Here is a 232,554-nt window from a genome sequence, read left to right on the forward strand (position 1 = left end):
TGTAATTAATGGCAGTGGACAGAACAGGGACACGTGTGGCCCAAAGGGAAGGGTCCCCAGGACTAGGCAGCAGGCAGCCCCACTGGGAGAGGATGACTGCTGCTGAGGCAGTAGTTAAGCGCAGGGGCACCTCAAAACGGAGGTCCTCTTAAAAAGGCTGAAAAAGTTTCCAGAGAAAAGAAGGCCCAGAGCTGTTAGGGCAATCAAGTGTGGAGGGGGAAAGAATGATTTTGGCCATGGCTGTGGTGTTTTCAGCCACTCAGCTCTGTCTCAGGGACATGGTGGAGAGCCTAGACTCCAATGGCCTTCTGACCACCCCCGCCCTGGGAGACCACCTCCGCGCCATTACCAGGCTCCAGGCTCAGCAGGGGGAGGGGAAAGGGGGTATCTGATGCCTGGAAAGGTCTATTGATCTGGGAAAATTGCCCTTAAGTGGGGCCTTAATTGTCTTGATTGGCAACCTGCCCCGGAAAACTCTCCCAGAAGTGAGATAGCACCGGGAGCCACCCAGACAGGATTTTAGCCGCCCTGAGAGGATTTTACACTAATTTCTCCCCCCCCACCACCCTCCGCACTGCAAAGCCAAGAGGCGAGAAGATTTGGGCCGGTATGTCTGACAGTGCGATGCTCCTTTACTGAAGTATGGGTTCAGATTATGTTCTCAGGTCTTTGGAGAGGGGGCTTAAATACATGCTATTCTAACTTAGAGTAATTACATGAGAGAAGCCCCCAATAAGTTAGATTCATAACAAAATGGAATCATATTAGCAAGATAACTAAACTACCTTTTTTAGCAAGCTGATCCCTTTTTTGTCTTCCAGCCATGGGAATGATCTTTTTATTGCATTGTTTAAGTGTGTAAATTTTTGAATAACATTCATTGTTATATCAGTTGAGTGCATGTCCGTAGATGTTGTGCTAAAATTGTACCATGCTCTGGACAGGCTATACCTTGATCACCATGTTCAGTTTTGAACACCAAAATATAAGAGAAATATTCATACCATGGGTGTAGTGTAGGTAAAGTCTGATTCTTGTCAAAGGGTTGAATTAATGAAAAACTGAGGCACGTTCTTTAGTCTTGAAAGGAATGGAAATTTTGGAATGGAGGTATTCGAGGCAGTATAGATCAGAGTGCTGCTTAAAAGAGCGATAGGAATATATGGATATTAGATGAAGTGGGATTAGGTTGTAAATTCTAAAAGCACAATTTCAGAAATCTGTCAGGAAGAAGTGCAATATGGCAGAACATTTTTGTCTCCAATGTATGGGATTGAACTAATGTTGCGAACTGCCCACCAAGGGCATCTAATCATTGGCATGTGGTGCTCAAGACTCTTTTCTGTAGATTTAACAATTGTAGATCACCATCCAGAAACATTCACTCCCTCCACCACTGACGTACAGTAGCAACAGTGTGTACCATCTACAAGGTGCACTGCAGGAACTGACGAAGGCTCCTTGGACAGCACCTTCCAAATCCACGACTGCTACCATCTAGAAGGACAAGGGCAGCAGATGCATGGGAACACCACCACTTGGAAGTTCCCCTCCAAACCACACACCATATTGACTTGGAAATATATCGCCACTCCCTCACTGTTGCTGGGTCAAAATCCTGGAACTCCCTCCCTAACAGCACGGTGGGTGTACCTACACACCACATGGACTGCAGCAGTTCAAGAAGGCAGCTCACCGCCACCTCCTCAAGGGCCATTAGGGATAGGCAATAAATGCTGGCCTAGCCAGCAATACCCACATCCCAAGAATGAATTTTAAAAATACATCAAAGAGATGATGAGACAATGTTGTACATGTTGAATGGTTTGTCCCTGTAAACCCCATGCAAAAAGTAATCAATACCTGGAATGGTCTTCTGGGGAATTTGTTAGAGGTGAAAATCTTTGTCTCTACACCTCTTCTCTCTACCTCGCTTTCCTCCTTTAAAGTACTTTTTAAAACCTACCTTGTTGATCAAACTTTTTGGTTATCAGACCTGATATCTCCTTATATGGCTCGATGTCATATTTGTCTTGCAATGTGCCTGTGAAGCATCTTGGGTCAGTTAAAAGGACTATATGAATGCAAATTAATTGTTGGAATCATTCAGACTACAGTCAGGTGATGTGATGAGGGAATTGTAAATGTCTTTTTGATGGCTAAATCGAGAAACGCTGAACAGCCTCTCATCAGTATCCATTCTGTGTCCTATCACTATAAAAAATTCAATTTTGAACTTGTAAGAACTTTTGGAGACTGGCCAAAATTTAAATATCAACTTTTACCATATGCTTAGGATATGAAACTGAAGAGTATTGCTTCATGATTAATCACTAAACCCCATGTGAGCAGTAAAAAAGACAATGCGAACACAGTCACTTCTGTATTTTTGTCAACCTGCGGCGGGATTTTCCATATCCACCCACCACTGCAATCTTCCAGTCCCGGCGCAAGTCAGTGGACTCCTGGCTGAGACACCACCTCACCCACAGCCCTGTGATAGGGCCGGAAAATCCCAGCCCTGATTAGAACATACCAAAACAAAAGAAAAATTCTGTCATTAGTACCTGAATCATATTTATGCTGTACACAGCTGGCTAAGAGATTAAAAATAGCTCCTGTAGCAGGTTGCAGTAATATAAATGACAAATATCGGCTTGATACTTGTTTGGGAATTTTGCTCCAGAAGAGAGCCCAGCTTTCAGCCTGTTACCTCTGCTGAAAACTTTCTTACAATCTCTTTGTAGCGGCTGCAGCCTGGCCTTGAAATAATCCACCCATTGGCTGGGATTTTCCGGCCCTATCGAGGGTGGGACCCAGCCAGAGGTCCATTGACTTGTGGAGGGACCGGAAGATCACGGTGGTGGACGGATGCGGAAAATCCCGCCCATTGTGCATTTCCAAGAGGGTTTGGGTGGGTCTGTTTGTTGCAGCCATTGTTTCAATATCTTTGCATTTTAACATCTCTCCCTTAGACAGGGATGAGTTTCGATGGGTGTCTGGATTATAGGAAATGTCTCTCTCCCCGCACTCCCCTGAGGGTGATTTGTTTGTTTTTCACCTTTACCTTGGAAGGTGGCCTTGCATTTTTAAGTAGTTGGTTCTGTCTCATTTCAATTTCCAAGTTGAAAAGTCATATTTTCAAAATTAAAGGGACATAGCCTCATGCCAAGTTCCATTACTTGCTTTATTGTAATCTCTTCTGTTGTGTAATGTGCATTGCAATTGTATGTAGAAATTTGTTCCAAGCTTTTTAAATAGTTTTGATCTAAACTTTCTTTTTGCTTAAATTTCCATTCAGTATGTTTTCTTATGTTAATTCTTGTCAAGTCGTGACATAGTCTTCCATTGATCATTGTACCTCTGCAGGTAATTCTACTGGTGTCAGCTGTGGCTCAGTTCATAGCACCCTCGCCTTTGAATCAGAGGGTTGTGGGTTCATGTCCCACTCCCGGAAACCAAGAACTGTGATTGTACTCGAAAGAGTTGCAATCTGTGACTGTTGATAACTCGAAAGAGTTTCCATCTCTTTGTGGTCAGAGCAGCAAGGAAGATGTATTAGCAGAGCATTTAACCTGCTATAAACTCAGGAAAGTTTAAGTACTAAGAGGCATCTCAAAGCCTTGATGGGGAATAAACATTCTAAAAATGTACTCTCAAAGCAGTGAGAAAGAATTTCTCATATGAAGGTATCCTGCATGGGGTTTAGAAGGGTAAATCAGTCAATGTGTACAATGTTGTCTCATCATTTCATTGATTACAATTGTTAAGTCTATAGAGAATTGAGCACCATATGTCAATGATTAGGTGACCTTGGTTCAATTACATACATGGGAGGTAAAAGTGTTCTACCATATTATGGTGTTTATTCATTTCAGAATGTGCATACAACAGTGGGGCTTCATCTGTCTCCCTCCTTACCCTGTCAGATTGGCCCTATTCAAACCTCAAGCTGAGCGATACCTTGAAGGAATTTTGGAGTCTCATTTATTAACACTGCATTTGATGGGCCAATTGATCACGAGAGTAAGCCTGCAGATGATTGATTGTTCCCAAAGCTCCTCAAAAGCTGATGTGTGAGCTGTGTAAGTGAATGACACATGTGTGAAGTGTTCTTGCAATTTGCCTCAGGTTCTTATTGAGTTTCCTGTTGTACAGTTATATTTTAATGGCTTATTTTAAAGTTTATTGCCCCAATTTGTGTTAGATTATTTAAATGATCTTGTTACATTCAAGTGTTTCTTTTGAATATCAAACCGAATTGAAGCTGCTAGTTAGGTAGTGAAAGCAATTTAATATAGTGTATCACCATGTTGCCTGGAATACATTTTATCATGCAAATGTTCATTTCTTCCCCCGAGTCACCTCTTTTTGGATCATGAGATGTTCTTTCACATTTAATATGTATTTATAATGTTAGCTGAGCAAGATCAGATACAGGCCTTGAGGAGCTCTGTGGCCCATTTAATCCTTCAATATTAGATTATTTATCAATAAAATAAGAGATGTGCATTGCACCGTTACATTGCAAAAGGTGGTCATTAATATCTATGGTTATGACAATGATAACCTGGCAGTAAATGACTGAAGGCTTGAATCTTCCAGATTTTAATAAAACTTCCCCTCTACTATTATACCTTAATGCATTTCAAAACTTAGAATCTTTCAAATCTATTTATTTTAAGTGACCTTCATTAGGTGGAAACTGAATTCACTGATTCATTTTTTTGGCAGCATTTTAACAAAAGCACAATGAAAAGAATGAATGGAGTGTTTTAATATTAAATGTCATATAATGCTAGAGAAGTACATGCATCCCATGATGGAAGTTCTGGTGCTTTGCCCCATTGAGTAAAGTGTCTTTGTGGCAGAATGGTTATGAACTCAGAGGTAGAAAAGTGAGATTCCCTGCCATTTGAATGCTAACAGAAGAAGATTACCATACACATCAGTGTTAAAGAATATAAGTGAGAAACAGTGCCTTGACTTAACTTTGCTTCCTGCACTGTTTTGCTGTTCCCAAGGCGTTGCAGGTCGCACCGACAACTTCTGCAAATTCCCTCCAGCCTGAGCTACCCTCTTTGGGACTTCCTGCCCTTAATGCCCAGCAGTTGATCTCTCTTGCCCTGATTTCATCTAACAATGCCTCCATGGATGCATCGGTGAATTTGGACATTGTTCCTGCTGCTGCAGCTCCTTCCTCGTTCATCCTCCCAACCCAACCTCCCCCCCAACCCACTACCACCACCAACCCCCTCCCCTCCCCCAACTCCTGGAGGGGCACGTGGTTCCTGGTCCTTCACACATCCAGAACACTCTGCTGAAAGATTTATGCCTCCATTTAATTGACTGTAGCTTTTTAAAGGCTATGCCAATACCGAATTCCCATGCCACCTATCTGGAGCAATATTGCTGCTGCTGCTTACTCATACTGGTTGGCAAATGAGGGCTGTGGAGGAAAGCACCAAGTTAGTGATGGTGTACTATGCCTTTCTCCACAGTTTCTTGCCAATGTGAGTCAAATCCTTCATATCTTTACATCAATTTAGGCAATGGCCTGAGGACATAATTCCAAGACTGTGCAGTAGTCAGCCAGTCACACTTGCATTAATTGGAATTTCACACCTTTTTTGGAGAGTAAACAGCATTTGAGATGTGCCACTCCTTAAATTAGAAAATTGTGGAAGATTTTAAACAGCAGCTTTATGGACGGCTCCAGATTTTCTTACCCCATGAGGCAGAGAAAACATCCCATTCAACTTCTAAAATCTCACTAGAAAATTTGTAAGATCCAGTTTAATAATGTAACTAATCACATTCCTGAACAATAACATCATCTTCCGTAGTAGTTTGCTCAACATTTATATTGGAACTTCATAGAATGAAAATGGTCCCATAATGAGGCAAGAAAAGCATTAAAATGCCAGAACATTGTATTGACTTTTTTTTGCGAAACCATATATGAATAATGCAGGTCTGACAGCATCTGCGGAGAGGGACACAGTTAACGTTTCGAGTCCATATGACTCTTCAACAGAACTAAGGGAAAATAGAAAAGAGGTAAAATATAAGCTGGTTTAAGAGAGGGGGGGGTTGGGTGGGTGGGGGGGGGGGGGGGGGGGGGGCGTGGGGGGGTGGGACAGGTCAGCAATGTCAGACCTGCTGAGTTTTTCCAAGTTTTTCCAGGTATTTTTATTTTTGTTTTTGTTTTGGATTTCCAGCATCCGCAGTTTTTTGTTTTTATCTGATATGAATAATGCAGAATTTCTTTACAGTGGCTCACCCAGAGCCTATAATTAATTATTGATTTTACAACTAAAACCTCATTACATTCAGGAGACTGAATTTAAAAAGTAACCTGGTTCTTATACATTTCAGCTGGAATGTAACTTGGTGCTGCATTTGGCAGATTGCATGTAAAATTATAGAATTTAAGGTCATTGGGCAGAATCGTCCGGTCCCGTCATGAAACCAGTTTGCAACCGTCCGCTCCACTTGTTCAGTGGCGAGCCACATTTCCCGCCACCACACATTTGGAATCTAATCTTTAGCATCACATTATAAGCCCTGCTCACTGGAATCATCCCCCATGTCAAATTTATCGGCCACGTCGGCATGACTTCAGAGCAGCTTCGCGACTGCCTTTAGAAGGCGTGCACCTGGCAAACTGAGTGCACACAACCTTGCGCAGCACTTGCGAGCATCGCCCATTGGATATCAAGGAAGAGGTGTCTAACATTCACGGGGGCACAGACAAGTTGTTTTATCCTGGTTGGCTTTCAGTGCGGTGCCAGGGCAAGGGCTCCAGTACAGATGAGGCCTGGAGCAGTGGCAAGGCAGCACAGACTGAAGGAAGTACACAAGCACATGCTGGGGGGTTGGGGGGTAAGAGGGTGAGGGAAGCAGCCACACACTTGGTAAAGCTTGTCAAAAGTGAGCATTCTTCTGCAGCTGAGACTGTTCAGCAGCAGCTCCATTGACATGCTTGGAGTCAGGCCTCTGAAGCTTTTCTGCCCATTCAAGCAACGTAAAAGCATGAAAGTGTCACCAAATGCTCCAGACCATTTCACCCCTTGGGCACAGTCTGCAAATTAATGTGCATTTTAGAGGACAGCAGAGCAATTGACAGACTGGGCAAGTTGTAGAATCCCCTTGCGAGAACTGGCCATGGCGTAGTCACTGCTGGAGGTGCTTACAGCCCCTTGCAATGTCATCATCCTGGTTTGGACCAGTCTCCCCCCATGGTTGAAGCTAACAGTGCAGCCTTGCAGTGCGGGTTAGGAGAATGCCTGTGCCTGAGCTGAGAGCACAGCCTGCAGTCCAGTGGCCGAAGCTGCTGCCGATTGGTCAAGCAGAGTGGGGCGGAGGTGGGTGGGATTTCGGGATGCCATGAAGCACACTACACACTGGCCATCCAAGTGGTGGCCAGCACTCTCCGACATGTGTGTAGGGGCCTTCAGACTTAACCAAGAGAGGTTCTTAGGACACATGCTAACCCACGTGTCTCTCTCTTTGATCCTGCAGGAGGAGAACATAGGATCACGGAGCCTAGTGCTTTAGTGGTATGCCTCAATGCTTATAGGGAGCAGAGAAGAAGTAGAAGAGTGCGGCAGAGGTGCCTGGCTTGGCAAAGGGAGGAGCACCTCCCTCAGGATGATGGGGCAGCAGGGCTTGCTGCGCACGCAACTGAAGATCCACAGTGAGCAATCGCTCGTAGGTGCCTCGCTAGACCCCTGAGGTTCCAGTGCTTTAACAGGTCCGGTGGAGCACTGCATTACAGTCCACTGAGGGTGGTGCTCACCATCGTGGCTTACTGTGCATTACACAACCTCGCGTTGCAACGGGGGGAGGACCTGGCTGAGGAGGAGTTGGAAGAGCTGCATGTCTACTCCGATGAGGACATCGAAGGGGGTGAGGGTGATGAGGTCCTCAAAGGCGAGGATGCCCGTGATGTGGCCATCGCACCAGCCAGATGAGGCAGGCGCTCTTGGGAGGCCATCATAGCCGCAAGATTCATGGAGGATGATGACAAAATGCAGTGAGGACAGTCCTGACATCCTCACCTTGCATCTTTGAACGTTTGACTCCTGTGTGGCTGATGGCAGCGCACATACCCTCAGTGCTCAGGATCATGTAATGGATATGCTGTGGAGGCCCTAATCATTGCTAGATTCCAGAAGGATGTTAATGACATGCAGTGAGGGCACCACATAGATATTCACATTGCCTCTGTGAATGTCTGACTCCTGTCTGACTGAGGCCAGTTCACTTGGGCTTTGTGATCAGGGTCATATCATGGATCGTAGCCGTGAAACTTTAAATGCACCTGATCCTTTGTCAACCTTCATCACCTGACCCCTTCAGGAGCACAGCGTCATCAGTCACAGATGCTGAAGAGATGCCCCACCTCAATGGTGCTAAGAGCACACAGAGAGAATGATGGAACTCTATGACGCCTGCCCACAACATTCTGGCAGCAATGACAAGCACCATCAAGGTGCAGGCATCACTAATGTGTCCAGTGGGTGTGAAGCCAGACCATCACTTTGGTCTGAAGGTTACACACTGCACAGGGAAGAGGCCCTGCACTGAGACACCTGCCTTTATCTTGTGCAGGAACCAAGGTTTCACATTTGAGCGACACGAACACTGCTCAGCAGAACAAGGAGCCATAGGCAGGGAGACATTCTTGGGAGTTTATTTACAATAGTGAACATTATGTGCAAATGATTAACACCCATACCCAGGCTGTGCAACTATATCTTCTTAACCTTCCTCACCCTGCCGCTGTGTCTTGGTGCTCCCCGACATCCACAGCAGAGGTGGAGGCAGCCTCCTGACTGCTACCTTGTGATGACCTTGATGGGTGTCCACTGGAGGGGGAGGCCTGGAGGGCCCCAGCCTGCTTTGGGTGTCCTGCTGTGGGCCAATTTCACTCCCCTCGGCCTGTGGAGCTGGAGCTGCGGAACGTAAAGGAACAGGGCATTTGGATCGGCCAGACATTTCCGGAGTCATCTCGGCGGATGGCCCCAGGGTGTTGACCTGCTGATCTTCCTCCCTCTGGGTGCCTGAGGGCCCCAGCTGACTCCTTGAGGAGAAGGGGAAGCTGGAATGAGATTGAGCTGACCCGCACCCCTCTCATGTTGACACTGTTAGAGGCCAACTATGGTGTCAGCAATGGAGTTGAGCCCATGCAGCAATGCAGGACCAGTGTTCTGGACCAAAGTCTCCATGGCAGCCACCATCCTGGCAGTGTTGGCCTCAGTGCATTGGCATGACAGTGCTATCACCTTGGACTGAAGGCTGATAGACTCCTCCATCGTCCCTTGCAATCTGTGGAGAGCAGCAGACATCCCTTCCTGATGTCCCTGTGAATGTCTTTTCAGCTCCATCAACTGATTGAGGACCGAGTCCAGAGGCTCATCATCTGACTCGGACTCAGTAGATTCCTTGCCTCCAGCAATTCTCCGAGTGCCGGCGACCAGGGATGTCCCTGTCTCTCCTTGCTGTGGAACAAATCCTCCAAGGTAATAGGTAATAATCCCGGGATTACTACCTGAGCCATTGGAAAACTGGCATAGGGTAAATAAAGTCAAGGAGTTAAATGTGTGGCTCAAAGATTGGTGTGGGAGGAATGGGTTTCAGTTCATGGGGTAACGGCACCAGCACTGGGGTATAAAGGAAGCTGTTCTGGTGGGACGGGCTTCACTTGAACCATGCTGGGACCAGTGTCCTGGTGAATCAAATAACTAGGGCTGTAGAAAGGGCTTTAAACTAAATAGAAGGGGGGAGGATTCTGGAGAGAGGATTTGTAGGCTTACAAAGCAAAAGGATATGGCAGACTTGCAGGGCAACTATTTAGGTAATGACACCCAGAGTGTGACAGGAAGGGACAGAATGTACAAACAAAAAAAGAGCAGCAAATAGGGTTAAAGGGGGAAAAAATGGTAAAAGGTAAAATTAATGGCTCTTTAGTTAAAGACACATAGCACTCAGAACAAAAGAAATGAATTAGTGGCACAAATAGAGGTTAATGGGTATGATCTCCTAGCCATTACGGAGACATGATTACAAGGAGATCAAAGCTGGGAATGAAATATTCAGAGGTATGTGACTTTTTGAAAGGACAGGCAGGAAGGAAAGGGTGGTGGGGTAGTTTTGTTAGTATGAGATGGAATTAGTACGATAGCAAGAAATGATCTTGAATTGGAAGATGTAGAATCCATAAGGTTGGAGGTAAGAAATAACAAGGGGAAGGAGACACTGGTGGGAGTAGTCTATAGGCCCTCTAATGGTAGCTATACTGTAGGACAGAGAATAAATCAGGAGGTAATGAGGGCATGTAAAAAAAGACAGCACATTAATCATGGGTGACTTTAATCTTCATGTAGATTAGGAAAATCAAATTGTCAGAGATAGCCACAAGTACGAGTTCATAGAGTGTATACGGGACACTTTCTGAGAACTATGTTGTGGATACAACCAGGGATCAGACTATTTTGGATCTGGTAATGTGTTAAGAGGCAGGTTTAATAAATGATCTCAAAGTAAAAGATTCCCTAGGAAACAGTGACCATAACATGGTAGAATTTAGCATTCAGTTTTGAGTGTGAGAAGTTTGGGTTGGAAACAACTGTGCTAAACTTAAATAAGGGTAATTATAAAGGAATGAGGGCAGAGTTGGCTGGAGTGGACTGGGAAAGGAGTTTAGCAGAAAAGACGGTTGATGAGCAATTGCAGATGTTTAAGAAAATAGCTCATGACTCACAACAAAGATATTTCCCAGTAAGGAAGAAGGATTCTAAGAAGAGGATAAACCTACCATGGTTAACCAAAGAAGTTAAGGACAATATCAAATTGAAAGAAAAACCATACGATGTGGCAAAGATTAGTGGTAAGCCAAAGGATTGGGAAAGTTTTAAAAAGCAAGAAAGATGACCAAAAAAATAATAAAGAGGGAGGAAATAAACTTTGAGGGTAAACTAGCAAGTAATATAAAAACGGACAGTAAGAGCTTCTTTAAATATATCATAAGGAAGAGAGAGGCCAAAGTGAACATAAGCCCTTTAGAGAAAGAGGCTGGGGAAATAATAATGAGAAACCAGGAAATGGCAGAGGAGTTGAATAAATGCTTTGCTTCAGTCTTCATGGTAGAAGACACTAATAGCATTCCAAAAATACTAAGTAAGGGGCAAAAGCTGGGAAGGAAATAAATACAATAAATATCACTAGAGAAAAGCTACTAGGAAACTAATGGGGCTAAAGGCTGATAAGACCTCTGGACCTGATGAGTTGCATCCTAGGATGTTTAAGGAAGTAGCTACAGAGATAGTGGATGCACTGATAGTAATCTTCCAAGAATCCTTGGGGAGAATTTTCTCCCCGTCAGGGGGGCTGCACGGGCGCAGTAGCCGATTGCCGCCCACGATCGGCTGTGTGCTGCCATTTTACGTGGGCGAGCCAATTAAGGCCTGCTGAGCGCTCCCTGTGCAGGCGTGGGGAGTAGGCTGAGTCAGCACATGTGCGAAAGAGCGCAGAAATCTCCCTGAGGTACAGAGCTGCCTCAGGGAGATTAGTTTAAGTTTCAAAAATTTTCATAATGAAAAAAAAATTTAAGACATGTCCCCTCATGTCACAGTGTCACATAAGCAGGGACATACTAATGAACTTTAATAAAAAATTTTATTCAATTTATAAACACTTCATGAAACCTCATCCCGCCCGTGGATGAGGTTTCATGATAAATGCAAAGGCCACCTGGGCTCTTCGCCTGCCTGCCAACCTTAAGGTTGGATGGGCAACTCTGTTAAGTATTTTAATTAGTTTTTAAATGGCCTTCATAGGCCTTTGACAGTTCGGTGGGTGTGTAGTCGACTCCGGTGCGCACCTGCCAAACTGAAAATCGGAATGATGCACGGTGACATCAGGATACACGCCCGACGTCACCACGCGTCATTTTATGCAACTACGGGGTGTGGGCCCACCCCCACACACCGACCCGAAGATTCTGGCCTTAGATTCTGGAACACTGCCAATGTAACACCCTTATTCAAAAAGGGAGGGAGGCAAAAAACAGGTAATGAGAGGCCAGACATCTGTCATTGGGAAAAGGTTAGAGTCTAATATAAAGGATATAATAGCAGAGCATTTATAAATGCATAATCAAGCAGAGTTAGCATGGCTTCATGAAGGGGAAATCATGCATGACAAATTTTTTAGAATTCTCTGAGGAGGTAACAAAGGGGAACCAGTAAGTGTAATATATCTGGATTTCCAAAAGGCGTTCAATAAGGTACCACACATAAGGCTACTTAATAAGATAAGAGCCCATGGTGTTGGGAGTAGTACATTAGCATGGATAGAGATTTGGCTAACTAATAGAAGACAGAGAGTTGGGATGAGGGGTGCATTTTCAGGATGGCAACCTGTGGAGTGCCACAGGGATCAGTGCCAAAGGGATCAGGCTGCACCACAATTATTTACAATACATATTAATGACTTGGATGAGGGAAATGAATGCACTATCTCCAGGTTTGCGAATGATACAAAAATAGGTGGGAAGCCTGCACCCGCTGAGCTCCCCCCACCCGATGGGGAGAAAATTCTCCCCTAAGGATTCTTGGAAGATTACAGGATGACACAGAGTCTGCAGACGTATATAGACAGGTTAAGTGAGTGGGCAAAACCTTAGCAGATGGAACATAATGTGGGAAAATGTGAGGTTATGCACTTTGGCAGGAAGAATAGAGGAGCTGAATATTATTTAAATAAAGAAAGACTGCAGAAAGCTGCAGCACAGAGGGATTTGGGGGTCCTCGTGCATGAATCACAAAAAGCTAGCATACAAGTTCAGCAGGTAATAGGGAAGGCAAATGGAATGTTGGCCTTTATTTCAAAGGGAATGGTGTATAAAAATAGGGAAGTCTTGCTAAAACTATACAAGGCAGTAGTTAGACCACACCTAGAATACTGTGAACAGTTTTGGTCCCCTTATCTAAGGAACGATATAGTGGCATTGGAGGCAGTCCAGAAAAGGTTCACTAGATTGATCCCAGGTATGGAGGCATTTTCTTATGACGGGAGGTTGAGTAGGTTGGGCCTCTACTCACTGGAGTTTAGAAGGATGAGAGGTGACCTTATTGAAACATATACGATTCTTATGGGGCTTGACATGGTAGATGCTGAGAGGTTGTTTCCCCTTGTGGGAGAGTCTAGGACCAGAGGGCATAATCTCAGAGTAAGGGGTCATCCATTTAAGACAGAAATGAGGAGGAATTTCTTCTCTCAGAGGGTAGTGATTCTGTGGAATTCTTTACCGCAGAGGGCTGTAGAGGCAGGGACGTTAAGTATATTCAAGGCCGAGACACAGATAGAGTTTTAATCAATAAGGGAATCAAGGGTTATGGTGAAAAAGCAGGAAAGTTGAGTTGAGGATTATCAGATCAGCCATGATCTCATTGAATGGCGGAGCAGACTCGATGGGCCGACTGGCCTACTTCTGCTCCTACATCTTATGATCTTATGGTCTTATGTGTGGTTTGCTCACCAGATTGTGATCCTGAGGCTACATTACATCCGGGTCCCACTTAGGGTGTGTCGCTGTGCTGGTGGAGGGCGTGGGTGAGCACTGTGGTGGGTCTTCAACAGTGCTGCCCTAGGGTCTTCATCCAAGGTGCTCTCGGTACTGGGGTTGGGCTGAAGGTTGCTTGAGGGCGACGTGTCAGAGAGAAAGAGGTGATTATTGGTGCTTGGCAGCCACGTTGAACACAGAACACTGGACTCCGAATAGTGTTGAGAGAGGGATGATGTGGTTCAGGATCCTCACGTAGGTGTTTGCTGCTGACGTCCCCGTCGCCGCAGGAATGGTCAGCATCCTCTCTGGCCAGCTCCAATGCACAACTCTTGAATTGGCTGAGGTCATTGATGTCCGGCACTCCACCCCTGGCATGGGACCTCACCCAGTGATTGTGCATGATCTTGTCCTGCATAAAGACAGATGGAGAAGGTGTGAGCAAGGCACATGCCAGGCCAAATGAGAAGGATGCCAGGCATGCGAGTGAGCTGATTGGAGCCATGGACAGGATGCAGAGGCAGTCTCCAGAGGAGATGAGGCCAGATATAGATGTGAGGGTGTGCGTTAAAGAGTGAGTGCTGATGTCCCTTGAGCTGGCAGTGAGTGAGATGCCAGTGAATGTGTGATGATTTCTGATTTCACTTTGATCCCTTTGCACCTGATCAGTCTCCAATTTAGTTTGCACGTACACTCTTTCCTCACCACCCCCACCCCCAAGGCCTGGTCTTGATGTCATTAGCAAATTTTGTCTCATTCCAACTTGCTTTGATTTTCAAAGGCAAAATACTGCAGGTGCTGGCAATACTCAGCAGGTCTGGCAGCATCAATGGAGAGAGAAATAGAGTTAACATTTCAGGTTGATGGCATTTCATTACAGCTGTAACATCTTCCAGTTTTAAATGAGTTTTAAGCAAGCTCAGAGCGAGGGAAATGGGGTTAGGGTAGGGAACATTATGGAATGTCTCTGATAGGGTGGAAGGCGGGAGGTTACATGACAAAAGGGAGGAATGTGAAAGGCAAAAGGAGATGGTAATGAGACAAGTAAAGAAACAAAACATGTATCAGTGTAAGAGACTGGGGCCAGAGTGAGTCAGGGGCCTGAATTTTTCCCATGTTGGGTGGGCCCGGCGAATGTGGGCGGGGGCGGCTGGGGAGCTGACCACTGCCCACGATCGACTCCACACTGCGATTTCATGCAGGCGGGCCAATTAAAGCCTGCCCTGCGTGGATCGCGAGCGGTAGCACTGAGCACAACCTGTGCGGGTGGGGGGAGGAGGGAGCTGCCGCAGGGAGATTGAAGTGCTTTTTACGAAAATAAATAAAGAAATTTAATGAAACATCTCCCCTCATGTGACTGTGTCACTTGAGATGGGACATGTTTTTATTTTCAAAATAAAGTTTTTATTTAACGTGTATTAGCTTTAGGAAACCTCATCCCGCTCATGGATGAAGTTTCCTAAAAAATGTAAAGACTGCATGGCATTTTCGCTTGCCCGCCAACCGTTAGGTTGGACGGGCAGCATAAATTTCAAATTAACTAGGTCCTTAATGGCCTTAACAGGCCTTTCAATTATCAGTGGATGTGCAGCCGACTCCGGCGCGTGCCCACTGAACAAAATATTGTGTGAGTGCGTGATGACTTCGGGATGCACGCCCGACATCATCGTGCGTCATACTATGTTCCGGTGTGTCGGGCGTGCACGCCGAAGGTAAAATTCAGGCCAGGAAAGGAGAACTATAGGCCCAGATTGTGCAGTTGCACTGACAGCAAAAGTGTCCGCATTTGTCATCATTACTCCTCCAAAACCGGCAGCAGCTTCTGAAGTTCTCACATGCGCAATTAAGTAGAGAAATCCAGAAGCTGCTGTCAGTGATTCTATATTTCTCCCCAGGATGCATTGCTGAAGTCCTAATGAACTGCAATCAATTGAAAATCACTGAACTGACGAGAACATCACATTTTACGTCATAATGGCACTATAAAAAAAGCCTTAAAAAGTTACTCCTTGGACAACATTTTCCCCCCGTTGGGGAGGGGGAAGTGCAGGGGCAGGCGCAAGTGGGTGGGCTTCCGATCAACGCCACCAGTCAGAGGGCGCACAGCCATTTTACGTGGGTGGGCCAATTAAGGCCCGCCCAACATGATGTGCGCCAGGTAGCGCTATGCGCTCCCTGTGCAGGCGAAGGGTTGGGGGGGGGGGGGGGGGGGTCCCTCAGCCGGGAGTGCGCTCTTTCGTGCATGTGCATGAAAGAGCGCACAGATCTCCCTGAGGCTAAGTGCTGCCTCAGGGAGATCGGCTTCTATTTAAAACTTTGAATAAAGATTAGAAAAAAATTTCCCTGTCATGTCCCCTCATGTGACACTGAGTTGGGACATGTCCATAACTTTTATTGTAAAATATTCTGCATTTTTTAAATCACTCATGAAACCTCATCTCGCCCGAGGATGAGGTTTCTTTTTCATAAGCCTGCCTGGGCTCCTGGCCTGCCTGCCAACTTTAAGGTTGGACGGGCAGGTCCATTAATGAGTTCAATTGATTTTTTAACTGCCTTAATAAGCTGTTGAGAGGTTGGCGGGCGCGCATCCGACTCAGATGCGTGCCCTCCAAACTGACAATCTAAATTGCGCGGGGTGACGTTGAGATACAGGCCCGATGTCACCCTGTGCCATTTTACGCGTTGGCGAGTGGGCCTCCCCTGCTCGCCAACCGGAAGATGCTGGCCCTTGTTAATGAAGTGTACCTGGATTTTTAACAGAGTACTATATCAAAACTACTACTGAAGAACCTCTCTGGCCCTGGAAATTATTTTTTATATTTGTGTACTGTTAAATACTTCCATTCTGAATATTCCAAGAGTTTTTTTAAAGTTTATCATATTTCAGTGCAAGTCTCAATCATTTATTTCAGTCTCTGTAAATTTTATAAAAAGTGGAATGTTAATTGGTGCATTTGATTTTCTGGTTTGCTGTGTGTGAGAATTCTTCAATCTGATTAGCCACTTATCCTGTTTCATTGCATCAAGTTGCTGGATGTATGGAGACCCCATGAACTTGGTGTCGGATCCAAACTATTGGAAAAGGTGATCTTTGTGGGCAACTTTCTTTGCAGTCAGCGGCAAGTGCCGTCGCTTCATCACTGACCACAAAGTCATGACCTAACTAGCCTCAATACCTCTCAATACTCACTCCCTTTCCTATGGTACCTTACTGTGCAAGTGAAGGAGATGCTATATCTTCCCTTTCACCTCCTCCCTTCCCACCATTAATGATCCCAAACACTCCTTGGTGAAACCGCGATTTACTTATTTCTTTCAATTTAGCATACCATATTCACTGCTTACGATGCTCTCTCCTCCACAATGTGAGATCAAATGCAGACCAGGTGATCACTTCCGTTCAGTATACAAGTGTGACCATGAGTTTCAGGTCACTTGCCATTTTAATAACCTTCCAGACTCAACATTACATTACAGCTCGCTTAGGTTTCTCATCTTGTTTCTTTACTTGTCCCACCAACCGCTAACTCCAGGCCACTGCTATTCACCGAATCTTGAACGCATATATGAATAATGTATATATAGTTTCATTAGAAATACCAAATAATGGAAATTCTCCCTCAGCAGGAGACACCAAATGTCACTGGCAAGAAGGTTGCTGCTGAGCTGGGGGAGGGGGTGGGGGTGGTTTCTGGCGGGTCTCAAGGGACAGAAAGTGGGGGGGAGCATGGAGCAGGGAAGGTCTAAACCTTCCTTGTATGGGCCTGAAGCAGCACTTCTGTTCCACCAGCCCCCTGAGGAAAAATCCTAACTTCTTTGTGCTTCTTCCAGCCTTGTATCCTTTTTCCACACACTCCCCCTTACCGGGAAAGGTTTCACTGCTCCAGTCATAGTTAAAATTGCAGCTGGGGACCAGTGACGTTATTGGATCCTGATCTGCATAATTAAGGGTTGGGTTAAAATTGCTCTTTATATTTCCAAGCCAAGAGCTGCCCAGCACTTTACAATGTAATGCAGTCCTGAACTCATTCTATAATAGACATCAAGCTGCAATGGAAATGGGATACAAGACGTGGACAATAGGGACAGAAGGTTTGAGATAGAGGTAGGAAGCCAGGCAAGCTGGTACAAACTGGGAAAGGCATTGAAAGTAGCTATTGCAGTTTCACGTTTTTAATCTTAAAAAAAAACCTATTACTGGTGCAAATCATGCAGACCGACACTGCACAGAAGAACAGCAGTGCTGATGAGATTGTATCTAGTGTCTCAGTGCTTTCTTAACTTGTTATCACCATTCGGATGTTAATCTGTATTTTGCCTACATGCCTGTGGCCAGTATCACAGAGCTTGATCAATCACATTGATCAAATTGGTAAGTTTCTAGTTTCTATAATGGTGTCCAATTTGTCCAAGTTTAGGTTTTGGTGTGTAGTCTCTTAATAGCAGCTTACATTCATATAGTGCCTTTCACATAAAGAAATGTCACTTTATGAGAGAGGGACATTGGTGACCACAGACTTCAGGCAGGAAGTGGGAGGGGTGACCCGAGGAATTGGCTAAGAGGTAACTTTTGAACAACCTTTGAAGGTGAGTTAAGGTAGAGTGAAACAAAAGTTCAAGTAGAGAATTCCAAAGTGGAGGAGCAGGGTGGCTTAAAGCTGCACCATCAAATGTTAAGGGGAGAGGAATGCACAGCAAACCAGAGTTGAAAGAGTGAAGAGTGTGGGTTGCAAAAATAGTAGGAGATCTTACCATTTTTCTGCTCCGTCTCAAGTATGATTAACACACAGTGGAACTTGCTCCAGAAATGACTGAAACTATCCAGATTGATGCTGAAGAATTTTCTCATTTCTCATTTTAACAAAATGACTGCTGGGGCCTTCTCCATAAAGCTAAAACAACAGCACTCTCATGGTTAGACTGCATTGTGTTTCCCTCCACGCCTGCTGTCCAGGGAGAATGATGTGAAATGCTGGAGGTAGTATATGTTACACCTATTTTCATCATTTTAACACTGGACATTGGAAATGAGTTCTATTTAAATGATATGTTTTAAATTGAAGTGGTTTTCAGACAGGTTTAAGATTCTTTTTATAGCTACAAGTTGCAGCTACTGAAACACCATGAAGTTTTATGTTAATGAGCCTGGCATTTCAGTTGTGTTCCACAACAAATGGGGAACATTAGCTAATTAAGTCACCTCCGGCTTTCTATAAACATCCACACCTGCTACTGTTGGGATCACCTATTCACTTGTGCGACATCAGATGAAAATCCATTCTCCTGGAAGGGGGAAGAATTCAGTTTTATTAACAGGTCTACTGGCGAATTACTGAATGGGCAAGAGGTAAAAGGAATGGACAACCTACTTCTGGCTGTCAGAAGTAAAAATAGAGGAGAAAAAGCCATCTACAAGATCAGTTGGTCAGTCAGTCAGGATGGTCTGAGAGAAAGGCCTAAGCAATATGTTAAAACTAGTGCTGAATAAACCTGAGTAAGTGAGCTTGGGTCTGTTTCAGTGCTAAACTGATAAAAGCAAGCTTTAGTCAGCCAGTTAAATCAAGGCAAGGTGGAATAGATACTTTATTTTTCTTATTCATGAAGAGTGGTTTCAGTTACATAGCTTTTGCAACACAGAAACGGGCCAAGCTGCCTAACAGGCTGTGCGAGTGTTTTTATGCTCCATGCAAGCATTGAAGAAGTTGAGAGGGTGGGTGGGAGAATTTATTTCCTCCCCTCAGGAAGTCCAAAACAAAGGGGTATGACCTTTAAATTAGAGCTACTCTAAATCAGGGTACTGTCAGGAAGCACTTCTTTGTGCAAAGGGTTGTGGAAATCTGGAGCACTCTCCTCCAAAAAGCTATTGAAATGAGGTCAATTAGTCTGAGTTTTTGTTAGGTGAGAGTATTAAGGGATATGGATCCAAAGCAGGTAATTGGATTTGAGATGCAGACTACACATGATTTAAATGAATAGTGGAACAGGCTTGAGGGGCTGAATGACCTACTCTTGTTCCTATGAACATCCTCCCACCATTCTTATCTCAGCCAATCATCCCATGTGTGTATTTATTTCTCCTTCATGTACTTAACAAGTTTCCTCTCAAGTGCGTGAAAATAAGTGAAGCCAGTTTTGATTATGGTTGTTACTTTGCACTTTTACTTTCTAAAAATCAAGTAAAGTAGTTTAACAGTTTGTGTCAAGCATCTTCATACTAGAGTGTTCTTTGTCTACCTACTAGAAGATTAAATAAGTGGACCCTGACAGCATATGGAAAACAAAATAAGCATGAAATTCAGTTCGGAGCACAACATGGTCCTTAAATTATGCTATCGTATGATTTGATATTGGGCAGTAACGTCAGAGTCCTGAACCTAAAATGTAGGGGCCAGTTATAGAACTGGCCAGCAGTGCTGCGCCCAAGAGAATATCTAAGGCAGACCCAAAATTTGTAACAGTACTTAATAATTTCCTGTCATTTTCTGATCGATATTCCCATTTTTGCCATGGCAACAGTCTGGATTGCTGACTGTACTATTGTAACAAATGCTGCCTTCACTGTTTTGAGAAATATTATAAATGGACAAAATGCCACATGGGGAAGTAGATAAAAAAATCTAAATCAGTACAAGTATTTTTATAATCAGAAACTGATGACTGGGGGAGAGGGAACAATGTGATTCCTATCAGACGATAGTCTGGATATTGATTAATGGTGACAAAACTGTTAACGTTCACTGTCATTATTCCTCTGAAGGCAACAGCAACTTCTGGAGTCTGCACATGCACAGAATAATGCAAAAATCCAGAAGTTGCTATCAATGATTCAAGGCAGCTCCACAGGGTGCACTGTTAAGCACCTCCCCACCATCCCCTAACAATACTGCAATCAATGGAACTCAGTTGAATTAATAACAACTTCTAATAAGAACTTCCATTGCTACGCTGTTAGAAATCCCTTGAAAAAATTACACCTTGTTGAATGAGATGTAACTGGGATTGTTAACAGCATGCTAACCTCATAATTACTGCTGAACACCCCCACTAGCCTGAGAAGCTAATTACGTATTTGTGGAATGCCAAATTTCTCCATAATGTTAAAAATTCTTCCACATTTTTAAAAATAATGTTTTTATAAGTTTGTTGATCCTTATTTTAACTTCTAAGGAAATCCAATCAAAATAATTTTTCACGATTTGAAAATATAATTAAAAGTAAAGGATAAAGTGCTTTTAACCGCCTGGTTTGCTGACTGAAAACAGGTCAATGTGATTGGCTGGTTATGTACTTGCTAACATCATTGCTGCAGCACGTCAAGACATCCCCTTGACGAGGCGTCAGATTTTTAAAATTCTTTTCACAGGATGCTAGGCCAGCATTTATTGCCCATCCCAAATTGGTCTTGAGAAGTTTAAAACATGAGAAGTTTAAAATGTCATCAAGAAAGGGAAAACCATTTCAGGGGAATTGCGGGCAGCTTTATTCAAGGTCAGTAGTAAGCATCTCTACTTCGCAGCTGATCATAAAATCTATAGATCTAACCTGCGATAGCCAAGTGGCACAAAGCAGGTCATGTGGAGTGTTAATTTGATTTCTGGTAGTACAGTGATGAGGATGATCAGTATTGCAAGCAATAATAAAGTGATTCCCCAGGTTGATGGTCTTGTCCATTCACTGAAACATTGAGGATGAATCATTTCATGACCAACTCCAATAAAATTAATTGGTCCCTCTTTTTAGGTTTGGTAACGATCGTCCCATTGATAACTAAACTATCGATATGCACTATCTGTGCTCACACATAAAGAATAGGCCCTTGGGTGACATTTCAATGCAGACACTACTTGTGGAACTGTAGGAGCGGGTGACAAAATAAGCCTGGAGTTCAGAATGAAGCAGTTGTGGATTATGGGACTAGGCAGCAGGTTTGGCAGACAGGAAGTGGGAGAGGCTTCAGTTAGCAATGAAAATGAATTTTGTTACCTCCATGCACAATCCTTTACATTCTTGTGTCAACTCTTCTCCCCGCCCCCCCCGTCTATGATTTGCTGACTTTTGTTTGTTGAGTTTGTTGAGTCCTTTCTTAATTCAGAAAATCCCCCTGAAGAGCTCAGGCCTTCAATGAGATTGGAAACCAAAATGATTTAAAAGCTCATCTGCAAACAAAGGTTATGCCTGATAATTATCAGTAGAACACTGTGTACACACGGAGACTTAACACTGTGAAATACACTGGCTGCTGTGTCCTCAGCAACAGCCGATTAATTATACAGAAAATGAATACACAGTGAAGGAGAATGGGGATTCTATCATACGTCCCTGTTGTTGTATATTTTACATAAAAGCCTATTTAAAACAAAAAGAACTGAACCATTGAACCTCTTCCAAATTTCTGTAAGGAAAATAAATGCTTGCTGCTGTAGCACTCGGATTTTGAATTGCATTCAATGCTTATGAAGTCACAAACACTTGTTTTGCATTGTGGTATAACTATTCCGACTGTGTGGCATGGACACAAGTAGGTTAAATATCCATAAGGTGGCAGGTGGGAAGCCAGTGAAAAATAAATCACACAACAGTGGGGATCTGCTGACACTGTGATTTCTAGGAAGTATTAACTGAACCAAAGGTAGTTGAGCTTGGTGTAATAAATCTGCTGTTTTTTTAAGAAAAAGGTCACCTCCATGTCTTTACTGTGATTTGAACACCTGGCTGTATCACCATTGTAAAGCTTACAGGTAAATCATATTTAAGTCATTTTTTAACAGAAATTTGAAAGAGGTTCAATGGTTCAGTTGTTTTTGTTTTAAATAGGCTTTTATGTAAAATATACAACAAGGACGTACGATAGAATCCCCATTCTCTTTCACTGTGTATTCACATTCTGTGTAATTAATTGGCTGTTGCTGAGGTCACAGCAGCCAGTGTGTTTCACAGTGTTAAGTCTCCGTGTGTACACAGTGTTCTACTGATAATTATCAGGCATAACCTTTGTTTGGAGATGGGCTTTTAAATCATTTCGGTTTCCAGTCTCATTGAAGGCCTGAGCTCTTCAGGGGGATTTTCTGAATTAAGAAAGGACTCAACAAACACATGTCAGCAAATTATATTGGGGGGGGTGGGGATGGGGGGGAGTTGACACAAGAATGTAAAGGATTGTGCAAAGAGGTAGAAAAATTCATTTTCATTGCTAACTAACACCTCTTCCTCTTCCTGTCCTCCAAACCCGTTGTCCAGTCCCATAATCCATAACTGCTTCATTCTGAACTCCAGGCTTCTTTTGTCACCCGCTCCTACAGTTACACAAGTAGTGTCTGCAGTGAAATGTCACCCAAGGGCCTTAATTTTATGTGTGAGCACAGATGGTGCATATTGATAGTTTAGTTATCAATGGGAAGATCGCTGCCAAACCTACTTCCTGACCAGATATTTACACATATGCTTTATTCAGCAGGTGATGAGTGTAGCAATCTGTGACAGGAATCAAAATTGACTAAAATTCCAGACTGGTGATTAAACTTGGGATCTTTCTGGTCTGGATAGTTTAGTACCTCATGAGCTAGTGCATTTACCAAATGACCCGTTGTGGCTGTGTCATACAAATTGTCCTTCTAGTATAAAGTGTTGTAAACTGCCAAGCTGTGGTTCATTTGATAGTGTTGTCACCTCTGAGTCATTGGGTTGTGGGTTGATGTCCCATTTTAGCATATAACCTAGGTTGATGCAACTTTCAAGTGTCCCGCCTGTCTCTTCAGGTTCCACAGCATTATTTCACAGTATTGGTCAAAGAGAGGGCAGTTCACCGTAATCTTGGCAAACATCCTCTACCATCACCACAAAATTAACAATTCATCCCGTTGCTGTCTCTGGGAGTTTGCTGTACAACAGTAGCTGTGTTTGGAAACATTTGGAATAGAATTTGGCTAGATCAAATTGAGTCACTCTTTAGCATTGGAAGACATTTTTGAGATATATAATACAGAATTTGTGTAAATGCAATTCTACTTGAACCTATGAAAAGAGATGGTGAACAAGTAGCTCCTAGTTATAATTTTGTTGACAGGACATTTGATTAATTTCTTCTATACGTCCTTGGTTGTTGTCCTTTGATAGCTTCACCAAGCACTAGCCTCACGTTTGATTTGTATGCTCCCTACCTCTTCAGTTGCTTTCTGTTTAATACATATAAAACTTGAGGCAATGTCTAGCAAATCGCTCTGGCCCTGATAATTCCTCATAGTATGAGGTGATCTTCACCTCCTGAAGAAACAGCTCTTGCTTGAAGGAATTCAGCAAATTGGTGTTCGCTACACAAGCGTGTTCCAGTGTCCACTAGTATCTGGGTAAAAAAATAAGCTCCTGACATCTTACCTAGTTCTGCCCTTCCATAATTTGATTGTGACCTCTGGTTCTTCCTAATCTCTTAAATTAAATCAAACTTTCTACACAAACACTAATCTATTCACTTCATCATCTTGGGGGTCTACTCTTCCCTAGGCTGTAGCTTAAGATTGAAAACAAATCCAGCTTTTGGCTACAATATCCTTCTGCAAAGACTGAATCATCTGCATATAATACCAATATTGTTCATGGATGGATACATGCAAACTGGTGGGAAACGGGGAATAACAAACACTTGTTAATAAAAGCAAAATGCTAGAAAAACTCTGCAGGTCTGGCAGAGCCTGTGGAGACAGAAACAGAGTTAGTGGCCGTGATTTTCCATGTCCACTGACGCGGGCGTGTTCGATGGCGTGAGCGGACAATATGGTGAGAAGGCCAAAAATCAGTTTCACGATGTCACGAAAATAGTTTGCAATCGTCTGCTCAGCCTGTCGATGGCGGGCCATCTTACCCGCCATCGGACGTCAGGAACCTCATTGTAATACATCAGCTATCATTATAAGGCCAGCCCTCAGGACTCGCTGCACCACCCCACTGGATCATCCGCCCACACGTCTGACGTGTGTCACAACAGCATATATAACGCATGCACTTTGCTGGCTGCACTTTGCTTGGGACTTCGAGGTTTGTTTGCCTACCTTGCTTCAGGCAGCACTCGCAGTCATCAGCACCAGGCTTCACAGGCAACACCACATCATTTTTAGAGGGGCTCACGGGCAGGTCTCTACCTACCAGATCAGCCAGATGTGGGTGGTTTTCAAATGGCTGCAGGGCTAGGGCATGCTTGGGGAAGGGGGAGAAGTGGCCTCAGGCAAGGGAAGAGGCCACAGGACGACGGCTGTACTGGGGAAGAGGGGTATCCCAGGGTTTTGGGGCACAAGTTGATCTGTGCAAGTGGACTCAAGAAGGTGAGGGCTGAGGAGGCAGTCTCCATAGGAAATGAGGCCAGATGGAGATGTGAGGGTATGTGTGTGAGAATGGGTGGTGATATCCCTTGAGTTGGCAGTGAGTGAGATGCCAGTGAATGTGTGATGGGCTTGAGTGTGTGAGCTTAGAGTAATGAGATGGTTGCCTTACCCTGGTGGCATGGATGAGATCATTCATCTGTTTTCTGCACTGGATGGCCAACCTCTTCTGTGCAGCATTGGCAATGGTCACCACTGCCATCGCCCACCAAGCTGGAGTGGTAATGTTGCTGCCCCTCCTGCGGCCAGAGGGGGGGTTAGAGGACATAACAGCGAGCCTCCAGGGTGTCCAAAAGGTGCTCAAGAGCTGCAGTCCTGGACTGGCAGCACTGAGCGTGGCTGCACTTTAAACATGGTGCCTGGAGTGATGACATGGTGAGGTGATGGCGTGGCAGGTGAATCGGAGCCCATTTGCCATGGAAACAGTGTGTATCCTGGGAATGCGTAATTAATGCGGTGGGTTTGGGATGATATGGCGTGAGAAGCCGCCATTGTGGCCGGTGGGTAAAGTATTGTTTTTCCCAGCCGCTACCACACTCAATGCAAATCTGGGACAATTCCGCCTAACGTTTTGAGTACAATACGACTCTTCTAAAGGGTTCCAAAGAAGACTCATATTGGAGTCAAACTGTTAACCCTGCTTCTGTTTCCACAGATGCTGCCAGACTTGCTGAGTTTTTCCAGAACTTTCTATTTTTATTTCAGATCTGGAACATCCACTGGATAATCAAACTGTTTGCCCATGTTATTCATGGTCATCAAGTAATTTGCTCTTTTCATAAGGATTGTTCCTACACAACCCTTCCATGCTGTTGAACTTTCTCCATCCCTAACAGCATTGTGGGTGTATCTACACCACAGGGACTGCAGCAGTTCAAGAAGGCAGCTCACCGCCACCTTCTCAAGGGCAATTAGGGATGGGCAGTAAATGCTGGCCCAGCCAGCGACACCCACGTCTCGTAAATGAGTAAGAAAAAGAACTTCAGCTGGAATGAAGTGCTGAACAGTTAATAGAGCTATTTTATTTCTTTGTTTCCTGTGAGAATTGTTAATTGCAGATCTCACATTCTTTTATATTGATCTCTATATTATGGATGCTGGATGATGCACTGAGCTGTTGACAGCTTAATGGCAGTTGCAGTAGGAGTACTGAATGGTGCTAATGTAGGAAGTACTGACAGCTATACTTAAAGTTCAACAAAAGCAAGACAAAAATTGGCAGACATTAATTCACTAGGAAAGTGCAACATGAAGTTCACATGCACTTCGTCAACATTAAGAGAAGCTAGAAACCTTTGCTGTTCTACCCTACTTGAACACTTATTTCAAAATGAGGCATCCCTACCCCCTCGAAGGTCTGCCCCCCCGTGGGTGCTCCTGTCCGGCAACCCCTTCCCCCCACCTCCGTGCTTTCCATCAATATCCCCACCTCCCTCGGGCCTTACCTCCTCTCCCCACAGTGAGACCCGCTCTCCACTTACCTGTTCTTGGACTCTGGGGCTAAGATCTGGGGACTGCTTGTAGTCCCAGTCCTGGCCATTGGCACTGCTGGGACTACAGGGCTGCTGGCCATTCAGATTGGTTGGCAGCTCTCTGAGGCAGTACTTGTGCCCAAATGAGGGGCTGAAGTCCCATCTCCAGCGACTTCCAACTTGGTTGCAGTACATTTGTGCATTTTACAACTGACAAAAATACTGCTACAAGGTACGAAGTAATCCTGAGGTGTACATTTGCAGCTGTGTCTTTTATAGCAATTCTTTCTCCTCCTCAAGGTATCATACTTTAAGAGGGTGTTGGTACCCATGGACTTCCATTGGATTGGTTTGCTGTTGCCTTCTGTAGTAAGGTTGACCCACTCTTTACCGCCTGCCATCAGACATGTTGGAAGGATTTACAGGTTGACAATCAACATGTTTGCCCATGTTATGCATAGCCATAAAGTCCTGGGACAGGATCTTCCCCCCTTTGGCGCGTGGTTGGGGGTGGGGGGGGGGGGGGGGGGGGTCGGGTGTGCGGTTGTGCAGGAGCAGGCGGTTTGCGCTGCCATTTTATGTGGATGTTTGCAAACAAACAAAAGATTTGACATTCTAATGGATGAAGGGGCTTAAAGGGTTAAATGATGAGGACAGGTTGCATAAGCATTGCTTGGATTCCCTTGAGTATAGAAATTGAAGGTGAGCTACTTCAGGTGTTTAAAAATGACAATATGATTCAACAGCTTAAATATGGAGAAACTATTTTCTCTGATGGGGAATAAATGGAACAACCTTAAAATTAGAGCTGGACCATTTAGAGTGATATCAGGAAGCATCTTTTGTTACAATCTTCATAGAGACTGCTAACCTTTAAAAAGAGATATAAATTTCCTAGTCACCAACAGAGAGAGCCACAGGACAAGATTTCATATTTTAAGCCTTTTACTGTACAAACAAGCTAAAATCAACCCAGACTAAACATTACTTAACAAATAACTAATACACCAAACTAAAGAAAAAGTTCTTCTCCATTAACTAATTGAACGAAATAACTTTATGACCCATTTGAACATTACACCATACTCCCAGCAGATATGTAGTCTTGAAGATTCCCTTCTCCCTGCCACACGTGAACCTTCCAATGTCCTTTGAAAATCACTTCCCTCAGTCTTCTGAGTATGTCAAACTGACTTCCAGCAGCAAGGCCCACTATGGCAACTCCTTGGTCCTTAAATCTCCACAAGTCCTGTGCCATCGAATAAAGAACCAATTGTCATCAGCACCCTTCTTGGTGGCTAACACAAAACAGTCTTTTCCTCTGTTTTCACAGCACCAACTATTTCTGTTATCCTCTCTGTGTCTGTGTATCTCTGTGTCCAGAAAAAACAGCTGCCTCTCTTTTGTGTCAAGATGTAAAATCTATCACTTGATTTCCAATAGTTTCGACCTGCTCCTCTTTCCTCATGACAACCGAATCACATGGGCCTGTCTCTTGCAGAGTTTAGTATGATCTCACCATTCATGTATTCAGGATATTCTAACTCATTTTACGTTAAAGGAAACATTTTAAAACATAACGCAGTCTTGCATTTGTAACACTTTTCACACAAAGCGTAGTGAAAATCTGGAACTTTCTTCCCCATCAGAAGGCTGGATTCTGGGATACACTAAGTCTTCACTTAAAGTTGTGGTTGCCTTACTGAAAAATGTGATTTTAAGTGAAACAACTTTAAGTGAATCATGGATTCTCATTGGAATCAATGTGAAAGCTGGAGTTAGGTCCCTTCAGACATTTCTTGCCCGGAAAGGCCAATGTGCAAGTTGAAATACTGTACCATACGTGGGCAGCACTGTGCATTTGTAGCTAGAATAATTTGCAAAATAAAATAAATCACTTATGTTACAGAAATACTGTATAAATTCAAATTAAAATAAGGCTAGATCACCAAACAAGTCCTGAATAGCACAACTTCTGTGTCTCACCCACATGACCCCTGAAGCTCAGCTCGACTTTTTGCTTGCTTTCTTTTCCACCTTGTCTCTCTTTCTGTATCTCTTTTCCACCCTGTCTCTCTCTCTCTCTCTCTGTATCTCCTTTCCCAGCCTGTCTCTCTCCTTTCCTATCCCGTCTCTCTCCTTTCCACTCTGTCTCTCTCCTTTCCTATCCCGTCTCTCTCCCTTCCCACTCTGTCTCTTTCCTTTCCCACTGTATCTGTCTCTCTCTCTCTTTCCTTTCCACTTTCTGGCAAACTCCCAGTACAAAGCTCCACCTGGGCCTGGAGCCTGGACCCATTCCTGACAGTCTTCAGGGAGCCAAGCCTCTCTCCTGGGCTGCTGATTGAGCTGAGAGGGTTTTGAGCTAGGGAGGCTATGAATTGAGCTGGGGGCTGTGGATTGAGCTGAGGGGTGGGTGTGGATTGAGCCAGGGTGGGGGAACGAGGATTGAACTTGAGGCAGGGAGCCACAGATTGAGCTGGGAACCCGCTCCCTCCCCGAGGCGCCCCCCCCCCTCCACCCCACCCAAATACTCACACTTCACCACCCAATCAGCGGTTTCACATCCTGAGCCATCATGGCATCGCTCCAAATGGTAGTGACTGTCCCGTCCAAGCCTCTGGGTCAGGCTTTCTGCCCTGCGCTCCTGCTCCTGGTTCTCAGGCCTCACTCTCTCCCCACAGCCTCAGCCTCTGGTGACAACAGGGGCACCTCTGACAACAGAACATGGCAGTGGCTGGCCCAGAATGCAGTGCGTAGTGCAGTGGAGCCAGGGTGCAAACAACATGAAAGCGAAAATGGCGACACAAATCAGAAAAACAGTCCCTAAAGAAGAGGCGACTTAAAGTGAGGACTTATTGTAACTGAAATTTTCAAGACTGAGATGAATAGATTTTTATTTGACAAGGGAATCAAAGAAAATGGAGGGCAAATTGAGCTTGAGGACCAGATCAGCCATGATCTGATTGAAAGATGGAAAATGCTCGAAGGGTTCAATAGCCTACTCCTGTTCCTATGGGTGGGATTGTCCCAGAATTGCGTTAGGGCCTGAAAAAAGACATTTTACTTGCCAGCTGCAATGGCGGGTTTTCGTGCTGTATCATTTGCTTCCCACTTCGCTAATTATACAGCCACAGGAAACACACCGTCTTGCTGGCAGACGGCCTCTGAATTGCCCACCACACCATTACCTCACCGTTTCCTCGCTCCGGGTGCCATATCTAAACTGCAGCCACGCACACAGTTCTCAATGCTTGCAGCCCAGGACTGCTTCAGTGAAGACATGACCCTGAAAGCCAAGAAGAGTTCAGTGACACACCACTGGAATGCCTTTTGGAGGTCCACCATGATGTCCTCCACCCCTGTTCTGGCTGCAGGAGGTCCAGCAATCTCTCCACTGCAGTCTGGGAGGCTGTGGCAGAGGTGGTCAGTGCCAATGTTGCACAGAAGAGGTTGGCCATCCAGTGCAGAAAGAGGATGAATGATCATCTCCGTGCTACCATGGTAAGGCAAACATCTCATCACTCTAAACTCACACACTCACAAGGCCATCACACATTCACTGGCATCTCACTCACTGCCAGCTCAAGGGACATCATCACTCACTCTCACACAAACCTTCATATTTCCAACAGGCCTCATCTCCTCTGTAGACAGCCTCCTCAGCCCTCGCCATCTTGAGGTCACTTGCACAAATCAACATGTGCCCCCCCACACATCCTGGGACACTCCTCTTCCCCAGTACAGCCCTCACCCTGCAGCCTCTTCCCTTGCCCGAGTACACTTCTACCCTTTCCCTAGATAAGCCGTAACCCTGCAGCCGTTGACGGCATAAAACCAATTTTTGGCCTTTTCGCCATATTGTCCGTTCAGACCCACCATGACGCCCACCGCCAATGGGAGTGGAAAATTCCAACTGATGTTCCAAAGATGGTTTTTTTGACTTCTAGTGGCTGGAATTTTCAATTCCAAATGGGATTCCATCAGTGCTGAGACTTCTGGGTCCTGAACGTGCTTCAGCAACAAAGCACGAACCCGGCACAATCTTTAAAAGTAAATGCACAAATTGGTTAAAACGTGAGTTCGCCACCAAATTAGCAGGAAGCAGGACAAGTACAGTCATGGGCCAATTTAAAAGGCAAGTGGCAGCCATCACCGAGACTGCCCTTTGTGGATATAATGGAGGGTGAGGCAGAGCAGAGGGCAGCGCGGAGAGGGCCCCTGTGCCAAGGCATCCCCCTGGTTTTGTGATGATGCTGGTGGCCAGCACATTCCACAGGAGCATTCTGTTTCCTGCCAGCGATCACAGGAGCCCACTCCCTCCAGCAGAGCGAGAGGGCATGGATGAGGTTGCCAGTGAGTTCAGTGGCAGAGGTGTGGTGTGGAGGACATGGTTTCAGCATCAAAAGCGATTCACAACCTCATTAGGTATAGCAGGTGAGTGATGAGAGAGACACTCACCAGAGTGTGAAAGGGGAATCATTTGGGCAATGAGAGGACAAATCACCATGGGAACAGGGTGTGCTGTGGACCCTCTCTGACTCACTGGCACAGGTTAGAACTCAAGTGCTGTTGGTCAGGAGGCTGGAGTGCAGTCCGTGATGTTGTCAGCAAGTGAAAGGCTACAAGTGGAGAGGTAGGCCTTGCGCTAATGGCCTTGCAGTTGAAACAGGAGATGAACACTGCCAAGATGGAGAGGACATGCCCAGAAGAAGGACAGGCACAGCTGGCAGTCCTCACTCGCTTCGAGGAGCAGGCGTTGCATGTGGCCAGAGTGTCCACCTGCAGAGACACAGGGGATGGAATGGTGGGGGTCCACAGCAGACAGAGTAATGACATCTCAACATTTCCAGGTTCAGGGGTTGCATGCAGAAAATCACCAGACGCAACCAGCTGTCATTTCAGAAGCTGACCTGCCCTCAATGTAAACTGCCTTAGCATCTGCTGTGTGCACTGATCTTTTCTCTCTTACGTCTCCCACAGGGTCACCTGTGGAGGGACAGCAGTTGCCGTATGGTCATCAAGTCCCTAAGGATTCCGAGGAGGATGACACCTCTGAGACTGCACCTTCACATCTTACCAGCACATCCTTCACCAGCACAGATACTCACACCTTGCGTCATTAGAGATGCTGGCACAGGGTGAGGCACACATCACCTCAGAGGAAGATTCAGGGCTGGCAAATTTGGCCGTGGCCAGTGCCCCTCGGCGGATGGAGGATGGAGGACAGGTGCAGCCCTGCTCAGGGGGGTGGAGATGCTAAACCTCGTATGGCACAAGCTAGACGGTTCTTCATTGAGAACTAGCTTGATGTGTGAGCCTACATACCGGAGTTACCTGAAGCACTGTAGAGTTATGGGATGGGAATGGAGTCCATTCATCATATGCTCCGCAATGACTCAGTGCTTTGAGTGCATGAAGTCATCCAGTGACAGATTGTCGGACCTCATGGAGAGCCATGTGCAGCATTACTCAAAATTGGACGTGAGAACAGCATGCTGACATGCAGAGGGTTCATGGCACACTCAACTGCATAGACCAGCCAGTGGCACACAGAGGCATGGAGTGAATGCCAACTGCGCCCCAGCTGGTGGACCCTTCCTGTGATCAACAGCACTAGGAAAGGGCTGAGGTGGCAATAAATGGTGCTGAGGGAGCCACTCCTCAGGTGGCTTAGTCATCATCATCTGCCTCCATGGCCCCTCTGATGGGTAAGGAATCTGAAGAGTGAAGCCCTGTGATAAAGACTGCCCCAGCGATGTCACATTTGTAGCAGCCTTTAGAGGTGCTGCCCCTAGTAACGCTGCAGCAAGGTTAGCTTCCAGGGCATCTCAGGCCCAGACAGACATGAGCAAGCAGCCTGCCTCTACCTCATCTTCTGCTGCAGGGGGAGCACTTCGTCTATGAAGGCCACCACATCGGTCAGATCATTTTGTGGGTCACCTGGGTGTATAGAATGTGAGACAGTATGTGATAGTGGACGAATAAAAGGCTTGTACATGCTTTGCATAAGGATTGACTTGTGTGCCTTCATTTGGTGCTGGAAATTCTCCAGAGAATGGCAAGCGAGGGCTGAGCAACTGAGTGGTCACGAGATATCTAAAGCATCAGTCTCGCTGGCAGAAGGCTATACATTCACAAACTTGAGTACAAAATAACTGATGCTCCAGTGGAATAGTAAGGGAGTGCTGCGCTGTCAGAGGTGCTGAATCATTTTGCAATGGAATGTTAAGCCAAAGCCCCATCTGTTAGTTCAGGTGGATGTTAAAGATCACATGGTTTTGCTGGAAAAATAATAAAGTCCTGCCCAACATTTCTCCCTCAACCAGCATCACCAAGAAAAGCAGACTATCTAGTCACACATCTCAATACATGTTATTTCACAGCTCAGGCAGTAGGCCATTCAGCCCACCAGGTCAACGTAAACCTTCTCTCAAGAGTGCTTCTCCTCACGTGTGCACTTTGCCTCAACAAAGCCTAACTCCTACCGCTCACTGACTACACACTCTGGGATTTGTGTAACTTTGTTGGTGCTGGAAAGCTTTGGCAATAGGAGACAGGGTTCTATGTAGTACTGTTTATCTCTTACACTGGATGTTCTTCCAGACCTAAAAAGACCGCCTGTCTCGCACTTCAGCCTTTTTCCTTCTCTGTTTTACTCTTTACCCTTTTATCTTTTCCTTTTATCTCTCTTTTTCTTCTTTTATTTCCTTTCAAACAGGTTTTTTTCTTTTCAATCTTCTTCCTGCAGCCTTGAAGCTGCTATGTGGGTAAGACCACAGGGGATATAAGGGAGCCTGAAGACTCTCACTCACTCAAGGAAACGGGAAATGGGAAGCAAGATATTGGAATTGGTTTGTTTGAAAGAGCAAAATACTGGCGATTGGATTTGGGATGGAGGAAGGGAAAAGGCACGGGGCAATTTTAATTCAGATTTCCTCTCCATCCTGGGCAGGAAACCAAAGGCATTGGATCACCCATTTTATTCCCTGCTCAATTTTAAATTCTACTGGAATTTCTACTGGCTTCAATGGGAAGTAAAATTGGACAGGTTGGGAAATGGGTGGCTGATCGGATGCTATCAGTTTCAGCTTGAAGTATGTTGCCACAGTGGGTAATACATTCAAGCAAAAATAAGTGTAATATAGTTAAACATTTTTCATTAGTTTAGAATTGCAATTTTTAAAAATTATTTTGTCTTTTCTACTGCTATTACATATTTGTATTATATTACTTGCAGATTATTCATGTGTTCATCGTTTTATAAATGTGGTTAATATTGTTCATTTTAAACAAAGTTAGATATAATGTTTTCTTGTTCTTGAAGACTGGGGGGGAGATATTGTGGAAGTACAGAATAAATTCCAGTAACTTAAAAAATAACCAGAAAGGATTTGTGTTATTCCAGGCACACTACAAGCTGGTTATTTATATCTTAAGAACAGATTGTCTCAAAGGTATAGGAAACTTGAATTAATCCATGAAACCAATCTAAAGTACAATAGTCTGAAAATTTTCCCTATCCCCCAGAGTTTCTAATCTCCACCAAATCACTGGAGGCACAGTAAGCAATGCCTCACATGAGGGTCAATTACCTGAAAATGCCCTCATACACCATCTAAATACATCCATGATGGGATGGGATACAAAGTTGTGTCTTTAATGTCCATTCATAGATATACCTTTTCTTTTTATCACATAGAGATGCTGGAGAAGGTGCAAAAAAGATTTACAAAAACTATACCAGAACTGAGAACTTCAGTAATGACTGAATGGGTTGGAGCCCTTTTCTCTTGAAAAGTGAAGGCTGAGGGCTGACACAATAGAAGCCTTTCAAATTATGAAGGTGTATGATAAGATATATGTAGAGAAGATATTTTCACAACTGCAGATGCCCAAAACTAGGGGTCATAAATATAAGATAATTGCTGATAAGTAATTCAGGGGAAATGTCTTTACCCAGAGAGTGGTTAAAATGTGGAGCTCACTACCACATGACAAACAGCACAGACGTATTTAAGGGATGCTGTATAAGCACATGAGACAGAAAAGAATAGGTCATGCTGATGCGGTTAGTTAGAGGAAGTAGGATGGGAGGACATGGCAACCTTATCTTTCAGCCGTGCCACTTCTGTGTAAACAGCATTATTCAAAGTAGACATCAAAAAGAAACATTGGTTCAGTGAAGAGAACAATAACTTAAAAGCTTCATTTAACATGGGCATGCAAAATAAGCGTGTTCAACTTAAAATATGTATATTCTGAACAGCCTCCGGCCATGTTTGAATATATTAGATGATACGTCAGTGCCTTCCAGGCAACCAAAACAATATATAAAATTACAAACTGAAAAGATGTGGCACTCTTTCTTCGTCCTTGGATGAACAGCCACAGTGAAATTCCCCTCTGGAATAGCTGCCCAACCAAGGAGAACGTGGAAGATATGAACACTGGCTTTATTCTTAACAGCTGCCTGACTCCCCATTTAACATGACAGAACATTCAACTATCACTGTCCAATTAACATACCAGGTAAATAACAACAAAAGTAGGTATAAATATTATATATCTTAAAACATACATTAAATACTTTGGAAGAAGGTTCTTCACAGAGCAAACTTGTGTTGGGTCTTTCAAAATACATTTTGGAGTCTGCTGAATAGGTCCCTCTGTGTAGATAATGGAAAAATAAGCTACTGACAGAGCAAATGCATCCTAAAATTTAGAGTTAAAGAAATAAAGCATTTGCTGTCTCTTGCTAACAATGTTCTTATATTCTGGATGTTTTATTTTGAGGTAGCTGAGTCTAGAAAAGTAATGAATCTTGAAGGATTAGATTTTTCAATAATGTGTGGAGAGGCCTGAATTGATAATTGCCAGGTGGCTAAGATGTCACACACTCTATTGTCGGAATCATCCCAGATTTGCACTAAGTGCGGTAGCAGGCAGGTAAAACGACATTTTACCCACCGGCCACAATGGTGGCTTTTCACGCTGTATCGTCCCAAACCTGCCACGTTAATTATGCATTCCCGGCGGGTTCTCATTCACCTGCCACACCATCATTTCGCCGCTTCATCACGCCAGGCGCCGTATTTAAAGTCCAGCCGTGCGCACACCTCTCAGTGCTTCCAGCCAATGACTGCTGCAAAGAAGACATGGCCCTGAAAGGCAAAAAGACTGCAGCCCCCAGGTTCAATGATGTGTCCCTCGAGGGCCTTTTGGACACAGTGGAGGCTTGCCATGATGTCCTCTACCCCTGCTCTGGCTGCAGGAAAAGCAGCAACCTCACTAATCTGGCTTGGGAAACGGTGGCAGAGGTGGTCAGCGCCAATGCCTGGCAAAAGAGGACAGCTGCCCACTGCTGCTACAGGGTGAATGGCCTCATCCATTATGCCAGGGTAAGTCACTCTTCTCATCACTCTCAAGTCATACATCCACAAACCCATCACACATCCATCGGGATCTCACTTCAAGGGACAACACCACTAATTCTCACACGCGCCCTCACATTTCCATCAGGCTCATATCCTCTCAAGCTCACATCTTTATCCTGTCCATGGCTCCAGTCACCACGCAAACATGCCATGCGAGTATGGAGGTCTCCATGGGGAGGATGACAGATGTCATGGAGACCCTGGTCCAGCAGAACGGGGAGATGCGCGCAGACTTGCACTCTATCTCCGTAGCCATGGGTGAGTTCCTGCAGTGGCAATGTGAGAGGGAAATGGGGCACCTCGACGTCTCTCTAGGTGCTCCTTCCCCTCAAGGAGGCAGGCCAGGGCCCCCCAGCACCTGAAAGGAGGAGAAGCAGCTGGATACCCTTGGGTCATCCACTCGGTACTCTCAGAGTCTGTCCTCACTCTCCGAGTTCCCCTTTGCCAGTGACCCCCTCAACCTCATCCCCTGTCACCACAGAGGGAGAAGCTGGCACATGAGCGATTCTGGAGGGAGAGTTGTGTGTGTGGCAGGGCCTTTCGGAGCCTTATGCAAGCACTCTCCCACGCACGCAGATCCTTCATGTATCATGCTCACCTCTATGTCCTGAGCATTTTGAATGCTGCCTGCTGGGGTTCACTTTCAGTTGTCCATGTGAGCTGACCTGCATCTCCACCCACCCACTGATCACACTCCCATGCTGCACCTGATCTCACCCACCATGACTGTCATGTCACTTTCGATTTGGACAGCATGGTCTGGATTTGGTTTTTAGTGCGCTCCCCTGTCTTTTCCCCTTCCCCAGTCACCCATTTCCTTTCCCACATCACAGTTGACACCCCTGGCATCACCTCCCCGCCCCCGTGACCTACCAGCCACAACCCTTTTCCTTCGAGGATGTCCAGGTGAACGTGCACGTTCCCTTCCTTCCCGAAAATCCCACCCCCATCCACATTAACCTCCCTGGCCGCCTCCTTCCCTGCCACAGGATCCTTGTCTGCCTCCAAGCCCCCACCAACCACCCTCCACGTCCCTTCTACTGCTACTGTCGAACTGTCACCCTCCCACCCTACCGCCTCACTCTGCCCTGTCATTCTCACCATTCCCTCAAACCACACCCAGACTCAGTCGTTCCTCAGGAAGCAGTCATGGACCCATCAGACCCCTCCTGTGCACATCCCCCCTCCTTGGCGGACCCCTTCCTCCCCAGAATACCTTCCACCCTCTGGACTCCTTCCCCCCCAGGAACCCCTTGCCCTCAGGAAGCCCTTCCCCTCCCTTTAGTCTCCTTAGTCTCTCCCCTTCCTGACTCCCTCAGACACCCTCAATTCTTCCTCCAGCTTCACTTCTTCCCCCTTCCTGACTACTTCCTCCAACCTTACTCCCTCCCCTCTCTGCACTCCTTCCTCCCCCCAGACTCCCTCTCCTCTCCACACTCCTTCTTCCCCCTGCACTCCTTCCCCTCTCTGCACTCCTTCCCTCCGAACTCTTTCCCTTACGTCTTCCACCCCTCTTACACCTACCTCCCCAGTTGCCATCTTCTCCCCCGTTACCTCCTCCTCCCCCATGCTCCCTCCCCTGCTCCCAACCTCACCCCCCAACAACTTCATTCCCCCCCTCCCAACCTCACCCCCCCGATACCTTCATCCCCCTGCCCCAACCCCACTGCCTGACACCTTCATTCCCTCCCTCCAAATCTCACTGCCCAACACCTTCATCCCTCCCCCCCCGCCACCCCCCCTGCCCCACCCCGGCACCTCCTCCTCTCCCAGCCGATCCTAGACCTTCCTCTCCCACCCCCTTGACCATCATCTGTTTGCATCAACGGTGACTTTCCAACTTCTGTGAGCTGCTTCACAGTGGCACCATGCCCATGAGAATCCACTCAGCATGCCATGGATGTCCCTCCAGGCTCCCGTTGGTGTCGGGCTCCAGCACCTTCTGCTCCTTGGCTGTCTGCAATGTGAGCAAGGCCCAGGCGGTAAGTCCTGACTTCTGCACGTCACAGTTGTCAAGACGTGTTCTGCACCAGCGTGTTTTCCCACCGATGTGGGCAGACGATCCAGCAGTGGGGGAATGAGTGCGGTGGGCTGGCCATATAATGATACGCTGATGTATTACAATGAGGTTCCTGATGTCCAATGGTGGGGAACACGGCCTGCCATCGACAGGCTGAGCGGACAATCACAAACTGGTTTCATGACGTCGTGAAACTGATTTTTGGCCTTCTCGCCATTGTTATAGCACAGTGGATGGCAAATGTAAGCTGCTCAAATCCCAGAGGGAAACTTGAAACACCTGGCACAACTGTTTGTAATTTGTACTTTATTTCGAGATGTGTGCCTTGAATTTAGTAGTAATGAGCCCAGCAAGACTTAGAGGTTTTTACAAAACTAAATTAAACATTTATTAATAAGAGAAATGACTTTAAGCACATACATAGGTCTACAAATTACTACTATGATAACTCCTAGCTCCCCTAATTAATTTGACTCCCAGTTATACCTCCGTTAAGGCAACAGTAAAACAACATAGATTTCAATAGACCCAGGCAAAGAACACAATACCCTGGACAGTGATATTCAAAGTGAATTCTCTTAGCTTCAGTTCCTGTAGACAGCAGCTTGGTGCATAGAAGCTGGAGGCTTTTCACACTTGTTAGATCTTAGAATTCCTTCTCCTTACACATAACCTCATCTCCTTTATACATGTTTCACCCTTTTTAATGTAAATTCAATTGTTCCAATATGTCCTTGCAACTTTACTTTTTCCATAATAAAAATTTTCCATGGTACTCATATTATCAGTAACCTTTGGGAAAAATAAACACACTGTTTGGCTTAGCTTCCTATGGCTAGGTGTAACATCTTACCATCTCTTTGAGATTCACGACTCTGGTTTATCTAAAAATGCAAATGTTCCTCACACCTCACATCCTTAAACTTCAGCCATGTTTATGTATTTAGCATTTCAAACCTAGCTTCTCTTTTGATAACTCAAAAGCTCCAGACTAGCTGTCTGCAATTCAATTAGAATCCCCACATACATCATCACACAGTGAAACTAATCCAAACCCTACTGTTAACCTACCTTTACAATAAAGCACAATAATATTATGAAAATTATTATATTTTCATGATACCATATTGTCCACTCATGCCACTGAACATGCCTGACGCCAGTGGGTACAGGAAATCTCAGCCTATCTTTTTATAAAATATATATATATGGTGTTGGGTGCTAAGACCTCATTCTATATTTTATACATGGATATGACTCAAAAGGAATTTCTGGCCTTCAGAACAGCAGCAACCCCATTATCTCAAAAGAGGTGCTAATGCCCCTGTGACTGCAGAGATCAAATCCCAAGGAATTGTACAAAGGCCCTTTACATTTCTAAGGCCAGGCCCTGGCCAATGGAGATCATCAGCCTGCAAGGACAAAAGGACCCTGAAACCTCTGTGGAACTTAATAATGGTTGAAATATTAATCATCTCAAGAATCCAGATAAGGAATATACATCCTTTGTCCAAGCCAAGGTGGAGCAGCGGGTGTCATGTGACATGACAGCCACCATGCACTCCCTCCCCCCCCTCCCCCGCCCCAACAAAGCAGCTAGAACCAGTTATCCTGCCTTCTGGAGTTGCGAGAGGCAGACTGCCATTTTACCACCCAGCAGAACAGAACTAGAGCTCAGTTCCAGGTTTGAATGCCTGGCCCCATCCCCCTGCTTTTACTGGAACTTTTGAATTTCTGTACCAACACCTACGAGACTAAATCATCCTTCTGGCCAGAATCTTCTGTTCGGCATGCAAGGGCAGGCCCAGCACACTGACGCGTAAAATGACGTGCGGTGACGTCGGGCGTGCATCTGTCTTTATCCTGCCGACACTGTGAAAGAATACACCATTGGATTTTGATTCTGGATTCTGGACTCTGGACTTACATGAAACAATAATTATTATTCTTTCTGTGATCTTTGCCCTATACCTCTTTCTGGACTCTATCCCATCTTTATAGTATGAGTGAAAAGGAAGCCACGTTGTGACTCTCCTCTCGTGTTTGAGTGTGCGCAAATAAATGAACCCTTTTAGTTCATCCTACCTTGAGTTTGCTGTGGAGTTATTAATAGAGAATTGGATCACACCAAAACTGAGGTGTGGAAAATAAGCCACCGCATATAAGGAGGAAAATCAAAAATCAGAACATCTTTCTGTTTTAAGGATGGGTGGCGAGGGAGAAATCAGGGCTGTTTAAATTAAACCCCCTCCTGTCCGTACCAATATCCTCATTCCTAATTTCTAAAATTTTAAAAAGTGGACAAAGACCCTTTTAAAAATGGCTGAAGCTATGTCTGTCTGTGACCCTCGTACAACAGGAGTTAATGTGGCAGTTTTTCAGAAACTGACACCTCATTATCTCAGAAGAGGCCGGGTGGTGTCCTCAGCCCAACCATCTTCAGCTGCTTCATCAATGACCTTCCTTCCATCATAAGGTCAGAAGTGGGGATGTTTGCTGATGTTCGCACAATGTTCAGCACAATTCTCGACTCCTCAGATACTGATGCAGTCCATGTCCAAATGCAGCAAGACCAGGACAATATCCAGGCTTGGGCTGACATGTGGCAAGTAACATTCACACCACACAAGTTTAGGCAATGACCATCTCCAACAAGAGAGAATCCAACCATTGCCCCTTGATGTTCAATGGCATTACCATCACTGAATCTCCCACTATCAACATTCTGGGGATTACCATTGACCAGAAACTGAACTGGACAAGCCATATAAATACTGTGGCTACAAGAGCAGGTCAGAGCCTAGGAATCGTGCGACGAGTAACCCACCTCCTGACTCCCCAAAGCCTGTCCGCCATCTACAAGGCACAAGACAGGAGTGTGATGGAATACTCCCCACTTGCCTGGATGAGTGCAGCTCCCACAACATTCAAGAAGCTTGACACCATCCAGGACAAAACAGCCCGCTTGATTGGCACCACATCCACAAACATTCACTCCCTCCACCACCGACGCACAGTGGCAGCAGTGTGTACCATCTGCAAGATGTACTGCAGGAATTCACCAAGGCTGCTTCGACAGCACCTTCCAAACCCTCAACCACTGCCACCTAGAAGGATGAGGGCAGCAGATAGATGGGAACACCACCACCTGGAAGTTCCCCTCCAAGTCACTATCCATCCTGACTTGGAAATATATCGCCATTCCTTCACTGTCGCTGGGTCAAAATCCTGGAACTCCCTCCTTAACAGCAATGTGGGTGTACCTACACCACATGGACTGCAGTGATTCAAGAAGACAGCTCACCACCACCTTCCCAAGGGCAACTAGGGTTGGGCAATAAATGCTGGCCCAGCCAGCGAAGCCCACATCCCATGAATGAATTTTTTAAAAGCCCCCTGTGAGCTGCAGACATCAAATTTAAAGGGAACTATACAAAGTCCATTCATAAGCCAGGCTTGGCCAACCAGAGCTGATTTGTCTACTAGGACAAAGGACCCCACAACCTCCCTTTCAAAACTTAATGGTTGGAACATTAACAATCTTAGACAAAGACACCCTTTGTCAAAGCCAGTGTTCAGAAATGGAAATCATGTGACATGAACCCTTAGCTGGTGGAACTAGTACTCTTGCCTCGTGGTACTAAGGAACCTCAGACTGCCATTTTGCCATTTCCAAGCAGCAGCACAGCAAAGGGACTCTATCCAGGCTGAATACCTGGCCCCATCTGCACTATTTTGACTGGAAGTCCTGTGCCATCGCCTACAAGACTGATTCATCCCTGTAGGCTTATCTCACCACAGAAATCAACTCTACCGGAAAAGTGAATTATCCAGCATCAGTTCAGCTTGCCGACCTCTCAGAAAGAATACACCATTGGACTCTAGACTCATGTGAATCGATAATTCTCTTCTCTGTGGTCTTTGCCCTGTAAATTTTGCCTTTCTCTTTCCCTCTTTTATTGTATGAGTGTACAGGGAGCCATGTGGCGACCCGCCTCCCGCATTTTGAGTGTGTGCAAATAAACTAACGCTTTGAGTTCATCCTATTGAGTTTGCTGTGGGGGTATTAGGAGAAATTGGATCACACCAAAACTGAGGGGTTGGAAAATACGCCACCGCTTATAAAGGGGGAAATCAAAATCAAAACACACTTTCTATTTATGGATGGGTGGTGAGAGGAGAAATCAGAGCTTTTAAATTTATTTTTTTTATTCATTCACGGGATGGGCCAGCATTTATTGCCCATCTCTAGTTGCCCTTGAGAGGGTGTTTGTGAGCTGCCTTCTTGAACTACTGCAGTCCATGTGGTGTAGGTACACCCACAGTGCTGTCAGGAAGGGAATTCCAGGATTTTAACCCAGCGACAGTGAAGGAACGGCAATATATTGCCAAGTCAGTATGGTGAGTGACTTGGAGGGGAACTCCCAGGTGGTGGTGTTCCCATATATCTGTTGCACGTCCTTCTAGATGGTAGTGGTTTTGGGTTTGGAAGGTGCTGTCGAAGGAGCTTTGGTGAATTCCTGCAGTGCATCTTGTAGATGGTACACACTGCTGCTACTGTGCATCGGTGATGGAGGGAGTGAATGTTTGTGGATGTGGTGCCAATCAAGTGGGCTGTTGTCTTGGATGTTATCTAACTTCTTGACTGTTATGGGAGCTGCACTCATCCAGGTAAGTGGAAAGCATTCCATCACACTCCTGACTTGTGCCTTGTAGATGATGGACAGGTTATGGGGAGTCAGAAGGTGAGTTCCGCGTCGCCAGCTTCCTAGCCTCTGACCTGCATTTGTAGCTATAGTATTTATATGGCTAGCCCAGTTCAGTTTCTGGTCAATGGTAACCCCCAGAATGTTGATAGTGGGAGATTCAGTGATGGTAATGCCATTGAACATCAAGGGGTGATGGTTAGAACCTCTCTTGTTGGAGATGGCCATTGCCTGGCACTTGTGTGACGTCAATGTTACTTGCCACTTGTCAACCCAGGCTTGGATATTGCCCAGGTCTTGCTGCATTTGGACATGGGCTGCTTCAATATCTGAGGAGTCACGAATTGTGCTGAACATCGTGCAATCATCAGTAAACATCCCCACTTCTGACCTTATGATGGAAGGCAGGTCATTGATGAAACAGCTGAAGATGGTTGGGCCGAGGACACTATCATGAGGAACTCCTGCAGTGATGTCCTGGAGCTGAGATGACTTGACCACAATCATCTCCCTTTGTGCTAGGTATGATTCCAACCAGTGGAGAGTTTTCCCCCTGATTTCCGTTGACTTCAGTTTTACTAGGGCTCCTTGATGCCACACTCGGTCAAATGCAGCCATGATGTCAAGGGCAGTCACTCTCACCTCAGCTCAGGAATTCAACTCTTTTGCCCATGTTTGAACCAAGGCTGTAATGAGGTCAGGAGCTGAGTGGCCCTGGCAGAACCCTGGCAAGTATTGCTTGATATCACTATTGATGACCCCTTCCATTTCTGATAATTGAGAGTAGACTGATGGGGTGGTAACTGGCTGGGTTGGATATGTCCTTTTTGTCCTGCTACCTGGGCAATTTTCCACATAGCCGGGTAGATGCCAGTGTTGTAGCTGTACTGGAACAGCTTGGCTAGGGGTACGGCAAGTTCTGGAGCACAAGTTTTCAGTATTATTGCTGGAATATTGTCAGGGCCCATAGCCTTTGCAGTATCCAGTGCCTTCAGTCGTTTCTTGATATCACGTGGAGTGAATTGAATCGGCTGAAGGCTGGCATCTGTGATGCTGGGGACCTCCAGAGGAGGCCGAGATGGATCATCCACTCGGCACTTCTGGCTGAAGATTGTAGCAAATGCTCCAGCCTTACCTTTTGCACTTATGTGCTGGGCTCCCTCAACACTGAAGATTGGGATATTCGTGGAGCCTCCTCCTCCAGTGAGTCGTTTAGTAGTCCACCACCATTCATGACTGAATGTGGCAGAGCTTAGATCTGATCTGTTGGTTGTGGGGTCGCTTAGTTCTGTCAATCACTTGCTGCTTGTACCGTTTGGAACACAAGTAGTCCAGTGTTATAGCTTCACCAGGTTGACACCTCATTTTTAGGTATGCCTGATGCTGCTTCTGGCATGCCCTCCCACACTCTTCATTGAACCAGGGTTGACCACCTGGCTTGATGGTAATGGTAGAGTGGGGGACATTCTGGGCCATGAGGTTACAGATTGTGTTCGAGTACAATTCTGCTACTGCTGATGGCCCACAGCGCCTCATGGATGCCCAGTCTTGAGTTGCTAGATCTGTTCAAAATCTATCCCATTTATTTAAATTAACCCCTCCTGTCTGTAACAATGATATTCATCAATTAATTCAGCAGTTTCCATTTACTAACTGAAATGCAGAGCACATTGGTAAGCATGAAACATTAAAAATGGTCTCAGAGCAACCGCATCTAGTATTTCTTTAAAATTTGCATTTGACACATCTTTCTGATGAAAATGTGCCATTGTAAGAGGAAAGAACTGCAATCCCTTTAATTATCTGTTAGCTAGTTAGAAACCTGTCCTTCATATTTCTAGTAGAGATAGCACCTCGCCTGGCCTTTCAACATAATGACCATCTAGCCTGTAATTCCAGAGGTTTTCTTTATTTGATCCATGAGGTTAAGCTTTAAACTGAAATCATAAGGGGTTTGTTGCTTTCTTGGTTTCCAACATTCATTTTCTGGTAACTGCATGAAAGAAGCCTTCAGTTTTCTATCATTTTGCAGAGAATTGACTGAGCCACATTCCTCCTTCGTTGCAGAAGATGGTCTTTAACTTGAAGGCTGCCATCAGCACGCTCACTGATCTGATTTTTTTTGCTCTGTACTAATTGGCCCAACACAGTATGTCAGTGTTTTCTCACCCAGACTAGTGATTTAAGTAGATTTAAAAAATAATTGCTTTCAAATTGTGTTAATAGAATCATGGTTTACAGGTATCTTCACCACTTGTTTGTCTCAGCACAGATTATCAAACAAGTAAAACCTAAGGAAACTGGTACTTTGATGAAGGGAGGTGGATAGATGACATCTCTTTTCACGTTTCTGACTGGGTTAAGAACATAAGAACAGGAGTCGGCCATTTAGTCCCCTGAGCATATTCTGCAATTCCGTTAGACTACGGCTGATTTATGCCTCAGTTTTATTTACCTCCCTTTGCTCCATATTCCTGGATATCCTTATCTAATAAAAAGCTATCGATTTCAGTCTTGAAAAGTCCAATTATCCGCTGCAATTGACGAAGTTCATTGATTCTTTGACAAAGATAATTTCAGATTTCTACTGAGTGAAGAATTGTTTCCTGATTTCATGCCTGAATGCTCTGACTCTAATTTTAAGATTATTTAATATTCAGGTTACTTAATTTCCCAACACAAGGTGTAATGACCATTAGTCTGTCCGCCATCGAATATCTGCCTGCTTTGTTGCATTCTTTCAGAAGGCTGGCTCAGAGGAGGAGCAGTTTTAACTGCCCAGCAGATAGTAGTATATCAAAAGATTTTGATGATGAGATTAAAACGTATATCAAGCATGATACAGATAAGAACAAGCAATAAGATATTCAATCCCATTTGCAATGTTGATGTCAAAATGAGATAAACCATTCACAAATAGTACTTTTGTGCTTGTGTGTGCACATTTATGCTTTGGAGGACTATCTTCAGTACTTCAGCTGGGTGCTTGATTCACATTAGCCCAAAGGAGCTAGGATTCAAATTTCAAAACCTTTTAGCTTATTTTGAGATGTGATGCTGAAAAAATATTGGGCAAGCTGAACGATGAAATTGTAACCCATCTATTCGGAAGAGGTTTCTCTTTCAGTAAATATAACTCATAAAATAAATTTTGCCTCTTGAGTAGCATGTTAATAAAGGCATTTAAATATCAGAAGTAATTTTACTACTGTAATAACCTGAAACAATTAAACATTAAGCTTTTATACATATTATCCATTTTCCCTCCTTTTCTTTTATCCACTCTTTAATTTTACACTGATTTTTTAATTAAATTTGCCCCATTCCACTAATTTTAACCTTGTTTTTTTTTAGTTTGGACTCCTCATCTTTTATTCTTCCTCTCTCTGCTCTTATTTTGGTTATATTTTTACTGAGGGGTTTTCATTGGTTAAAAGCTATTTTAATCTGTTTGTTTCTCTCAGAGGAAATCAAAAGCCAGGTTCAGAAGTCTTGCATGATCAGATCTGTGACCCAGAAAACATGTCCAAACCTGCTAGATCCCACAGTCCGATAGCATCCAGATGAGCAAACATGTCCTCGGGTGCTCAGAGGGTTAATACTGCATAGAAAGGTCTTTATCTTGAAATAATTGAGTGGTATTTATAATCCTTAATTATGATTTCCACATTTATATGCTGACTCTTGACATTAAAAGGATTTTTCTGTGGGGAGCTGAGGCTCAATATATTCCATGCTGATGTGTGGCTGATAAATCCACTTCACGCAAATTCGTTTCCATGGTAAAGAATTGTGTCTAATTTTATTGCTGTACACTGCTCATTAATCTCCTCAATGATGCTGTTTATCCAACTCCAATTTTGGTTGCCATCTCTTTCCCTTTTCTTAAAATGACAACTTGGACCCACATAAAGAAAGGCAAGAGCCCTTTTTATATATCAGACATAACTGGTCTGGAATATTTGACTACAATTCTTAAATAAGATAAATGCGCAGAAATAAACTATTCTATAAAATAAAAGGTGAATGCATAATTTTTGTACAGAAAATTTGTTTTGAGTTCGTACATACAAACTTGAAATGTTAACTCTGTTTCTCTCCACAGGTGCTGTTAGACCTGCTGAGTTTATCTAGCATTTTCTGTTTTTGTTTCAGATTCCCAGCATCCGCAGTATTTTGCTTTTAACATAATTTTTGTATTTCGCTATATCGTGGAGGATAACAGTGCTTTAGAACGGAACATTAGCAAAGTGATTTTAGGTCATCTTTGGTACAGGCCATTGCAGCAGTCCAACAGCACCATACTATAATAGATAATTAAACCCTGATAGTGAGGAAAAGATGCTTCATTTCCTGTCTTAGATTTTAAGTAACATTCCCAAAGGTTGAAGACAGAATTGGATCCTAAGTCTGGACAATTCTATATGCGTGTCTTTCAAGAGCCAAACAAGATTTGTTGCTTTTAACTGGAACAGGGGCCTTGTTCACTGTTACAGTATCTCTTCACTTCATGGGACAATACAAAATGTGACTGAGTGTGTGGTAGGTTATCTCGAGAGCAAACACGCCTGCAATTCTCACTCTCACAGCTTTTCTTAATGCACAAACAGCCTTAGAAAAATTAAGTTGCTTTATTTTTGAAAACATTACATATTATATAGCCCAGTACATGTTGCCATTCATTGTAAAGGCTGAGGAGATTGAACAAATTAATTCTGCAAAGTGGCAGAAAAGTGAATAACCCCTTTAGTCACAGGTACTAATTCAGCATGTGTTGTCATTCTTCAAACGTAAATAAGCTGTTCTTTTTTTAAATGCAAAAGTACTTTTAAGTACGAGTCCAGTTGTTGTAGAGAGAGGTAGCTACAATTGGTAACTCAATATTTTCCATTTTGTTTCTATTCTGTATTCCACTTGATGCTACAGTCATAAAACGTCATAATACACCCAGCACAGTGGGTAGAATGTACTTCAGCCCCAACTGCTAAAGAATACTGCCCCCTGTGTGCAGTGATGGTGCATTCCTCACATTTTAGATCTTCATATCGAAAGGTCATTGGAGGCAACTTTAACCTAACCTGCCCACCAAGAAACAATTGGAATTGGGTGCAGCTCTTAAGGTCAAAACAGACTTCATGGTGCTAATTGACGAGGAACATAAAGTTTTCCTGAGGTCCTGACCAATATTCCTCCTTCAACCAACACTATCAGACATATATTTTCTGTTTGAGATTTAAAATTCTTATCCTTGTTTTCAAATCTCCCCATGGCCTCACTCTTTCCTATCTCTTCTCCAGCCTTACAGCCTTGTGGGATATCTAAGCTCTGCCAATTCTGGCCTCTTGAACATCCCTGATTTTAATCGTTCTCCAGTGGTTGCTATGCCTTCAGTTGCCAATACCCAACTCTGGAATTGGCAGATTTCCTCCTCCTTTAAGATGCTCTTTAAGACCTACCTCTTTGACTAAGCTTTTGGTCACCTGCCCTAATATTTCCAAAAAGCATTATGGATAGTAATAGTTTGAATGATTTAGTTTCTTCGTTTGATTTCTCAGTTTCTGACACAGAGTACTTCGCTGCCCTGCTTCTCCTTGAAGGATGAAGTGGGATTACGGTATTCTACTATTTACTGTTGCCTTTGTGAAGCATTTCAAGTAGGAAGAACAAAAGGAATAGAGCCTGTAAAGAGAAAGCGTCACTCAATCTGTAACCCCAATCGAACTACATGACTATTCAAATAAGAAAACGATAAATTGTTACAAAGCAAACATGTCTCAGAATTGTGTAATGTGGAAAATCCCACAAAGCTGCAGGTTTGTCACTTTTACTTTCTTATGTATGAAAATAAAACACCTGCTGTCCAGTGGGACATTAAGCTTGCAATATATGGAAGGACGTCACCACTGTTGGGTGCACTCTTGCTCGAAGAACTTGCAGGTAAAAATAAATCTGCTTCAGAGTCACCTTTGGTCACTTGGAAATGTGCTATAGTTGGCTCCCTCCTCAACATTCTTCTGACCTGAAGGTGCAATAGTTTGGGTTAGGCAGTGCTGACTGCCTTATGGTACCTTACCAAAGTGACTGGCTGTTCCTAATATAGGAACTGCACTCTTAATACATGTGTTGAGACAATGTTGTCAAGCAATTTGACTTTGGGGTAAGTGATGTATCATGGCTAAACCTGCGTCTCCCCTCACCTGTCATTTCATCTCTAAAAGGAGTCACTCCATAGCAATCAGTAGCAGGAGCTCTGGCTGTGTCTTTTAGTGGTTTTAGCCAAGTATATAAATTGTAGTGACAGACATGGCCAGTGATACAACAATATTGTCAGATTGACAATTAACATTGTCAGACTGTCAAAGTGACATGCAAGTTTAACATTAAAATTCTGTTACCAAGACAACAATGTTCCTTTAAATTAATAAAAGGACTATAGGCCATATTGAAATGTCTCTTCAAACATGGTTTGAGAGTGGAGCTTTCAGAATAGAGGGTGATGTGTATTAAATGAATCATCTGATATAAAGTGGGTGTTGTTACTCAAATGTCAGAAGTAGTTTAATTATTGTGATATTATTCCTATATGAGTAAACTAAAGTTAAATAGAAAAAAATGTCTTTCCTGCTCACCTTCCATTCTCCTTTTCTTCTCCATCTGTTTTCCATTTTAGTTAATGTTACTTTTTTCCCTTTGTATTTAAATGCTGGGTTGAGCCTGTCTAAACTGCTTACGCATCAGACCCATAAAACTGAAAAGAAAGGAGGAAATGTTTCGTTCCTTCAGCCTGAGCTGTATTCGAAGGCAGAGCGTGTGATGAAAAGCCTGTATGTTAACAGTAATGCCCAGTGCCCAGCAACATGTTTCACACAAGTCTTATCTTGATACACAAACCAGACCTTGACAACTACATTGTGTGAGTCTGCAAGTGAGGCTAACTTGTTAGCTATCAAGTGTCAAAGTTATGAGTTATCATTTCCCTTGTGAATGGAGATCTTTATCATATCTGCCTACCACTATGACCTTATCTGTACAGTTGAAAGTTTTGCATATAGAATGTTCTGCACCTTAACTGTACCCATAATACAGGAATATTCTACACCGTCAGGGTCGAAAGCCATGTGATTCACTTACTGATAGAAAAGGAATTTGCATTGATATAGTACCTTTCATAGAGTCATGAATCATAGATTCATAGATCATTGATTCATGAGTCAGAGAGTCATTGTGGTACAAAAGGAGGCCATTCAGCCCATCAAGCCCAAGCTAGCTGACTGCAAAGCAATCCAATCAGTCCCATTCCTCTGCTCCATCCTCATATCCCTGCAAGTATTTCCCTAAAGAGCCCACCTAGTTTCCTTTCAAAATCATTAATCATATCTCTGCTACCTTCATAGGTAGTAAGTCATTACCACTTCCTGCACAAAAAAAGTTCTTCCTCTCATCCCCTCTCTAACTCTTGCCCAAAACCTTAAATCTATGTCCTCTAGTCCTTCAGCTAATGGCAACTGCTTTTCTTTTTCTACCTATCTAAATCTGTCATAATCTTGTACACCTCTATCAAATCTCCCCTCAATTTCCTTAGCTCTAAGGAGGACAATCCCAGTTTCTCCAACCTAGCCTTGTAGCTAAAATCCTTAATCCCTGAAACCATTCTGGCACATCTCCTCTGCACATTCTCAAGGACCCTCACGTCCCAAAGAACTTTTCAGCCAATGAAGTACTCTTTCAAAATGTAGTCACTGTTGTAAAGTAGGGAAATGTGATGACAGCCACTTGGCACACAGCAAGCTCCCACAAACTGCAATGAGATCCATGATCACTGAATCTGTCTTAGTGATGTTGATCCAAGGATAAATATTGGCCACAACACCAGGAGAACCCCCTATTCCTCTTCAACTAATGCTATGAGAACTTTTACTGAACCTGAGAGGACATGTCAATTTTACATCTCCTCCAAAAAATAGCACCTACAACAGTCCAGCATTCCCTCAGTTCTGCACTGAAGTACTAGCTTAGATTATGTGCTCAAGTCTCTGGAGTTGGGTTTGAACCCACAGCCTTTTAGACTCATAGGCAAGAGGCACCAAACAAGGTAGTCACTGGCTACCATTGAGCCAAAGCTGAAACCAAAAGGCATACTGCTTTCTCATCCACCCTCTATAAATGCCCATAGGAAAAATAGATAGGATTAACACCCAAAATGTTAACGAGTTCTAAAACATAAATATAAAATTTACCAACCTTCACTGTCATAGACCTTCCTTTTCTTGCAAGCTTTGGCCTCACCTGCTTTATTTCTTGTTCCTCTCCACTGCATTAACTTTTGTCCCCTTAGTGTAGCTCTTCTGGTCTCCCTGCAAGTATGACTTTTCTCCCTCTTCCTTTTTGGCTTATTTGTCCTGTGCCACCAATGCCCATATCCCACTGCCTCCACTCTCTGTGGACAGCACCAAAGGGATCAGATAGTTATACTTTTGATACTTGTTAAAATTGTTACTTTTAAATTGAAGTTTTCACAACATCACAAGTAAAATGATTTAGAATACATCTCCTACCTTCTCAGATTATATGGCTGTAATGACTACAACTCGCATTTATAAATGGCTATGTTTATAATCGACAAAGATTGCCTACTGATCATTCCTTGTGTGTTCATTTTCAGTGTTCCATCTCTCAAGCAAAGTGACGACTGTGGTGCCAGAAAGCTGTCTGCTGATCTTTCTGGGTTTGGGCCTTGGGGGTATTGTCCTTGCAGCTGCCAAGAAACCAGAGTACCAGCTGGACCCAGATACCTTCTTTCTCTTTCTTCTCCCACCCATTGTGCTAGACTCGGGGTACTTCATGCCCAGCAGGCTCTTCTTTGACAACTTTGGTGCAATTCTGATGTATGCAGTAATCGGCACCCTCTGGAATTCATTTACAACTGGAACAGCACTTTGGGGCATCAAGCTAGCTGGCCTCATGGGTAAGTTGCACTTCAGCATGACCTTTGCTATATTTACCATTATGGATCAACTTATGCTTTGGTAGAGATCTGCACTGCTCACAAAGGGCAATGTTAGAGTCTTAAACAGTAGCTGGGCTAATAGTTCCAACAGCTTGAGTCTTTCCAGACCAATCTGTTGGGATCTTTTCTTTCACCTGCTTTATGAGGTTGACTCCATCATTTTGCCTGTTTATAATCAGAGTTGTGCAACTACAGTATATAAAATGAGTTTATACATGTTCCTTTACTACAGTGTCAGTGTTTCTTATCAATTTGAGCTTGCAATTCAGGTCCATTCATAACATTTGTATTTAATAATGTAGCGGCCAGCTGGGTTTGAACCAGAGCACTGAAGAAGGAGCTCTATTAGCAGATGCTGAACTGTACTGCAGTTAATACTACTTCATTTAGCTTTTGATAATAAAGAGCCCTGAAAAAGGTAGAATGAGAATTTTGGAAGTTGTATTTTGGCAATCCTTTGCCTGATTTTGATACATAAAAGATTTGAAGCTTGATTGCACACTCCTACTCTCTTTGGGGTTAGTTTTAACTCTTGGCAATCATGTGAAACAGGTGATATCGCCCATTTTTCATCTTGCCCCGTTTTCCTTTTCATTTACTTCAACGTTTTACACCATCATCGAAGGTGAAAATGACCTCAGCAGGGAAGCTGCACACACAATGGCATGGGACGGATATAGAGCTGTAGTCTTGTGGCCCTGCTTCTCCCACTGTATAAGGTCACGACAAACCTTTATAAAACAATGGTTCAGCCTCAACTGGAGTATTGTGTCCAATTCTGGGCACCATGCTTTAGGGGGATGTGCAGGCTTTAGAGTGGGTGCAGAAAAGATTTATGATAATAGTTCTAGGGATGAGAACTTCAATTATATGGATAGATTATAGAAGCTGTGGTTGTTCTCCTTAGAGAAGAGAAGTTTGAGAAGAGATTTGACAGAGGTATTCAAAATCACGAGAAGTCTAGACAGAATAGCTAGAAACAGTTTCTATTGGTGGAAGGATGGAGAACCAGAGGACACAGATTTAAGATGACTGGCTAAAGAACCAAATGCACATGAGGAGAAACCTTTATACACAGTGAGTGGTTAGGATGCACTACCTGAAATAGTGGAGGTAGATTCAACCATGGCTTTAAAAAGGGGGTTGGATACACACCTGAAGGGGAAAAAAACTTTGCAGAGCTCAGGGGAAAGGATAGGGGAGTGGGACTAGCTACATTGCTCTAGTAGAGAGCTGGCACCTGCTCAGTGGTCTGAATAGAGCCCTTTTGTGCTGTAACCATTCTATGATTCTATGAACATAGCCCACCGACTGTGAGTGCAGGGTTGCAAAATCACCCTTTAAATTGCAGACTCATTCCACTTCTTTAACTTCCTCCTGTAATCCTGTCACCAGTTTCAGTATGAAATCACCAACTGGGCTTAAAATATAGGAGTCGGGAGAGAAAAAAAATATTTCTAAGCAGTCATAAAATGAAACCAGGCAACCTTCTATGTGAATCACATACATTAATTTATGTGTCTACAGGTGGGGGGCACTCATTGCACACTTGACACTGGTGGTGGCTTGGAGAGTTAGGAGCCAACCATTTGTAATGTGTCACTTTGTGAATAAATCTAAAACTGAATAAAGATTGACTTCTAGTCCCCTCGTTCACCAACATGCTATAAGAAGTTTAACATTTTAGAATGTTGTTTATTGACATAACTGCTAGCTGATTTAATTAAGTTCAATCTAGACAGCACGTTTGTTGGTTGCAAACATTGAACTGCTTTCCTACATCAGCGGGTGCAGGGATTGAATTATGCTTAACGGAGAGATGACTTTGATGTAATATGTGTAGATAATAACATGACTCAATCATGAATCATTCAGGATAAACACTTTTTATATGATCCATTTTGTCAAAAGAATATTTTGCCCTTGTAAAATAATTAAAACTATTCCTTAAGGATTTTTTAAAAACCCTTTCTATTTCTAATGCACAGTTTAAATTATTGCCTCCTCATGTGCATTTCTCCCACTGATATTGGTGCTTCAACCAGAGTCAGGTGTTATGACTAGCACAGAATCATGTTTGGTACAATGCACTGGCATCGGAGCTGGACCACACTGCTGAGGCAAGGGAACAGACAGATGCAGCACTCCACCCCTACTTTGAATTATAGCCAAGCCAAAATTGTAGATGTGGCTAAGATTGAAGAACAGCTATATGAAGCTTGTTCTTAGGTGGGATATTTTTGTTGGATTTCAATGTAACACTAAACAATGCTTGAGGGGAGATGGTGGCATAGTGGTATTGTCACTGGGCTAGCATTCCAGAGGGATAATGATCTGGAGACCTGGGTTTGAATCCCACCATGGCAGATGGTGAAATTTGAATTCAATAAAAATCTGATGATGCCCATGAAACCATCGGTAAAAACCCATCTGGTTCATTAATGAATATGGTCTGGCCTACATGTGCCTCCAGATTCACAACAATGTGGTTGACTCTTAAATGCCCTTCTGAGCAAGGGCAATGAGGGATGGGCATTAAAGGCTGGCGTAGCCAGTGATGCCCACATCCCATGAATTAAAAAAAAGTCAAACAGCCCTAGCTCTTTCCCAGGTTTCTTGTAGCAGGGTCTGGGACAAACTGGGAGGTTTTGCAACCCTACTTGTATTCACTCAGGATTCCTGAACTATTTGAATGATGAGATATTGTAGAATACCTTGTGAAGTGCCATCACTTATTGTATAATTAACTTTCTCTAATAATATCTTGCTCATTTTCTTCAGATCCTAAAGTGGAAGCAGGTTTGCTTGATTTCCTGCTTTTTGGGAGTCTGATATCTGCTGTGGACCCAGTGGCAGTAATAGCTGTGTTTGAGGAAGTCCATGTTAATGAAACTCTGTTCATCATTGTGTTTGGAGAGTCGCTTCTTAATGATGCCGTAACTGTTGTAAGTAAACACTTATTTTATATTTACATATTGCACTTTGCAATCTACAGAAACTCACTAGTGTTACTCTGCCTTTGAAATAACCTCTGGACTCACACAACTTCCACACCAGTCTTCAAACCTAGGCATCAGTTTGTCGATGTTCCAAGCTGACTCCACCCTAGTTGAGTGAGTTTTAACCTACCTCAGGACCTCTGACTTTAACTCTGGATTCCCTCTTACTGACTCCTCTATGTTCTTTGTTTACTACCAGGACATATCTATCCTAACCATTGTTATGATCCCAGTTATGTGAATACTGGCCAAGGTGGATGCTTGTTAGGATCTGGCTTGATAGACCATAATAACATAACGAATACAATGCATGGAAGAACCCAGGGTAAGGAAATAAGTGGCAGGACTCCAAGGTTCAATTGAAATACCAAAAGAATTTTTGCCTTACAAACTTGAACAAAACAAACACGAACAACAATGACTAGGTACACTGAGCAAATAAGATAATGGGAGGAGTTTTCTGAGCCCGCTGATGACGGGCGTGATAGGTGGTGTGCGCAGAAAATATGGCGGGACCCACTTCACGACGGCGTGAAGGCAGGTTGCGATCTTCCACTCAGCCCGCCGATGATGGGCCGCGTTTCCCGCCATCGGTCGGCAGGAGCTAATTGTAATATATTAGCATATAACTAAAAGGCCATCCCGCCAGGCTCTTGGGACCCCGCCCCATCCGTCCACGTCGGCGGGAAAGCACGCTGACGTTTTTCACAACAGCATGTAGGCGACGTGCCTTTTGGTGGCCTTCACTTTGGGGGAACTGATGCCTGGTCCCACAGGCGACTGCTGAGGTGGGGGGTGTCTGGGGGCAAGTGCTGGCCAGCCCCAGAGGAGACTGCTGGGGGCGGGGAGGGTCAAGTGCTGCCCTGGCTTTGCATCCCGTGCACAGGCAATCGAGGTGGCGGGGGGGCAGGGTAAGTGAGGGAAATGGTCCCGCATTAGGGACACCTGTATAAACTGAGCATGCCTCAGCAACTGAGACAGATCAGGCGCAGCCACAGTGATATGATTGGGGTCGGGCTCCTAGCCTGCCCACCCATGCAAGCACTCCATACCTTACCCCACCGCACCACCACCCCCCACCTCCCCGGCCCCCCACATCCCCGGCACAAAATAGACACTACCTACCATTCCTACAGATCACTGAGAACCAGTGTTGCTGACGACTGTGCATGTCTAGGGACCTGGTGGCTCACATCTTCCACTTAATGCAGGAGTTGGGGCCAAGGGGACATGCAGGACATCCACTGCCAGTGGCTGTGAAAGTTAATGCGGCGCTCAATTTCTATGCCAGTGGCTCCTTTCAGGGCTCCACAGGTGACCTCTGTGGGATTTCACAATCCGCCACCCACAAATGTATCCATGAGGTCACGGATGCCATCTTCTCCATGGCACACAACTTTGTGCATTTCGCCCGGGACCGGGACAGCCAGGATACAAGGGCCATTGGATTTGCCCTGATCTCGGGATTCCCACAGGTGCAGGGTGCGATTGACTGCACTCATGTGGCGCTCAGGTCTCCATCGCTACACTCAGTGGACTTCATCAACCGCAAGGGCTTCCACTCACTGAACGTGCAGCTGGTATGCGACCACCAGAAACGCATCCTGCAGGTATGTGCATGGTTTCCAGGGAGTGTGCACGGCGCCTACATCCTGAGTTGCTTGCAGATCCCTGCAGTCTTCCAGGGTCCACAGAGGCTGCAGCGTTGGCTCCTTGGGGACGATGGCTACCCACAGAGGCCGTGGCTGATGGCACCCATATGGCGACCTCAGACTGCAGCAGAGCGACGTTATAATGAGGCTCATGCAGCAGCTCACAACTTGGTGGAACAGACCATCGGGATGCTGAAGATGAGGTTCTGGTGCCTGGACCAGTCTGGTGGAGCCCTGCAATACAGACGGCAGAGGGTGTCACACATCGTCGTCATCTGCTGTGCCCTTTACAACCTGGCGCTGCAACGGGGAGAGGAGCTGACTGAGGAGGAGATGGAGGAGCTGGAGGTCTCCTCCAATGAGGAGGACGCCAACGGGGACGAGGGTGAGGTGGTCCTCGGTGGTGACGTCAACGGGGATGAGGCTCTTGCACTGGCTAGACGAGGCAGGCATACTCGGGGGGCCCTCATAGTTGTCAGATTTGTGGAGGATGATGACGACATGCAGTGAGGTGTCCCCGTAGATCCTCACATCACAGTTGTGAACATTTGACTCCAGTCTGGCTCATCTCAGCGCCAATACCCTCTGTGAGAATGCTCCTGTCATGGAGATGCAGTGGAGGTTCTAATAGTCGCTCGATCGCAAGAGGATGATGACAACATGCAGTGAGGACACTCCATAGACCTTCACATAGCCTCTGAGAATGTCTGACTCCTGTCTGGATGAGGGCAGCTCGCTTGCGCTCCATGATCAGGGCCATCTCAGAGACACAACCATGAAATTTTAGACACATCTGATGTGTCCGCCTTCAGCACCTCTGCCTTTCAGGAGCTGGTGCACAGCATCACTGGTCGCAGATGCTGGTGTGATGGGGGCCAGCCCCACCTTAAAGGTGCTGAGAGCACACAGAGAGTATGAGAGAACTCTGTGGCACCTGCCCACTACATTCTGGCAGCAATGACCAGTACTGCCGAGGTGCAGACATCAGTAATGTTTCCAGGGAGTGTGAGGCCAGACCATCACTGTGGTCTGAAGGCTGCACAGAGCACAGGGAAGAGACCCTGGACTGAGACACCTGCCTTAATCTTGTGCAGAAAGGTTTCACATCTGAGTGACAAGAACACTGCTCATCAGAACAAGGAGCCACAGGCAGGGAGACATTCTTGGGAATTTATTGACAATAGTGAACATTATGTACACCCGTACCCAGGCTGTGCAACTAATTCTCCTTAACTTTCCTAACCCTGCCGCTATGTCTTGGTGCTTCCTGGACCTCCACAGCGGAGGTGGAGGCAGCCTGCTGGTTGTGACACCCTGTCTGTGATGAGATTGGCGGGCAACCTCTGGAGGGCCAAGACTTGGAGGGCCCCGGCCTACTTTCGGTGTCCTGCTGTGTGGCTGTGGCACCTTTCTCGTCCTGTGAAGCTGGGTCTGCGGAGGTCACAGGAAGAGGGGAGTCAGATGGGCCGGTTACTCCCAGAGTCACCTGGGTGGATGGCCCCGGAGCGTGCACCTGCTGATCCTCCTCCCTATGGGTGCCCAAGGGCCCCTGGCTGACTCCGTAAGCGGAAGGGGTAGCTGGAGTGAGATCAAGCTGCCAAGCACCCATCTTGCGTACACACTGTTGGAGGCAAACTACAGCATCAGTGATGGAGTTAAGCCCGCAGAGTGATGTCTTGGACCAAGGTCTCCATGGCGGCCACCATCCTGCCAATGTTGACCTCGGTGCATTGCAATGCCGGCGCTATCACCTCAGCCTGAAGATGATGAACTCTTCCATTGTGCCTTGCAATCTGAGGAGTGCAGCGGACATCCCTTCCTGTTGTTCCCTAGTTTGCCTTTGCAGCACCAGCAACTGTGACGTGACCGAGTCCAGAGGCTCGTCATCTGACTCGGACTCAGCAATGTTCTGGCCTCCAGCAGTCCTCCGAGCGCCAGGGACACGGGAAGTCCCTGTCTCCACCTACTGTGGATCACAAAGTGCGATGTACTCACCAGATTATGATCCCGAGGCTACTCTAAAGCTAGGTCCCACTGAGGTGTGTGTCTCTGCGCTGGTGGAGGGTGTGGGTGAGCGCTGTGATGGGACTTCAGGGAGGGTACCTTCAGATACCTCTTCTTCGGAGCTTGATTGGAGGCCCTGGGTCATGGACTCTGTCAGCTGTTTGGCAGATGTGTCTGCGAAAGCAAGGAGAGATAATTAGTGCATGGCAGTGGCCTGTGAAAGAGGACACATCACTCACAGCATGGTTATCTGATGGACGTTGCACTTCTGCATCCTCACTTGGTAGAGCAGCACCAACCTCACCGTCAGCACAGCACCGGTCCCAGTCATTGCCGGCCAGCTGCATGGCTCTGTTTTCGAATTCTGTCAGATCTTTGATCTCCGGCATCCCTCCACCTGTCTGCGACCTTTCCCTCCTGTTGTTTGCCAGTTTGTCCTGCATGGATAGAGATGGGAAGAGTGCATCTGCATGCCTGCCAGGCCAGATGATAAGTATGTCTGGCCTGTGTGGGTGGTGAGTGGTCCCATGGATGGGATGAGGACAATGAAGGTGTGTGTGAGAGAGTGAATGGTGATGCCCCTTGCACTGGCAGTGAGTGAGGGCCCTGTGGATGTGTGATGGGTTTGTGAGTGTGAGAGTTGGGAGTGATGAAAAGAGTGACTTACCCTGGCGGAACGGAGGAGATCATTCATCCTCTTGCGGCACTGGGTGGCTGTCCACCGCTGCAGGGTGTTCACGTTGAATACCGCTGCCACCACCTCCCAAGCTGGGTTGGTGACATTTCCACCCATCCTGCGGCCTGCGCGGGAGTAGAGCACATCCTGTCGGGCCTCCACAGCATCCAACAGTCACTCGAGGGAGCCGTTGTTGAAGCGGGGGGGTGGGGGGAGGGGGCTGCAGTCTTTTTCCCTTTGCTGGCCGTGTCTCCCAGACAGCGGTGGTGAGCTGGCGGCAATGAGCACTTTGCTGGCGGTTGCCTTTTAAAGATGGCGGCCGGCGCGATGCAACAGCGGGGTGATGGTGAGCGGGTGAATGAGAGCCCGCCCGCCATGGAAACAGTGTGTTTCGTGAGAGTGAATAAATAATGAGGTGGATTCGGGAAGATACGGCGTCAAAACCCTCCATTTTCATTGGCGGGTAGGACTCCATTTTACCCACCCACTACCGCACTTAGTGCAATTCTGGAAAAATTCAGCCCAATGGCTGGGATTTTCCAATTCCATCATGGCAGGGTCCACCGCAGGAGATCCAGCGGCCCAACCAAATGGCCATCGACTTTCAGTGGGACTGGTCAATCCCGGCGGCAGGCGGGGCTAGAAATTCCCACTCAGTGATTCTAAACAATATGAGCTCCCATCTTAAACTCAATCCAACAAATTTAGTCCAGCTCAATCTTTTTATGTGGCCTTCACTCAGATAGGTTTTTAAACATGCTCATACTCTGAAAGGCAGTTCCTTTTTCCCGTTGGGCCAGGTTGCACAGGTCACAGCTCAGATCTATGGTTTATCCCTACCAGTGCAAGTCCAAGTATAGGCATCGCTGATGGTCACACGCCACGACACACATGGACACTCCCTTGGTATCTGTTCCATGGCTGAACTTCTCCTCCATTTACAGAGCTACTTGTTCCTGCCCAATTCTCTAGAACTCCCTCTTTTCCTCTCTAAACATATAGAACTGAGTTCTCTGGTTAAACATAACAGACAGGATGTCTGCAGCCTCCAGGTCAGCTTCTCTTACACTTACTTATTTTCTAAAAAAAAAACCAAAATCCACCAGTTTTCCTTTTAGAGCGTAGCTCCGCCCTCAGAAATTATCTCCATAGCAACCTCAGGGCTTTCTTGCTTCGAGAAACCTCTCAGCTGGGTCAAAAATTCAAGCATTGTTTGTAAACACATGCAGGCGTGCTAAACCAAAACTAAAGTAAACAACCCCAATTCACCTAAAACTGAAACTAAGGGCTAGATTTTACAGTCACACACCAACAGCGGGTTCCGTACCCAGAGGTCAGCGGCGTTCCAACTTCTGGGTTCGCCGTGTGAGCGCATGCTATAATGCACTAATTGCCGCCAGTCAGCAGCAAGGTTGAGTGACAAACAGTCATCCTGCCCAATGCAGTCCAGATGATGGGAGTTAGGCCATGAAACTCTCTGCCATGACTCGGAACCAAGTCAGGTCAGACCTTTGAAGGGACCCTGGTCAGCAGGCAGTGTCAGGTGAGCCCTAAAGGAATCCTGAAGGGAAAGGAAGTGTGGACCAGAGAACATCATAATCCTTTGCACTGTATGAAGGTAAGTTCATGTTAATGACTGCTACTGTCCGCTTGCAGCCTGACAATGAGCTATAATTGAATATTTCAGCAAGTCTACCAGCTGCAGACATTAAGGATTTGTACATTTATGTTATCTTTCCATCCGTAGGTGTCTGCCCCATCGGAGCAAAGAGAGAGCAGCTCCAGAAGGAGCAAAGCTGCCCCCAGGTTCACAGAGGCGGCGCTCGGTGCACTCCTCCTTGCAGCCGAGGCTCGAGCTGATTACCTCATCCTGAGAGGGGGCAAGAGGAGGAATCACAGGCAGGCACGAGCTGTGTGAGAGGGGGTGGCCGAGCAAGTCCCGAGTGTGGACGTGGCCAGGCGGAGCTGGAGTCAATGCCAGAAGAGATTGAATGACCTCATGAGGTCGGCAAGGGTGAGCATGACATCAGTATGGACAAGACCTTTCCAGCGTGGGGCAGGCGTTAAAAGCAAATCCAGCGGGTGTACGAGGTACTCAGCTCATTTACAGTTGCACGTTTGCACAGGCGCACAGCTCTCTTCAATCACACCATGGATCATTCCAACCAGTTATGAATCAGGTGGCCCGAAAACTGTGCAAGTACAAAGCCGGAACAAAAAGCAGACAATGCTGGTAGAAGTCAATGAGTCTGTCATCATGCGTGACTAGGGAAACATAGGGAGCCGTTTGCGTTAAGATCAATTCCTCCAAGCTCTGAAGAGGGGTCCTGCTTACTGGAAAGTTTCACTCAGCCTCTCTCTCTCTCCACAGTTGATGCCAGACCTGATGACATCTACCAGCATTCCATGTGTGTAAAACCTTTCTTCTATTTTGGACGGTGACTGGTTGGCACGATGACATTCACCCAACTGAGAAGCCTTCAGTCGGCCAAGCACTTATCTGATAATGTTGCTGAGACATTTGAGCACTTGAGAGTGTTAACACCAACTCTACGTCTAATGTTTTCAGGAGAAGCGAGTTAAGAACACCAACAAGTGCTCCCACACTGGTGGCGGAGTCACGAGGCTGAGATCCTCAGCGCATTTGAGGAACAAGTGCTGTCCCTCTTAGACACGCAGGGGTCAAGACTTATGGGCATTGGTGAGATTGGAGTGCAGCCTGGTTCTGGTGAGATGCCTGAGACATCATACTGGATGATAGGATGAAATGATCCCTGTGATTTGAAGGTGTATTGGTGAAATGCACGGTGTTTGGTGCTGGGGTTGCACACCCATGACCATTGGCACGCATCATCAGAGGGTACAGGTCTTCATTCATGGGATCATGGTTTCCGTGGAGTTAATTAATACATGTTTGGCTGGGTGAAAGTGTATCTGAGTCAAGATTTAGATGGGACGCTTTTAGCAATGTGATACCGATGACCCCTGAATTAATTCTGTTCCTTACAGGAGAAGCCTCTTCAGCGCTGCCTCCATCGGAGAATATTGAAGAACCTCCACCCTCCTCTGAGAAGCAACCCTTGGACTATGCACTGTCACATCCTCTCTCTCGGCATCCAGCGCCATAGCAGATACTGGCACTTCAGCAGGGACAAGTGTGTCAGGCAGGGCTAATATTTGCACTGGTGAGGGCACTTCACAGTCACAAATGCAGCTCCTGGAGAGTGTGGAGGAACAGTCCTCGGGCAGTCGGAAGAGTGTCTGGGGCGAGCTAGAGTCTGAATCTGTATCGGATGATGAGCCTCCGGAATCATCCGTAAGGCAGCAGATGTTGGATGTTCAGCGCGAGGTCCATGAAGATATGGCTATATGGTATACCAGAGAGGTTGTGTGCTCTGGCCCAGACTGTGGAGGTGTACATCCAGGCCATGTGCACTGTGATCACTCACTCTTCAGAGTGCCAAGCCTCCACCATGGATAGACTGGCGACTGTCCTGGAGAGGCAAACCGAGCACACTCTGGATGCGATTGTCGTGATGTGTTCTGACCTGCACACCACTGCCCTGGTTCTGAGCTCAGGGGCTCAGGCCCAGGGCGACGGGGAACTGGGAGCTTGGTAACCGAACACCTGGAACCTCACCGGCTGGCAGGGAGGACCAACCGGCCCTAGTGGCAGGGGATGAGCAGCTGCGACCTCCATCAGCGAGTTCCTCCCGTGGCACCTTTTTGAGGGCAGCATCTCCTCTGTCCAGCAGCCATTGACACAGACCTCGACCAGTGCCATGGCGACTAAAGACTCACATGCATCTGTGCAAGAGCCTCCTGAAGTGGCTGGCACCTTGAGGCCTAAGCCACGCAGAGGACGCCCGCCAAAGTCATCCAGGACAAGGGAGGTGGTAGATCAGATGCCTCTCTCCAGTGCAGCCTAAAGTGAGGGGGAGTACTGCGCCGGAGAACTTGTAAACGTTTCTGTCATTATTCACATTACTCACAATGAGGGGCACAGGGGTGAGATCTTTCATTGTCAATGTTTTTTGTTTGTTAATCTTTCACATTAAACTGTAAAGTCATATTTCCTCATCTGTGTTCTTTTTCATAGCTTTTAGATATGTGACTCATTTCTGTGGGTGAAGGTAGGATTTACAAATTTGAGGGAGGGCTGAAGAAAATGTATATTCCTGTGGGTTATTGGAGAAGTGTGGCTTGTGAGGGCATTAGGAGTTTCTCATTGTAATCGTGAGATGAGGGGGATCTTTCTTCTCACTTGTGTTACGTTGGTGTTCTGCAGGGCTCTACACAAACCGTTGCTGTATTAAGGCTTCCCTAGCCTAGAGGCCACCTGCCTGCTCATGGCCCGGCACATACACCATGGCATTGCTGTGGTCCCCTGCCTCAACTTCACCTTCGTCCTCAGATGACTACTACCGTTCTGGCCTCTCATCATCCTCCAAAGTGTCTCCTCTTTGAATAGCTATGTTGTGGAGGACACAGCAAACTACAACCATCAGGGAGACCCATGAGGGGGAGTAGAGCAAAGCACCTCCTGACTTGTCATGGCATCTGAAACACATTTTCAGAAGGCCAGTGATCTGCTCCACAATAGCCCTGGTGCTGGGGTGACTGTCATTAAGCCATCCCCCTCCCTCAGTTCTTGGGACCCTCACAGGTGTCATGAGCCATCTCTTCAAAGGATAACCCTTATCTCCCAGAAGCCAACCCTCCAATGAAGGGTCCGGTGAAAAGAGCCGGTATTTGCAAAGTCCTAAGGATGTATGCATCATGGCTGGTACCTGGAAATCTGGTGCACGCCTGCATTACACGTTGTTTGTGGTCGCACACAAGCTGAACATTGATTGAGTGGAAGTACTCAGTGGAAGCACTGATGAATGAACAGGGTTATCCCACAGGAGCCTTGATGGCTACATGGGTGCAATCGAAGGCTCCCTGCACCCTGGGGAAACCAGCAATTGCTGCAAAGCCTTGGGCCCTCTCCATCTGGCTTTGGGCATCAATAGTGACAGCAATGTAATTTCCTGCCCTCCAGAACATTGCATCAGTGAAGACCTTGATGCAGTGGTGTGCAGTTGGCTGGGTTATCCCTGCCAGGTCCCCGGATACTGCTTGAAAGGACCCAGTAGCAAAAAAGTTGAGCATCCGTGTCACCTTCAGGGCAACAGACTTCGGGTAGTCCCCAAGGCAGTTTGACACAATCTCTCCAGAAAGCAGCTCCCAAAGGGACGTGACAGTTGCCCGAGAGAGCTTCAGCTTTCTTCGCTACTGGGTTTCTGTCATCTCGAGGTAACTGAAACACTGCCTGTACACCCTTGGTGCTGCGTAATGTCTTTGTTGCCTGCGAGGAGCCTCTCCAGGCTCTGCTTGATCGTCGGGACCTTTTGCCAGTCTGTCCCCATCCAGAGGAGCCACTGCCTCCAGAGCCTCCCTTTGATCCCTAACTCCTTTCACCCTTCACCTCCTTCTATTGCTCCTAAACCTCCACTCCTCCTCACTGGAGCATGTGCGTCCTTTTGACACCACAATCCCCATCCGTGGAGGAGAGATTACAACTGAAGGAGAGAATGGAGGTTTCTGGAGACCCCTCTCAATGAGAAATGTCATCTTAAATTCTGCAAGGCCCAGTTAAATGGGCACTCCCTGCAACCAGAGCTTTCGGCAAGGCTGAGACTCTGCTGCAGTTTGAAAACCCACCCTAACAAGCCTGCCCTTAAAAAAACCAGCTTCACACCTGACGTGATTCAGACCATGAAGGTGTTTATTGCCTTTAGCCTGTGTTATGGCGCTCTGTGCGTTTATTAATTGCCTCAATAGGCATTTAAATGGACATTTAAATAATGTGGGCAGGTTCCCGAACTTTTGACCTGCCCGTGCATGGTATTATCTAAAACAAGCGTGATAATGTTGGGAACGCCGCTTGACGTCATCACTCCTGATATTACGCTCCTTGAAACGGGAAATGCTCCATTCATGGAGTGTAAAATTCCAACCCAAGACTCTACATTCTTAACCCTTAATATAACCCGCAATAGAAACAGTTATAACACCTTGCTATGTAACCAACCTAAGCAACTCATTTCCCTGTTTCTATTCATGTGTGTGTTTTGGCTGCTGCACCAGACCTGAGCCCATCACTTCTATTTATTTTTTTTCTCTTTACTCCTCAAAGACTTCTCTCTCCTGTCGCCATCCCACCTTTCATTTCTCCACTCTCAGGTGCTCTGCCATTCCAAATCTCTGGCCCAACCCTTCAGTACTCCTAGACTTTCCTACTTCTCTACCACCATCGCAGTCTTGATTCCCTCTTAGATAAGGCTACAGCTTCCCTCCATGCATCTCTTGGCATCCTCCCATTGAGGCACTTACCACTGCCTCCTTACGATATCAGCAATCGCAACTGCCCAATCCTGCGTTCACAATGACTTTCGCTCCAGCACACTCCCTGGAGGCTAGTCTTTACCAATCTTCTCCCCTTCCTATTCACCCGTCCCAGTGCTGACCGTGTGAACTCTGCCAGTGGATCAGCACTCACCACCCCTCTATGTATCTCCCTCCAGAACGTCTGTTAACTTGTGAACAAGGCCCTTGCCATCCATACGCTCACTGTGGATGATTGTATTGACATTATGACCTTAAAAGAAACCTGAGTGACCTTCCCCTAAATTAAACCTGGGTTATTCCTTCCACCACTTGTCACACCTAATCTACCACTGTAGCGATGTAGCTCTCATCACCAAATCCCACCTTAGTCTGTCCCTCTACTCCTCTGGCATCTTCTCCTTTGAGCATCTCACCTTGTTCCACTCCTCTTTCCTCCCATTTAAAACCTTCATTCTCTACTGCCCAGCAATGAACCACACCAGGTTTCTCACCGAGAAATCTTCAACTGCTTTCCTCCCTCAGCCCTTCCACTGAGCGACTTCTTACCCTTGGTGATTTCAGCCTCCATCATAACTCATCATAATGTCTCTCCTTTGCATCCACTGCCCTCCTATCCTCCCTTAAACTCTCCCTCCATATAAACTCCGCAACCCATTTTCATGGCTATCACCATGAACTTGCTATCTCAGGTGGCCTCTCTACCCCCTTAGTGACAATATAGATCAGTCCACCTCTGATCACTTCCTTGTATTGCCCTCCACCCACACCACATTCTCCCTTTTCCTCACTTCCTCCTGTATCCTCCGCTGTAAAAGAAACTCTCCCCAATTCATTAATAAACACATTTTAAAATTCCCAACCGCCTAGCCTTTCAGCCTCCATTCAGCATGACATTTCCACAGCTATGGATCTGCTCAATCACATCCGCTTCTCATGCCCTTTTCCCCATTAAATCCATTACTCTGGGCTGAATTTTATCAGGCCTGGAACAGAAGGAAAGGAGGTAGAGGGTGGACTGGAAAATGGCGACGGAGGGTGGGGTCAGAGTGCCCGTTGTCTTCCACTGCCATGGCATTCTGCCAGTGGCGGGGAAGATGGAGGATGGCCCACCTGCCCAGTGGCTAATTGTGCTACTTAAGTGGCCAATTAAGGGCCCCTTTCTGCCACCATTGGCATTTTACCAGCAGCAGTGAGCCCTCCCCCGTGTGGGGAGACCTCCTGATGAACCCTGATGACCTCTGTGCAGGCTCAGGGTGGGGGTGGCCCTCCTAATTGGGTAGCCTATGGCCCATGAAGGGGCCTCTGATAGCAATGGCAGCAATGCACCCCTGCCCTCATGGGCCAACCCCATCCCCCTCGCTGGGGCCTTCCTAACCGGCCCAGCAAACTCCAATCCCTCTTACCTTGTTGTGAGGGTGGAGTCCATTGCTGTGTCTCTTGACAGGGTGCTGTCCCAGCAGTGGCCACTGCTCCCAGAGGTGCTGCTGGGACTGAAGAGCTGTTAGTCTTCCAATTAGCCTGCAGCTCTTGGAGGTGGGACTTCTAAAGGGAAGGAGCCCTGATGGTAACTCATTCTCTGCAAAATGGACCTGAAATCTGGCCGGGCTCCCTCACATGCCTGAAGCAGGTTTTCTCTTGGCTTTCCAGCCCATTGTCGGAGCACCCTTTGCTTTGACATACTTCAACTCCCTCTCTCATGCTGGTAACTGCCCCTGGAATGACTCTGATCCAAGGGATGTTGAATGTTCATGGTGAACTACCAACTTAGCCATTCACTGCCGGATCTGGCTGAACCACATTAAGCACCATTTGGTCTTGCGGTCTCCTGCTAAAATTGCTCACCATTCCGGGATCATTCTGAAATGCAAAGATAACCTCCAGCTTCTCTTTGCTATAAACCATTTTGTTAAAATCCTCTCCCCTGTCTCCTCCACTCTCATTTCCTACTAGAAGTGCAAAGAATTCAAGGTCTTGTCACTAAGATTGAGACCATCCAATCAGCTTCATTGCCGCTTCTGTCCCTTCCCCAGTTCATCAGATCTAACTTCCCTGCAATACTCCCCCCATATCTTAGCCCTGAACTCAAGTCTTGCACTAGTTCTTGCCTCTCCTCATGCCCTCTCTGAGCTCATCTTATCCATGAGATCTATCTCTTGCTCCCTTGACCCTGTACCCATCAAACCACTGACCAGCAAACATCCCTTCCTGGCCCCCGTGTTACCTGATATTATTGATGCTTCTCTCTCCTCGGGTACTGTCCCGTCCACTTCAAATCTGCCATCAACACCCCACTCCTCAAAAAGCACACCCTTGAACACTCTGCCCTTGCAAACTACAGCCCCATCGCCAATCTTCCTTTCCTCTCCAAAGTCCTTTAACGTGTTGTCATCTCCCAAGTCCATGTCCTCCTTCCCTGGAACTCCATGTTTTGATCCTTTCAATAAGGTTTCTGATGCAGTCCAGTACAGGATCAACAGGAAGTTTCTCCAACTGAAATATTGGGAAAACAGAAACCATTGTCTTCAGTTGCCAGCGCAAACTTCAGTAGTTTAGCTGCCAACTTCATCCCTCTCCCTGGCAACTTTCAGAAGCTGAATCACACCTACTGAATTTGCAACCTTGGTGTTGTTTTTGATCCTAAAGTGAGCTTCTGACCACATAACTAGTCCATCACCAAAACCACATAGTCCCACCCCCATTATATCATTGTACTTCACCCCTACCTCTTTTCATTTTCCATTGAAGCCTTCAACCATGCCTTTGTCACCTTTGACTTGACAATTCCAATTTCAAGTCTCTCCAAGTTCTCACCCCTCTCTATCTCTGTTACCTCCAAGAACCCGCTGAGATCCCTAAGCCCCTCCAATTCTGGCTTCTTGGTATCCCTGATTTTAATCATTTCACTATTGGTTGCTGTGGTAGCTGCCTAGGCCCTAAGCTCTGGAATTCCCATCCTAAACCTCTCTGCCTCTCTTTTTTCATTCAAGATGCCCCTTAAAATCTACCTCTGATTTGTCTTAGTACCCTCTTACATGGTTCAGTGTCAAATTTTGATGACAATGTTCCTGTGAAGCACTTTGGGGCATTTGACTATGCTAATAGCACTATATCAATGCAAATTATTGTTGTTACCGCTTTAAAGTGAACCCAAAGCAACTAGTTTGTAGCACTCTTAACTCTGAATCAGAAGGTTCAGGTTCAAACCTCTTGATGGACTTGAGATCGCAATTTGGGCTGATACTCCAGTGCACTACTGAAGGAGTTGGGGGCTCTGCCTTTCAATGAGATGTTAAATTGAGACCTCATCTATCGTTGGGTGTATAAGCTCCCGTGGCTCCATTCAGAGAAGAGCAGTAAGTTATTCCAGTGTCCTGGTCAAGAGTCTGCCTTCAATAAATGACACACCACCAACATGGATTATCCAATCATTTATTCATTTGCTGGTTGTTGGACCTTGCTGTGTGCAAGTTGGCTGCAAGGTTAACCAACACAACATCAATGACTACATTTCAAAGGTAATTTATTGCCAAGTAGTTTAGGACTCTCTATAGATGTAATATGTCTTATAAATGCAAGTTTGTTCTTTTATAATGAGCTGGAGAAATTTTATGTACTTTTTTCAATATAATACAGAAGTAGAAGGAACAGTCCAGAAATCTGGACCTTCACAAACAGCAAATGCAGCTTTGTATTAACAATAAACCCACTTGTATCCTATTCAATCAAGAACCCCAGATTATTGGTACCAAGGCTGATAACAGTGAAAGAGAAGATGAGGTGAGTCTGGAACTCCTGGTCAGATGTTAAAGAATTGAATATTTTCATGGCTCCATTGAAAGTCATGGAAGAGAGCAAGATACTAACAGCAAAAAGCAAATCACTTCAGATGCTGAAAATCAGAATTAGAACAGAAAATGCTGGAAACACTCAAATGTCAGGCAGTATCTGTGAACAAGAGAACATAAGATATCATTTAATGCCTGACCCTTTGTTATCTTCTAACCAGCTTCCGGTCTATTGCCATCCCCCTCACCCCAAAGGTGAGATCAGTGTCCCCTCAACAGGCCCTACCAGCTGGCTAGCTGTGTATGGTAGCTGACAGATTATCTGCTGTACCAAGCTGCACTCACTGCAGTGAATGCTGACTGATCGTGTGTAAAATTTAAATAAAGCCCAAAGCAAAAGATAGATCAAGCCTCCTCGACCATTGCCTTGGGCCAGTGCCATGGCCAGACCATCGATGCCACGCCCATATTTGGCTCGACTTGAAAATATTCCCGCACTTTCTAATAAATCATCCCATTGTTCCAGTTGAGATGTCTACTAATAACTCCGTTGAAATTGTGCTGATGAGCTTTACACATCAAATGTTGCATTCTACCACAGCTCACCATTTTAACATGGTGGACAATTGGTCACAACTGATTTCCATGAAAAACAGTGCCACTCACAGCAAATGTAAATGACTGTCTCCAGCGCCACTTGCTGATTGGGCACCATTTTTGGCCATGGTTCGCTGACCTATCAGAAGCTTGTTAGCATACAGTCTACCAGAATTAGACCTTGAACTGTGAAAGATAGCTGCTTCCTCTAAACGAGAAGGAAATATAGAGGTAAAATTTGTTCCAAGTATTGCCAATCAGTCTGCCCTAATCACAATAGTAACGTAGGCACTATCTATTCAGAAATGTAATTTTCTTGCCAGACGTAGACCAGCCATTTTAAATTTCTGCCTCCCTCTTTGCTGCCTCACTGATGCCAGTTAGAGGGAGAGTGGCAGTTTTCATTTCAACAAAGATGGGTCACTGAAGACTGCACCTGAGCCTCCCAAACTAAAGGTAAAATGCTGCAGGTGCTGGAAACCTTAAATATAAACAGAAAATGTTGGAAATACTCCTCTGTGGAGAGACAAACAGAGTTAATGGCCCGGATCTTCCGAGCAGCAGCAATGACCGTTCGGATTGCCGCTGCGCTAGTAAATTCCCCCGTCCCAGTGCTGCTCCGCATTTATTCTGAGACCTTCCAAGCCTGGCTTTCACAGAAATGTGCAGCACATTGTCCCTCAAGGAACTCCATCAGAGCAGAGTAGAGTTGGGGAAAGACAGGACATTCCCCTTTTTTTAATGGCACTAGCTGCCATATGGTAAGTTTAAATGTCCAGTCTTTCAATATTATTGAATGGATGTTAGTGAATGGGTGAGAGGGTGAATGAATAATTGAGTAGGGTGGTAGGGTGGGTGAATAGCTAAGTGGGTAGGGTGGGTAAGTGCATTGTGGGTAGGTGGGTGAGAGTGTAGGTGGGGTAGGCAGGTTGGGGCAGGAGGGATAGTTAGGTTGGGGGGTTAGAGAGATCTGATCGGGGACTAGTCGGGTGGTCAGGGGGTCATAGCCAGAACTGCTAGGGGATGGGGGGCAGTCGGGAGGTCAGAGGGAGGAAGTCAGGTAGTTAGTGGGGTTGCTGGTCTGGTTGGGGGGATACTTGAGTTGGCGGGGGAGTAGGTGATTGTTGGGGTAGCTGTGTGATCGGGGAGGGTAGCCGGGTCTGGTCAGGGGATAATCGGGTCGGCGGGCTAGTCGGGTGCGGGAGGTAGTCCTGTTGGATCGGGGGGTAGTCGGGTAGTCAGGTCAGGTCATTGGAGAGTCAGTTCTGGAGTTAGACTAGGTTTTAATCTCTAACGATTCCTGAGTAACTATACAGTAAGTTCTGCAGAAGTGTCCGAAGTTTCTGACTCTAGCTCAGAGTCGGAGACATTCACGGAGGATGCCGGGGAGCAGGTAATTACCCATCAGAAGTTTAAATTTCCCGGCAATTCCCATGTGGGCCAGCGCAACAGGACTTCAGCAGGGACCAACATGCATCTTTGATCGTACGTCTGGTTTCTCACAACCCAGAGACCGGAAGATTTGGCCTGTTGATTTAGAACCGTGATCTTTTGTCAGAACTGGAAACCGTAACAAATGTAATAGGTTTTCAGCATGTTCAGAGGCAGGGAAAGGTGCTGGGACGAATGGGGGGGAACAATAAAAGGAAAGATCTGTGATCAGGTGCACGGCAGGAGTGATTGAATTACAAAAAGAGACACCCAACCTTGGGAAGCTGTCCATGGGCAGAATGAGCAGCTGTATAATGTGAGGTGCCTGCCTAGGGCTGCCTGACATACAATCACTAACCAGGCCAGGCTGCACTGAAATAACAGCAACTATTCACACTCCATCCTGTGACTGAAAGTAGAAGGAAGATTGAGTTAAGGAGGAGGAAACCTAAAATCTCTAAGACAAACAAATGAGATATATATTTCTGGGTTGGTAATAGTCATGGCAGAGTGGGAGAATTTTGAATAAGCTTTCCTTGCCCTTTAAATTACTCCAGTGCAGGAGGTTTTGAGATACTGTATAACTAATACCTGTAATTAATATCACACCATGGGACTTTTAAAACATTGAGCTGATCGAAGGTTTTTGTTGCACCCTGAATAATGTAGAACACATGTTGAATAGATTGTTGAGACTTTTTTCAGGGAAAGTTCTTTGAGACACACAGATAAAATAGTAAACTCGCTTAACTTTACAATTGCTGATACTTTTCAGTTTAATCTGAACCTCTTTGAAGTTTGTTTGCCACAATAGGATTTCACTAGATGTTGGCCTGGCCGCTGAATGCAACAGAATATCCATTTCATGAACCTAAGAAAGCAGAAAATTTATGTTTAATTACTGACACTGAGTCTGACTTAAAACTTGAGGCAAACTGTATCCTACTTCTCAGCTGGAATTTGCACTTCTAACTTTTCAGTGCCACTGATGGGTTCACTAAGAAGGTCTTGTGGCACAGTGGGCAGCCCCCCTACCTCTGAGCCAGGGTTTGAGTCCCACTCCAGGATTTGATGGCCATGGAAGTTGCATTCATAACACAGCCAATCAGGTTTGTTGTCAACCTGTAAATCTTTCTGATACACCTATGGCAGGCAGTAAGAGTGGGAGAGTCTCCTGGTCAGCCATGCTTGATGTAAAGTGGGACCCTTCAAGCTATGACCTTTGGTGACCGGTTCCAGGGAAAAACTAGCTATGAAACAGACGTAAGTGCATGCTTTGTCTGCCTCACGTGCCACTAGGTGTGATAAGAGAAAAGAAGAAGAATGGGTTCACTGAGTCTTTCCTGGCCAGCATCCAACTTTGTACTTTCCATAAATTTATTCGGTTCACTGCTGCTCATAGCTTAACTCGCAACAAGTACCATTCACCCATCACCCCATTGCTCACTGATGCACATTGGCTCTAGGTACAGCAATGCCTCAATTTAAAAATTGTCATCCTTATTTTCGAATTTCTCCTTGGCCTCGCCCTTCCCAATCTTCTAACCTTCTCCACCCAATAAAACTCAGAGATCTCTGGGCTCCTTCAATTCAGGCCTGCTCCACATCTCTGATTTTTGTCACTCCACCATTGTCAGCTGTGCTAAGCTCTGGAAGTCCTTCCATTAACCTCTCAGCCTCTTTTTCTTCTTTTAGGATGTTCCTTAAAACCTCCCTAATCTAACCCACAGTCTTCTAATCCAGAGGCACCAGTGCTAACCAGTTTGCCAAGCCATGGCTGACAGAGTTATTCTTTCAGCCTGCCTGTATCAAATTAACCTTGTAACAAACATGGAGGAAGATCTTGAAACAGATACATCCTGATTAGGGATGCATATAAACATTTAATTACACATTTTAGATTAAATGCTTTCTTTAAGCTTTTACATTACAGCCTGTATCTTATGCCTAGCTCCTTCACCAATCCCCTACAGATAACCGGGCATGACCACCAGTGGCAAACGAATTTAATTTATAATTTATATATGTATTTTGTTCTGAGATCCATAGCCTCTCACTTGCCATGATATTATAAAATTAATTTACATTAAATAGTACAGTATTACAAAATATTTACAGTGCAGAAACAGGTCAAGCTCCACAGGCCGATGTTGCTTTTTTATGCTCCACATAAGTTTCCTCTCAGCTTACTTCATCTCACCCTGTCAACACATCAAAGCGTTGATGTCAAGTAGACAAAGCAAAATATTTTTATGTGCGGGGAAACATTTGACCTCAGCCCCTGTGCATTTTTGGACTGAATTCTGGTCACTAGTTCTGAATTTTGTCCAGCCCTATGCCTAGCGCACTTTAAGTTTAATAATGACCGGCATTGTTCATTTCTGTTTCCGTTTGACTGTACAGTGGTGTAAGGATCTGATTACAATCTGCCTGGTGGTCGAAAATGGTGCTGTCATGCTGTCAGAAGTTGTAAGGACATTGAAACTTGTTAAGGTGGGCTTGCGAAAGGAAGATCTTGCTTATTATGGATAATAATGAGGATGTAGAGAAGGTAAAGGTAAAACAGAGAAGTAGCAACCATGATTAAATTGAGTTATTTTCATTCATCTACCACTGGATGTCCTTCTACAAAGACCAATCAGCTCTGGTACTTATATGTTCATTGTTTACTTTGCTTTTGTCAACAATGTGGTCAAAGCTTACAATTTTATTAATTATTTATTGATTTTTGCACAATCAGCACTATTCATATCAATAGAAAGGGAGCAAGAGAAATTGTAGTGTATTTTCTTACCTCCTGACCTGCCCAGCACAAGTTCGTCTGTGTGATTTTTGCATGTGCTGAATTTGACTTGTGTTGAACCCGGTTAGGCTTCCAGGTTCAGCTCATGACTGCTTTTTAGCTGAAGGTCTGAGAATTATGTGGGGCATATGATGTCAACCATTTCATATTAATACTGCCATGCAGGACACAAAAGTAACTGGGGCTATCATCAAACAGCAATATTTCAATCTGGCATGCTAAGGTATTATTTAAATGGTATCAGTTGTCACACAGCTGCTGGTCTTCCTTGCTCTGGGCTTGTTGACTGCATAGATTCAGGATTATGAGGGGAAAGACGCATTCGTCATGTATAGTATATCAGAAGCTGACACTTCCTCGTTGACAAATAATCCCTTTATTCCACATTATTTCAAACCAGGATGAAATCTGCTTTGCAATGTGCTTCCATTGAATGATGAATTGGGTCATTTGTGTGCTGACTGAGATCCCCAAAGGATTGAGATGTTAAATTACGCCTACACTAGGTTGAAACAGTAAATTGAAGGATTGTACTGGGTTCTGAGTACTGGTGCTGAGGAATGTGGTTAATTCTCATGTGTGATGTACATCGGTCGGGCAGTGGGGGGTGGGTGGGAAACATGGCCTCCACTCCCCCCTTCTGATTTTGTAGGCAGGAGACCGAATCCATTTTCATGACTGGGCCTCATTTATGTTTGAGTGGCAACCTGCCAGCACTACTAATCACACTGCTTATAGGCAGCTCGCTGTTTGAGAGGATGGGAAATTTGACGAGCCTACTGCTTCTTAAAGGGAAGACCGAGTTTTTATTGATGGTGCATGGAAAGCATGTTTCTGGACATTGGCATTTTATGCACAGCAAGGACCTTAAGTCTTGTTTCTTTGCCTCTTTCCAGGCATGCTGCAATGTTGACCTATGGAAATGGTACCCTGAATGCTAAGGAGGTCTACCCCTCCTTGCTACATCTCATTCTGCTCCACCTTCACTTCATCAACCACCAAATAAGGGGTTGAGATGTTGCACACTTCCATTGGCTGTAGACTCAATCACCTGTCTTCATTTTGTATTACACCTGTTGCTGGGGTTTTGCCAGGCATCCTCATTCACCCATTCAAATGCTAAAATGTGCATTAAAAAACTGCCATTTCATCATTCCTTGTCAGCAACCCTTTACTGGCTGCTTGTACATGATTCCCTGCTCCCTCTAGCAAGCTCCAACATCAAGTCTAACTTAGATGGAAGCTCACCCGCTCTGTGTAAATGAACCCTGACTCCACCAGATCAGGCAGGATCAGCAAACTAAGGATTGGGTGGGCCTCCATAACGCACTACCTGACTAACACTTGTACCTATTTGGAGTTTGTAGTGCCATTTGCAAATGGGATTGTTCTGCAGGCATAGTTTGTAGATGTTTTACATAAACAAATTTTCTACGATAGGTCATTTCCTTCAGGTCAGCTGTTTATGTGCTTTTCTGAGACCGTGTGACATGTGTTACTCTCAAGTGTAATTTTATATTTATGAAATATAAACTACAGTTAGCTGAGATTTAAAAGGCAATAGAGGGTGTACATAACCTAAACTGTAAGACTGAGGGCAAAATTTTCCTAGAATGGCACTAAGTGCAGTAACGGGTGGGTAAAATGGAGTCCGACCCACCAATGAAAATGGCGGGTTTTCACGCCATATCTTCCCGAGCCTGCCTCATTACTTATTCACTCTCGCGAAACACGCTGTTTCCACGGCGGGTGGGCTCTCATTTGCTTGCTCGCCATCACCCGGCTGTTGCATCACGCTGGCTGCCATGTTTAAAAGGCAGCTGCCAGCGAGTGCTCATCGCCACCAGCTCACCACCGCTGCCTGGGAGTCATGGCCAGCAAAGGCAAAAAGACTGCAGCCCCCCGCTTCAACAACGGGTCCCTCAAGCGGCCCGGTCACTTTCACAGCCACTGGCTGTGACTCCATGTCCCCTTGGCGCCAAGTCTTGCAGTAAGTGGCAGATGTGAGCCACCAGGTCCCTAGACATGCACAGTCGTCGGCAACACTGGTTCTCAGTCATCTGCAGGGATGGTAGGCAGTGTCTATAGACCCTGGGTGTCCTTGGGCGCCAACCAGCCATGGCTCGCTATCGCTCCTGGGCAGCGTGTGTGGGAGCCCCTCTATCCCCTTCTTCATGAAGTTGCTGCTCCTGCCTTTGCGCAGTCAGGAGCCTCAGTCACTCTCACCTCCGTCTTCTATGGTCTCTGTCGGCCATCAGGCATACAGCTAGGTCACCAGGATCCATGATCCTGACGTGGTCCTCCTGCAGCATGAAAGAGAGAGACTCGTGGTTATCGTGGCTGTACTTAGCACCTTTCCTGGCCCTGTGTGACCGCCCCTTAATGCTTCCCGGAGAGTGCTGGTCACCCCTTGGAAGGTCAGAGATGAATGCGCTGCATGCCTGCCCTGTCAACCTGTGACATGGGGGACACTGGTCCAAACCAGGATGCTGAGATTACAAGGGGCTGTGAGCATCTCCAGTAGTGACTGCTACATGGCCAGTGTTGACGAGGAGATTGTACAGCGTGTGCAGTCTAATTGCTGCGCGGTCCAATAAAGTGGTGGCGGACTCGAAGTCTGTGCTGGGGGGTAGGGGTGGGCGGGGGTGAGGTATGGAACGCTTGGTGACCCTTTGGTGCCTCCGCGTTGCTTGCATTGGGCGGGCAGTCTAGGAGCCCGACCCCAATCATATCACTGTGGCTGCGCCTGATCTGTCTCAGTTGCAGAGGCATGGTCAGTTTATACAGGTGTCCCTAATGCGGGACCATTTCCCTCACTTACCGTGCCCGCCCCCCCCACCTCGATTGCCTGTGCGCGGGATGCAGAGCCAGGGCAGCACTTGACTCTCTCCCCCCCCCAGCAGTCTCCTCTGGGGCTGGGCCAGCACTTGCCCCCAGACACCTCCCATCCCTCAGCAGTCTGTAAACAATGGGCGAGCTGTGACGAACGCTGCTGCTCACTTACGTCAATTCCCCCAAAGTGAAGGCCGCCAAGTTCAATTCGCCTATGTGCTGTTGTGAAACACGTCAGCATGCTTTCCCGCCCACATGGACGGACGATATGCCGGGGTTCCAAGAGCCTGGCGGGATCGTCTTTTAATTATATGCTAATATATTACAATTAGCTCCCCGCCGACCGATGGCAGGAAATGCAGCCTGCCGTCGGTGGGCTGAGCAGAAGATCGTGACCTGCCTTCACGTCATCATGAAGTGGGTCCGACCATATTTTCCACGCACACCGCCTATCACACCCACCACCAGTGGGCTCAGAAAATTCCGCCCTGAATGTTTCACAGAATTCCTGGATTGATGAAAACTAGCTTTTGCCTTCCTCTGCAGTAACTGTTATCTTGTATAATCTATAGTCTAATCATTCTTTATTTGCTGTTGTGACAAAAACAGAAAATGAGCTATTTTGATGTGATGTTATCACAATTTCCACTTTTATATCACCCTCTAGTTTTAGGAATTTTTCAAGCACTTCTACCTGAACTTGCACCATATCTATATGGGGGGCGGAGGGGGGTGCAAAATCTTCAGCAATGCTGCTGTAAGTTGAGTCAATTATTGTCACGATAGGTTATTAGCACACTGTGGTTATCTAAACTTGTCTCTGTACAATTCTAAACTGAATGCTGTGACAGTAATTTTTCATGGGATGAGTGGAGAGCTGCCAATGGTTTCCATGGTATTGCTTCAAGCATCTCTCTCAGTAAATTTACTTAGTATGAGCATCATAGCCTTGTTATCAAGACATAGTTCAAAGGAGAGAATCTATACATTTTCTGTTAATTGGTGGTTATACTGAAATGAATATCTACCTTAAGGAAACATAATCTCATTTAATTGTTGAAACACTCATCAGGTCGGTCAGCATGTGTGGACGAAGCAGACAAGCTATCAGTTCCGGTGCAAAGCCTTTTGTCAGAATTAGTACTTTCAGCATTTCAGTCCACATTTTTGTGAAGATGGAAGGGTCTCTGGCCTAACCAAAACAGAGACCCAATTCTAGAAATTCCACCCCTGAATCTGGCACCCACCATTTTCACTTGGTGCGGGGGAAGTGGGTGGTGGAGAACAGGTGCAGGTTGTAGTTTGCACATGCCTGGTTCATGGAGGCAGCCGCACATGTAAAAGCACAGCTGCCTTCAAACACATTTCATTTTCTCTAGTGGGATGTTCAAAACATGACTTACGGGCTTCACACTTTTCAGGAGAAGGTCTAAAGCTGCTAGGTTAGTTGGAGAGCAAGGGTATCCTTTTGAATAGGTCCAGGGACACCTTTGGGAGAGATCAGGTGCCGTTTGGGAGAGGTTAAGTGCTCTTTCGAATGGTTAAAGTTAAACATGAATGTGCATAAAAAGTAGATAAAATCAATGGAACTGTCAAGCTATTAAGGCATTTAAATCCCCTGGCCTTTAAACATTTAAGAAAAACATTCTGAAAGTTAAAAAAAATCAGTGTTTGCAATTTCAGTCTGCCTGTTGACATAAACCTACGGGTCATCATTATAGGATTTGTGCTATATGACTGACTTCACAGCCTATCATTATCGCAGTGGGGTGCTTTCAGTTCACAGTTTGTTCACAGCTCCAAGTAGTTAAGAAGTCTTTGATGTGAGGCTGTGAGTACAAATGCTTGTTTTATAAGAGATTAAGCATGTGAATGAAATGTTTGTTTTTATAAAGGATAATATAGCTGAAGGAATGTAAATGTAGTGAATGGGTTTTAATGAACGCAAGTGTTTTTTTTTAAATAAAGTCTGCAATAGACATTGAGAACTTTATTTTATGTCAGTATGGGTCCCATGGTGGATACTGGGTGAGTTGGAATGGAGGGTGTAAGGGCAAAGGGTTAGCATGAATTGGCAACAAGTTGATCTAGGGACTATAAAAGGACTGGGGGTGAGTAGAGAGGCATAGGTTGGCATGGAGGGTATGAGGGGCCATGGGGGGTCATGAGGTAACATGAGTGGAGGATAGGGATTGTGTAGTGGGGGGTGAAGGGGTGAAGGGCAGGGATGGAGGGTTGTTTTGCCTTTTACTGTTTTCTTTACAGCTGGGACAATGTCCCGGATTATCGAGGCAGGCCTTTCACGCAGCTTGCCTCCACACTTGGCAACCCCTGTTGCTGCCCCAAACTGTTTCCTGGGCAGCGGGCCTGACTTCTGTTAATATCCACCCCCTGCCCCATCCCCACCTCCAGAATGAAAATTCGATCACCTGGGGCATTTTCTCCTGAGTCCGGTTTGCAGAGTTGGGATCTTTTCTGACTCTGTGCCCCTGACTTGGGAGTGAAAATTCAGACCTTCCTGTTTGTGTTTCAGAATTTAAGTGTCTGTAACTTTTTTTTTTAACTCTTTCAGACTTTTGTTTTCTAGTGTTATGAAGGGATTCATTTACCTTCCACAGACTTGAGCACTTAATTGAGGCTTATGTCTCAGTGTTGTACAGAGAGAGTGCTGCACTGTCAGAAGTGCCATTTTTTGAATGAGGTATGAAGCCTGCCCTCTCAGGTAGACATGAAAGATCCCATGGTACTATTTTGAAGAAGAATGGAAGAGTGTCCTGGCCAATATTTATCCCTCAGTCAATGCCAGAAGAACAGTTTATTTGATTATTGCTATTTGTGAGTCTTCGATGTGTAAAAATGACTGTCATATTTGCCTACAAAAACAACAGAACCCACACTGGCATTAGCTTTGAAGAACTTTGAGACACTCTAAGGATGTATAAAACGTTATATAAGTTTGCAGGTTTCCTTGTTATGGGCTGATTGGGCAAATGTCTTTAGCAGGTGTCCTCGTCTGCTTCCCTGTGCAGTTATGATAGATGATCTCGACAGGAGCACTCTGAAAAATGGAACACAATCCTGAATTGTTTTCTGTCTCTGCCCAACTCAGGTCTGTAGTAGAACCAGCAGAGGGAGCTGGAAAGCTGAGCACCTCATATTTTTCCCTGTGTGATCGATCGACTGTGGTAAAGGATTCAGGCGTCATGGGCCCAAAAAAATTTTTAGGAGGTTAGATGTAAGGGGAGTGTTAGTTTGTTCACCCAAAAAAGGCCAATAAAGTGGGCAGCGTTAATGCTGGAGAGAGATGGCTTTGCATAACATGATGAGTGGGTTGCTGGGTTGATATAATTTGTTGCCTTTATCTTGCACTGAGCCTTGGTAATAAACGGTTAAATAGATTTTTTTTGTGTAACAAGCCACTGTTACCATGGCAATGAGATTCTTGGGAAAACAAGGCCATTTACATTTCATTTTTAATGATGTTAGGCACCATTTTAATTTTGTGTTAGCCTTGGAGGGTGGGTGCCAGATGTAAAACAGAATGAGCCCAATTTAAAAGAAAAGGTACCTTTTGTTGGCAGCCTCTCCTTAGTCTGTAATATCCACTGAACAATCTGAGCAAGGCAGACCTGACAGCGGCCCCACTCATTACACACCAGTTTCATTCACGGGATCTAATATAAGCGTTAGGCCTCCCATTAATAAAGGCAATTACTGATTGCCTGTTTAAAGTTGCTGCCAGGAACAAATGAAAAACGGTCAAAGCAATTCAGGATTGTGTTTTTTTAGGCATCCTGAAGGCAGCAGAATGTAGAGCAGGCATGATGGAGGCACTGAGACACCTTATCTATTACTCAGTGAAACTAATGGATTTGTGTTCATTGTTCTGCCATGAAACCTTGTTTGAAAGTTGGAACTACACGGACATCTTTCTAATCTGAGGAAACAAGCCCCGACTCTGGCAAAAGTTTAAAGATACAGACAAAGTGCTCACAAAGCACCTGTCCCATCTCTTTAAAGACCCTCAGGTAGACGTCATCTATTCTTCATGACCGTAGACTGATGTAAAGTAATCTGCCCAACACTGGGAGTTCACATGTGTTGCCCAGATCGTGATTATCCTCTTTAGTGAAATACTTTTGCCGAAAAATATATAAGGGAAAAAAAATTCAGGTTGTTTTATAACCTTGAAGAAAATGGCTGTCAACAATAATGATCATCTTTTTAGATCTATGGATTTTACTTATACTGTGCTGCAAAGATGGCAAATATTAACTGTTTTCATTCAATGGCTGCGTGACTTGCGGCAGAATCACCCCAGAATTGCACTAAGTGCGGTAGTGGGCGTGAAAAAAGACATTTTTCCCACCAGCCGCAATGGCGGTTTTTTGCGCTCTATCATCCGCTTCCCGCCTCATTAATTATGCAGCCACAGGAAACACGCCGTCTCACTGATGGGCCGTCTCACTGATGGGCAGCCTCACTGTTTGCTCACTCCAGGTGCCATATCTAAACTGCAGCCGCACACAATGCTTGCAGCCCAGGACTGCTCCAGTGAAGAGATGGCCCTGAAAGCCAAGAAGAGTTCAGTGACTCGTCACTGGAATGCCTTTTGGAGGCCTGCCATGATATCCTCCACCCATTTTCTGGCCACAGGAGGTCCAGCAATCTCACCACTTCAGGCTTGGGATGCGGTGGCAGAAGTGGTCAGTGCCAACGATGCACAGAAGAGGTTGGCCATCTATTGCAGAAAGAGGATGAATGATCTTATCTGTACTACCAGGATAAGGCAACCATCTCATCACTCTAAACTCACACAGTCACAAGCCCATCACACATTCACTGGCATCTCACTAACTGCCAGCTCAAGGGACATCACCACTCTCTCTCATATACACCCTCATGTCACCATCTGGCCTCATCTCCTCTGAAGACTGCCTCCTCAGCCCTCACCATTTTGAAGCCACTGGCACAGGTCAACATGTGCCCCCACACACACCCTGGGATACCCCCCTTCCCCAGTACAGCCTTCGCCCTGCAGCCTCTTCCCTTGCCTGAAGCCACTTCTTCCCCTTCCCCAAGCAAGCCCTAGCCTTGCAGCTGTTGAAAAGCCACCCCCACCTTATGGTTGGTCTGGTAGATAGAGACCTGCCCTTGAACCCCCCTAAAAGTGGTGTGGTGCTGCCTGTGAAGCCTGGTGCTGATGACTGTGAGGGTTGCCTGAAGCAAGGTAGGTAAAGAAACCTCGAAGTCCCGAGCGAAGTGCAGCCCGCAAGGTGTATGTCATTATGCACAGTTGTGAAGACGTGTCCAGATGATCCAGCGTGGGGGGATGATTCCGGTGAGCGTGGCTTATAATGAGATGCTAAAGCATTGAAATTAAGTTCCCAGCTTGTGGCAGCGGGAAACGCGGCCTGCTATTGACAGGTGGAGCGGATGATCGCTAACTGGTTTCATGACAACGTGAGACCGATTTTTGGCCTTCTCATCATATTGTCCGCTCATGCCACCAAACACGCCCACTGCCAATGGGAGCAGAAAATTCTTGCCTTGGTCTCAAATCTTCCCTGATAATGCTCCTCTGAAATACTGTGGGACAGTTTACTATGTTAAAGGCGCTATATCAGTACAACTTGTTGTGTTTTATATTAGTCTGTTGGTCAGTTATTGGGAAATTTGAGCTGATAATTTTATTTTTAAGATGAGGATATCAACTAAACTTATTTATTCCTTGTCTATGACTACCTTTCTATGGCCATATTCCAATACATGAACAGGCAGTGATTTTAAATCTGAAGCCAGAGTTCAAATTGTCTCCCAAATAATCCGGAGCCATATTGATCATACCACATGCTCAGTGACGAACATAATGAAGATAAAATGTGGAACTTTTTAACCCTAGTTCCTGTAGAATTTTATTACTGATATTGTTGATCACTGACATTCAGAAACCCAGTGCTTATAGGTATGCAGATTTTGATATCATTGGCCAGAGAGAAACACTATTCCAAACCACATAACAAGACCCTGAATTTTCTCCTTAACCTTATCAATCCTGATTTTGCAAGGCTCAGCTGATGGGTGACGAATATGATTTTCAGAAGGTCATTTTGGGAGCAAATAACCAGGCTGCATGACTGACAGGAGCAGCCTCAGTTTAAAGGACCCAACACTGAATTTCATGTCTTTGGGCTTTGCTCTGTCCGCCCAGGTGACCAAGTCATACAAAATAAAATAAGGGACACATGGTATCCTGAAGGGATTGGGGGTCGTGAGGTAGTGATGGCTACCAATTGAGCAGGAACCATAAGAGTGGGGTGGGGGAGGGGTGACCAGAAGGGTGGGGGAGTCACAACATTGTCATCCGTCCTGCTGGCTGCCTCACAGACTTGCATCCCTGCCAAAATCGCTCCACTAGGACTCTCAGGCTCAATCTCAGGATACCCTAGAAATAAGGGGCAAAAGGTGTTCCACAGTTTAAAATACAGGACAGTTGGTCAGCTTGTTGTCCATACAACAAGCTGAAGATTGAGATCGAAGTTGTGAGACCTTTTCGAGGTCACTTAAGAGGATTCTGTTCCAGGTAAAGTATTAGTTTGTCATATTTTTACCTTGTTTTGCTGTATGCATTGATCAGTCTTGTTGGCTGGCTCTCCATTTTTATTTCCCCTGCCAATACAGTATAGGAAATTCCTTTTGGAATTCTGTTTGCGAAATTGGTATGAGGAAGGGCAGTCCAGGACTGGCAAGATGTGGGGCAATGACCCCTGAGGCATCTTGGCCATGCCCAAGATGATTTTGGGCCCTGGGTTAACAGTCCCCCCCTCCACACTGAACCTGAACAGGTCAGGGAGAATATGTCGGAGGAGCTTTCACCTCTTGAGAAAGACTACCACAAAGTTGTGCCATCTGCTACAGAGCGGCCTGCAGGCAATGTCTGAACCAGCAGCAGACCCGTCTGTCCAAGTAAAAGGAATGACAGATTGAAGCTGTTGTGCTATCAAATCTTTCCAAGCCATCCCAAAAGCTACCTGCCACATTAGACAGTCTGCGCCACAAGCACGTATCAGCAAATAGTAGTAAATGCTTTGTCTGCAATGGGGAGCACTTTCATTGTTTTCCCTATGAAAGCAGGCATTAGCTGGAGAGAGCTTTAACTGGGTGTCTCCCCTACACACAAGGCTCCCTCATTTCAACCCCATTGTCTTCTTGAACAGAAAGAGTTTGCACTTCCCAGAATGAAAACAACAGGAAAAACTGGGTCCAAACTGGTCTGGTATACCTTAAAACGGAGCACCAGTAAAAACTGGGAAATAAGAGTACTGGTCTGAACTGTTTTTTTCCTTCTGAGTTAATTATGGTTCAGGTAGTTTCTGACCGCAGAAGCATCATTCTGCAGAGCTGTGGGTATTACTCATGAAGCCATGGTGCCTCCAATCCACAGTTCCCCATTATTTACAGGGAAGGAGACATTGGATGATGGCTCTTGCAAGTGCAGGTCTCTCCTCTGCATCCATAGCCTTTGACCCCCATCGAGTGACCCCAATCCCTCATGTATTGCAGCATCTTGACTAATGATTCTTGTTTAATGATTCTCTGCTGCCAATTCCAGTGTCAAGAAAATGGTGTCCTGAGTCTCAGGCACACTGAAAAACTGCCCCAAAGGCAGTGGCCATGCAGAGTGTTTAATCTGCACCTGCTGGCAGTTCCCAACTTAGATTTGTGCCACAGTTGTTGGGTCCCACCAGGAATGTGTGAAAAGTGAGGAGTGGACACATCTTTACCTTGCTTCTGATGTCTCATTCTTCATTTGCAGTCAAAGGCACAGGACTTGTGCAACTGCAGTGGCTCAGGCAGCAATTCTATACAGTTGGTTACAATACTTTTACTGTTGGGTGGGACTTAACCTCATTTTGGTGGAGCTTGTGCAGTAGAGCATCCTGGTCTATAGCATTAACGGGAACCTCTGTTTTCTACATACCCTTACTGTTCCACTGTGAAGGGTAAGCCCATTTTCCTGCATCGCCACAGTTGCTTCTTTATGAGCTGTTGCCTTGCTGAATTTTGTGCTCCCCAAACAAGTTGCTCCATGTCAAGCTTTTGCTGTGTTACAGCCCATTTAAATTAGTGGGAGATGGTGGGGGCAGAACTCACATTGCAAAAATTCAGGATACCCCAGTCCCCCTCACCCACCCTCCGGAATGCCAGCACAGGTGCCATAAGCCAACACAATGCCTTATCTGCCTGTCTTACTAGATTGGGGCTATTGTCTTAATATGTTTAAAAGGAAGATGGAGCAACTGTCACTGTAGAGCTGTTAGGGAAAAGGGAATTGTCTCAGACAGGAGTACATATCTTACATTGTAAAGCAGAATTGGAGTTGTCCAATATCCACTTATGCACTGTTTTAGTATGGTGGGCAATGAGTATGTAAAAGATTAGAAAATCAGCAATATTGGAGAATTGAACCGGAAAAATCTATGAAACATAATTAATCAATATTTGTTTTGAAATGGAAAAGTAAAGAACGTTAGTCATACTTCTGAGCCTATTTACATGAAAACAGTGAAACAATATGCATATTTTTCCAAATGATAGATTGTGTTTAATTAGATCTTTCCACCGAATGCTGTTGATAGTAGTGTAGAAGGATCCTCAGCAACAAGTGCAGTGTGAGTAGGAAGCAGATTTTAACATGCTTTCAAGGGTGTTTTTTGATTGTAAGATCTTACTCACATATTTAGAATCTGTAAATGTTAACACAGGCAGTTTGAGAGAATGTTCTGGAAAAAAACTCAGGAATATTTTTTACAGGCAGCTCTCCTTTAATAAAAGCAGAAAATGCTGGAAACACACAACATTAGCATCTGAGAAGAGAAAAGAATGTGAGCCTTTTATAGGGTTGGAATACTAGATAATAAATAAGACCTTTTATAGGACAGAACAAAATGAAAAGAGCAGTTAAACATAAAGTATGAATAAAGATGCCAATCATCAGTTTTTTAAGCCAGAATTCAGAATTTCAGCTAATTGTTTGAAGCAGTCTTTTACCACTGATGGCTTGTACACAAAACTTCTAAGACGAGCTGATGGGCAGGACTTTCCCCCCGTCGGTGGGGGGGAAGTTGAAGTGCGGGCGTGCAGAGACGCACCTCCGATCGGCGCCCCCAATCAGGGGTGCGCCGCCATTTTATGTGGGCGGGCCAATTTAGGCCCGCCCAGCGTGACATCCGCACGGAAGCGCTATGTGCTCCTTATGCAGACGGGGGTGGAAATCCCTAAACCTGAGAGTGCGTTCTGTCGCACATGTGCACAAAAGAACGCACTCATCTCCCTGAGGCTAAGTGCTGCCTCAGGGAGATCAGCTCTACGATAAAAAATATTAAAAATAGAAAAACAAAAAATCCCTGACATGTCCTCTCATGTGACACTGTCGCATGAGTTGGGACATGTCCATAACTTTTTTAAAAACTTTAATTAAATTTTTAAAAACCTACATGAAGCCTCATACCGCCCGTGGATGAGGTTTCATACTTTTTCTGAAGCCCGCCAGGGCTCCCGGCCTGACCGCCAACCTTAAGGTTGGACGGGCAGGTCCATTAATTACTTCAATGGCCTCAATTGGCCATTGACAGATCGGCGGGCGCACAGCTGATTTTGCTGCGGCCCCGCTGACCTGAAAATTTAAATGGGGCAAGGTGACGTCGGGCGTTCCGCCCAACGTCACCGCGCGTCATTTTATGTGTTGGCGAGTAGGTCCCGCCCCCTCCACTTGCTGACGGTGAAATCCTACCCGATGGTTTCTTCGAGTCAAAATGGCAAATGTATTTACTTAGTGTTTGGTCCCAAAGAAGTCAAATAAGCTACTAACATACAGTTTTTAAAGACATTTAGCATTCCTTAAAGATATTTTCTGAGACAGTTGCCTTATGTGATTGTGTAGTAATTATAGTTTTGAGAAACGTAGGACTGTAGCTTTAAGAATAATCCTGTGTTGTAAGATCACATGATCTGTGTAAACCAATGAGTTAGCAGAATGGGGAACCTCTAGAGGGGAGAGTTCTTCTTAGTTGTGGAGTTTGATGCACATGTGTAGTTGCTGCTGCTGTCTTGTAAATAAAGTTAAATGTTTCCACTAAGAAAAGTTGTCTGAAGATCAACTCTATAACAAACTGGTGCCAAGGATAAATCAGATCCATTGCTGTACCTCGCCCAGCGATTGTGAGTGTCTAAGTTCATTAAAAATAAAAGATATACTCATTCAAAATGCCACAATTTGGCAGAATTGATTCCTTAAAGCCAGCCACAGACGATTGGTCTCAATATATAGAGCATCTCACATTCTACTTCCAAGCCAACAAAATCACAGGGGAGGAAAACAGAAGAATGATCCTCCTGAGTTTTTGTGGGAGCAAAATCTACAGTTAGATCCGAAGCTTGATGGCCCCCAGTGCCCCAGATTCGAAGACTTTCAGTGAATTATTAGACTTTGTTAAGGGACATTTTCAACCCAAGCCCTCAGTCACAATGCAGAAGTCCTGATTCAATTCATAGAATAGAGCCCCGGGGGAGATCATTGCTACCTACGTGGTGAAATTAAAACAACTAACGGAATATTGTGATTTCAGTGAAACCCTGAATGACATGCTCAGAGATCGTTTAGTATGTGGTGTGCAGGAAGACACTATTCAGCGAAGATTGCTGGCTGAAGTGAATCTTGATTTTAAGAAAACATTAGAAATAGTGCTGGCGATGGAAAGCACTGTAAAGGATTCGCAAGCAATTGAAGGGGTGCAAAATAGCGCCGTTTTCCTAGTCGGGCAGGAACAGTCAGCCGAAAGTAGCGTGAAAAGCCGGGACTCTGCTGCAAAACAGGAAACACCCCTGCTAACCAAAAATTGAGAGGAAACGGCTTAGAAACTAAATCTAAAACTAATTTTCATCGACATGGAAACAATCCATCTTCTAGAAATTGGCAATTTAGAAAAGTAGAATGTTATTTTTGTCACAGAAGTGGACACATAATGAGACGATGCAAAGCAAGATTTAAACAGGCTTCCAAGCAACAAACAAAGTCCAATGAAGCCTATAGTGTAGAAGAGCCAGAAACAACCAATTCTGACATTTATTCATTCTTCAACAAGAAAGCTGGGACAAGAGAGCCAATTAATGTCACAGTTCAAGTGAATGGTAAAACATGAGGTAGACATGGGTGCTTCTACCATTGTAATAGGAAAATACACTTTCAGATATTTAAATAAAGGTGATCAACAATTAAATTTGGAACAAACATTTGCCAAGTTGAAAACGTACACAGGTGAAAAAATCCAGATATAAGTTATCACCAGAGCAACTGTTCATCATAAGCACCAATCGGCACAGCTACCAGTGATGGTTTTAGAAGGTAGAGGACCAAGCCTTCTAGGTTGAAATTGGTTGAGGGAAATTAACCTTGATTGGCCAGTGAGATTGCAAAAGGAAGCTGGAAGAGTTCCTGAGTTGGAAGTGGAACACAACAAGGTACTTCAGAAAGAGCCTGGAGAGTCCAAGGACCGCAACAGGATGAAAAAGAGTCTGTAAGGATTCAGCAACCTGAAGAAATGAAGACTGTCTTAAACAATGACATGGAAGAACAGCAGAAGAAACAAAAGGAAACTCTGCTGAATTACAGAATTCAAGATGAAGCAAGTGAGCTTCGCAAAGAAAAGGAAAATCTGTTGAAAGACCTTCACACACCACAAGGATCCCTCAGGTCAAAGTTTGTGCCTCTGGAAAAGCACGAAGGGAAACGGGAAGAATTTAACACCTCTCTGAACAAACTGAAGAACCAGTTGGCAGAGAAGATACAGCAATATTCAAGTTTCCAGGAGGAAGCCAACTGATACAAGAAGGAGACAAAAGAGCTGAAGAATCAGCTGAATGAAGCAAAAGAGGCTTTAAAAGCAAAAGTCGTAGAACTTGTCAAGATGCGAGTAGATAATGAAGTCATGGGTAGCTCAACTACTGGACTAAGACAAGTTGAAATTGCATCTGAGAGAAGTCTAGCTGACAGTGAAGTCAAAAAGAAGGCCAAGACTAAACCCTGTGGTGGAAAGAAGACACGTAGAAAGAGGATGCAGAATTACTGATGAGGCACCGTCTTCAGACAAGACTAAGCCTAATACTTCCCATTTGGAGGGGAAGGTGGAGAAAAATCAAGGGAACCAAAAGGCGACTCATGATTTGCATAGTCGTGAGCGACAATTTACTGTTGGAGAAGCAGTATATGTAAGGAATTTCAATGCAGGACCGAAGTGGTTAACTTGTAAAGTAAGTTCTGTGACCGGATTGTACCACGTGAAAGTGGAGGGCTGGATCATCCGTAAGCATGTGGATCATTTAAGAAAAAGGGAGGTACCCCAACAAAATGATGTTCCATCTGTAACCATTTCTGAACCAGTGGTTCCTGTTAAAGTTGCTGAACCAAGGACAGACATGCCCGATGTCTCTGTCGGAGTAGAAGACACTGAACTGCCTTTTGAGGTACCTGATGTTAATATGGTTCCAGAGAATGTGGTTCCTGCAAAAGAATTTGAAGTCGTGGAGCTATGACATTCCACACGGATCAGAAAACCGCCTGAAAGACTGAACTTGTAATTTCATGACCTGTGTAAATATTGTAGTGTCACTGGATAAATATCCTTGCAAATACAAAATGTACAGAAAATTTAAAGGGGGAGGAATGTAATAATTCTAGCTTTGAGAAACATAGCAGTGTAGCTTTAAGAATAACCCTGTGTTGTAAGATCACATGATCTGTGTAAACCAATGAGTTAGCAGCACGGGGAACCTCTAGAGGGGAGAATTCTTCCTTAGTTATGGAGTTTGATGCGCGCGTGTAGTTGCTGCTGCTCTCTTGTAAATAAAGTTAAAGTTTCCACTAAGAAAAATTGCCTGAAGGTCAACTCTACAACAGATGGCTTTTTTTCCCCAAGTCAACTTGCAACTTTTTTTTTGAGTTAAGGAGGATGCCTAGTGTAATTATTCCAACTGGCTTTAATTGAACATTCTTGTTACTAAACTTGTGGAATTGCCAGGGGTTTGGAAATAAATTGGCGACTGGGCTTGGAGAGCTGTTGAGCTATGCTTAATTTTTAAAAACAGATGCGCTAAGGTTTTACTGCACTATGCTGGGGCAGTGTGCGTGTGGCATGGATCACTAGTTTGTTTGTATGAGTTGCAATGTCTGGTTCTATTCTTTAACTTAGAAAGCTTCTTTTAGTTTGTTTTCATACATAGACCTAGATGTTCACCAAGTCGGTATGACACGGGAGTCCCTTTAAAAGTGCTGCCTGGGACCCAATTTCGGGATTCCCGGCCCCGTTCCTGGGGTTTTCGATTTTCAACAGGGTTTTTAAAGGGTGCGGGCTGGTTCGGATCAAAAGCCTGCACCCTGCACTCCCAACCTGACCGGCTCCAGTATGGGGATGGGCTCTCCTAGTCCTTTGCAATTTTCAGGGAGTGGGGCCAGGTTTTTAATGCGTTCAGAGGTGTCACGAACCATAGTCTACATGAGGGAACCTTTTGAACAGTAAGTTTAAAAGCTCCTCCTCATGCCAAGATATTCCACCGACCCATCCCCTTTTGCTCCTCATGCCCCCATGCCAAGATAAGGCCCCGCAAACAACCCCTATGGCCTCTCATGTCACCAATGCCAAGGTAAGGCCTCCCAAATAACCCCTATGGCTCTTAATGCCCTCCATGCCAAGCTATGGCACTTCCATGCCCTTTCAGTCACTATGCACTATATAGAAGCAATGAACCCTATCGCGACAGTAGAATGCATAAAAAATGTTTTTAAAAAAGTAATCTGTTGATTATTTTCCACTTCTATAAAAACAAACTCCTTTTCACTACAAAGCAATAAAAGTGCCAATAATCCAGACCCTTTAAAGTTTCAATTGATGAAACTGCAGGCATTTGAAACTCATAATCTTGTGTAAATAAACATTATGAAAATTGGCAGCCAGTTCAGAGAGCCAGAGCTGTCAATCAAGCATTGTTTCTCTAGGGTTCATGTGCTTTAGTACTTCACTGGATGTCTGAGCCTTCAGCCAAGAATACATAATGAGGCTTGGCTGAGAGCCCAGAAATCCATCAGCCTTTTGAAACACCTCCGCCCCAGAGAAAGCATTGCTTGATTGACAACTCTGGCTCACTGATTTCTGCTGTCAATTTCACAGACTTCTCATGAAAAAAGGGATGGTTTTGTCGAAGCTTTTTGTCTCACACTCATCAGTACAATTCGCAAGAAAATGCCAATGTCAGGGAAACAACAAATTTATACTGTATGAGAAGAGAGTGCTGATTTGTTGGCAAGTGGACTTTGAGTGGTAGAGGCATTGCCATGGTGACTGACATTTAACTGCCAAGCATTGTTTGAAATTTAAACCAGGCAGCTTGACTCTGGTCAAGACATTGCCCTGGGGAATGAGCCAGCGAATGGCTGTCGCTCATTTTGTTTAGCTGAAACAGGCACAATATGTGTACATGTTCTTTCTGTCTCCAAAGAACAGGGCCATGTGTATTAATATATGTAGCTTCCAGTGAATGCAAATGCACTGTGAAGAAGATATAATAATGTTTATAATGTTATTGGAAATTATTTTAAAATAGAGTTTAGTGGTGTCTGTGCCCGTGTGTGTGTGTATGTGTTTGTGTCTTAATTGGATTAAAGCCAGCTGCTCTAGAGGCTTTGATGTATTCAAGAGAAGTAGGTTTGAAATGGTAATTAGATAAACATAGGGAAATAGAAGGTGAGGTGTAAAGGGGGAATTTGCATTTTTAAATAGACCATTCAAAAGAGTGTGTGAAATATTACACCTAACCAGGTGAAGCTCAGAAACAATGCATTTATTTTTTTAAGCTTACTAGTAAAGTGGGTATTGTGAAAGGGTTTTATTGTTAGAAGATTTAAAGTTAAAAAAAAACCTAGTGGCAACAAGAATTTGCATTCAAATTGGAAAAAATGTATAAAGGAAGAGAAAACTATTGGTAAAGGAAGGAGGGATTCTAAGATCTAAATCCTCCAGCCTGTAAGCCTCAAGTCTGTCAGCAAGGACCCAGAGCTGAAAGAAACTCATTTTGATTGCAGCTGACCAGGGTGTGCTTGCCAGGTGTCTGTTTAAATCTATGTGTTTTACAGTTGCCTTACTGAGAGCCAGATTAATTAGGGGATTTTTGTAGTTATTGTAGTAGTAATTTTGTAGACATATGGATGTGCTTACAATCTTTCTTGTATTAAGAACTGTTTAATTTAGCTTTTTTAAAAAACCTCTTGAGACTCGGTGGTTTTATTACTACTGAATTCAAAGCCTGCATCTTGAAACATACAAATTGCAAAAATGGGTTATGTCAGTTGTTTCAATTTACCCTCTGGGATTTGAACAACTCAGCCTTTACCATCAGCTGTGTCATAATATGCGCCATACTGCAAGCCCAACTGACAACCTTAAATTGGTTATCAGCATAATTCTTAGCACACTGAAGATTATTTAGTAAATGTCCAATCGTGAAATCACTTCTAATGTTGGACACTGTGTTTTGAGTTTTGCAAGCAGGAGCTGGTTGGGTACGGCCTGTACCTTGCCCATTGCGAACAGTGGCTGGGACATGCTGTTTGAGGTGATCTGCCAGTCTTTGGGACATACGGCCTACATACCTAGCATGACACTGGCACTAAAATTCAAATGCCACATTTCTCATTTGTGTGATAGGCAGAACATCTTATTGGCTTGACGGCAGCATCTGGTTAGTGACGAATACCATTCATGTTGCTACTGCATAGTAACAGTGTGAAACAGCTAGCTTCACCTGTTGCTCAAATTTTTGAGATACCTTGCCCTTCCAGGGTAACCTGAGGTAGACTGGGTACTTTTCAAAGCCGAAAGTGACAGCCTTGGGCCCTTTCATGAGTTTGTGCTATACACAGTGTGAAATGACCTGATCAGGGTAACCATTATCCCACAGGCTGCCTTTGATGCACCCTACTTCAACATCAACCTTGCATGGTGAGCACGGAGCTGGGGCGATAATAGGAAGTTTGGTGAAGATACTCCAATGCAAGTTGATCCATTCAGGGCAGCAAAAACTGGCTGATTGTAGAGAGCAGAGTCAGATCTTGCGTGTCTTTAAATGGTGGCAGAATACATAAATTTCACCGCATGAGCCTGAGTTTTCACCCAGTGAGCTTTCAGCACCAGATATTTCATCACCAAGAAAAAGGAAGAAGACGACTGCTGCGGGAAAAAGAAACATTTACTGTGTTGCAGCAGAAGTTGATATTCTGATGGGGAGTGGGTGGGTATCAAAATGTATGTCAAGTAAACAGGAGCTAAACTCTGCCATGTGGGCTGGCAGTGGATGATGCTATGACTGGCTACAAGAAGCAGGGAAGTTCTGTTCTCCAGCAGAAATGTGCTGACAATATAAAAAATTATCTTTTGATCTGCTAGAGATATATGAAGCTTCCACTCGAACAGTTGGAGTTTATGTGGAGGAACAAAGAAATTTGGAATTCTAGGTACACAGATCATCAAAAGCTGGTGGACAGGTACAAAAATCGAAAAGACTAATGGTAATGTTTGCTTTTATCGCAAAGGGGATGGAATTCAAAAGTCAAGAACGAATGCTTCAGTTGTACTGAGTATTGATCACATTTATCTGATCCTTGGAGCTGTTGCCAGTGCCAGTCTTGGTTTTAGCGCAGCAGGGTTATTTTAAATAAAATGCTGCTTTTGAGGCAGATATAAAATCCCTGATTCTTGTCACCGAGACATCAGGGATTCTTTAAAGTAAGTGGATGATGGGGATACTTCAAAGCCCTGCTAAACTCAACTGGTGGCCGCATGTGGCCTATGTTTACTGCAGGCCATACTGACAAGTCATGTCGAGGAAATGGGTTTGGAGGACAGAGTGGGATATAACAAAATAAACACGAGCTGAGCAGACAAATGTTGCAGAGGATTGGGGAGCAGTACAAAATGTTTTTTTTTAAATGTCTTCTATTCACAGTTCTGCTATTTTCCTGTGTGCCAGGCATTGCCTGAGCATGACTTGTACTAATTTCCATACATTCAGTCATGTCTTATAAAAAATCTCACTTCCAAACTAGTGGAGAAAAAAATGGATCAAATAAAGTTTAAAACCTTGTATAGATCTCCTTTTGAGGGGATTTTACTTTGATTCTCCATTGATGTAAATAGTATCTCAGCTCAGTAGTGTAGATGATGCTGGCATGGCTGAATTTATTGTCCATCCCTAGTGCCTCTGAGCAGGTGGTAATGGGCCTTCCCCTTGTGGGACCTACCTGGGCAATTTTCCACATTGGGCAGGTTGATGCCAGCTTTAAAGCTGTAATAGAATAACTTGGCTAAGGAAAGCACTGTGCACACCCACCTCCACCACCCATCCCCTTTTCCATTTGCTATTTTCCAATGTTCCAGGCTACTTCCTGCCATCTCTTGGACCCAGGCTTCATTGTCGTTTCCTGGCCATCAAGTGTGCATGGGTTAGTTTTATGAACACGTCTATGGTGCCTTTAATCAAGATGAACAGAAAAGGGAGTAAAAGGCATTTCATTCTGATCCTCATCAGAACTGAACCTGATGAAAACTCTACATATTATGGTCATTTCCTGCTTCCAGACCTTCTGTACTAAGATCCTGGAGATTACAAGAAGTGTAAGGGGCCTTACCTTCTCTGCAGATTCCATCCCATGCCTACATGATCTACATCCAAGAGGAGTAGTTTCAAGAGTCGTCAGCGGACTTTCTTTTTTCTCACTTTTACTGGTGTGAAGATGCTTCCTGGAAATGTGATACAAGCCAACACCTGCCTCAGGTGGCCTAGACAACTGTGGGGCATTTGCCAGTCTGAGCATTTGATACCCACGTTGCACATAGAACTGGTGAATCACCATGCAATCCCCTTTCTGTAGATAACCCAAGCTCTTGACTTCCACACAGCCTTCCTTGCTCCCTGGAGCTCAAAAGACCTTCAGAGATTCTGGATCATGGAAGCCTCAGCTACCCACCACCTGCACTTCAGCCTAAGAGTCTACATCTTACCCTTTTCCAAGTCTAACCTAGTGCCTGATGAGCCCCTCTCTATTAGACTTTCTGTTAACTCTTTTTATTCAGCAAGACTCTCACTATGTACATCTGCTGTAGCAATACCTGTAACTTACTGTTGCCGAACAAATTGTGTGAATTTTGCTGATCTCAATACATACCTGAGCAAAAATTATAAAGGGCTAGATTTATCACTAATGCTCAATCTGCACTCTAGCTTGATTCAGGTGACACTTTTCACACAGCCTGTTTTTTGAGCTTCTTAAAGGGATGCTTAAGGATAGGCTCTTATAAGACCTTATTATTAATTTTCTTTATTAATTGATGATGAGAACAAAAACAGTAAACAGGATTACTTCTAGAAATATTAATGTGCTTTGCTGTGACAGGTTTCCTGTTCAGAGATGATCAAAGAGTCACCTAGAGCTGGTAGGTGTATCCAGTCCAAACCTCAGTATTTTGCATGGGGCTTCTATACACTTTTGCAAGACACTCGACGGGACTGTTTTCATAATTGCCTCTATAGCTGTAAAATTCAGTATACAAATTAACCTTGAAAAATTCCCAAGAGGGATTTGTGTTATTAAATAATTACTGAGTGACTTTTCCAATTTCTCTTTAAGCAAGACTTTAATTTTAAAAAGCAAACTTCTGGTCATTATTTTGTTTTATTCTGGAGCACTCCGTCACTCTAGAATCCCACATTAGCTCTGCTGCTCTGACACGAGTCTTGTGTAGTTGGCTACAATCTGAAGGCTTCATTAAGCTGGTTGTTGCTAAAACCCATGTTTTATTTTGAGGCTGTCTAAGACCCACAGATCAGGAACTGGTTGTGCTAACACAGGTGCCGGTTGTTATAGGAGTGAATTTTGACAGATGCAAAAAACAACCTATGGGTGACCTGAGAGTTTGAGTGTTATAGAATGTCAAAAGGGTAATATCCTGCAAGGTTGATGCAGATAAAGTCAGGGTAATCTCTGAATTATCTGGTACTTCAGGGGGTGAATTTTCCTATGGCGAGCGAGCTGTTCGGGAGCAGTTGCGGGCAGGCACGGGGCCGATCGGCTGCGCGCCGCCATTTTATGCAGGCGGGCCAATTAAGGCCCGCCCAACATAACATGCAGCCGGTAGCACTCAGTGCAACCTGTGCAGGTGGTGGGAGGAGAGAGAGTCAGGGCCTGTGCTCTTTCGCACATGTGCGTGAAAGAGCGCAGCAATCTCCCTGAGGCATAGAGCTGCCTCAGGGAGATTAAGTTGATAATAAAACTTTTTAATGAATGAAGTAAAAAGTAAAGTAAAAAATTATTTAAACATGACCCCTCATTTGACAGTGTCACATGAGCTGGGGCACGTTTGTAAATTTTGAAAAAAATAATTAATTATTTTATAAAACCTTCAGGAAACCTCATCCCACCTGTGGATGAGATTGCCTGAAAAACGTGAAGGCTGCTTGGGCTCTTCGCCTGCCCACCAATTTAAGGTTGGACAGGCAGTGTTGTTAACGACTTTAATTACTTGTTTAATGGCCTCAATAGACCGTTGACAGTTGGGTGGGCGGTGCCCGCCGAACAAAATATCGAACTGATGCGCGACGACATCAGGACACACTCCCGACATCAGCATGCATCATTTTACGCGTCAGCATGTCGGGCCCGCCCCCACACGCCGACGGCAATATTCTGCCCCAGGTTCCTAATTCAGAGCACACTGCCCATAACTCAGCACTGAATTGGTAGTCTCACTATCAAATAGTCCTGTGGGAATTGTAAATATCATACTGCTGCAGAATGGGGTGCTTTTCTGAATTTGGGGCTAAGCAATGTTTTGGGATCAGAGTAACGGAAGCTTGATGCAATATCCATTTTATTCACAACCTGGGAGTGTTTGATGTTGACTCTGAGCGAATAAGAACATATTTTCCAGCATTGATTTTCCTTTCTGAATGGGCAAATTTTTTTAAATTTTGAGAATAGTCTGACATCAGGTGTGCAGAAATCAAGAGAAAATATGTTTCTTTAATTTGTTGGGGTGAAGTGGGGTTAATGAATATTAACATTAAGGGAGATATTTTCCAATTTTCCACGTTTGGTCAGGAGCCTCACATAGGGGGAATGCGTAGCAAAAAAATTTGTCGCACACAGCACTTAATTTTTTCAAATTCACTGCAAATATAGTAGAAGAATCTGATCTCTCATCAATCTTTTTTTTAACCCTTTTTTCACAGGTGCTTTATAAAGTGTTTAATTCTTTTGTGGAAATTGGCTCAGCAAATATACGAGCTTTGGATTATGTCAAGGGTGTAGGTAAGAAAGTTCATTTAATCTTATACACTTTATGAATGAAACAGTCATCTAATACTCATGTTAGAGATGTTGGTTCACTCCAACAATCACTCACCCTGCCAAAGTTCAATTTTGTCTGTGGGAAGGCACAGAGCAGAAGGCAAGTATCTCCCTATTAGAGAGGGACGGGTGGCAGGAGGTCAAAGGGAAAATCATTATTGGACCATTCTTGTATACTTCAAAACAACCAGTTCACAGACCTGGGGGCAGATTGGCTGACCGCCACATAAGGCATCTGATCTGGGAATGAGATCTGTGACGGAATCAATGACTGAACAAAGGGGCATGCCCTCTGGAAAAAGGGAACATTAGAGGAAAGCAATTCATACCACTTGATGAGTATTAGAGTGGAATTTAGATGTAATGATCATTATATGTATTGGCCAGTCACTTCTAACATTCAAAACCTGATGACCAAAACCAAAACCCATCTATTACGATAATCAAGACTGTTTATAATGGTGAGTGCTGTCTGCTTCTAATGACCACTTTCCCAACTGATGAAAGACAATTGCCTGAATGTTACACATTGCTGATGCACCTGTGAATGAATCCAGAGGGCAACACCATGACCTGAGCATCAAAATAAAACCCCTTTGTGCACGTCGGCATGGAGATTCGGAATATAACCCTGAAAAAGAGACAACCATTGTAGTAGTGTTTATCATTAATCATGTTATACCTGGAAAAAATGTGTTGCCACGTAGGCATGAAATTAATTATTACTCAAAAAATACTTAGCTCAGGAGAGAAGCGATTTTCAATTGAATGCACAAACTAGAAAACTAATAAGACAACATAAGTCGCTAAGTTTCTGTTTGTTTTTGTAGGTTCAATCTTTGTGGTGAGTTTGGGTGGAACTGCTGTAGGAATTGTGTTTGCCTTTGTGCTGGCCCTCATCAGCCGCTTCACCAAGCGGGTTCGCATCATTGAGCCACTCTTCATCTTCCTGATTGTTTACCTAGCCCATCTCACAGCTGAAATGGTCTCTCTCTCCTCCATCTTGGCGTAAGTGGATTTTGCCTCCATTTATTCACATTTAATCATGTCAGGATCATGTTGTCCAACACTGACCCCTGCCAGTGTTTGCAGAGTCAGTGAAAGGACACCTTATTAACCTTAAGGACAGGAGGTTGGGAACTCCTCTTTGACACGAGTTGGGGGCGAGGGAAGAGAAAAACAGATGAACTGCCCATGGCTCTGCCATAGAAATAGGCTGGAGCTAAAAGACTGGGTGGAATTCAGGAACAATCTGGTGCTGTCACATTTTCCAGTCCTTTAATTGGAGATCTGTCCCAGTTGCACTTTGACCTGGACTGCAGGAATGAAATTTTGACCTTTATCTCAAGGGCTTGGAAATAAAGATGAGAAAGTTATGTTTCAGTTGTTTAGAACCTTAGTCCTGATCTGGAATACCGTGTTCGGTTTTGGGCACTGTGCCTCAGAAAGGATATTGACCTTGGAGGAGGGAGAGCACTGATTCAGCAGAGTGAAAATGGGGTTAAGAGGTTAAATGATGAGGAAAGGTTAGATGAATTTGGCTTGTATTCCGTGGATGATGGAATATTGAAGGATGGTCAGATCAAGATGTTAAAATCTGTTCAGTAGGGTAAATAGGGAGAAACTATTTCCTCTGGTGGGGGAATCAAATGGGTTCAAATCTGACCATGGCAGCTGGTAGAATTTGAATTCAGATAATAAATCTGGAATATAAAACTAGTCTCAGTATGGTGGCCATGAAACCATGGTTGATTATTGTAAAAATGCACCTGGTTCACCAATGTCCTTCCATTAGGAAAGGAAATCTGCCATCCTTACCTGGCCTGGCCTACATGCCTACATGTGACCACAGCAATGTGGGTGACTCTTAGCTGCTCTCTATTTCAAGGGCAATTAGGGATGGGCAAAAAATGTCTAGTGACACCCATATCCCATGAAAGAATAAAAAAACAACTTGCAGACAGATGAATATCCTACTGCTGTTCCTATATTCCTATGTAATAGGATAATTAAGCTGACCGATATGCACTGGGAAAATAACTGTTCAGCTAGCTTGGGAGGAGGCTGAAAATGATCTGGAAGTTAGTTTAAAAAAACTTCTTGCTTGGACCTGAATTGATCTATTTGGAAATGAATTGAATTTCAAACAAATGAGACCCAAAACTCCTCCAGAGAAAAAAACACAGCAGATTAAAATACAAATAGTTGTTTGATAATACAGAACTTGAGTATTGTTGAAAAAAGAGACATGCTGTCGAAGCTTTTCGCCTTGCACTCATCAGGACAGATGCAAGAATGCCAAATTTCAAAGGGAGCAACAATTTATTCTGCATGAGAAAAGGGTGCTGATTGGTTGGCAAGTCAACTATGATTAGTCGAGGAGTTGCCATGGAGGATGCACCAGGGAATTGTTGTCCCCTTAAATATAAATTTAATACTTAAATATAACTTCAGAGTGTCTAAGGACTATGTCTAAGTAAAATTTTGTCTTCACACCTAGCGTCACCTTCTGTGGTCTGTGTTGCAAAAAGTACGTGGAAGCTAACATTTCACAGAAATCCCGCACAACTGTCAAGTATACAATGAAGACTTTAGCCAGCAGTTCAGAAACAATCATCTTCATGCTGTTGGGAATCTCAGCTGTTGACACCTCAAAGTGGACCTGGGACACAGGTTTAGTGCTCTTCACACTTCTCTTCACATTTGTCTTCAGGGCAATAGGTAAGTACTCTTGTCTCCTCTCTTTCCTCCACCCCTGTTCCATCAAGTCTGTCAGATAGCCACTGCAAACCAGCAGTGAGCAGATGTGTGAGAACGCAGTAAATTAGTTAACAACATACTGCGCGGTAGGCTGTCAATATCAGCCAGGCAAAGGAACTTAACAAAAGCTCAGGAAAATCAGAAATTTTTCCACATGTGACCATTTATTTATGATGAAGTAAAGAAAGAAAATCTTTTATTTATTTCATGTCTTATCACTCCTTGGGCTATCCCAAAGTGCTTTACAACCAATGGATTATCATTGAAGTACAGTCCCTAATCCTATGTATGTAAATACAGCAGTCGGTCTTCACACAACAAGCTTTCACGAACCATAATTGAATGAATGGCCAGCTCATTTGTTTTTGGTGCTGCTACTGAAGAGAGAGCAGCAGGCCAGGACACAGGGAGAACTCTGCTTCAAATAGTGCCATCCATCAAACACGCACCAAGTGCCTTTGTTTGACATCGCATCAAAAGAAATGCCTTACATTGGAATTCCCTCTCACCTTCGTAAAGGTTGAGGCCTTCACCTGTTCTGACAAGGTGATTGATGTGGGGTGGGGAGGGGGGTGGTGGTGGGCGGGTGTGGGGGTGGTCGGAAGGGTGGTATTGGGATTCCCTGCATTGTGATTCCCTGCAACCTCAGTCTTCCAGAAGTTGGAGGCATCTTAAGAGGCCAATATGTCCAGTGGGAAGAGACATACTGCCTTTTCCTCAGCAGTAGTGAGGATCAGCTTGGAGATCAGGGCCAGGTAAGTGGTCCGGGTCCCCAAACATTAACATTTCAGCAGTGAATATAATGTGCCCTCGTTTCAAAAGGGCACCTGTTGGGGTGAGTGCTTAATCGAACATTTCTGGAGGATCCCGACACCCCTGCAGCCCATCAACTTGGGTAGGAAGGCTGCATTTTTCTCCTATTGACCAGCAATAATTAATTAATTAATAATTAAAACTTTCCTAACAGATGTATCTTTATGAGTATTGGGACTTTCCCTATGTCTCTGGTAAATGCAATTTCATTGCAATTGTTTGATTAAGATAAATGTAGATTGAATTTCTACTGTGATGGTTTGTTTTTATACATATTGTAGATATAATTATTATCATTCATTAACTTTTGGCCTGAGAACCGCTTGTTGGTTGATTTTGGAACTCGTAGGCATGCAATATATGATTTGTCCAGTTGTGGCTTTTAATCCATTTTGCTGTTAATTTGTTTGTCAGAAAATGTGCACTCAAGTTATTTGCTGTAAGACCTGATGTGCCTGTCACAATCACATCCAGTTTATAATTTACAATTATCATGTCATCAGTAATGCAACATTTTAGTGTTTATTTTCGTTAAAACAAATTGACTGCAAAAGATAGGGGAATAATTTTTACAGACACATATGACTTAAATGCAATATTTATGAAATGTTCTAAAAACAAGCACTGTCAGCAATGATTCTGTTATAAATTTAATCATCTGTGGCTCTTTGGTTCAGCATTACTGGTCACTCCTGTAAGTGGACCTTGCATCCTCCCCCATAAATTGAAGAGCACCCTTATGACCTAATCTCTAGTTAAACAATAGGAATATCCCAGGATTGTAAAATACCTGTCATTTTGGGAAAAAGTTTCCCCCCATCAGGGAGCAAGTGTATGAGTGGGTGCGGGCGGGCGAGCCTCTGATCAGCGCCCCCAATTGGGCCCGCCACCATTTTACATGGGCGGGCCAATTAAGGCCCGCCCACCGTGACGTCCGCCAGGAAGCGCTGTGCACTCCCTGTTTGGTGGGGGGGCGATTCCCTCAGCTGGGAGTGCGCTCTTTCGAGCATGTGCACAAATCTACCTGAGGCTAAGTGCTGCCTCAGGGAGCTCGGCTCAGAATTAAAATTTTTAATAGAAATGATAAAAAAAAATTTCCTTGACATGTCCCCTCATGTGACACTGCCACATGAGTTGGGACATGTTCATAACTTTTATTGAAAGATTTGATAAAAATTTAAATACCCTCATGAAACCTCATCCCGCCCATGGATGAGGTTTCATGCTTTTTCTGAAGCCCACCAGGGCTCCCGGCCTTCCCGCCAATCTTAAGGTTGGACAGGCAGGTCCATTAATTACCTTAATTAGTTTTTCAATGGCCTCAATAGGCCGTTGACAGGTCAGCGGGCACACAGCTGACCCGTCGACATGGAAATGGAAATGACGCAGGGTGACATTGGGAGTTCCACCCAATGTCATCCCGTATCATTTTACGCGCTGGCGAGCGGGCCCCAGCTCCTGCTCGCTGAACGGAAGATCCTGCCCTTTGTGTACTGGATGCTGTTTGCAATGCCATGTGCGTTCTCATGTTCAGGAGGAGAGTTGAAGGTATTCTACTATTGTTATGGCACAGCTGATGGTAAATGCTGAGCTGCCCAAATCCCAAAGGGAAGCTTGAAACAGCTGCCAAAACGGTTTTTGCAATTTGTAAAGTATGAGGAGAGGTTCTGAAATCAGATGATGATTACACTTAAACACAAGAATGGCAGCACACAGTAAATAGTACTTTAAAACAGTTCCAAAAGATCCTAACTTAACTACCCTCAGAGCTAACCTTCCCCTTCTCTGTTCAACAACTGTCCTTATAGATTTTAAAATCTATAGAATTCCAGTAATTGGGGTGTCCTCTGAGGCTGACAGCAACTAGTTCTCCAGGTCTGGCCTTGTTCACACTGTTTTCTGGGAGTTCTAACCAGCTATCCTGCTGCCTTCTGGGAGATCTAAACAGCTACCCCCCTCACATAGGTTTCAGTATCTCCTCAAATGCATTCCTTCCCTTTGATCTCTCTATTGTCTCAAACAGTCTCGACAGAAATGCTTTCTCCCCAGAACTGATGAAACTCGTTTCTTAGGCTTTTAAAAAAATAAACTTACCCTATCTTTACCTTACTTACTTACACCTTTTACGACCTGCATATTTACCCCTTTGAACTAAAGCAACTCAATTTAAAACTACTCCTGTTATTGCTTTATGTAAAATTCTGATTAAAGTTCCTGTTGGTTCATTAACATATCAAAACTACTTCTTACTGTTGGTTTCAGACACTTGCAGTTCCTGTGTCTCTTACTCCAATTACCATATTTACACCCTCCAACAGCCTGTCTTCCAGTATATAAGAAATATGACAGTGGTATTACCAAAAGAAAAATATTGGGAACAATTTTCCACCCGTTGGGGGGGATGTTCAGGAGCAGACGTGGGCAGGTGCGCCTCCGATCGGTGCCCCCAATTGGGGGTGTGCCACCATTTTACATAGGCGGGCCAATTAAGGCCCGCCCAGCGTGACGTCCGCCAGGAAGCACTTTGCACTCCCTATGCAGGCTGGGGGTGGGGGGGGATTCCCTCAGCTGAGAGTGTGCTCTTTCGCGTATGGGCACGAAAGAGCGCACTCATCTCCCTGAGGCTAAGGGCTGCCGCAGGAAGATCGGCACCAAATTCAAAAATGGTAAATGTAGTGACATAAAATTTCCCTGACATGTCCTCTCATGTGACATTGTCACATGAGTTGGGACATGTCCACCACTTTTAATTAAACTTTTATTAAATTTTTAAAAACCTACATGAAACCTCATCCCATCTGTTTGATGAGTTTTCATGCTTTTTCCGAAGCCCACCAGGGCTCCCGGCCTGCCTGCCAAACTTAAGGCTGGACTGGCAGGTCCATTAACTAGTATAATTAGTTTTTAAATAGCCTCAATGGGCCGTTGACAGGTCAGCGGGTGCACAGCTGATTCGGCTGTGCCCCCGCCGACCTGAAAATGCGTCGGGAGCGCACCGATCTCAATATCCTGCCCATTATAATTTCTTGTTTTCTTGACACTTTGCTTAGGTAAATCGTGAATCAATAGTTAATTTTACATGAAATATAGGATTGAATAAAATGCAGTTTTTTTGATGAAGGAGTCTAGGTTAGGAGTTACAGTGTGTAGTATAGTTGGGAGTAGGAATTTTAAAAAAGGGTCTAAACAAATGAAGTGAGCAGGCAAGACTGTAACGGATGGAGTTCAATATAGGGAAACATGTGATCGTCCACTTCAAATCCAAGATAGGTCAATCAGAATCTTTTCTTAATGGTGAGAGATTAAGAATGTGGAGGAGCAATAAGGATAGGCTTGTCCTTGCACATAAATTACTAAAAGCATGTGCACAAGTGCAGAAAGTAACCAGCAAGGTTCTAGATTGTTGGCCTTTATCTCAATTGGCTGGAAGGGGGAGCATGTTATGTTTCAGTTGTACAGAGCCTTGCTCAGCTTTACAATCTGCTCTGGCCTCCATTGTCTCAATACTGATGTAGTAAGTGGGAATACATAATTTTGGATTGCTGCTTTGTTTGGATCCCAACTACTAGTGCATATCAATATCCTGGATGGCTTGTGTCTTTTGGAAGTTAACCTTTTGTGAGCTGAACTTGACTTTATATCAGTAACATAGCATCAATTAAACCAAAATATGTTCCAGGCCAAACAGGTAAAATCTCAAAATTCCATATTGTACTGTAAACCTTCTAAATGCTAACTCAGCTGTTGTGGGAGCCTCCCTTATCCTTGAAACTAGAAACTTTGTAGCCTTTATCTGTATGGTTCATATTCTCAGTAAAAGAAACTCATGATTATTGTGACTGATCTTTCACTCCCAGGGGTAATTCTGCAGAGTTGGGTTTTAAATCATTTCCGGCTGGTCCCACTGGACAGGATTGACCAGGTGGTTATGACCTATGGTGGCTTGCGTGGTGCTGTAGCATTCGCACTGGTGATACTTCTCAACGATCAGACTGTCAAGGCAAAGGACTACTTTGTTGCAACGACGATCACAGTTATATTTTTCACAGTGATAATTCAGGTAAGTGTTATGTCTGGTTACATGTTTCACGTTCCTCGGTGACACTGGCAGTTGTCCTTCAATTTGCCTACAATGTTTTGATGTTTATGTTGAGATGCATTATTTGATTTGGATCCACACTTTCTTTTGCCTTAGAAAGAACCCTTACTCTTTTCACCCTTTTTCTGTAATATCTGGCCAATGCGGTGTTGCCCTTTTAAGTTTTAAACCAAAATTCACTGAAGGTACAACAAGGAATGCAGAATTAATTATTGAACATTCTAATGATTTTCTAGCTTCAACTATTTGCTGGAAGGGTAATGGAAAACATCTCACTTGCAGTTTTTTTATAGCCAGTGCAGCTAGAGATGTCTCTCTTCATCCTTGATTTGATTGTTATTTACTTATTTAGTGCATACATAGTATTGCATAGCATTACCGGCACAGAAAGAGACCAGTCTGCCCAACAAGTACATGCGAGTGTTTATGTTCTCGATGAGCCTCCTCCCACCCTTCATCATCTAACGCCATCAACATGTCCCCCTACTGCTTTCTCACACATGCTTATCTAGCTTCCTCTTGAGCTAATCTATGTTAGTCACCTCAACTACTCCTTGTGATAGCGAGTTCCACATTCTAATCAGTCTCTGGATAAAGAAGTTTCTCTTTAAATTTTCATTGGATTTTTAGTAACTGTCTTATAGTTATGGCCCTAGGGTAATGTCCCCTCACAAGCTGAAATACCTTTTCTATGACTAACATATCAAACCCTTTCGTAAACTTAAAGACCTCCACCAGATCACCCCTCAATCTTCTCTTTTCCAGAAAAAAGAATCCCATTCTGTTCAATCTTTCCTGACTGGTATAATCCCTCTGTTCCTGTTATCATTCTTTAAATCATTTTTGCACCTTCTCCAGGGTCCAAAATAATATTTATAATTTTATAATAAATATTATAATATAGATACCAGAACTGTTCACATTACTCCAAGCATGGTCTAACTTAGGTTTCACACAGCTTTAAGATAACTTCTCTGCTTTTCAATTTTATCCCTCTGGTAATAAACCCCAATGCTTTGTGCACTTTTTAATGGCCTGCACATCCTCTTTTAATTATTTGTATATCTGTATCCCCAGATCCCTCTGCTCTTCTACCCTTATTTTCCAAGGAGTAGTCGCCTTATTCTTCCTGCTGGAATGGTCCACCTCCTATTTGTCTGTATTGAAGTTCATTTGTCAGTTACACACCCGTTCTACAAGTTTATTAATGCCTTCCTGCATTTTGTCGCAGTCGCTCTCTATATTAACCACAACCTCCATTTTGGTGTTGTCTGCAAATTTTGAAATTGCACTTCTGATTCCTGAGTTCCAATCTCTTATGTAAAGTAATCCCAGTACCAATCCTTGTGGAACATCACTTTCACTTCTTACCTTTTGCCAGTTTGCGTAATTACCTATAACCCTTACTGTCTGTTTTCTAATTTGTAGCCAGCGTGCTATTCATTCCGTTTCTTTACCCCTGCTGCAACATATTCTGACCTTAGTCACAAGTCTATCCTGTAGTAATTTACTGAAGGCCTTTTGGAAATCTAAATATATGACATCTATTACATTATCCTTATTTACCCTTTCTATTACTTCTCCAAAGAATTCAATAAGGTTGGTCAAGGTAAGGTTTGAACTCCATGCTGACTATTCTTTAGTATATTTTCAGTTTCTAGATGTACAGTAGATACAGTTCTGTTCAAAGAGGATTACAGCTTTGGTTTCTCTTGCATGACTGCTTGGAGAAGCCTCTATATGTTAAAAGCTATCCTCATGGCCATACTTGGTGGTGGAATGGATGAGTCCCATTCAGAAAGAAGGACATTTAATTTTACAAGATATTTCTTTAAATACTGTACAATTCATTCTTTACACTCTAGTATTGAGGTTTCTAACACATTTTGTCATTTTAACTCGAGAGTGAATTTATAAAATGAATTTGCATAATTTACCTTCAGTTATGGTTCCTCAACATTCTTATTAAACCTGAAGTTAGCTGATTAAGTACAAGCTTTTTGCTGCTTAACCACTTTTCCGAGAGATATGAGGATTCTCAGTAGAGCAGCAACAGATTACACAATACTTCCATATCTAGAGGGTAAGAATGCAAGGTGGTAGAAGTCATGCTTCAGCTATACAAAATCCTGTTTAGACCACACCAGGAGTACAGTGAGGCATCCTCGGCACCGCATCTTAGGAAGAATATATTGGCTTTTGAGGGAATGCAGAGTAGATTTACCAAAATGATACCTGGGCTGGATTTTTCCATCCTGAATTGGGACAGACTGGAGGCAGGACAGCAAAAAAATGGCGCCAGTGGCCTGTGTGCTGGTCTGCTGCCTCCTGTACCCTTCTAGCACAAAATATGAGGCACCCTCCATTTTGGAGCACCTTGGATGTGCTCTTCCCTGCACCCACCACTCCCAGTGGCGCTGTGGAGGCTTCAGAGCTGCCAGCCCTCTCATTGGGCTGGCAGCATCAGGAGACTGCCTGCTCATGGATCTTAATTGGACGAAAGGCCTGGAGACAGCCAATTAGGAGGCCACCTCTGGTAAAACCACCGAGGTGATCCTGCTGCCTGCCAGTGCAGGCGCATGACTCCATTTGTCTCAACATCCAGGTCCCAAAGTCCAAGGTAATATTCAGTCTGTTAACCTTGTTTCTCTCTCCACAGATGCTGCTGGACCTGCAAAGTGGTTCCAGCATTTTCTGTTTTTATTTCAGATTTCCAGCATTGGCCTTAGCTTGCTTCTGCTTTTATGTTATTTAGTTACAAGGATAAATGATTCACATCCTAAGAGATTAAGGCACAGAATTTCAGGAACTTGGGCAGAATCATGAGACCTTTAAAAATGTCAGGCAGGACCCGATTCCAGGATTCCCACCCCCCATTCCTGTTCCTTGTCATTTTTGCCAGCGTGGGACAAGGGTGCGGGTAGCCAGCCCGCACGCAGCACTCCCACTTTTGCTGGACTGGGAATTTCAAACCCCCTGCGATTGTGATGGAGTTGGGCCCATTCCATAAGTAAGCATGGTTCACGGCATCTCAGAGGAGCCATGAACCGTGGGGAACTCTAGTTCTGAGTCAGTAACTAAAAAGAACAGCCATTCAACATTCCCATTGAAATACATTGCTGTTGTTATCTTCTCATAAAACTGTCAATCAAGCACAGCCATTCATAGTTTAAATTTAAGAAAACTTCTACCCACTTCAGACCTCTTAACCTTGTGTAAATAAATACACAGGCATCAAAACAGCTATATCAAAGAAAGAATGACTTCGAATAAGGTAATTGAGATGCCAGTCAATCAAAACTATCGCTCCACTCTGTAAACTGTGTCAACATCATGTGCTGAGCTAAGTGGGTTAGTCATTCTTAGAGTTCAGCCAGCCATTCATAATGAGCCCACCTGGAAAAAGAGATATCATGGCCATCTGTTCACCATATGGTTAATAGTTGATAGTTGGCACATGACGTAATTATGAATGCTTGGCTGAGCTCTTTTCTAGAGGCTGTAAACTGAGCACTTTTTCCAAGTATCTTTTCAAAGCTTCTTCTTATGTTGTCAGTTTCAGGATCATTTCAAAGGCTTTCCAGATTTGGCAATGGCTCATTGGTTCTGTACACAGTTGATACTGGGAGAGTGGGTATGGAGGGGGCATGGGGGGAATGGGTGGGAAGGCATGGGGGTGGGTGAGGGGATGAGAGGTTGAAGGCTTGAGGGCTTGACAATTATGACTACAACTGGGCTGATATCTCAGTAAATGGAGGTGGGCATTTAAGCCTGCTGGCCTCACCATCCGCCTGCCTCCGTTGCCTCCTCAGGCTTGCCTCCATAGCAAGTGGGCCAGAATCCATCCCGCCTCAGCCCCTGAATGAAAATATGGTGGATGGGGTCCTCCTTAAGAGAGGCAGATTTGTGGAGTCAGGCGCTTTGCTAACTCCCGTTACATTTTCTTCACAAAAATCTAACCCTATATTTTAAGTGTACATTTACTCTTTTCAAGTTATTTTTTAGACATAAATAACATAACCTTGTGAGAGTTTAAGAAAAACCAAGATGTTAGCTGAGATGGCACAGATCACAAAGAGCCACTCCACAGTCACCTGCACATGGCAGTGTGAGAAGTTCACAAAGGCAAAACCCATGTTAAATGTGGACATCATTTATAATGGGAAAATGCTGACAGAAATGTGATAACCAGAAGTCAGTTGGAAGTATGGTGGACTATACACACATAAAATAACCAATCCTCTGTGGTACCCGAGGAGGTAAGGCCTAGTGAAGCGTTCAAATTAAACAGGTTTAGAGGGCAAAAAGGATAATTGAACCAGACTAGGAAGGAAGGGGGAGGAGAGAAGTGTTGTGGGGAGGGGCGGGGTGGGAGAAGGGTAGGGGAGAAAGGGAGGGGAATGGTGGGGAAGTAAAGGGGAGGAGAAGGATGGGGGAGTAAAAGGAGGGGGAAGGTTGGGGAAGAAAGGGAGGGGAAAGGGTGAGGTAGGAAGGGAAGAAGGGCAGGGGAAAGAAGGGGGTAAATACTGGGGAGAGAAGTGGGGAGAGAAGGAAGAGAAAAGGGGGGGTGAAAGGAGGAGAGGGGTGGGGAGAGAATGGGAGGGAAGAGAGAGAAAATGTGTAAGGTGAGGGAGAGAAGAGGTGAGGGGTGGGGTAGAGATGGGAGGGAAGGGAGAGAAAAGGAGGGAGAGAAGGGGCAGGGAAGCGGTTGGGGGATGGATGAGGGAGAGATGGGGGAAGAGATGGGGAATGAAGGGGAGGGGGAGGGATGGGGAGAGAAGGAGAGGGGAGGGGGAGGGAGAGAAGGGGCGGGGGAGAGAAGGGGTGGGGGAGGGAAGAGGAGGGGGAGAGAAGGGGCGGGGAGGGAGAGAAAGTGGGTGGGGGAGAGAATGTATGCATGGCTGAATAGTGGCTTGCCATAGGGCAGGTTCTATGATTGGTAAGGGGATCAAAGGTTACGGAGAGAAGGTGGGAGAATGGGGTTGAGAAACTTATCAGCCATGATTCAATGGCGGAGCAGACTCGATGGGCCGAATGGCCTAATTTCTGCTCCTATGTCTTATGGTCTTATGGCAGGATTGAAAAGTGCCTCTGTTGCGGGAGTGAAATGCAACTCAATGGGAGTCAGCAAGGCTGACAACTGTCTGTGAGCATGAGTTTGGAGAACAGGGGCTGAAAGACACCTCACTGGGAGTGGGAGAGATTGAGATTAAAATACCTTAGTGGAGATGATGGTGGCTGCAAGCTTCCTCAGTGGAGGTGGGGACAGGGAGGGTCAGGAGAGATGGAAATTTTCTCAGGATGAGGAGTAGGAATGAGGACTAGGAGACCCAGGCCTAGATAATACTAGAGACTACTGCAGAATGGACATCAAGGGAAGCTATCAGGACCTGTGTACCTGTTGATTAAGATGCTGGACTAGTCGATTGGGTGCTTTTCTTCATCAATTGGCTGGGGGAGGGATATTCCCTCCACTGGCCATGCTTCAGTGGTTTCAGTGACTGTGCTGGTTGAACAACACTTCAGAGCATTTAGCCTATTTGCATTTCAAGGAAGAGAGCCGCATCAAGCCTTGAAGATTAAGAGTACACGAGTTTAATCTCAATGCAGTGATGTAAAAATATTGAATATATTAAAAATGTACTTAATTTCAACCTTCAGCTTGCCTATGCATATTTTCCAAATTGTGTTTTATTCCTGATGTTCATCATTGAACAAAATAATCTGTAGAGTTAGTTGCTCCAAATATTGTGGATCTGTGCAGCAGGCTAATAAATCTCCATAGAAACAAACAAAAATAGCCATCTTGTATACTGCAATTAGCTCAGCAAACTAAAGGCGTTAATTAGATGATGGGAAGGGCAGATAAGCAAGTATCTGTGGATTTATTATCCTGTTAACTGTATGCAGAGCTAACCTTTGTTGAAAGTGAAATTTGTACCAAGCAGCCAAAAGTATTACTAAAGTTCCATTTGCATTAGAATTTTTCTAACAGACACAGCATAAAGCAGTCAGGTGTCTCCTGTCTGTTGTAATGCCCATTTGAAGGTCCTGTCACGTTGCAGATACACAAATGAGTCACTGAATGATTCAGTGATTAGTCAAAACTAAAATAGTCGCTTGCTACGTGACTTAACTCACGATGACACTGAACACAAAAGAGATTATGGATCTTGTGAGTTTTCTCCTCCCTTATACTGACCCGTACTGGGTTACGGTTCCACAGCCACAGAAATCTTGTAGTAACTCGCCTAAGTGGCCACTGGAAGCATTTAAGCTCGAGACAGTGTCTGTTCAGCAATTGGAAGGTATCAAACCAAACCTGTACCAATATTAATTAGACACCCACAAATGCAGCTTTCTTGCAGGGGTCCAGGATAGATAAAAAAAATTGGATATCTTGATCAATATTTTTTGTGCCTTAACAAGCCCTCTGGCTCTGAGGCTAACTGTAATGCCCCCATCTGGTTGAGATCAGCCACCTCAACACAAACTAGAGATCAAAACAGAAGCCTCCTTGATTTCAATATGTCATTTACTCACTAAACCATCAATTTAACCCTGATGATTTTATTTTTGACTTAATAATGTCTATCCAGATGGTTGCCTATCACACCCGTCATTCGGAAAAGGTCTTCTGCACTTCAAAAATTTATGTTGTATTTAACAGCAGTAAAGCTGCACATTTTGCATGACTTTAACACAGTTTTAGTTTTGTAACAGCACAACACATATAATATGACTGTAGCCAAAGCACTTTCAGTTTAAGTTTCTGTGTTGGCTGTGAGACCAGCTCCGGTAAGTAATTTCATATCACTTGGGTGTTACACCAGCTGCAGTATAACTACAAGCGTGGAATTTACAGCACATAAACAGGCCATAAAGCTCAACAGGCCTATTCCAATATTTATGCTCCACATTAGCCTCCTCCCACCTTTGTCTCTGAGCCTGCCAGCATATCCTTCTAATCCTTTTTTCCCTCATGTTTATCTAGCTTCCACTTAAATGCATCTATGCTATTCACCCAACGATACCATGTGGCAACTCAACTGTTGCATCTGGCAGCGTGTTCCACATTCTCAGTGCTCTCTGAGTAAAGAAGTTTCTTTGAATTCCCTGAACATTGCAATTCTAAATTTTAAATGATGATTTTAATTGTTTAGAGGTTTCTATTGTAAACTTATAATCTTAATTGAGAGCAGACAAAATTGCCATCTCCTCAGTGACATAAAAAAATCCACCATCAGCACGGTGCTGGTTAACAGGTAAATACAATAACTGTTTTCTCAATAATCTGACAGTGGTGAGAAGCTTGCAGTGTTCTTCTGGATTGTTCAATCACGCTAACCTAAAACAGGGACAAGCATCAAATGAGTATTTGCAGTGCAATTAAAGCATTTGTGATCATTAATGATTTGGATCTGAATCTGTCAGGAGCACAGCAGTGAGGTCTTTCCGTACTTAATATGCATTCACTCGGTCAGTGCGGAACTCGCTTCTTACAGTAACAGGCCACTTCAACATATGGATCCAAAAAAAGGATAGTCCTTCAATTTTAGTAATATGAGACGTGCACTTTCTCTGGAAGAAGTGACTAACTGCTGTAACATATCACTGAGTTAATCAGTTACACATTGTCACATCCAGATTCATGCCTGATGAGTTTCCTCAGTTTCTGATTAAACTAGTCAGGGTATCTCACTTAGATAGAATAGAATAGAACAGAATCAGGGGACATAGGGATAACTCAGGAAGGTGTAGCTGAAGTAGAAGATCAGCCATGATCTTATTGAATGGCTTGAAGGGGCCGAATAGCTTACTCCTTTCTTATGTTCTAATGCTTTTTTTGTTCAGAAGTACTTACAGGATATCTGTGATACATGCACCATGTGAATGACCCATTGTGTACAGTAACTTACCATTAAAAACTAGGGGGGTGAATTTGATCTTAGGTGACTATATTAAACAGGCGATAGTGAATCAGTAGTCAACAGAAAAGGTCAGGTGCGTGTGAAATGGGTTGTGGATTCACTAGCACTTCTACAGAAGACTGATTTCACCCCCTTTAATTATTTTTTATCAACATTGTGTATACCCAAGCATTTCCATTCAAACCCTTAGCTATATATTTTCTTTTCCAGGGACTGACCATTAAACCTCTTGTTAAATGGCTGAAAGTAAAAAGGACTGATCATCATAAGCCAACACTTAATGAAGAGTTGCATGAACGTGTAGGTATACAGAACCTGGTCTGTTTTCTTCCAGGAACCCTACCATTTTCTTGGTGTGAATTCAATTTGTCACCTGTTAATTTAAAATTAATATTTTTTCCTCTGTTGTGACAAGTGCATGCTCTCACAGTCATTGATTCCCAACCCACAACCAGTGCATGTATGTTGGCAATTGGGAGCAGGAATTTTGTTCTGGGGTTGGGAACCTGGTGCCAGGATCAAATTCAGGTCCCAAACACATACCGTGTCGGAAATATTCACCCGACATGATTTCCAAAGAATTGGCCAATTAATGACCAGAGGGCACACTCCCCAATTAAGGATGGTGAGTGGGCTCCTGATTTTGTTCTTTGCAAAAATATACTTTATTCATAAAATATCTAGAAGAACACAACAAAACATTTCAAAATGGTCATTACAGAAAGTGCAATGATATTCAAATTTTCTACATAGATCATATTGCACACCAAGATGCTCCAATACAATTGTGATACGTGTAGTGTATGCCGCATACATTCAATGTTAGCCATACAACCGGAGGGGTTCGGTACAATTTCCAGCCCCTCGGTGCACTGTGGCTGAAATCCCTTAGACAGTGACCTTTCCCCATTGCGGATCTGTCCCTCAGCACATAAGCCCGTGAAGGGTGGTTTTCTGTCCTCCAACCTGCCCTCCAAGGTGAATAAAGAGTGCAGCAAGGAGCTTGCAGTAGGTTTGAGGCAGTTTGACAAGCATGAGGACCATATCACCAAAAACCTGGCAACTGGAGGCGAATTCAAACCCTGGAGTCTCGTCTTCCACAATAAGCCAAAACTTCAGTCATGTTTTTAATAGGGATTGGGTCACTTCCTTTCCCTCTGTCGTGTCCCCAGTCGGGTATAACTGAAAGGAGAAGACTTTGCAGTAGAGATTGGAATATTGTAATTTTGTATTTATCAACACTGTGATTGCAGTTCAACTTTACCAGCTGGGGTGAATCCTGAACACCCATGCAATGGGGAATTCCAGATAAATGGAGGCCAAACACTTAATTACCTGCACGTAATGGCCATTAGTTGAAATCCAAAAACTAAGTTTTTCCATTTTGCAGTTAAACTGTTAACCAGAGCCTTCTCTGTCACTATGGGAACACACTGTTAAACTAAAGTTGCCTTAGCATCTCATTTTTCTTTAATGTTACTTTATCTACATTTTGTTTATAGTGAGTTTACAACAGGATTATTGGCATTTAAGACTGTTGCTCCTGAGTGTAGCAACTGTATCCTGCTTCTATGGTGATCCTCTGTGTTCTTTGGTCAGTCAGCTCATGCGCGATTCATTTTGATTTGTGGCCATTTATTCATCAGCAGCAAGTTCATTCTTAGGAATCTGACACCACTTTTTGCTTCTTATTTTCAAAGGCTTTTGACCACATTCTGGCAGCTGTGGAAGACATTGTAGGTCACCATGGTTACCATTATTGGAGAGACAAGTGAGTAACAAACTAAGCACCTAATTTACATGAATTTCTATTCAGCTAACCCAATTAAGGAAAGATGGCTGCATGAATGCTTTGGAATTATTTTTCCTATAAATCATAATTTACAATAAATTATTGTTTTGTGGAGATCTCTTGTAGACTGAGTGCAACAGAACTGCACTGCTTTCAATTCAGTATTTTCATTGCACCATCATTATTTCTCTGAGATGGATTTCTCATATAATTATCTTTTTGCTAATGTCATCTATGCTGTGTGTGTAAAGATGTCTAAGTCTTAACTTTCAAATTTATGAATCAAAAATATGTCTTACTCTGGATTGCAATGTTTCCACAACTGAATATCTCATTTACTGTTTGTGTAACTAATTGTTTTAAGAAATAAGTACTTTAAAAAAATTAAAATTTTTAGTTATAGCATAGACAAGTGACCTTCCTATTAAAGAATCAATTCCTATTAATGTGCCATTTTTTTTCTTTTAGGGTCAAAGCATTTCTCCTAAGGAGAGTAGACAAAAGACTTGCTTTAATTAAGTTTTCACAATCTCCCAAAGCCCTTCATAGCAAATGAATTGCTTTTGAATTGTCGTCACTGTCACTGTTGTAATGTAGTCAAACATTGTCGTAACTTAGGGAAAAATTGTTTTGAGAAAATCTCTGTCCGTTGCAGGGGGTGATGAAAAGGAACCTGCTGAGCACAATTTGTAAAACGCAGTTATTCCAGGACACACACATTCCTGAAAGAAGCAAGAATGGTCCAGGAATACAGATGGTAGTCTGTCTACCTCTTAACAAGAAGGTTCCTGGATTGGGAGTCATAAGTGGCAGCATTTGAATCTGCTTCTCGCAGGAAGATAGCTCTTGCCAGCTGCTCACTGAGCAGTTGGACCAATCTCCTGGTGCAGCTGAGGTCTTTCATTTGGAGAAAGAGCATCATTTAATTCACCATGTTACAGTCAAATCTCCTCTTGAATAGCTGTGGAGTGTTGCCAATGGCAAAATCTGAGGTTGAAGCTAATTTGAAGACTATCCAATGCTTTCAATAGGATAAAGGCATGTGGTAGTTAAGAAGCTGTCAAGGGCAGAAAATGAGGCCAAAACATTTTCTCATTTTGGATAAGACTTGCCCTCTAAGGTGGTCGTAAAAAAACCATGACACTGTTCAAAGAAGAGTAAGGGAGTTTTCCCCAGTGGCTTGGCCAACATTCATCCCTGAACCAACATCACTAAAACAGATCATCTGGTCATTGCTACTTGTGGGAGTTTGCTGTGCACAAAGTGGCTGCTGTGTTTCCTACATGAAAAGAGTGACTACGCTTCAAAAATACATAATTGATTGTAAAATATTTTGGGATGTCCTGAGGTTATGAAAGGTGCTATTTATATGCAAGTTTTTCATTCTACAATGTGCACGTGTCTCCAGATAGACTGAAAATTTCTACAGGCAGAGAGCTGGTCAGGGGCCCAAATACTGTAGAGTAAAGGGTTAACATCAGAAGCACATGTGCTGATGTAATGAGGTTGTAGCACCACATGTTGGAGTAACAGAGATCTGGAGGAAGGAGAAGTTCCAACCTTGTGCAGAGGTCTTAATAAGTATATAGTAACTGTAAGTAGAGAGTTATGGTTTTCACAAACCTCATTGTCTTAAGCAGCTTACTCGGAGAAAGTAGACAAGCCCCAAAGAACCCCATCATAAAACATGGTGGCAGCGGACAGCAAGTAAAAGACCCAGAAAATACTCGAAGAAGCAGTTACAGACTTGGCATGTCAAGAGATCCTTAAAAGAAGGATGAAAGGAGCAGATTCAAAGCTCACCAAGAGTCGGAGCATTGCAGGTGTAGCAGATGCAAGCTGAGACACAGACCTGGAGTCCGGACAGCAGCGAGCACAGACCAGAAATGACAAGCAACGCCAGTGAAGTAGCACCTATTCCAGGGCTTGGTAAATTAATGGAATCCATACTACCTCTCATGGAACCATTCTGGAGTGTTGAAGGCTCACAACAGGGCTCAGCACTGGGACAACCGGAAAAAGAGGTTTTCCAGATATCGAACTGCTTCTGGTCTGCACAAAAAAGAACAAAAGGATCAGGTTAGTACATTACTTTATACAGTGGGAGTTATTGCTGACAACATAATAGCGAGGCAGGGAGTCAATGAGACTTCGACTTTTTGTGAAGGAGTCCTGCAAGCATTTGTTTCACAAAAATGTAATCATAGAAAGGGCAAAATTTAACAAGTGGAAACAAAGGCCAGGCAAGAGCATGGATTCGTTCATCAATGATCTATACAGGCTGGCAGAAACTAAATTGCGACTATGGAAGATTAAGGGAAGAATTGATTCATGATTGTATAGTTGTTGAGGTCTTAGATGAAGCTGTATCAGATCTCTTGCAGACAAGAGGCAGTACAAATCACGAGGCAAACTGAGCTTAGAGGGCAAAAAACAGCATTTGTTTGCAAGGAAGGTGAGGTCCCATGGAAACAAATGAGCGAGGCTGTTCAGTGTACAGGCCAAAAGAGGGAAAACGCACCAAAGCGGAAGCCCACGAAAGAGGAAAAGGCACGCTAACCACCATCTTGAAATGTTCTCTGTGTGGCGGGGAAAACCTGCACAAACGGGAAGAATGCTTGGCAAGGGGAGCAGAATGCCATAACTGTGGAAAAATAGGACATTTTAAAATTGCCCACTGCTCTAAAACACGGTCTGGATAGGAATCAAAAAAAATGAAAGCCAAGCCATGTAAAAGAAGTGGAAGAACCACAGAAAAAGGAAATAACTTTCCTAGGGGAAGTAATTGAAATAGGAAATGAATACTGGAGTATTAAACTCTAAGTGGATGGACACCCCACAGAGTTTAAAATTAGACACAGAGGCAGGTGTTTCTGTCTTATCTGACAGAGTAAAATGGCTTACGTACATTACACGGCAACCTTCATCTATCAAGTTACAGGGTCCAGTGGGACTACATGGAAAAATTGAAGTACAAGGATAGAGAAGCAATTGAACACTGTATGTCATCCAGGATCAAGAATCTTGTTTACCAAGCAGGAAGGCACACTTAAAATTGAAGCTAATCTATAAAGTTGATGGAGTTGCTTAAGCATTGCAGGCGTGCACTTCGGAATGAATTAACAAGATTATTTACAAGCTTGGGAATACTGAAGATGGAGTACCTTATCGCCCTAAGAGCTGATGCTAAACCAAATTTGCCTCTTCACACCAAGGAAAGGCCCTCACCCACTCTTGGACAAAGTCAAGTGTGAAATTGAAAAGATGCAACAACAAGGAGTTACACCACTGATCCCATGCCAACGTGACGGTGTTCAGGAATAGCCACAGTCCCAAAGCCAAATGGCTGTATAAGAATCTGCATGGATTTAACTCAACTAAACTAAACAGTGGAATGTGAGACCTACCCGACACCTCAGTGGATGAAAGTCTTGCCAAACTAGCATACTAAAAGACAATTCACCAAGTTAGATGAAGAACAGTGGATTTTGGCAGTTTCCTCTGGGCAAAGAATCCAAATTGCTGACCACTTTTATAAAACCATTTGGTCGTTATTGCTTTAATAGATTACCATTTGGAATTGTGTTTGCTCCTGAAATTTTCCGAAGAACAATGTCTCAAACCCTAGAAAGTATGGAAGGAGTAATATGCCATATGGATGACATACTTGTACATGGCTCCACAAGAGAAGAGGATGATCGTAGACTCAGAGCAGCCCTGAAAGTTTTATAGGATGCAGGCCTAACATTGAATAAAAATGTGGGTCTGCTAAACCTATCATTAAATTTCTAGGTCACATTGTATAAGCCTCTGGAATAACAGTCGAGGCACAAAAAACAAAGATGTCAGAGAGTTTCCACAACCTAGGAATATTACTGACCTTCAGAACTTCCTCAGGATGGTCAACCAAATAGGCAAGTTCTCACCAAATTTGGCAGGTCAATGAGCTTTTGAGACAATTGTTGAGACACGGTCAACAATGGTGCTGAAACGTGGACTAGCAAAATGCTTTTGAGAAAATGAAACATCTTTTAATTACCCCTGTCATTTTGGCATATTACGACCCAGAACCATTGACCATAATAGCAGCAGATGCATCGTCTACAGGTCTAGGTGAAATATTATTCCAAGTACAGAGAGACAGTAAACATAGACCAGTTTATCACTCACAGACACAGAGAAAAGATATGTTACAATTGAGAAGGAAATATTGGCAGCAACATGGGCATGCGAGAAATTCTCGGACTATGTGATGGAATTATGTTTCAAAATTGAATTAGACCAAAAGCCACTAGTCATTCTCGAAGACGCCGCCGGTGGTTCAGATTGAGGTTAATGAGATATGACTCCATGGCAGTGTATGTTCAAGGAAGTACCAGATGGCAGCAGATACACTATCGAGGATACCAGTTGAAGTAGCAAATTTAGAAGATTTGTGTTTCATCGAGGAGGTGGAAGCGTAAATATCTCTCATTACTTAACACCTGCTGCAAAGAAGTTGCAGGAGATAAAACAAGCACAGCAGCAAGATGACAAATGTGCCCAGATAAGAAAATACTGTCTGCAAGGACAGCCAGACTATACTCCTAACAATCCAGTACTACGGCAGCACTTCAGACAAAGAAAGCAGCTCAGAATCATTGATGATCCCCTAGTTTTTAATGATGGAATAGTCATTCCGAGAACACTTTTTCTTGATGTTCTTCAAAGACTTCACCAAGGTCACAAAGGGATAGCAATCAGCCTGGTGGCTAGGCTTTACTTTTTCTGAAGAAGAAATGATTTCAAGTTGCTTTACAGGTGCAGTGAACAGCCAAGAGCAAGAGAAACCACCATCACCTTCTACTTTTCCATCAAGGCCAAGGGAACTCCTGAGAATGGATATATTTGATTTTAAAGGCAAGAAATTCCTTATTGTTGTTGATTACTCTTCAAGGTGGATTGAAGTGAATGGATTGCACAGCATCACGGCGGAAGCAGTCATTCACTCACTGAAGAGAATTTATGCAACACCGGCATGTAGGAAGATGTATATAATAGGGATAAAGACTTGGGGGGAGATGTAGAGTAAAGGGTTAACATCAGAAGCACACATGATGCTGATGTAATGATGATGTAACACCACATGATGGCACAACAGAGATTTGGAGGAAGAAGAAGTTCCAACCTTGTGTAGAGGTCTTAGTATGTATATAGTAGCTGTAAATAAAGAGTTATGATTTTCACAATCCATAGAGGAAAATTTTCTCCCTGTCAGGGAGGCTGAGCAGGAGCAGGTGCACGTGCAACCGATCACCACCCACAATCGCTGCGCGCCGCCATTTTATGTGGCGGGCCAATTAAGGCTGAGCGCTCCCTGTGCGGGCGGGGGAGGAGGCTGAGTCGGGGCCTGCGCTCCTCCACACATGTGCGCGACAGAGTGCAGAAATCTGTTCAGAGATTAGTTTGATTATTATTATTTGAAATAAAGAAAAAAAAATATTCAGACATGTCCTCTCATGTGACAGTGTCACATGAGCTGGGACATGTCACTGATTTGTAATAAAAATTTTCATTTGCTTTATAAAGCCTTCATGAAACATCATCCTGCCCATGGATGAGGTTTCATGATAAATGTGAAGGCTGCCTGGGCTCTTCGCCTGCCCGCCAACCTTAAGGTTGGATGAGCAGCTATGTTAATTCTTTTAATTGGTATTTAAATGTCTTTAATAGGCCTTTGACAGTTCAGCGGGCGCGCAGCTGACTCCTCTGTGCGCCTGCCTAACTAAAGATCTGAATGACGCGCGGTGACGTCGGGACACACACCCGATGTCACCGCACGTCATTTTACATGTCGTCGAGTGGGGCCCGCCCCCGCTTGCTGACCAGATGATTCAGGCCATAGTCTTAAGCAGCTTACTTGGGGAAAGTTGAACAGCCTCAAAGAACGCCACCTAGACTCCAAACACATGATGAAACAATTTCCATATCTTCCCGTTCCAGAATACAGCGTTAATATGCAAATACTTAGAAGAAAAATGCCCCCACCCCGCCCCCCTCCCCCCACCAGTCCATTCCCCATCATTGAATACATTTAAGGCTCAGATAGACAGATTTTTGGTCTCTCAGGGAATTAAGGGATGTGGGGAGTAGGCAGGAAAATGAAGTTGAAGTTCAAGATTAGCCATGATCATATTGAAGGCGGAGCAGGCTCGATGGGCCATGTAGTCTATTTCTGCTCCTATTTCTTATGTTCTATGTGGGGCGAGTGATCTTCTCTGTCAGATTACCGCAAAATGATAGAGGGAGGGATGAAAATCTATCCTCTTTCTCAGCAGTTCACTTTGCATGTAAACATACCAGCTTTCTTAAGGTTGTTATTAAATATACATTAGAGAATATATTGCAGATAAATGTAGGCCTGCAATATTTATAACTGGGTCATAACCGTTTGGTTGATAAATTATTATTACTTTGTCCCTCCAGCTTTTAAGTCCTGCTATATTGCTTTGAACTTTATTACAGAATAATTATACAGTAAAGTATAACACAGGGCATAATAGCTTTAACCAAGAATAGATTACTTTAAAACAGGGAAGGCAACAAGTCTAAAAATGACTGTTGCTATTATGTTCATTCCTTCATCTACTATTTTAACACAGACATTTATCAATTTATTTTCAATAAGTTAACAGATCCACTAAAGTGCATTATAAGAATTCAATAAGCATTTTTAATTAATAATACCAACAGTAATCTACATAATTCTAAACACATGACTTTCACAAAATCTAATTGCCTTTCAGTATTTGTGTATTATAACTGTTTGAAGATTCATTCAGCCCTAATAAACCATAATATGGGGTTACACATCAAATTGCATTTGGGATTACATATCCCCTGCTCCTATTTAAATGTATTACGGATTTACATATTGCTCAGTTCTATTAGAAGATTGTATTTTTGTAGCACCTTTAACATAGTAAATGATCCTAAGGTGCTTCACAGGAGTTGAAGACATGGCTGCCAATGGTAGAGTGATTAAAACCGCAGATATTCAAGAGGTCAGATTGGAGGATTGCAGATATCTCAGTGGGTTGTGGGGCTGGAGGAGATTACAGAGATAGGGAAGGACAAGGCCATGGAAGGATATGAAAACAATCTTGAACGTTTTAATATCAGGCTTTTGTTTAACAAGGAGCCAACGTAGGTCAGCGAGCACGGGGTGATGGGAGAAAAGGACTTGGTGCAAGCTAAGACACAGGGCTTTGGATGTCCTTGAGTTTATGGAGGGAAGAAAGTTAGGAGCTGGCCAGGCACGAATTGGATAATCGAGTCTAGAGGTAAGAAAGACATGAATGATGGCTTCAACAGCCAATGAGCTGAGACGGGGGCCAAGTTGGGCGATATTACGTGAGATGGAAGTAGGAAGACTTAGTGATGGCATGAATATGTGATCAGAGGCTCATTTTGGGGCCAAGTATGACCCCAGTCTCAGACAGGTGCCAGGGAGAAGTTTTAGCTTAGTGGCTAGGAAACAGAGTTTATGGTGGGGACCAAAATAAAACTGATTTCGGTCATCCCAATATTTGATTGGAGGAAATTTCTGCTCATCCAGAACCAGATTTGGACAAACAATCTGACAATGCAGAGATAGTCGAAGAGTCAAGAGAGCTGATGGTAAGGTAGAAACAGCTGTCATCAGCGTACATGAAGAAACTGATGCTGTATTTTTGGATGATGTCAAGGGACAAAAGTAAGAAGGGACCAAGGATAGATCATTGGAGGTCATCAGAAGTAACATAGCAAGAGAGGAAAGAGGTATCATTGCAAGTGGTTCTATGGCAACAATTTGATAGGTAAGAATGGAGCTAGAGAGTGCAGCCCCACATAGTTAGATGTCAGTGGAGAGGTGTTGGAGGAGGATACTGTGATCAACTGTGTCTTAGGCTGGAGACAGTTTAAGAAGGACAATGAGGGATAGCTTACCTTTGTCACAGTCACCTAGGATGTCATTGGTGATGTTGATGAGAGCCATTTTTGTAGCGTGGCAGGTGTGAAAATCTGATTGGAGGGATTCCAAACGTGAAATTCTGGGAAAAATGGGCAAGGATTTGGGAGGTGACAACATATTCAAGGACTTTGGAGAGGAAAGGATAATTGGAGATAGGACAGTAGTTTGTAAGGATGGATGGATCAAGAGTTAGTTCTTTGAAGACAGGGATGATGACATCAGATTTGAAAGACAGAGCACAGCACCTGAGGAGAGAGAACTGTTAACAGTATCAGCTAACATTGGGTCCAGGAAGGGAAGTTGGGTGTTCAGAAGTTTAGTGTGAATAGGGTCAAGGGCACAGGAGGTGGGCCTTATGGACAAGTTGAGCTTGGGCAGGGCATGACGAGAGATAGGAGAGAATCTAAAGAAGGTTGTGAGTTCAGGGTTAGGACAAGGGGAAAATTGGAGGAAGTTTGGGTCAGTGGGCTAGGTAAAGGAGTCCTATTTAAATGTATAAAAGCAAAATGACAAAAGAAATAGGGGCAGGAGTTGGTCCACTTGGCCCTTCAAGTCTGCTCCGCCATTCTATGAGATCATGGCTGGTCTGATTGTGACCTTAAATCCACTTTCCTGTCTGCTCTCCATAACCCTTTTGATCAAAAATCTGTCTCACTCAGTTTTGAATATATTCAATGACCCAGTCTCCATTGCTGCCTGGGGAATAGAGAATTCCAAAAATCAACGGCCCTCTGAGAGAAGAAGTTCCTCCTCATCTCTGTCATAAATGGGAGACCCCAGACCCCTTTTTTTGTAACTTTCTCCACTTGTTCTAGATTCCCCCACAAAAAGAAACATTCTCTCAGAACCCTGTCAATCCTCCTCAGAATCTTATATGTCTCTTAAGATCATCTCTCATTCTTCTAAACTCCAATGAGTATAGGCCCAACCTGCTCAACCTTTCTTCATAAGACAACCCCCTCATCCCAGGAATTAACCTACTGAATCTTCCTTAAACTGTCTCAATGCAAGTATATCTTTCCATAAGTAAGGAAACCAAAACTGTAAGCAGTACTCTAGATGTGGACTTACCAATGCTCTGTACAATTGTAGCAAGAGTTCCCTATTTGTATATTCCATCCCCCATGCAATGAAGACTAACATTTCATCTGCCTTCCTAATTACTTGCTGTACCTGCACGCTAACTTTTTGTGATTCATGTACAAGGACACCCAGATCCCTCTGTTCCACAGCATTCTGCAATCCGTCTCGCTTTAAATAATATTCTGTTTTTCTAGTCCTCCCACCAAAGTGAATAACCTCACATTTTCCCATGTTATACACCATCAGCCAAATTTTTGCCTACTCACTTAACCTATCTATATCCCTTTGAAGACTCTTTATATCCTCCTCACAACTTGTTTTCCTTCCTATCTATGTATCATCAGCCAATTTGACTACAATATACTTACTTGGTCCCTTCAAGCAAGTTATTCATATAGATTGTAAATATTGTGACCCCAGCACTGATCCCTCTGGCACCCCACTAGGTACAGTTTTATCCTCACTCTCTTTCTCCTGTATTATAGTGATAATGGTGCATATTGTGCAGCCCTATCAAATCATATTAAGGGATTACATAATCCTCCATCTTATTTAAATGTATCAGAGGATTTCATTTGTTCAATCTTATCAAATTGTATTAGGGGATTACACATCCCTGCTCCTGTTTAATTATATTAGACCTCCTACCCCTATTTAAAGGTATTAGAGGATTATTATATTGCCCATTCCTATCAAATTGCTTTAGGTGATTACATGTTTCCTGTATCTATTGAAGTCTATTAAAGGGCAACATGAGTTGATTTAATAGGACTGGACAATATGTAAATGAATCGCCACAGGTTGTCCTTGTCCAAATCCAACAGACTGGCTTCAAAGGAAGTATGAGCAGAGACCTACCCAGCTGAATAGTAAAGTTTATCTGAAAAAGAGGAGTAAAAACAAAATAAATGCACAAAAGAGATTTAAATGGAATAAAGTAAACATTGACAGGACATATTGCTATTTAAATTGCACTGCTCATAGTTCATATTTCTGCAGCAGTGCTCAGAGGCTGAGCACGAGAGATTTGGAACAAAGTGGGAGTGTGAGGCTAAGAGTGAGTGTGAGTGTAAATTGCAGAGTGGAATGAGGAGTGAAAATTGGAGAGTCACCAAACAGCTTGGGCAAGCAGTAAGGGAACAGCAGGCAGTGCTGCTGGTGACAGAACTGATGTCTCTGTTTACCAACTCCTGTCAACTGGCTATGTGCTGGTTTGCAGTGGAAAACTGCAATGACAGAAAATGAGCTGGAAAATATATTTGGTTATATGATTGGTTAATAGTTTGGGTTTTTTTTTGCAACACAATTAGCAAACATCAAGCTTATTACACAATAAATGTCATGTTGAGAGATTTGTTCATAGCTCTCCAGCTGATCAATGAGTTGGTCCTGTTATAGATATATATGCTTCTGCCTGATCTATCCTTCTTGCTGGCTGATTGATTCATCCATATACTGTATCGCATATCATGCTTTATGGTTCCAATCTTGATTTTCTTCTACTTTTTAAAATGTTGTATAGTTTTGGAAATGCTCAAACTCATTAGTGAGCAGGGAGACTGCCTGCCCTTGACTCTCCAACAGGTACTATATGAGAGAGCAACTGCTGCACTAGTCTGTTAAATGACCAGCAAATCTAATAAATAATTGTACAGAAGTTTGTTGGGTGCTGTGAAGGAAAGCATGCGATGATTAGAAAATACTGTTCAGCCCTGTTGAGTGTTTCAGTGAATCTGCAGCAGTTCAAAGTCCGATATCTCTACTAACTTAGAGCGGTAGATGGTGCTGTAAAACCTTCCCAAGCACACCCCCTTCATCCTGAAGGACAATTCAGTTTCATTATAAAGGAAAATGATTTTAATCAGCTTTAATTCATCATTACAGGATATTTTAGTCTATGCATGATGTTAAATTTTATTTGCTAATTGAAAATTTAAGTGAAATGTAACAAATTGTGCTTTGTGTTGTATTTGTATTGCCAGCATGATTTCTGTCGTTGTACTCATGTAATTGAATTAAATATTTCCAGTCAATAAACCAGTGAGAATCTGTAGATTTAGGTATTTTTCACACTTTAATAAAGTGCAAAACTACAAAGGGAAATCTAAATTTCTGGATTCTCCCAGTGTAGTATGTAATTGCAGTAGTAAGAAACGTTAACAAGAAGGGTCTTGCCTACAATATTTTTTCAATCATGATTAGGTGTCAGTTCTGGTTGATAACTGTATGATTTGTAAATAAATGGTAATCGACTTGAGGTGGAAGCAGTTCAGCATGAAAGACCGTGCAACTGTATGTGATATCTAAACAGAATCAAACATTTTCACTTGTCATAGCGTCTTTTACTGATACTAAAATTGCAACATTTATTTTGTTACATACCAAAATTATCCCCCTTCCTCTCCCTTACAGACACATGCACTAGTAATTGATTTTGCTGCTGCACCACGTGTTATTATCACTGTAGAAATTCAAAGCTTCAATAAATCTAATTGGACAGTTCATTCAATTTCTTGTTATTTAGCATTTAATAGGATACATAGTCCCTCCTGGTAGTAATCCACATCTGGTATTGAAGGCTCGTTGTGCGTCTCACTTTCCCACACAATCTGATGCTGCCGCATGTTTTTAATGCGATCTTTATTAGCCGTCTGTGCTCCAGCAGAGGGGCTGCGATTCAAACAGGGTGGAATGGGGCTGGTGCTGTTTTGATAATTATGGTGAGTGCAGCTGCCGATTACATGGCTGCCAAGAACCACAGAAGTGGTGCCTCCCTTGCTGAATATCAGACAGGTACAACTGCTGAGATATCACTTAGAGTTTTAATAGGCCAAGTTCAGTTGAGAACAATATATGATCACTGGTGAAATATCAGAATTTTCTGGAGTTTGCCTCCAATGTATTCTGCAGCATGCTAATAAATGAATTAATTAAATCAAATTTTCAATCAGCTGGCAATAATCATTGTTAAGTTCCACATTCCAAAAACACTAGATTTCAAAAGTGGCCTCATGTTAGTTTTAAAGGGGCCTCCTGCCTGAATCTGAGATAAGTAAACATCAGTCTAATAGTTTGTGCTCTTGCATCGACTCTGAAAGCAGATTGATGTATATGAGGCTCTTCCCACGCACTGGAAACATGACATGGATGTGTAACCTGCCCAGACCCGAGCTCAGATTCCCTCCTGCCTCTTCTGTTTGTCTGTCCTCGTTGTGAATATGTTTCACTTAGTGCTCCTTCCACAAACTCATTAATCATGTACTGCTTGTGGTGTCTCTGCTACCTTCATCCACCTGTCAGCTTAAGCTGCTGCCTTTGCCCCAAGAAGAGCTGTTTGCTACACCTCCTTCAATAAGACTTCTGAGGTGTAGAATCATACAGCACAGAAGGAGGCCATTCAACCCATCATGCCTATGCTGACTCTTTGGAAGAGCTGTCCAATTGGTCTCATTCCCCTGCTCTTTGTTCATAGTCTTACTAACTTTTCTTTTTCAAAAATTTATCCAACTCTCTTCTGAATGATACTGCTGAATCGCTTTGCACCATCCTTTCAGGCAGTGCATTCCAGATCATCATAACTTATTGCTTAAAAAAAAAATCCTCTCATTTCCCCTTTTGCCAATATCCTTAATTCGGTGTCCTCTGGCTCCTGAACTTTCTGCAAGTGGAAACAGTCGCTCCCCATCTATTCTGTCAAACCCATCGTAATTTTGAAGACCTCTATTAAATCACCATTTTCCATAAAGATTGTTGCAGTGGCCATCAATCTGCGGCTACCCAAATGGTCATGGGAGCTACAGTGAATGTCACCAGACCTTTGAAACAAGGAGGACATCACGCCTAGCCTTGCCAGTCTTTCAGATGCAAATTTTTATGCTGAGCCTCTCAGTTGGATGAAAGAAATCTCGTGGCAGTATTTTGAGGAAAATCAAGGGAGTTCTCCCAGTGTCCTGGTTAGCGTTTGGCCCTCAATCAATATCATTATCTGATCATTATCACATTGCTGTTTGTGAGAGCTTGCTGTGCACAAATTGGCTGCCACATTTCCTACATCACAACAATGACTACATTTCAAAATGTAATTCATAGGATGTACTAAAGTGCTTTACAGCCAAAGGCATGAAAGGTGCTAAGTAAATGCAGGTCCTTCTTTCTTTACACCATCAAGATGGGATTGCTGGTGAAAAGACAACATAAAGCATCAGGAGGCCTGACGTTTTCAGGTGGCCACAGGATATTTTGAAAGGTGGGGAAAACAGCAGCTTGTCTGCCTGCCAAACAGAGGCAGGAGACCATTTAATCCAATTAACTGGTCTATCCATGCCTCTTTATGCCCCTGTCGGCGTTTTGCTGGTGTCAGGTCAACTGCCCTGCTGCGTGAGGAGATCACCTTGTACACCAAGGCAGTGTCCCAGTGGGGAGGGGGGTCCTTCCTTTCTGGATACTCGAAGGCCCACCAAGGGGCCCTGGTGGTCCCCCGCCCACACCCCTGCGCCCCCGACGCTGCCAGTAAGGAGTTCACCGCTCTGATCGCCAGGGCCGGCCAGCCTGCCTGCCGGGCCCAGGCGCATCAACAACATTTCTTCCCAGCCCTTTGAGGGCACCTGTATAGGTGGCGCTGACTAGGCTGCCGGGCTGTCGATAGGACCATTGATAGGACTGGCAGCTCGCGCTCCCTGGGAGCCCAGGTGAGGAGCTCTTAATTGGCTTCCGCTAGTAAAATCCCCTCTGTGATCCTGCCGTTTGCCCACGCAGATTTGGACCCAGCGGCAGGAGCCTCGGTGTGCCGGTAAAATTCCATCCAGAGCTAATGTTTCAGGTCCGTGACCTTTCGTCAGAACAGCTGCATGCAGCCCTGGTTTTTCCAAGGTTACAATGTCTGGGCTTTAAAACACTGTGTTTTACTTACATTTATATTTTTTATTTATAGTTAGCTTTATTTATTTCCTACTTCATTGGCAATTTGTCCTTCTCATCAAAATGGACCATCTGAATCAGAGCATAAGGAAGCTATTGCAAATATACTTCAATGTGAAATGTGCAGGATGTGCATTGTTTTTAATCATGGTATTTAGAGATTTTCTAATAACTAGTTCAAAGATAGATAAATACAAGTGAGAAAGGGAGCATATGTAGTGAAGGCCTCTGTAACTTTCCTGCAGTTTTCTCATTCTCCCCATCACACACACTGGGAGTGAGCAGCTGGGGGAGTGGGTGGTGTGAGACACAGACCCCTCATTGATGCCTTTCTGTGACTGGGTGACAGAAGTTGCCGCTACCATTTGATCATGTCAATAAAGCCCCTTTTTTACAGCACCTCCAAATTCACCCTTACTTCAAGCCTGTGGCTAATTCACAGTAAAAATACACAGTGTAATTGTTTCTCATGTGAGCACAGTCTAACAAATACTGTCTATGAAGATTGCTGCAGGAGATTCTCCGGCATCACAGGTATGTGAATGAACATGAATGCGACTGGAGCAGGGACCATTCTGATCCAAATAGATTGAGCCTATATGAGGCAAATGTAACTTAAAGGAGAAAGAGATTGAAGGCAAAAATTTTAATTCCTAGTATTTTACTAAGAACCTGTGTAAAATCTATATTTATATTGTTCTGAAATTACTTGTTGCTATTGGTAAAGCAAAGTCTGACTTTCATGCTCCAATATCATCCTTCACTCCGGGCCATTCCGATGACATCACTGTGGCCACAAGGAGTTTCTTCCAGCCTCAGTTAGCCTCACACTTTTGAATGTGTGACAGGAAGGGGAAAGTGTCAAACCTAGAACCACTTGATTCTTTGGAAACGTGAAGAGGCTGGGGCTGTTCTGCATTAATTTCCCCTCTAATTCTCCATATCCCAAAGCCATTAGTAAGAATCACTCCAATTCCTTGGCTTAAACACATTTATAGATGGCCGCTGTATCCATTTTTCTTGCAGATGGGAGCACTTTGACAAGAAGTACCTGAGCCAGCTACTGATGCGCAAGTCAGCCTATAGGATCAAGGATGATATTTGGGACGTGTACCAAAAGCTCAATGTCCGTGATGCCATCAGCTTTGCTGACCAGGTACAGTTCTCCATTGTTTTTTAAATGAAGCTATACATATCTGAGCTGGGAGTGGTTAAGATGCTGGGGTAAAGCTAGGCCAGAGCTAACTGCAGTATTGGTGGGGGGCAAACAGGACATCTGAATAATTACATAGAATTTACATAAAAGATGTAAATTCTCCTTGTGTTTATCTAATCCATCCTTAAATATATCTCTGTTATTCATCTCAACTACTCCCTGTGGTAGCAGATTCCATATTCTCACCGCTCTCTGGCTAGAGAATAAATAGCAGAAACTTCCAGATCAGCTTTAGACTGCACAGCACACAGGCAGCTCACCTACTGAAGTAGGTGGAAAATCTGGATCCAGGGCTAAAATTTAAAAGAACGTCAGCCTGGTTTAATGATCTTCATGCTGGTACCAGGTGGCACCATCTACCATCCTCTGTCCCCTCAGGAGCTCTGCCGTGGAGGCCACATTCTATCAAGTTGATGCCATCTTTCCATAGGGAAAATAATGAGGCCTTTGTTCCTTGCACACAAGCCTCGCATCACTTGCTTGATCCATCACAAGGACAGACACCTGGCCTAAGTCATTACTTGCGGTTCAGGAAGGATCTGGTGCCATAAGATGTTTAATACAGCCGTTATCTTCACACCCTTGGGAAGCATTGCCCCCTGACATACACGTTGCCTCCAGATCAGCCATGAGGAGATAGCATAGTTATAGTAGCATAGGAGAGTGAAGGACCAGGAAAGACCAGGAAAGCTCTGGTGTTGCAAAACAAAATACACAGCTTACCATATATGTCCCCCATTCAAAGCCTCCTTCAAATGCCTGTGCAGTTTCCTCTTAAGCTTTCTGATTTACACCCATGTGTCAACCTTCTTTCTGAAATGGATCCACCGGTTGCTCCTAAGCTGCCCTTGATGGACTGTTTGAATCGGTAGATGAAGGTAGATGAAGAAAGCCTGTGTGTGTAACATGTGCAGCAATTGTCACATCTGACTTTTCTGATCCCCTCAGACTCCATAAGAACGTAAGAAATAGGGGCAGGAGTAGACTGTTCAGCCCTTGAGCCTGCTCTCCCAGTCAATAAGATCATGGCTGATCTAATTTTGGCCTCAGCTTCACTTTCCAGCCTGGCCCCATAACCCTTGACTCCCTTGTGGGTCAAAAATCTGTCTAACTCTGCCTGAATATATTCAATGGCTCAGCCTCCACTGCTCTCCAGGGAAGAGAATTCCAAAGATTATCAATCCTCTGAGAGAAGAAATTCTTCCTCATCTTCATCTTAAACGGGAGACCCCTTGTTTTGAAACTGTACCCCCTAGTTCTAGATTCCCCCATGAGGGGAATCCCCTCAGCATCCACCCTGTCAAGCCCCCTCAGAATCTGACACGTTCCTCATCCAAATCTAGGCAATTGCACCTCCCAAAGGCACTCCTATGCCAGTGAAAGAGTTTTGCAACACGAAATTCAGGTAACGGAAATGAATGCTTGAATAAAGATGCAAGTAGAGCAATATGATGAGCAAAGGAAATCCAACTTGCAAGCCAAAACTTAAAAATTGATCCAGGGATTTAATGCAGCCTTCTGAGAATTGGACAGACCAGGCCACATTTCCCCTCTCCCCAACCCTCCCCACCACTCTACCCCCAACCCCAGTTAGGCTCTCCACTGGCACCAGAGCCCCATAAATGTAAATTCAGGGCTGAGGGTCCAGCAGTTTATGGTGAGCTTTCTTCAGTAGAAAGTGTTGCAAGCCGCCCCCCACCCCCCCCCCCCCACCCCAACCCCACAGCACTACCGCATCAAAGTTGAATTTCAGCCCCGCGTGAGGTAAGGTGGCTGATATTCCTTCGAGTTCTTCCAATCATTCTGCTCTACTGCTTTGAGCGGGACACACACAAGGATTAAAGCCAGGCCGGATGATTCGAGATTCTCCTGGGTGATCTGTAAGCCATAAAGGTGGATGAAACCAATCAAAAAGGACAATCTATTGAATCTCCCTGTTACTCAGACTCCTTATCCAGCTCAGCAGCATAGGCATTGAGCACTGCATATCCGACCAGATAGGTGAGTTTTGTCAGTTCCTGCCTTGGAGACTAGAGGGAGACATTCACTGCAGGAGGAGGCTCCTTGCCGGAGAGATTAAAACTGATAGGTCATTTTGCTCCTTCTGATAAATGTGAGCCTTGTCATTAGTCAAACATTTCAAAGTTGATAAGGAAAGAGGTCCGTTATGTGTAAAGGGCTGAGGGGTAGTCCAATTTAGCTGGTTTAGGCCCACTTTGTTTAATTTGCTCTGTTTGATACACATTGCACCTTTCCCGTATAAGAAAATACACACATGGTTGTTGAGAAATGAGGTTGTAATCTGTAAAATGAAGGGGAGTTGGAAACTCAGCATAATGGAATGTCATTAATAGCCCTAGAGAACTGTTCCCTCTGCTGCCCTCGATTTGAAGAGGGTTGTGTGTGAATGAGTAACTCCCAGGGAAAACTACTGGCTAACTAGTGAAGAGAATGGATGGTAATTATTTTTAGAAAGAAGGAAGCCTCCTCGCAGACTAAAAGTGACTTGGATCAGACCAGTAAATTAATGTTTCCATGCAAGAGTGATCCAAAAGGACATGTTATTGTAAGTGAGTTACCTTCAGAAATATATCTAAAATAGTCACATCTGTGATGTTCATTCCTGTAGCCTCCTATCTGATGACTCTGAACTTACTGAATTGGCCACAGCCCAAGGGCTGTAATGAGCTGTTAATTACAGTCTAAGGCATCAGTCGCAGTGCCTGTTGTGCAATTTTTCATATTTATTATATATGAACTGCAAATTTTTGTCCTCACTGGAACTTTTTTTAACTTTCTTTCTAATTGATTATCTTCTACTTTAGTTATTCACACAAACATCCTCTGCAAATGGGAGGGAATGGGAAGACCTTCAGGAATAGAGATTGTTACAAATTATGTTTGTCATAGATATGTTCTCAGGACAGTTACTCCCATAAACTGTCTGAGAATCTTTGGTGGGATTGCGACTCACACTGTCTGTATGATGAGTGTGACCAGGGGCTGCAACAGTTGTACCCCTTGTGACTTGAACCAGATGGTCATGTCTTTTGTATGCAGACTGGTGCAATCTCTCCAAAGGCAGCCTGAGCATACACAGTGAGACAAACCATTAGAGCTATGTTATATCACAGTAAGGTGAATGTACAGAACAGTTGTCATGCCCAGTAACATTTCATTTAATTTGTGCAACTTAGTAATACCCTTGTTATGATATATATCCTTTGACTCACATAGACACCATGGGAAATCCACTAGTAACTGAAAGAACTCTGTGTTCTACAAAACATTGATATGTTGTCAACAATATCCTCACGAAGTACTGATTGCTGTAACATTTGTTGCTTCCTATTCAACATTTCAGAATGCTTCTGATGTGAAATTTTTCAAATATAATTTTACTTATTTGGCCATCAGATTTGTGACTGTAATATTATTACAACCTACACCATGCCATGTAGGTGTGGAAAGAAAAGCATTTACAATTGCCAGGGACAGCAGGTATTTTTCAAAGTTGCTTGCAAATCGTTGATCTTGATCTCTTTTTTGCCGGGGGCGGGGGGGTGGGGGGGGTGTGTGTGTGTGTGTGCGCGCGGTGTGGTGGCATGAGCTCACTTTGTTTGAATGCCGTAACAATTGAAGGCCAAAGTCCATTATTATCACAGGTGTGTGTTGCTGCAGTATCCATAGTTTCCAGTGCTCACTGCTTGTCCTGACTGATTTAAGGGTAGATCGCATATCGTTGCACACACTGACAGTGTAAGGCCCTTCTGAGATCGCACACAGAACTTGCTGCAGTCTTCGGATTGTGGGCTGCTTCTCAATCATTGTAAGCTGGGCGGACAGCAAAGAAAAAGCAATTATAAAGAGGATGCATGTTAGGCAGTGAGGGCGTTCACACAAGTGAGTTGTATAAGTTATGACAGGAATGGTTTATTATCCACAGGTCTATGGTTTTTAGTGTGTTCTGTTTTATACAAGTTAAGTCTTTTTTCTTCTCCGAATCTAGAACTGCCTCTCCCATATTGCTCAACAGCACCCACTGAGGAACAGGGTACATTTCGCTCATGTTGGGATACATTTACACGGGACCTAAGCAGCCATTCTTTATGGATGAGGGTTCAGAGTATATCTGGAATCTAATCAACTGGGAAGCCATCAATAACAAGTCTAATTCAGTCCCACACCAGCACCCATATGTGCACACTTTTATAACTGAAGTCTCTGAGCCTCCTCGGCCTGAGGCACTGAGCGTGCTCCAGCTTGAGACATATTAGCTCAGTACAGACAAAGAATGTCTACTAGGTTCAGTTTCACACTGCTTGGTATTTACTCTGAAAGAAGTCAGGTTCTGCTGTGATTCTCACCATGGCTCCTGATTCACAAGTCAAGAGTGACCACTTTGATAGAGATCTTCTGGTACACCCCAGCATGAGTCCGTGCCATTGGAAAAAAAGAGAGAATCGGAAAAAAAATGACCTGAATTTTGAGATTGTAATGATGGTGAAACTAACGGCGTTTGCCTTTGATACTCCCCTGAAACTGACAGCAACTTCGGGAGTCCTCACATGCACAGTTAAACATGGAGATCTAGTAGTCGCTGTCAGTGATTCTACGCTTCTCCATAGGGTGCATTGTTAAAGTTCCCACAAGAGATAATCAAATAGAAATCACTGAACAGATGAGAACTTGCCCTTTTACACTCTTTTTTCACTGTAAAATTCCTTGAAAAAAATTACACCTTGTTGAATGAGATGTAACTGTGTTTTTAATGGCATGGCAAGTTCTTAATTAGTGACCCTGAAAATTTTATTTTATATTTGTTGAATGTCAAATTTTTCCATTATGATAAAGAAAAATCACATATTTAATTTTTTTCCCCCGAAAGTTTGTTTATGATATTTCAACTTCTACCACAATCCCATGTGTATGTCCCAGTCTTTTATTTGGTTGCCTTTAAAATTTGTAATTAAAAGTGAAAACTTCAGCACATTTTATCTCCTGGTTTACTGTCTGTGAGAATAGTGCAATGTGATTGGTTGCTTACCCTGCTTCATGGCATCACTATTGCTGGGTGCCTGGAGATCCCCTTGACTTGGTGCCAGATTCAAACTGACATTGGGAAAGGGGAAATCCATGTCACAGACATCGCTTTATCTCTTCATCCAGCCCAATCAATAAATTTGCATCTGAGTCACCTGAGAGTTAAAATTATTGTTTCACTAAAAAACTTCTGAGCCTGCGTGAAAATTTGTAACATTAAAATAAACACGGTATACGTTGGGAAGGGTGATTTCCGAAATACTAAGCTATCAGTTGTTTGAACAGAAAGTCCCTATAATGACTCACTAGATGCTTGCTCCACCAAGTGAAAATCACATATGTTTTATAAATTAGACACAAGGGAGACTTGGCCAGCTATTCAACAAATATTTATTTCCTGCAGCATTCTCTCTCACAAGCCTGTTATGTTTTTGGCCGTTTGTTGAGTCTTTGAAACCTTATCTCATGGTTTTTTACTGTTTGAAAGCCAGCATGCCCATGACACACAGATGACCTTTAATGCTCCACAGATGGTGATGTCATTTGAGTGAAGTAATTCAGTTTCAACTCAATAATATCCACAATACCCCTAACCTCAGAGTGCCTGATGTCACTGCATAGAAAAGGCTGGAAGAATCCTGTGCTCTTTCCTAGGGCCAGCACAAAATTCATATCACCATTTTTAAAAGAAAGTAAGAATGAGCAAAAAATGGTATCAAATAGTAACCTTTTACCCCAAGAGAATCCTAAATATTTGGTATGCCTCTGCCTGCAATTTCATACTGGTGGTATATTAGATTTAGCAGCCAGAAAACTGCTGTAGCTTCCCAGAATGATATTTCTGTGAATCTATATTGTTTCAGGGTCAGGCACACGGCAAGTTAGTAATACAGTGACTGTTTATTAGGTAGCTTTGTAATCACTGACTGTGTTTGGCCTTATTATATTGGTCCTTTGGTGGCCATTCATTGCTTTGATTTTTTTTTGGTTTCTTCATCCACTCTGTCATATAGAAGCTGCATGGTTATGAATGATTAAACATGGTTAACTCTGAATAGTTAACAGCTGCCGTGCCCAGAAAAACAACTTCGCCCCCATGCCTGGCTACCCATCCTCCATGTGAAACTTGAAAATCTGACTTGTATATCATCCAGTGAGGCAGGTTATCAACAAATTACCTCCCGAGAACGGAAAATCTGGCCCATTGTTTGGCTATTGACATGATGTCTGGGATATTATCCATGTAGCTTTTCCTTCCTATGCATACAAGTTAGAGCCAAGAGGCACAGTTTCAGAACAAAGGATCTGCCATTGAAGATGGAGATTAGGAGGAATTTCTTCTCTCAAAAGGTCGTTAATCTTTGGAATTCTCTATCCCAGAGAGCAGTGGTGTCATTGTCTAACTCAGCCTTCAGCCTTGAATGTATTCAGATTTTCGATACACAAGGAAGTCGAATGTTATGGGGGCGGTGGGGGGGGGTGCACAGGCAGGGAAGTGGAGTTGAGGCCACGATCATATCAACCATGATCTTATTGAATGGAAGATCAGGCTCGAGGGGCTGAATGGCCTACTCCTGTTCCTTTCCTTTATGTTTTTAAATCGATGTGAGCACAGAAAGCCACATTTCCTGGGACTCTCTGAATAAATATTAAGTAACTTGTTTTTCTTCAGTCTCCACATTCTGTATGTTTCACTCAACCCTCAGATTTATGTTCCACTGCTGGGTGTCTGCAATCATTGATTTAATCATCTCCAAAACTGGCCACCATCTACACGGAAAAGGTTTTCTGCGAAGCATTATTTAATTTCAGTCCGGCATTGCCTTGATTTTAAAATTCACATCCTTGTTTTCAAATCCCTCAATGGTCTGACTCCTCCCTATCTCTGTAACCTTGTCCAGCGCTACAATGCTCCAAGATATCTGCACTCCTCCACTCCTGGCCTCCTGCGTATCTTTCTTTTCCTTTGCTCCATTATTGGCAGTCATGCCTTCAGCAGCCCTGGCTGTAAGCTCTGGAAATTCCTCCCAAAACATCCCTGCCTCTCTCTGGTCAATAAAACTAACCTCTTTTGCCAAACCTTTGGTCATCTGTACTAATATCTCCTTATGTCAATCGGTGTCAGATTTTGATGAGTACATGCCTGTAAAGTGACATTTGACAATGTTAGAGCTGCTGTATAAATGCATGCTGTTGTTGTTATACTTGCAAACATATGATGCAAACCGATAAATCATAGTGCTTGTGTGTAATACTTTTGTGATACAGGTAGTTCCAGACTCTTCTGGTTTAGGTTTCCCTCACCAATAAAAATAACCTTACAGAGTATATGCAGAAACAGGCCATTCAGCCCAACCAGTCCATGCTGGTGTTTGTTCGAGCCTCCTCCCATCTTTCCTCATCTAAATCCATCATGGTAACTTTCTAATCCCTCCTCCCTCATATTCTTGTCTAACTGTCCCTTAAATGAATTAATACTATTTGCTTCAATGACTGGTAGTGAGTTCAACATTTTCACTACTCTTGGGATAAACAAGTTTCTTCTGAATTCCCGATTGGATTTCTTGGTGACTATCTTATATTGATGGCTCCTAGTTGTGGTCTTCTTCACAGAGGAGACATTCTCTCTGTATCTGCTCTTTCGAGACATTTCATAGTCTTAAATACATCTATTAGGTCACCCCTCAGCTTTCCTTTTCAAGAGAGAAGGGACCCAGAGTGTCAATCCCTTCCTGATCAGTATACCCATGCGTTTCTGGTATTATCCTTGTAAATCTTCTCTACGCTTTCTCCAGCGCCTCGAAATTCTTTTTCTAATATGGCGACCAGAACAGCACACAGTCTGTAAGTGTGGTCTAACCAAGGTTCAATATAGGTTTAACATAATTTCCCTTCTCGTCCTATTCTTCTAGAGATAAAACCTGGGGCAGAGCTTTATGGCCCTCCTGCCGGCAGGATTTTCTGGTCCTGCTGAAGCCAATGAACTTTTGAACAGCTTGCTACATTTTGCGGCCCTGCCCCCGCTGCGACAGGGCCCTAAGATTCCACCCCTAGGAATTTTTCCGTCGGCGAGCTGGGGGTGGGGCCCCTGACGTCATCCTGCCCCATTTAAATATTCAGGAAGGCGGGGGGACAGCGCGATCAGCTGTCCACCCACCGACCTGTCAATGGCCAATTGAGGCTTTTGACAGGATAGTTAAAACAATTAAAGGCCCTGCCCGTCCAACCTTAAAGTTGGCGGGCAGGCCAGGAGCCCTGGCGGCAACTAGAAAAAACATGAAACCTCATCCACCAGCGGGATGAGGTTTCACGTCGGTTTTTAGAAAGTTTAATAAAGTTTTTGTGCACTTTATTAACATGTCCAATCTTGTGTGACATTGTCACGTGAGGGGGACATGTTAATGATTGTTTTATTTTTCTATTTTTAGAGTTTCATAAACTTTCAGCGATCTCCCTGAGGCAGCACTTAGTCTCAAGGAGATGTGCGCTCTTTCGTGCGCATGCGCAAAAGAGCACACTCTCGCATTTGGTGAATCCCCCCCCCGCCCCGGCCCGCACAGGAAGCATATAGTGCTTCCCGCTGGACGTCACACTGGGCGGGCCTTAATTGGCTCGGCCACGTAAAATGGCGGCAGGGCCCGTTTCGGCGGCAGTGATAGTCTGCCCGCCTGCCGGCCGAGTCAGTCGGGCCCGCCCGCCCGTCAAGGGCAAAATTCAGCCCCTAGTTTTGATTTGCTTTTTTTTGATGGCCTTGCTAGCTTGTGATGTAACTTTTAGTGATTAGTGTATTTGTTCTCCGAGATCCCTTTGTTTCTCTACCTCACCCAGATTTGCACTTTCCAGATAATGAGCGATCTCACACTTCCTATCAAAAGATATTACCTCATATTTATCTGTGTTGAACTTCATCTGGCAATCATTTGCCCATTCTGCAAGTTTATTAATGTTCTCCTGAAATTTGTATTGACTCTCTCTCTCTCCCCCCACCCCCCCATCGCCCCCAATATGGTGTCATCCTTACATTTAGAAATTCTGTTTTTGATTCCAAAGTCCAAATCATTCATGTAAATTGTGAACAGCATCAGCACTGATCCTTGTAGAACACCATGGGCTGACGAATATGGTGGTGGAGTGGCAGGGGTGTGTGGTGACAGACAGCATGGCTCATCAGAAACCACATCGGCGTGGAGCCGACATGTTCCTTGCCAACCAATCGCGCAGCCATAAAGTGCTGTGGGACTGATCAACAAGGGCCAAGTGGCACTTCCAACCCTCGTTGGGGAGGAGGTCCCGCCCTCCGGAGCTGCTGGTAAATCCAATTACAGCTAGTGATTTGCCAATCTGATTGGCCGTCAGCTCCATCAGTCCCAGCAGCGCCAGGAAGGTGATGTGACAGCTGCCAGGACTACAGGAGACAAAGAAGATCAAGGCCCATTGATCCCTGGAGCAGGTAAGTCCGGGATTTGGGCCGGGAGGGTTTGAGTAGGTTAGGGAGCGGGGCAGAGGGGTGGGGAGGAGATGGGTTTAAGGGAGGGAGCAGTAGGAAAGAAGAGAGGTTTGACGTAAGGGTTGGGGGGCTGCCTGCAATCAGCAAAGGGCAGCCCTTAAAGAGCCACCCCCCCCACCCCCCCCTTCCTTCCTGCCCTTTAAGCATGTGATTTAAAAAATCAGGCTTCCCGCTACTGCCCGGCTGCCTACACAAAATGTTTTATGGCGTGAACAGTGTTTGTCAGGGTTAATTGGCTTGATAACAAGCCTAACTGACCCTTAATTATTCATTTAAGTATGGCAGGCAGGCTGCCGATTTCAGCCTCCCCTTCCTCCCCGCCTCCCCCCGTATTATGGGGGAAAGCTCGGGGTTGGGCGGGAGTGTGGTGGGATGGGCGCCCGCCCTATTTTACGTGTCCCCCGCAGGAAACATGCCCACCCAGGGCACGTAAAATTTGGCCCATTTCTCACCTCTGCCAATCTGAATAACTAACCTTTACTCCCACTCTCTGCCATCTGTCTTGAAGTCAGATAACGATCCATTCTTCCACTTATCCCCTGACTCAAAATTCTCTGACCTCATTCATTAGTCTATTTGAGGACACCTTATCAAAGGCCCTTTGAAAATCCAGATAAATCACAGCTACTGTATTATCATTGTCTACTGTCTCTGTTACCTCCTTAGCAAATTCGATAAGGTTGGTCAGGCAGCATTTTCCCTTTTGAAATCCACGCTGACTCTTCATCATTATATTTTTCATTTTTAAATGTTCTTCTATTCTCTCCTTTTTAGGAATTTCATTATTTTTCCTACCATTCATGTTAAGCTGACTGATCTATAATTCCCTAGTAATTTCCTGTCCCTATTCTTAAATATAAGCATTACATTAGCTGTCCACCAGTCTTCTGGCCTTACATCTTTTGCAAAGTAATTCTTAAATATGCTATTAATGTTTCTTCTATCTCTTATCTAGATTATTTTAAAAGCTGTGGCTACAATCCATCTGGACTAGGGTTTTTATCCTGTTTAGTTTAGTTTTTACCCTTTAGTTTAAATGCACTTATCTCATTACTCACCTCATCATTCAGTGACATCTCTACCCTTTCTATCACCCTGGTAAAAACAAATGTGAAATAATTATTTAATATTTCTGTCATCTCTCGATCATTACCTGTGGCCTTATCTTGTCTAACCCTTAATGGCTTTGTTCCCGGCACAGCCTTCCTTTTTTATTATTGATGTGTCTGTAAAATATTTTACTATTTCATTTCATGTTCTTTGATAATTTAATTTCATAGGGTGAAATTTTTAGCTTGGCGGGCAGGCACGAGTCCAACCCGTTCGAACGTAAAATGATGCATGTTGATGTCGGGCGAGCGTCCCAATGTCAACGCGCAGTCACGCATTATTTTATTCAGCGGAAGACAGTGGCTGAGAAGGTGCACAATTCGCTGGCCTCTGTTTCCTCTGCACCTTCTTTTCGGCCAGCCACAATTTTCGTTTCTGTTCGCCTCATCAAACGCCTGTCCGAACAGCATCTAAAGGCCACAGCCATCAGCAACTGTCTCCCAGCTGCCAGTGTCAATGTCCGCCATCTTCAGATCTCATTGCAGGTTTTCTTGTAGCGGGGGTATGGATACCCAGGAGGTCATGACCCAGTGGCCAATTCACCGTGCAGAAGGTCTTTGGGTATATGGCCATCATCAATCTGATAAACATAGCCGAGCCAACGCAGACATCATTGGCTTAGCAATGAGTGTATGCTGATGGAATTAGCACACTCTAGGACCTCTGAGTTGATGACCTTGTCCTGCCAAGAGATGCCGAGGATACGTCTGAGACAGCAAAGATGGAAACTAATCAGCCTTTTCACCTGCCAACAATTCATTATCGAGGTCTTACTATTGCAGAGGAGCATGCTGAGGATGCAGGATTGGTAGACTCGCAGTTTGGTGTTCTCTGTCAGGTTCCTGTTGTTCCACACTCTCTTACTCAGTTTGGACATAACAGCTGCAGCTTTTGTGATGTGTGTGCTGATTTCAGCATCAAGTGACAGATTGCTGGTGGTTGTAGGGCCTAGATATGTGAAGCTATCAACAACCTCCAGAGTCACATTGTCAATGCTAATAGATGGCGGAATGGCATCATCCTGGACCATGACATTGTCTTCCTGATGCTCAAACCAAGCTCTTTTCAGGCATGAGAGAGTTGGTATATTTGCCACTTGTGTTCATCAGTAAAATGCTAGTGCGGCATCATCAAGGTAGAACAACTCTGCGATAAGGACTTGGCATATCTTTGTCTTGGATCTCAGGTGATTAAGGCTGAAATGCTTTCCATTAGTCCTGGTATGTATGTAGACACCCTTTGTAAATAACCAGATGGCATGTGACAGCTACAAAAAGAAGAGGCAGTGGCGCATTGATAATGTCACTGGACTAGCAATCCAAAGGCATAGGCTAATGGTCTGGGGATATGGATTCAAATCCCACCACGGCAGATGTGGAATTTAAATTCAAGTAATAAATCTGCAATTAAAAACTAGTCTCAATAATGATGACCATGTCGATTAAGGTGATAACCCATCTGGTTCACTAATGCCCTTTACGGAAGGAAATCTGCCGTCCTTAATTACTGCCCCATCCATCTATTCTTGATCATCAGCAAGGTAATGGAAGGTGTCGTCAACAGTGCCATCACGCTGCACTTACTCAGCAAAAATCTGCTCACTGACACTCAGTTTGGGTTCCACCAGGGCTACTCAGCTCCTGACCTCATTACAGCCTTGGTTCAAACATGGATAAAAGAGCTGAACTCAGCAGGTGAGATGAGAGTGATTGCCCTTGACATCAAGGCCGCATTTGACCGAATGTGGCATCAAGGAGCCCTAGCAAAACTGGGGTCAATGGGAAGTTGGTTATAGTTGTTGGAGGTCAATCATCTCAGTCCTAGGACATCACTGCAGGAGTTCCTCAAGGCAGTGTCTGAGGCCCAACCATCTTCAGCTGCTTCATCAATGATCTTCCAACATAAAATTAGAAGTGGGGATGTTCGCTGATGATTGCGCAATGTTCAGCATTACCCGCGATTCCTCAGATACTGAAGCAGTCTGTTTCTGTATGCAGCAAGACTTGGACAACATTCAAGCTTGGACTGATTAGTGGCAACTTACATTTGCGTCACACAAGTGCCAGGCAATAACCATCTGCAACAAGAGAGAATTAGCCATCACTGTTGACATTCAACAGCATGACGATTGCTGAATCCCCCACAATCAACATCTCGGGGGTTACCATTGACCAGAAACTGAACTGGACCAGCCAAATAAATATTTTGGCTACAAGAGCAGCTCAGAAGCTGGGAACTCTCCAGAGAGTAACTTACTCCGTGACTCCCCAAAGCCTGTCCACCATCTACAAGGCACAAGTCAGGAATGTAATGGAATGCTCTCCTCTTGCCTGGATGGGGGCATCTCCAACAACAATCAAGAAGCTCGGACAAAGCAGCCCATTTGATTGGCACCCCATCCACCACTTTCAACTTTCACTCTCTCCACACATGGTGGCAGCAGTGTGTACCACCTACAAAATGCACTGCAACAACTCACCATGGCTCCTCTGGCAGCATCATCCAAACTCACAACATCTACCACCTGGAAGGACAAGGGCGGTAGATGCATGGAAACACCACCACCTGCAAGCTCCCCTCCAAGCAACACACCGTCCTGACTTAGCACCGTTCCTTCAATGTCGCTGGGTGAAAATCCTGGATCTCCCTTCCTAACAGCACTGTGGATGTACCTACACCACATGGTCTGCAGTGGTTCAAGAAGGCAGCACATTACCACCTTCTCAAGTGCGATTAGGGATGAGCAATAAATGTTGGCGTCCGTGAAAGAATAAAAATAAAGTATGTCAAGGAATGTCAGTGCCAGAACACAACACTGCTTGACTCCATTGTGGATCACACAGGGTTCCAGTGTTGCCCCTCCATAGCTGACCTTACCCATCATGTTGTCATGGAAAGAGGAGATCACATTGAGCAGTTTCGGCGGGCAGCCAATTTTCTTCAGCAGCTTAAATAAACTGCCTCTGCTCACACGGTCAAATGCCTTGGTGAGATCAATGAAGGCAATATATAGTAGTCTCCTTTGTTCATAGCATTTCTCTTGCAGCTGCTGGACTGAGGAGGTCATGTCGATCGTAGATCTTCCCGTTCTGAAACCACACTGGTAGATGCGTTAGGCCAGGATCTGCAGTCTGACAAGGGCAACATGGACAAACACTTTTCCTACACTGGTCAGCAGGGAAATTCCTCGATAGTTGTTACAATTGCTGCAGTTGCACTTGTTCTTGTACAGGATCACAATCTAAGCATCATGCCTATCCTGAGGCACAGCTCCCTCCCTCCAGCAGAGACAGAGAAGTTTGTGCAGCTGCTGCAGGAATGTCAGTTTCCTGTGCTTGATAAATTCAGGCAGTATAGCATCAGCACCTGGAGCTTATTTGCCCATGGCATGCGAGTCAATAGCTTTGCTAAGCTCCCCTAACTGTGGGTTTGATATCTGGCTTTGCTATGACAGACAGGCTTTCTATATGTCTATGGTTTCCTCAGTGACCGTATTCTCCCTAGAATACAACTCAAGGTAGTATTCCATCCGTCCTTCCCACTGTTTATTGCAGCTGAAGATGATCACCCAGCCTTTGTTTTCACTGGAGCTGTTTTCTTTGCTGATGGACCTGTTGCCTTTTTGAACACTTCATACATGCCCTAAGCATTCCTTGTGCTGAAGGCAATGAAGCTATTTGCCCATAGCTGGGACTTAGGTTCATGAGTGCCAAGGTGTGTCCACACGCCGGTGGCTCTGTACACTGCACACCCTGAGACCAAACCCACCCTGGGTTCCTCTGAAGCTTTAATGTGGGGCTGCGAGGGACCCAGTTTCCATGTGTCACCACAAGGGACACAGTTGAAGACTTGCCTATAAAGAGGCTGTGTACTGACAGGGAGAGACTCACACATTTAGCATTCTTCTTTGCATTGCTGCTGGCCAGCACTGTGGGCTGAAAATGAGAAGCAAACTAGCACACAAAAATGGAAAACATGCTAACTCTCTTTCCCCACGTATTAGATGCATCATATTGACCTGTTGGTCATACAATGTCTAGATGTACTTGAACAATAAATTACCATGCCTTCCTTCCACCTTAAGCCTACATTCCTGACAGTGGTGGCAACTTACAGTGAACTAGGACTAGTGTGGGGAGGATCATGTCCTGTACATACAGTATCATCCCACAGGGCCACTGTTCCTAAAAAATTCAAACAGTTGGAGAAGAAATAGAAAAGATGAGCAAGATTAGAAAAACAATGTTAAAAATATGACTTTGACTGAGAAATATGGGGGCTGACAAGCTGAGCCGAAAGTAAGCATGCAAAAAGAAGTAATTTTTCTATAAAATAGTTTTAAAATGTTGGAGATATAGAATTAATATCACAGTAATTGCCGTTTGACTCCTGTTTGATTTTATTACTGTAATAATAGTGCGACAGTGATTTTAGTTCATGAGTTGTATATAAATAAACTCTCCTGCCCCAGGAAGATTGGTTTATCCATGGGCCCACCTGCAGTCTGAGGATTAATGGCCTTCATTGGTAACCTTCTCCAGATGTCTTATTAGCCTTTGTATGGAATATATCTGCCAGAATTCCCTACTCACACACATACAGGAGGAGTGATTGTGGTCGCATGAGTTGGACACTTTCCATTTCTTTTCCTCTCTGCCTCACTCCACCAGACGAAGCAGATGAATCTCTCTGTAGTAATGCATAAAGAAGCCTTGCCAAAAACTAACAAAAGCTCAGCTAACTCAGTTTTGGCAAGTTTCAACACCATGTAACATTACAAATGTAATTCGTAACCTTCTGATTTGGGGGTCAACACTTAACTACTGAAGCAGTGAGGCCACCCATAAACATGACTAAAAATAACGGAATTAAAAATATTAACCCATATGAGCACAAGTGATCGGTTTGTTTAAACCACACGGCTAGATTGAGTCATACTCATAGGTTATAAACCATTACTCATCAGGCCATACATCTCATGAAGCAGTTTGCACAGCTCACAGAGACTGTCAACCATATGCTCGATGAGTTTTTGATGAGAAATTTCCAGTTGACCACAGATGGAGAAAATCCCTGCTTGGCAAAAGCTGGCAGGCTCACCTTCACCTGAATGTAGGCAGGAATTGGCTCCTTGTTTGACAAGCCAAGAAACATTAGAATTGTGGGGAATGCTGTTGCTCCAATCTTTTATTTGAAGTCATAGTAGAGACGGAGAAGAAACTGTGGATGGAGTCATAAATTTAACCAGAGTTACATCATTTCAAACATGGAGAAAGGAGCAAGATACAGAAACATTGTTGGGTACATCAGTTTTATTACTTGAAAAATGCATAACATTGTGCCACTATTGCATTAAAGTTGTGTAATCCAGTCCTTCTAATTGACCACTTATAGGTGTACTGTAGATTGATGCCATTTGTTAGGTACAATCCTATTGAACAAGTAAAGAATCAAAAAGTTCTAGATAAACTACCTCAAACCTGAGCCATATCTGTAAAAGTGCTAAAATCGCTGCGTGAGATAAAGCAATGGAGATACGATGCCAGCGTTGTAAGTTCACAGAGATCTACCACACTGGAGAAAAATTCAAGGGATTACATGGCAACCCCGAATACAAAGGCTCACATAGCCCTATGCAGATATGGATTGCACCTCACAATGGGCCAAAGAGAGACTTCGGGGCAAAATTAGATAGCTCCCAAAATCAGGTGCAGGAATAGCAATGTGCGATTAACCCACACCCATTCAAAGTGACACAGGCAGCATGCAACTTCGACCTTCCTACCCTTCCTATCCTTCTTAATGTACCTCTAACGCACTCCTGGCTGGTCTCCCATGTTCTACCCTCCATAAACTTGAGGTCATCCAAATCTCTGCTGCCCGTGTCTTAACTCGTGCCAAGTCCCATTTCCCCTTTGGCCCCTGTACTCACTGATCTACATTGGGTCTCGGTTAAGCAATGCCTTTATTTTAAAATTCTATCCTTGTCTTCAGATTTCTCCGGGCCCTCGCCCCTTCCTATCTCTGTAATCTCCCCACAACCCTCCGAGATATCTGCACTGCTCTAATTGTGGCCTCTTGCGCATTCCCAGTTTTAATTGCCCCGCCGTGTCCGTGTCTTCAGTTGCCTAGGCCCCAGGCTCAGGAATTCCCTTCCTAAACTCCTCCACCTCTCTATCTCTGTTTCCTTCTTCAAGACACTCCTTAAAACCTACGCCTTTGATCAAGCTTTTCCCTAGGATACTTTGTTTCACAAACCCCCCAATCCCTACCGTAACCCTCTGCCAGCCGATTCCCCTGCATCTGTTCCAAGTGTGAATCTCCTTTGCATAAACCCACAGTTTCCCCCTGTGCCTCTCTCAGTATTTTCCAAAGGTTCCAATGAGGCACCTGTTACTGCCTCCTGACAAACAGCAACTGCGCCATCCTCCTCTCTCTCACTGACCTTCCTATCTAGCACACGGTATTTAATGGGGCTGTAAGAGCGGGAAACAAGGTGGGAAGGGGGACTTAAATTAGATGGGAATCGAAATCTCGGTTTCCTGATGTCGGGTTGAGTTTGAGAAGTTAAGTCAGCAGATGTTAGCCGCAGAGCGGTCATAATGCCACCGGAAGCTATTTACCATGTATTTGTATACCATGCATACTCATTACTGCAAAACCATGTCAGTGCAGTCAATGGCACCTTGCACCATAGGGATGTCCATTATCTTGGCAAAACGATGTGCACATTCTGCCTGCTACTCTCTGTTCAGACAGGACACAATGAAGTTTGCTCTCCTGACACTTTGGAAGGAATAATTTGACAAGGAAGTATTCAATGAACGGCATGACACTAGGAAGTTCTGAGGAACAAAGGGACCTTGGCATGTGTGTCCATAGATCTCTGAAGGTGGAGGGGCATGTTAGTGGGGTGGTGAAAAAGGCATATGGGACACTTGCCTTTATCAATCGAGGCATAGATTACAAAAGTAGGGAGGTCATGTTGGAGTTGTATAGAACCTTGGTGAGGCCACAGCTGGAGAACTGTGTGCAGTTCTGGTCGCCACATTATAGGAAGAATGTGATTGCACTGGAGGGGGTGCAGAGGAGATTCACCAGGATGTTGCCTGGGATGAAACATTTAAGTTATGAAGGGAGGTTGGATAGACTTGGGTTGTTTTCATTGAAACATAGAAGACTGAGGGGCGACCTGATCGAGGTGTACAAGATTATGAGGGGCATGGACAGAGTGGATAGGGAGCAGCTGTTCCCCTTAGTTGAAGGGTCAGTCACGAGGGGACATAAGTTCAAGGTGAGGGGCAGGAGGTTTAGGGGGGATGTGAGGGGAAACATTTTTACCCAGAGGGTGGTGAAGGTCTGGAATGCGCTGCCTGGGAGGGTGGTGGAGGCGGGTTGCCTCACATCCTTTAAAAAGTACCTGGATGAGCACTTGACACGTCATAACATTCAAGGATATGGGCCAAGTCCTGGTAAATGGGATTAGGTAGGTAGGTCAGGTGTTTCTCACGTGTTGGTGCAGACTCGATGGGCCGAAGGGTTTCTTCTGCACTGTGTGATTCCGTGATTCTGTGACATTCAGAGTCTCTGTCATCCCTCTGATGCAACAATGGGTGGCAAGCTATTAGTTATGTCGCCTGTTAAAGGCTGGAAGTATCCCGATGCAAAGTAATTCAAGGTCCGTTCACCTTCACAGCCACTGGCATTGCCACCTTCACCCTGCTGAGGCTGGAGATCTGGTTCAGGAGTTGGCAGAGTGCTGTCAGCACCTCCTTTGTGAATCGCAGCTGGCAAACCCACTCAACCGGGCTTCACTGGAAGATCCAAGGTGAAGGAGGCCTCCTGCTGAGAGTCCTCCTCTCTCTTCTCCCTTTCTCCCCTCCCACTGTCCTCCTGTTTCCACCCCTCTTCCCTCCTCTCGCTCGTCCCCTTTCTATCCCTTCTCCTGCACCTCACCAACCCCCCTCCTTCCCTCTCCTCCCCTCCTCTCACTACTCCCCTTTTTCCCCTTCCGCTATTTTTCTGTTTCTCTCCCTCCTCCCTCCTCTCGTTCCACCCCTTTCTCTTCCCTCCTCACCGACTGCCCTTCTCCCTCTCACTCCTTCCCTTCTCCACTCCTCCCCTCCCCATCCTCATGCTTATCCCCTCCTCTCAGTCCTCCCCTTCCCCATTCTGCTGCTTCTCCCCTCCTCCCCTCTTCTCACTCCTCCCTTTTCTCCTCCTCTTCCCCCTCCTCCTGCTCCTCACCAACCCCCCTCTTTCCCCCTCCTCCCACTCCATCTCCTCCCTCTCCAAGCGGCCTCTTCTTCAAAAGCAAATCAAAATAATGCGGATGCTGGAACTCTGAAATATAAACAAAAATTGCTGGAAATAGGTCAGGCAGCATCTGTGGACCTCTGTTCCTGCACTTCTTTGAGTTTCTCCCTTTAATTCATTGTGTCCCTCCATATTCTTCCTGCCAAAATGAATCACCTCACACTTCTCTGCATTGAGCTTCATCTGCTATTTACCTGCCCGCTCATGCCATCTTTCATATCTCCTCTCTTGGATACTTTGTTTCACAAACCCCCCAATCCCTACCATAACCCTCTGCCAGCCGATTCCCCTGCATCTGTTCCAAGTGTGAATCTCCTTTGCATAAACCCACAGTTTCCCCCTGTGCCTTTCTCAGTATTTTCCAAAGGTTCCAATGAGGCACCTGTTACTGCCTCCTGACAAACAGCAACTGCGCCATCCTCCTCTCTCTCACTGTCTAGCACACGGTATTTAATGGGGCTGTAGAAAGCGGGCTGGGAGACTTGGTTAGGCGGGAGCTGAAACCTCAGTTTCCTGACGTCGGGTTGAGTTTGAGAAACTCAGTCAGTGACGGGCAGAGGGGCCATCGCACTGCCCGGTGGCTGGAGCCTATTATGCACTTGTAGACCATGAATACTCATTTAATGGGAACTTCACCAAATTAAGTCTTACCTTTAAGATTAAGTTAGCAGCACATGGGAAACTTGTGCCTCCTGTATCCGGACATCTTAAAGATGGCGTGCACCTGATGAAGTTGGTCAACCTTTGGATCTGAAATGAGGTTTTAACTTTATCTAACACAGCAGCATAGAAGAAGGGAGCAGGGGAAGCTGGGTGGTCTGCTAGGAAGAGGCCGGGGGCTGAGGGGGGTGGGGGTGGGGTGGGGTGGGTCGACTGCTCAAATGGTGCACTGGTTGAGCTGGCGAGAGGGCGGTGATCAGGTCCTCAGACGGCAAGTTCAGCAAGGCACTGGCATGTATGGTGACGAGGCGGCGGGGGGGGGGGGGGTGGGAGGGGGGGTGGGAGGAAGTATCCACAGGGAGTCAGGCTCCAGGCTATAGGACTCAGTCCATCATAGCAGCTGATAGTTCCTGTGTGTCCAAGAGACACAGCTGTACAATACATGGCAGGTCAACAGTGAGACAAGGGATATCAAGCTTGAAGCAGGGCAGATCCAGCTGCAGGTAGGCAGGTCAGTGGTGTTGGGAAAGGGTTGAGAGATACCGAGGGCAAGTCAAGGATGATGGAGGGAGGCTCCAGGACCACAGCAGGAAAGTCGAGAGTGAGGGGAGGAGAGTCATGGGTGAAGGATGAAAGGTCGAGGATCATTGGCATTGGGTCGAATGTGATGTTAGAGGCTCTAGGATGATTAGGGGAAGGAGCATTCTGCCCCCCACCCCAGCCCCAATCTCTGCACAGCATTCCCTGGTTGTTACCTTCTCCCCCGATCTCCTACTGGTGGCCCAGTCCCCCCACCTCCAAGGATTCTTTCCTCTTCCCCCTCCACATCCCCAATGACACACTCCTCTCCTCCCCACCCACACCTCCCATTCCCTCCTCTCACATTTCCTCTGCAAAGGTCTTAGGCCCACACCCTGCTGCAGTACCAGTATTGAGAGGGATCTTCCTGCCGCTCCCGATGACTCCCCCCTCCATCCACGGGCGGGATGAGGTTTCGATCAGGGAGTTAGAAAAAGATAAAAAAAATTTCAAACTAATTTGTAACATGTCCCCTCATGTGTTATTAACATTTTTAAATTCTTTGGTTTTTATGTTCAAAAAGCTTCAGCTCCCGGAGGCAGCTCTGTGCCTCAGGGAGCTTTTACTGCGCACATGCGCAAACTTCCCCGCTGGCCCTCCTCCCCTCCCCCCCCCCACAGGCAGCGCTGAACACTGCAGCACGTGATTCACACTGGCCGTTAATTGGCCAGTCAGCGTGAAATGGCGGTCACGGCCCAGTCATGGGCGGCAGTCCGATTCGCAACTGCTCCCGCTGTCCCCCGCCAAGCCCACCCAATGACCGGAAAATCCTGACCATGGAGAACAAACTCTATGATTGTTTTAGGTGTCCAAATGCTTAAGGTAAGTAATTTTGCTAATCACAAATGTTCGAGCGCTGCAGTTTGATGGCAATTGATGACAATGATGTCAGATGATAGCTCAAATGATATCAAATGATGACCAAATGATTGCTTTTGAGTGCAGTGGATGTCACATGAGCACAAATGAATGCTGTTGAGCACAAATGATGTCATATGATGTCAAAATTCTCTAGAGGAACTTTCCATCCCCTGCCCTTCTCTAAACTATAAATTAACAGGTGGATTATCCACCACGGGCAGAATTGTAGCTGCAGCTTCAGCAGAAAAAGAGGCCTTTTGATTACACCTCGTTTTCCAGACAAAAAAGTAAATGGCCATAAAATTTGGTTCCATACTGCCTGTAGTGTCAGCGCTACGAGTACCATTTTAGTAGCAAAACAGTGTCTGCATCACTTCCAGTACAGCCCAAGCTGAACGCCATCTTGGGGTAGAATTATCCCAGAAATGAGCAAAGTCCGATATTGGGCGGGGAAAGCGGCATTTGACCTGCCGATGGCAATGTCAGCTTTTTCCGCCATATCGTGTGGCACTTTGTTTTAAAAATGCAGAGGCGTGGGTTTCATGTCAGGTCGCTGGCGGGGCGGCCTCTGATTCACCCGCCCCACCGTCACCTCAGGCCGTCAGCAATCCGGGCGCCGTATTTAAAGGGCGCCCCCTGCACAGAGCTAGCACTCTCTTAGTCATCGGAAGCTGCTGGCAAGTCAAAGCTGTCTAAGGGAGGGAACATGCTGTCCCAAATTTAATGATGCCTCCCTCAAGCACCTACTGGATGCAGTGGAGGCCCACCGCAAAGTCTTCTCACCCCGCTCTGACGAAGACCAGCAAGCAAGGTGACAAATCCAACATGGGAGGCAGTGGCAGAGGTGGTCAGCGCCAACGCCCCTGCAAAAGAGGACAGCCACCTAGGGCTGATCCGAGGACCTCACCAAACCTTCCAATCGGTAGTAGCGACGGGGGAAGATTTAGTTCTTTTAAAGCCAACCTAATAAACTAAATCAACAAAATGAGGGATAAAGTAAACACAGCCCCTAAGTTAGGTTAGCTGTAAAACCAAAGACAAAGTTTAAAGAAAACTAACAAACATCAAATCAAAATGAGATTAAGGGGGTCGATAAAGCACCCCAGACCCCACAGTGCCCACCGGGCATGGAAGGCCTTGACGGTGCTGGCAGACACTGCGTGTTCCCTTTCCAGGGACACCCGGCTGTGAACGTAGCCACAGAAGAGGGGCAAACAGTCGGGTGGGATGACCCCCTCAATCACCCGCTGCTTGGACCTGTTAATGGCTAACTTGGCCAGGCCCAGGAGCAGGTTCACGAAGAGGTCCTCCTCCTTCCCGACCCCCCTCCGCACCGGGCGTCCGTAGATCAGGAGCGTGGGACTGAAGTGCAAATAAAACAGTAATAAAAGCTTTTTAAATAACTGGAAAGGGAGTGCAGCCTACAATAATTAATATAGACATGGTCCACGGACTCCAAAAGACCGCAAAAAGGGCAGGTATCTTGGGAGTCCGTGACCTGACACATCCTGCGGTTATACGGGACTGCTGCGTGCAACACCCTCCATCCCAGGCCCCCATGGAAAGCGGGAAGACACCTCTATAGAAGGCCTCCCAATGGGGACCTCCACCGCCGGACGGCAACAAGGCACGCCAGGGCGTGTCCAGGCGGCGGGCGAGGGCAAGGAAGTGAAGGGTGTGCAGAAGCTGTCCATACAGGAAACTCCTCCGCGCCATACTAAAGGACATGGAGGGCATTTCCCCGAGGCAGCTCATATTGCAGGGCACCGGCACCCGAGGGAGGGGTCGGGGCTTGGGGCCAATATGGAAATCCGTCCGAACAGGGGAACGCTCAGACAGAAGACCACCGCGCACCTGCGCCACCTTGAGGCCCAGTATGATGTCGGGGCCGAGCACAACCACCCTGAGGTCTTGAATGGCATCAGCTATGAGCCAGATAATGATCCTTCCGCAGGTTCACCTATGGGAACCTTGTTACGACTTACAAGTTTGATTGTCTTCTTGGAGCTCCACCAGGGCCGTTGCCAACTCTAGCAGGGCCGATCTGAGGACCTCACTAAACCATCCAATTGGTAGTACCGACGGAGGAAGATTTAGTTGTACAACGTGGGCACTTGTGTTAACCACTTGTACTTCATGTTGACCATTGTAAATACACTCCCAAGAATATCCCCTTGTCTATGGCTCCTTGTTATGTTGAGCAGTGTTTGTGTCACTCAGGTGTGAAACCTTGTTTCCTGCACAAAACAAAGGCTACTGTCACAGTCCAGGGCCTCTCCCCTGTGCAGTGTGTAACCCTTTGAGCACAGTGATTGTCCGGCTTCAATGTCACTGTCCAGATTAATGATGCGTGCACCTCCATGTGGCTTGAGTTTGCTGCAAGAACCTCATACCCAAGCATCACTGAGTTCTGTGATGTTCTCTGTGTGCTCTCAGCACCTTTGAGGCGGGGTTGCCTCCCATCTCGACACCATTCCTGACAGGTGAAGATGTGGTGCTGAAGGGAACAGGTGACGAAGCCTGCCAAAGGATCAAGTTGCCTGAAAGTCCATGAGGCTGCTGTTTCTCAGCAGCGTTTCTGTGATATGAGCCTCTTCACAGAGCATATGTGTGCTGCCCTCAGCCAGATAGTGCCAGACATTCCCAGATGCAATGTGAAGATCTCAGGAGTGTCCTCACTGCATCTCATCATCATCCTCCTGGAATCTTGCAGCAATGAGAGCCTCACGACTATGCCTGCCTCGTCTGGCCAGTGCAATGGCCTCTTCACCTGCACCCTCGCCTTCCAGGACCTCATCACCCTCATCCCCTTTGACTTCCTCCTCATCTGAGGAAACATGCAGCTCTTGCATCTCCTCATCATCCAGGCTTTCCCCTCGATCACTTTGCATCCCCAGGTTGCGTAGCATGCAGCGAACCACGATGATACGTGACATCCTTTGGGGCGTGTACTGCAGTGATCCACCAGACCTATCCAGGCACCAGAACCTCATTTTCAGGATGCCAATGATGCGCTCAACCAAACTCTGGGTTGCAGCATGAGTCTCATTGTACCATCTCTTACCAGGAGCCTCAGGCAGCTGCACGGCATCATCAGCCACATCCTTTGTGGGTAGCCCTTGTCCCTGAGGAGCCAACCCTGCAGCCTGTGTTGTCCCTGGAAGTTGTCAGGGATCTGAGACCTGCTGAGGAGGTACGAGTCGTGGACGCTTCCGTGGTATCTTACACACACCTGCATGATCCATTTGTTACGGTCGCAGAGCAGCTGAACGTTAAGAGAGTGGAAGCCTTTGTGCTTCACCTACTGGACTACTTGTTGCCAGGGAGATTTAAGAGCCACGTGATTGCAGTTGTTCACACTCTGCACCCGTGGGAATCCAGAAATCTCAGCAAATCCCAGCGCTCTTGCTTCCTATTTTGCCTGATCCCCGTCGAAATTGACAAAGGTGTGTGCCTTGGCAAAAAGAGCGTCCGTGACCTTGATACATTTGTGGGTGGAGGCTTGCAAGATCCCTCAAAGGTCCCCAGTGGAGGCCTGGAAGGAACCACTGCCATAGAAATTGAGTGCAACAATAACTTTAACTGCCAATGGCAGTGGATGCCCTCTGAGTCCCCATGATGCCAAATCCTGCAGAAAGTGGCATAAGTGAGTGACCAGTTCTCTTGACATGTGCAGGTGTCGGCGTAACTGGTTCTTGCTCATTTACAGTTAGCACTTGTGCGGTCTGTTGACCCTGGGTGTAGTGATGTGCCTACGAACGATGGCTCTGTGGGGCTCATCCTCCGCTTGGCCTTCAGGGTTCTGCTCCCCCACTTTGGTGACCTAGGAGCCTCCATTGCATTCTTCTCCTCCTTCCCTCCAGCCTATAAGCAATGAGGCAGACAGCAAGATCACCAGACTCCATGGCCAGGATTTTATGGCCCTGCCGTGGTGTGTCTCCCCCACAGTGGATGCGGCAAGCCATTTCAATCTTCATTCAGTTTGGCGGGACCATAATATCCCATTGGGCAGGAGGGGCTGTAAAACCCTGGCCTGTGTCCCTGATGGTCTCCTCATTGCAGTATCAAAGAGAGAGGTGCAAGGTTCAGCAATTGTCTCCTAAGGACCACTCTTGGTCAAGTCATCGCCTGCGGCTGCCTCTCAAGGCCCTTTAACATATGCTGGAGAGTCCAGGCCACTACATAGATGCTCATTGTTTAGTGCACGTGATGGCTCACCATTCCCACACCCAGCACCGCCCCACACCACATGACTGAGTGGCAGCAACTTCAGCCGCTCGACTGCATCCTGAACTCTCTTCTCAGGCACAGGCATTTTCCTAACCTGGACTCCAAGGCTTCACAGTTTGCTTGTACCATGAGGGTGTCTTTTCAATATCAACTGAAACATGATGCAGGGGACTGAGAGCGCCCCCCACTGTCAGCATTGAATGGCCACCTTTCCCAACAGGATCCTCAGGTTTGCCCAGTTGTGCAATGGTTCTGCAGCAGCATAGCACTCATTTGAGGTTGAAGTGTGTGTGCGAGGTGTTAACAGTCGAGGAGCAATCATTGGCACTGTCACAAATTAGTGCTGCTTGACAGGGCTGACTCCAAGCATTGTCAAGTGAACTCAAGCTAAATGCTGTCAGCTGCAGGGGAGTGCTCATCTTTGACATGTTTTTGGGGATTAGCCTGGCCATTTTCTTCCCCCTACCCTTCCCACCCGCACATGTGTTTGTGCTCAAACTTCAGCCCCCACTTTGCACTGTTGCCCTTGCCCCAAGGTTGCCTTCTCCCCCTTCCCCCTTTGCATTGCCGCCCTTGCACTGGCACCACAAGCCAGCCACGAAGAACCCACTGTGGAGACTTGCCTGTGCCCCCCTGAATCTGCAGAGCCGCTTGGATCATTGCAAGTGCTGTGCAAAGTTGTGTGCACTCACTTCCAAGTTCCCCTCGAAGTTGAGGACGCCAGGCTCACACCTTTTAAAGGCAGTTGTAAATCACGCCAACGTGGAATTTAAATTTGAGGTGGGGGGATGATTCCGGCCTGTGGTTACAATAATTAGATGTTAATTTATTACAATTAAGTTCCTGACATTTGGCAGTGGGAAACGCAGCCCGCCATTGACATGGGGAGGGGATAATCGCGTCCTGGATTTACATCGTCGGGAAAAGCGACTTGGGCCTTCTCATGAGATTCTCCAATCTTGCCACCGAACACTCCCACCACGAACGGGGACAGAATACCCAAGCCTCAGTTACCCAAAATAGTAAGTTACAAGCTCAAAAAAAGGCCTCTTTTGACTTGACAAATTTGTAAGAAATATTTTCTCATCAGACAGTGGATTAATTTTAAATACTCACTAGAGTGTGCATTTAACTCCATGAATAAAGGCAAGTTTGTACATTTTAAGTGCTTAACGTAACAGGTATATTTCAGAATAATGCTGTTTTAATATTGTTTGCTAATGTGTTTTATGGTTATTGTAATAACTTTGGTTCAATCTACCAGTAACTTATAAAAAGTCCTGTACTTTGAGTTAACTTTTTACTATCTTATCTGGAATGCTTTCCACATGAGAGCCAGTTGCTACTGTATTTTAACCTGGGTGTTTGATGTTGGTTCAGCAGAGCCCTGAGGAAAGGGATACTACAAAGTTGTGTTCAGCATAAAGTTTTGCCATTTAATTAATGGGGATGTATTGGCAGGGCCCATCTGTGAATGTCAGTATAGGGTAAAGTGATACTACTGTAGCCTACAGGCTGTTTTAATCACTGATGGTTTTTATATACTTTACAGTTGACAACCCCTCTTTGTTTTGCTATTTTAATGTAAGTTACTTACAGTAAAATCATTCTAATGACAAGTTTGAAGCAATCTAACTGTTGAACTCTAGAAGTAGGCTCATGTGTTGTTTCATTTGCCAGAGGTTGATGAGGTCTTTGCTATAACCATGGAAAATACTTTTTGCTGTACTGAAACCTGGAATAAGCCAATCCAGCTGCTGTCTCCATGTCCAATATATCTTTCCTGATTACATCTGTATGCTGGCAGCCAAAAATCACCTCTCTACGGTAATGCCCGATATCTTCAAAACATTATTAAAGAAAATCACTACTTGAGGGATCAATATTGGTCAGAGACTGGGGATAACTCCCCTGCTCTTCTTCGAAATAGTGCCATAGGATCTTTTACATCCATCTGAGAGGTTTTAACAGCTCATCTGAAAGACGGCATTTCTGCTAGTGCAGCACTCCCGCAGTACTACACTGGAGTGTCAGTGCTGATTTTGGTGCTCAAATCCTAGAGTGGGACTTGAAACAGGAACCTTGAGACTCAAAGGTAAAAGAATGTCTCTGAACAGGAGGACAGCAAACACGAAAAAGAGGCTGTAATGCAACAAGGAAGTTCCTGATCATTGTCTTAGGTGGTATTAATCACATTTAAAATTTTTGGGGCAGAATTTTGCCCTTGGCAGGCGCGCTCTGCGGGGGCGGGCAGGGTGGTCAGGAAGCTGATCGCCACCCATGATCGGGACCAGACCGTGATTTCACGCCGGTAGGCCAATTAAGGCCTGCCCAACGTGAAATGCAATCGGCAGCGCTCGGTACTGCCTGTGTGGGTGGGGGGAGGAGGGCGAGCAGGCTGAGCACGAACTATGCACATGCGCACGAGTGAGCGCTTCATAATCTCCGTGAGGCACAGAGCTCAGAGCTGTCTCAGGGAGATGAAGCGCTGTTTAAAAAAAGAAAATGAAGAAAATAAAAATGTAACAAAACATGTCCCCTCATGTGGCTCTGTCTCATGAGCAGGGACATGTTATTTATTCAATTTTAAAACATTTATTTTATCTTTACTTGCTTTTGGAAACCTCATCCCGCCCGTGGACGAGGTTTCCAAAAAGATGTAAAGGCCGCTTAGCCTTTTTGCCTGCCTACCAACCATTAGGTTGGATGGGCAGGAAAAAATTAAAGTTAATTGATTACTTAATGGCCTTAATAGGCCTGATAATTGTCGGCGGGCGTGCTGCCAACTCCAGCGTGTGCCCGCTGACCAAACTATTGCGCAACTGCATGTTGATGTCAGCACGCTTGGCCAACGTCAACATGTGTCATTTCACACTCAAGCGAGTGGGATGCGTGCCTGCCCGCCGAGCGAAAATTTCTGCCCTTGAGGCCCCACTATATCCAGATACTGACCTAAAGAGATTGTATTAAGAATGTAAGTTATGTGTCTGTTTTCGAGGCATTTGGATGGAGCAGAATGGAAATAATTTAATCATGAGAGATGACCTGAATAAGGAAACAAATCTCCAGTCTCCAATTGATTTGTCATTGGCTATATCACCATCTGTTATAAAATAATCCAGAAGGAAAAAATAGTTTGGTAATAAGTACTCTTATTTCCCAATTTTTACTGGTGTTCCATTTTAAGGTATACAAGACCAGTTTGGACCAGTATTCTTATTTCCCAGTTTTTACTGTTTTTCTGTTCTGGGAATTGCAGAACTTTACTGTATCCGTGCAATTGGCATGGATATAGTAAAGAAATTATCATAGAAAGGGAGGAGGTTCTAAGTGGTCTGGCAGGCTTAAAAGTAGATAAATCTCCAGGCCCGGATGAAATGTATCCCAGATTGTTGAGTGAGGCAAGGGAGGAGATAGCAGGGGCGCTGGCAATAATTTTCAATACCTCTCTGGCCACAGGAGAGGTGCTAGAGGACTGGAGGACAGACAATGTGGTACTGTTATTCAAGAAGGGAGGTCGGGATCAACCAGGGAACTACAGGCCAGTCAGTCTAACCTCAGTGGTGGGGAAAGTATTGGAAGCAATTCTGAGGGACAAAATTGATCTACACTTGGAGAGGTAGGGATTAATCAAGGACAGTCAGCATGGTTTTGTTAAGGGGAGGTCATGTCTGACCAATTTGATTGAATTTTTCGAAGAGGTGACCAGGTGTGTGGATGAGGGCAATGCATTTGGCGTAGTCTACTTGGACTTCAACAAGGCTTTTGATAAGGTCCCGCATGGGAGACTGATAACGAAGGTAAGAGCCCATGGGATCCAAGGCAATTTGGCAAATTGGATCCAGAATTGGCTGAGTGGCAGGAAGCAGAGGGCGATGGTCGAGGGGTGTTTTTGTGACTGGGTGCCTGTGTCCAGTGGGGTTCCACAGGGAGCGGTGTTGGGTCCCTTGCTGTTTGTGGTATAGATAAACGATTTAGACTTGAATGTAGAGGGTTGATCAGTAAGTTCAGGATAACACAAAAATTGGCGGGGTGGTAAATAGTGAGGAGGTTAGCCTTAGATTACAGGAGGATATAGATGGGCTGATCAGTGGCAAATGGAATTTAATCCAGATAAGTGTGAGGTGATGCACTTGGGCAGGACAAACAAGGCACAGGAATACACAATGAATGGTAGGACCCTGGGAAGTACTGAGGATCAGAGGGACCTTGGTGTACATGTCCACCAGTCCCTTAAGGTAGCGGGACAGGTAGATAAGGTGGTCAAGAAGGCATATTGGATACTTGCCTTTATTAGGCGAGGCATAGAATATAAGAGCAGGGAGGTTATGCTGGAACTGTATAAAACGCTGGTTAGGCCAGAGCTACAGTATTACGTGTAGTTCTGGAATCCACATTCTAGGAAGGATGTGATTGCAGTAGAGAGAGTGCAGAGGAGATTTACCAGGATGTTGCCTGGGCTGGAGAGTTTTAGTTATGAGGAGAGATTGGATAGACTGGGGTTATTTTCCCTGGAACAGAGGAGATTGAGGGGGGACATGATTAAGGTGTATAAAATTATGAGGGGCATAGATAGGGTAGGCAGGAAACTTTTCCCCTTGGTGGAGGGATCAATAACCAGGGGCATAGATTTAAGGTAAGGGGCAGGAGGTTTAGAGAAGATGTGAGGAAGAATTTTTTCACTCAGAGGGTGGTGGGAATCTGGAACTCACTGGTGGTAGAGGCACAAACCCTCATAACATTTAAGAAGTATTTGGACGTGCACTTGCGATGGCACACAAGGCTATGGGCCTAGTGCTGGAAAATGGGATTAGAATAATTAGGTACTTGTTTGACCGGCGCAGACTCGATGGGCCAAAGGGCCTTTTTCTGTGCTATAGACCTCGATGACTCTATGACAATTTGGTTAATAGTTGTGTGTAAAACCATGGCTGGAATTTTATGGTCCCCCAGGACAGGATGGCAGGTGGGGGCGTGTAAAATTGGGCGCTATGGCAGTGGCACCATGCTGCAATTTTACCAGCTGCATCAGGCAGCTGCTCGCCAGTGAGCCAATTGTGTTAGGGGTGAGACCTGAGGCAGGAGGGCTGGAAATTTGGCTTTGGAGTACTGTTTTGCTGGCATGTTTCTTTTTTTCATGAGAAATACCTTTTTTATTTCAGTATTCAAATAAGCTTCACATTTTTACCATCCAGTGACAGTTAAAAATCAAAAATAGCTAACATTTTCACAGGTTGATAGAGAAACAATTACACTTTTTACTTAATTTAAATTGACCACCTGTTATGGTGGGATTTGAACCCAGGACCCCAGGGCATTACTCTGGCTACTTGCAGCAATCGCCTGGTGGGATGGATCATTTTAAAATTGGATGAGTGGTGGGGGTGCTGGCTAATTGCCCACAAGCAGTGGATAGCTAATTAAGGCCACTAAAGGGCCTATTAAGGACTGCGGAATCTTCCAGTCGACAGCCAGGCCAGCCATGGCAGTCAAAAACAGAGCCGGGGATGAAGGCAGCATCCTGGTGGCAGATGCGTGGGGCTGGGGGAATGTCCAGTGTTCCATCCAGCTAGGAACCGCCTCCCCTCCACCACCTCACCCGTGCTCCACATGGTTTTCAGGCTGCAGCTGCTGCCACTGGCCATCCAATGGAGGATTTGTCCCTCCGATGACAGCCTTACATCTGCAGCCTTTTTAAACTGAAACTTTTGTCCCTTTTGAGCAGGGCTCTCTCTCTCTCTCTCTTACATGCATTAGTTCAAGTAGGGGGCTCATCACAACCTTCTTAAGAGCAACTAGGGATGAGCAATAAATGCTGACCTTGTCAGCGCCGCCCACATCCTGTGAAAGAATAAAAAAAAGCTCCACCTCAATTGGTAGGACTGCCAATATATCATGGCTCGAGGGCCTCCTATTGGCCTTTCAGCCTTGGGAGCCCATCCTCCGACCTTAATTGGATGGCGCATATGCACCCTAGGCACTAATCGGCCTTCCCTAAAACAAAACCCGTCAGGCATCTGACATCAACTCGACAAGGGTTTGGGACCCAGAAGTTCATCTGACATTGGGGCCCTGATCCCAAAACAAAAATCCAGCCCAGGCTATTCACTGACATTTATTCCAAACTCATTGACATCCACAGCTACTTGGATTATACTTCTCAAAACAAAAACAGAAATACCTGGAAAAACTCAGCAGGTCTTCTCCGCCGATGCTGCCAGACCTGCTGAGTTTTTCCAGGTATTTCTGTTTTTGTTTTGGATTTCCAGCATCCGCAGTTTTTTGTTTTTATCTCTGGATTATACTTCTCCCCACCCTGCTTCCTTTGATCATCTAGAATCCATGTTCAGATTAAATTAATGCCGATAAAGAATTCGGTTAATTAAGGCCTGCAAGCTTTTAAAAGGCAAGCCATGCCTGACAAATTCTTTGGAAAAATAGCAGTGTGTTTTGATAAAGAAAATGCAGTAAATATTGTGTGAATGGATTTTCAACAGGCATTTGATAAGGTACCACATAAAAGACTTGTTGATAAGATTACGATGCAAGGTATTAAATAGAAATAAAAGCAGAAAATGCCGGAAACACACAGCAGGTCTGGAGACTCAGTGTCAGTGGAGAGTGAAAAAAAGTTAACGTTTCAGGTTGATGGCTTTTCACCAGAACTGGAAAAGGTTAGAGATGTAGCAGGCTTAAAGCAAATACAAAGGCAAGGGGAGTGGGGAGAGAAAAGAACAAAAGGGGGAGGTCTGTCAATGGGTGGATGGCAGGAGAGATAAAGGCTAGGATTTTTGCAATTGTAATGATAGCGAAACTGTTCCAATATAGAGGTACTTATTTTGTAAATTTAGAAGCTCTCTGCTGCAAAGAATGAGGTATTATATGACTCTTCATTCTTCACTCTCCAACCACAATTTGTTGTCAGCCAATCAGAAAGACAATTGAGGCTGCAAAGAAGAATAAAGATCAGGTTTGAATCTTTGACTTGTTGAAATGAACACAAAGGCATTGGAATTGTTGCCCTCCAGCTAATCAATGCTTTGCTGACTAGATTTCTTTTTTTCAATTATAACTAAATGTTTGATGAGAGACCTTGTCAAAGTTCGGTCAAAGTTCGTTACAGAACTGATGATGAGGGGACTGTTTAAATGTTGGTGGAAACTTTTTATTTGGTTTGCGCTAAGTAAAGGTTTGAGGCCGATATCCACTTAGAGCGACGTGCGGCTGCAAGATACAAGTTATACTGCCAACTCTGCATCTCTCCTTGGTGCAAGAAACATACACAGAGCTCTAAGCCATGGCACCTGAATGCTGGTTAAATGTTAATATTGACAAAGAGCCAACAGGTTAGCCAACTCAGCCATCTTAATAAGATTAAAAGTGGAATTAAGAAGTTTCAAGGTGAACCACTTTATAATTTCTCTCTTTTCATGCAGCATCCTCATTGTCCAAGGTTTGCTGGTCAGTCCTTGTCCCACAATATCATCATGGGGCAAGGCAAGGAGGTAGGCTACAAGAAATACCTCAGCTGGTACAGGGATTGAATATACACTGTTAGCGTTATTCTGCACCAAACTCTAGCCATCTAGCCAACTGAGCTAACTGGCCCCCATGCAATCATTCGATAGCTTTAAATTGTTACCATGGCCAAAATCTTCCATTCTGTAACCTAAGTTCGGTGACAGGCGCAGAAGTGCAAGTGATTTACGCTGGTGGGTTGGAGAGGGGGGCGGTGGGAGGTGGAACGTCTGACCATGCGTGATCTTGCGCTGTTCAGCTCATTAAATATGCACCCGTGAGGAGCTCGCCGATTCTCGTGATGGGGGCAGGCAGGAAGTCACCACCCCGCTGTTACCTCATGGGGTCGAAGGCCCAAGCACCATATTTAAAGGGCACCTGGACAGCCTGCAGTATCCTTTCCTGGACAGCCTGCACTATCCCTTCCACCTTTGCCCGGCCACTGCTCCACGCCCTTCCCCATTGACCCATCCTCTGTTTCTTGGTCAGCCTCCACGCAACTGGCACTGCCACCACCCGGTCTCAAGCCTAGGCTGGCATTTACAGATGCTCCCCAAAGAGGACAATGCAGGCGCAACTTACCATTAATCATGGAAGAAATGAAGCTCACCAGGTGCATGCCACTTATGTGCAATCGTAAAAGTAACCATTCTAATTTCTCACTGGTAGGGAATTAGTTTGGCGAGGGAGCTTAATTTCCGTGAGCTGGCCTTTTAATGAGCATTCATGACAATCTAATGCATGCAAAAGGGCTTCCTGAAATTGTTTATCAGGAAGCTTGATCCGCCTTTAAAGTCCCGAGAACATAATTGCTAAAGTTCATCACGCCATCAGAAAGCTGCTTTTTGGCCTCACGCCAAATTTAGTTCTCCCGCCTGCCGAACTTCCCACTGTTGGCAGGACCAGAAGATTCCGTTCCTTGCAGCTAGTGAGAAGCCAAACTGATACCTCATTGAGTGTCTCACCCTTTGCTGCCATTTTGTATAAAGGCAAATGCATGCTGAATGACACCACACAATTTACATGAATGTAAAACCCAAATTGATTCGTTTCAATCCAAACTGCAACAGTATTACTGGTCTGTTAGCGAATTAAATAAACTCGCTGCCAAGTGTCTAAATGTCTTGGCTACTACCTGCAAAGGAACTATTTTTTTTGCAAACAGGTATCTTGAATCAATAATGAATGCTAGATTAATACAAATAATGAGGCCTATTACAAATAAAACAATCATTGTGCTATGGGAACTTTACAGAGGTGACATTCCCTTTGTGATATAACTTCAATTGGTTTGCATACTCTTTTCAATATCTTGATTACTTTATTGGTCATTTATAAGAAACTAGTCAAGTAGGGTGGGGTTTTTTAAGTCTCTCATCCAGTAATGCGTGAAAATCATGACTGTTTCATTTGCTGATTGTCTTGTATTTGGATGAAATTTTCAAAAGCACATTTGTGAATGGAATTATCGAACATGACCACCATTATGATTTTCTTCAACAGCTATCCAAAGGAACTTTGAAAACGTCTCCCTTTTTATTATTATTTCAAAGGATCTATAAGTTGGATAATAGAATTCAAGAGGGACCGTTACATCTTTAGTCAAGTACTATCTCAGAGTTGACTTGGATGGTGGTTCAAACAAAATATTGACACCAATCAGCATAATTCCGAGCAAACAGGGAAGGAGTACAGCTCTGTGAGGAACACTTATAAGATCAGTCTTGCGTCTATTGAGATGATGCTGTTTAGGCACTAATCCTGATACCAGCACACAATTCTGATTCATTAAGTCAAAATTGTCATAATGGCCTTTATGTTTGCAAATGAGGTTTTGTGTCTTTGCAATATTCTTGTACAAAGTCTGGATATGTTGCATAGGAATTACCACACGGAAACAGGCCCATGGTGGGCAGGATTTTCAGCTTGGCACACGGGCGCGCGCCCAACACGCACGAGTGTAAAATAGCGCACGATGACTTTGGGCAAGCCTCCCAACGTCACCGCGCACTCGCGCAATATTTCAGGCACGAGCGGGAGTCGGCAGCGCGCCGGCCACCAGTTAAGATTAAACCCATTAATCAATTAGTTAAAGTGAAATTTTTCCTTACCATCCAATCTTACGATTGGCGGGCGAGCGGGCGAATACGCCAAGTGGCCTTTGCATTTTTGCGAAACCTCATCCACAGGTGGGATGAGGTTTCGGACAGTGATTTAAAAAATAATAAAAATTTTTAAAACTCATTTTTAACATGTCCCTGCTCATGTGACAGAGTCCCATGATGGGGCATGTTTTCCTTATTTTTGAAATCTTTATTTTTAATGTTAAAAATCTTCAGCTCCCTGAAGCAGCTCTGTGCCTTCAGGGAGATTTCACTGAGCACACCCGTGCGCACGCGCACACTTAAGCGCTCGCGCTCCTCCTGCCCTCACCCAGGCAGCGCTGAGGTTATCAGCGCGTGTTTCACGCTGGCTGGCCGTTAATTGGCCAGCCAGCGTGAAATTGCAGTCAGGGCCCGATCACGGGTGGCGGACCGTTGCGTGGCCGCTCCCAGGACCACCTGTCGCGCCTGCCCGACGAGGTAAAAATTCTGCCCCATATGCCTGCTCAGTTTCCATAACCTCCTTTCATTCAGCCACCTATCTAACTTATGTTATGACCACTGGACGTTTTAAAAAGGCTATGTTTTAACCTATTATGCAAGGTAAAATGAAGTGGTTTGGAGAGGGCAATGGGACCTCCTATGGGACCTGTCCGGAGACAAGCCATGAGACTTCATACTAAATCCGCCTAGAGACAACCCCATGTGACCTTCTTATTATGGATACAGAAATCCAAATTGAAAATGACTTGAAGTAAGGTGCAAGCTTCAACACCTGGACACAAAGGAAGAGGCTGTTGGCTTTGCTGCTGTCCAGAATCTCAGCCTCTCAGGGTCAGTCAGCCCAGGAGAGTTGGGGAAGAAGACCCACAACAGGTACTGTCACGCCAGGCAGAAAAAAAGGACTGCTTTGGATTAGCCACCAAGTGGAGGGCTGTTGAAAACGGAATGCCTGTTCGAAGAATTAAAGACTACGGAATCACCAGAGGGTACCTTGCAACTGGATGTCCTTTCGATTATGCTTAGAAGGGTTGAGTGAAGGGTCTTTGTTTAAAAGGACACTGGAAGACTCACCCTGGTGAAGAAGGGACTTTAAACTCAAGACCATGGGTGGAATTTTGTCAGTAGTGCGCTGTTTCTGTTGGCGGAACGAGAAGTGTATGCCACTTGCACTGTCTTGCTTTTTCTGGTTTCCCACACAATTACAATTTAAATTTTAATTTGAAGTGCCGGCAGTGCGCACAGGAAATGTATGATTCTGCAACAGGGGGTGCTTTTCAGTGGTAAAACCCACCGTCAGCAACAATGCTGCAGCTACGGGTGGGATGTTAAGGAGCCTCCTGTCAAATAGTGAGGCTCTGCATTATGGCCACAACTTTCCTGCCCAACTCCATTGCCATTAACTTAAGTTGTTAGTGTAATTCTTAGCACAATCGGGATTATGTTGCAAATTACACAACCGATTTAAGATTATAAATCAGGCTTGCAGTGTAGCTTATTTAGGTGTGCTAGAAGCCATATATATTCACAAACAGGGCCCTCTCCTTTGCAAAGAGAAAGAGCATGCCTATATATTGTGCCTTTTTCAACTAAACAAAAGCTTGGGGGACAGCCATTCACTGGTTCATTCCCTGTGGAAATGCCTTGACGAATCAGAGTTGACGACCTGGAATGGATTTTTTTAAAAAGCTTGGCAGTTAACTGTTCCCTGGTACATTCTCCATGGCAATGCCTCTACCAGTCAGAGTCCACTTGCCAACCAATCAGCAGCCTCTTCTCATGCGGTATAAATTGTCATGCCCTTTGAGATTTGGTATTCTTGCGAATCCGTCCTGATGAGTGCAAGAAAAAAAGCTTCGACAGCATGTCTCCATTTTCAGCAATACTCAAATCATTTAGTGATCTCTATTTTAACAAGATAACCACTTTTTCATTCCATTGGCTCAATTTTCTTATTGTTATAGTTGATAATATTGACACTGTTCTTATTGGATGGAATTTGTTTTGAGATGTCTATGTTACTGTATGTTATTTAGAACACTAACAGCCAAGTGTTTACAAGTAGTTTTCAGTTTGTCAAAAGCCCAATGGAATATTTAGTGAAATCTTGTTCCATTGAATAAGATAGGATGAAGAAAAAAAAAGCTGTAAGTGGAATCATCCCAGATTTGCTCAAAGTGCAGGAAAAAAAATGTTTTACCTGTTGGCTGCAACGGCGGCTCCTCACGCCGTATCGTCCCAACCTCGTCTCAATAATTATGTATTCCCGGGAACCAGGCCATTTCGCTGGCAGTTGGCTCCAATTTGCCCAATACACTGTCACCTTGCCGGTTAGTCACGCGGGGCACCATATTTGAAGTGCAGCCCTGCACACACCTCTCAGCGCTTCCAGCCCAGGACTGCCACACAGAAGACATGGCCCAGAAAGACAAGATGACTGCAGCTCCCTCAAATCAGTGACACGTCCCTGGAATGCCTTTTGGATGCCGTGGAGGCCCGCCATGATGTCCTCTATCCCCACTCTGGGCGAAGGCCAGCAAGCAATGTGACAAATCCAGCATGGCAGCGGTGGTCAGTGCCAACGCCCTGCGAAAGAGGACAACCACCCACTGCCGAAAGAGGATGAATGATCTCCGTTCTGCCAGGTTAAGTCACTCTTCTCATCACTCTCAACTCACATACTCACAAACCCATCACACATCCACAGGGATCTCATTCACTTCCAGTGCAAGGGACATCAACATTCACTCTCTCGCACACAACTTCATTGTCCTCATCCCGTCCATGGGCCCACCCATCACCCACACATGTCAGGCATACTCATCATCTGGCCTGGCAGGCATTCTGCTTACACTCTCTCCATCTGTCTTCATGCAGGACAAGCTGACACATGACAAAAGGGAGAGGTTGCAGATTGGTGGAGGATTGTCTAAAATCAAAATCCTCATGGACTTTGAAAATAGAGTCATCCAGCTGGCCAGCGATGATCTGGACCGTTCCTGTGCTGATGGTGAAGTCGATGGTGCTCAACCAAGTGAGGATCAAGCAACATCCATCAGACAACCATACTGTGAGTGATGTGTCCTGTTTCACAGGCCTCCGTCATGCACTAATTATCTCTCCTCGCTTTTGCAGGCACATCTGGGAAACAACCGAGGGAGCTCACAACCCAGGTCCTCGACTCAAGCCCCAAAGACACCTCAGAAGAGGAATCTGCTGAAACCCTCATTGGAAGACCCATCACAGTGCTCACCCACACCCTCAAAGGTGTGGACCTTGGTGGGACCAAGCTTTATAGTAGCCTCAGGGTCACAATCTGGTGAGCACATCGCACTGTCTGATCTACAGCAGGTGTGGGCATGGACTTCCCAGGTTTCCAGCACTTGCAGGACTGCTGGAGAGCAGAAATCTTTTGAGTCAGAAGAAGAGCGTCTGGACTTGCTCATACCTCAGTTGCTGGAGCTGCAAAGGCAAGCTCGGGAACATCAGGAAGGGATATTCCGCTGCACTCCTCAGACTGCAAGGCACGATAAAGGAATCGGTCCGCCTTCATTCTGAGATAATAGTGCCAGAATGCCAATGCACCAAGGTCAACACTGGTAGGATGGCGGCCGCCATGGCACCTTGGGCCAGGACATCGGTCCTGTACTGCTGCATGGGCTGAACTCCATAGCTGATGCATAGTTGGTCTCTAACAATGTCAACGTGAGAGGGTTGCGGTGCAGCTCGATCTCAGTCCAACTTCCACTTCTCCTCAAGGAGTCAGCCAAGGGCTCTCGGGCACTCATAAGGAGGAGGATCAGCAGGTGCGCATCCTGAGGCCATCCACCCAGCTGACTCTGGGAGTGTCTGGCCCATCCAAATCCCCTCTTCATGTGACTACAACAAATCCAGCTCTACAGGCTGAGGAGGGTGCCAGTGCCACACTGCAGGACCCCGAAAGCAGGCCAGAGCCCTCCAGATCTCGGACCTCCAGAGGACGCCCTCCAAGGTCATCACAGACAGGGTGTATCAGTCAGCAGGCTGCTTCCACCTCCGCTGTGGATGGCTGGGGAGCACCAAGACATAGTGGCAGGCTTCGGAAGGTTAAAAAGTTGTAACTCTTTTGTTACAAAACAAATAAACTAAATTAACAAATCTAGAGACAAAGTAAAAGACAGCCCCTTAAAGGGAAGCTGCAAAAAACAAAAGACAAAATTTAAAGGAAACTTACTGACATCAAATCAAAATGTGATTAGGGGGTCGATAAAACACCCAAGTCCCTGCGATGCCCGCCAAGCACGGAAGGCCTCGACGGTGCCGGCAGACATCACATGCTCCCTCTCCAGGGACACCCAGCCGTGAATGTAGCCGTGGAAGAGAGGCAGACAGTCGGGTCAGACAACCCCCTCGATCGCCCGCTGCCTGGACCTGTTAATGGCCAACTTGACCAGGCCCAGAGGAGGTTCAAGAGGTGGTCCTCCTCCCTCCCAGCTCCCCTCCTGACTGGGTGCCCATAGATCAGGAGCATGGGACTGAAGTGCAAACAAAACAATAGTAAAAGGCTTTTCAAGAAACCCAATGCAGCCTTTTGTCCCAGAAGAAATTGATGAGCATTCTCTGGATTTTTGTGACAAAGTCCGGGGGAGGGGTCAAAGTGACCAGCCAGTGCCACAACATGGCGGCAATCAGCTGGTTTATGACCAGCACTCGACCCCAGTAAGACAGCACTCGGAGCAGTCCTGTCCAGTGCCCCAGGCGAGAGGTGACTTTGGCCTTCAGCTCCGGCCAGTTCGTCGGCCAGGATTTCTCAGCAGGGCAGAGGTGGACCCCCAGGTAGAGGAGGCTGGTCCTGCTCCAAGTGAAAGGCCTCAGCTCCTCGGGTAGGGGATGCATCTGCCACTGACCGACCAGGAGCGCACAACACTTGCCCCAATTGATCCAGGCAGAGGACACGGCAGAGTAGACCTACTGGTACTCGCGCATTTTCTGCAGGTCAGCGGGTTCGGTGAACATGAGGAGCACGTCATCGGCGTAAGCCAAGAGGACCACCCCAATGCCCAGCCCGGCCCAATCCTGACAACCTCCTCCGCAAGAGGCCCAGGAAAGGCTCCACGCAGATGGAATACAATTGGCCAGACAGGGGGCAGCCCTGACGCACTCCACTCCCAAAGCGAAGGGGCGCCGTCAGGGACCCGTTAACCTTAACTAGACACTCTGCGGCAGCGTATAGAAGTCGGATCCGGGCAATGAAATGCATCCCAAATGCTCACAGAGTTCTGAATAAATATTTGTGATCCAGCCTGTCGACGGCCTTTTCCTGGTCAAGAGGCAGGAAGGCGCTCGACAGACCAGTCCCCTGGGAGAAGTGGATGATGTCCCGGACCAGATGGATATTATCAAAGATGGTACATCCTGGCACTATGTAGGACTGGTCAGGGTGGATCTCGTGGTCCAGCACTGTGCCAAGGTGAGAAGACATTGCCCTGGCAAAGACCTTATAATCCATGCTGAGGAGGGAGACTGGGCACCAGTTAAGAAGATGGAGATCCCCCTTCTTTAGCAGCAGGGCAATGACTGCCCTGCGCCCTGAGAGGGGCATCTCCTTGGTAGCAATACTCTCCCCCAGAACCCCCACGTAGTCGTTCCCCAGGACATCCCAGAACGCCCTGAAGAACTCCACGGTCTGCCCGCCCAGCCCCGGGAATTTGCCCCTGGAGAGGCTGTCGAGGGCACCAGTCAGCTCCCCCAGACTTATAGGGGAGTCAAGCTTTCCGGCGCCCTCCAGGCCGACTTGCGGCAGGTCCTCCCAAAAAAACCCTGCGAGCATCCTCACTGGACGGATCCAGAGAAAACAGGGCAGTGTAGCAGGTTTTGGCAATGGCCCTGATGCCCTCCAGATCCGAGACAAGGGATCTGTCATCAGCCAGCAGCGTAAGGAGTTGCCTACGGACCCCATGTCTTTTTCCAGCGAGTAGAAGAAGGGGGAGCCACGGTCCAGGTCCTAGAGGAACCGGATCCGTGACCTCACGTATGCGCTGCGGGACCCGATAAGTTGCAGGTCCCACAAAGCGCTCTTCTTCTCTTCATACACCAGCCTCAGGGCCGGGTCTGTGTCGGGCTGACAGAGACGTGCCTCCAGGTCGAGGACCTCCTTCTCCAACTCCTTGGCCCTGGATTTCTGCCTCTTTGTCGACCCCTTCGCGTACTCCTGACAGAAGACGCAGATGTGAGCCTTGCCCTCATCCCACCATAGCCTCAAGGAGGGGAAGCCTTCCCGCTTCTTTCTCCAGCTGGCCCAGAAACGATGGAACGAGTCCAGGAACCGCTTGTCCTCCAGCAGCATGTTGTTAAAGTGCCAGTGTCCGGACCCCGTCCGAGTGCAGAACTGAACGAGTTCCACCCACACCAGACGGTGATCCATGCACGGCACCTACCGCACAGAAGCTGCCGGAACGCAGGACACAAATGCATTGGAAATACAGAGGCGGTCGAGTCTGGATGCTCCGACTCCAGGTGACACAAAAAAGCGAAAACGCTGGAGTCAGGATGGAGATTTCGCCAGACGTCCACCAAGTCGAAGGACCCAACCAGGTCCCTTAACTTACTCACACCTAGCATGTGGTGCTGGGCATCATGGTGGTCCCTGGCCCCGAGGGTACAGTTGAAATCCCCCCTGAGGACGATGCACTTGCCCGCATCAATGGAGCCCACATGAGTGGACACTTCCTCACAGAAGCTCGCTTGCTGCTGTGTCCCCAGGGGAGTGTACACATTCACAAAGTGAAGCACTGCGCCCCCTAGGCACACAGTAAGATGCAGCAACCGGCCTGGCACCGGCTCCCTGATCCCCAAAATTTCCGGCTGAAAATGTGGGGCTAAAAAGATAGCTGCCCCGCCAGGATTGGAGGTCAGGTGACTCATGTAGACCCCCCACCCCCCCTCACCACTCCAGGAGTCACGTAGCATTGTCTCCCAGGACAGTATGGGTTTCTTGCAGGAAGCACTCTGCATACTTCCCGTCCCTGAGGACCGAGAAGTTCTGGAACCTGTGCTGTGTGTCCCTGCTCCTGTTGATGTTGAGGCTGGCTATGGTAGTCTTCATTGTCAGAAGTGTGTGCTACCATCACCATGCCTAGTGTAAGAAGGAGAGGACTATTTTAATCCTTTCCTTCAGGAGCTCAGTGAGAAACGCATGGACCCTCCTCTTAGCGTTCTGGTCCAGCCCAGGGGTCTTGAGAGGCAGGCGGAACAGGACACAAGGGGAAAAGAATGCCACTGGTTCAGGGCTGACTGGACCCTATCTCAGTGACCGCGATTACTCGCTAAAATATCCTGGAGCTCCCGTAAAGGGATGAGAGGAGAGTTGGTGGGGGGGCTCCAGGGGATCCACTGCCTCACCCGACAACGGCTCTGAGTCATCCCCGGTGCTCACCACCGAAACCCCATCCTCCTCCTCCAGGTCACCTCCAGCTTGCAACCCCTCCTGTGTTGAGTACAGGGGTTGGTTCGGAGCTGCCTGTCGGCTTCACCTCCACCTCGATCCCACCCCCAGGATCAAGGGCAGAGGGATCCTCTCTGGTCGCCTCTTCGGGATATGAGCCAAAGAGCGGTGGCTCAGAGCGCCGCTCCCCCTCAGGCACCTGGTCGCCCGGCGAGTCCGGAAAAATCTCCGGAGCCAGGACAGAGGCGCCCGGCGCTAAAGGTTGGAAGGAAGAAGGGAGGCCTTCCTCGGCAACAACGCCCGATGACCCAGCGGTTGGGGCCATGAAGGAAGTGCCACAGTCCCCTGGGGGGCCAGAAGGCATCTCAGGGGTACAAGGTGGGTTCGGGTGGGACACCACCGCAAGGGTGATACCCTCACCAACTCCCGAGGGGCCCTGTTCAGGGGGCTGCAGCAAGGGCTGGGGATTTGGGCTCCACACAGAGGGCAGAGCGAGGACTTACAGGGTGGAGACGCCACCACCTTCTCATTGGGGGAGGGGACACATCCGACCTCACAAGTCGCAAGGTCCTCCCCCTCCAAGGGGTGGCGTCACTTCTGTGGTAGGCTCAGGGCTAGGGAAACCTCCATTTGCGAGGCTCCCACCACCTTGTCCAGCCCACACATGAATGACGCTGGGCCCAGCACATGGCGCTGAGGTGCACACGGGCCTGGGAGCACGTGCCGACACGTCACCGGGGCCGGAGGATATATTCCTCCCTGAGACTGTGTCCCCCGGGGATCGGGGTTGGTTTGAGGAGTTTGAGGGGGAGGCCACCTCCACATGGCGGGTCTTCTGTTGCGCGTTCTTCCCGTGCGGGGTCTCTCCCCCCACCTCACCAGCAGCCAAGATGGCGGTGGCTGCTGGCGGCACCTCCCCTTGTGGGGAGGAAGAGGGAGCGGTGGCAGGAGGAGGAGTGGTGGTGCCAGCCGCAGCTGCCTGGGTGACATTGGTGGCCTTGGAGACGGGCAATTCTTTCGGACTTGCCCCACCTCCTTGCAGGCACGGCACTGCATGCCATCCGCCGACCAGAAGAAGCGTTAGGCATCCCCCTCAAAGGTGACATCAAACCGCCCCTCCGTGCACTCCTCCCAGGCCAGGAGAACAAAGACCTGGTGCCGGAAGGAGTACACGTGGCAGAGACTGGGGTCCCTGAGGCCGAGTAGGATCGACACCTCTCCGGACCTGACCTCCCCCAGTTGGTGACGGTGGGGGAGGAGGGGCTCACTGGGAACGAAAGGATAAAATATTGGATATTTTATCCATGCATCTTTTCCTTCAGGAGCTCAGTGAGAAACGCGTGGACCCTCCTCTTAGCGTTCCGGTCCAGCCCAGGGGCCTTGAGGGCCTCGTGGGCGGACCAGGACACAAGAGGTAAAGAATGCCACCGGTCTAGGGCCGACTGGACCCTGTCTTGGCGATTGCAATTACTCGCTAAAAAATCCTGGAGCTCCCGTAAAGGGATGAGGGGAGAATCGGTGGGGGGCACCAGGGGATCCACTGCCTCACCCGACAACGACTCTATATTTAACAAAAGGATAAAATGAGCTTCTCCACGGTGGCCTCAAGAGGATCCACCACCAGATAGGCCCCACCTATGTTGAGTCCCTTGGCCAGGGCCAGGTGCACCGCCCACTCGGAACTCAGGGAGAACACCGCCTTCCCATACAGGTACGAGGCTGCAACAATGGCCGAGTGGCCGACAACCCCGGCCAAAGTCTTCACACATGTTTCTACTGTCATCTCGGGGTGAATGGAGCTCTTTACCCCCTGGCCCTGGTCAGGAGGAGGAACAGTGATGGGGCCGTGGGAGCAGCGGAGGCCACAGAAGCAATCACTCCCGCATAAGTCTTCTTGGCCGGCCCCGCCACTGGTGATAGAGCCGTCTCCACAGCCCTGGAGGGCCTGGCCCCCGGTGACACCATGGCAGCCATTGGGGGATGAGCCACACCCACCCTGAGCTCTGACGGTGGTAGCATCAGTGTTTAGAAAGGGGGAGAGGGGGAAAAGAAGGATTACCCTCTCCTTCCTGATGGTGTGTAAAGACAGAAGGGGGAGGAAAAAGAGAGGGAAAAAGGACACGGAGGAATGGAAGGGGAAAGGGTAATGGGTGCAGGGTGGGTGGGTGTCGCTGGGTGGAGTGGAGTGGGGTGATGGGGGCTGTTCTTCCCATAGGGGGAGGGCGATGTCTTCGCCAGGCAGCTGGTACTGCCTGGGCACAGGGAAGTCAGATCGGTCTGTACCTGGACTGGGACACGGGCGGGGCGAGAAGTGGGAGCGGGGGGTGGGGGGTGGGGGAACAAGATGTTAAATGTACACGCACATGCACCCCTGCTCCCTGAGTCCCTTCAGTAGTCATCTTCTTCCCCCTACATAGCAACACAGTCTTCACAGCCCCCACCAAACAAAAGTCCAGACACCCACCGCAGATATAATTTAAAAAGTCCTTGCCTCCTGGCCTCCCTGTCTTGCAGCACCTCCTCTCTCTCTCCTCCAATTCTTCAAGCCTCAGGCCTTGCAGGCTCCAGGCCCATGCAGCCCCGGCAACAATACCAACAGTAGAATTCTAGTGTCTCTTGGGCAGCAGCAAAACCAAAGCAGCTTGTAAAAGTCCAGAGGAGTATGTTGGAAAAAGCAATAGTAGCAGCAGCCACAGCCAGCACAGCAACAATTCCCACTCAGGCAGGAACAAGCTGCAACTGAGCCCAATCAGGTAGCATGGCCTGGGCACGGGTGTTAGTCACTTGTACATAATGTTCACTTTGTTAATGAACTCCCAAGAATGTCTCCTTGCCTATGGGTCCTTGTTCTGATGAGCAGTGTTCGTGTAACTCAGATGTGAAACCTTGGTCCCTGCACAAGATAAAGGCAGGTGTCTCATTCCAGGGCCTCTTCCTTGTGCTTTATGCAACCTTTCCAGCACACTGATGCTGCACCTTCACTGTCACTGGTCAAATCAGTCATGCCTGCACCTCGATGGTGCTTGTTATTGCTGCCAGAATGTCCTGGGCTAGTCGCACAGAGCTCCGTCATTCTCTCTGTGTGCTCGCAGCACCTTTGAGGTGTGGCTGATGCCCATTTCATCAGCATCTGTGTCCGGTGACAGTGTGATTCTGAAGGGTTCAGCTCACGAAGGATGCCATAGGATCAGGAGAAGTTAGTGTTTCCCCATTGAGTCTCCATGAAATAAGCCTGTTCACGGAGCGCAAGTGAGCTGCCATCAGCCAGACAGGAGTCAGACATTCACATGAGCTATGTGAGGATCTGTGGAGCGTCCCCACTGCATGTCGTCATCATCCTCCTGCAATGTAGGGACTATGGGCATCTGCCGCATCTCCATGACAGGAGCCTTATCACAGAGGGCATGTGTGCTGCCATTAGCCAGACAGAGTCAAATGTTCACAGATGCAATGTGAGGATCTATGGTGTCCCCTCATTGCATGTCGTCATCATCCTCCACGAATCTAGCAGCTATGAGAGCCTCCCGAGCGTACCTGCCTCATCTGGCCAGTGCAATGTCTTCATTGCCGTCATCCTCACCTTCAAGGACCTCCTCACCCTCATCCCCGTTGACGTCCTCCTCATGGGAGAAGACATGCAGCCCCCCCATCTCCTCCTCAGCCATCTCCTCTCCCTGTTGCAGCGCCAGGTTGTAAAGGGTACAGCAGGTGACGGCGATGCATGACACCCTCTCTGTACTGTATTACAGGGCTCCACCAGATAGTCCAAGCACTGGAACCTCATTTTCAGCATCCTGATGACTTGCTGAGAATGTAGGAGTCATGGACACTCCCTGGCACCTTGCGCAGATGCATTTGTGGTGGTCGCACACCAGTTGAACATTGCGAGTGGACGCCCTTGTGGTTGACATAATTGACCACTTGTTGCCACAGAGGTCTGCGTGCCATGTGAGTACAGTCAATGGCACCCTGAATCTGTTGGAAACCTGAAATCTGGGCAACTCTTGCCACCGCTCTTGCTTCCTGGCTTTCCTGATCCCAGGCGAAATGCACAAAGTTGTGTGCCTTCACAAAGATGGTGTCCAGGACCTTATGAATGCATTTGTGGGTGGAGGCTTGCGATATCCCACAAAGGTCACCTGTGGTGCCCTGAAAAGAGCCACTGGCATAAAAATTGAGTGCTGTGGGCACTTTCACAGCCATGGGCAGTGGGTGCCATCCATGTCCCCGTGGCACCAAATCCTGCAGCAGGTGGCAGATGTGACTGACCGGTTCCCTGGACATGTTCTTTGTCATATGCAGGAATGACAAATGCCATCTATAGACCCTGGGTCTAGCTAGGTGCCGACCAGCGAGGGCTCGCTGTGGCTCTGCAGCGGCGTGCATGGGAGCCCCAACCGTTCCTTCCTCTTGAGGGTGCTGCTTCTCCTTCTGCCCAGCCAGGCGCCTCCATCGCTCGCTTCTCCTTCGTCTCCACTCTGTACACCATGAGGCATAAAGGTAGGCCACCAGGCTCCATGCTCCTGATGTACTCCTCTTGCAGGATGAAAGAGAGAGACATGTGGGTTAGCTTGGGTGCACTAAGAAACAGTCTTGATAAAATCTGAAGGCCCCTTAATGCAACCCGGAGAGTGCTGGCCACCACTTGGATGGCCAGAGCTTAGCGCGCTGCATGGCTGCCCGAAACCCCATCCACCTCTACCTCACTCCCTCTGACCGATTGGCAGCAGCTTTGCCCACTGGACTGCATGCTCTTAGCTCAGGCGCAGGCATTCTCCTAACCCGCACTGCATGGCTGCACTGTTAGCTTGAACCAGATGAGACTGGTCCAAATCTGAATGATGACATTGCAAGGGGATGTGTGCACATCCACCAGTGACTGCTCCATGGCCAGCTTTAGCAAGGAGATTGTACAACGTGCCCAGTCATCCAGTTGACTCTGCAGTCCACTATATCGCTCATTAGTTTGCAGTCTGTGCCCGAGGGCTGAAAAGCTCTGGAGCACTTGGTAGCACTTCGATGCCTCTGTGTTACTTGAGGGGGCAGATAAGCTAGAGACCTGACTCCACGCATGTCAATGTGGCTGCATCTGAACTCTCTCAGCTGCAGAGGAATGGTCACTTTATACAAGATTTCCCTAATGCGTGGCCACTTCCCTGCATACCCCTGCACGTGCTTATGCACTGCCATCAACCTCAATGCAGCCCTTGTCCTCTCAACTCGCCTTAACTGCAGTGCAGCCCTTGCCCCCCCCCCCTCCACAACTCGCCACCTGGCCCTGGCACTGCATTGTCAGCAGCCGGTAAAAAGCGACTTGCCTGTGCCCTCGCCTGAATGCGTGGCGCCTCAACCTTGAAATCTAACAAGCGACCCTTACGAGTGCTGCGCAACCTTACCGTGCACTCACCTCCGAATTCCCCTCAAAGTGCAGTTTGCCAGGTGCATGCCTTATAAATGCTGTTGTGAAACCCATCAGCGTGATTGCACGGCGACGTGCTTGGACGATCTAGCGTAGGGGGGTGATTGCGGTGAGCTGGGCTTATAACGATATGCAGACGTATTACAATAAACTTCCCCACATGCGGTGGCAGGAAACACGGCCCACCATTGATGGGCGGAGTAGACGATTGCAAACTGGTTTCACAACATCGTGAAACAAATTTTTGTCCTTCCCCCCTCCATATTGCCCACTCACATCCGTCTCTTTGTCATGCCTGGCGCCAGCAGGCACAGAAAATTCTGCCCAATGACATTACTGACTATACAGAGAGCAAAACCTAAGCTTGAATTTTACCCTTGGCGGGCACACATGATAGCCGGGCCCGGGACCAGTCGGGAAACAGGCCCCCACCCGCGAGCGGCCCACGACCGCGATCTCACGCTGGCTGGCCAATTAAGGCCCGCCCAGTGTGAAATGTATCTTCCCAATGGTCAGGAAGGGCCCGGCGCGGGCGGGGGCCTATCGAGCACCGGGTCCAATTGTGACCCGGTGGGTGGTTTAAAAACGACACAGGCAGCTCTTTGAAGGTTGCCAGAGAAGAACATATCTTCTCCATTCTGGAGACCGAAGCAATTGCCTCAACAGCAGCTAGAAACGTCAGGTGGGAGGGCAGGTCGAGTGGGCGCTCAGCCCCCGGTTTTTGGACAAGCGCTATGCAGTACTCTTGGAGGAAGTGGCTGCCAGAGCGACACCCTCGTCCCCAGAGATGGAAGGAGGAGGCCACTGCACTAGACAAAAAAAGCTTGGGAGGAGGTGGCAGCGCAGGTCAGCAGCCACGATGTTGTGCTGCGCACATGGATGCAGTGTCGCAAAAGATTCAACAACCTGCTGCGCTCAGCAAGGGTGAGTACATGTCGGTATGGATCAATGTGGAGAAGTGTTAAGGGCTGGCTGTCCCCCACCCCGTGGAGCTCAGGGGTGCTAGAGTCTGAGTGCCAACTGTCAATGACGCCAGAGTTGGCCAAGGGGGTGAGCCCTGGCTGCTTGGACTGAGTGCCTTGGGGCTTGAGGGCCATGACTCGGACGTGCCCTGCAAGGTGTTCCTCAGATGGGGTTGACCAGGCAGCAGTGACAATGCAGGTAGAGAGTGGACTGATCAATGCTCTTCTGTCCTTTCAGGAGAAGAGGAGCCATAACAACATCGAGAGGTCACCGTCAGGCAGAGGCCCCCCAAACCTCCTAACCCTGACCAGATTTGAGCAAGACACCTTGGAGCTGGAGAGCCACCACGCACCTGTTGTGGAGAGGCAGGGGTGCCAGGTGAAAGTAAGAGTGCAGTGCACAGAGGTGAGAGTTTCAGAAGGTGCAAATATTCTTGTGTAGTCTCTTTGTTGATGGGAGCCTCAAAACTGGAGTCCCCATTGATCACTGAAAGGTGATGGCACCATGATGCAGATCTCCATTGTCTCACCAGGGTGCCTGGCATGCACAGTGACATTGTGATGACTTTTTGTTAACTCCCTTAGATTCGTCAGCAGGCACTCGTTCACAGGACCCCGAAGAGCCACCCTTGACGCCAGAGGACTGCCAGGCTTCAGCTGCACCTGCGTCACACCCGCTCTCTGAACCAGGCACCAGCACAGATACCAGTACCTCGGTTAGATCTTCGGCCAGAAGGTCGGTGCATTGTGGTGAGGTCACTTCACACTTGCTTCAGGTGCAGATGAAAGCAGAGAGTGCCCAGTGCACGGAGAGTCGGCGGACTGCTGGAGACCAGGACGGTGCTGAGTCAAAGGCAGATGATGAGCCTCTGGGGTTGTCCATCAGGTGGCAGATGCTGGATGTCCAGCGGGATATGCGGGACGATCTGGCGGAGATCCATGAGGGTCTGTGTGCCATGGTCTCTCTTGTGGAGGAGTCCATGCAGAGCGTAAGCACTGCTTTGACCCTCATGGCCGGGTGCACTGCCTCCTCTATTGAGAGAGCGGTGACTCTCATGGAGAGGCTGTTCCAGGGACAGAATCAGGGGTTCCTGGGATTGCGCTTAGACCTGCAAGCCCTCGCACAGGCAATGACCTCAGGTGGATGAGGCACCCAATATCCCAGTTAGGTGCCTGTTCATCAGTGGCGAGCAGGGAGGTCCAGAGCGAACTCAAATTGGCGCACGAGCTGCTTGTCGTTTCTGCGGGCTCCTCTCAGGGCACTCTGGATAATGGGACCAGCTCCTCTGTCCCACAGCCAGTGATCGTGGCAGCTGATGAGGCTGAGATGACTGGGGTCATGCCAACTGTGGCACTGGCCGCTCCCTCCCAGGCGGGGCCAGCACAGGCTCCACTGGCCAGAGGACAACTGCCAAGGTCATCAAGACCAACAAGACAGCAGAGTCAGCAGGCTGTCTCCAATGCCGCTGCCAGCGAGGAATTGAGGGGGGGGGGACCAAGGCGTAGCACTCGTAAGCGTAAGTTTGAGGCACCATGAGCACAAGAGGGACTGTTCATGGGTGATCTTCTGTTCTGTAACCTTCTGTTTATGTTTACTGGTGTGGAAATGAACACCAGAGATGGTAATGTTAATTTGTTTTGATTGTGAAAATGACATAAATTTTGTTTTTGTTGTAATGGCCTGAGTATGCTTCACCATTTTTTCTGGTACAGGGTATGCCAATATGTAATGCTGGACGTGAGTTGCTCTAAACTTTATTGCGCAGGCACTGAGTTTACTTTGCTTCAAATGAATGGGTCATTTCATACATCCTGGATGGAGGCGGCAGTCCTGCCATGTGGTGGAAGAATATCTTTGGCAGCCTAGCTGAAGGAGCGTTGGATCAAAGCATCCCTGGTGTCCCTGCCTCCCTGAAGGTTACAGAGGTCTGCGTCCATGCCCTCAGCATTCTCCTCACCATGCTCCTCTTCTGATTAACTACAGGACTCATCCTCTGTGGCGTGTGGAGCTGCCTCAAGATCCTCTTCCTCCAGTGGGCCCCCACTTGCCAGTGCCAGATTGTGGAGAGTGCAGCATGTAACCACTATCAGTGACACCCATTCTGGGGTGAATTGTAGTGCACCCCCTGAACGGTCCAAGCATCGGAAGCACATCTTCAGAAGACCTATGGTCCTCACTATCACTGCCCTTGTGGAGGCATGACTTCTATTATAACGCTGCTCTGCCTCTGTTCTTGGGTGGTGGAGAGGTGTCATAAGCCACCTTTTCAATGGATACCCCTTGTCACCTAGCACCCATCCATCCAGTCGGGCTGGAGCACTGAATAGCCTCGGCACCTGAGAGTGTCTCAGGAAATAAGCAGCGTGGGAGCTGCCAGGATACCTTGCACAGACTTGCAGAATCTGTGTCCTGTGGTCATCTGGACATTCATTGAGTGGAATCCCTTCCTGTTGACGAAGGCACCCAGCTGACCCGCTGGCGGCTTGAGGCCACATGTGTGCAGTCGATTCACTCTGGATGCAGGGGAACCCCACTGACCCCTAGAAAGAGCCAGAGGCATAGACGTTGAGGGCCACTGTGACCTTCAGAGCCACTGGCATGGAGTGTCCACCTACACAGTTGGAGCTGATCTCAGGCCCAATCATCTGACAAATGGAGGTCACAGTCTCTCTGGAGAGATGGAGCCTCCTTCAGCATTGCACCTTGGACATATTGAGGTAGCTACATCACTGCCTGTAAACCCTGGCAGCAGGATAGTGGCGTCTTCTGCAGCCCCTACCACCTTGAACTACCTGCTGGCCCTGCGCCCCTTGTGCCTGCGCCTCTCCTCCCACAGGTTGCTCCCCTGGAAGCTGCATTGGGGAACCTGGCCTCCTCTTCCTTCTGCCCCTCTCTTCCTTCTCAGAGGAGGTGTCTCCAGCGGAGAACACAATCTCCATTACCAGGATAAGGGAAAGCTGTCTGATACCTGGAAGGGTCCACGCAGTCCAAATCCTCTGGGGGCGTTGGAGACACCAATAAGTCTTGAAATGAAGCCTAGAAATGCTAAGAATGAAGCTCAGAACTGAGATGAAGCTGCTAAGTTTAAATAAGCAACCAGCAGCAAACTATCTCCTAAACCGCTCAATACTCACACTGGCAATGCTGCTGACCCTTTTTATCCTTCCCTTGGATGAGGTTTTGCAAAATGGGGGCTGCCCGCCTGCCCGTTTTGCCCATGTGACGAGCACAAAATCACTCGGGCAGTGTAAAATCTGGATCAGTTGGCTTTTTAATGACCTTAAGTGGCCTTTTAATTGATGGCGGATGTGACTACGACATCTGCATGCGTCCACCGACTTGAAGATTGCACACGTGTGGGATGATGTCAGGACGCATGCCCGATATCTTCCTGTGCCATTTTACGCCTGATCAGGTCGGGAGGGTACCCAACCACGAGGTGTAAAATTCTGCCTCTAGACTTAGAAACAACATTGACAAGAATTTACTTGTAACAGAATTGCATCCATGTGTTTTAGTTTTGCATGTCTGAAAAATTATGATTTATAAAGGGTAATTTTAGGGTAAGGCATAAGGATGCACAAGTTGGTCTCCTACTGCTAGAACTCTCCAGAGAGAAAAGTTCCAATCACAGATGAGCTGTTTAAGTAGGGTGTTGAACACTGAAAAATATTCCCAACAGAAGGGAGAGAACATCAGACACTGGGTTCAGTTAGGGAGGTTAATGTGTAAATTTTTCAGAAAGGTGAGACTGGTTATTTGCCTTTCCTTTTGACTGAGTAAGCACGTGTGTCATTGATCCATCTCAAAAGGAAGGTCTTCTCTCTCTCTCCCTACATTCTTCTAAAGATTCTGCAGATACATGGCAGCCCTTCATTACCTCAGCTAACTGCTCCATGTGTGCGTAGGTACACACAGTGCTGGTGGGCTGTTGTTAATCATGGGAAGCACCATTAACAATCTGGAACCTCTCCTCACCTGATACTCATACATATGAATTTCCCAACAAAATTCCCTGTATCAGGCATGGGTAATAGGACTGCTGAGTTTCTTCCTCACCCTAGCCCAGAACACTGAGCCTATTTATTAAAGGGCTATCATTAGCCCAGCTGAGTACAGATAATTCAGCACAGACCCAAGATCAAACCTTATTTCCCTGCTCAGTGTGGCCCTGAGCATTTACCCACTGCATTGTTCAGGAAATACATTTGTTTTCCATTTCATCACTTTTTATCTTTAACAAGTGGAGTCAATTTACATTCTGTCACAGTGGATAGATGCACTGCCTACTATAGCTCTGAGCCATACAGTTTGGGAAAGTCTCAGTAAAGTTTAATTCTGTTATTTAATACGTAAGTACAAATTATTTCCTTATTTTCCATTGTGAGACTAAAGTGAATATATTTAGCGACCTGTTGAAATTAAATGTAACTTTGTATTATCTTTTAAGGGAGGTCACATGTCATCAGGAAAATTCACATTTGCATCTATGCCAAGTAGAACGTCATTCTCTGAAACATCTGTAACAAACCTCCTGTGAGTATAGTCATCCTGCTGACATGAGTTTGTATTTCAGAGCTGGAGAGTTCAGCATTTTGCAATTTGCATTTGGGAGTGTGTTACTCATTCTCTAGTCAGGTGTACAACAACAATTTGTATTCATATAGCACCCTTAACATAGGCACTTAACAGGAGTATTACAAAATAAAAGATTACATTGTGTCACGTAAGGCGATACTAGGTAAGATCACCAAAGGTTTAGCCAAAGAGATAGGTTTTAAGGAGTGTCATGAAGGAGGAAAACGAAGTAGAAAGGCAGAGAGGTGTCGAAAGGGAATTCCATAGCTTAGGTCCTAGGTAGCCAAAGGCACGGTCATCAATGATGGAATGATTAAAATGAGGGATGCTGAAGAGGCCAGAATTAGATAAAGGAGATATCTCAGAGGGCTGTGGGCTTGGAGGATATTGTAGAGATAGGGAAGCGTGTTAGGGAAGGGAAGGCCTTGGAGGGACTTGAAAAGAAGGATGAGAATTTTAAAATTAAGACATTGTTTGACCTGGAGCCAATGTAGCAAGCACAGGGGTGAGAGGTGAATGCGGCATGGTGCAAGGTAAGACACAGGCAGCAGAGTTTTATACGGCCTCAAGTTTATGGAGTTGAAAATTGATGTTCTTAGATCTATTTATGTATTATATTTATAATACATATATAGATGAGCATATGCATAATTAGAAGATAAATTAAGAATTCTGATAATATTGTCAGATTTTTTTGACAAGGTGATTTGTTTTAATATTCAGTTTCAAATATTACACATTGAATATTATACAGTCTGTTATAGTAATGAGCTCTATAACCATAACAATCATAATAATGGGAACATTGGCTAATTGTGCTTTTTCTTAATGTCTGCTGTTTACGTGAAGCTGAGACTTAAAGACTAAGGTCGACTACAAGCAATATTTGCAAATGGATTCTGTGACTAGTTTCCATGATTTATTGAACCATGTAAATGCAATAAATCTATTTACTGCCGTCAAATTCTATTGACTACATCTTGTGATGTCCAAGCAGTGACTAAACTGCTTAATGTACCACTTCAGGATTCTCAAAGAATTAGACATTAAGAAAACTACGTGATCCCTTTGCACAACTTTATGTAAATGTGATTAATGTAATACCGACCCCTTCCACTAATCTGTACCTCGGTGCATCATGTGAATTTTGCCACAAAATACACATTTGTCGTTTTCCAACATTGAACCAGTGCATTAGCCAATACTTAGCATGTTTAAGAGCAGTTTGTGCGCATTAATATCTTAGTAATGCTCAAAGCAGCTAACCAACAGAGGAGAAATATGGCTGTCATAATCTACCTCACTTCTGCTCTGCTTTCCATCATTAAAATTTCTTTATTAGACATGCCTTCAGTGTGACAATGTTTGCCTCATTGTAAAATGAAGCAAAAAACAAAATGGAAAAACCATTGCAAAACTGGGGCATCAAAATTAATGTTTTAATATCTTATTGTTCTTTAAATGTCTTGTTCTATTTGTAGTTTTCAGTCTTGCGTTGATTTGAAGTAGCAATTCAATTATTGTGATATGTTCAAATTATTTTTAAATGCTTTAGTAAATTACTTAAGATTACAGAAATATTGTTTTGTTGAATTTCCATTTAACCCATTTTCTCCTCCTGCTTTTTTATCTTCTCTAAGAGGCTGGATGACTGTGATTATTGATGTCTGCTGCCTGGCAGTGGTCGATCACTACCTGTCACAGAGGTTGCTAGTGGAGTTAAGAATCCTCCAGAGCTGTGGCCAGTTGACTGCTACAATGTTACATTAACAACTACGCTAATTAAATAAAGACATTGTATTGTATTATAGTGCATGACTTTTGTTTACATATGTCAGGAGGGAGAGCGGGAGCGCAGTGTGTCTAGATTTACAAGTGATTGAAACAGTGAGGAGTGGCAGAGATCGGGAAGACACAGTGATGCACCATGTCTTAAGAGAGAACCTATACAAGCCAAGGAGAAGGGTAAGACACTTTTATAACCCATACAGGGATCTTGAGAAATAACAGTGGCATACATGTCACCTTGAGTAGTAAATGGGGTAGTAATGAACTATATAGAACAGAAATAGGTTAGGTTTGATCTGTTAGCTGATGTTAGCTAGAGGATGATGAGGGTGTCACAGTTGACCTCAGCATCCCAAGACTAAAGAAGGAAAAATAATATGATTTCTTATGATTGCTATCAAATAGGTCAATCTTAACATGTATTGTGAGCAGAATTTTTTTTTCTGGTTATGTATTAATGCACATGCTGGCTGGAATTTTGTTGATGTGGCAACGACAACGAGCCATAAAGCAGAGGGCAACCCTGCCTCGGCTGTTTGTGGGATCCCCGGCTGCATTTTTTGGTCATGTGGCAACTGATGAGTTGCCAACGTGACTCCCATCCCTTTCAAGGATGGGCACCCGCCTCATGAATGTCAGCCAATTGGAGGGCCGGCAGCTCAGCAATGCCATCAAGAGCAGTGGCCATTCATGGCACTGCATCTAGCAGAGAGGACACCAGGGGAGCAGGTTGTCCTTGCAACATATAAGTGGGATTTAGGAGCACCGGGACCAGTCAGGGAGTGAGGGAAAAGGGTGCGTGGCTGCAAGGGTGGCCATTGCCATTGGGCAGCCTCTCCATAGGACAGAGTGACCAATTAGGAGCCCCACTGCCAACCCCACACACACACACACACACGCACCACCCCCTCCACCCCCAACTGAGTCATCAGGGAGGCCACCAGGATTCACCAGTCTCCCAACATTGTGGAGGACCCATCCGCCACTGGTAAAATCCAGTGGCAGCAGGAAGAGGCCTTAATAGGCCAGTTAAGTGGTTCAGTTGGCCTCTTGGAAAGAGGCTATCCTCCACCTTCCCCAGCATGGGTAAAATGTGTGCGATGAATGCCTTCCCTGTCCTGTTTACAGGTTGCTCTGTCATCTTTCAGACCATCCCTAGAGGGCTGGCAATGTTCAGCCCGTTGTAACTACATACATGTATCCAAATGTATTAATTCAAAGACATTACAGGAAAATGTCATAATTGGTTAAATTTAGGACAGAGAAGTGTTAATCCACAGATAACTCAGCTGTCATGAATATAATGGTTTATATTTCTTTACCCTTTAATTTACAGTCCACATGGTCACCCATTCACTTCCAATCAAGAGCCTGCTGCTGAGTCTCTCCAACTCCACTACAAAAGAAAATTGACTTTTCCATTTGACTTCCCCTCTCCCTAACATTCAACAGTGGAAATAGTTCCTCCTTCCCTCAGCTGCTCCATGAATTGTGATCAGGAACAACCTTTTGGGAATCTTGGACAACACAGTGATGTAGATACTGACAGCCTATATTAGCAGACCTTTTATTTAACAGCATAAAATGAAAAAACAAAGCAAAAATGTGTTATTACATAAATCCAGGGTATGATCAGAGAAACTACACATGGGGCAGAATCTTCTGGTCAGCATGCAGAGGTGGGCCCGCCGAACTGTCAAAGGCCTATTAAGGCCATTAAGAAACTAATTAAAGCAATTGTCAGGGCTGCCCGTCCAACCTTAAGGTTGGCGGCAGGCAAAGAGCCCAGGCGGCCTTTGCATTTCTCGTGAAACCTCATCCACGGGCAGGATGAGGTTTCATGAAGGGTTTATAAATTAAATTAAAATTTTAAATTAAAATTCATAAATATGTCCCAGCTCATGTGACACTGTCACATGAGGGGACATGTCTGAATAATTTTTTTTAATTTTTAACATCTTTTGCACTGAACTTAATCTCCCTGAGGCACGGAGCTGCCTCAGGGAGATTTCTGCGCTCTTTCACGCACGTGCGCGAAAGAGCACAGGCCCCGACTCTCCCTCTTCCCCCCACCTGCACAGACAGTGCTGAGCGCTTCCGGGTGCACGTCATGCTGGGCGGGCCTTAATTGGCCCACCCACTTAAAATGGCGGCACGCAGCTGATCGCAGGTGGCGATCGGCTCCAGGCCTGCCCCGCACCGGCTCCCAACTGACCTGCCTGATGGGGAGAAAATTCTCCCCATGCTGACTCAATTAAAGGACAGGGTAGGTACTATTATTGCTGTTTGACAGTTAATAACATTTCGATTGTTGGCACTCTCAATGTATACTTTACTTGTTGTTTTTATTATGATTAATGTTGGTTCCATATTATACAAGTATCAAGGAAATTATAGCCGGCACTTCATCGCTCAAGGTGAACAAGAAAGGCAAGAAAGGGAAGTTTTCCAACGAAACATGAGAAGTCGTCTTGAGTCATTCAAGTCCACCAAACATGTATACTCTTCAAAGAACAAATGCAGGCATAAGAAAGAGCACAAGTGTCAAAAAAAGGTAAGTTCCTTTTCAATTGTACATACTCAGGATTACATTTTGAAGCCTTGAAACTTTTCAGGGAAAAAGTTGCTTTCCACAGTTGTTGCTACAGGAAAAATAGTTCACTTGAAAGGAAAAGAAAGTGGGTTTTACTGTAGAATGTTCCCTCTCCATAAGCATACTTTCTTTCATTTTAATGAGTGGGAAGCCGAAACATGCGTAACAGTGGAGTGCTCCAGGCTCAAAGAATGTAAAAGACATGAAACCTCTTTTGCAGTGCATTCAGTTATGGTTCAGTTTTATTGCAGGATAGTTTTTACATATAACAATACTTTCTAGAAAAATTATTAAGTTCTTTCTCTCTATTTCTTCAAATATGTCATGTAAGTGCTAATTAAATCAGGTCTTTCAATTTACAAAGGACGCCACTGTCCTCCTCCAATGGTATACCAGCTACTGTGAAAAATAGTGACTTCAACTTTACCCTGCCATCAGCTAGGGTCTAATCAGTTGTTGTTAGAATGCATATTGTTCATCGAATGACATTTTCTTATGACCCCAAGAACAATCTCAACTGGCAACCCTCTGTTTCCAAGATCAAAGCAGCCATCAGGTATTTTTGGCATTGATGATGACCTCAGAAGAGTTAGTTAACATTTCCATTCTGCCTACTTTTAGTCAAGGCCTCTGAGCAGAGGCTGTCAGAGCAGAGCCAGAAAACAGGAAATGCTGTAAATGCACAATAGGTTAGTCTGAAAGAAAGACTTAATCCTTCATTAGAACTGGCTTAATTCTATAAACTATGGTCCGCTCTGTCAAGACAAGTTGATTTCAATTTTATAAATTTTGAGCCACCAGGGAGAGAATCTTTGGGTGCAACCTTAATTCAACTGGCCTAACAGAAAACCGATGGAATGGTGTGGAAGATTGGATTTACACCCCATCCAATATTGACCTTCAATGGAGAGTAAAATCAGGCAGGATGTAAAACCAGTGTTGCACACAATCCCATCAATTTCCTGATGTGCAAATTAAGTCAAAACTACCCGAAAGTCTTGTTTCTAGTATTTTAGTTAATATTTAGCCAGTTGTACTTTGAATCTTACTGGTTTGCATTCAGTCTGTTTCCTGAATCGTGCATGGTGTAAGATATTCTCTTCTTTTTTGTGTGCGATGTGCTTTTAAAAACTCTGATAACTCACCACTGGAGGCACCACCTCTAGAGGTCCTACATTTTGATAGGGGCTTCCAGCACTACCCTCTCCATCCAGCCCCCACATCACTTCTACCTCACGCTACACAGTGCACAATGTTTCACTCTAATCAATCAAGTATCATTTTGAAATCCATTTCCTACAAGAACAGACAGCTTTCAAGTAAAGATACTGGGTAGAATCTGGTTAAGGAGTCAAGGGTTGTGCCTGTTGGCTGGAGAGCTGGCAAGAGACAGCATTGCCTCTTTTTGGGAAGGCCTGATGAACCACAAGCCAATAAGGCAGTGGTGAGGGCACTGGTGGGCCTTTCCCTAGAATCAAGACCCCGGGGCGGAAGTCTCGCCTAGCGAGACCAATCAGAGACTGGCAGCTCTTGTGCTCAGCAGCGTCACTGAGGAGGCCATGGCTGCTGCTGTAAGAACACTTCTGGAGTTCCAGGATAGCAGAGGACTCAGGCTACAGATAAGTAATGTCGTGGATGAGGGAGGGGGGTTGGTTTCACGCTGCAGGGAGAGGAGGTCAGGGGAGTCGGAAGCAAGGGCAGATGGGTTGCTCTCAGCAGGTCTCCCCTGCCTGATGTCCAATCCCTCGATCAGGCACTGACTGCCTTTGATTGAGGGACACCCCACAGCCCCCTCCCCGAGGTGACAAGCTGCTCACACAGTTTCACCAGTCATGCATGTCGCATGGCGACAGGCCCACCTGCAGCTGAGTTAATCCCAATGGTGACGAGATGAGGCCTTTAAGTGGTCATTAATTGGCCATTTAAGGGCCTCAGTTGGCGGTGGGGTGGAAAGGTCGACCATGAGCCTTCCCACCCAGAACCATCCTGCCTAATTACATACCCTTTACCTCCAAACTCACCACAGCAAGAGCAGAAGATTCCACCCACTGATACAATAAAATTATTAGATTTCTGCTCCTAATTTTAAGGTTATGATTCTGTTTGAAAAATCTGTTGTGTGTGTGTGTGTCCGTCCATCTTTTTAACGCTGAATTAATTCAGTCCTTTATGTGGTTTCCAACAGAGAAATGCTGAAGGTACAAATGGTCAAGTACCTAATGATAAATTACGGCGAAATGTCAGCTGGCATGACACGGGTAGGTGTTTAACTGATTCACTTTTCTTACAAGTTAAATTACAAACTTTCCTTTCTCACAGTCTTTCCTGTGTAGTTTCTGAAGTCCAAGATATTGTACAGTGGAGCGTTTTTCTTAAACTGCTCGTCATGAGATCAGTGCCTCTTTCATTCACTTTATTTAACTGGAGCAGATAAATTGGCAGATGGCCTATATAGTTCAATACATCCACACATACTGCTGCAGTTAGGAGTCAACAAGGAAAATGTTTCAGGGCTTCCTGATGAAAAACTGTGCTGAGCTTAAAAATATTTATTCCAACGTCCCATTTAGAAAAACTGTTTCATGGAAAGAAGCCCAGGGCTACCTCTCCAGCAGCAGCCTTTTAGATGTATTATGAAAGACTCGTTGGATCCACAACTCAGTCAAGTCAATCTGTACCCAAAGGATAACTGAAAGACTAGAGGGCATGTGAACTCCGCATTAACCGATACGTCTTTGGGATCTCTGGGAGATACTGAGAGTAAACCTGCAATTTCACATTTGAAGTTTTTTAAGACCCCGGGATTAAAATAGGGCAGAATTTTCTCCCCGTTGGTGGGGTTGTGTGGGGGTGGGCGCGGGCAGGCGTGGAGCTGATCAGCACCCCAATCAGCTGGGCACCGCCATTTTACGTGGGTGGGCCAATTAAGGCTTGCCCAGAGTGACACGTGCCCGGAAGCATGCACATGAAAGAGCGCAGTAATTAATCGCAGAGATTAGTTTTAAGCTTAAACAGTTTAATAAAGTGTTAAAAACATTTTTATGACATGTCCCCTCATGTGAAACTGTCACATGAGCTGGGACATGTGCACTAATTTTAATAAAAATTTTTCTGAAAATTTTAAGTCATTCATGAAACCTCATCCCGCCCGTGGATGAGGTTCCATGAAAAATGTGAAGGCCACCTGGGCTTACCTGGTTGCTTTTTAACTGGCCTTAATAGGCCTTTGACAGTTCGGTGGGCAAGCAGCTGACTTGGCTGCGCGCCCGCCAAACTGAAAATCTAAATGACACTTGGTGACGTCGGAACGCATGCCTGATGTCACCCCATGCCATTTTATGCTTCAGTGAGTGGGCCCCGTCCCCGCTCGCCAAGCCGAAGATTCTGCCCATAGTCTTTATTTTACAATATTTAAAAGCCTGCTGAACTGCTAAGACCTATCTTTGGAAGATTTATGAGTCTAAACTGATGATTCTCCCACTCAAAGAGATTGACGCCTCTTAGTACTATGGGGGGAATTGTCCCAGATGTGCACAAAATGTGGTAGTTGGCGGGAAAAAGGATGTCTTACCCACCGACTACAATGGCAGCATTTCCTGCCGTATCGTCCCATTCCCGGAGCATCCTGCCTCATTAATAATGCATTCCCGGGAAACACACCAGGGCGCTGGCAGGGCGGCTTCTGATTCACCCGCCCTGCCAACACCTCAAGCCATATTTAAAGGACGCACATGCACAGAGCTAGCATTCTCTAACTCATCGGAAGCTGCTAGAAAGTCATGGCTGCTAAAGGGAGGAAACATGCTGCCCCCAATCTAGCGATGCCTCCATCAGGCGCCTACTGGATGCAGTGGAGGCCAGATGAGAAGTCATATACCCCTCTTCTAGATGAAGACCAGCAAGCAAGGTCACCAATCCAGTATGAGAGGCAGTGGCAGTGGTGATCAGCGCCACGCCCTGCAAAAGAAGATAGCCACCCAATGCTGAAAGAGGATGAATGATCTCCTCTGTTCCGCCAGGGTAAGTCACTCTTCTCATCACTCTCAACTCACACACTCATAAGTCCACCACACATCCACAGGGATCTCACTCACTGCCAGTTCAAGGGACATCACCATTCTCGCTCTCACACACACCTTCATCTGCCCTGTGGATTGTATCCTCATTACATCCGTGTCACCACTCACCGCCCACACATTCCAGGCATCCTCTTCACCTGGCCTGGCAGGTGTCCTGCTTACACTCTCTCCATCTGTATTCATGCTGGACAAGCTGGCACACAACAAAAGTGAGAAGTCGCAGACTGGTGGAGGAATGCATGACATCAAGGTCCTCACAGACTTTGAAAATAGAACCATCCAGCTGGCAGGCGATGATCTGGAACATTCCTGTGCTGATGGTGAGGTCGGCAGTGCTCAATCAAGTGAGGATCCAGCAGTGCAACATCCATCAGACAAACATGCTGTGAGTCAGTTCCCTTGTTGCGTAGTCCTGGCCATGCACTAATTATCTCTCCTTTCTTTCGCAGGTACATCTGGGAAGCAGCTGAGGGGGTCCATGACCCAGGTTCTCGAATCAAGCCCCAAAGATACCTCGGAAGAAGATTCTGATGACATCCTAATTGAAGTCCCCTCACCCACACCCTCCACCAGTGCAGAGACACACACCTCGATGGGACCTAGTTCCAGAGTAACCTCGGGGTCACAATCTGGTGAGCACATCATGCTGTCTGATCCACAGCAGGTGGCGGCAGGGACTTCCCAGGTTTCCTTTTATATTCATTCAGGGGATGTGGGCCAGCATTTATTGCCCATCCCTAGTTGTCCTTGAGAAGGTGGTGGTGAGCTGCGTTTTTGAACTGCTGCAGTCCATGTGGTGTAGGTACACCCACAATGCTGTTAGGGAAGGAGTTCCAGGATTTTGACCCAGCAACAGTGAAGGAACAGCGATATATTTCCAAGTCAGGATGTTGAGTGACTTGGAGGGGAACTTCTAGGTGGTGGTGTTCCCATCTATCTGCTGTCCTTGTTCTCCTAGATGTTAGTGGTTGTGGGTTTGGGAGGTGCTGTCGAAGCAGCCTTGGTGAATTCCTGCAGTGCATCCTGTAGATCATACACACTGTTGCTACTGTGCTTCGGTGGTGGAGGGAGTGAATGTTTGTTGATGTGGTGCCAATCATGCGGGCTGCTTTGTCCTGTACGGTGTCAAGCTTCTTGAGTGTTGTGGGAGTGGCACTCATCCAGGTAAGTGGGGAGTATTCCATCACACTCCTGACTTGTGCCTTGTAGATGGTGGACAGGCTTTGGAGAGTCAGGAGGTGAGTTACTCGTCACATGATTCCTAGCCTCTGACCTGCTCTTGTAGCCACAGTATTTATATGGCTAGTCCAGTTCAGTTTCTGGTTAATGGTAACCCCCAGGATGTTGATAGTGGGGGATTCAGTGATGGTAATGCCATTGAACATCAAGGGGCAATGGTTAGATTCTCTCTTGTTGGAGATGGTCATTGCCTGGCACTTTTGTGGCGCAAATGTTACTTGCCACTTGTCAGCCCAAGCCTGGATATTGTCCGACTCTTGCTGCATTTGGACATGGACTGCTTCAGCATCTGAAGAGTTGCGAATGGTGTTGAACATCGTGCAATCGTCAGCCAAGATCCCCACTTATGATGGAAGGAAGGTATTTGATGAAGCAGCTGAAGACGTTTGGGCTGAGGACACTACCGTGAGGAACTCCTGCAGTGATGTACTGGAGCTGAGATGACTGACCTCCAACAACCACAACCAACTTCCTTTGTGCTAGGTATGACTCCAGCCAGTGGAGAGCTTTCCCCCTGATTCCCATTGACTCCAGCATTGCAAGGGCTCCTTGATGCCCCACTCTGTCAAATGCTGCCTTGATGTCAAGGACAGTCACTCTCACCTCACCTCGGGAGTTCAGCTCTTTTGTCCATGTTTGAACCAAGGCAATTAGGTCAGGAGCTGAGTGGCCCTGGCGGAACCCAAACTGAGCGTCAGTGAGCAGGTTATTGCAAAGCAAGTGCCACTTGGTAGCACTGCTGATGACCCCTTCCATTACTTTATTGATGCTCAAGAGTAGAGTGATGGGGCGGTAATTGGCTGGGTTGGATTTGTCCTGCATTTTGTGTACAGGACATACCTGGGCAATTCTCCACATAGTCGGGTAGGTGCCAGTGCTATAGCTGTACTGGAACAGCTTGGCTCGGGGCGCGGCAAGCTCTGGAGCACAAGTCTTCAGTACTATTGCCGGAATATTGTCAGGGCTCATAACCTTTATAGTATCCAGTGCCTTCAGCCATTTCCTGCACTTGGAGTGCTACTGGAGGCCAGAAATCTGCTGAGTCCAGGTCAGATGACGAGCCTCTGTATTCAGTCATACCTCAGTTGCTGGAGCTGCGAAGGCAAGCTCAGGAACATCAGGAAGGGATGTCCGCTGCACTCCTCAGGTTGCAAGGCACAATGGAGGAGGCCATCCGCCTTCATACTGAGGTAATAGCACAGCATGCCAACGCACCAAGATCAATACTGCTAGGATGGCAGTCACCATGGTCATAGAAACATAGAAAATAGGAGCAGGAGTAAGTCATTTGGCCCTTCAAGCCTGCTCCGCCATTCACTATGATCATGGCTGATCATCCAACTCAATAGCCTGCTCCCGCTTTCTCCCCATATCCTCTGATCCCTTTCACCCCAAGAGCTATATCTAACTCCTTCCTGAAAACACACAATGTTTTGGCCTTAACTACTTTCCGTGGTAGCGAATTCCACAGACTCACCATTCTCTGGGTGAAGAAATTTCTCCTCATCTCAGTCCTAAATGGTCTACCCCGTATCCTCAGACTGTGACCCCTAGCTCTGGACTTCCCCACCATCGGGAACATCCTTCCTGCATCTACCCTGTCTAGTCCTGTTAGAATTTTATAGGTTTCTATCCCCCCTCATTCTTCTGAACTTCAGCGAATATAATCCTAGTCGACTCAATCCCTCCTCATATGTCAGTCCTGCCATCCCAGGAATCAGTCTGGTAAACCTTTGCTGCACTCCTTCTATAGCAAGAACATCCTCCGATAAGGAAACCAAAACTGCACACAATATTCCAGGTGTGGTCTCACCACGGCCCTGTATAATTGCAGCAAGACATCCCTGCTCCTGTGCTCAAATCCTCTCACTATGAAGGCCAACATACCATTTGCCTTCTTTAACCGTCTGCTGTACCTGCATGCTTACCTTCAGTGACTGGTGTACGAGGACACCCAGGTCTTGTTGCACATTTGCCTCTCTCAAGTTATAGCCATTCAGATAATAATCTGTCTTCCTGTTTTTGCTACCAAAGTGGATAACCTCACATTTATCCACATTATATTGCATCTGCCATGCATTTGCCCACTCACTCAGCTTGTCCAAATCACCCTGAAGCATCTCTGCATCATCCTCACGGCTCACCCTCCCACCCAGCTTTGTGTCATCTGCAAATTTGGAGATATTACATTTAGTTCCCTCATCTAAATCATTAATATATATTGTGAATAGCTGGGGTCCCAGCACCGATCCCTGCGGTATCCCACTAATCACTGCCTGCCATTCGGAAAAAGACCTGTTTTTCATACTCTTTGTTTCCTGTCTGCCAACCAGTTTTCTATCCACCCCAATCCCATGCGCTTTAATTTTACACGCTAATTTCTTATGTGGGACTTTGTTGAAAGCCTTCTGAAAGTCCAAATAAACCACATCCACTGGCTCATCAACTCTACTAGTTACATTCTCGAAAAATTCCAGTAGATTTGTCAAGCATGATTTCCCTTTCATAAATCCATGCTGACTCTGTCTGATTCTGCCACTGTTTTCCAAGTGCTCAGCTATTAAATCTTTTATAATGGACTTAGAATTTCCCCCACTACCGATGTCAGGCTGACTGGTCTACAATTCCCTGTTTACTCTCTACCTCCCTTTTTAAATAGTGGGGTTACCCTCCAATCTGTAGGAACTGTTCCAGAGCCTATAGAATCTCGGAAGATGACCACCAATGCATCCACTATTTCTAGGGCCACTTCCTTAAGTACTCTAGGATGCAGATTATCAGCCTTCAATCCCATCAATTTCTCCAACACCATTTCCCTACTAATGCTGATTTCTTTCATTTCCTCCCTCTCACTAAACCCTGTGTTCCCCAACATTTCTAGTATGTTATTCGTGTCCTCCTTTGTGAAGACAGAACCAAAGTATGTATTTAGTTGGTCAGCTGTTTCTTTGTTCCCCATTATAAATTCCCCTGTTTTTAATGTAAAGGACTACATTTTTCTTCACCAATCTTTTTCTCTTCACATACCTATAGAAACTTTTATAGTCAGTTTTTATGTTCCCCGCACGCTTACTCTCGTACTCTATTTCCCCCTTCTTAATCAATCCCTTGATCCTCCTTTGCTGAATTCAAAAATGCTCCCAATCCTCAGGTCTGTTGTTTTTCCTGGACAATTTGTATGCCTCTTCCTTGGATCTAATACTGTCTCTAATTTCCCTTGTAAGCCATGGTTTGGCCACCTTTCCTATTTTACTTTTGCGCCAGACAGGAATAAACAATTGTTGCAGTTCACCCATGTGCTCTTTGAACGTTTGCCATGTCTATCCACTGTCATCCCTTTAAGTAATGTTTCCCAATCCATCATAGCCAACTCGCGCCTCATACCATCGTAGTTTCCTTTATTAAGATTCAGGACCCTAGTCTCAGAATCAATTACGTCACTCTCCATCTTGATGAAGAATTCTATCATATTATGGTCACTCATCCCCAAGGGGCCTCGCCCAACTAGATTGCCAATTATTCTTTTCTCATTACACAATACCCAGGCTAGGATGGCCTGTTCTCTATTTGGTTCCTCAACGTATTGGTCCAGAAAACCGGGATGGGATATATACACTCCAGGAATTCCTCCTCTACGGTATTGTTACTAATTTGATTTGCCCAATCTATAGGCAGATTAAAGTCACCCATAATTACAGATGTTCCTTTATTGCATGCGTCTCTAATTTCATGTTTAATGCCATTCCCTACATCACCAGTACAGTTTGGGGGTCTGTATAAAACCCCCACTAACGTTTTTTGCCCCTTAGTGTTGAGAAAGAGCTGAGAAGCTCTACCCATACAGATTCCACATTGTCGGAGCTAATATCTTTACTCACTATTGCGTTAATTTCCTCTTTAACCAGCAATGCAACTCCACCGCCCTTTCCATTTTGTCTGTCCTTCCTAAATACTGAATGCCCCTTCATATTCAGTTCCCATCCCTGGTCACCCTGCAGCCATGTTTCCGTAATCCCGACTAAATCATATCTGTTTACATCTAATTCATCCACTTTATTGCGAATGCTCCTCGCGTTGAGACACAAAGCCTTAAGGCTTGTCTTTTTAACATTACTTGTCCCGTTCCTCCTATTTTTCACTGAGGCCCTGTTTGATTCTTGCCCTTGATTTCTCTGCCTATCACTTTTCTTATTCCCTTTTCTGTCTTTTGTTCTTGTCCTTGATTCCCCCTCCTCTGACTTCTTGCATAGGTTTCCATCTCCCTGCCATTTTAGTTTAAACCGTCCCTAACCACTCTAGCAAATATTCCCCCTAGGACATCAGTCCTGGTCCTGCCCAGGTGTAACCCATCCAGTTTGTACTGGTCCCACCTCCCCCAGAACCGGTCCCAATGTCCCAGGAATCTGAAACCCTCCCCCTCACACAATCTCTTCAGCCATGTATTCATCCAATATATCCTGCTATTTCTACTCTGACTAGCACATGGCACTGGTAGTAATCCTGAGATCACTACCTTTGAGGTCCTACTTTTCAACTTACTTCCTAACTCCCTATATTCTGCTTTTAGGACCTCATCCCATTTTTAACCTATGTCGTTTGTACCAATGTGTACCAGGACCACTGGCTGTTCATCCTCCCCACTTCAGAACATCCTGTAGCCGCTCTGAGACATCCTTGACCCTAGCACCAGGGAGGCAACATACCATATTGGAGTCTCATTTGCGGCCACAGAAAAGCCTGTCTATTCCCCTTACAAGTGAATCCCCTATAATTATTGCATTCCCACACTTTTTACTCCTCCCCTGTCCAGCAGAGCTAACCATGGCACAACAAATTTGGCTGTTGCTGCTTTCCCCTGAGAGGCCATTCCCCCCATCAGAATCCAAAGCAGTATGTCTGTTTTGTAGGGGAATAGCCACAGGAAGTTCCTGCACTGCCTACCTAGTCCTCTTGCACTGCCTGGTGGTCACCCATTCCCTTCCTGCCTGTTAAGTCTTAGCCTGCGGTGTGACCATCACTCTATATGTGCTATCCACGATACTCTCCGCCGTGCAGATGCTCCAGTGTCCACAGCCGCTGCTCCAGCTCCGAAACCTGGGCTTCCAGGAGCTGCAGCTGGAGACACTTCCCACACACATGCTGGCCCCAGGCACTAGAAATGTTCCCGGCTTCCCACATAGAGCAGGAGGAGCACAACACGGCTTTCAGCTCCCCTGCCATGACTTACCCCTTTAAATTAAATTAAACCTTTTGGAAGATAATTAATATCAAATAATATCAATTGCTCCAGCTACCTCCACCTCCGGTGTGGATGTCAGGGAGCACAAATACAGGGTTAGGAAGGTTAAGAAGATGTAGTTTCACAGCCTGGACATGGATGTTAATCACTTGTACATAATGTTGTCTATTTTCAATAAACTCACAACAATTTAACCCTGTCTGTAACTCCTTGTTATGATGAGCAGTGTTCATGTCAGTCTGAACTGAAAGCTTGGTTCCTGCACAAGGTAAAGGCAGATTTTTCAGTCCAGGGCCTCTTCCCTGTGCTTTGTGCAACCTTCCCAGCGGTACGCTTTCACAGTCACTGGACACATCAGTCATGCCTGCACCTCGATGGAGCTTACCATTGCTGCCAGAATGTCCTGGGCCAGTGGCACAGAGTTCCGTCATTGTCTCTGTGTGCTCTCAGCACCTTTGAGGTACAGCTGGCCCCCCATCTCATCAGCATCCGTGCCCGGTGACAGTGTCATCCTGTGTTCATCAGTGTTCAGCTCACGAAGAATGGCATAGGATCAGGCAAAGTTAAAGTTACCTTACTGCATCTCCAAGATATGACCTCGTTCACAGAGCGCAAGTGAGCTGCCATCAGCCAGACAGGAGTCAGACGTTCACATGAGCTCTGTGAGGATCTATGGAGTGTCCCCACTGCATATCATCATCATCCTCCCTGAATATAGGGACATTGGGCATCCCCTGCATCTCTTTGACAGGAGCCTTATCACAGAGGGTATGTGTGCTGCAATCAGCCAGACAGGAGTCAGACATTCACAGATGCAATGTGAGGATCTATGGAGTGTCCTCACTGCATGTCATCATCATCCTCCATGAATCTAATGGCTATGAGAGCCTCCCAAGCACACCTGTCTCATCTGGACAACACGATGGCCTCAACGCCATCATCTTCACCTTTGAGGACCTCCTCACCCTCATCCCTGTTGACGTCCTCCTCATTGGAGGAAACGTGCAGCTCCTCCATTTCTTAGGCCACTTCTCCCGCCATTGCAGCACCAGGTTGTAAAGGGTGCGGAAGGTGACAATGATGCGTGATGCCCTCTGTGGACTGTATTGCTGGGCTCCACCAGACCAGTCCAGACACTGGCACCTCATTTCCAATATCCCAATGGTTTTCTCCACCAAAGTGCGAGTTACAACATGAGCCTCATTGTGCCTTCTCTCTGCTGAACACTGAGGCTGCCGCACAGGCATCATTAGCCATGTCCTCTGCGGGTAGCCCTTGTCCCCAAGGAGCCTGCAGTCTCTGTGGATCCTGGACGATGTCAGGGATCTGAGACCTACTGAGAATGCAGGAGTCATGGACACTCCCTGGGAACTGTGTGCAGATCTGCATGATGTGTTTGTTGTGGCCGCTGACCAGCTGAACATTCAGCGAGTGGAAGCTCTTGCTGTTCACGTACTGCACTATTTGTTGCCACAGAGATCGAATGCCACTTGAGTGCAGTTGATGGCACCCTGCCAATATCTGGAAAACCAGAGATCTGCATAACTCCCAGCACCTTTGCTACCTGGCTTGCTTGATCTCGGTCAAAATGCAGAAAGTTCTGTGCCTTCGGGAAGATGGCATCTGTGACCTCCTGAATACGCTTGTGTGTACAGGCTTGCAAGATCCTGCCCTGAAAGGAGCCACTGGTGTAAAAATTGAGCATCAGGGTCACTTTCACAGCCACTGGCAGTGAATGCCCTCCAAGTCCCCATGGTGCCAAATCTTGCAGCAGGTGGCAGATGTGACCAACCAGTTCCCTGGGCATGTGTAGTCTTCGGCGATGCTGATTCCTGATCATCTGCAGGAATGTCTGTCTATAGACCCTGGGCCTAGCTAGGCGGCGACCCACGATAGCTCGCCATGGCTCTTCAGCAGTGTGCGCAGGAGCCCCAGCTGCCCCTTTCCTCTTGAGGGTGCTGCTCCTCCCTCTGCCCAGCCAGGCGCCTCAGTCACTGTCTTCTCCTTCATCTCTGCTCCCTGTAAGCCATGAGGCATACAGCTAGGTCACCAGGCTCCATGCTGCTGATGTACTCCTCTTGCAGGAGGAAAGAGAGAAATGTGTGTGTTAGCATTGATCTCCTAGGGAACTCTCATTGTTACGTGTGCAGCTCCAGCTTTGTCTCAAGACCCTTAACACATGCCAGAGACTGCTGGCCATTACTTGGATTGCCAGAGTTTATTGCGCTGCATGGCTGCCTGAAACCCCACCCACTTCCACCTGACTGATTGGCAGCAGCTTCGCCCACTGGACTGCATGCTGTGCTCTCAGCTCATGTGCAGGCATTATCCCTAACCTGCACTGCAAGGCTACGCTGTTAGCTTGAACCATGGGGGAGTCTGGTCCAAACATTAATGATGACATTGTAAGGGGCTGTGAGCACCTCCAGCAGTGACTGCTCCATGGCCAGCTTTTGCAAGGTGATTGTACAACTTACCCAGTTGTTCAATTGCTTTGCAGCCCCCTAAAATGCTCATTAATTCTCCGGCTGCACCCAAGGTGTGAAAAGTTCAGGAGCATGTGGTGGCACTTTTATGTCTCTGTGTTGCCTGAGTGGGCAGGTAAGCTAGAGGCCCGACTCCAAGCATGTCACTGTGGCTGTGTTTGAACTGTTTCAGCTGCGGAAAGATGCTCACTTTATACAAGGTTTCCCTAATGTGTTGCTGCTTCCCTCCCACCGCCACATATGCTTGTGTACTATCATCAGACTGTGCTACCTTGCAACCCCCCGCATCCCCCTCCTACCCCCACCGCCACCCCCACCCCCAACGCAGTGCAGACCTTGCCCCAGCACCGCACTGTCAGCCAGCCGGGAAAAAGCGACTTGCCTGTGCTCTTGCCCGAATGTGTGGCGCCTCTTCCTCGAAGTTGAACGAGTGGCCCTCGCGAGCGTTGCGCAACCTTAGCGCGTATTCACCTCTGAGTTCCCCTCGAAATTCAGCTCGCTAGATGCACACCTTTTAAATGCTGTTGTGAATCATATCATGGGAGGTAAATTCGACATGAGAGGATGATTCCGGCGGGCAGGCAAGATGATGAGATGCAAATGCATTGAAATTACGTTCCCAACTTCGGATGGCGGGAAAGTTGGCCTGTCATTGCTGGGCAGAGCGGGCGATGGCTGACTGGTTTCACGACAATGTGAAACTGACTTTTAGCCATCCCACCATATTGTCCCGCTCCGCCCCGCCTGCCATGATGCTTGCCGTCCACGGGGACGGATGTTTCTGCCCTTTTTCTTCAACTGGTGCACACAAAAGGCATCTTAATTTTTTTGCTAACAGTAGACTATGCAGAAACATTCATAATTTCCAATTTACATGCAATTTATGCTTAGCAAATTGTGTTCTCATGTGATATCCCAATTCTTAGAGACACAGCCATCATTTTACAAAATCATTAAACAATCTGAAGATACTAAAGTTTTCTTCACCTAAAATAAAATTGTCTGCAAATCTGAAGCAAGTGATTAAGATAATCACTGTAATAGGGCTGCTGCACAAGTGTCACTTTGTTCCACTTCTGTAACTGTTGTTCTTGCCTTTGATTCTGTAAATGAAGGAAGGTCACAACCAATGATCAGTGTAAGTCCTTCTAACAGAGTAACTGTCAAATCATAACCAGCTCTAGGATTTCACTCCAGAAGTCACAGATTGTTTGTGGATAGTACTGTAGATCATGGCGTATAAGTTGACCTAACATCTAAGATGACCCCAAATTTATGGCCCCAAAAATCAGATTTATGCATATACTTGGCCTATAGTAGATCCACCTTTTCGGTCACGACATGCTATACTTGCATTAGAATCAGCCTCAATTTTTCATCCCACAAATGCATATTTTGCTTACCTTATAACTGGGTTTAAGGGATCGAGCAGGCGATTCGGGCTGTATTGTGATTGTGCATGGGAGTTTAAGACGGGCCCACACAGAGCAGAACACGCGTTGCGAACGATGAAGAGAAATTAGTCTTTCAACAAAACAAATGAAGTATGAAGCTGGTTTCAAGCTAAAAGTTGTAACATTTGCTAACTCATCAAATAACTGTGGCAGAGAGGGAATTCGGTGTTATTGAAAAATTGGTGAGAGAATGGAAGAAGAAGGAATCCGCCCTGAAGAAGATGTCCAAGATCAAATATGCCACGAGAATAGGGAACAGCCATTGCCTGATCTTGAGAAGCATTTATCAGAATAGGTCCTCAAAAATCACCAGAATGATTACATCGCCACCAGAAATGTAATGCGTATATGCACACTTAAGTGGGTGAAATCAAACCCTGAGATTTTGGAGCAACAGCTAGTTGGTGTAGCCGCTTTATGGAACGAAAATGCCAAGTGTTACAGCAGTGAACCAAGGTTGCTCAAAGACTACCAAAAGGCCTCAATGTCAAAATCACAAGTTTCCAGCGATTCAGCATCACAAACAAGAACCCATTATGGCGCATTGGCAACATGGCTGAAACGCCCATAAATTTCAATATGTCCAGCTACTGAACTGTGGAGTGGAAAGGTTTGCAAACAGACTTAGTAAAAACCACAGGACATGAGAAGACAAGATTCCTGGTGGTAATAGCCCACATGGCCAACGGAACAATATCAAAGCCTATGGTAATTTTCAAACGTAAAACCATGCCAAAAATCAAGTTCCTTGCAGGAGTTTTTGTGCATGTCCATAACAATGGTTGGCTGGATGAGGATAGAGTGTAGTTGTGGATCAATAATGTGTGGAATACGTGTCCCGTAAAGAATGCAACTTATTAGTGTGGAACATGTTCAGATCTAGAGGTGCCTTTGAAGAAATAACACCCACATTACAGTTCCACCAGTAAGTCTGATGTCCATAGTTCAACCTTTGGATGTGTGCCTCAATAAGCCATTTAAGGATCATGTGCATGCCAAATGGATCTCAAGCAGAAAGGAGAGGAAAAAGAGATGTAAACCCATGACAACAACTTGTGGTTTCTGTAGCAGGATGAGGGGGAGCAGAGGGCTTGCACCTGCATCAAACACAAGCACAAAAGGTAGAAAGTGTCGCCTGCCCTCCCACTTAATTTTCCTTTCCTATCAATGGAAAACTACTCATTTTGAGGGATACCCAGAAGAAGATGGCCTTTGGCTTTGTATCCAATGTCTCTCCAATTGGAATATCAGAGAGAGACAGCCAGTGATGCATTGGAAGCTGCAAAATGATAAGTCCCTCTTTTTCAGGGACAGTGGGAGTTAATCCTCTGTTATATTTGGACAGCATCCAGAAGGATCTAAAACTGGCAGCCATTGCTGCTGGTGTGGTTCTCTCAGCTGGAGGCCACCTGACTAGCACTCAGTTGCAGAAGGGGCAGGATCTCGGCCCTCAAACCTTGGTTGTTTACTTTCAGACAAAATATTTGCAAAGATATCAGAAAATAAAACTGGTTTAAAAATAACTTAATAGTGTTAGTTTTACCTTTTGATATCACAAGATAAATACAATATGGATGAGGAATGCTTTCCATTTAGTTAATTCATCCAGAAGGGTCCTACAATCAATTCACTGTTCCATCAAATTGTTTATTAAACAGTTCCAGGATTTTTGCTGTCACTTGTTCATTCCACGTGTTGTTCACTCTTTGTGTAATGGACTTCCTGACAACAGTCCTCAATTTGCCTTTTATTAAATTGACCCAATGTTCCCTATTTTGGCATCTTTGACATGCTACACTGTATTTCACTTTGATGTTGGATTGCAGCCTGTGATCTCAATGTGTTGCCCAGTTGCACAGGATATAACTAAACTCATTCACCTGTCAGAAAAAGCCATTGCTGGAAACAAAGTTATTGCCAGTATGCATCACTTCTATGTTTCATCTATAAAACCCAAGACATTTTGACAATTTGCATTTATAGCAACTGTCACCCAATAGTTGGTGAAGCTTGCCAGAGGAGATAGTGTAATAAATGCAAGTTACCCAAATTGTTGCTTATGTGGTGGTAACAGAGTGGTGTTATGCGATGATAGGATGAAGATTCACAACTATGACTTCTTCAATATTGTTTTCAGTATTCAACTCTGGCATACCTCTTGTACTTTAAAATATGTCAATTATCAGAAAAAATGAAGTTTTGACATTTGAAAATCAGTTTTAAATTTGTCTAAAGTATAGTTAGCAGGAAGAAGAGAGCTACTGGTGGTGTTAAGGAAAAGGAGCAAACTGTGGTCTGGAAGCCTGCGGTAGACATGGCATGAGGGCACAGCAAATGGAGAAGTAGTTTTGGGAAAGGAGTAGAGTGGATCAGGCAGTGAAAAGAACAGGGGCTCATTAAATTCCAAAAACTGGAACTGGTAGATGCAAAATTCAGGATTCTGGCTCTTGATATATGTAGTATTGCTATAAACTGAAAATTCTTCCTTCATCTTCAAATTGTTTGCAATGGCAAAAGGAAAGATGAATCATAAGAGTTAAAATGTCATTGTTTTTCCAAATTTCCTCCTTCTCCCACAGGCACAGAAAACTACAGGGATACAGTTCTAGTGGCACCAGCATCCTCTGCTAACTGACCAATGGTGCTAAAACCAATTCCTCTCACCAATCCTTGCTGAGATCAGTTAACTCAATATGTCATATCTAGCATTTCCTGATCTCATTGCTTAGCTCTAGAGTGGACAATACATTTAACCACTTAACCATACAGGAGAATGAGCAGTAGCACAATAACTGAGGTAATGTTTTAGTGAAACAAATGGTGGTTAAGATCCTCAATTTGTAAAATTTACTTTAAAAACTCTCATCCTCAATCAGCTATGTGAGTGCAAGTAATTGGATTATAGATTCTTCCTTGTTTAAAATGAATATACAGGCCATTGGAGCCACTAAACTTTTCTTTCCACTGCTCCTAGTTCCGGTTTTTGTAGAAGTCGACTCAGAAGATGAGGAAAAGGATAAAGCTACGAAGGTGAAAGAACAAGAGGATGATGAGGGCATTACCTTTATGGCAAGAGCAGCGAATGAGAACTTACAAGAAAGAAAAATTTCAGGTACTAAATGGACTTGCAGAGTGAATTAGACAGTTAGGCCCAGATATTTTCAGGGAGGCAAGGAAGGTGCCAGGGAGCTGTAAGTGACCGAAGAATTCAGCAAAGGCTGGGGAGGCGTGGCTCCTGCTGAACTTAATGTCTATTATCAATTTCTTATTCTACTTCTTGCCCAGCAACCAGCTAAATTGACAGCCTGGCTGGTGTCAGGAGGCAAGTGTGTCCATTGGGACAATCCCCAGCAATCAGGAAGGGGTAGGACACCAATCCAGGCTGGGCTGGGAGTGGCGGGCAGGTTGGAAAATGCAGCAAGTTGGGGAAGAGGCTGTGATTGACAGGAAGGAAGCTAAAAGCTTCCTTGCGGAGCTGAGGGGAGCAGTCCTGCTTCTCCTGCATGGCTGGAAAAGGCATTTGCCTATTGAGCCAACAGCTCCTAACTGCCTTTCACTGCCAGGTTTTCTGTTCCCTGGGAAATCCATGCAGTGGCAGTGAATTTTAAATTGGGTTTTCAATTGTGCAGTGGGACCCAATTTAAATAAGTTAATGAAGCTCACCTCTCCACGGCATGGCACTCCGATGTCACGATATTCATCACCATGAAAAATGTGGCAGATGCATGCACGTGCTTGGCGGGTTGGGGGGCGGGGTGCATTCTCCATAATTAAATCTTTAATTCCTCCTACCCCGGAACCCTCTTCTGCCCATTGTGGAGGTGTAATATCAAGGCATTATTACTAGTAAGTGTAGTTCTTCTGCTGGTAATGAATTAAAGAGCCAACTTTGCAAGAAATAGGAATAAAGAGATTTATGCTATGTGTCCACATTGAGCATCCAGATGATCCTCATGAATACTACATCAATAACTGAAAACACTCCCTCACTGTGAGAGAATCAATGACAATCACATTGAGCATTTCATATGTTCTATTTACATGTCTGCGAGGATTTTCTTGCACTGATAAGATTTTAAAACTTCCCCATGGGGAGGGATTGGAGATATTTATAGCTGAGCTAGATGTTCCAAAATATATGCTATGATTTTGTTGCACAGGCATAAAGAAAAACTCTTCACCATAATCCCTTTCAGATTAACTCTGTTTGCAACCTAAGTACCTAAGAGATAGCATCAGTTGCTCCTGCACCTATGTCCCATCCTCAAATATGTAAATAGTGATTTTTATTTTTGATTTTTGACATGTCAATTGCCTCTCACCATTCCTTGGTGATATCTTAAAAGTCTTCATGTTTGAAGTTGAACCACAGGGTCCATAAACATAACTCGGAAACATGGTGGCAGACTTCCCTCATATTTGACGATTAGTTTTTCTCATTAAAGCTCTGGAGCGCTGTTTTCCCGATGGTGCTAACTAAATACAGTGCTACTGCTCGCAGTAGCCAAATTTTCCAACTGGAGAAGGCGGGAACAAATGACTGTTTCAAAAGCTTCCAATTCTCTTATTTTTCACCGTGTCTAAAGAGAACTGGAGTATGAGCCTAGAAGAAGTCTAGTCAAAGGTGATTGCCAACCTTGCATTTAATTTAAATTCTACCTTTGGTTACCTCTGCAACTGGGAGCAGAGACAACATGCTTCTCAACTATTAATACTTCCGTTGGATTTACAGTGACAATCTCTCAATAGCTATATTCCTGTACCTCTACATATCATTACCGTCAATTTAATTTTGCAACGTTTGTTTTAATTTAAATTGAGAAGTAAGCAATCTCACATGTTGCATGTCCCTTTTTTTTCTGGTATTGTGAAGATCTTCTGAGGATAACTCAATCTTGTTTCAGTCACTAGCCACACCAGTGATGGCACAGAATTGGAGGTTTTCAAGAAGGAGCCCCCTTGGAAATTTCAGAATGATGAACCCATCCTCTCACAGAGTGCTCAGCTAGTGCGACCTGGTCTCATTCATCTCCACAAGATCAGAACTAATTCAACAGAGTCGCAGTTGTCCACTGAATCAAAAGAGCAGCAGCAAACAGATTAACAGTAAATAATGCAATTATCGATTTATTTCCTTCTGCTGAGGGTCAATTATCTTCATATCCTTTATTTTCCTTCAATCTGGAGCTCTTCTTCTCCTACTATCTCTGTGGAGCATCAAAAACGTAATACATTCTAAGACATAATATGCAACACTGAGCTAATATCAACTTTAAAAAGAATATTTTACCATTTTATTTCTACCTGTTGCTGCCTTTTTAATCAGGCTATTGAATGAAAGGATAACCTGAACTTTAAGAACAAATTAAATCGGAGACTATATATTTGGATTCCTCAAATATCCTGCTAGTGGTGTAAAAATTGTGAGCAAGAAATGGTTATTTTCACTACAAGGTATCTTTACTAAAAATGAAGATTTTTCTGGACTTGTCAGTGTTTCGTACATTGGTCTAGTAGAAAGTATATACGCAGCTTTTCATTGTGCATTTTGCAAACAGCTGCATTTTAAACACAATATGAGTTTTATTAATAGACTAAAGCAAGAGTTACACAGCCACATCTGGACTAATGCAAACTATTTTTGAGTGCATATTGGCACAAAAAGTAGCAATATAATTTAGATGTTGGGTCCCAATTTAGCATCTGTGTACACTAAAGCCTCAAACTAGTGTGAGACCCCTTGCAGAAGGCCATCATACACCCATTTGAGTTCAAACCTGCTGTAGTTAACTGCAGCCCAATCTGAAGTTACAAATTAAAAGTGAAAGGGTTGTCATTTGCAATTACCTTAACGTTGGGGTGAGGCCAAACATATGGAGTGCACACATTTGCATATACTTTTGAACCTCCTGGGGCGGTGAAAATGTTTCCTGTCCAATCTAATACTGCTCCAAGGTATGAAGCACTGCTGTGGCCAGGGATTCTCATGACAATTTTATAGGATCAGATGCAAGCTGCAGCAGGTAGTTGCTCAGTGGCACTCAGGGGGAAGAAGAATCGTGCCAGTTGGAAAAAGAAGATGAAGTATTGGAGGGTGTGTGAAAGGTGTCAGCATGAATGAGAGTTGGGTTGGGCAATGGGGAAGGAACCTGAATGGACATGGGGACAAGAGGTGGAGGAAGGAAAGAAGAGTGGAATATGCCAACATTCACTGAGAAGGGGGAGGCTGGGTAGGGGGTTAAAGTGCCAGCATGACTGAGAGAAAGACAAAGGTGAAAGGTGCTAGTGTGAACTAAGGGGTGAGATCATTCTGCTGGGTACCATGTTTATAGGGCTGCCAGTACTCTGACAGTTCCATCCACTTATGATGGCAGCAATCAATGAAGCCCCGAAGAAGGCGGCAACATAAGGAATGGCTGAAGGAAGACCCAGGGTGACCCCATGGTCGGTGATATCTCCCTGCAGATTCTCCTCCAAGTTGCTTGGGCAAAGGGGGAGGTCCTCTTCCCTTGGAACAGGAGGAGGAGGCCGGCCCAGCAGACCAAGCAAGGCAGGACTGATATCACATAGATCAGCAGCAGTGAAGTTGTGCCTTGAATCTGGCAGCAGTGTCACAAGAGGGTAAACGACTATATGCTTTCTGCCAAGGTAAGTATACCATACATTGCTTACCCCACAGCCTTACAAATGACTTGATATGAATATGAGACTGGTAGAAACGATGTTCCTACCAAGTCACTGGCAATAGCTTGGTAGCAGTATTGCCTGTGAGAGGTACCAGCCTCTCTGTGTAGAGTGCTGGTCCATCGAAGTTGACTCTTGCTACTGAGTGGCTGCATGTGGAATACATTCCTGAGGCATCATCATGGACAATCAGGCTGCCAGCAGCATCAGTGACCCTCATGGAGAGCCATATCCAGTGATTCATTCAGTGAATGCCTGTGGTGGGCACAGACCTGCATGCCATTGCTATCTCCAACGGCTTTGTGGAGGAATGGCTGGGTTGGGGGGATGTGGGCAAGGTGCCTGAACTCACCACCAGGTCCCCAGACTCCTCAGGTGAGCAGAGGGGAACAAGTGTGCCCTGAAAGCAAAGAATGCTAGCCTGATGTAACTGGGAGCTCTTCTCATGGAACTCCTGGCATGGTTAGTGGATCCTCAGCCCCTCTGTCAATGACACTAGTTTCTCATGAGGCTATAATGACAAAGATGGCTCCTGCACTTGTGCAGGAAACTCTCAGTATGCCGGCGTCTTCCAGGCTTCAGGCAGCCAGAGGATAACCACGGAGGTCATCCAAAGCCAGAGGGCGGCATGGTCAGTAGCCTGCCTCCAGCTCAGTTGACAGCGGAGTGGGATCACCACGTAGGACCATGCGTAAGAAATTTAAGAAGAGCATCTGGCTGCGCCGGGGGTTCATGGATTTATATTTTGTTAATGCATGGTGCTTTGCAATCTTTTTTGTTCACCAATAAATGTGGAACGCTGCAAAGTAAGTTGACTGCTTCCATTTCTTGTGAACTGCTGGGCCTTTAGCAGTATTCTGGTTCTTTCAAAAAGTGCAATGGGAAGGACCATACTGCGTGAGGTCAGTGTATTCCCTGTGCTGCAGTCTAATGTCTTAATGGGTGCAAATAAATGGTAATGGCAATAAAGGAAATTGCACAGGATTACAGAAGGCGGTAGTTTTATTGACTTACATGGATCTGTCCTTAAGGATCATCTGAAACGCTCCTATATTAGTGCGTCTTGAGCCTCGCGTGCATCTCATTGTGCCTTGCTTGTGGTTCGTGGGATTCTTCATCGTGCAGATGCTGGTCAGCATCTTTTTCCCTAACCTCATCGTTGGAGGAGGCATCGCACTCCACAATATCCTCATTGTGCAAAGCCCTCCCCTCTGTAGTGTCCACAAAACAGAAGACTCTTACTGGGGCATTCTGAAGGACTCCACCAGATCAATCTAGGAACCTGAACCACATCTCCAGAAGCCCTATGGCTTTTTAAAAATTCATTCATGGGATGTGGGAATCACTGGCTGGGCCAACATTTATTGCCCATCCCTAATTGCCCTTGCTCAGAGGGCACTTAAGAGTCAACCACAATGCTGTGGGTCTGGAATCACATGTAGACCAGGTAAGAATGGCAGATTTCCTCCCCTAAAGGACATTAGTGAACCAGATTGGTTTTTACAACAATTGACAATGGTTTCATGGTCATCATTAGACCTTTTAATTCCAAATTTTTATTGAATTCAGATTCCATGGTGGGATGTGAACCTAGATCCCCAGAACATTACCCTGGATCTCTGGATTACTAGTCCAGCAATAATACCACGACACCATCACCTCCCCAGTGCTTGATGGTCGCTCGAGTTGTTTCATGGCAGGCAGTCCATGTCCACATGTAGCAAGACATGGGTAACATTCAGGCTTGGGCTGATAGTGGCAAGTTACATTCGCACCAAACAAGTGCCAGGCAATGACCATCTCCAACAAGAGGGAATCTAATCATCTCCCCATGACATTTAATGGCATTACCATTGCTGAATCCCCCACTATCAAAATCCTGGGGGTTACCATGGACTAGAAACTGAACTGGACCAGCCATATAAATACTGTGGCTACAAGAGCAGGCCAGAGGCTGGGAATTCTGCGGCGAGTAACTTACCTCCTGCATCCCCAAAGCCTGTCCACCATCTACAAGGCACAAGTCAGCAGTGTGATTAAATTCTCTCCACTTGCCTGCATTAGTGCAGTTCCAACAACACTCAAGAAAGTCGACACCATTCAGGACAAAGCGGCCTGCTTGATTGGCACCCGATCCACCACCTTCAACCATCACTCCCTCCACCACTGGGGCACAGTGGCAGCAGTGTGTACCATCTACCAAGCAACTCACCAAGGCTCCTTCGACAGTATCTTCCAAATTCACATAACACCAAGAAGCACAAGGGCAGCAGATGCATGGGAATACCACCACCTGCAAGCTCCCCTCCAACCCACACACTATCCTGTCTTGGAAATATGCAGGGTGCCTCACAGCATGTGAAAGGTTCCTCACAGCATATATAGCCACATCTTCAGTTGGTAGCCCTTATCACTCACTGTCCCTCCTTGAAGGCACATGGGAAACCTTAAAAGGTCTGCACCTGGGACTGCCTTACTATGTAGGCGTCGTGGCTGTTTCCTGGGAATTGAGCACACACCTTAAGGAACTTGGGTGGTCGCAGATCAGTTGTACATTAAGTGAGTGGAAGCCTATCTTGTTGATGAAGGTTGCTGGCTGGTCTGTGGGAGCCTTGATGGTCACATGCTTGCAGTTGACACCCTGCACGTGCTGGAATCCAGAAATAGCTCTGAACACTGTGGTTCTCTCAGCCTGGCACTCTGCAAAAGTACAAAAATGTCTTAGCTGGCTCACTTAGACATGGCATCTTGATGCAGTGATGAGGCGTAGAAATTCACCACCACAGTGACTTTCAGTGCCACAGGCATAGGTGGCTACCACTTCCCATAGGGCTCAGCTTGTCCTCTGTCGTGGCACACAGATCTGTGACTGCCTCCCTGGGGAGGCACAGTCATCAGTGAAACTGCTGCTCCAACATTTGCAGAAAGCTGAGCCTCTGATGGTAGACCCTCTCTGATTGGTAACCTGTACACACGAGGATGGTTGTGTGCCCTTCTGCGCCATCCTCCTGCATCCCTCCCTGAGGCTGAAGCTCCTGTTGGCCCTCAGGTTGCTGCTGGCCCACAGCCTGTGGCTGCAGCTCTCTCCCCCTCTAATAATTCTGTGTACAGTTCTGGGCACCACACTTTATGAAGGATGTGAACGCATCAGAGAGATTGCAGAAGGGGTTTACAAAAATGGTTCCGGGGTAAGAAACTTCAGTTATGAAGATGGACTGGAGAAGTTGGGACTGTTCTCCTTGGAGAGGAGAAGGCTAAGAGAAGATTTGATGGAGGTGTTCAAAATCATTAGGGGGCTGGACAGAGTGGATAGAGAGAAATTGTTTCCGCTCTCAAGAGGATTGAGAACAAGAGGGCATAGATTTAAAATGATTTGCAAAAGAAGCAAATGTGATGTGAGAAAAAACTTTTTCACATAGCGAGTGGTTCTGGAATGCACTGTGTAGAAGTGTGGTGGAGGCAGGTTCAATAGAGGCATTCAAGAGGGTATTAGATGATTATTTAAATAAAAACAATGTGCAAGGTTACAGGGAAAAGGCAGGAAAATAGCACTGAGTCATAATGCTCATTTGGAGAGCTGGTGCAGGCACAATGGGCTGAATGGCCTCCTGCAGCATAACAATTCTGTGATAATCCGCCTAATAGGTCCCAAAGCCTGAGTGAATGACGCCCATGAAAAATAGCTGCACTCAGTTTCCAGGGTCTCTCACCCCACTGCTCTATTCAAACTACTGCCACTTTTGAGATGGCACTGAAGCAGAATGCCCCCAATGTGTTGGCAAGTTTGTCCCTGCTCCTGACTGCCACTGCTAATATCCGCACTGTTCCGCTGTCTCTGTAAGCCATGTTAGCATTCACAATGGCTGCTGTCTGGAGCTAGCACTGACCTCCTGTTAATCCACTGCCTCCTACACCTGGTGAGGTTTTGTAGCCCTGTTGTTCCCATGCAGTCTTTTTAAAACTTGAAATAAAATTGCAGTCAATTGCCTGTTTCAGTGTGAGGTCCTTCCATCATGCTGGCTGGTCAACCTTTGGTATATCGGGTTGAGACGTAAAGAAGTTAGGCTTCTGTTTCCAACGCCTTTCTTGGCTATATTCTGACTCATCCCGCCTCCCAGCCTGTCACCGTAGGGCTGATAAAATATGTCTTACAAAATTATAGTTAGGCTATTTTTGAGTTGGCAGCTTTTTCAAAGCTGTTGGTCAGCTTTTGCTGGTTTTCTAGGTTGGTTTGGATGCTGCTCAGAGTTGACACTGCTTCTTTACTCTGCGATTTCAATCAGCACCCCTCAGTGAAAATTCTCAGCATTGTGTTCAATCAGAATTCCCATCTGCAGCACACCACCAATGATTGGCTATGAGCTGCATCCAGGGCCAGTAGTAAGAAACACTTCAAAGATGTAGCCTGGAGTAGTCAATTTGGAAAGTAGTGGGAGATTGTCTGTGAATTGAGCAGGAAGGGCAGAGGTAGAGAGAGCTTCTGTGAAGAGGGGAGGAGAGACCCTGTTTTGACAGGGGTTAGAGTGACAGTTCTGTAGCTTCTTGATGAAGTGATGGTCTAACGTAAACAAATAAACCCAAATCTCAATTAATGTGTTTGTAATTTTATTCAGAATTAATCCATTCATTGTGAAATTTTAAAAAATGTTCAAAATGAACCCGAATACTCCATTGTTAATGTAATAAAGCAACATTTGCCAGGGAGCATCTCTGTAGTTTCCCCTAGAAATGTGCCCACCAGTGGGAATGTTGGGGGAAGCTTATGGAAAAAATGATTACCGTTTTCAATTTGCTACCCATGATATAGGACAAAGCAGATGTTGTTAGCTGTGGTCTCCTAACATTAAAACATTTCCTGCTGGAGAGCAAAACTATGTGCGTGGTCTATGAGAGGGCTGTCGATTGCACATTCCAGGTGGAAGGTATCGGTTTCAGTAATTTTACTTTTATATCTGCAGTCTTAGGAGATTAATTTTCCTCAATTCATTATCAGGATTTAATGTAAATGTTGCTCAAGAGTGTGAGTGCTCACTAAAACAACGGCCCAGAATTTGCTGGAACAGGACATCTTTTGAATTTCCCCATTAATCAGACATTTTCCCTCACTCTCCAACTAGGACACCTTGTCTACCTAACGGGGTAGTTCACATTTGCCTTCACTCTACAACTTGAAAAATATTTGCAAATTGCTGGAAGTGCGAGTGAATAACAAACAACCAAGACTTCTGGGACTTTAGTGAACAGCGGGACCAATGGTCTTATCTCCGGATCCAATGAGATTTAATAATTGAGAAAGAAAGAGAGGAACAACAAAGAAGGAAATGGGGTAAATCACAGTCAAATCAGGTACAGAATGAAAAATAAAGGGAGAGAGAAAAAAGAGACAGAAAATAAAAGTAAGAGCAAAAAAAATTAAAAATCAGTAACAAAGTTTACTACCTGCAGAAATGAGACTCCATAATTCCAGTGTTCTCTTTCTAGGCTGGATATGTTGAGTGGTATTCTTCTTCTTTGGCTGGGTTCATCCAGTGAAGGATGTAGCCCTCCTCATGCTTTTAAGTGAAGGAATTCTGCCACATACTGACAAGATATGGCTGGTCATGGCTGACCGGGAACCTCTCCTCTTAATGCCTGGCAAGGGTGTATAGGAAGGATTAGTAGTTTGATTATCAACCTGCTTGGCTGCATCCTGAACGCTCCTTCCATGGCCAGCAAGTTCTGGAGTGGAACTTGAACCCGGAGTTTCAGGCTCAGAGGTAGGGGCATTGACCGCTGATAAATCTCCTCATTGAAAGGGTTAAGTATCAGCCTGAACTTGCTGCAGCAAATTTAATTGGTCATTAATATGCAAAAATAGCTTGTGTTTCAAACTCATATTGAGTGCAAGTTGCTGTTTTTTTGTGAGGCTGGCGGGGGAGCGGCACAAATCAGTCAGTGACTTATGGCAAATTGCAACTCATGGGGTACCTCTCCATTCCCACAAATTGATGGATGATTTACACAATACTGACAATGTACACATTAAACTCTCTGTTATTTTGCTATTAAGGTAACTGATTGATTATGACATTTTCAGGTTACATTGTTCCATTTTATTCACGTTTTCTGAGACACTCCCGTATTGGTAACAATTTGAATGTTTTATTATCTTTTTAATTCTGTAAAATGGTGTTGATCTTTCAAGAGTCTCTTACTTGTTAAATCTTAATTTGCTCTAAGTTAACTTTAACTTTGAAACTATAACTTTCCATCTTTTTCATGCCTTTGTAACAAATCTTATGCTGCTTTTACTCTGTGCCATAGTGTGTTTATTTTTTTGCAAAATCTTTACAGTGAAAATATATATTTCAGTTTAGAAAGCCAAACAGAACCTTTTTCTGTGTCTTACCATGGACTTTATTAACTTTTATATATATAGGTAATTTTGAATATCCTCAAAGCCCAAGCATTATTCCACCATCTCCTACTTCTGCTGAAAAAGAGCTTCCCTGGAAAGGCAATCAGGGTGATCTTCCAGCCTGCGTGTCTTCAGAAACTAACAAGATTGTGCCAATCGACTTGCAATATGCCTGGAAGCAAAGTACATTGTCACTAGAGAGCCTGGTCTCGCCACCTATATCCGACGCAGTGTTTCAGCCAAAGACCTCGAACTTTATGCTGGAGGAATGCACAGCTTCAGTTACCCTGCCAGTGCCACGACATCCCATCCATTTCCAGTTTCCTTGTACAGCTGGTGAAAGATGTGCTGATGAGGACACCATGGAGTCTGTTCAGCAGCAGGAGCTGCAGCCCCTTATGTCTGCTGAAGGTGACAGCCGACCAGTCCCATCTGCTGGGTTAGTGAGTACCAGGTGGCCAGCACCGTTCCACAGATCTTCCTATGTCTCAGCTCTGAGATCTTTGGTTACCTCAACACAATATAACATTAAACAGCCAGAGAAGTCTGGTAATATACAGACAAATCTCTAATTTTATTTCATATAAGAAACATGAATTAAGCTGGACCATGATTTTTTAGATTTTGTAAAGCACTTAATTTTATGCTATGAATGTATTGGAGAATCTTAAGTATATAGTGCTTTTGGAAGATTGTAATTGGTTATGTGCAGTGTTCTGTTCTACTTATGTGATCAAAGTTCCCAATATTGCTATGTAAATGAAAATGTTTGATACAATCATTGCTAAAGTTTGAATGTTGGGAATTCCTTTACATGATTGCCCTGAATGCACAATGGAATTTGGTTGTTGTGCATCCCTTTTGTGGGTGGACAGGGGCAGAAATTGTTGGATTATGGAAAGGTGACAGTTGGGGTGAGCAAGAAACACAGGCTCATTAACTATGGAGCAGTGTTAGCCCCATCAATCCAGCTCCACCATCCGAGGATGACTGACATGAAAAGACAATTTTTGAGGGAAGCATTTATATAAAAATATATTAAAAATGAGAATATTGTAACAAAAAGTTGAAAATTAATTGCCCTTCCGCTAGTGTATTAGGCACATTGTTGCAATGGACAATTTGGAGGGAGATAATGAGGGTGTACTATAAAAATGCCTTGCCTCATTTTAATGTTTGAATACAATGGGAGAGGGTCCCACACTAAACTCCTTGGCCACGAAATTCAATAATAAAGTCAGATGTGGGATCACAAAGTGTAATTATCCCACGCTCGTTGCTTCCAATCCTTGCTTAATTAAATGATTGAACTGTGCAGCCAGAGTTAAGCGCATTGGTAAGTGGCTGCACGCCTGAGCAGGGGTCACAAAATCAAACCAGTTTTCACCTCTTGAAGGGGAGAAGCATTTTGACCGAAGCAGGTGATGGAAGTCATTGTAAAAATGATTTTGACTTGGGGAAGACACAAGAATAGATAATTTGGCAGATAGCAGGCTCCAAAATGTTCCAACACTGCACTTGATGACTTTGGTGCAAAAGGTAAAAAGTGGAGGAGGTGTCCTTTATCCACAGGGGAGCAGGAGACCTTCCACACAAAATTAGTGGAGGCGTTGAGATCTGGTCACCGTGACAGTTAATGCCAGGAGTCAAGCTCTGAAGATCTGGATGTAGTGCCACAAGGTCAGTGACCTCACACAAGTGATCAAGGTCAGTGTATGTATCTTCAAATGCCACATCTCACCAACTGCACCAATAGTTTCATATGCTGTTCAATGCAGTGCACTCCTATCGTTCACCTACCAACAATCTCTATCAATCCCAACTGACACCAAGAATTCATAGCTTCACCTCAGACTCACACTCTTAGCACTGCTGCAACCTCCTACATCTCATATCTTGGACACACTGCTAGCTATTCACACATGGCAGTCACATCATCCAAACACATTGCACTACATTCACTGGCACAGTTCCCTACCTCTTGTAGAACAAGGTGGCAGCAACAGAACTAGCAGGAGGCAGACAACGGCTGCTTGTTCGTGTACCCACCTGGAGGAGGCAGTGCTTGCTATCATTGGAGCTTCCATGACAGAGGCCATAGCAAGCAGCATGCTGAAACCATTGAAGATAGCCGAAGGGCCTTTGTTTCTTGATCCTTCTGCCACCAACAGGAACAGTTTCTCCCTATCTATTCTGTGTGCATCCCTCATAATTTTGAAAATCTCTATCAAATCTTCTCTTAATCTTCTCTTCCCCAAGAAGAGTCCCAGCTTCTCCAATCTATTCACATAACTGAAACCTAGAACCATTCTCGTGAATCTCTTCTGCACCTTCTCTAATGTCTTCACATCCTTCCTAAAGTGTGGTCCCAGAACTGGATGCAATACTCCAATTAAGGCCGAACCAGTATTTTATGAGGATCTGTATAATGCTCTGGTCAGATCATTCCTTGAGCATTTAATTCATTCTGGTTAACAAGACAAAAGTGAGACATTGAGGCCCTGGAATTAGTTTTGGTAAGATCCACAAAACTAACCAGCATCGAAAGAGTAAGTTATGAGGAGAAACTGCAGATACCTACACTGTTTAGCAATGAACCTAGGGATAATTAATATAGTAAATGTCATGAAAGAAGCAGATTCAGATAATTACTTTAAACAAAACTATTAGAGTACAAGTTTCAAGATAATAGAAGACAAACTGAGGACTGGTGTAAAGAGGTTCTCTGTCACACAAACTGTGGTCAACACATGAATGAACCTTCAGATAGGGTAGTGGAATTAATTCTCTTTCTCACATCCCGCTTCTCCTTCCACGCACAATCTTTTCTGATTTACAAGGTGCAGATAGTGTAAGCCTGCAACTCTTGCTTGTCCCTCCCCTCTCTACAACCCTACCATTGTGCTTTTCTCCTTTCAGATACTCAAGAACTGCAACTTGACCAGGCAGTGGTGGAAGAGAAAGAGGTGCAAGAGCACATTAACTCACTCTCACATTCACAGCTACCAGCACTGATACTGACACTGCCTGCACTTTAGAGGTAGGTTCTGTATGTAGTGAGATACGGGATGTAAGTGGCCTTCCACCAGGGCATGGGACAAGGGTAACAAAGGTGCCAGTTTACACCTGAGGTTGCACACAAGTTCTGTGATGGAGGTGTCAGATGAGGACTTTGATGGGGTAGCCTATGGAAAAGGCTGATGGATATGTGTGATGAAATGATCTGTGCATTGGCAAGTCTACCAGAAAGCCTGCACCAATGTCAGAGAGCATGGGGGACTTCAGCACCAACTTGGCTTTATGCTGAACTTGAAGTCCACCCTTTCCAGCATGAATGTGGTGACCTTTTCCAATAGCACACTTGTGAACCTAACCACAATACAGCATCTGATGGCTGATGTCTCAGCTCAGACTGGAGTCATGCAAGGCCAGCCTGCTGCCAGCATAGCTATGAATAGCACTATTCAAAGGGTCTCACAGAATCTTATATCAGTCCAGCAATTTGTTCTCCAACAAATTACTAGAATTGCTGAGGAGTGCACCAGAGGACTGGCAGTGACTCTATGGAACACCAATCATCTGTCCTTTCTCAGGATGACAACACTTGCCCTCTCTCAGGATGACAACACTTGTCCTTCCATCACTGCCACTCCACTAGTGGACTTGCTGTTGCCTGTCAGCTGGCCAGCCCAGACTGCTAGCATCCATACTGAGATGATGCAGTTCGAAGCTGGGTCTTCTAGGCCCAAAGATGCTCCAAGTTGCCTGGCAAGGCTGTCTGCAGTCTCCCCCACTGAAAGTCATCAACCTTTCACCAGCCATGCTGCAGTGACTGAGGTAGCACTGCCCAGGAGCATTAGGATGGGCAAAGACACATGAAGATAAGCACTAAAGAAATGCGCAATAGTGAGTAGTTGACATCTGTGTGCAATATGGCATACTTTGATTTATAAATTTGGTTTGAATGTTTATTTTTGCATTACACAGTGGATGCTGCGATGGTCAGTTACAAAGATAGATGTGGGACTATTGGTGAATGGCTAAATTGAGTTTTCATTTACTAGTATTACAGTTGAATGAGTCAATCACAGTCTAGGCAAAAAGGAGCTATGTTGTTTGCCTCCTCCCTCTATTATACCTCCTCCTCCTCTCCCATCTGCTCCCCTTCCTTCTCTTCCTCCTCTCTTCCCATCCTCTGCCTCAGGAAGACTGTGAACCTAGCCCTCCTCCAAAGGAAGCAAGAATACTGGTGATAAGGGCTGTGCCTTCATGATCGCGAGGTTATGCATGTAACAGAGTGCCATGAATCTTGACACCCACTCTGTCAACTGCTACAGAGGTCCTGCAGGGTGGGTCCAGGCAGCGGAAACATTGGGCTGAATTTTCAGTAGTCAATGAGGGCAGGACTGAAGGAGAGGAAAGCAGTCCCAGAATTTCTCATCACTGGCCAGCAAGCCAGTTTATCAGAATTTTCTAGTTGGCAGTCAGGGCCCCTGCAGTGGCCAAAACACGGCCTGTGAAAGGAGGCGGCCTCCCAGCAGCAAACTTGGGTGGCAACCAGAGACATTTAACCACCCCACTGGTGCAGAAACCAAAAAGGGCGCCCCCTCTGCAGTGGCAATCTGGTAGTTGTGAACATTTTTATTTTGAAGTGCTGGGATGGCTCCTCCATCTTGAGGCGCCCCCTCTCTCCCTTACCAGGCTGCCACTCCCTTACCGGTGAATTAAGTATCATCTGAGTGTGTTTAACAGGGACTACTGGAAACAAGGCATCTAGGAACTTTCAAACATTTGTTAATTATATGCAACTATGTACAAGGATAGATAAGCATGAGGCTCCTTCCAGAAGCATCTCTCTCTGAGCTCCACTGACATGTGATCTGACATCACTGATGATGTTAGTTATTAGCATAATAGCTATTAACTCTTTATACTACATCTCCCCCCCCCCCCCCCCCAAGTCTTTCATTCTACTCATTAAATATTTACACATCTACGCAACCAACTCCCTAACACCCCTTCCAAAGGTCACTGTCATCATCCTTGAGTCATAGGGAAAGACAATGGGGCAGTTTGACCAATCTGGTGGAGTGTGTTCTTGCTTCCTTTGGTGGAGGGCTAGATTCACAGTCTTCCTGTGGAAGGGACTGTGAACCATCTAGTAAATTGGTTCAGGCTGTCTTCTCAGTCATCCGGGCAGTCGATCCAGTCCTATAAAGACTGTCTGCTAATGGATACCAGTGCAGTTCTGTTCTGCCTGAGGATGCCGTGGTCAGTGTGCACAAAATAGGAGCATGGATGAATTGACTTACTCAAAACATGGCCAGGCCGGTCCTGGTCTTGGACTCAGATAGACTCCCCTGGCGAGAGTGCTGGTAGATTTTGTGCTTTATGGCAACAGTGGTATGGCACAGTCTGGTTCGGGTGGTAGTGGTCCTCTTTTTCCCACATCTTTTCTATCTCTGTTGCCTTGAGACACGGACCAAGGGTACATGGGAGACTCAGAAGCTGTGTGCATAATCTCCTACCCAATAAGAGTTCCAATGGAGCCAGACCATTCTGTAGTGGCATAGACCCAGAACTCAGTAAGGCTATGTCCACATCGTTATTCTTCTTCAACAAGGATTTGACAGCATGGGCCCCTCTTTCGGCTGCTCCATTGGCCTGTGGGTACCTGGGAAAGCTGGTGATGTGGACGATGACATATGTCTCAGTGAAGCATTTGAAGCAGCTGTTTATTGTCAGAGACAACTAAATTGGGGTGCCATGTATGGGAAAAATTTCCTTGAGCATGGCAATGACCACCGCTGAGGTGGGCCTACTTAACCATTTGACCTTGATCCACCGGGATAAACAATTGATGACAGTAAGAAAGACACCACAACCCTAAAACAAAAATCCAGCCCATTGTATCAGTACTACAATGGTCTGGTCTACCCCATTTCAGTATGGCTTTCATTGTAAAGATACTGCCCATGTGTGCATAGGTTGCGCACCCACGTTGTGAGCCACATGGTCAGAGAATGGACTTTGTTCCCCCAGTAGCCACCCTTTGGTTTTTCACAGTGGCTCAAATGGAACTGGCATGGCGGACTATCATAGAATGAAGGCTACCAGGGTATTAGCATTGACCTACATGATGCTGCTTATAGTCACACACCAGCTGGGCATTGAAGTTGCAGTGCATCTCAGAGTTGGCAGATGGCAAAGCAAATGTGTGCAGTCAGAAAGCAACCTACATCATGGGGAAGCCTGCAATCTTCATGAAGCCATGTGCTCACTCCACCTGCTTTCCTCTGGCAAGAGAAAAAGACATAGATTTACTTGGTACAGGGTCTCAGTGATCTCCCTTATGTAACACTGGACAGCAAATTGGGGGATGTTGAAAATATCAACATTTCTGCTTCACCCTGGGGGGGATCCAGGTTGCAGTTATGGCTGCAGCAAGTGGCAGATTTTTCAGTGAGGGTGTTCTTACTGAAGCAGTGATGTCTGTCACACTGTTTCTCACTGAGCTTCAAGTAGGTGAATTTCTCCCTGAACACACTGGGTAGATATGGTCTCCTGTTAAGAGACATTCTCCTCCTCCTCTCTCTTGTCTTGCTCTGGGTTGCCTCTGTTCAATCTCCATCTAGCTGAGATCCAAGGGGAATGCCTACTACTTGCATGCCTGGGAGCAAGTGGTTTGTGCAGAATCCTTGAAGTCAGGAAGGCATTCCACATATGCCACACCACACCCTGTAGACTTTAGCACCTTTATACTCTGGAAACCATTAAACAGTGCTACAATTGCAGCAAATCCCAATAGGAATCAATCAGCAAATAACCTGAAAACAGTTGATACTCCTTTTAAATAGCACTGCTGGTGCGAGGATGGAGACCTTTCTGTAGCTGAACGCATATTCAGCTGTGCGTGTTTAAGAGAGGGCTGTTGCCTCCAGTAGGAAAGCTCCTAATGATAAAGAAATAGCTCAATGTGGTTGTCCTAGCATCTATTGGATGTTGTAGTTGTGCTACCTCAACTTTTAAGGAAAGAATACTATGCATCTTAAACAAAATGAAAGATGGAGTGAAAAAAAAAATGGTCGTGAACAAGGCTTCAAATTCCAATGTACATTTGAGAGCTGTTGATGGGCTCCAAAAGAAATGTATGCAAAAACTGAGGAGTGCATTCACTTTTATCTTGTTCCTGATACTACCACACTTCTTCCTTATGTTGCACCTCAGGGCCTCCAAATTGTTAGAATTAAAGGGAGTGTTGCCTACATTTCTCCATTTGTGTCATTGTGATCAATTAGTTTACCTTTCTTGACAACTTTCCCTTGTATAGTGAACTGCAACCCTTTAATACCTGCTGTCTCACTGGATCTTGTTTTCCAACAACAGTGTTTGACAGAACAAGCTCTCGGAGCAAGCTTTTCCTGTGCCAGTAACCTAATCAAATTAGGAGGGTCCCTCATTGCAAAATGCAGGACAGTCTCATCTCCCAACCCCGACCCCTGTGTGTGCATGCACAGCCCCCAATTTAGCTGTGATCACAAAATTTAGCTATTAGTTATGTATAATTAAAAGATTTTGATGAATTTTTGTACAAAGTATGCTGTACTAAGATGATTTTATTTATTTTAATATTAAAGGACAAGGTCATTACATAATGATACAGTTTAAACTCAGGGTGGACAATTGTAAGTAGATTTATAAAAGCAACAATTATACATCATTTCAGACAACTGATTTAATATTAATATTGAACTGATATAAATTTCTCTCAATTGTCATTGAGTTTTGCTTATGTTCTGAATTTAATGTTTTAACTCAGCTATTATGATTATAACATTTTAATTATATACTCTGTATAATGGATCAGGAGATTGAATGATATATTGAAGCTTTAAGTTACTACTGTGCAAAACATAACATGGTATGTTTAAGTATTTCTTAAACGAAGTGTGAATATAGTTTATTTTTTTCTGACATCTCAAAGTAGTGTGTCTCCCTGGAAGTGAGCATGTTTGAAACGAGAGAAACTTGATTTCTTTGTAAGTTACCAATTTCTTGACATGAATTTTTCTTTCAATACTGTCACAGATTACAATTTGAAACAATTTTATAAAATAATAATCCACCTAAGCAATAACTAATATTTGAAAATTAGTGATTAGAATGCCTCATAGAATGTATAATTCAGTTGAATATAATATACATTATACAAAAGAATGTTAATTCTATTTCCCACATTACGGTTGAAAAAGAGAAATGTCTATATATATATATATATATATATGTATGTAAATCAACTTGCACCCAAAGAGACAAAATCTAGTACAGATAGTGTACATAAATAGCTAAACACAGTTGTGCGAAATTAACTTACATTTATTGATGTCAATGTAAAACGAACTGTGTACCTTCATTTTGGAAGACATACTCCATAATTTTCTCCAAAACTGAATGTATTAAATAGCAGCATTGTCATTTAGTGAATATATGCATTAGTTAAACCTTCTTAATTAGATTGATAATGTGTCACTGTTTTGTAACAATTTATGGAAAATAAGATAATTTGATTAAAAAAGAATAAACATGGCTAATGGTCAACAGCTTGCTATCATTTTTGGAACCTGCTTTCTTATATACTTATGTAAGAAAGAATGAGCTGCAATACAGATTCTCTAGGTGGGGTGGGTGGAGGGGCAATTTTACAAGTCCATTTACAGGAAATAGTGTACAGTGCATGCCTTGATTCCTGATCTGCATTACTGGCTAATGGCTCTCCATCGGCAATGTGCATTCGTCAAGTTACCCTCTCTATCACTGCAGAACTACACTGAGGACATCAGAGTATTTTTGTTTCATGTTATTTGTGGTCATAAATGTAAGAAACAGCATAAATAGCTTTATTTAATGCTTTCTCGCTTGAATGGAAAATGTCATTTGTACAGCAGACAGCAGGCAATGGGAAGCATAATCCATTTAATCAGCAGTGTCATGTCACAGTGTAAAGATCACAAACTCAAACACAGCACAAGTTTTATCTTAACCACTTGCTATCCTGCAAGTGCTCCATTCGACAAACGTTGATTTGCAGTGAAGCAATTTTCCATCAGCTCCGCCAATCACTCACTAGATAAACGTACTAGCTATTGTGTTAAAAACAAAAACAGAATTACCTGGAAAAACTCAGCAAGTCTGGCAGCATCGGTGGAGAAGAAATCAGTTAACGTTTCGAGTCTTCATGACCCTTCGGCAGAACTGAGTATAGTTAGGAGAAAGGTGAAATTTCAGACTTGCTGAGTTTTTCCAGGTAATTCTGCTTTTGTTTTGGATTTCCAGCATCTGCAGTAGCTTTTAGCTTTTTGTTTTTATAGCTATTGTGTTACTTTACTGAACCAGATAGACTAACAGAGTCCAAACTTTGACTGCAGATCTGTGCTGAATTGGCTGACCTCAGCTGGGTCAGCAACAAAGATACTACAATTGAGCTGCATGATACACAGGAATGGAAACTCAGTCAGAGTTTTCACTTTTGAGAACTATCCAGTGACCAGACTGGAAAGCGCTGCCCAGATTTTTTTCCAGGGTGGGAACTCTGTTGGAAGAGGAATGAAGCAGACTCTGCAATGCACCAAGACACAGCCTATATTCCTGAGTTTAGGGGTGGAGGTCATCAGTTATACAAGACAGGCTGCCAGTGGCATCTCTGCCAGCAAGGGGAAGCCTACCACTGCCAGGCTACAAAGTTTGGTAGTGCTGAACTTGGATGCACGTGACAGCACAAAAAATAGGAGGATAAATATCTAAAAGCACTAAAAATGACTGCTCACAACTTTTCGTTTAGGCCTTAGACTGTGTTGAGACCTCTATCAGGCGAATGATGGGACCAGAAGATGGGACATTCAGTGAATCATCTGTTGCTGCCAGCCCATGGTCTACCATTATCCCTCTCTTGGTTGTCCCTGGGATCAATGGAGTAACAGTGAAAGTCAGAGAAATTAGATGTGTTGTCTCAACTATCCACAATATTTACATGTGACTGAGTGCTGATGGGGTTGCTTATCCTGTTAGGGAAGGAAAAGAGAATTGAGGATTTTAGGTGTTGGGATGCAACTGTAAGCTTTCACACCAAGTTTCCCTTGATTTCCTGCTGCTATATTGGCTAATTTCATCTGATATTATGGAGGAAACTCCAGCCCTGCATGTGAGAATGTTAGAAAGGATGCTTTCATCATCTAATAGCCTGCAGGCATCCACTGTTTCGAACCTCAGCAAATGAATCCAAGCAGGAGTCAGAGCTTTCAGGAAAGAAGGGGAGAAAATGCAGGACATTGGAAAGGGAATTTAACAAAATCAAACATCTAAATAAAATGCCCAGTCAAAAAATAAACAAGAACTCCGGATACAAGTGCTTCAGCTCTCTCCTGAAGTACTCCAAGTTACCTCAATAGGTTCATTCTCAAAGACTACCTCAACACAACAGTCTCTCATCCTTGCCTTTTATGAATGGTAGTTCTGTTCTCTACAGAATTGGTATCTGAATTAGTGTGATTTGTATTATAAACAGAATAATTGCCATTAAGGTATCAATCTAGCTATTAACTCTTAAGTAAGAGCAATCAATAGTACTTAACATCGGCAACACTTGCAACATTGAGATAAGGAATACAGTATAAATTTTGTATTTATCAAGTGACTATTTTCATCCCTTTTTTTCACCAGCATAACAATTTACTCTGACATACAGAGTAGGTATTATGTGGAGGCCACTGTCATTGTCACCCCTGAACACTCTGCTGGGAGACACGGGCTAACTTTCACATTGATTTACTTTCCTTCATGGGAGATGCATGCCCTTGCTGGGCAACTTAACCATGAGCTGAATCAGTTAGCAGTGGCCTGATATATTTTCAGGAGTTAGAGCCTTTTCTTTGAAGAACAGGGGCTAGGTTTTCATCCCAAAGCAGAGCCGAAGTTTGTTGGGCGACTTTTAAAAATGGTGAGTGGGATCCAAATCTGGGAATTCCGCCCCCAATCGGGGCGCTGGTAATTTTCAGCAGCATGGGATAAGAGTCTGGTTGGGAGCCCGCTTGTCGATGACCCCACATTGCCAGAACATTTGCAGAAGTGTGCATTTCAGATGTCAGGCCAGTTTTGGAAGGCAACATGATTCACATCTGCGCAGAGATGTCATGAACCGTGGGGGAATCATGGTTTGGAGTTGGAAACCATATGAAAGGTACATTCAAAAGGTGTTACCTACTTCACATGTCATAATGAAATGCTGTATCATAAGTTATATATGTTTTTAATACAATGATTTGTTTTGAAAAGGTAAGTGATCATTAGGTAATGTGTTTGCTATCTTGTCACTTCTGACATCTGGCAAGGTGTCAAAGGACTAACAAAACATTGTGAAAGTGGAAAAGTCTTCAGATGCATTGGAGTACATTACCCACTGGATAGAGTGCTATTCTGCATTGTACAATGATAAAATCCATGGATGCTAACATGAAATGTGCCCATTCCTTTGAGTTTTTCCTTGAAGTTCAGCTCAGCCATCTGTTTGGATGATTCAAAGCTTTGACTGATATTGAGCTTCTTGTTGGCTTTAAGGGATTCAACTCAGGAGGGTTTATTGACACAGTTGTTCAATGAAATCTCATTATGAATACTGAGCTTACTTCCAAACCCACTAATGGATTCAACACAGCAGGGGTTGTTTATACAGTAGTTCAATGGAATTCCATTATAAATTCTTGGCTGACTTCCAAATCCATTAATGGATTCTGCTCAGCAGAATTTGTTGCTACAGCTGTCAAGGGGAATGTAGGCTTGATTATTTTGATGGATTTATGAGCTGTCAAGAGGAATATGGTTTTTCAAGTGGATTTTAAGTTATGTATGTTTACTTTGATAGATTTATGAGCTTCTCAAATACTTCCCAATGTTGTTATAGGGCTCGGGAGTTATGTTTATAGTGGATACTGAGTGGCGGATTGGGGAGTATGGGGATGAGGGGGAGTGAAAGTGGGTAAGGGGGTGAGGGTTAGGGGACCTCATGCTCATTTCCAGTGAATGGAGGGGAGCCTTGTAACCTGGCTGCCTCAGCATTGGCCCACTTCTGTTTCCGCCTTGGGCCTGCTGCCTCTGGCACCAGCCCATCCTTGGCTCCCTGCCATGAAAATAGTGTTAGCGGGCACTGCCAGTCAGAAAGCAGGATTGTAACATTGGGAAATCCCCTGACTCCCTCCTCCAAGATAAAAATCCAGCCCATGTGTGCGTAAATTTAAAATTTGCTGATCTGTGAGCTGGACAATGTGTGCAGTATTTGAGAATACAGAGCTGTCCTGAGTCAAGATCATAAAATGCTGATCTGTTATTCGGGATCAGGTACATGAAGACACCACGTCACAAACTTATCTTAATGTCTGCTACTTTTTTCACCACCAAGTATTGTAATTGTTGATATTTTAGTGGAAAATTTTTCTTCTAAATGTAATTGACTTTGCAACTAGCAGAATTTTCTCAGTTGGTTCTCTTCTTACTAATATTTGTTACTCTGATTGAACAGTAGTTTAAAGACATAGCAAATTAATAAGTAAGTGAACTGCCTGATGGAAAGCAAAATATTGACAATGCAGGATACATTAATACAGATTGCAGAGTCCTACAATATTTGCCAAATAAATATAGACTGTTAATCTTGCAAAGATACTCTTATGCCCCCTAAACCCTTAAATGCATTTAAACAATGTTTTGCTCCCTACAGGGATCTGTAATAGAATACTATTAAAGTATGCTTCCTGGGGCAATACTGGTTTTACATACCAGCAGTACATATTTATTGGTAACTACTACAAGATTCAATGTCATGCATAGCATTTTGAAAAAAGTAATGTTAAAAAGGAGTGGTTTATTGTTTCAGCTTCTCTGACCTTAAAAGCAGTAAGTATTGGATTTCTGATTAACACAAAAAGAAACACACCCATTAAAAATACTGCTAAATTATATATTAGTAAAATAAATATCTGTATGTCTACAAATTAAGCCAAGTTGTGATACTTGTTCCAGTTATCTTCCTGATACAAGTACATGCCTTGAAAAGAAAACTTGCAGCCATATATATCTGTTAATTTGGGTGATTTTTCTTTTAGGAGATTCTGTGCTGGTAAACTGAACACTTGCTACCCCCTATCAGTACAATGATTAGGCATTAGAGATGATGCAAAGTAAAGCTCACCCTACTTCACTGCTACAACACCTCACCCTAACCTCAAAAGAATAGCTTCTCCTGCACAAATGTGGTGATTCACTTTCCTGCACCAGCCATTCTTGTGCTGTTTATCACCAAATTGCTAAATTAGCACTACTTCACAAACAGTTTTGTTCTGGGTGTTCATATTCAGCAAGATCTCGGCTAAGGCTGCACAATCTTAATAATTTAGGACCTATCCATCTGTGAAGAGAGGAAACTCCCATTCTAGCACTCAGGTGATTTTGAAACCAAGTCTCAGAGATGAAAAGACAGAGTGATAACCCATTGCACCATTTTATTACTACAGTTCCTGTAATTCTGAATCAGATGAATAAAATATGTAAATGGGTAGAAGAATGGCAGATTAAATTTATTGTAAAGCACTGTGCCTAGAAAGGGAAAAAGGGGAACATATATACCCCATGAACAGTGTCGAAATAGCTTAAGATGGAATTTGAAGGAGTTTTAATTAACTTCATGATCAGTATGTCCAAACAATGCAAAGCAACAATCAGCAAAGTTAATAACTTTATTGCAGTCCAACATTGGACTACATAGCTAAAATAATGGGTATGAAGTCAGAGGAAATTGAGACTTCTAAGTGTTAGAAGCAGTGCAAAGAAGAGCCATGAGAGTGATTCCTGGATTTAGAGGTCTGAGTCACAAAAAAAACTGGAGAAAGCTGGGATTTTCAGCCTTGAAAGGAAGCATCCAAGAAGTGAATTTATTGAGGCATATAAGTAAGTAAGGGGCTACAGGTTCAAAATGACAAAAGACATTCATAATATCAGGAAAGTTTTCTTAATTCACAGGATCTATACTCAGTAATCAGAACACCCAGATATTGTTGTGTAGGTGAATGCTATAATGAAGGGACTTTATGATAATTATGTATGGATGAGGTAAGGTAGGCTATTTGACCTTCTTTATTTTTAATTATCTTCCAATGTTAAAAATAATGGATCACTGGGGATCAATACATGGTTGTGATCTATTGGATAACTTTGGGTAAAGTAACGTCATAAACTGAGACTAAAGATTGAATGGTTTATAACTGCTCTCTGAGTCTTGACCTTAAGTCACTGTTTTCAGATCAATCTAGGATATACAAGATTTTAAATAATGTATATTCTGAATTTTATGCAGTGATTTTATACAACTTTGTATTTGTTTCTGGACTGATGGTAATTGTGAATGCAGCTGTCACTATGCACGATACTATTGATATACAATAATATTTACATCATAGGATTAATGATCATTTCATCATCATTCAAGTTTATTAAGAAGTAACTTGCAGTTCATTATTATGAAATTCTGGTGTCATTATATAGTGTACAAAGAATATATATGTAGAGCAGAATTTTCCGTGCCCACTGGCATCGGGCATGTTTAGCAGCATGAGCGGACAATGTGGTGAGAAAGCCAAAACTGGTTTCACGGCATAATGAAACCAGTTTGCAATGGTCCTCTCTGCCCATCAACTGCAGCCGCATTTCCACCCGTCGGATGTCAGAAACCTCATTGTAACACATCTGCATATCATTATAAGCCCAGCCTGCTGGAATCATCCCCTGACACTGGATTGTCCACCCACATTAGCAGGAAAACATGCTGGTGCAGAACACATCTTGACAACTGTGACGTGCAGAAGTCGGGACTTACCGTCAGGGCCTTGCTCACATCGTGGACATCCAAGGAGCAGAATATGCTGGAGTCCAACAGCAATGGGACCCTGAAGGAATGTCCATGGCATGCTGGGTGGATTCTCATGGACATGGCTCCATTGCGAAGCAGCTCACGGAAGTTGGAAAGTCACCATTGAGGGTCTGCTCGCAACGGATGACTGGCAAGGAGGTGGAGAGGAAGGTCTAGCTGTGTTTGAGAGAAGAAGTTGTATTGTAGGGTGGGAGAGGAAGGTCTAGATTTGACTGGGAGAGGAAGGTGTGTGGTGGGGGTGATGCTCGGAGGGAGGTAATGAAGGTATTGGTGGGCGTGAGGTTGGGTGGGGAGGAGATAAAAGTATTGGGGGCTTGAGATTAGTAGGCGGGGAATGAAGGTGTCGGGGGTTGAGGCTGGGTGGGGGGAAACAAAGGTGTTGAGGGGGTTGAGGTTGGGAGAAGAGGAACAAAGGTGTTTGGAGGGCTGATGTTGGGAGGGGTGGAATAAAGGTGTCAGGGTGAGGTGGGGTGAAACGAGTGTCGGGGGGGTGATTTTGAGACAGGGAATAAAGGTGTTGGGGGTAACAAAGGTGTTACGGGTTGGGATTGTGACAGGGAAACAAAGGTGTAGGGGGCTGAGGTTAGGAGGAAGAACGAAGATGTTGGGGAGTGAGGTGGGGAGGGGGGAACAAAGGTGTCGGGGGGTGAGGTGGGGAGTGGAGGAATGAAGGTGTCGGTGGGGGGAATGAAGGTGTCTGGGGGGTGTGAGGTGGGCAACAAAGGTGTCGGGAGGGGGTAACAAAGGTGTTGGAGGGGCTGAGGTTGGGAGGGAGGGAGCAAAGATGTCAGGGTGAAGTGGGGGTGAAACAAATGTGTCTGGGAGGGGCGATGTTGGGGCGGGGAATGTAGGTGTCAGGGGGTGAGGTTGGGAGCGGGGGAACGAAGGTGTTGGTGGGGTGAGGCTGGGAGGGGAAACAAAGGTATCGGGGATTGAGATTAACAGTTGGGGAATGAAGGTGTTGGGGGGCAAGGTTGGGGGAACAAGGGAGTACGGGGGCAGGAGGGGATAATGGGGGAGATGACGGCAACTGGGGAAGTAGGTGTAAGGAGGGGAGGAAGTTGTAAGGGGAGGAGTAAGGGTGGAGGAAGGAATCAGGAAGGTGGAGAACTAAGGGGGAGAGGAGGCAGGGGGGAGAGTTCCAGGAGGGGAAGGAGTCCAGAACGGGGTATGTCCAAGTGAACGTGCAAGGGAGGGCTCTCTGGAGTCCATGACTGCCTCTTGGGGAGCAAACTGAGGGTGGGCAGGGTAGGAGGGAATGGTGGGAATGACTGAGGGCAGAGTGAGGCAGTCAGGTGAGAGGGTGAGGGTGTAGTGGTATCGGTAGAAGGGATGGTGAAGGGAGTTGATGGGGACTTGGGAGACAGACACGGACCCTGGGAGTAGGAAGGCAGAGGTTGGGGAGGTTAATGTGGATGGGGTGGAAGTTTCAGGAAGGAAGGGAACGTGCAAGGTCACCTAGACATCCCTGAAACAAAACGGTTGTGGCTGGTAGGTGATGGTGGGAGGTGATGCGGGGGGATCGACAGCGATGTGGAAAAGGACATGGGTGACTGGGGGAAGGGAAAGGACAGGAGACCTGAAGGAAAATGTTAGACGTACCATGCTTGCTAAATCAAAAGTGAAATGAGAGTTGTGGTGGGCGAGAACAGGTGCTGCATGGGAGTGTGATCAGTAGGTGGGAAGAGATACAGGTCAGCTCGGCTCAGATGGATAACTGAATGCGAACCCCAGCAGGCAGCATTGAAAATGCTCGGGACATTGAAATGAGTGTGATGCAGGAACGATCTGTGTGCGTGGGAGTGTGCTTGCATGGGGCTCTGAAAGGCCCTACCACTTCACCCTCCAGAATCACTCGTGGACTGGCTGCATGCAGCTGAACTGCTAGTGGAGGAGGTGGGGCGATGCAGGTGAGAGGACTCATGAAACCTGTCAATGAAGATGAAAGACACCATTGCACATTATTCAGTGAAAGTGAATATATTTTCAGAATATAAAGTGACAAAATGTGTTCAGCCCTGCAATCAACTGTGATCAGAATTTCTTAACTTTTGAATGCCTTAGATTTCTAGGTGCTGCCCTGGCATTCACAGCAGGGGAGTGTGAGCAGGATGCATGGCACTGCATGGAATGTTTGGTGAGTCGAGACATGGATGCGATGAGGTCGCGAGCTCCAGAGGATATGAGCCTGAAGGAGATGTGAAGGTGTGTGTGAGATATAATGGTGTTGTCCCTTGAGGTGTGAGATACCTGTGGATGTGTGATGGGTTTGAGTGTGTGAGTTGAGAGTGATGAGAAGAGTGATTTACCCTGGCAGAACGGATGAGACTATTCATCCTGTTGCGGCATTGGTTGGCTCTCTTTTGCAGGGCATTAGCACTGACCACCATCTCCCATACTGCATTGGAGACCTTGCTTGCTGGTCTTTGCCCAGAGCGGGGGTAGAGGACATCACAGTGGGCCTCTACTGTGTCCAAAAGGCACTCGGGGGACACGTCATTCAACTGGA

General features: G+C 45.1%; 1 protein-coding gene across 1 annotated transcript; it reads left to right on the plus strand.

The window, feature by feature from the left end:
- The first annotated feature begins 51,273 nt into the window (after positions 1–51,273).
- slc9a5 (solute carrier family 9 member A5) lies at positions 51,274–216,131 on the plus strand. The gene is made up of 15 exons (XM_078544154.1): positions 51,274–51,536; positions 54,360–54,523; positions 97,085–97,163; positions 98,033–98,210; positions 99,703–99,923; positions 104,633–104,835; positions 113,016–113,105; positions 114,506–114,576; positions 129,617–129,746; positions 182,988–183,073; positions 184,954–185,080; positions 187,284–187,457; positions 189,682–189,754; positions 204,968–205,105; positions 215,096–216,131. Exons 1-15 carry the CDS (start codon positions 51,413–51,415, stop codon positions 215,644–215,646), a joined length of 2,409 nt encoding a protein of 802 aa, XP_078400280.1. The 5' UTR covers positions 51,274–51,412; the 3' UTR covers positions 215,647–216,131.
- Positions 216,132–232,554: the final 16,423 nt, after the last annotated feature.

Source organism: Cetorhinus maximus, chromosome 6, assembly GCF_964194155.1.
Source record: "Cetorhinus maximus chromosome 6, sCetMax3.hap1.1, whole genome shotgun sequence".
Lineage (NCBI taxonomy): Eukaryota > Metazoa > Chordata > Chondrichthyes > Lamniformes > Cetorhinidae > Cetorhinus > Cetorhinus maximus.

What these genes read in the sequence shown, in the direction of transcription:
- slc9a5 (XM_078544154.1), top strand. Translation starts at nt 51,413, where the DNA reads ATGCCCAGCAGGCTCTTCTTTGACAACTTTGGTGCAATTCTGATGTAT. An exon ending in CAAGCTAGCTGGCCTCATGG is followed by an intron (nt 51,537 to 54,359) that starts GTAAGTTGCACT and finishes CATTTTCTTCAG; the next exon opens with ATCCTAAAGTGGAAGCAGGT. An exon ending in TACCATTATTGGAGAGACAA is followed by an intron (nt 114,577 to 129,616) that starts GTGAGTAACAAA and finishes TTTTTCTTGCAG; the next exon opens with ATGGGAGCACTTTGACAAGA.